Here is a 241872-nt window from a genome sequence, read left to right as displayed (position 1 = left end):
TGGAGCCTGTGGGTTACAGGGTATTAATAAAGTCCCTTTCTCAGCCAGCACAGACTCTTGTTAGTAACTAAACCTGACTGAAACTAATCTAAGACCTGAAAGATGAGTCAGCATGGGAAGAGCAGGTGGGCTGAGAATTCTAGGCAGCAGGCACTGAGGAACCAAGGAGTTGGTTTAAGGAACTGAAAAGAGGCCACTGTGGTGGGAGCCCATTAGGGAGAGTGGCACTTGAAGTGAGAAATAGAGGCAGGGCCCAAATCTAGTGTTTAAGTCATGTCAAGGAGTTTGTGGTTTATGTAAAATGTAATGAGAGGTGACATGAGTTTGGCAGGCGCATGCTGATTAATGTGCTCTAACAAACTGCTGTGTGTGGAACATGGGTAAGAAGAGACCAGAGAAGACAAGGGAAGAGTATTAGATTATATGACACTGCAATTGTGTTTGCACGTGTGTGCCCTCCCTAGATCATAAACTCCTTGAAGCCAAAAACTATAATTCAAGTGCATACAAGGTGCTCAGTGTATAAACTCAAGTGTAAATATACAATAATGCAGTGTTTATAACAAGTCTGCTGTGCAGATAATTTATGCTCATTTCATAGATGAAAAAACTGGTAACCAGAGATATCCATGTGCTATGTGCTAGTTACACTAATTACGTATTAACACACTAATCCTTACAACAGTCTCATGAGGTATATGTTATTTTATCCCCATTTTACAGATGAGGCAACTGAGGCACTGAGAAGTAATATAATTGGCTTTAGGTTACACAGCTAAGTAGTAATGCCAGGACTTGACTCCAGGCAGTGCGGATTCAGAGGCTCCACTTGTAACCACCAAGCAAGACTGCCTCATATAGGTACTGATAACCCTACAGGTTTATATAAAAATATAAATTTTAAATTATATATAATTTATAAGTTCTATATAAAGTTAAAATATAAGTAAGAGTAACCACTAGAATAAAAATTGAATATATAACTTCCAAGTCACTAGAGGAAAAAAAACCTAGAAAAAGAAACATCAGACAGAAAAGAGAAAGAAACAACAGGAACCATGATACATAGAAAAAACAAGTTAGAATTAAATCCAAACACATCAATATGAATGAGTTAGATTTTACTATTAAAAGAGGAAATATCTTAATTGTGTAGGGCACATTTATCTGTTTTTAAATGCATAGCCAAAGACAAAGCTAACAACTCCATTACTAGGTTTATATTCAGAGATACTCTAGCACATGTGTGCCATGAAAACACATACAAGGCAGTTTACCCAGCATTGTTTGTAATAGCAAAAAACTGGGAAAAACAAACAAGGAATGGCATGGATGCAGAGCTATTGGTGTAAGGGTAAACTGGTACAAGCTCTGGAGAACAAGTTAGCAATATCAGATTAAACTGTGCAATCCTTCCCACCTTGCAATTCCATTTCTAGACATATACCTGAAAGTTCTTGCGGTGTGACCAATGTGTAAAAGATAGCAATAACCTGTTATTGTAAAGTAATGGAGAAAAGCTAAATGATCATCTGGAAGACTAATACTGAAAGTATTTGGAAATACTCAATACCCATTTATGACTTTAAAAACCAGAAAATGACTTAGTAAACTACGAAAAGAACGAAGTGCCTTTAATTTTTTTAAGTACCTATTAGAAACCTTCAGAAGGCTCATGCATGAAATGTAGGATGCAATCCAAATAACTCCCGGAAAGAACTAACCCTGAGGTTACATACAGTGCTGGATTCGTGGGGGAAATAAAAATTGTTATTTACAGACGATTTTTTACCTACAAAATCCGGGAGTATTATAAAACAAAGGTTCGCAGACGAGACCGGATAGATCAACACACTCCAAACCAAATTATTCTAGGGCACAATTATTAGAAGGGCAAAAAGAACAGCAACAAAAACTGCCAGGGTAAAGCTAAAATGAAATGTTCAAAACACCAAGAAAATTGCAAGACTTCAGCGGAATACAAGTGAAAGACCTGAATTCGTGGAGAAATAACAACATTGTTGGATGGATGTCTCAATTTTGCAGAGGAATCCAATCCGAGCAAACTAATCTACTGAAAAACAAATCCCGGGAGACTTCGACAATCTATTACAGAATTTGAAATGGAATCCCAAACAAATCTCGGGAAAACGTTGCCATCTGGTGACAAAAAGTTACAGAATTTGGCCATGCAGCGTGAGATTCCGGGCGACGCACGAGTCAAAGCGCATGCCGCCGCGGCGTTTGGCGGCGCGGCCGGAAAAGGTCTGTTGGCTCCGCCCCGTGGGCGGGGCGTTTGCGGCCAACCAGCGCGCGCGCCCGAAACCGCCGCTAGCCCCGCCCCGCGCAGCCGCGGGCTCCCGGGAGACTCGTTTCCCTCGCTGCGTTCGTCGCCCAGTTCTCCAGCACCCTTGGGCGGGGGCTGCCAAGACCGGCCCCAGAAGGTCGTTTCCCCTGCAGTTTCCGGTAAGTGACGTTCCAGTCGGAGCTGTGGAGCCCTCCTACTCGGTCACTTCTGGGCTGCGCTCTACCACTCCCCAAACGAGGTTTCCGCCATTGTGGCCTTTTTCGTCAGCGCCTTGGTAATCGTCACCTGCTGCACCCGGAAGGGTGTGTTCTTGGTCTGACATCCCTCAGCGTCTCCTCTTGCAGATACACACCGTGCAAGTGCGCTGTCTCTTCCCTTACCTCCCTTCGGGAGCACACGTCTCCCTACCCCACTGTCTGCTGCATTTTCAGCCTAACCAACATCTCTACAAGGACCACGCCTTTTAGCGCAACGCCTCTCCTCTCCCTAAATCCTTCCTTCTCATTAAAATAATAACAATTAAGGAAAGTGTTTTAAGAGTTAGACACTGGCCCAACCACTTTACAGGCAACAACGTTAGATAGATACACCTAAGAAAACTGAGGGAAAGAAAAGTTAATTTGCTTGAAGTAACGTAGCTTGGACCAGGGGCAGGAGTTGGAATTTGAATCTACACAGTGAATTCAATTGAATTACACCAAAGCTGGTGCTGTTATCACCCTCTTTCTCTTTCCCAAGTACCTGGGCATTCCCCGATTTCAGTTGCTTTCTTGAGAAGTTCTTTCTGAATGCTGTCGAACCATCCCTGTTTCTGGGAAGCTGGCCTCTGCCTAAGAACTCTTTCTCAGCGTTTCCTCACACAGAATCTCGAATGTTCAATTTTATTAGGTGTCTAAACTCAGAGCTTAGTAATATTTTGCAGCCCCCAGATGTGCTTATGCTTCCTTAAAAATGTACTCTTAACCCGATATTAACTAATCCCCTGTCTCACTGTGTCATTATCATCATCACTTTCCCAGCAAATGTTTGAGCAGTTAATGTAAGACACTGCACATAATTGGAGTTTCAAAGAACTCTGAGGCTTAGTTCCTGATCTCAAGGAGAAATATGACATCTCATAAAAAGACCCAACAAAATAGCTGATAAATACTAGCTCAGTTGCCCAGAAAACAAACTTCACAGGAACGACATTAGACAAAAGTTACATGATAGACCTGTTCCCTTATTTGTAAAATGAAGGTCAGGCTAGATAAATAAAATTTTGTGACTAGAAAGAGGAGTGATCACTTGTGATGTGGGAACTGTTGGGCTGTTTCAAGAACATACATTATAGAGGCAAGGATTAGGTTGAAGGCTTTTCTTAGCAAAAAAAATTTTTTTCACTTTGAACATCAGATAATAGTGACAGCCTTGCTCTGGAAATAAAATTCACATTCATACAATACTTTATACTCAATTTTTAGGTGATTCATAACCCATCCCTCCATCCAAAGCCTACATGTTTTAAAAAAACCTGATTAAGGAAAATAAACTAACTCAAAAAGCAAGACTAAGCCAGACGTGAAGGGCCTTTATCTTGTAGTGTACGACGATTGGAGGTTTGAGAAGTTAAGTCTGGCATCAGTGTGATGCCAGTGGGAAAGGCAGTGAGACTAGTTAGGTGGCAGGTGGAGTAATTTAGATAGATTAGGAGATACTAAGGGCTATGCCAAGCAGTGTTGTGAATGGGGGTATTGCAAAAAATATTGGTAAGGACAAATCAAAAGGACTTGTTATCTGGATATGGGAATTGAAAGACAGGAAGGAATTGATGATAGTAAGGTTTGAGGTCTGTTCAGCTGCAGTTATGTTCTATATCTACTTTGTCTACTGTTTTATTGCACAAGGTCTTTCCTGTAACATACCTGCTTTAGGAGAAAGTATCACTACCAACCCAAAGGACATTAAAAAGGTTAATAGGGAATACTACAAACTATATACTAAAAATTAAGCAACTCAGATGAAATGGACCACTATCAAAACTACCAAAACTCACCATGGAAAAAACAGATAAGCTGAATAGTCGTCCTGTCATTAGTAAATGAATTTGTATTTAAAAACCTAAAAAAGAAGGGGAAAAAAGAGGAAAATTCCAGGCCCAGATAGTCATGGGTGAATTTTATCAAACTTTTAAGGTAAAAATAACAGGATCTTCCCAAAGATAGAAGAGAAAGGAAACCTTCTCAACTCATTTTACGAAACCATATTACCTGATACCAAGACTGGATGAAAACAGTTCAAAAAAGAAAACCAAATCAATATGCCTCAAGAACAAAGATGCAAAAATACTCAAAAAAAGAAATGAGCAAATTGAATCCAGCAACATATGAAAAGAAAAAAACTTTGTAACCAAGTGTCATCTATCCCAGGAATTCAAGACTGGTTCAACATTTGAAAATAAATTAATTGACCATATTAACAGACTAAATGAAAAACTTCCTAAGCCTATCAATAGATGCAAAACAAAGCTCTTCACAAAATTCAACATCCATTATTTTAAAATCTCACCATTATAAATCCAACAGGTCTGTGTTCTTAAAAAAAGCACTAAAAATTGAGTTCAACCAAGATGAGGAAAAATCATATTTTGAACCCCAAGCAGAGTGCACAATCCATCTAGAGGTCTGTAGAAGTGCCTGCCATGTATGATCCAGAGGACTTGGGGTAACTTCACAAGACTCAGTGGCTGGGGCTTCTGACCAGTTGAGTTTTGCCTGCTCCTGCAGTTCAGCCCCCCTACCCCAACCCATCAAGAGACTACATTGCTGGAATGACAGAGAAAAAGTGAAGAGGAGGGATGGTAGCATTGGACATTGTCTTAGTAGTCTCTCCAAGAGATGGCATTCACTGCTCATCTATGCTTTTCTATCTTAAAAAATTTTGCATTTTTACAAACAGCAAACAGGATGTACTCATAAGTTTCAGAATGTAGCTGCCTTCATATCTTAATCAATGTTAAAAAAATTCAGCAAACTAGGATAGAAGGGAAACTGAGAAATGGCATCTACAAAATCTAGAGCTAACATCATACTTAATGGTGAAAGATTTTTCCCTACCCCAAAGATTGGGAACTAGACAGGACTGTGTGTTTTCACTAATCCTATTTAGTATTTTACTGAAATAGGGAAATAAAATTATCCCTATTTTCAGAGGACATAATTGTCTATATAGTAAACCTCAAGAAATCTACAAAAAAAGCCCTTACTGCTAAGGATTGAATTTAGCAAGGTGCAAGATAAAATGTAAATGTAGAAGACTTAATCATATTTTCACATTAGCAATAAACAACTGGAAACGCCAGTTCCCCTCCCCCTACTAATGAAATAATTAGATATAAATCTAACAAAATATTTTCAGTTTCTGTATGCTGAAAAGTACAAAATGCTGCTGAAAGAAATCAAACACCACCCAGACTGTGTTCGTGGATTAAAAGATTTAATGTAGTAAAGATGTCAATTCTTCTCAAATTGATCTATGCGTTTAATACAGTTGCAGGAAAAAAATTCCAGCAGAATTTTTCTAACTAGCTAAATTAGTTGACTCTAAAATTATAAGGAAAGGTAAAGGAACTAGAATAGCAAAAAAATTTTGCAAATAAGGAGCAAAGTTGAAGAATTTATGTAACTCGATTTTTTAGACTTCTTGTAAAGCTATAGCAATCAAGACTATAAATTTTGTGGTCATACAGACCAATGCAACTAAATAGAGTCCAGAAATAAATCCACACAAATATGGCCAATTGAGAGGTGTAATGGATGGATGGAGAATGGACAGCCTTTTCAAGATATAAAAATGATCTATGATGGATCATAGATCTAAAAATGTGGACACTCTTGAGGAAAACAAGGCAAAATTTGTGACCTTGGGTTAGTCAAATTGTTCTTATATATACCCAAAGCACTGTCTATAAAGGAAAAAAAAAGTTGGACTTTTATCAATAAAATCCTTTGCTGCATGAAGGACACTCAAATAAAAAAAATGACAAGGCATATTGGGAGAAAATATTTGCAGATCACATACTTAACAAATAACTTGTAACCAGAATATATAAAAAATTTCTTAAACCTAACAAGAAAACAACTCAATAAAAAAATGGGCAAAGGTTGAACAGACACTTCTCTAAAGAAGATACATAGATGACAAGCACATGAAGAAATGTTCAACACCATTCATCATTAGAGAAATGCTTTTGTAAAATCACAAGACACATACACACCAAGTAGAATAGATAAATTAATTTAAAAATTATAATTTTATTCATCAACAGACATTTAGGTTCTTTCCATATCTTGGCTATGGTAGATAATGCCACATGTGAATACAAGTATGTCTTCAAGGTAGTGATTTTGTTGTCCTATGAATGTATGTGTACCTGGAAGTGGGATTGCTGGATCATATGATAGTTCCATTTGTAATTTCTTGAGGAGCCTCCGTACTGGTTTCCATAGCAGCTGTACCAGTTTATATTCTGACCAACAGTGTACAAGGGTTCCCTTTTCTGCACAGCCTCACCAACCAACAGTGGTTATTCCTTGTCTTTTTTTTTTTTAAGTTAAGAAAGCTGTTTATGTCTTACAAGAAGTTGTCCGGTCTCTCTCTCCACCAGGCTGCAGCAGAAGAGGTCCTTGTCTTTTTGATAATATATGTCCTGACAAGTATGAGATGATATCTCATTGTGGTTTTGATTTACAATTTTTTTTCTTTTTTTTTCGAGAGGGCATCTCTCATATTTATTGATCAAATGGTTGTTAACAACAATAAAATTCTGTATAGGGGGGTCAATGCTCAATGTACAATCATTAATCCATCTCAAGCCTAATTCTCCTCAGCCTCCAATCTTCTGAAGCATAACAAACAAGTTCTTACATGGTGAATGAATTCTTACATAGTGAATAAGTTCTTACATGGTGAACAGTACAAGGGCAATCATCACAGAAACTTTCGGTTTTGATCATGCATTATAAACTATAAACAATCAGGTCAAATATGAATATTTGTTTGATTTTTATACTTGATTTATATGTGGATCCCACATTTCTCCCTTTATTATTATTGTTATTTAATAAAATGCGGAAGTGGTAGGTAGATGCAAGATAAAGGTAGAAAACATAGTTTAGTGTTGTAAGAGAGCAATTGTAGATGATCATGTGTGTGCCTGTAGACTATGTGCTAATCCGAGCTAGACAAGGGCAATAAAACATCCACGGATGCAGAAGCTTTCTCTCAAAATGGGGGTAGGGGGGTGGGTGGGTAAGGATCTAAGCTTCACCACTGTTTCCCGATTTCTCACCTGATGGCCCCCCTGCGACTGTGCCTGTCTAGGTTGTTCCTCCCTTGAGGAATCTTACCCGTCTCTGGCTAAGCAGTCATCTTCTGGGGCCATACAGGGAAATATAAAGTTGGTAAGTGAGAGAGAAGCCATATTGTTTGAAAAGGTTAGCTTTTTACTTCTTTGCAGATTTATGCCCTGTGGCTTCTATGCCCAGCACTTGTCTCGAGGTATCTTTACCACCTGGAGGAATTATGATGCTCGGTAAATTTGATATGAGGCACGAATTCTATTTAAGGGTTGTAATTAGGAAGGAAGAAGAAAAGCTGTAGAGGTAGCATATGGAAGAAAACATGGGAGGATTGATTTTTTCTTTGACATATCTTCTTGTAGAGTACCTTAAGCATGTATAGGTTTTAAACTACTAACTAACTTGCGCACACATATTAACATAATAGGAATATGGTGACATAAACTAAGCAAATCTATAATTACCAGCCATCTCCAGTGAAGCCAAGAAACCCAGTTAGGCATCCTAGGCATTTGTGAAAATTTGTCTATGATATGATGGATATTGTCCAACTGTACTTGAACATTCTGAGAAAAATCAGACAAATTAAAGCAACCCATTTCTGAGATCTGTTCACATCCCATATGTTCTTTTAACCGTAGATAGTCTATAGTTGTAAGATTTTGGAGCGCTACAACTTGCACCCCTCCCAACTCCTGGTTGAGTTCCAACAGTCCAAATCCACTCAAATTCGTTGTCTCACTGTATGCACATGCCAGCCTAGACATCTCCCTCCTCATTCCAGTGGCAAGTCCAGGAAACGGTGGGATGGACGCAGCCACAACCGCAGCATCGCCCAGATCCCTGTGGAGGCTTTTTGATGATCATCCCCCGGCACGAGTCCTCCAGAGAGTGCTGATGCCGGAAGCTCCTCCTCATATCGTATCTTAGTTCATTTTCTGGGTATCCACGCTAGGCCTTGATCTTCTGCATAGAAACAAACAGACCCTTTGCCCACACTTTGACATGCCCTCTATACCACTGTGCAGAAGTCATTGGAGGTCAGCACACAGTAACTGCCTTTTTTTTTTTTTATTAAGAGAAAGGAATATTATCAGAAAAGAGTACCTCCATAGCTGATCATCTGACACCCTTTAAGTGTTCAACATTAAGGATATTTAAAGCATGCGTTGATCTTTGATTTACCAATAGTTTTATCCTATCAAGGAGTAATCCCCCTTTTCTTTCTTCCTTCCTTCCTTCCTTCCTTCCTTCCTTCCTTCCTTCCTTCCTTCCTTCCTTCCTTCCTTCCTTCCTGCCTTCCTTCCTTCCTTCCTTCCTTCCTTCCTTCCTTCCTTCCTTCCTTCCTTTTCTTTCTTTCTTTCTTTCTTTCTTTCTTTCTTTTTTTCTTTGTTTTTTTCTTTCTTTCTTTTTTTCTTTCTTTCTTTCTTTCTTTCTTTCTTTCTTTTTTTCTTTTTTTTTTTTTTTAATTTTTAATCTACACTTACATGAAGAATACTATGTTTACTATGCTCTCCCCTATATCAGGTCCCCCCTAACAACCACATTACAGTTACTGTCCATCAGCTTAGCAAAATGTTGTAGAGTCACTACTTGTCCTCTCTGTGTTGTGCAGCCCACCCTCCCCTTTCTCCCTCCCCCCCATGCATGCTAATCTTAATACCCCCCTTCTCCCCCTCCTTATCCCTCCCTGCCCACCCATCCTCCCCAGTTCCTTTCCCTTTGGTACCTGTTAGTCCATTTTTGGGTTCTGTAATTCCGCTGTTGTTTTGTTCCTTCAGTTTTTCCTTTGTTCCTATACTCCTCAGATGAGTGAATTCATTTGGTATTTCTCTTTCTCCGCTTGGCTTATTTCACTGAGCATAATACTCTCCAGCTCCATCCATGTTGCTGCAAATGGTTGGATTTTTCCACTTCTAATGGCCTAGTAGTATTCCATTGTGTATATGTACCACGTCTTCTTTATCCATTCATCTACCGATGGACATTTAGGTTGCTTCCAATTCTTGGCTATTGTAAATAGTGCTGTGATAAACATAGGGGTGCATCTGTCTTTCTCAAACTTGATTGCTGCGTTCTTAGGGTAAATTCCTAGGAGTGGAATTCCTGGGTCAAATGGTAGGTCTTTTTGAGCATTTTGATGAACCTCCATACTGTTTTCCACAATGCTTGAACTAATTTACATTCCCACCAGCAGTGTAGGAGGGTTCCCCTTTCTCCACAGCCTCGCCAACATTTGTTGTTGTTTGTCTTTTGGATGGCAGCCATCCTTACTGGTGTGAGGTGATACCTCATTGTAGTTTTAATTTGCATTTCTCTCATAATTAGCGATGTGGAGCATCTTTTCATGTGTCTCTTGGCCATCTGTATTTCTTTTTTGGAGAACTGTCTGTTCAGTTCCTCTGCCCATTTTTTAATTGGGTTATTTGTTTTTTGTTTGTTGAGGCGTGTGAGCTCTTTATATATTCTGGACGTCAAGCCTTTATAAGATCTGTCATTTTCAAATATATTCTCCCATACTGTAGGGTTCCTTTTTGTTCTTTTGATGGTGTCTTTCGCTGTACAGAAGCTTTTCAGCTTAATGTAGTCCCACTTGCTCATTTTTGCTGTTGTTTTCTGATTTACATTTAATAGATGATTAGCAAAGTTGAACACCTTTTCATGAGCTGTTGGCTATTTATATGTTTTCTTTGGAGAAATGTCTATTCAGGTCCTTTTCCCATTTTTCTTTTGGGTTATCTTTTTTTTTTTTGCTATTGAGTTGTATGAATTCCTTATATATATTTATTGAATATTAATTCATTATTGGATATATGGTTTGCAAATATTCCTCCCATTCTATAGGTTGCCTTTTAATTTTACTGATGGTTTCCTTTGCTATGCTGAAGCTTTTTACTTTTAGTTCCATTTGTTAATTTCTGTTTTTGTTGCCTTTGCTTTTAGCATCTAATTCTGCCCCTGCCCCTCCCCCCCAAAATTAATTGCCAAGACCATTGTCAAGGAGCTCACACCCTTGTTTTCTTCTAGGAGCTTTACACTTTCAGGTCTTCATTCAAGTCTGAGAAAGGTGTCCAGTTTCATTCTTTTGCATGTGAATATTCAATTTTCCCAACGTCATTTATTGAAAATACTCTCCTTTCACCATTGTGTGTTCTTGGCACCCTTGTCAAAGATTAGTTGGCTGTATATACATGGGTTTATTCCTGGGCTTTCTATTCTGTTTCATTGGCCTGTGTATCTTCTTTTATTTTTTAATGGCTGGCCATTTTGTTTATCACAACTAGAATCTTGTCATGACTGGGTTGCTACTTGAAGTCTAGCAGGTAGAGGCCTGCGATGTAACTAAATATCCTACATGAACAGGAAAATGCTTCACAACAAAGAATAATCCAGCCCCAAATGACAGTAGTGGCAAAACTGAGAAACTCTGCCCTAGTCCACACCACCAAAATCTCTTACTACTTGAAATATTGTAATCGCCATCTAACTGGGTTTCCTTCTACTTTTAACCTTATACAATCTCTTCTACACACAGCACTGCCATATTTTCTTTTAAAAACACAAATCAAATCTTGACACTTCTCAGCTTAAAACCTTCCAGTTGTTTCCCATTATACTTAGGATGAAATTCCAAGTCCTTAACATAAAGGTGGTTTGATAGTTTTGCATTATATGGTCCTGCTTACTTGTTACCTCCTTTCATATCACTGCCCCTTTGACTACCATGCTTGAGATTTACCTACCATCTCATCGAACATCGGAAACGGTGAACTTATTCCTACCTGAGGGCCTTTGAACTTATGTTCCATCTGCTTCAAAGTTCTTTTCTACAGGTTTTCACATGGTGGGCTGATTCTCATCTTCCAAGACTCAGGTTGTGTTTTTTCATACAATAGTACACAACAGCAGTAATACAATTCCTTCCAGGTTTCCGGACCTGATTCCAATGCGTGTGTGTGGGAAGGGGTCTTTCCACCCACAACACCAAGCAGTTCTTGAAAACCAGCAGGGTGTCTAAGAAATCAGTTCTGATGCTGTCTGCCCGGAGACAGCACAGGATTCCCCTGGTTAAGGGCTCTGTCCTACAAGACTGCCCTCCACCTCGACCCCACACCCCCACCCTCGCTCCAGATGCCTCACTACAGATTGGAGGTTCCCATGACCTCCCCACCTTAGGTTTGATTAATTTACTAGAGCAGCTCACCGAACTCAGAAAAACACATAGGCATAGAAATCTTTCAACAAGCTCTCTGGTATTTTCAGGGAAGTTCAGGAATCAACGGAATAGTGTATAGGTAGGAACAATGAAAAGATTCAGGGCTGAGTGCTAACATGGCCAATATTTTTAAGGGAGGGAGGGAAAAATGGCACCCAAGGAGGAGAGAAGGAATGGTGCACTGCCCGTACCAGGGAGAACGTCTCAGCTGTGAAGCGGAGCCACGTCACAGCCCTCCCTGACTGGTCTATAGTCTGCTTGGGCCACTGTAATAAAACAACATAAATTGTATGACTTAAACAATAGGGATTTATTTTCTCACAGTTCTGGAGGCTGGAAAATCTAAGATCAAGGTTCCAGCGGCATTTGGTGTCCCCTGAGAGCTCCATTCCTGGCTCGCAGGTGGCCTGCAGCTTGCCACACCCTCACGTGGCCTTTTCTTTGCAGTGCACAGGTTGAGAAAGAGTGAGTCTCTCCCTCTCTTCTCGTAAAGCCACCAGTCCTATCAGATTAGGTGACATCATTTAACTTTAATTATCTCCTAAAGACACTGTTTCTAAATATAGTCACATTGGGGGTTAGAGCTTCAGTAAATGAATTTTGGAGGAGTACAATTCAGTCTGTAGTAATTGGTGTTTCCCTTTATCATAAATGAAGAAAATTACTTGAACATAATATGATCCAAGAGGATCACCACATCAGTACTACGTTCTTGTTCTTTCAGACCATAAAAGCAAAACTCAGCTGAAACAGGGTGCTTGTTTTGGTCAAAACTGCATGAGACTTTTACCAAGGTTATGGAAATACATATTTGATTTTTTTTTTGGTATCATTAATCTACAATTACATGAGGAACATCATGTTTACTAGACTCCCCCCTTCACCAAGTCCCCCCCACATACCGCATTATCACTGTCCATCAGCATAGTAAGATGCTGTAGAATCACTACTTGTCTTCTCTGTGTTGCACAGCCCTCCCCGTGCCCCCCCACACTATACATGCTAATTGTAAGGCCCCTTTCTTCTTCTTGCCCTCCCCTCCCTTCCTACCCATCCTCCCCAGTTGTATTTGATTTTTATTGTTATGACAGGTCCTCGTATTAGGTGTATGGAAGTTTACAGAAATAAAAAACCATTTTGTGAGTAACTAATACCTGGCCCTCTTTCCATTCAGAATTTTAAACATGGTTTCCCTTTCCTTTGTTCCAAAAAAACTCACTTTGCTTTTTAAAATTCTCTAGCAGTCTGTCAATATTTTGGTTTTATAGGCATGACAAGGAGGTTTTATGGACATGGAAAATAAATCCACACAGAAGTCCTGAAGATGCTGGGACTGGCAGAATTGGAGGTAGGAATTTTACTTTAAGATCATTTGAGTAATTTCAAGTACATTTGATAAATTATTTTACTTGTTTCTCTCTCATTTTTTGCCAATATTTGAGAGAATAATTGGTTTACATTTTATATCAATTTAAGGAAAACACAAACAAAAGAAAAAAGAAAAGCAAAAGAGAAAACACCCCCAATCTTGACAGAGATGATCATCTCATTCCTCAGACGACTGTGTGTTCTCTTCTTCATCATCTTCGGGAAGCCAGACCAAGTACTCAAGGTAAGTTCATCATCCTGTTAAAAGTGTCTTATAGGTAAGATGACTTTGAAAAAAATTACTTAAAACTCCTTCATAACTTCTGTTTATCCAAGAAATGTTCCATGAGAAGACCCACTGTGTGCCAGGCATAATGCTCCATGGCATGGTGCTTCAGCCAAGGAAGCCTTATTACATTGGGCAATGAAGACAAATAGTCCACTGCAATGCAGTGAGTGCTATGACTTGGTGCATGTGTTACAGGGGACTGTGATTAGTGGTATTTTATTTGATAGGTGAGATAGGGATAAAGTTGTTGATGAGTCATATAATAATACTGTAAACATGAATAGTGTTATTATAATGTAGATTAGAAGGTTTAGGATAGCAGTGTCCGGATTGTATACTATGATTATTGTCATTCAGCCTATGTGAGCGCGATTGAGGAATATGCTACAATTTCCCGTAGTTGAGTTTGATTTAGATCTCCTCAACCTCCAATTAGAATTGAAAGGGAGGCTATGGTAGTGAGTATGTTTATGCTGATTGTGGGTATGATTTGGTATAGAACTGAGATAGGTGCGATTTTTTGTCAGGTTAAAAGTAGTATGCCTGATGATAATGGGGTTCCTTGTGTTACTTCTGGCACTCAGAAGTGGAATGGGGCTATTCCAAATTCTATGGCCATGGCTACAGTGAAGATGATTGATGGTGCAGTCTTGTGTATTTTTGTGATGGCTCACTGTCCGGAAGTTATTAGGTTGATGGTGATGGCTGGTATTAATAACATGGATGCAGTGGCTTGGATCAGGAAGTATTTGGTAGCTGCTTCTATGGCTCGTGGGTTGAAATTTTTTATTAAAATGGGAATCATGGCTAGTATATTTATTTCGAAGCCGATTCAAATTATTAGTCAGTGAGAGCTAATTAGGACGAGTATGGTCCCTAGGAATAGGGTTGTCAGAATGATAAATATGATGGGATTTATTAGTACGGGAAGGTTATAATCCAACATTTTCAGGGTATGGGCCCAATAGCTTATTTAGCTGACCTTACTATAGTTTATGGTGTAATTTGGTAGCACAGAGACTTTTGAGTTCTCAGGTGTGGGTTCAATGCCTGTTTTTCTAGAAATAAGAGGACTTAAACCTCTACTATTCACTCTATCAAAGTAATTCTTTTATCAGACATATTTCTTATGATTGAGGGGGAATGCTTGATATGGCGATTGGCATTGACACATATCATGTGCATAGTGCTAGTGTTAGTGGTAAAAAATTTTTTCATAATAAGTGTATTAGTTGATCGTAGCGGAATCGTGGATAGGATGCTCAGATTCATAGAAATGTGGCAGTTAGAGCGAGTGTTTTTACTACAAAGTTGGTTGTGTAAATGCTTGGGATATAGGGGTCGTTGAAGGCCCCTATAAAGAGTGTTACTGAGAGGATATTTATTATGATGATGTTTGCATATTCGGCTAGGAAGAAAAGTGCAAATGGACCTGCTGCGTATTCTATATTAAAGCCTGAGATGAATTCTGATTCCCCTTCTGTTAGGTCGAAGGGTGCTTGATTGGTTTCGGCTAGGGTTGAAATGAATCATATTATGGCCAAAGGTCATGCAGGTACTAGTAATCATAATTTCTCTTGGGTAATGATTAGGGTGGAGAGTGTAAAGATAATAAGATAATTGCTAGTGTTACTTCATATGAAATAGTCTGGGCTACTGCGCATAGCGCCCCAATGAGGGCGTATTTGGAGTTGGAGGCTCATCCTGATCATAGAATAGAGTATACAGCAAGGCTTGATATGGCTAATATAAATAATACCCCTAGGTTTATGTTAACCAGGGGGTATGGTATTGGTAGTGGTACTCACATAATCAGGGCAAGTGCTAATGCTAGAATAGGTGCTATAATAAATATTGCAATTGAAGATGTTAGGGGTCGTAGTGGTTCTTTAGTGAATAGTTTTACTGCATCGGCAATCGGTTGAAGTAGACCTCAAGGACCTACAATGTTTGGGCCTTTTTGTAGTTGTATGTAGCCTAATATTTTATGTATGTAGCCTAATATTGGGATAATTATTAGTAATATGTTGATGATCTACATTAGTGCTAGGGAGAGGAGTTGAACCTCTGTTATAAAAGTTTAAGTTTTATGCAATTGCCATTCTTTGCTACCTTAGCTAAATCCTGAGTCTGGGATTAAGAGTTGTTGTGAATTGGCTAAATTGAGAAGGGTCATTTATTAATTCGAGGGCGCCTGTGTAAGGTAGGCCCTACTTCTCTTGTCCTTTCATACTGGGAGAAGTGTATAAATAGATAGAAACCGACCTGGATTACTCCGGTCTGAACTCAAATCACGTAGGACTTTAATCGTTGAACAAACAAACCATTAATAGCGGTTGCACCATTGGGATATTCTGATCCAGCATCGAGGTCGTAAACCCTGTTGTCGATATGAACTCTTGAATAGGATTGCGCTGTTATCCCTAGGGTAATTTATTCCGTTGATCAAGCGATTGCATCAATTAACGGATTATCTGGACTTACTTGTCAGTCTGGATTTGACTGCTCATAGGTTGTTTTTTGCTCCGAAGTCACCCCAACCAAAATTGACAGTTTAGATTATTAATTTTTATCTGTTTAGAGTGATATTGAGTTGATTTTAAGCTGGTTAATTAAAGCTCCATAGGGTCTTCTCGTCTTATTATATTATCCCAGCTTCTTCACGGGGAGGTCAATTTCACTGGTCACAGATGAGAGACAGTAAAGCCCTCGTTTAGCCGTTCATACTAGTCCTTATTTAGAGAACAAGTGATTATGCTGCCTTTGCACGGTCAGGATACCGCGGCCGTTTAACGTGAGTCACTGGGCAGGCAGTGCCTCTAATACTGGTTATGCTAGAGGTGATGTTTTTGGTAAACAGGCGGGGCTTGTGTTTGCTGAGTTCCTTTCATTTGTTTTAACCTTTCCTTTAGATTATGCACACCTGTGTTGGGTTAACGGTTCATTTAACAAAGTTTTATTTTTGGATTTAGTTTGTTTTGCTGTTAACTATCAGTGGGTTATCCGTTCTGATATAAGCTTGTGCAAGGAGATTTATTTCTTGTTACTCATACTAACAGTATTTCTTCTATTTGTTAATAGATTAGTCCAATATTAATTTAGGAGTTAATTTTGATTTGTGGTATTAGTTATGCTTTATTGTTGAGCTTAGACTCTTTCTTAATTGATGGCTGCTTCTAAGCCAACTATGGTTATTTTACTATTTACTCTCTAATTAAGATTTAATTCTGTTTGTAAAAAGCTGTACCTTTTTAGACTATACTTGAAAGTTACATTATAGTTTTTGGGCTTTTAGGTATATTTCAAGTTGAACTTAAATTCATTTTTTGGACAACCAGCTATCACCAGGCTCGTTAGGCTTTTCACCTCTACCTGCAAGTCTTCTCACTATTTTCCACATAGATGAGTGGGTTCTTTAAACTGCTCATAGGTAGCTCGTCTGGTTTCGCGGTTTCCGGCTTACGTTCTCTTTGTTGGAAGTTTTCTAGTTAGCTCATTATGCAAAAGGTATAAGGGGTAATCTTTGCTATTTTATACTGTAGACACATCTTTCATCTTTCCCTTATGGTACTCCTTCTATAGTGCCATATTATAATTTCTATCGCCTATACTTTAATTTGGTAAATGCTTTGGTTTATAAAATTTCTAATTTTACGTTGAGTGTTAGTTGGGCTAGCGTTTGTTCAAAGTAAACATATTATTGAGATCATCTGGGTGTAGGCCATATGGTTTATTTAAGCTACACTTTGATTGCCCAAGCACACTTTCCAGTATGCTTACCTTGTTACGACTTATCTCTTCTTATGCTCTAATATTTAGCTAATAACGTTTAGTGGTATTTAAGGATTTGAAGAGGGTGACGGGCGGTGTGTGCGTGCTTTAGGGCCAAGTTCAGTTGAGCTTTCTATTCTCAGCTTACTGCTAAATCCTCCTTTGGCCCTCATTTTTATGAGGGTGTTCATTTATATTCTATTTTAGAAAATGTAGCCCATTTCTTTCCAATCCATAGGCTACACCCTGACCTAACGTATTTATATTTTATTAATCTTGCTTACTATGTCTCCTTTTTAGGGTTTGCTGAAGATGGCCGTGTATAGGCTGTATTAGCGAGGATTGGTGAGGTCTATCTGGGTTTATCGATTATAGAACAGCTTCTCTATAGGGGTATAAAGCACCGCCAAGTCCTTTGAGTTTTAGGCTGTTGCTAGTAGTGCTCTGGCGAATAATTTTGTTTGGTGAATTATTTAAGTTTAGAGCTAAGCATAGTGGGGTATCTAATCCCAGTTTGGGCCTTAGCTATCGTGTGTCGGTTTGATTAAAGTTACCTTCATAATTCATTTTTACTATGACCATGACTTTTTACAGTTTGGTTAAGGCTTAACTTTATTTGAGTTCAATGCACCTTAGCACGTTTTATGCAGATTTTTTATTAATCAGGGTTAATCATATGACCGCGGTGGCTGGCATGAAATTTACCAACCCAGTACAATATGGCTAAGTCAAACTTTCATTTATGGCTTAATTTTTATCACTGCTGTCTCCTGTGGGGGTTTGGCTAAGCAAGGTGTTATTAGCTATCTTATTGGTGTGCTTGATACCAGCTCCTTTTGGTTCTATATAACTTGAAGGGCATTTTCACTGGGAGGCGGATACTTGCATGTGTAATTCTATTGAAAATTAATAAAAAGGCTGAGACCAAACCTATGTGTTTATGGAGTTTGTGAACTCATCTAAGCATTTTCAATGCTTTGCTTTAATTTTACATTAATTAAATAATGTTTGAAATACATTAACCTTTATTTCAAAATACATAGGGGGCTAGTAGTTTATATTACAGGCACCTATAAGGATTGATTGATATTTATATATAAGAGTATTATCTGTGGCTAATAGAAATCATTATGTAGCCATTATGAGGCTTTCCAGCCATATATGTCCAAGCATCTAAGTATTTTGCAGGTAGGCAGAAAGCTGCGTTGGTAGTGTGTAGGTCTACATGCTTATGTAATACTTTATGCTTATTAGTACCTTTGTGTATGTATTCTTGCTTTTGGGGTTTGACAAGATGTTTAGTACATAAGGGTTTTGGGGGGACTAAGGGGGGTTTGCTATATCAAACCTATGGTTATAAATTTAAATTAATTATTTTAGTATTTGTTGTAGTCTGTGTTCACGATCTTTGATCTCTGTAGGCTTGACCTAAAATGCTGTTATAAAATTTGTTATGTCCTGTAACCATTGACTGAATAACACCTAAGAGTTATTATGTACCACCAATAATACTCAATTAATGTCTAACTACAAGTTATCTACCCTGCCTAAGGTAGTGACCCAGTTGAACCTCGCTCCCCGAAAATTAAAAAATACCAGAGTCATGACAGTACAGTTATGTGTGAGCATGGGCTGATTAGTCACTAATCCATCGAGATGTCTTATTTAAGAGGAACGAGTGAGCGGCTAGAGTAGTATGACCCTGAAGTAAGAACCAGATGCTAGATATAGATTCAACATAGCTACCCCCAATCTCAATGGGCCCGGAGCTAGAAGAGGGACACTATTGTGGGCGGGTTGGTGATTTCACGTGGCATGGTGATTAGGCGGCCTTCAGTGGTAGGGATACGCATGTTGACTGGAAATGATTTGACTTAATGTGCTATGTCCGATTAATAATAGTATGTAGTATCTACTCTAAGGATATAATGTACCTGCTTATATGAATGAGCTAGATCATTAATGCACGATTAAACATAATATGTCCTATGTACTATAATAATAAAATGTACCTGCTTATATGCATGAGCTAGATCATTAATGCACGATTAATCATAGTATGTCCTATGTACTATAATAATACAATGTACCTGCTTATATGCATGCGGCAAACCATTAATGCACGATTATACATAGCATATACTATGTATAGCAGCAAACCAGTGCTTCCACCATAAACAAGTAGATGAAATGCAGAAATCATCTGTTTAAAAGAATTGGAGAGCTACTAAAACAATGGAAACTGAAGGGGTTAATATTCTAGAGAGGGAAGAACTATGGAGAGGTGAAATGATACAAAGTTGAGAGTTTGAGACACTCCAGAGGCTGGAGAATACAAACGCTCCGTTGAAAACCCAGGAGGGGCAGGAGTGAATCAGAGATAAATGGAGTTTTATCAGGACTATAATCTCATCTCAGCACAGCCTGATTGGGTTTAGATCATCATCCATCATTCTGTTTGCCCAATGGAAGAAGGGTGAATCATCTTGGAAGGAAGATTAACACCATGCAGAGCTTCTAGAATTTTGAAATACAAAATTCCTAACTTCAGGAAGAAATGACTAGATATTCTGACATGATTTAAAGTAAGATTAAAAAAATAAAGAACAGCCTTACAGTTAATCCAGATATTGGAGTCAGCTGACAATGATTTTACATAATTATAATTAATATATTCAAGAAAATATAGAGATTTGTAAACTATAAAAATAATGAAGTGGAAACTTTGGAATAAAAAGTGCATTACTTAAAATTAACAATTTTGGTAGATTTACCAGAAGATTAAACACAGCAATAGACAGAAGTAGCAACCTGAAAGTTAAGTCGGGAGAGAGAAAAAAGGAAATCGAGAACAAGAGCATGGGAAATATGAAACACAGTGAAGGGGTCTAACATAAAATCAGCATCTAAGACAGAGGAGAGAGAATGAGGAAGAACCAATATTTGAAGGAGTTAATGGCCAAAAGCCTTCCAAAACACAGGAAAGGCATCAACTGCAGGTTGAAGAAACTTTGAAACCCCCAAGCTGAATAATACAAAAAAAAAAGTCAGGGAGGGAACTTTCATTGCCACACAGTCAGGAATATGGTAGTCTCTTACAGCATGAAGTGGCTAATACAGTGAGTGACAGGCTAATAATTTCCTTTCCACTTCTCATTAAACTAATTCCTGTTTTTATTTCCCAATAAATTGTTTAATGGTTGTGTTCGTGTAGTTCCTGATAATAAGCATAACACTTTATACTTTCAATATTAATTAGAGATGGGATTCTCGTGGACTCACAGGAGTGTTTTCCTCTAGATAGGTTCCTAAGTGCCACATATTTGTAATATTGGGATACAATTATAAATAAATAATTCACTTTATCCATTATTTGTATCTTGCAATATTTTTCCAACTACCATAATAAAATATCAGTCTTAATTAAAATATCAGTCTTAATTCTTCTACTCCTCAAATTCCTTTATCAATAAAATGACTTGTAAAGATAGAGCTAAAACTTCCAATTCTTTAAAAAACTTTTAGATGCTACCAAAGGAAAAATTAAGAGGAGGGAAAAGGAATAAGTGGAGGAATTCTTCAGAAACCCAGGGAATTAGGTTCAAGTCACTGCCTGAGAGGTGGGGAGGCCTCTACAGCCAGTGAGAAAGGGATTCACGTTCTGGTAGACCAGGTACTCTTCGTGGTCTTGGGAAAGTCACAACTGTCTAAACCTCTGCTTCCTTGTCTGTTAACAAGGGGAAAAAAATACCTGCCTCACCATGTTGTTGGTGAGGATAAAACGAGATCATGTGCACACGGCGCTCAGCATGTGCCTGGCACTCACAGTAAGTGTCCCAAGATGATAGGGCATTTTTGGGCTGCTCTTGCCAGTGGTTTGTTTGCTGTTGGGCAAGTCACTTGGCTGCTGGGCCACTGGAAATGGTGCTACTGCCTCGTCTACCTGCCAGGATTAGTGGGGAGGTCAAAGGCAAAAATGTTTGGAAGGAAGGAAATGTGATGTGCTGCTAGACAGAGATGCCCAGAGAGGATGCGGCTGGGGAAGTGGCCCAGGTCATGGGGACAGGCCACAGGGGACAGAGGGCAGGCGAGCCGGTGGAAAGCAAGAGCAGGCACATGCCGCATGCAGTACAAGCCCCCAGGCCGGCAGGGAGGGAATCATAGGGTCACCTTTTTGGTCCCACTGCTTCTGCTCATAGCTTTACCTGCATTCCTCTCAGGTAATCCCCACCACAACAGCATCGTGTAGATATCACTGCTCCAATGAGCAAACAGACTCAACAAGGGTAAATAACTGTGCCAAGGTCACTCGGTTTGTAGATGACACAGTAGGTGCCTCACTTTTGCCACTGGGAGAGCATGTGATCCTGCAACAGCTTCTGCCCAGGTCTCTCATGTCCCAGGGCCATGCTGGGCTAACTTGCCAAGGGGATCCCCTGGCTGCCTCGGGGCTGGTTGGGAGCGGTGCATTGCTCATTCGTGGGGACCCCACAGCCAGCAAGACAGACTCATGGCTGAGCCTCTCATGACCTTCAAGGGCCTTTGGCAAGTGAGAACGAGCTTGGTTTCCAGGTCTGGCTTGTGTCTGAAGACTGCTCGAAGCCCAGTGGATAGGAGTGTGTCACCATCTCTGCCCTCCCTCTCACCCTTGCCTGCCACCTTGCCACTCGTCACAAGAAGGGAGGAGAGGGTTAGCAGAGCCCCTTCCCAGCCAGCCACTCCCACCCACTGGACTCCACAGCTCCCTCTTTTTCTCTGCTCTGCTCCCCTCCCTTACAACACACACACACGCCACCACCACCACCCACCCACCCACACACACACACACACACCCACACACACACACCCGCCACCACACACACACACACACACACACACACACACACGCCACCACCACCACCCACACACACAGCTCCCTCTTTTTCTCTGCTCCCCTCCCTTACACACACACACACACACACACACATACACACACACACACACACACACCACCACCACCACCACCTCACTACCCCCCCCATCGATAGTTTCTACAGCAGATACCACGTAATTGTCATCCAACGTGATTGTATTAAGGTTTAGGAGAAACAGCTCAGAATTCACCATTCTGTCCATCTTTCCAGTTGCTGTAAAACGTTATTTGCAGCATTCTTTACAAGTAACATCTCCTCTCTTCTCCAAGCATTTCCTGAACACTGCTGGGCAAAGATGATAAACGTCTGTGTGATAAACAACCTTGCAACCATCTGTGTGTAGCTGTATGCTATGTTTCTTTCCCTTTAGTGTTACCTATAAAACTTCAGTATATTATAGTTCTAAAATTATCTAACATAGTCTGGAATTACTCAGTATTTCAAGTCCCCTCTTGAGCAAGATAAAGAAAGACCTTATACCTTACTCATTGATCAAGAACACCTCTACCCCAATTTAGCTTCTTGTTTGTGTTTAGAACTTGTTCTTCTCTTGTTAAAAAATGCCTTTTAATGGTCACTGCTTTTTTGTACTCGATGATGAATTAAATGTATCAACAAAATTTTCCAAATTCTGTGATTACTGATATTTCTTGAATCTGATGCCTGTCTTCTAGTTTCATTATTCTTGCTGCACTATGGGTGGTAGACTATCTTAGTTTTTATTTCATTCTTGCTCTTGGATTTTGTTTTATTTACTTTCATTTACCATATGAAATACATTACAGCATTATATTTGACACTCATTTTTTCTAGTGGCTTTATTGAAATATTGTTCATATACCAATTTACCCATTTAAATTGTACTAACTCCATGGCTTTTAGCATATATTCACAGAGTTATAAAACCATCACCATAATTAATTTTTAAACACTTTCATCACTCCAAAAAGAAACTTCATACCCTTAAGCTATTCTCCGTTAATCTTTCATCCCCCTCCCCTGGGCCTAGGCAACTATTAATCTACTTTCTGCCTCTGTAGATTTGACTGTTCTGGATATTTCATGTAAGTGGAATTATGCAGTATGTCATCCTTTAAGACTGGCTTCTTTCAGTTGGTTTATGTTTTTAAGGTCTATCATGTAGCATGTATCAATACTTCATTTATTCTTAGTGCCATATAATATTCTGTTTTATGTATATAAATTTCAATTTATTTCTCCATTCATCAGTAAACAGACATTTTGGATTTGTGTTTTTGGCTAGTATGAATAATGCTGCTATGAACATTTGTGTGCAAGTTATTCTGTGGACTTACATTTTCAATGCTCTTGAGTATGTGTACCCACGAATGGGATCTCTGGGTCATCTAGTAACTCTGTGTTTAGCTTTTTGAGGACCTGCTTAATTGTTTTCCAAAGTGGCTGCACCATTTCACATTCCCACCAGCAGTGTATAAAGGTTCCAATTTTTCCACATTTTCACCAACTCTTGTATTATCCATCTTTTTTATTACAGTTGTCCTAGTGGTTGTAAAATGATATCTCACTGTGATTTTGATAAGCGTTAGTCATCACAGACTAGCAATGATGAGTATATTTTCATGTGTGTAATTACTGGTTGGCCATTTTTATATATCTTCTTTGGAGAAGTCTATTCAAATCCCTTGACAATTTTTTTTTAATGAAGTATCCTTGATACACACCAACTTAACCCCTCCTCATGGTAACCACCAGTCACTTCTCAGTGTCTGTGAGCTGTTGACCATTTTTTAACTGGGTTATTTGTCTTTTTATTGTTGAGTTGTAATGGTTTGTTATAGATTCTGGAAACTAGTCCATTATAAGATATGATTTGCAAATATTTTCCCCCATTCTTTGGGTCGTCTTTTCACTTTTTTGATGCTGTTCTTTGAAGAACAAGTTTAAATTTTAAGTTCTGTTTATTTTTTTTCCTTTGGCTGCTTGTGCTTTTGGTGTCATATCTCAGAAACCATTGCCTAATATAAGGTGATGAAGATATACTTACACATTCTTCTAAGCATTTCATAGTTTTAGCTCTTAATATAGGTCTTTGATGCATTTTCAGTTAATTGTTGTGTATGGGCTGAGGCAGGAGTCCAGCTTTTTTCTTTTGTATGTGTATGTCCAATTGTTTCAGCACCATTTGTTGAAAAAGCTATTCTTCACCTCATTAAATAGTGTTGGCACCTTGTTGGAAATGAATTAACTGTAATGTGCAGGTTTATTTCTGGACTTTAAATTCCATTTCATTGATCTGTGTATCTGTACTCAGGTCAGTACCACACTGTCTTGATAATTATTGTTTTTTCAGTAAGTTTGGGAATCAGGATGTCTGGGTCCTCTCCCTTTGTTCTTTTCTAAAATTGTTTGGCTTTCCTGGGTCCCTTAAATTTCCAAATGAATTTTAGAATCAGCTTGTCAATTTCTGCAAAGAAACCAGCTGGGATTTTGATAGGCATTGTGTTGAAATTGTAGATTATCTGGAAATATTGCTATTTTAATATTAAGATATAAATGTTAACTTTCTAATCCACATACAAAAAATCTCTTTCCATGTATTTAGATCTTTAATTTCTTTCAACAGTTTTCTGCTTTTTAGTACTTGTTTTGTTACATTTATCCCCAAGTATTGTATTCTTTTGATGCTAGTATAAGTGGAATTAATTTTCTTAAATTTTCAGTTCATTGCTACTGTATAGAAATAGAATTTATTTTTATATATTGACCTTGTATCTTAACCTTGCTGAACTTATTTATTAGTTCTAATCACAAATAGACAGTTTTTCTTCTTCCTTTCCAATCTGGATAATTGACATTCATTGTTGATGGTAAGTCTACTGAGAGCCTATTTGCCATTCTTTTATAGATAACCAATTTTTTCCACTCCTTACTTCTCAGATTTTCTCTGTATTCTTAATGTTCTGCAGTTTTACCACAATATGTCTAGATATTTACTTATTCAGCATGGTGTTTAGTGTTCAACCATAACATTCAGAATAACTACCGTTTATTAGGTGCCTACTGTGTTCCATTACACGCGTCTGCTTTAACAGTTGGTTTGTTTTTTAGTTCTGACAGTTAGCAGTCCATCAGTTTTAGAAAATAATACCAGGTAACACTTAGCATTTAGTATAGGGCCGGCACCATTTAATGGCTTTACGTATATTACAGTCCCTCATTTGATTCTCACAGTGATGCGATGAGATAGATGCTGCTATTTCTCTAGTTCACAAATGAGGAAACAAGCACAGAGAGGCTAAGCAGATTGTCCCAATAAATAACTGAGCCAGGACTTAAAACTTAAATGGCTCTGAAGCTTTTATTCTTAAAACAGTATGTTATATTGCATATCCAACTTAGAGTCTTAATATTATAATATTGTTAATTATAAAGAAAATTGTTTATATTTACCCCTGACATGTGTTTTATCCAAATGAAAACGTTTGGATTTCTAGTATATGAAAAAATTTTTAAAGTCCTTCAGAGTCTCCCCACTGTGAGATTTTCTGTAGCTTTTCTGTTGTGGTTTGTATCAAGTCCATGATTTTATCGTGCTTGTGGTTCTTTTATAACGTGTTCTTTTTTTTTATTGAACCATCATTAATATAAAATGTTCGATTGGTTTCCAGTATACAACACAGTGGTTCCACAGTTACCCATTATTAAATCCTCACCTCCACCTGTGCAGTTACTACCTGTCAACACAGGAAGATATTACAGAATCACTGACTATATTCTCCATGCTGTACTCCCATACCAGTGACCACCTTACATTATGTTTGAGAATTTTTGTGACCCTTTGCCCCCCTCACCCTTCCTACCCACCAACCCTATGCCCCCCCATGGTAACCACCAGTGACTTCTCAATGTCTATGAGTCTACTACTATTTTGTTCATTTTGTTTTGTTTCATTTTTATATTCCACAAATAAGTGAAATCATACAGTATTTGTCTTTCTCTCCCTGGCTTATTTCACTTAGCATAACACTCTGGGTCCATCCATGTTGTTGCAAATGGAAGGATTTCTTTCTTTCTTTTTTTTTTACTATTCCATTGTGCATATGTACCACATATTTATCCATTCATCTACTGATGGACACTTTGGTTGCCTCTATAACTTGGCTGTTGTAAATAGTGCTGCGATAAACGGAGGGATGCATATATCTTTTTGAATCAGGGGTTTTGTTTTCTTCAGATAAATTCCTAGGAGTGGAATTACTGGGTCAAATGGTATTTCTGTTTTCAGTTTTTTGAGGAACCTCCATACTGTTTTCCACAGTGTACCAATTGACATTCCCACGAACAGTGTAGGAGGGTTCTCTTTTCTCCCACTCCTCACCAACACTTGTTATTTCTTGTCTTTTGGGTAGTGGTGTGAGGTGATACCTCATCATGGTTTTGATTTGCATTTCCCTAATGCTTAAGGATGTGGAGCACCTTTTCATGTGCCTGTTGGCCATCTGTATTTCGTCTTTGGAGAAATGTCTGTTCAGGTCCCCTGCCCATTTTTTAATGAGGTTATTTGTTGTTTAGATGTTTTGGCATATGCATTCTTTATGTACTTTGGATGTTCATCCCTTATCAGATAAATTATTCAGGAATATATTCTCCCATACTGTAGGTTGCCTTTTTGTTCTGTTGATGGTGTCCTTTGCTGTTCAGAAGCTTTTTAGTTTGAATCAGTCCCACTTGTTCATTTTTTACTTTGTTTCTCTTGCCTAAGTAGATGAGCCCAGGAAAAATCTATTCATACTTATGTTTAAGAGGTTTTTACCTATGTTTTCTTCATAGAGTTTTATGATTTCATGACGTCCGTTCAGGTCTTTGATCCATTTCGAGGTTACTTTTGTGTATGGAGTTAGACAATAATCCAGTTTCTTTCTCTTATATGTAGCTGTCCAGTTTTGCCAACACCAGTTATTGAAGAGGCTGTCATTTCCCCTTGTATATCTACGGCTCCTTCATCATATATGAATAACATATGCTTGGGTTCATATCTGGGCTCTCTGTTCTGTTCCACTGATCTGTGGGTCTGTTCTTGTGCCAGTACCAAATTGTCTTGATGACTGTGGCTTTGTAGCAGAGCCAGAAGTCAGGGAGCTTAATCCCCCCAGCTTTATTCTTCCTTCTCAGGATTGCTTTGGCTATTTGGGGTCTTTAGTGGTTTCTTATGAATTTTAGAACTATTTGCTCTAGTTTATTGAAGAATACCGTTGGTGTTTTGATAGGGATTACATTGAAGCTTTATTAGAACACATCCATGTCCATTCATTTACTTATTGTCAATCTTCTTTACATTACAATTGCAGAATTGAATTGTTGTGACAGATTGTAAGGCCCCAGAACCTAAAATATTTTCTGTATTAACCTTTATAGGAAAAATGTGTTGATCCCTGCTCTTGGTTGATTCAAGATTTAAAGCATACTTACTGTCCTAAAATGTGGAATTTCAGACATTAAATCCTTAGCTGTGAAATTGTATGCCTCCTGTTATGCCAAAGTTTTATTTTACTACTGGGCTACTAGGCATTATAGAAATAGCTAAAACTGCCATTTTAAGGTAAAGTTGAGCATCCGTGACCTCAGAAATTAGGTCTTAGAAAAAGCCTTGATCCAAAGAATTGAAATTCCAGAATGTTGTGTTTGTCTTTCAACTTAAGATTAATTTTTTTTTAAGTCCCTGCCTGCACTAATTGAACAAGGAAATGGATTTTCCCGAGTTTTAAAGATGCAGCCTATTATCCAGCTCCAAAGAGTGTACCAAGAACTCTTTTCTGGTTGTTATAGGAAACCAGATGTCAAACCGGAGAGCTTTATAACACAAATATAAACTACACCCACAGAGACTTCCACCAGGAATACTGCTGACCTGGTAGTGAAAAGAAAGGAAGCCAAAGAGTGTCCCCAGAGAAAATGGTATCCATTGTGGCCAAAGAGAATTAATCTTGATACATAAGCTTTTTTTTTCTTTATATTGGGAATTGCAATTAGGCACTATCAACATTGAAATTACACCTCAGTGCCTAGGCAGGACTTCATTTAAAACAATAAGTAACTCTTTAGTGATTCCTTACAGAAATATGAGTAGCTCTATGCTGGGATATGATGTAATATTCTTGTATTTCTTTCATCTGGTGGTGATGAAAAGTGTATTTTAAAAACGTTGGCACAAAGCCCATCAATGCACATTAAGACTGCAAACTTTTACTGTCCTTAAATGCCATCACCTCTTACCTGCCTCCTAGCTTTTATGGAATTTCACGAGTCATGTATTCTGTTGTGTTTTCGGGATATATGTCTTTCTTAGAAAAAACACTGTGTAATAGTTGTCTTTATTTAAGTGCTGAAAGTAAACATCCATTCTGCCCAGAGCAGATGCAGTTGTTTTTTGTTTTTGTTTTTGTTGCAGTTTGACTTATCAGATTAATGTGCAGATGACAAAACTGGCTTCAGCTTTGTTACTCCAAGTTCAGCTAATATGGATTTGAGGGATTAGTTTTAGGAATTTTTTTGGTTTGGTTTTGCTTTGTAAGACAAGCCTATTATTTGTGAGAGACTTTAACTTAGAAATAAAAAAAAATTGGCATGTAGCTAATGGTTCTTGCTCACATTTTGGTTTTCAATAGGCCTTTTAACTTTTAAACATAATTTGATAGTCTGTTTTCAGGATTTCTCATTATTTCTTTGTAGATGATTCCAGTTCACAACTATACATTAGATTAACACATTAACAAATTGTCATTGTGGAACAAAGATAGATGCAATCATACTGAACTGTTTTACATTTAAGGATGTTTACATATCAAGGATATAGCAATCATTGGTAGAAGTCTCAGGAAGTTGTATTGCTTTTACTTATAACATTTAACTACAGTTTCTTACAGCTCTTATTGTATCCCTTACTCACACTAATACAATGTAAGCAGGGGCAACTGTTTCCCCTTTTGATGACTGTATACCTTTTTTGCAGAGGAATTTAAGGTTGGATAATTACTTGCTCATTATGTCTTAATAATTATAAATGTCTAAATGTGGCATAAAGTCTCTGAAGAAAACTTAGCTGTGAAATTTAGTGCATTCTGTATTTGAATGTTATAATTTGAGATTTGTATATTTGTACACAACACTGTTTTTCATTAAAATCATGTACAAAGACTGAAATCTTAATACTATGTATTTCTAAGAGCTGTCTTAGGCATTCTTTTCTTTTTATTTTTATTTTGGTATCACTAATGTACAATTACTTGAACAACATTATGGTTACTAGACTCCCCCTATTATCAAGTCTCCCCCACATACCCCATTACAGTCACTGTCCATCAGCGTAGTAAGATGCTGTAGAATCATTACTTGTCTTCTTGTCTTAGGCATTCTTGAATTCAGATGTAGTTGGATGGTAGGTCAGTACCCTGTATTTCAGAACATACTAAATTTCACGTAAAAACTGGTTGAGGCTGCAGAACATTGCAATTCTAATACAGAGCTAACTTTTTCATAGTATAAAATTCATTGTGAGTTTTTTCACTTCAGAAACCTAAAACCAAAAGAATTAATGTTAACTCTCCTAAATTAGATAACTTTATTGTGATTATATAAGAAAATGTCTTCCTTTATTGAGAGAGACATATTGAGGTACAGAGTTTAATGACGTGATGTCTTGAATTTGCTCTGAAATATGTTAGCAAAGAAAAAGGAATGGATTAAGCAAATGTGACAAAAATGTTGGATCTTTGTGATGGATATATTCTTTCTACTCTTACGTTTGGAAAATTTAATCGTTAAAAATAATTTTTTTAATCAAAGTATAGTTGGCATACTATATTACATTAGTTTCAGGTGAGAAACTTGATTTATTTCTAAAAACCCTGAGATAGATAGCTAAAACTTAAAATCCCTTGGAGACCCTAAAGTTTCATTACACAGTTACAGCAGAGTTCCAAATTAAGATATCACTGGGAAAGACAACATACTAGCATTATTAATTAAGATAAACTAGTTGTCTTGCTAAGATAATGAAAAGTAAGAAAGCCTATAGTTGTAGTGAATGTTGAAGGGAAAAATAGAAAATCAAATGTTGACCTCTCTGTGGTTAACAGAAGGTTAGATTGGATGGAGTCTTAAAATTTCCTTAAAAAAAAAAACAGCTAAAAAACAAAACAAAAAGGTAAAATCTAGTTCTAAGGCAGAGAGAACACTGGTTTCTGAAATCAGTGAAGGAAAATAGCCTGAGTTCCTCAAAATATACTACCTGAACTAGGGCCCTGCCGGCGGGCAATGGATCCCTAAAGCAGGTTAGACAGGGACTCTAGGTGTAGTCAGAGTAGGGTGAGGGTCTCTGGAAAAAGCAAGCAGGATAATTACAGTCAGAGCAATATAACAATCTGCAAAGAAGTCCCTATCGAAACTCTGTGTTAAGCATTATGCAAAGTCAAGGTCACACTAATTCTCTAGGGTAAAGATACCAGACTACGAATATAGACATCTTCAGTGAGATCTGTTAAAGCTCAAAAGACCAGAAGCAACTTGGCTTGGAATGTTTAAGTGTTCCGCAAGTAAAGAAGGGTATCTCATCACAACCCGTGACTTCACTCTAAACAGCCCTAGCAAACAGACAGCAACCAAGCCCACCTTGGGGCAGGGCAGGTAGTACAAGTCCACACCCTAAGCACTTTAGCAGTTTCCAAAAATCCTCAACTGCCTGTAAATCCCCTAGACAATGCACCATCTCGGGCTCTTGTCCCCTCCTGGTGTGATCCAGGAGCCCCGTCCTTTCACTCTATCTCTAAATAAAAGCCTGTATCTCGCTCTCCTACCTTGAGTGGTTACGAAGCTCATTCTTCTCTTCCATGAACAAGAACCCCAGCATCACAGGTACTGGCCTGGGGGGCCACGGAGGGAGGTGTAAACAGCCAGGGAGAGAGAAAACTAATGCTGCCTCTCTCTCACTCTCATACTCACGTCACCCTGATTGGCCCCAGAGGATGGCTGGTTAGCCAGAGACGGGTAAGATTCCTCACAGGAGGAACAACCTAAGACAGGCACAGTCGCAGGGGGGCCATCAGGAGAGAACCTGGGGCCAACAGAGGTGAGGCACAGATCCTCATCCCCCCGACTTTGCAGAGGCCTGAATTTTTACCATCTCCCAGAGAAGTCTCCTCCTCCTGTGGCTGCATCGCTGCCCATGTTCCACTCAGATTGAGAACCAGGCTGTGACATAATCCCACTTTTCTCTTTCACCATGGAAAATCAAAGAAATCTTATACTACGGGAACTTAAGGGAAGGGCTATATTGAAAATGGGATATTTAAGGAAAGACCTTCTATAATTTCTATTATATCTGTTAGGGTCCAGGCTTCCGAGGCTTCCCCAGAGAACAAACTACACAGGCATAGAGATGTAAATTCAAGCAAAGTCTTTATTTAGCTAGCTAGCTGAGGTCCAAGTCAGCCCGATGCAGCGGGTCTCAACAAGGACCCCGAGCACTCAGAGCCAAGGGTTTATATAGCAATTTCAAAGCACTTAACTCATAGCAATTTTCTATAACTATACATTATTCTTGCAAGACATATATCCTGGGGTTAAGCAAGGGCAGGGTAAGACTACTCCTCAATGGTTAGGGAGGTTCTGCACGATAAGCTTGGTATGTAAGATTTACTGACCAAGGTTAGCTGACCAAGGGTCACAGCTGCCCACCACCCGGTGCTCATGATTAACTTGTTTTTCAAGGCCTTACCCAGGCCCAGGGTTTGTTTTTTGTTTGTTTGTTTTTTTTCTCTGAGTCACACTCTCAGAAAATGGTTTCTAGGTTTCTAAGATGGCTATGCTTATGCTAATTTACTAATCTTACTAATGCTTAGATTCTACATTTCCCCACTTTCCTTTGACCATTCCAATCATGGAATGTTTGTTTCTTCCTGCTGTGTGAGTGAATGATACTGCGGTCTCAGCATTAGCGCCTGAACAGCACTCACTCTTTCCCTAACAAAGGCTATTGGCCGGTTTAAGATACAGGGACCTAAAGTGAGAAGCAGTATAAAAATAAGCAAGGGCCCTGCCAGGGTGGATATCAGGGTTGTAAACCATGGGGATTTAGTAAACTAGGATTCAAATAGCCCTTGGCTGGCCTCTCGCTCTCTCTTCCTTTGATCTGGTCTCTCTCTAAGTTTAGACATTGAATCTCTTACTATTCCGGAATGGTCTGCTGTTAAGGTTTAGCTAAGTTTTATTAGTTCTTCTTCCTGACTCTTAATGCTCTCTGCACTCCTTTACATTTCCCCCCTTTTCTTGATTAGACTGTGGAATCTTCCACAGCGGCATCTGGGTCCTGATACTTTTGACGAAGGACTAAGAGTTGGACAGTGTCAATTCTTTCCTGCACAAACTTAACAAGCCTGTTAATTATGCACGGGCCAATCGTAAACAGCAACAGCAGGATGACGAGCGGCTCCGCAACGGCCGAGAGAAGGGTAGCAAACCAAGGCTTGTATTTGAACCAAGACTCAAACCAGCCTTCACTACTTTCATATTCTTTACGCCTCTTCTCTAAATCTTTTTTCAGTTTGGCCAAGGAATCTCTGACTGCACCTGTTTTGTCTACATAGAAACAGCACTCTTCTCTTAAGGCTGCGCATAACCTACCTTCCTTTAAGAACAAGAGGTCCAGGCCTCTTCGGTTCTGTAGGACCACTTCGGACAAGGAGGTGAGGGATTGCTCTAGGTCTGATATTGTCTGTCGGAGTTGTTCTAGGTCTCTGTCGATTGCCAGCCTCAGGGCTGTGAGCCCCTTTTCTCGAGTTACAAGGGCTGCAACCCCCGTGCTTGCCCCTGCCATCCTTAGGGTGAAGAGGGTTCCAATGGTCAGGGCGGTAACAACCTCCCTCTTGCTCCGGTGGGGGCTCAGCCTTTCTTCCCAATAAGAAAGGAGAGATTCATGAGAATGATACATTAGGCGAGGTAGAAGGGCCACTAGCACACAAAACTCACTGTTAGCATTGAACACAGAGGTGGATAGGGCCGAGTGAGGCCTGTCTTTGAGCAGAGCCACCAGCCCGAGGAGGGTATAATCCACTTTCCCTGCTCCCATGTAGTGTTATTATAGGAGGAGCATAACTGGCTCTGGGTCGTCGGGACTGTGCCTACACACGTACCAACGACTGAGACTTGAGCGATTGTAAGTCCCCACGGTCTCCCGTCCCAGTAAGTGGGATGGGAGTTGTTGATAGTGTAGGAGCTATTTATCCCGATTGCCTCATAGAAGGGTGGTGAACCTGGGTAGCATAGCCAACAGGGATCGGTGAGGGAGGAAGTGGTGTGGTTAAGAGTCTCTACAACTGCCTGCACCATTTCCCACATGGGATTATCTAACCCGGAGGGGGTGTGCTGGGCCCATAACTTAGAGGTCGATGGACTCGGTCCTCTCGTGGGCTCTGGAGCAAGCATTCTGGTCAGCATTTTTTCATCTTTTTTACTCAGGCCCTTGTCTTGGATTGAAGGTTTCTGAGGATTTATGACCGGGTTGGGACCTAAGGCTTTCTTGACTATTGGCTCAACTTTTAATTTGACTCGGATAAGGGTTCCAAAGGGAGGGGTCTGATAAAGATATAGGCCCCAGGTTAACCCTGTCTGCCATTGGGTGTTTTTTTTTCCCTTGTTTTGTGAACTGGAGCTTGAGCAGATTACAGTCTGGGCTGTACCTAGTTCGGGTGCACGGTTTAACAAATGAGAGAGTGATGAGCTGGGGAGTTACTTGCCACTTCCACTCCCCGTCATTGGTGGTAACACAACTCCAGCGTGCACAGTATCGGGCCTCAGCCCCTCCACACTGGTGCTTCGCTGGCCCTGTTCGAAACCCTGGGCACGCATAAAACTCATTTCGACTCACAGAGACTCTGCGCTGCTTTTCTCGCCAGTCTCTTCCTCCCATTCCAACAGGACAGAACTGAGGGGCGCAGGGAAGAGGGAGGCCTGAATGCTGACTCTTGCTTTTTCCGCCTCTCTTTTCTAAGTCCGCTACTCTATCTAGGTTAAAGTACAGGTTAGGGAACCACGTGCCTAAGGGAGTCGTGTGGGAAGTGCGGTTGTATATTTCATGAGTTTCTTAGTTCTCTATTTCTCAGGCGAGCTGATAGGGGACATGGGGGTTAGGGTTCTGGTGGGTTGGAGGTAGAAGGAGCATCAGAATCACCAATAGCATGGTTCTTTTTATACAAGCGAAGCTTGAGGGGGTTATTAGTCTGAGTTACCCACCAATCCGGGCCCGGCGGGGGTCCCCGTTCTGTGTCGTCTCACATAAACAGGGTCTCTCACCCGGAACTGATGAGGTACCGAAAGGTCCTCTGGCCGATAGGCTTCCTGGATGGACAACTTCTAGGAGCCGGTCCCATTGCCTCGACAAGATGTGGCTCCTTTCATCTTTGGCTTAGGTGTAGTTTTAAGGGATTGGCAGGATGCTGCTGCACTTTACACTTTTCCTTACAGGCCCCTGGGTCTTTATGAGGCAGGACCTTCCGAACGTGGGTGTGGTGTACTCAGGGAGCGATACCATCAACTTTGAGAGCAGTGGGGGTGGTAAACAATACAACATAAGGTCTTTTCTACCTGGGCTCGAGAGTCTTCACTTGATGTCTTTTGACCCATACTATATCCCCTGGGACTATGCCATGTTCCGGGCTCGGAATTTTCCCGCCCTCATAATATGCTCTGATCACGGGCCAGATTTCTTGCTGCACTTTAGCAAGAACTTGCAACACATTCAGATAGTCAGGGGCCGGGTCCTCTGCATCGGGAAGCTGCACTCGTCGAGTTATAGGTGGAGGGGCCCCATACATTATCTCAAATGGAGTTAAACCATGTACATAGGGGGAGTTCCGAGCGCGGAAGATGGCTAAGGGAAGGAGAGTCACTCAGTCCCCACCAGTCTCTAATACCAATTTAGAAAAGGTCTCTCTCAAGGTCCGATTCATTCTCTCTACCTGCCCAGAGCTTTGTGGGTTATAAGCACAATGTAACTTCCAATCTACTCCCAAAGCTAGGGCTAGTCCTTGCAGGACTTTGCTAACGAAAGCCGGGCCGTTATCGGAACCTATTGCTTCAGGGACCTCATATCTGGGGATGATTTCTTCAATTAATCTTTTTGCTACTACCTGGCTAGTCTCATGCTTGGTTGGAAAGGCCTCCACCCACCCAGAGAAAGTATCTACTATAACTAGCAAATACCTGTATCCATACTTCCCTGGTTTTATTTCGGTGAAGTCTATTTCCCAATTCCTCCCTGGAGCCCTCCCCCTTTCCCGGGTACCTGCTGGGTGCAGCCCTCTTGGGGCTGGTCTTAGCATTGCACAGCTACTGCATTCTTTCATGATCTGGCGAGTCACTTCATTCTGGTGGGGAAACACCAACTGCGCAGACTGGAAAAGGCTGAGCAGTTTTTTTCCACCTAGGTGGGTGGACTTATGCAGATTAGCAAGCAGGTACTGTCTTAATGCTTCTGGCAAGATCAATCTACCCTCCTGGTCCCTACCCCAATGTCCCTCTCCAAACACTTCCCCCGGGACTTGTTTCCTAATCTACTCAAGATCTTGAGGGGAATATTCAGGTTTGGGCGGCAGTGCGGGCAGTTCAGGTATGGGTATTTCGAGGGCCGCAAGCACAAGAGAGTCCGAGAGGGCTGCCCTTTTAGCTTCTGCATCTGCATGGCTGTTGCCGATGGCCTCGGGTGTCTTCTTTGATTGGTGGCCCGGTACATGTATAACTGCTACCGCTTTAGGTTTTTCAACAGCAGCTAATAGTCTTTGGACTTCTTGCAGATTCCTCAGTCCCTTCCCTTCCGCGGAACGGAATCCTCTTTCTCGGTAGATGGCACCATGGACATGGACAGTGCCAAAGGCGTATCTGCTATCTGTGTAAATGTTGGCCCGCTTTCTTTCTGCTCTTTCCAGGGCCTCAGCGAGAGCAATAAGTTCCACCTTCTGTGCTGAGGTGCCAGGGGGCAGAGCTGTGCTCCAGACAACTTCCCCATCGTGGGTTACTACTGCTGCCCCTGCTCTCCTGACCCCCTCCTGCACAAAGCTGCTCCCATCCGTATACTAATTTAGCTCACAGTTCAGTAACGGTGTGTTTTTCAGGTCTGCTCGCACCTGGATAATTTCGGAAAGGATATCTCTACAGTCATGGATGGGGGTCGTCAGATCTGGGTCCGGCAGAAGGGTGGCAGGATTTAGGGTTACCGGGTCAGAGAAGGCGATTCGGGGAGAATCTAGTAGGAGCCTTTGATAGTGGGTGAGTCTTGCGTTCGTCATCCATTTTCCTGGAGGATGCTTGAGGATCCCCTCCACGGTATGTGGGGCTGTTATTCTCAGATTTTGGCCAAAAGTCAGCTTGTCTGCCTCTTTTACCAGTAGAGCGATGGCTGCTAGGATACGCAGACAAGGTGGCCACCTGGAGGCCACTGGGTCTAGCCGCTTGGACAAATAAGCCACAGGTCTCTTCCACGGGCCCAGCTGCTGAGCCAGAACTCCTTTAGCCACTCCCTTCTTTTCATCTACAAACAGGATAAAGGGTTTTTCTGGGTCTGGCAGAGATAGGGCGGGGGCCCGGAGGAGAGCTTCTTTTAGTCTGTCAAACGCCTCTTGTTGTTCCTGCATCCATTGCCAGCCCGGCTCTTCTTTGGTTGCTTCATATAGTGGTCGGGCTATTTCTGCGTACTCTGGAATCCAGAGCCTGCAAAACCCGGCTGAGCTAAGAAATTCTCTCACTCCCCGGGGTGAGGAAGGGATGGGGATAGCCAGGACAGTTTGCTTCATGGCCTGTGTTAGCCACCTGGCCCCATTAGATATTGTGTACCCCAAGTAGACTACTGACCTCTGACAGATGTGGGCTTTCTTGGCGCTGGCTCTATATCCCAGTTCACCTAGTTCAGCCAGCAAGTTCCCCGTGGCTTCTTCGCACTCTTCACGGGTTTCTGTGGCCAGCAACAGGTCATCTACATACTGCAACAACGTCACGTGGGGGTGGCTCCTGCGAAAGGGCTCCAAGTCCTGGCTTAGGGCTTCATTGAATAAGGTGGGAGAGTTCTTGAAGCCCTGAGGCAGTCTAGTCCAGGTAAGCTGCCCTTTTCTTCCTCCCCCTGGCTCTTGCCACTCAAAGGCAAACAAAGGCTGACTAACTTCAGAGAGTGGAATACTAAAGAAGGCATCTTTCAGGTCCAGAGTAGTATACCACACATGCGTGGGTGGCAGGTGGCTGAGTAAGGTGTAAGGGTTAGGCACTGTAGGATGGATGTCTTCTACCCTCTCATTGACTTTCCGCAAGTCTTGCACTGGCCTATAATCTTTACTGCCAGGCTTCCTCACTGGAAGCAGAGGCGTATTCCATGCAGATTGGCAGATCTTAAGGATTCCTGTCTCTAACAGTCTATGGATATGGGGTGCTATCCCTTTTCTAGCCTCTTCTGGCATTGGATATTGCCGGACCCGGATGGGTAGAGCTGCGGCTTTGAGTTGAACAACAACCGGGGATAGGTGTTTAGCGAGACCAATTCCTCTGGTCTCGGCCCATGCGGAAGGGAACTTCTGTACCCAAGAGTCTATCTCTCCCTGGCCCCCCTTTTCTTGATCCGCCTGAAACAGACGATGTTCATCGGCCAGGGAAAGAGTTAACACATGCGCCGGTTGTAGGGGCTGCCCTTCTTTGTCCATGATTTTTATCCCTTCGGGTTCAAAATGAATGCGAGCCCCGACCTTGGTTAATAAGTCTCTGCCCAGCAACGGTGCGGGACTTTCGGGTACGACCAGGAATGAGTGAGAGACCTGATGCCTTCCTAGGTCTACTTTTCTGTTAGTAGTCCAGGCACATTTCCTGGACACTGTCGCTCCCTGGACTATACTTGTGCGTCCTGGGTTTAGGGGGCCGTGGGCCTGGTTGAGAACTGAATACTGTGCCCCAGTATCTACCATAAACCCAATGGGAGTCACCTCCACGCACAGGGTTACCCAGGACTCGGGGAGGGGTGCCGAGCCCCGTCCCCGTCAATCCTCCTCTCCTAGGTGCAGGGTCTTAACAGGGTTCCCTCTCCCTTGTTCCCTCCTTTGGGGGCACTCCCTCTTCCAATGTCCATATTTCTTACACAGGGCGCACTGATCTTGTCCTAGTCGGGATTGACGGGGTCCTGTTCCTCGAGGTGGCCTAGGGCCCTCTTTCACCCCGGCCAGGAATATCCTGGCCATCTCTTCCTTCTGCTTCTTGTTCTCCCTTTTCTGAAATTCTCTGTCTTCCTTCCTATTTTTCTCCTGCATTACCCATTTCTCTTTCCTCAGCCTTTCTTCTCTATCTTCCGGAGTTTCTCTAGCATTGAAGACCTTCTCTGCCTGCTGCAGCAGCTCTCTAATAGAGATCTCCCCCAGGTCCTCCCGCTTGTGGAGTTTTCTCCGGATATCGGGGGCTGCCTGGTTGATGAATGAGAGGACTACAGCTGACCTATGTTCCTCTGCTTCCGGGTTTATGGGGGTATACTGCCGGTAAGCATCAAACAGCCTTTCCAGATACGCGGCTGGGCTTTCCATTTCCCCCTGAACAATAGTTTTTACCTTAGCCAAGTTAGTGGGCCGTCTGGCGGCCGCCCGGAGACCGGTCATCAGAGTCTGGCGGTAGACCCGGAGACGCTCCCTACCTTCTGCAGTCCCGAAGTCCCAATCTGGGCGCGTAAGTGGGAACGCCTCGTCGATGATGGGCTGGAGGGTAGTGGGTCTTCCATTTTCTCCGAGGACATTTTTCCTGGCTTCATTGAGGATACGCTTTTGTTCTTCCGTTGTGAAGAGAGTGCGGAGTAATTGCTGGCAGTCGTCCCATGTGGGACGATGGGTAAACATAATGGACTCCACTAAACCTATAAGACACTTGGGGTCCTCTGAGAAGGGAGGATTCTGAGTCCTCCAATTATAAAGGTCACTAGATGAAAAGGGCCAATATTGATATTGCTGAGCAATGCCGGTACCGATGGCACGCACAGGCAGAACTGGCACTGCTCCTTCTGAGGTGGAGGAGGGAGCCTCCCCTTCTTGTTCCCTGGCCCCTCGAGACCTTAGCTGCATTCCTCCAGTTCTACCTGGCGCCCAGCGTGGGGCCAGGGCGGGGGAGTGTGAGGAAGCTCTTTCCGGCCTCCCGCCTCCCTCTGCTGAAGAATCTGGGGAAGCTGCAGCCGCCTGGTTCCTGCTGGGTTCCCTAGCCGCATTTTCTATTCCCCCGGCAGCTTCACCCCTCTCCTCTGCATACGGGGGTGGCTGCTCAATCGGCGGGAGGGGGTAAAGAGGAGAACTGTCGGGGAGGACAGGCGGCGCACTTGGGCGCACAGGATTTCTGGCCCTGCGATCAGAGGGCTTTGATTTTTCCTGGGCAACTAGGACGGAGGTCTTTTGTGGGTCAGTATGAGGTTTCTCCACCAAAAAGGGCTCCAACCAGGAAGGGGGATTCTCGGCCAAATTTTCCCAGACAAGAATATAGGGAAGTTGGTCAGGGTGGCCCTCAGGACCTGGCCGGGAGATAATGGCTTTGATCTTGCCAATAAGGTCCAAAGAAAGAGACCCCTGGGCCGGCCAGCCTACTCCGAAGGAAGGCCACTCGACTGAGCAAAAGGTGTCGAGCTTACCCTTCTTGATGCCAAGGCTCATACTTAAGGCCTGTTCCTTGACCTTGGGGAAATGGGAGAGGATCAGACTCTTAGGAGTAGCCTGAGTCTGACCCATGGTGAGAAAGAAGAAGGAAAAAGAATATGAGGGAGACAAAGGCGAAGGATGAAGATGCCACTTCAAACAAAATGACTGTTGTATGTGCTTATAAACGAGTGCCTGTCGTTGCAGTTTTTCTTACGCGGGGGACGCGAATTTATCTGGGATTCGCGGCTGTGACCCCCTTATCCTGTCACGGGAGTCTTCTAGCGGCGGGCGCCCTAATGGCTCTTAATTGCCCGACCCGTGCCCGCGGGGAAAGATGTAGTGGCAGAAAGGAGGAACGGAGAGAGCAGGAGAACCTTAGAACTAAAATGAGAAGTGCAAAAAGAAATATAAACCAAAACCAAAACACAGTAAAACAATCAATGATAACACCAAACATACACACCACATCTGATCGCACTCGTTCGGACCGGTCCTTCTCTCACTCCGGTGCGCACCACACTCACCACTTTCAGGGTCCTCAAAAACTCTCGTAATTCTCCCGAAGGGCGTCCACTCGGACTGCCGCAGGGTGACGAGCTCGATCTTTTCCTCCTCGGGTGCCAGTTTTCTGCCGATCGGATTTGCCTTCCTAAGGCCGAGTCACTCAGACCCTAGGGCCAGGATTGGTTACCTGGACTTTTACCCAGGGTCACTAACCTGGGGCCCGGGACTACCAGCCCGGACTTCCTCACTCGGGACCACTAACCCGAGACCATACACGGGATGGCGACTCCCGCTTTATAATGGATTTATGCAGACACGAGGGGGCGACCCTCGAATTACACTGCCCCGTCCAGACAATTAGACCTTGCCTCCAGCTGTCCTTTGTTCTCAGGGAAGCCGCTCGAATCCCGGACGAGCCCCCAAATGTTAGGGTCCAGGCTTCCGAGGCTTCCCCAGAGAACAAACTACACAGGCATAGAGATGTAAATTCAAGCAAAGTCTTTATTCAGCTAGCTAGCTGAGGTCCAAGTCAGCCCAATGCAGTGGGTCTCAACAAGGACCCCGAGCACTCAGAGCCAAGGGTTTATATAGCAATTTCAAAGCACTTAACTCATAGCAATTTTCTATAACTATACATTATTCTTGCAAGACATATATCCTGGGGTTAAGCAAGGGCAGGGTAAGACTACTCCTCAATGGTTAGGGAGGTTCTGCACGATAAGCTTGGTATGTAAGATTTACTGACCAAGGTTAGCTGACCAAGGGTCACAGCTGCCCACCACCCGGTGCTCATGATTAACTTGTTTTTCAAGGCCTTACCCAGGCCCAGGGTTTGTTTGTTTTTTTTTTTTTTTTTTTTCTCTGAGTCACACTCTCAGAAAATGGTTTCTAGGTTTCTAAGATGGCTATGCTTATGCTAATTTACTAATCTTACTAATGCTTAGATTCTACATTTCCCCACTTTCCTTTGACCATTCCAATCATGGAATGTTTGTTTCTTCCTGCTGTGTGAGTGAATGATACTGCGGTCTCAGCATTAGCACCTGAACAGCACTCACTCTTTCCCTAACAAAGGCTATTGGCCGGTTTAAGATACAGGGACCTAAAGTGAGAAGCAGTATAAAAATAAGCAAGGGCCCTGCCAGGGTGGATATCAGGGTTGTAAACCATGGGGATTTAGTAAACTAGGATTCAAATAGCCCTTGGCTGACCTCTCGCTCTCTCTTCCTTTGATCTGGTCTCTCTCTAAGTTTAGACATTGAATCTCTTACTATTCCGGAATGGTCTGCTGTTAAGGTTTAGCTAAGTTTTATTAGTTCTTCTTCCTGACTCTTAATGCTCTCTGCACTCCTTTACAATATCTATTACTTTCATTTTTTTTTTTTTTTAGGAGAGCAAGGCAGAGGCTTTTATTTAGAGATAAAGTGAGAAGACAGAGCTCCTGGCTCATGCCAGGAGGGCACAAGAGAGAGGGGACAAGAGAGGTGTGCAATTGTCCAGGGAATTTTTAGGCAGTTGAGGATTTTGAAGAACTGATAAAGGGCTTAGGGGTGTGGGCTTATTAAAAGTGGTCTTAGGATGTTTGTCCTTGATGACACATTAAGTCCCTTTTAGCATGCTAAAGTGAATCTTACACATGATTACAAATGGTTAGCATAATAAAAATGTGGGCTACTTTCCTTATCTGAGGAATATCAACTGATCCCACTGAAAGATGACTCTTGAGCTTAATGTTTAACACAGAGTTTTGGTACGGGGTTTCCTTGCATGTGGTTACATTGCTTTGACTCTAAATATCCTGCCTTGCTTTTTCTGGAGGCCCTCATCCTACTCTGACTAAACCCACAGTCCCTGTCTCATTCCCCCCTCTTAGCTGCTGCTAGGGAAAGGGGGAGATGACAGCTCTGGCTGCTTCATGCTGAGAGGGGCCACAAGAAAGGATGCAGGTAGGTCTCCATCACTGGTTAGTTGAGAGGGCCTCCAAAGATGGACACTTCTATTCCAGTTCCATTACTATTTGCAGTTTTATGGCTTCTGTAGACTTGGGTGAATTCCTCTCTTCTTGAGGTCCCCAAGTCATTCTGAGGTTCCTGCTCCTGCCAGTAACCTTCCTTACTCACCTGGTAAGGTTACTGGGAACCCTGTAAGCAAGGTACCAGGCCAGTTCTTCCAAGGGGCTTTCTGTTGGCTCTATAAAGTCAACCTTAGTTCCTTAAAGCTGTCTAAATAAAAGCCTCTGCCGTGGCTCTCCTACCTTGGGTGTTTGCTAAGTTAATTCTTCAACTCTGCAAACAAGAGCCCTGGCATCACTGTCACAAGGAGAGCAGATTATTATGAATTTATGTAAATAAAAATGTTGCCATAAAATATGAAAATAGTTACTGAGAGTTTTAAGTTTTGGAGGGATCAGGTAGAGAAAGATAAATGTTTTAATTCTGCTTTAAAGGAATAATTTACTAAACTGTTGCAAGCTAGGTCAAGAGAAAAAGGTCAAAACAGACACTTGTTTTTCTATTTAAGAGATCAGCAACATTTGCATAAAAATTAAAATCACCTTCCTCAGTTTAGTTTTATGTAACTAACTTTGCTCTGCTTGAATTTAGTTCTTTACTAGTTCAGGAGTAAACTAATAGTTTAAGAAAACTGTCCTTTTAACAAAAAATGTTGAAATGGAAAATGAGAGTACTATCACGTAACATTTTGACTGACTAATATTCATAAGTTGACATGCTTTATTTGGAGAGCATACAAAGGTGTCTTGGGTTTTATTATTAGGGGCTTTTTTCCATCCAAGGTTAGCTACAGGAGTATTTGCACGAATGGGAAGAGTTCCTGGGGTACCATGATTCCATAGACTGAATCCAAAGAAACAGCAGGAGAAGGAGAAGAAATTATTCACACAAAAAGACATGAATAGTAGGTAACATAATAGGATACTTTTTACCAGTAGTCATTATAGTTACTGTAAGGCTGGAGGCACCGGAGGGAGGTGCCTCGCTAATCAGCAAAAAGCGAAGACAGTGCAAATGGAACAAAGACAGCGCCAAATAGCTCTGTGCCATATAAGGAAAGAACAGACAGCTCTTCCTGGATTCCAGTCCCGTGATGTACCGACAAACCCCGGGTGCAAACCCCCTCCATCCTGAAGAAGGAGACCTCTGGCTGTCCATCACCCGACCTTGAGCCAATAAAAAATTCCCCACATACCCCTGGCACGGCCCACTTCCCCCTCCTCTCCCTGTGCTTATAAAAACTCCGGCCTATCTGGTTACACGACTTCTCCAGCCTGTGTTTTAGACTGGTGAGCCTTGCCCGGGAATTGCGCTCGAATAAACTGCCTGGCCCTTTGTTGCCTCTTGTTGCCTGCTTATTTTGGTTAGAATTTATCTTACAGTAACAACATTATTAGTGCCTTTAGCTATTATTTCTCCTGGTTTTGGAGAATCATTCTCATGTCTTTACCCAAACTTTGGCACCTTGTTGAATCAATTCAGTTGATCGGATATTCAGTTGGAGGATCTGATAGTTGCCCCCAAGTTGTTTTTAGAACTTCAGTTAATAGTAACTGAGCTATCTGATCACCTGGAATAAAATGTAGGGTTTCTTTTGACACGGACACATCATAGTTTTCTCTCTCCTACATAATCAGAATCAATAATCCCTCCCATAATTTGAATACCTTTCTGAGCTAAACTAGATCATGGGGCAATTTGAGCATAGTATCATTTAGGAATTTGAATTCCCAGGCCAGTAGAACATGTCATTTGTTTTCCAGGGTCAATCCAAATCTGTTCTACTGCACTGCCGAGCCTAATGTTCCCTGAAAGGGAACTTTTGCATTAGGATGTAACATCTACCATTTGGTGGTTACCTGTATTTTATGCCCTCTAATTTGTAAATTAAGTGTTAGCATTCGAGCCAATCGGGTGCTATTCCCTAATGGCCTATTATTTATTCAATTGCTGTAGTGCAATAAATAAATTGTCCTTCCAATTATGATATGGATTATTGCCTAGTTTTCTTAATTTTTCTTTTAACAATCTATTCATCCTTTCAATAAGCCCTGCAGCTTGAGGATAATAAGGAATACGATATACCAATTCTATATTGATCTCACTACAATATGCATCAATTAGTTTACTTTTAAAATGAGAACTGTTACCTCTTTGCAGTTGGGTGGCAGGACCATAATATAGACTAACAATATCTAGAGTCCTACAGGCATTCTTTGGGGTAGCGTGTTTATAAGCACAAGCCACTAACACTCCTGAAAAGGTGTCTATACATGTACAAATATATTTACATCCTCTAGACAGGGGCAATGGTCTGACATAATCAATCTGCCATATTTGAGCAGGACCTCTTCCTCTTAATGATCTTTGGTATCCTTGTCTAATTGACAAGTAACATATTTATCCTTTCCTTTAAAGCTGCTAAAGGAATCCCAATACCTCGGTCCTGTGCCCACCTGTACATGGCAGCAGAACCTAAATGTCCGGACTGTTGATTTAATCCAACAGTGGATTAAATTTAGCCAAGATTTAATCATCCAAAGGCAGTGATGGAGGATTAGCAGTTGCTATAGTTGCCAGTAATCAGCCTGGGCGTTATACTCACGTTCATCCGGGTAAGAGAGGTGTGTGTGTCTACATTAAAAACAGACACATTAGTTAGTACACATGGTGTGGGGGATCACGGGGAAAACAGTGTAGCACAGAGAAGGCAAATAGTGAGTCTGTGGCATCTTACTACACTGATGGACAGTGACTGCATTAGGGCGTGGGTGGGGACTTGCTTGATAATATGGGTAAATGTAGTAACCACATTGTTTTTTCATGTGAAACCTTCATAAGAGTCTATATCAATAATAACATAATAAAAATGAAATAAAATAGAAAGAAATAACCTTAAAGAAAAGAAAGTGGAAAGAAAAAGACTAGGAAAGGAAACCCTTTCCAGACATCTCCATCTCCAAATTCTCTCACTGCCAAAGGATAAATAAATCTATTGTGGGGAAACTCCAAGCTACTTCACAGCTAATGGTACAACAATTTTTCTGTTGAAAAAGAGGACCCAGGGCTTCACTGATGCCTTCTAGAATAGTGAAAGTGAAGACATACTGGGTATTGAAAGCATCTGCAAATACGAATTCACAAAAACCTTTGCAAAGAAGTTATGTATGGAAACACAAATGTAAGAATGAAATACTATTGTAATACCTGTCAAGGGGGGAAGAAAGGAGCTTGCTGCCCTAACAAATGCACGCAGGTAGTGTAAGAGAGCTGAGCTTTAGGAGCCTGGGCTCTGGAGTCAGTTGCCTGGGCTTGAATCCCAGTGCTATCACTTAATTTCTTGTGTGATCTGGGGCACGTTGACTTAATTGTTCTGTGTCTTATATTTATCATCAATAAAGTAGGATAAGTTTGTGAAAGTTAAAAAAAAATGACACATTAGTACAAGGTAATACAACCCATATTTCCTTCCATAGTTGCTTATCGTGGATTTCCCAATTATTATTCTCCCAGCTAAGGGTGTAACCCATTAGCTACACCCAAGAATCTGTAAAAATGTGACATTTTTTTCTCCTTTTCATACATAGTGGCTTGATATACAGCCTGCAATTCAACAAATTGACTGCTTTTCCCTTTCCCTGTTGTTTCTAATATTACCTGGGTTTGACGGTTGTAGGAAATAGCTTTCCAGTGTCTATCTTGACCTATATATTTGACAGATCTATTAGTAAACCTTGCATGTTGTTTCTGATTTTCATTAAGAGAATCATGTCCTTGATTCCAAGATATTGGAGAAGCTTCAGTTTTAGGTATAGGGGCTGTTTCAATTTCTAGTTCAGATGACAATTGACAGATTTGCTCGTGTAACTGTGTAACTCCAGAGGGCCCCTTTTTCACCCTATCTTAAATAGACCATTTTCATTTTATTATGCTGGTTTCTTGTGCATGTCCAATTGTATGTGATACTGGATCACTTTTAACATTCAGTGCATAGTAGGTATATGAAAACTTAATAGTACTTCATGTCCCAGAGTTAATTGCTCAGTTTCTAATAAGGCCCAATAAACTGCTACTAATTGTTGTTCAAAGGAAGTATAATTCTGGCCTGCCTCAGGCAGTTTTCTTCCCCAAAACCCTAAGGGCAGTCTTTTTCCATCTTGTTTCTGCCAGATGCTCCAATTTGCAAAAGAATTATCCACTGTACTTGGAACTTAATAGATCCTTCCCTCATAAGCCATAAATGTAAGGCTGTTTGAATAGCTAATTTTGCTTCTTCGAAAGCCTTATTTTGTTTTTCTCCCCATTGAAAGTTATATTTCTTCCTAGTCACTCTATAAAGAAGTTGCAAAATTTGTCCTAAATGGGGAATGTGAGCTCCCCAGTTTCCAAACAAACCTATGAATTTTGGGGCTTCCTTTTTTGACTTTGGAGTTGTAAATTCTAGAATTTTTTGTTTAGCTTTGGGCATTACTATTCCATGTCCTTTATCCCAGTTTATGCCTAAAAACTTCACATTTTGCCTAGGGCCCTGTATTTTAGATGGGTTTATTTCCCATCCTTTTTTCCTTAAGATGTTGAACAAGTGATGTTAATCCTTCCTGCACACAGTTTTCATCCCTGCCTTGCACTAATGTCATCTATATAATGAGCTACTTGCAGGGAGGTATCAAAAGTATCCAGATGCTCTGCTACAATTCTGTGACAAATTGTGGAACTATGTTTATATCCCTGCGGCAATCTAGTAAAGCTATATTGTAGTCCCTGCCAAGTGAAAGCAAATTGATCCCAAAATTTGGGAGCAATTGGAATAGTAAAAAATGCATTAGCCAAATCTATTACTACATACCATTCTCGCTGGTAAATTTGCATTCATTCAGTTAAAGTTAACAGTATCAGGGACTGAAGCCATAAGAGGCGAAGTCACTTTATTTAATTCCCTATAATCTGCAGTAATTCGCCAAATCCCATCACTCTTTTTTACAGGCCAAATAGGGTTCCAATTAGTGTAGTAGTTACCAAAACTCCACAATCTTTAAATAATATTGGATAGTCTCAGTGATTTCTTTATGCCCCCAAGGTATTTGGTATTTTTTTACAATTAACAATTTTTGTTGGACTAGGGACTTCCACAGGAGTTATGAACAGTTTTCCTACTAATACTAGGTCTACTTGCAAAGAACGTATACCAAATTGGTATTTTCCATCAGCTAAATTTAGCCCTCTCCTTTCTTCTAATCTATGAGTAATTGGCCATGCCTTGAGTTTGGGGGGTTCTTGCTCTCAATCGTATTTAGCTGCAGCTTCTTCAGGTTTGTCCCAACTCTCTTTCCCTTACAGGGAGCTGACGGTGGGTGGCTCAGAGGAGGCCCCGCGCTGGCCGGATCCGGAAGGCGGAGGGGGGGCGCTGGGGGAGCGGGCGCTGGGGGTGGGTCAGAGGAGGCCCCCCGCGCTGGCCGGATCCGGAAGGCGGAGGGGGGGCGCTGGGGGAGCGGGCGCTGGGGGTGGGTCAGAGGAGGCCCCCCACGCTGGCCGGATCCGGAAGGCGGAGGGGGGGCGCTGGGGAGCGGCCGTTGGGGAGGGGTTTGGATTTTGCTGAGGCGGTTAGGGAGGAGGAGGAGGATCAGAAGGCGGAGGGTCGTCAGCCGGGACGAGCTCCTCAACAGAGGGGGAAGCGGGGGGTGCAGGCGCGATGTTGTCAGGGTCGGGGTACGGGATTTTTCAGTGAGGGCTTTCGAAGGTTTTAGTTCAGTGGGAGGAGATTTAGGGGGTTTTTGTTCAAAGAGGATTTGAAGAGAGGAGAGGGAAGAACAAAGGGAGGGTCGCTCGCGGAGGGTGAAGAAGGCTTGGATATAGGGAACCTCTGACCATTTGCCAGTTCTCTGGAGGAAGTTACTGGATTTCAGAGAATTTGGAAATCAGAAGTGCCCTCAACTGGCCAGCATGACCCATTGTTGAGAAGTACAGTAAAAGACCGATTTTTGTGGTTTAGTGTCTCCTTTTAATCCCAACTGGGAAAGATTATGTAGGAGACAGTTGAGGGGGTGTCTCCCGATGTCTTTGAGGGAGAATTGCCCGTTGTGGGAGAGTGAGAAAGGGTGGCCGGGGTTTGGGAAGCACCCCGCAGGGATGTCTCCCCGCAATTACTTTACCAACCGGAGGCTCCTGCACCCAGATTTCCTGCACCCCGAAAGGAAGCGTCGCCCCAGTCAGAGTGCATGAGGTCCCCTTATGGTGTCCTCAGAGGGGACAGAGAGGAAGAACTGGAGAACAGAAGAAGGGAAAGGATGAAGGAAAGGGGACCCAGACCAACTCTCCTGGCGCCAAGACAAAGCCGATGAGAGGCCAAAATGTTACCCTCCTGGGAACTGCAGTGGATTAACAGCGGGAGGTGGATGCATAGATTGAGGTCTGGCAAGATGGTCCCTGGACTGGAGTTCGAGAGGGGGTGTCGGGTGAGGGAGGGAAGGGAAACGGGGCGAGACACAGGAGGCTCTCAGGATCTGGGCATTAGCCCGGGATGAGCTGCTTCCTAGGCTGCAAAAGAGCCCCTGCTCTCGGCTTCCCGCTCCGGGGTTTCGGCACCATATATGAAAGGGATAGAGGGGATAGATTAAAGAAAAAGAGGGGAGAGATGAAAGAAGAGAGGGGATGCGAACTCAGCAGTCCAGGCAGGTTTATTGCCCCCTCTGGCCTGGCCAGCAGACCAAAGGAAAGAGGGTCTCTAACAGGTCAAGAGGCTTTTTATGGCCAGGGCTTTGGGTGGGCTGTTTGTGGGAAGTGGTAAGGGGAAAGGTGGGCTTGTGGCTCGCTGACCTGTGCTCTGGAGGATGCTTGTAGCCTAGGGACAATGACACCCAGGTCTCTGAAATGGTGGGTGGGCTTATTTGAAAGGTGGTCCTCTGGTCCAGATTCTGTCATGGATAATTTGCTAATCATTGGTGGCACTAACCGCCAGAGAATGGATATCAGTTAACATCTAACAGGAAAGAACTATGAACACAAACCAAAAGTCCTGTTTACCCTTAGAGTATATAAGATAACTATTGTGGGCTCAAGTACTACTGATGGAACTTAATAGTTAAATGTGGGTCCTTGATGAGAAATGTATAAGAAAAAAATTCCAAAGCAGTTTGGACGTGGGTTTTAACCAACGATCAACACAACCTCTGAATCGGCTGCCTTGCTGTCCCCAGTCCCAGCGAATTCCCCGTTCCTCAAAATGCCTCCAACTTGCTCATATCGATTCTTCCTGGTTTAACCCTCACTACTCAAAACATGGCTTTTTCACGAACCTTGTTGCACTTTGTCCAACAGAGGCTGCGCCATATGAGGCTGGGGGCTTGGCTCCCCTAGGGAGGGGCTATGCGGGGCCTGCCTCACCCACCCAAGGGCAACTCCCCCAGTAACTGCTCCGGTTACCTTCTCATTCTGCCTGGGAGCTAACAGAGTGCCTGCTTCTAAAATAATTAAAACATGGCTGCATTCGCAGAGAGATAAATATACTAATGGTATACATTAAAACATTCTCCTTAGACTTAAAAATTCATGTTTTCTCCTGATTTTAAAGGAACTTAATGTGAACCACCCCCCTAATCCTCACCGCAAAGTTGTATGGACCCTTGGCACTGTGCAGGTATATAAAGGCTACTACTTACTAGCAGGATTTATGCAATTTCCTTAACTTTTCTGGGTTTAGTTTTCCCATTTATGGAATGGAAATAACAATAGGACTGGATTTGCAAGATTACATGTTAGATATTACTTGTTGTGTCTCGCACTGTTAAAAAAAGGGAAACAGGATAAAGATCTTCATTTCTTCTAATGCTCTCATTCAACCTTAAATGAGGTTTTAAATTTTAGTTTTGGCAAAAACAGACTTCCTAGTTCAAAGGAAAAGCATGATAAAAGAAAAGAAACCAAGCCAAGCTCTTCGGAGGTGTCCACAAACTCTTGCCAAACACCAGTTTGATGAGTAAATGAATCAGGACACACGGTTTAGATTTCCCTCTCAAAGTCCCAAAAGGGAAACATAAGGCAAGGGCTTCAGAGGGTAGCTGCTGTGCCAGCCCCTCTCTGCCACCAGAGCAAGAGATCAGGGTGTCCTGCCCCTCAGCCCTCCTTCCCCATTGGGCTCAGCTTACGTTTCTCCTTCGAGTGTGTCCTCCCCCTTCTCCAAGAGCAGATACTACCACGTGGCCCCGACTAGAAGCCAGAGAGTAACCAGGGCACCCCAAAACCAGTATGTGGTGATTGCTTAATTAATACTCAGCCTCCAATCTATTCATTCCTAGCTGCAGAGAGGAAGGATTTCTAAGAAAGATTTTGGGGGGAAGGTGGTAGATTTGCTCTGTGCATGACATTTTCCAGGAAACTCAGCTTCCTGAGAGATGTCATACAGTGTAACATTCCCAGCGGCTGGCAGGGGAACTCTGGAATGAGTCAAGTGAGGTCCTGAACCAGGAAAGGCTGGGTGAGGCCCTAAAACCACACCCTTCTCTCACTTTGTCAAACTGCATCCGTTTTAACTACAGGTTCAGCCCCATCCCCTCCCCCAACAAGCAGGCCTTCCTAGATGAACCAGCCCTTTCCACCCCAAGTCACCCTCACACCCCCAACACCCTCATTTGCATATGTGGTTACCTTTTTATTGACATCCCAGTGACCTGTGACAGCTTCAGCTGGGCTCTCTGACTGAATCTCATGAGTTGGATAACAGTGTCTTTAAAAATCTACGTGAGAAGCACCTTGGCTGAGCCTCTAGAGCCAGTCCATCAGGCAGGCAGTCAACACACGTGGAATGCTTGTGCCCTGCCAGCAAAGCCTTTTGCCAGGCAGTAGTCACCAAGAGACAGAGATACTGAAGAAAGACCCTGACCCTTAGAGATGGACAGGTCAGGAAAGACATAAATACACATCCACACACCTCCAGACGCAACCACGGACAAACTCGCTCCCCCGTGTGACCATGCCCGGCAGAGGCAAGGGTTCCTCACTGTCTCAGTCTGGCTGAGGTTCTAGGAGGCTAAGGCTGTAGAGCCAGGTTCTTCCCCTATATCTAAGCAGACCATCAGATGGAACACAGTCTCTCCAATACCGAGTGGGAACAAAACAAGCTTTGGCACGATCCTCAGGCCCCAGCCCTGGGGAGCAGAAGGGGCTCCCTAGTTTGAAGAGAATAAAAGACCAAAGTTCTTATCATTCAAAACTGGGCACCACCTGCTCACAACAGAGAAGGGGAGGTGGCACTCAGCAATTACATTAGCAGGTTTATTCAACCTGCTTATTCAAGCACCTGCCACCTGGAAAAGACAAGAAGCAGGCAGAATCATAGCCAGAGGCTGTGAGTCATGGTGACCACTACGACCCGTGCTAATGACTGTGCACCCAGTAAGGGTCTATGCTGGGTGCTTCTGAGCACAGGGGTATAGAAGAGCACTCTGGCCATGGTACAGCTGTATGAAAAGGCAGCCGAATACAAAAGGCTGCTTGTATTGAAAGCCAAATGACTGGTGTGCACCACCACGAAGTACACACCAGTAGGACCGGAGGAAAAGTACTAATGGTAACATTTATTGACCACTTGCTATATGTTTCAAAGCACCACTCTGCTTTATATGTATTGAATTTTTCCAGCAACCCATGAAGTGGGTGCTAGTAATATTCCCATTTTGTTGATGAGAAAAGTGAGGCCCAGTGAGCCTCGTGGAACCATTCTTCACGGTACATACAGGATCTGAACTCATAATTCTGCCTTGCCAAGCCCATATGTGCACAAACATACCTGTGCAAGTTTTTCTTAAATGATGGAGAAGGACTTTGGGAAGACAGGTGACAGTAGGCACAAGGCTCTAATTCTTATTTGTAACTTAGTTTTAATATAAGGAGGAAAATCTGATGGCTGAGTTTTAAAGTAGGAGCGTACCTGTAGCCAGGAGATCGGTTTCTTTTTGAGGGGCCTGGGGCGGGGCCTGTTTCTTAGATGTGCCTGTTATTTCTTAAAACATTTGGCAATGGCTTAAAGCATTGTTTTAAAAATTGAAGTAATAGTTGATCCAACCAATCACTTTTGATGTTTAGTGTTGCAATATTTAAAATCCTCAGACTGTGAGCGTGCTTAAACTACGATGGGTGAGAGCAGTGAGGTGGGTTGGCCGGCTGGGTGGGGAGAAGCCGAGGGGGAAGGAGGGTGCCCGCGAATCCTGCCGGTCCCCGCGGCCATGGCGCCTAGCGTCCCTGAAGCGGCCTCCAGGCCAGGGCAGGGGAGGAGGGGGAGGGAGGGGAGAGGAATTCCGGTGGGGAGGTGGCAGCGCTCCCCCCAACAACCGCTTTCCGCACCTTCCGGTCGGGTCCCTCCCGAAGCAGGTCTGACCTGGTGGGTCGCGACCCCCAAGGGTCCGGGTCCTGGCCTCGGTCGTCGGCGATGACTCGGAGTCTCCTGAACCACAGCGCCACGTAGTGGCCACTGACAGTTGTCTCATGGGCTCCTCTGGCTAGGAAATCTGAAGCTCTCCTTCCCTGAGCCAGGTGGATTCCAGCGGGCTTTCTCCAGAGGCAGGAAAGAGAGGGGCAGTGGGCCTGCGTGCCGAGGCCAGGACCAGATCTGCCGGCCTCTGAAAACTGGCTTCTCAGAAGGTAGTATTATGGAGGGAATCATCCTTAGAGCCAGGAAGGCTAGAACCCTGTCCCATTGCTTATGAGCTTTTGGTCCCGAGCCTATGTAGGCCTCAATTTCTCATCTATTAAAGGGCATAATAACACTGGTGAAAAATAAATTGCAAAGCTTCTAGAACAATGCCTTCAAGCAGTAGGAGCTCAAAACATCAGTCACCACAGCAGGTCTCCATGCTGCTGAAACTCATGCTTGGCAGGCGACAGGTGCTCTGGGTGCTTGTAAAGTAGTACTGATACTTCTTAGTGCCAGCTTAATAGTGTGACATTCCTAGCCCTATGTATTTGCCAATTTTCATAAAAGGTAACAGTCCAGTTAGTCTTGCAAATCATGTAAAAGTATCTGGCTGTTAAATTCATCTGTCCAGGGGAATGCGCCATCTTCACCATTCACTCCTGCCTCCCACACCTGCCTGTAGGAGGTCCTCTTGGTACAAAGCCATACCACTTCTGGGAGGCATTGTAGTGGGAGGGAAAGGGCAGTAGCACAAGGGGTCATCCAGACTGGTTCAGAGACTCCAGGTGTCCCAGGGGTGTTGGTCCATGTGAGTGCTGGTGGCCAGCGACTACCTTGCCAGGAGTCACTGAGCATGGACAGGGTGCCTCTTATACCCTGGCTTATGCAAGACCATGCCAATATTATACCAGGTACTCATGATCTTTAAGATCCTACAATCATAACTGGCACATGATGAAGACTAAGTGAATATCAGCTCCCACCAAGTCCTGCATTACAGTGAGAGCTGATTGACCAGTAAGACAGTGTGACCCCACCTCACCTACCCAAGGTACTGACACTTCTGCATGAATCCTAATGGTGGGAGTCCTGGTCTTTGTAAAATCCAGATGAAAGCAGGCAGGACTCCAATCTCCAGGGGCCATCTGGAGAATCCAAGAATAGCCGGTATGATAAGGCCTACATCCTGGAGTTGGGGCAAAAGATGCTCTTCCCCTGGTCCAAAGTCCACTCAGGGACAGAGTGGACAGGCCCAGCTAAGTCACCGAGGGCTGTCTCCCACACCGATGGTTCTTTGCCGCTGAGATTCAAACTGCGCAGGGAGTCAAATCTCCAAAGGCTTCAGGGTTTTGGATGTAAAAGGAGGATTCAGTGAGGACTCTCCAGTTGCCCCCATACATTCCATGGCTGCTTAGCTGTGCAATGTTCCTTTATCTGTTGGATAAAAAGGTTTCTTTCATATTCTGGAGTCCGCCCGATCTGAGCCCAGAGAATACCCATGGGCCATGCTCAAGGGTGAGCTTGTATAGCAAATGCTGTTTCTCATTCTCGAGCTCCTCAATTTGGGCCTTCAGTTCAGCATTCACACTCTCCAGCCTCCTTTGGCTGCCTTATTCTGTTTTACTCTTTAGCCATCTTGACGCTGTTGCTTTATTTCTTAACACGTTCCTCCTTGCTTCCCCCTGAGCCTCTCTTCTTGTCACCTCATTAATAACCAGCAGTCACCATAGTGGGATGTCAGCTGCACTTTCATCAGTTCCACCTCATTTTCCCAGCCCCCACTTTTCCTTCCCTTCAATCTGGTCAACTTGGGCCTCATCTCTGTGGAGCTTTGTAAGAACGCCCGTGTCTCCAGGCCTCGTGCTGGCCCTGCCTTAGACTTGTTTGCTTTGCCTCCTCCCCATGCCTCAGCCAGGGAAGAGGTGGGCTGTGCATCACTGTTTTGCAAAGATTAGAGCAGATTACCATCTCTGAGCCTCAGGGTTCTCATCTGTAAAGTAGGGATATCGTTCCTTCTCCCTAATAACCAAAAGGTTCTTGTAATCATTTACCTAAAATAAATGTGATTTAAGAGACCAGATCTTTCAGACCTCACACATGAGAAGTCATTGGTCATGGTATGTCTGAAACAAGTACTTACCACAACTGCCATGGTGATTGTAGGACCATCCTGATATCAGAGGCAGTAAAATGTGAAAAATACACCTGTGTGCCCAGCACCTTGCTTAAGGTTGGCCCCCTGTGTCTACCTCCTTGCTCCCATCGTTCGCCTCTCCTCCCCAGAAAATTTTGTGTTTAATTTTCCATTGTTTACATTTTGTCTACAGTGTCTATGAACTCTTCTGTCAGTGGGGCTACATTTCCTGTGGTTTGTTTTGGGAAGTTTATGCTAATCCCACTCTATTCCTATCCTACTGTATTATCAATTTTGTTGATGGAAATTTGAGCTGTTTCCAGTGTTTTGCTATTTTTACTCTAAGCATTCTCATAGCTGTTTCTTGGAACACGTGTTTCTCCAGGGTGTATACCTGGGATCTCGAGAACTGCTAAGTCACAGTGAGAGTCCTCCCAGTTCCGGCTCCCAGGAGATGCTGCTACTACCCCCTCCCCACTGGTGCCCAAGGGGATGGAGTCCTGTTCTCGCTTTACTTATGGGCCTTCAAGGGAAGAAAGGTGTTTAAAAATAGGGAGATGGTGTGTGGAGGGGAGAGCTTCCCAGGCCATAGTCTTCAGCCAAGGCCTTGAGGAACAAAGCCGGAAATGGGTTAAAGAAAGTTGGAGTCATCCTGTGGGCTCTGCTGAGCATGGGGGTGAGGGGGAGGCTGCCCTGGGTGGCACTGGGGTCTCAGGCTGCAGCCCGGATGACCTCAGGGGAATCAACTGTGTGGTCACCGCTACTGACCTGGAAATTCAGACAGAAGGCACCATACCACATTCTCAGTGTATTTTGTAATATATTTTTTTTATTTAAAATGCAGGGGTATGTCCTGAGCCCTGGTCCCCTCCCTAGCCCTGGTCCTTCTTGTGGCTTCTGGCCCTGGGTCTGCTCCCAGCCCCCTCCAGGCCCTGGCTGTCCTCTTTATGATGGTCTCCCAGCAGGTCCTGTCCACTGTGTCCACCTCTCTGTGACTGGGTGCGGCCACTCACTCTGGCTTTGATGTTGTGCCACAGGGAGCCGATCCTGCTGCGTATCTTAGGTTGCAGTTGTCGCTGCAGTTGCCCCATGGCAATGTTGAAAATGCCCACCCTGGGGCTCCTCTGGGCCGTGTAACACGGAAACAGAGACTCACTGTTCATGACTCCGTTACCACAGGAAGCAGCGCTGGCAAGGCAGGCAGATCCCTGGGTCTTCCCTTCCCTGACACAAGAGGGAACAGCGGTGCTCCTGGGCACGGGTGGCTCCCTGGCAGGTCTCTCAACAGCACCCCACCCTGCAGTACCCACCTCCCCCGGCCTCAGAGCCTCCTGGAGGCAGAGGTGGGGGCAGGGGTCAGGTGATGGCCGTGGGAATGCTAGCAGGTGCTGGATGCCAGCCGGAATCTCTTCAATGTGTACAGATGTACGGTGCGCTCGCGCTCTGCTGTACCTCACCTCTGCGTCTGACAAATCTCAGATGCTGTGAGCTACAGTCCAGCTGAGAGAAATAACCCCCCTGCGCAGCCCTATTTATACTCTGCTGCCCTTTATGACCTGTCCCTGTCACAAACCCCTTTGTTCCCACCCCTCAGCCAAGCCCTCAGGGCGGGACCGCCATCCTCACCCCCAAACATCCCACTGCCCCACAGAGGACAGGCCCATCCTGCCCTGTCCTAAGGTGGGTACCAAGGTAGAAATGTCTTCAACAGGGAAAATTGGGTAGATGCTTTCTTTTCCAGCCCCAAATGAAAAAGATACAGCAAATGGACAAAATCTATAGACATGTAAGATGATGGGTTAGAATGGAACCATCAGATAACCCAGTCTTGGTCCTTATGCAGTCCTTTCAAAATATCTCAGTAAATGATGATATTGACCTTATTTAATAATACATTAAAATTGCTTTCCTGAGGTGCTATGTTATGTTCTTCACATATGATCATGAGAATCCACTGTGTTTGGTATTGTAGCTACCATCCCATGTTATAGGTGAAGAAACTGAGGTTGTATCCGTTGCCTAAATTCACAGTAGTGGTGGTGGTAGTGGAGGCAGTATTTGAGTGCAGGTCTAAAGCCTTTGTTCTGAACTGCTGTAGTACTTTGCTTACCGAGAAAGCCCAGGCCATCCAAATGTTTCCAAACCTTACTGATTTAACTACCTTGAAGAAGATCAAATCAGTGCATTATCACAAGTTGTATAATGCGATGTGCTTATATATGTTATGGAGAGAATCCAGGATGACCACTTCAGATAGTGGCCCGTAGGAATTGTGGGCTAAATTATCTGGGGAGTCATCTCAGGTCCTCCTTTCATTAGCCTGTGTATGGAAACCTACGTATTCTTTTAAGACCCCTCCATATTCTTCCCTCCTCCCCCACTGAAATGAGGAGGGCAGGAAATAAACCTGAGCTGTAAGCTTCCATTCCAGGAGCCTGCCAGATTCCCCCCAGAAGAAGTGGTTTGGAAACCTTGACACCTTTGGGGTCCTTACTGCTGTCCCATAGAGCTAGTCAGAGAACATGTGATTTCTAATTTGTTACTTGACAGATCTGAGAAAGACTTCTGCTCTCAACTCCCTCACCTTCCAGTTTGATGTTATGCCTGAAATCCCACCTTACAGATTCATTCCTTGACGATAAAGGCTATCTTGCTGTGAAAATACACGCACCTGTCCATTCACAAATGGATAGATAAACAAAATGGGGTGTATTCACATAGTACAATGTTACCCAGCCATAAAAAGAAACCAAGTACTGACACATGCTGTAAAATGGATGAACCTTGAAAACATTATGCTGAATGAAAGAAGCCAGATACAAAAAGCTATATATTGTACGATTCCACTTATATGAAATACACATTGGAGGCAAATCGATAGTGACAGGTATTAGATTAGTGGTTGCCTAGGGAAAGAGGGGGGGAAGAATGGGGGATGACTACTTAATAGGTACAGAATTTCCTTTTAGAGGTTGAAAAATTCTGGAACTAGTTAGTGTTGATGGTTATCCAGTATTGTGAATATACTGAGGGACACAAATTGTATACTCTGAAATGGTTACAAAGGTAGATTCATGTTAATGTGTATTTCACCAGATACACTCTGGCTCAGAATGCTTATAGTTAAAAAGCATAGGTTTCTGCTGTAGAAAGGTCAAGCATGCGACCTTCAGGAAGCTTCTAAGCTCTTCACTTCCTCATCTGAGGATTAACGTTGCTGTGAGGATTAAGTGAGATACTGCATGTAAAGTGTGGAACATATTGTCTCAAGGAACGGTAGCTATTATTATTAGCACTCATCCCACCAGGCCCTGACAGCCTCCGTGTCAGTTCCTGCCTGAGAGCAGTTTTGGATAAGACAAATAGGAAGCTTTCAGGCTTAGAGCCGCCAGATGGACGTGCCAGGATGCTCCCTGGGCAAACCCGGTCTCCTCTGAGGCTGTACCTCCAGCACGTCTGTGAGTACTGCTCACAGAGAAACTTATTGAAGGCAACCAAGAATATGGGATGAAGAAGAGAGGAAAAGCTTGATGTGGGCTTGGACTGCAAGAGTTTATTCAAAGCCATTAGGATAGAGATGAAAAAGAGTCAGCGTTTTAGATCCTGGCAGAAAGTAGAAGTTTCAAATCCAGAACCCCTGTCCTAGACCAAAACCCTTTAAAGCTCTCTCTCTGAGCAGTGCCAAGCCAGACCTCAGGGAAAGGCAAGGGGACAAGGCTGAGGGCAGGAGAGAGGAGGGAGCGCGGGCTCTCCATGCCCTGTGTGACATCACAGCCCAGCAGGAGGCATCCCGGTGGAAACCATTGTCAGCCTGGCGTCTGGCCGGGGCCCGTCCAAGTTTATTCCCTCAGAGCCCCCAGCCTTTCCTTTCCATTGAATGTGAAACGAGGTGAGCTAAACAATTTGATGGTAAATACATATTCATTCTTTTTTTAAAAATTAATGTATCAAAACACAAACTTGGCTACAGAAAATGAAACTTTTTAATGCATTTGTTAAAGGAATATACACTTCCATTGACATACACAGCACCTTTCTCAGATCAATTTTTCTTGCCAGAGTCACCACCCCCTTCCTTCCTCTCCAATCCTTTGTCGTCCATGGCAGTTTAAATATTTCCTTGAGTTTTGTAAGGGCTGAGTGTGGTACCTATACCCACAACCAGAGGGTAAATGTAAGGATTTATTTCCCCTGCACTGAGAAAAGGAAACATCTCCAGAAAGAAGTGGTGAATGGTACTTCCGCCTGATGACTCTTTACTGATCAGGAACTACCCCTGATGTGCAATTAAAGAAACAAGATTAGGAAGACTGTTACCGGTTATAGTTTAAAGGAACCATACGTGAGTTCAAAGGACCACGCACCAGTCCTGTGCATGAATCTTAACATTTAATCAAGCCTGTGTCTCCCTGAAGGGCATTGGTAGCAGACTAGCCAATTTTTATTCCAGCCCACATGTTCTAGTGTAGCCTACATAACTTGTTTGAAGAGATTAATTAAAGGCTTCATAGTGAGCCAAATGAGAGCTGGCAGCTTCCTTTTCTCTGGAGAAAAGGTAAGTGAACAGTGACTGTAATGGGGTATGTGGTTGGCACTTGACAGTGGGTGGAATCTAGTAACCACAGTGTTGCTCTTGTGATTATATATTAATGATACCATTAAAAAAAAGGGCGAGTGAAGCCTCTTTCACTGATCTGTCCTGCAGGCTGCAAGCTGCGGAACATGTGTGGACCAGACAGAGGGCTTATAGCTACTCAGGATCGGGGAGAAAAATCGGTATCACTGAGGTTACACAGGGAGTCAGGAGCAAGTCACGGAGGGCGTCGTCCTAAGGGAAGAAAGGAAAGATAACATGAAGGGAAAGGACGGGGGCCTCCCCTCTCCCACAGGCCGGCCTCGCCCTCACATACGCCGTCAAAGTCCGGAGCGGAGAGGTGGCAGTGACAGCCCACCATCCCTCCGCCCCCCGGTCTCAGCTTAGTCTCATCCGGAACACTGCGGCTGCGCGGGGTGAGTTTCCGGCCGGACGCGGGCTCCTTCCCCCCGTGGGAACCCGCCCTTCCGCTCCAGAGTTCCCGCCCACAGTTCAAACTGGGAAAATGGCGGCTGCGTCTGGGTTGGTGGCCGATTCCGCCGCGGGCCGTGGCAAGAGCAGCCGGGACAGACGTCCGGTCCTCGGTCTCCGCCACCCCCCGAGAGGCCGTCCGGGTGCGCTGCACCTCGAAGCGGGCCGTGACGGACATGCTGGAGCTGTGCGGCGGCTTCGTGCAAAATCTCGGGGACGCGCTGCCAGAGGAGATTCGGGAGCTCGCGCCGCGAGGTGCGCATGGGTACGGGCCCAGTCGCCGTCTCTTCTCGCCCGCTTACTGCACACCCAGGTGTCAAGACTCAGGAGGGCAGGGTTAGCGGTGGCCCAAGCTCCCGCAGAAATAGCCCGAGAACGAAGTGGGTACTAGTGTCAGCTGCGTATTAATTACTTAGACTAGGGTTGTCCGGAAACAAAAAAGGCGAGCTCCGTATGTTAACTTGAAATTAAAATAAGAAAAAAGTTGGTGAAATTAACTTTAATATTTTATTTAACGCACGATTTCTAAAATATCGTTTTAGCTGGTAATAAATAAATTAATGAGGTATTTTACATTCTTTTGTGTTAAGCTTTACAAATCTGATGTGTCAAGCTAACAGCTCATTGCCTTTCGGACTAGTCTTACTTTAAGACCAAAATAGTCACAAAGTGGTTACTGGCTCCCCTGTTGCAGACCTAGACTCTGAGGAATTCTCCATTAGAGGGTAATTCTGGAAGTCTAAGAGTAGTCTTTTGGTTTTTCCTCTTGCCTGTTTTACAACATCTTGTAAAGAGAGAGAAAACATTTTTCCTACGTCTAAAGTAGATAAGGAAGCGGTCTTGATTATAATCTTCACTAAGATCACACATTGGCCTTTACAATGCATTTCTCCTTTTCTGAAATATTTTCCAAACTTTGAAAAAGATTGTTTCCTGGGGAAAGATAACAAATCGAAGGATTGGTGCCTGTCAAGAGAATACAATCTACATGTAGGAAAAGTTTAGAAGCTTATAATGTGGTACAGTTGTGATTGTGAATGATCACAATGCAAAGAATAAAGGTTAAGTGGAAAAGAATGAGGAAACATTCCCTGGGTTATGATTCTATATCTAGATTTGTATACGTTAGTTTTTTTGTGTGTGTGTATATGTGTACATTGGTTTTTATTCTTTCCTTGCAAGCAGGGGAAGAACAGAGACATATCTCAGGAAACTCTTAGTAGTTTTTGGGAGAAGACCGTTTAGTTGTGTAATGATCTTAGAATCTGCCCTTTTTTAGAAGTGTTTAGTTAGAACCTTTAATTACCTTACAGAAAAAGAGGAACTTAACTATTGTACCTTATTTAATGGATGATAAAGTGAATTAGAAGATAAAGGTTTGAAGACTTAAACTGCCTAGGGAAGTCACTTGCTTTGTTGTAAATAAGAAAGCAGATAAAAGGCAGAGGCTTTAATTATACTGATATAGTTCTTTATCCGAAATCATGCAACATAGTAACATATTCTAAAAATAAAGTTGGTATGACTGCAATATTACCACAATAAGCGCAGTCATCATCTGTCACCAAAGTTATTCCAATAGTATTTTTTATTATATATATTTTTATTGAAGTTGATACTATGTATTGGTTTCAGATGTACAACACTAATTTGACATTATATACATTACTAAATGTTCGGTGAGTGCAGTTACTGCCATCATACAAAGATACATTGACTATGTTCCATATGCTGTATTTTTTTTTAAATACAGTCTTATATTAGTTTCAAGGATACCACACAGTGGTTCAACAGTTACCCATATTATTGTCCTCACCTCAACTAGTACAGCTACTATCTGTCAACATAGGAGGATGTTACAGAATCATTGGGTATATGTTCCATGTTGTACTATTATCCCCGTGACCAACCTACATTATGATTGAGAATTTTTATTCCGCTTTATCTCCCTCACCACCCTCCTCACCCACCCATTCCAGCCCCTCCCCAATAGTAACCACCAGTCAATTCTCAGTGTCTGTGAATCTACTCTTATGGTGTACTTTTGATCTGTGTGACCTAGCATTTTATAATCATAAGTTTGTACCTCTTTATCTCCCTCACCCACTTAGCCTGTCCTCCCACCCACCTCTATTTTGGCAGCCACTAGTTCTCTGTATCTAGGAGTCTCTTTCTGTTCTGTTTGTTCATTTGTTTCATTTTTTTAGATTCCACATGTCAGTGAAATCACATGCACTTGTCTCTTCTTACCCATTTCTCCTCCACAGTTCCCTGGCTAGGTCCGTCCAGGTCACAAATGGCAACATTTACTATGAACATTTTTAACCTTACAAAAAATATGTTAGTAGAGCAGACACCCATAGATCCATTGCTAAATTTAGTAGGTTTCAAAAATTTGTTGCAATTCCTATTTTAAAGCAGACCCAGATCTCAGTAATCTCATCTTTACGCACTTCAGTGTACCTGTAAAAGAAGCAGTCCTTTACAAAGTAGAAATTAATTTCACTTTTTAAAAGCATGTATATTTTCCAGTACACTCATTCAGCAGCATACGTAGTACTTACTGAAATTCAACTGAGCCCAAATTTGTTAGCTTTTATTGTTTCTTTCATTTAAGAAATAAATTCTTTTTCTTTTTTAAGACTTCTAAAATTTTGCATCAGATTTGCTCATAGATAGCATAATGGCTGTCAGAGCTAAAATGTAGGTAGAATCACTGATATAAATGGAATCTTGGAAAGAATGAATATATTAATCGGCTAGTCTACAGTTTGTCTTCATATTCTCTGTCACAAATCTGAAATTGTTATTTTGTGAAAATGTTTAAATTCAGTATCTAAAGTTATTTTTAGTGATTTGACTGAATTTATTTCAGACTTTTGAATCAGTTGTGCAAGAGAATGTAAGCATTAATGGCCAAGCGTGGCAGGAAGCTTCAGCTACTTTTATGGGTGTGTGTTTTAACTTTTTCCTGCTGTTATTTCTGAGTGTTTTTTGTAGTTAACTTTATTTTGAATGCTAGTTTTTAGTCCCCATTTTCAGTGTCAGTTCTTTTTAAAACAGTACTGGGGATAAAAGAAAATTAAGGAGACTTGAAGTTATAATCTGAGGCAAACCACAAAGCAGGTACTTTGACCCTTTATATATGCTGTCTAACATTCTCAAGAAGACTTTTATCTGCTTAATCTTCAGAAGTATGCTTGTCAGTAGTTTTTGGAAAATACTGTAGAACTATTCCTAGATGAAGAAACAGGACCAGAGAATTCCTATCATTAACACTTCATAAATCAAGTAATATTTTTACAGATGATTCCCAGAGTAGATAGGGAGGTGCCCTTGGAAGTACAAAGTTAAGCTGATGAGGTCAATATTTGGAGAAACCTTTAAAAAGGCAGAATATTTTCCTGATTCAAAGTTGACTTCATTGTATCCTAACTAATGGTGTTGACGTATTTAGAGAAGTCAAAGTTTTAATAGAAAGAAAATGGTCAGTGTAGGAAGGAAAAACCTGTAATAGAAAAAGAACGATCAGTGTGGGAAGAGAGGCAGAGTCCCCAGCCGTGTCCGGGAGAAGGGCTACTCTGATAAGAGGGCCGGCGTGTCTTGTCTGTCCCCATGGAGAAATTACAGAGATCTGAACAGCATTGCTTGTTTTTAGTGCTAGCTATTTAGATGATCCATTTATACCCTTTAGCTGATTTCTGACCCATGAAGTAACCCTCTGTGGTTATAATTTTTCCTCTCAACATTAAGATAATACTTTGCCTAGAAGATTTCACTGTTTAATCCTTGGGATTATAGTTATCTTTTCTATGTCACCAAAATTCACTTTCTGGTTTACATATTAAAACAGTAAAAACACTAATTTCCCAAACACTAACAGACTGTCAATTAGTAGGGGAGAGGGAACACCTAGGGATATTTTCAAACTAGTCAGCCTTTACAGTGTCTTTAGCTGACTCTGTTCTGTGAAGTCACTTTGGAATTGCTTTATTATTTCTCCCAGACTGTCTTTAGCAGTATAATTCAACAACTTGTAGATTAAGATACATATTTTCCTACAGGTTAGTAGCCTGGGTAGAGTGTGGTTATTCTTTATCCCTTTGTCCCCCTGTAACTATGAGGGGACATAGTTGAGAATGTTAAACTTTTACCATCTATTATAGGTTCTTGATAAATTCCAGGCACTTTGCCCAATGCTGGGAAATAGATGAAAAAAATGTGCTCCATAACCATTTAGGAATTCATCGTTAATGAAAGGAAATGGACGAGGAATCTCACTACTCTTGAGAAGTGGGAAAAGACCTAATAGGGCACGTTGTTGTTTAAATTAAATGCACATAATAAATGAGAGTGTGCTAGCAGAAAGGAAGTAGGAGGGACAAAAGAAGCAAAGAAAACAGCATGTGCAAAGGTACAGAGAGAGATATATTTGAAAAATGTCAGAAATGAATTAGGAAAACTAAAGGCAGATGTGGCCAGAAAGATTAAGTTAGGGCCAAGTCATATAGAGCCCTGTAGAATATGCTAAGGAATATATCCTGTAGGCACTAGGCAACTGGTAAAGGTTTTAAAAAGTAGAATTTAACATGAAAAAGTTTCTATTTTAGAAAGGTAACTGCTGGTTGTGTAAGAGATGGATTGGAGGAAGTAGAAATTCAAGGCAGGCAGACCTCATGGAAGTTATTGCAATAGTACAGCAAAAGATGGTGAAGACCTGCCCTAAGACAATGGTAAAAGAGAGAAAAAGATGGGTGCAAGAGATTTTCAGTAGATACAATTAATAGGATTGTATCTGACATAATACCTAGGAACAATAAGTAAGCTTAACAAGGGCAGGAGTTTTGTCAGTTTTGGTCACAGATACTAAAAAACCATTGTCCTACATTTTGTACATAGAAGATTTAGCTAGGAGCCTTGTCTTTTCTGAAATTTTGTGAAATAGTACAGAATTCCTTTCAGGTTAGTGATTGAACTTTTTAAATGGATAAATTAAAATTTAGTCTCACAGTACTCTCAAGAGAAGTAATTTAGTTGGACTTACTGGTTGTTACATGAATGAAAGGCTGTACCTGATATACCTCCTTAATCTTTACCTGATTCACATGATCTGTGTATATATGCTGATATATATCAGCAATGTCTTAAAATGTTTCCAGAAATACATATCATGTTTAAGACTTCCCCCTAATGAAGCTTCTACTCAATAAAATAAATAGGTCCATTTCTAGCATTGACTTTGACATAGCAGAACACATATAATGTAAGAGCAGGCAGGCTGAGGACCTAGCTCTTTAGTATTTTAATTATTTAGTTAAGTATTTTAACTACTTAACATTTGTTACTCTTTAAAATGATTTCAAAATTATCTTGATTATATCAACTGCATTCATTTCATCTGGGGTGCTTAATTTCTGGGCCCCATTGTGGAGACCTCTACTCAATCAAAATTTCTGCCCTCTGACAAGTTCCCCAGTTTATTATTCATTCTGCTAAAATTTCATGATTATTAGTTTAAGACATAGAAAAGCAACTGATAAGTAGTTTTAGCTGAATCAAAGAAACTCTAAAGTCACTGCATCTTTTACTCTTTCCTCCCATTTATCCTGTTGCTCCAGTGTCAGGTTCAGCTACTTTACTTACTGCTACTGTCTCAGCTTTGTAAAGTCAAAACTCGGTAGGATCCCTGATACTAAATGCCCTTTACAGTCTGTTTCATAAACACTTTATCATCCTTTCCTCCTACTTCATCCTGCAACCATTTAGAACTTTTTCTGTTTCCTAAAGACTATGATCTTGTAAATGTGATCTTCTTTTTCTGCCTAAAATGCTTCTCCCCTTATTTTTTCCCCTACCTTTTTTTTTAAGTAAAATACTTTTGATATACAATCTTATACTGGTTTCAAGTACACAACACAGTGGTTCAACAGGTCCCCATATTATTAAGTCCACATTCCCACTAGTGCAGTTACTGTCTGTCAGCATAGGAAGATCTTACAGAATCATTCTCTATATTCACCGTGCTGTATTACTATCCCCATAGCCAACTTATATTATGATTGAGAATTTTGGTGCCCCTTTATCGCCCTTACCCTTCCCACCCACCTACCCCAACCCCTCCCCAATGGGAATCACCAGTCACTTCTCAGTGTCTGAGTCTACTGCTATTTTTTTTTATTAAGGTATCATTTATATACAATCACATGAGCAACATTGTGGTTACTAGATTCCCCCTATTATCAAGTCCCCACCACATACCCCATTACAGTCTCTGTCCATCAGCATAGTAAGATGCTGTAGAGTCTTCTCTGCGCTGTACTGTCTTCCCGGTGCCCCCCCTCCCCATATTATGTGTGCTAATCATAATGCCCCTTAATCCCTTTATCCCTCCCTTTCCACCCAGTCTCCCCAGTTCCTTTCCCTTTGGTAACTGTTAGTCGGTTCTTGGGTTCTGTGAGTCTGCTGCTGTTTTGTTCCTTCAGTTTTTTCTTTGTTCTTACACTCCACAGATGAGTTGAAATCATTTGGTACTTGTCTTTTTCTGCCTGGCTTATTTCACTGAACATAATAATATCCTCCAGCTACATCCATGTTGTTGGAAATGGTAGGATTTGTTTTCTTCTTATGGCTGAATAATATTCCATTGTGTATATGTACCGCATCTTTATCCATTCATCTCTGATGGACACTTAGGTTGCTTCCATATCTTGGCTGTTGTAAATAGTGCTGCAGAAAACATGGGGGTGCATATGTCTTTTTGAATCTGGGATCTTATATTCTTAGGGTAAATTCCTAGGAGTGGAATTCCTGGGTCAAATGATATTTCTATTTTTAGTTTTTTGAGGAACCTCCATACTGCTTTCCACAGTGGTTGAACTAGTTTACTTTCCCACCAGCAGTATAGGAGGGTTCCCCTTTCTCAGCATCCTCGCCAGCATTTGCTGTCCTAAGTCTTTTCAATGCTGGCCATCCTTACTGGTGTGAGGTGATATCTCATTGTGTTTTTAATTTGCATTTCCCTGAAAATTAGCAATATGAAACATCTTTTCATGTGCCTCTTGGTCATCTGAATTTCTTTATTGAAGAAGTGTCTGTTCATATCCTCCGCCCATTTTTTAATAGGGTTATTTGCTTTTTGGGTGTTAAGGCGTGTGAGTTCTTTATTTATTTTGGATGTTAACCCCTTGTCAGATACATCATTTACAGATATAGTCTCCCCTACTGTAGGATGCCTTTTTGTTCTCCTGATAGTTGATAGTGTCCTTTGCTGTACAGAAGCTTTTTAGCATAATGTAGTCCCATTTGTTCATTTTTTATTTTGTTTCCCTTGCCCAAGGATATGTGTTCAGGAAAAAGTTGCTCATGTTTATACTGAAGAGATTTTTGCCTATGTTGTCTTCTAAGAGTTTTATGGTTTCATGACTTACATTCAGGTCTTTTATCCATTTTGAGTTTACTTTTGTGTATGGGGTTAGACAATAATGCAGTTTCATTCTCGAAAGATAGCTTTTAAAAAAACCTTTTGGCTCCTGCGAGTTTTGGGCAAAAGTAAGGAGGATCATTTTCCTGTTTCCTTTTTTGCCTGAATTCTGGATCCTGTTCCTATAGTTCTGCTGCTTACTATAGTCCTGGTGCTTACAGTGTATTACAGGGTATGTAGGCTTTAGAGTACTGACATGATAGTGGCATAGCCACTTTCTAAATCAAGAATTTCTGTGAGAATATGAGTTCTGAGTTCCAAACACTTGTCTTAAAATGAACTTCTGAAAAACATTCCATTCATAATTTGAAGACTGTACTTTAAACAGAAAATTCAGTCTTTAATTTGCTTTCCTACAGATTTTTATGGTGCTATTTCTTAGTGTACGCAGTAGGTGGCAGTACTATAAAAGCTATATATATAACGGAGTTAAGTTTGATCTTTTCTCCTTTCATTTCCCTTCATATTTTAGTATCTGTGTGTGTGTGTGTGTTTTCAAAAAAGTAGTACAACTGACTGATAGTATATTTGCTTACATTGACTAAAGGAAATGTTTATATGAGGCATTAAGTGGTTAAATGTCTTTTAATTTTTATTTTGTTTAGAAGCGATACCATCCTGTTGTACGTTCACTAGACCTAAAATATAACCCTGATCCAGGTGAGTCATTCATTTGTGGTAAAAATGAAGCGTCAGCTTGTAATTTTTAAGAGTTTTTGATATTCTTTTAAAGGTGTCACACTGAGGTTCTTCCCTTTGATGCTCTAACTCACTACCAGACATCTGTATTTAGCTCTTCACTTAGGATTATGAGAAATAGCTGTAAACCTACTGGCCCAGACCTAAACCTGCTACTACAGTAGTGGGACCCAGGAATCTGGACTTCTATAAAGCTGTCTCCTGACCTAGACTGTTGTAATACTTTCCCAATATCTCACTCCTGTTTTTAGCACTCCCATCTCTAACTGTTATTATACTCTCCATTCTTTGCAGTATAGCCAACATTCTACTATTTAAGCACTCATGGTGTCACTCCTAGTGCAGTAACCTTTATTGTTTCTCATGCTTTACAAAATTTAATAAAAATACAATGTTGAACTTAAGAGATATGCATGCTTGTTATGCCTTTTTTTTATTAAGCTATCACTGATAAACACTCTTATGAAGGTTTCACATGAAAAACATTGTGGTTACTACATTCCCCATATTATCAAGTCCTCCCCAATACCCCATTGCAGTCCCTGTCCATCAGTGTAGTAAGATGCCACAGAATAACTACTTGTCTTCTCTGTGCTACACTGTCTTCCCCATGACCCCCCCTATGCCATGTGTACCAACATGATACCCCTCAATCCTCTTCTACCTCCCCACCCGCCCTCCCCCACCACATTCTCTTTGGTAACCACTAGTCCCTTCTTGGAGTCTGTGTGTCTGCGACTGTTTTGTTCCTTCAGTTTTGCTTTGTTGTTATACTCTACAAATGAGGGAAATCATTTCGTACTTGTCTTTCTCTGCCTGGCTTATTTCACTGAGCATAATACCCTCTAGCTCCATCCATGTTGTTGCAAATGGTAGGATTTGTTTTCTTCTCATGGCTGAACATTGTGTGTATGTACCACGTCTTCTTTATCCATTCATCTACTGATGGACACTTAGGTTGCTTCCATATCTTGGCTGTTGTAAATAGTGCTGCAGAAAACATAGAGATGCATTTGTATTTTTGAATCTGAGATCTTACTTTCTTTGGGTAAATTCCTAGGAGCAGAATTCCCAAGTCAAATGGTATTTCAATTTTGAGTTTTTTGAGGAACCTTCATATTGCTTTCCACAATGGTTGAACTAATTTACATTCCCACCAGCAGTGTAGGAGGGTTTCCCTTTCTCTGCATCCTTGCCTGCATTTGTTGTCCCTAGTCTTTTCAGTGTTGGCCATCCTAACTGGTGTGAGGTGATGTCTCATTGTGGTTTTAATTTGCATTTCTCTGATAATTAGTGATGTGGAGCATATGAATTTCTTCTTTGGCGAAGTGTCTGTTCATATCCTCTGCCCATTTTTTAATAGGGTTATTTGCTTTTTGGGTGTTGAGGCGTGTGAGTTCTTTATATATTTTGGACATTTAACCCCTTGTCGAATATGTCATTTACAAATATATTCTCCCATACTGTCTGATGCTTTTTTATTCTACTGATGGTGTCCTTTGCTGTACAGAAGCTTTTTAGTTTGATGTAGTCCCATTTGTTCATTTTTGCTTTGTTTCCCTTGCCTGAGGAGATGTGTTCATGAAAAAGTTGCTCAGGTTTATACTCAAGAGATTTTTGCCTCTGTTTTCTTCTAAGAGTTTTATGGTTTCATGGCTTACATTCAGGTCTTTGATCCATTTTGAGTTTACTTTTGTGTATGGAGTTAAGACAGTAATCCAGTTTCATTCTCTGACATGTAGCTGTCCAGTTTTGCCAACACCAGTTGTTGAAGAGGTTGTCATTTCCCCATTGTATGTCCATGGTTTTTTAATCATATATTAATTGACCATATATGATTGGGTTTATATCTGGACTTTTTATTCTGGTCCACTGGTCTATGGGTCTGTTCTTGTGCCAGTATCAAATTGTCTTGATTACTGTGGCTTTGTAGTAGAGCTTGAAGTTGGGGGGCATAATCTCCCCTACTTTATTCTTCCTTCTCAGGATTGCTTTGGTTGTTCGGGTCTTTTGTGGTACCATATGAATTTTAGAACGATTTGTTCCAGTTCATTAAAGAATGCTGTTGGTATTTTGATAGGGATTGCCTTGAATCTGTATTTTGCTGTAGGCAGGATGGCCATTTTGACAGTATTAATTCTTCCTCTGTGTGAGCATGGGATATATTTCTATTTATTGGTATCTTCTTTAATTTCTCTCGAGTGTATTATAGTTTTCAAGGGTATATGTCTTTCACTTCCTTGGTTAAGTTTATTCCTAGGTATTTTATTCTTTTTGATGCAATTGTGAATGGAATTGTTTTCCTAATGTCTCTTTCTCCTAGTTCATTGTTAGTGTGTAGGAATGCAACAGATTTCTGTTATTGATTTTGTATCCTGCAACTTTGCTGAATTCAGACATTAGTTCTAGTAGTTTTGGAATGGATTCTTTAGGGTTCTTTATGTACAATATCATGTCATCTGCAAAGAGGGACAGTTTACCTGATTTCTTACCCATCTGGATGCCTTTTATTTCTTTGTGTTGTCTGATTGCTGTGGCTACAACCTCCAGTACTATGTTGAATAGAAGTGGGGAGAGTGGGCATCCTTGTCTTGTTCCCAATCTTAAAGAAAAGCTTTCAGCTTCTCTGTTATGTATGATGTTGGCTGTGGGTTTGTCATATATGGCCTTTATTATGTTGAGGTACTTGCCCTCTGAACCCATTTTGTTGAGAGTTTTTATCATGAATGGGTGTTGAATTTTGTCAAATGCTTTTTCAGCATCTATGGAGATGATCATGTGGTTTTTGTCCTTTTTCTTGATGTGCTTTGTGATGTTGATGGCTATTTTAATATTGTACCATCCTTGCATCCCTGGAATAAACCTTTGATGGATGATCTTTTTGATGTATTTTTTAATTTGATTTGCTAATATTTTGGTGATTATTTTTGCATCTATGTTCATCAGGGATATTGGTATGTAATTTTCTTTTTTTTATGGTGTCTTTGATTTTGGTGTTAGAGTGATGCTGGCCTCATAGAATGAGTTTGGAAGTATTCCCTTCTCTTCTACTTTTTGGAAAACTTTAAGGAGGATGTGTATTAGGTATTCATTAAATGGTTGATAAAATTCATCGATGAAACCATCTGGTCCAGGCATTTTATTCTTAGGTAGTTTTTTTATTACCAATTCAATTTCATTGCTGGTTATGCCTTTAAACTCAATTCTGTTTCACTTGGATACAGCCTCAAAACACTTTCTGAACTATCAGAAAAACAGTTAAAACCTTTATTTATTATGGTGGATTTATGCATACAGCTTTGAGTAGCTTACCTTTGTTGAATTCTGAACTGTTTTCTAACATGTCTCCCTACCCTCCTCACATCTCCCACACCAATGGGATAAACCTTGAGAGGGATAAGTATAAGCATAAAGATACTCTGAATTTGGTTAAATATCATCATCCACTCCGTTTGACAATAAAAAATGACCTGGGACTGAATGCTTAATTGTCATTGTTCACTAAAAAGGGATAGTTGCCAAAATGCAGTGGTTGACATATTCTTGTTTTGGTTTTAAACTATGTAAAAATAATAATTGAAACTTGTGGTATAATACCTCCAAGTGTTTATTTTTTAGGTACAGTTAATTCTCTAAAGAAACTTGTTAACCTTTTTATCTTAGAAGGGAAAACACATTTACTTAAATGATTATGTGATTCTGACTTGAGGTGTAAGCAAAGGAATAATTAGAATCTATTTTTGGATAAATTTTGGGATTTTGTTGTTACACATTTTCATAATGTTTATAATCTTAGAATAGCATCAGCTGTTTAAGCACAGCTAGAGTGGCCTACAGTTTTATTGTATATCCTTGGCCAACTCACTTGATTTCTTCAAGTGTCAGTTGCTTTATGGCAGATTCTATATTTGGAGGCTGGTGCTTCTTCCTATCCATCATTCATAAAGTTCCCTTGTGCTCCTAGATCATAGGATTTTTGTCCCTCACTCTGTTAATATGGTAAATTAATATTGACAGTTTTTTTCTGATAGTTATGTTTGCATTCACACAGAAGATCCCACTTATTCATTAATTTACAGTTTTTTCATATACTTTTCAATTAAATTTACCTGTAGTTTGTACCTTTAGTTTATTTAGTATATTTACTTTTAGCATATATGCATCTATAGTAAAAAAAAAAAAAAAGAATATGTGGTGTTTTCTAATATTCTGTCCCTTTCCAATTTTGTCATCAAGGTTATGCTGCCCTCATAAAACAGTTCATAAGCAAAAAGAGGTTATTTGTTCTTTGAAGAGTTAATAAGATTCATCTATAAAACTAAGCCTAGTATATTTGGGGGTGATACTTCATTTAACTGATTATGTATTCCTAATAGTTATTAATTTCTTAGGGTTTTTAATTTTTCTCATGAATCAGTTTGATAATATTATTTTGGACAATAGTTGTTTTCATCCATGTGTTCAATATATTGGTATGATATTGTTTATAGTAGTTACTTATAATTTGAAAAATCTCTACTCATGATTATTTTCTTTCTTACTGTTGTTTGTTTATGCTTTCTCTGCTTTCTTGATGTCTTGCTCTATGTTTCTTTGTTTTTGTTGGTCTTTTCAGAGTCAGCTTTTAGTTTTGCTTAGTTTCTCTTTTGTTTAGTTTCCTGGTTCCTTGAATTTTGATCTTTAGTATGGCCTTCCTACCATCTCTGTTATATTTAGCTTCTTGAGTTGAACACTTAATTAAAGTCTTATTTTTTAATAAATTCATTTAAGGCTACAAATTAATCTCTTAAGTCCTGCTTTAGTTATGTCCCCAAGTCTTGACATATAGAACTTATATAGTTAAGTTCTGAATATGTTTTGGTTTACAAATACAGTTTTCTTTGGCTGATTTCCTTCTTTTTATGCCTTCTATCATGATGATTATATTTTCTTTATAGTCTCTTATTTTCTTGTTCTCTGATTTGGAAGCTGTATGCTATGTTTCTTTCCCTTTAGTGTTTATCTATAAGATTTTAGCATACTACAGTTCTAAAGTTATCTAACATAGTCTGGAATTATTCAGTATTCCATGTCCCCTCTTGAGCAAGACAAAGACCTATACCTTACCCACTGATTAAGACCACCTTTATCCTAATGTTCCTTCTTGTTTGTGTCTACAACTTCAGTTCTTCTCTTGTTAAAAAATACCCTTTAATAGTTACTCCTTTTTTGCACTCAATGATGGATTAAATTTATCAACAAAATTTTCCAAATTCTGTGATTACTGATGTTTCTTAAATCTAATGCCTTCCTTCTAGATTCATTCTTGCTGCTCTCCTTCTTTCTTTAGGTACTTTGAGTAAAAGACTATGGGTGGTAGGCTCTTTGAGTTTTTATTTCATTCTTGCTCTTGGATTTTGTTTTATTTACTTTCATTTACCATATGGAATATATTACAGCATTATATTTGACACTCATTTTTTCTAACGGCTTTATTGAAATGTAGTTCAGATACCGTACCAATTTACCCATTTAAAGTGTACAACTCTGTGGCTTTTAGGGTATATTCACAGAGTTATAAAACCACCACCATAATTAATTTTTAGACACTTTCATCACTCCAGAAAGAAACTTCGTACCCGTAAGCTATTCTCTGTTAATCTTTCATCCCCCTCCCCTGGGCCTAGGCAACTATTAATCTACTTTCTGCCTCTGTAGATTTGACTGTTCTGGATATTTCATGTAAGTGGAATTATGCAGTATGTCATCCTTTAAGACTGGCTTCTTTCAGTTGGCTTTATGTTTTTAAGGTCTATCATGTAGCATGTATCAATACTTCATTCATTCTTAGTGCCATGTAATACTCTGTTTTATGTATGTGTATTGCATTTTATTTGCCCATTCATCAATAAACAGACATTTTTGAGTTTCCATTTTTGACTAGTATGAATAGTACTGCTGTGAACATTTGTGTGCAAGTTATGTTTTCAATTCTCTTGAGTATGTGTACCCAGGAGTGGGATCTCTGGGTCATCTAGTAACTCTGTGTTTAGCTTTTGGAGGACCTGCTTAATTGTTTTCCAAAGTGGCTGCACCATTTCACATTCCCACCAGCAGTGTATAAAGGTTCCAGTTTTTCCACATTTTCTCCAACTCTTGTTACTGTCCATCTTTTTTATTATAGTTGTCCTAGTGGGTGTGAAGTGATATCTCACTGTGATTTTGATTTGCATTAGTCATTACAGACTAGTAATGAGTATATTTTCATGTGCATGATTATTGATTGGCCATTTATATATATCTTCTTTGGAGAAGTCTATTCAAATCAATTTTTTTTTAATTGAAGTATCATTGATACACACCCTTACACTGGTTTCAAGTATACAACACAGTGGTTCAGCAGTTACCCATATTATTAAATCCTCACTTCCAGTACTGCAGTTACTATCTGTCAACATAAGATTACAAAATCATTGGCTATATTCTTCATGTTGCGCTTCCATCCCCATGACCAAGTTATATTATGATTGAAAATTTTTGTGCCCTTTTATCCCCCTCCCTGTTCCCATCCACCCACCTCAACCCCTCCCCCTGGTTACAGCAGTCACTTCTTAGTGTCTGTGAGCCCTTGACCATTTTTTAACTGGGTTATTTGTCTATTTATTGTTGAATTACAATGGTTTGTTATATATTCTAGAAACTAGTCCATTATAACATATGATTTGCAAGTATTTTCCCCCATTCTTTGGGTTGTCTTTTCACTTTTTTGATGCTGTTCTTTGAGGAACAAGTTTAAATTTTAAGTTCTGTTTATTTTTTTTCCTTTGGCTGCTTGTGCTTTTGGTGTCATATCTCAGAAACCATTGCCTAATATAAGGTGATGAAGATATACTTACACATTCTTCTAAGCATTTCATAATTTTAGCTCTTAATATAGGTCTTTGGTGCATTTTGAGTTAATTGTTGTGTATGGGCTGAGGCAGGAGTCCAGCTTTTTTCTTTTGTATGTGTATGTCCAATTGTTTCAGCACCATTTGTTGAAAAAGCTATTCTTCACCTCATTGAATAGTGTTGGCACCTTGTTGGAAATGAATTAACTGTAATGTGCAGATTTATTTCTGGACTTTAAATTCCATTTCATTGATCTGTGTATCTGTACTTAGGTCAGTACCACACTGTCTTGACAATTATTGTTTTTTCAGTAAGTTTGGGAATCAGGATGTCTGGGTCCTCTCCCTTTGTTCTTTTCTAAAATTGTTTGGCTTTCCTGGGTCCCTTAAATTTCCAAATGAATTTTAGAATCAGCTTGTCAATTTCTGCAAAGAAACCAGCTGGGATTTTGATAGGTGTTGTGTTGAAATTGTAGATTATCTGGAAATATTGCCCTCTTAATATTAAGATATTAATAATGTTAACTTTCTAATCCATGAACAAAAAATGTCTTTCCATGTATTTAGATCTTTAATTTCTTTCAACAAAGTTTTCTGCTTTTTAGCACTTATTTTGTTACATTTATCCCCAAGTATTTTATTCTTTTGATGCTAGTATAAATGGAATTAATTTTGTTAAATTTTCAGTTCATTGCTACTGTATAGAAATAGAATTTACTTTTATATATTGACCTTGTATCTTAACCTTGCTGAACTTATTTATTAGTTCTAATCACAGACAGTTTTTCTTCTTCCTTTCCAATCTGGATAATTGACATTCATTGTTGATGATAAGTCTACTGAGAGCCTATTTGCCATTATTCTTTAGATAACCAATTTTTTCCTCTCCTGACTTCTCAGATATTCTCTGTATTCTTAGTGTTCTGCAGTTTTACCACAATACATCTAGATAATTATTTTTTTAGCATGGTGGTGTGTACTTTTTATTACTATTTTTTTAAATTGAAAATAACTATTTTTTCTTGATTTTATAAAAATACATTCACATTCCAATAATGTTAAAAGCATAAGAAGTAATATAAATCACATGATAGCATGTACTCAAGAGGTAATCACTATTAATAACCAGCTTATAACCAGTGATCAGTACTTTGTTATATTGCTTGACACCTAAACCTTCAATCCACCAGCAGATCTTGTTGCCTTTACCTTGAGAACATATTCCCAGTGCAGCCACTTCCCATCAAATCCATCTTTACTGTTCTTACCCATATCACCATATCCTCTTGGCAGGGCTACTATAAGATTCTCCTCACTAGTCACCTTTCTTCCATTCCAGATTTCCGTATAACATCCAGAGAATTCCTTTTAAAGCATAAGATTATGTCACCCGTTGCTTAAAACTTTCAAGTGGCTCCCCATCATGCTCCCCTTGGTCTGCCAGGTGCTGTCTGACCTGGCCCCTGGCTGCTTCTCTGATGTGTCTGTGACCTTGGTCTCTTCCCACTCTCATCTGAGCTTACTGTGCTCCAGCCACATCAGCATTTCTTGCTGTTTCCCCCAGGATGTGCCGGGTACACACTGGCCCTGTGGCTTTCACACTTGCTGCTCCCCGATCGCTTACTGAACTAACTGCCTGCAGTTTCCCTCACTTCATTCAGTTCTCTGTTCCAAGTGTCACCCCACCCAAAGGTCTTCCCTGACAACATAGGTCAAATCCCCTTGGGGCCCCCACGGTCAGACTCTTTTATCTCCTTAACCTGCTTTTTTCCTCCTGCCACCTACTGACATTACATAATGTTTGTTTTGTTGTCTCCATCCCTCCCCTCTCTGTGTAAAAACTCCCTGTGAACAAGGACTTGTCCACTTATGTATTCCCTAGCTCTCAGGTCGTTATCTGATGTATTACACTCAAGAAATATTTATGAAATAAATATGTAAATTTACATAAATGGGATCATATTATTCATGTCCTTTTTCTTTTTTAGTAAGGATAGCATTCTATTTCTTTCCTTTTTCTTTGAGCTTCCTCTCTTCTTTCCCATCTGCTACCCCCTTAGGATGGGAAAGGAACTGGTTGTGAATCCATTTATCCATTTTTCTCTGTTCCTTTTATCATACACAAATATATATGCCCTGGACATTTTGGGCACGTAATTTATTTTACAGGAAATTAATTAATGTGTTCAAGTTACCTGAAACTTACCTTTCTAAGAAGATGATGGACATCCTCCAATTCAACTGCTGTAGATCAAACATTATTTTACATTATGTTTTTACCTTAAATTGTGTCACGTTTTTAAATTATTTTTTATGCTCTTAATAAATGTAAGCTTAATATTAAATTTTAAGTAACTGATGGTGTATCTAGTATAGAAAATGGAAATCCGCCATAACCTCTCCTCCCCAGTCTGCCTGATGCGCACACCCTCAGACGGACAGCTACCGTAACAGCTTGACTTCGGATTTTAGGTTTTCCTCAGCGCACAGCTACATGCACAGACAGGCAAAAGGGGTTTTATGTGTTTATTTTTTTATGTAAGTGTAACACGTTTTATTTTGTGACTTTTTTCACTGAACAGTGAACATAGAGTTCAGCTTGTGCTTTTGTGTGGGTAATTTCTTCATGCTTTTGTTTATACACAATTTTATTTAAAAAGATTATATGCATATTTTTGTGTTTGAGGGCTGATGTTTTTGTTTTCCTTGCTTCCTCTTCCCATCTTTCACTCACATCTCCACATATGCTTTCAATCTGAGGGCTCCCATCTTCTAAAGAAATCTTTCATTCTTCAACTTTGCTTCTTAATCATTTCTTCTATTTTTGAAATTATTGTTGCAGTTATCTCAATTTATTTTTCTTTTGTAATGTCTATTATGATTTCCTTTAGCTAGTAGAGGATCCTGAACATTTTAGAATCACTTACAGATTGCTCTGTTTTTATTCCATCATTGTTAAGTTCCTCTCCTTGACATTAAATGTCAAGGAGAGGTTGTAATTTCTTCATGTATTTTAGAATTTTTGATTTGTAAGTACTCCTTGACTGAGATTTTTGATATGCTTCTCTCTGCTTTCTCCCCCTTCCTGTCTTGTAGTTTTGTGTTTGTCGTCCCCTCTGGGCTCTGAACAATCCAGGGCAAGAACCTTATCTTATGTTGACAGTGTGTGGTCCTGTCCCACTGTAATACCGATGACAGTAGAGGTAGTCACCAAGTCAGCAGGCACCTTAGTCCAGGTCCGGGCTTTGAAGCATTATCTGCCTCCTGTCGCTTCCTATAGCATATAGTGTAGCTATAAGTATGCTTCAGATCATTTTTTCAGCCTCCTTTTCAGGGAAGGAGAACTCCATCTGAGCCCTCAGTTTTATATGGTGAAGCAACTCTCCCCATTTTCTGCTTCTCTGGAGCACTTTGAGCCCAGCGCACTTATTTTGTGGGAAGCAAATTCCTGGTTACCTACTGCCTACCTGCTACCTGCCTACCAGTGGGTCTGCAGCATTTGCCTGATTTACAGCTTTTTCTGTTCTTTGTTCTGGTTCATAGAATGTTTATATATGCCTTGGGATACATCTTTTAATTTTCTATGTTTATCCAATGATGTTTTGGATAGAGATGGAGAGTTTTGTGAATTTCCAAAACCAAATTGACTTGAACTCTAGGATACTGTTAAAAAGAAATCTGCTTAAAAGCCTAAAATCTTCCAATTAAAAAATACATAATAAACCCAAAGTTCTCAGCAGTCCTTTACACTGTCTGGCCCCCCTCTACGTCTCCAAATTCATTTCAGGCACTTTCCTTTTTGTTCTAGCCCCACAGCCCATCTTTCAGTTCTTTGAAAGTGCCTCACTTTCCCCCACACTTCTCGCCAGTGCTTCTAGGGTTTGGCATCTTCCCAATTTTTCTTTCTCATTTAAATACTGCTGCTTCAGAGAGATCATCCCTACCTACCCTAATATAAACAGCCTTTCCACAGTTCTCTGTCTTAATATTCATTTATTTTCTTAACAGTGATTGTTAAAATATTTAAGTATTTGTGTGTTTCCCTGTTTGTGGTCTTACGAAAACTGGAGGTTCCAAGAACTTTAGTTTGCATTTGCAGTGTATGTAGCCAGCATATAGTACCATACTCAGCAAGTACCAAGTAACTGTTCATTCATACATTCAACATGTTTACTGAATGTCTTCTATATGCCAGAAGTGTTCCCAGTGTGAAGGCTGTAATGGTGAGCAACACAGACAAGGTCCTTGTTCTATGTAGCTTACATTCTAGAGGGAGAAGAAACGTATAAATAAATGCAGAAATAACCAATATCAGTGCCACAGTAATGTGTTCGGTGATGGGCAACACTTTTCTGAGGAAGTAACAAGGAATTTATCTTGTGACAGTCAAGAGGAAGACCTTTCAATTAGTGAGAAGAGCTAGAACAAGGTTCCTAAGTGGAGAAGGAGCTTGCCTGTTAATGAAGCAACTAGAGGGAAAGAGCATTACCGGATAAGGTTAGAGACTTGGGCCAGGCCAGGTAACACAAGACAGGACTCTAAAAGTATGTGTGCCTTAAGAGAGAGACAGCTCTTCAGTGCTGCAGTTGCCGGTGAGATGCAGGTGGGAGTGGATGCAGTTATGTACCTGTTACCTAGCAGGTGTGTCCGACAGACCTGTTTGTGTTGTAGCAAAGACTCATCCTCCAGAAAGTCATAAATCACCACTTAGGTTTTGGTTGCATTTTGATCAAGGATGCTACTTTCAGTTCAGACTCCTTCATCATGCCTTCAGACAAGCCAGGCATCCTATGTTATGCATGCTTGCTTATTCATGCTCATAGAACCTACTGGAAATAGAAGGGAAGCACTCAGATAATGCTTTCTGCTGAAATTCTGAGTTTGTGCAGGCGTATGGAAGTTCATATTTCCTAGGTTAGTCAGTACAGTGACCTGAAAGCAAAACCAGGTCGATTACACAATCTTTCATTTCCACTTTTTCATTTCCCTTGTTTTAGAAAGCAAGTGACTAAGGAAGGCAGTGTGCTCAAGAGTGCCTGATGCCACATTTTTAAGAGCAAACTTAAAAAAAAAAATCTTTGCAGCAGTCTTCTCCTTAGTTGTCTACCAATAAGATTAATTTTCATTTGTCAGTTACAACCTTTTACAGTCCTTATTAGTAAGGCTAATAATTACTCCCATATTGTCTTCTTTTTTAAAAAGTTCTTTGAAGTTAATGAAAGACTCCCTTTTCCCGTGTCCTTCACTACAGGTGTAGTGCTGAGGAGGAGCTCTTTTACGTTTCTCTACAGTGAACTTGATGATACTTCTGGTTCTTCTGTTCATGCTGCAAGCAGAAGACTTAAGCACAGTTCTTCTTGTCTTCTAATAATACCTGCTTTCTTAAGCCACCACCAGAATATTTATTTACAGGTGTTCACCCACTGTAATATGGAATCTGAGTTTTGGCATTTGAAATGCATTTCACCCTTTAAAAAGTTTACAAATGGTATTATAAATGGGTAAGTTGCTAGGCTACCCTTTAAAGACTTATTTATTTAACCTATAATGTGGTTGAAATACTACACATTTATGATGAAAAAATACGAAGAAAATCACATTTCGGATGCACATTAGTTGCGCTACATGGTGTTTAAGTAGGACTTTAGGGGAACGGTTTGGATTCCTAAACACCTTTGTGTGTAGCGAGAGAGTAAATAGTGGTGCCATGCGGATCCCCCCGTCAGGGCTAGAAAAGGAGCGCTGCTGGGAATGCCTCTGGAGGAAGCCCGTCCCGTCTCCTGCACATCAGGGATCTGCACGGGAGATTCTCCCCAGCCAACCCTGACCTCCGCATGTGAGATGTTCTGAAGTCAGATGCCTGTATTTCAGGAGTACCTGTATGTTCGTTCTTACTAGTTACAAGAAGTGAAAAATTAATTTAAAGTAATCTTGAATGAGACAGTGAAAAGTTTATGTATTTAAATTTCCTAAGCAGGTATTAGTGGGAAAATGCCTTATTGCTGCATTTAGTGATCCTTTTAAGTTGTTTGTTTTCCTCTCCTTTGTGTGTGTTTAATCTTTGTGTATTTGGTTCTATACCTAAAATTATTAATGCTCTTTAATTTTCAGTGAAAGGAATTTAATTCACTTAACTAAAAAAAAAACAGTTAAGACAGAGTGACCTCTAGAATTTTTGTTTTTAATTCTTTACCAGGAATTTACTTTTATTTCAAGATATTTTCTTCATGTTAGTCCTAATTTTTGACCATTTGTTAACTTACATTTTTATGAGTAAAGTATAATTCCTGGCAAAATGATATTTTGAAAAGTTACATGAAGAATATAGACATGTGCTTTGGGTGCTGGGAGATGAGGGTTCTCGTTCTGTTCAATTCTGGACACGTTTCTCAGCTCTCACAGCTTCTGTTTCCTGACCTATGAGAGGAGGCTGGTGAAACCTGCTTGCCTCACAGGGTTGCTAAAGGTATTACGTAGCGTTGGTTGGCAGGGTCGCAGTCAGCTCACCTGCAGGAAGGGGCTGTCCGAGAGGATCACGCAAGGAGAGCTTTCTCGCTGTCTTCCTCTTGCTGAATTTTTTCTTTTTGTAGCCAAGTTTCTCAAAAGAATAATCCACACTCATCAGCTTTACTTTTATTCTCTCATTTTTGTCAAAAATATCAGTAGTATTTAGTTCTTATACTTACACTGTGATAACTGTATACATTTTCTTCAATATGAGTCAGGTATTCATTACTGTATTTTCTCTCTTGAATAATACTTTTCCACCCCCTTTTGGAATGATAATTACTTTATTTTTCTGTTCACTTTGTTTGCTATTGTGTTTATCCCTAGTTCTTTCCCAAACACTTCAGTAGAACTGTAACATTCCTCTCAAGTACGGTAAACCCTTCAGGTTATCCATCAAATCCATTTTAAAACGTTTCCTTTGTCCCGGAGATACTCCTCTGGGACCTTCTGTCCGTCTGTTCTGATCTGGCCTGGCTGCGCCCATAGGCCTGCTGCAGAGCCGTCAGCCTGTCTGTTCTGTTCCTCCTCATCCCAGGAATTTGCTTCACTACTTTTCTGTTTTGCATCGTGTTTCCTGATTCCTGTGTTTTCTTCTTTCTTGACTTATTTCTCTGTTTTGCTGCAGCATATCCTCTACCACCCAGCACCTTTTCCCACTCACTGCATTTGTCCAGCACCAAATCCTGTGTAAGGCATGGGTCACATAACACCTGCGACGCCTTTACTCTCCTTTCAGTTGTCTTGCCGGGTTGACCTCACCCCGCTTTCTGCCTCCTCAGCATGCTCTGTCGTAGCCCTCGTGCGTCACAGGTAGCGAAGGCTTACTCTGCATGTCAGGAGCTGTGCTCAACACTTGGGAGTCCAAGATTATGACAGTGAGGTTCTTGTTCCCAAGGAAGTTGTGAAAGATTAGTAACTCCAGGGTTCTTACTGCCGGCAGTACTGCCCCCTAGCGGTCCTTTTGAAAAAGTGGGAGGAGGCTTGCTGTGGGTTACCGCAGTAATGGGAGGGAGGGGAGGGTACACCAGGAAAACTCTGTCTTGTATGCCCAGCACAACTTTAGGCTATTCCACCAGACATCCGTGTGTGAAAATGTCATAATTGTTTTAATACAAACCCTTACAACTCTTGGCACTTTTTACATTGTCATTGCTTACGCAACAGTTGGAAAACAGCTATGGTCCACCAGTTTGGGTTTATGGACAAAAATGTTTTTTCAGGTAGCACGTGTGTATAAAAAAATGAAGACAAGTTCTTTGTATGATAACTTATTTTGTAAATCATATAATAACAATGAAGAATATGATTGCCTTACTCCACACATAAAAGTAAGATAATTTTCTAGAGTAAGTGTTTAAAAAGATTTTGTCCATTATTGTGTGTATGTGTGTATATATTGAGGTATAACATACTGTGCAGAGCTGATGAATTTATACTCATATACATAAATACATGTAACTGACACCTTGATATAGGTGTGCTCTCTACGTAGTTGGGAAACAGGATAAACCTAAACGGTATGTTAGTTGTATTTCCAAATAATGTGCCTGTTACATTTTCATGTATATAATAAATATAACCCAAAGTGTGCAAAATATCTGAAAACATAAGGAAAATAGTGTGTTTATTGTATTTTTTATATATTAACAATCAGAGCCATCGCTCTAAATTTAGCAACATTTTATCTGAGAGGGTAATTTGAAGTTAAAGAAAAACGATATTGAGTATGTTGTTTGAGAATGTAACAACACTTATTTATCCTGCTTCTGAACTTTAGTGATGCTGTGTAACATTTCTGGTGCCCAGAAAAGTTTCCTCATGCTCCTTTCTGGTCAGCGTTCTTTCTGCTACCATCAGAGGTAACCGTTATTCTGAGGTAGGTCATCCTAGTTCTTCAAATAAACTTCCTGTCTGTCTGTTAACATGTGCAGGAAGGGTAAATTGAAATAAAATAAAAAGAAACAAAGTAAACAAATATTTGCAACCAGGGCTACATTTTATCTAATTATGAAATGTTTTAGATGGATTACAATTTTCATACTCCCTTTTTTTCAGAAGAAGGTGAATTATTTAGTGCATTTTCAACATTTTTAGATGAAAAAGATTTTGGTATAGAATATAGTTCTTAAAAAGCAACAAAGCTGATGAGAAAAATATAATAGAATATTGGAGAGTCCTTTTAATAGGACTAGAACCAAATGTTAATGAATTAATAGAAATGCACAAAATATAGGAATTTCATCTTTTTATTAAAAATAATTTTAAAATATTTCCTATTACTGTCATACTAAATATTTAAAATTACATTTTTGTACAGTAAGAAATGTGAATATTAAATTTTTAATTTAAAAAATCTATTAAAAATTTATATTTTTAGATTGCTTGTCTTTATTCTTATTCTGAATCTGTTCACAGGAGCCAACCACACATCTTTTCTATCGTTTCTGACATTCTTATTTCTGCCTAATCTGTCCTCTGCTCCCTGTCACTTTTGAAAGTATGGTCTCTGAAGTCTTATGTGAATGTACATACCAATGTAGTGTACATTGTGTAATTTCAGTGTATGAGATTATGTTTTGTGTTGAATTTAATCTTCCACCTTCCCATGTTATAATGTAGGAAAGTATTTTAATATGACACTTTTAATAAGGCCATTTCATTTGTAGAGATATTCTGTACTACTTAATTTTCACCATTTCGATAGACTGTACTTTGTCTTGGTATGTTATTTGTACTCTGTTAAAATTATATCCTTCTTATCTAATTCAAGTAAATCTAGTTATTTCTTACATAATACTAGTTTTTCTAGTTCACATATACCTCTGATCTTTTGTTTTTTACATAGAATGCTTCTAAAATAAATTTTCTGAAATCCAGATTTACTCAGCATAAATAGGTACTAGTATCTGAGAACTTCATTATGTCTTATTGTATGGTTGGGTCTGAGCATATTAAACATAATATTCTCTTATGACGAATATCCATTACCTTGTATTTCTACTTGTGTGTGGAAGTGTGTTACCTGTGAATTTCATTTTAGAATAGCAGAGGGTACTTTATGAAATATTTACTAAAGGGGAAGGTTGGTTCTGATAGGGTTGAGAAATGCTATTTAAACAAATCAGTGCAGTGAAGTCTTCCAGCTCTTCTGCTAGAACGGCTCAGGACACAGTGGGAGCCTGTAGCAGGGGGATGGGCAGTTCAGGCAGGGGGTGGAAAGTGTGGCAAAGTTTGAAAAGCTTAATAAGACTGCCCATTAAACATTTGAGCTGATTTTGAGAAAGTTTTGTGTGTTTTTATACATCTCTCTTTTTCTAAACTTAAAGTTCCTTGAGGAGTAGAGACCATCTTTCCTTACTTTGAGTGCCTAATCCTGGGCCAAGTCCATGAAAAATGCATAATGAATCTTGGAAAAATAGATGACAATTCCCACACAAATGTGCAGGTTTGAGGGAAAGAGAATAAGTGTGGGCCTAACTGGAGGCCATAGTGCCCCAAGAGTAACAAAGGATGGATCATTCATTGGTCATACAGGAGAAAATTTAGTGATCGAGTGAGTACTTTTGGTAGATCTCCCCAAATCTTCAAACAATTGAAATTAAATTAGTGCATTATTCTAAGGCAAGGGTCCTTCGACTGTTAAGGGACTACGAACCTGAATAGGAAAAAAATTATATTTTTATTTTTATTAACTTCAAACTGAAATTTAGCAGTTCCTTCCCTTATGGGTGCAGGTGATGGTGGCAGTATTAGAACTTGTAACTTTTTTCGCTACTAGAAGCCACACTTATTTTGAATTTCAGTTGTTACAGATACCTCACAATATTGTTTATACTCATTATTTTCATATGGTAATTATTACATCTGCTACTTGATTTTGTTATTTAAATCATTAATTTAAAAAGCATATATATTACCTATAACTTCTAAAAATAATTACATTTAAAATTTTAATTTAAAAATTTTTCCTTAATTTTAGAGTGAGCAAAACTCGTATGTAATGGTAGAAATCAGGCGAGGGGTCGCTTCTTGCAGAGGCTGGCTGAGAAAGGGTCTTAGAGCTTTCTAGGGTGATGTTAATGTCTGTCTTACTATACATTTGTCAGAGGCGATTGAATGCTAAACTTAGATTTGCATTTCAGTGTATGTAAATTATACCTCAATTTAAAAAACTAATACATTTAAAACTATTCTGAGAAGGAGTCCAAAGGCATCACCAAATTGCCAAAGAAACCTCTGGTCGCAAAAAGGGCTAAGAACCCTTTCCCTGAGGCCATCAGTGTGCCGCTGCGATCTCCTTGAGTACACTGTCTTGCTCAGTTGCTTTGCTATTCATTACATTTTTTTCTAAATATGTCTCACTCTTGACCTAAAGAAAGGCAGAGAAGAAAAAGAGCAGCTATAAAAGAAATTCTTGCTTGGCTTATTTGCCAGTCTCTCAAAGCCAGTAAAGCCAGGGCTTTCCTAACAGAGTTGTGTATTTGCTGAGATGATAAGAAATTTCTAGTGAGACTTACCCTTTTAAAAACTAATTTTTAGGTGATTTCATAATGGAATGATTTTTCTTATCTCCAGTTTCACTTGGAGTTTTAGTTAAAAATCACTAGGATTTGTATCCCTCTGTATCATTGACTATGCAGTTCTGTTGTGAAGTAGCCATGAACATTTTTAAGGAAAATTGGAAGAAGATAAAATGTAGTAGGAGTAAGGAAAGCCTGAGCAAATAAGGGGAAGAAATGAATAATACTGACTATTCCAGATTGCTTGCTTGCTTTTCATTTTCAGAAATTCCATCTAGGCAACCTTCATGCAGTGTGAGTGAACTCTAGGTTCAAATATGTTTTCCGTTAATAAAATTCAGATTAATACCATTACAAAATATTTGTCTATGTTTATTTTAAAATGTGACAGTAGTGCTTGAAGATGTTAAACACAGTGGTGGATAATATGTAGAACAAATATAAGGCTTTTAGGGACACAGTGGTAAGGCTACTCATAACACAACTCATCTGTCATAATTATTAGTATTATCTGTTGTATTATTTTCAGTGTTTATATTTGGCTAGATAAATTTAATAGGACTCTTGTTTCAATGGATTATAAAGTAGTCTTAGAAAGATTGAACTAAGGCAAAGAGTCCTAACAAATTTTTGTCCAGATGGCATCAACATGTCTTACGACTGGGTATTAGATTGAAGAAGAAAAACTAAAATACTGTTTGGTGGTTTCTTTGCAGCTTCTCGTGTAGAAAATTTGAAATGCAGAGGAGAAACAATAGCCAAGGAGATCAGTGAAGGCTTGAAAGTAAAAATAACATGCTAAATATAAAATGGACAAATGTATAGTTGGGTATTTGCTTTCAACATCCATATGTGTTTTAGTCTGTTATAACAGGAATCCTCAGTAGTGTTTTAGATAAATCTTCAATGAATTTATTAAGCAACAGTAACATTCAGAATAACTACCATTTATTAGGTACCTACTATGTGCCATTATATGTGTCTGCTTTAACAGTTGGTTATATTTTTTAGTTCTGAGAGTTAGCAGTCCATCAGTTTTGGATAATAATACCAGGTAACATTGAGCATTTAGTATGGGGCAGGCACCATTTAATAGCTTTCATATATTAGAGTACCTCGTTTGATCCTTATAGTAACCCAATGAGATAGGTACTGCTATTTCTCTATTTCACAGATGAGGACACAGGCATGGTGAGGCTAAGCAGATTTCCCCAATAAATAACCGAGCCAGGAGTTAAAAACCCTGGGTGTTTGGCTCCAAAGCCTTTACTCTTAACCACTATGTTATATTACATATCCAACTCAAGTGTCTTAATATTATAATAAAATCGTTTATGTTCATTCTTGACATGTATTTTACCCAAAGGAAAACATTTGGATTTCTAGTACATAAAAATTATTTTTAAAGTCCTAAATCTCCCCATTCTGATGATTTTCTATAACATTTCTGTTGTGGTTGTATTGAGTCCATGATTTATGGTACTTGGGCTTCTTTTATAACATGTTCTTTTTTTTTTAATTGAACCATCATTAATATACAATCTTATATTGGCTTCCAGTATACAACAAGTGGTTCAGCAGTTACCCATATTGTTAAATCCTCACCTCCACTAGTGCGGCTACTATCTGTCAACACAGGAAGATGTTACAGAATCACTGACTATATCCTCCATGCTGTACTCCCATCCCGAGACCAGCTTTTATTATGACTGAAAATATTTGTATCCCGTTGTCCCCCTCACCCTTCCTACCCACCCACCCTAACCCGTCCCCCATGATAACCACCAGTCACTTCTCAGTGTTTATGAGTCTACTGCTATTTTGTTCATTTTGTTTTGTTTCATTTTTATTTTCCACAAATAAGTGAAATGATACAGTATTTGTCTTTCTCTGCCTGGCTTATTTCATTGAGTATAATACTCTCTAGGTCCATCCATGTTGTTGCAAATGGCAGGATTTCTTTTTTTTATGGCAAAATAATATTCCATTGTGTATATGTGTCACATCTTTATCCATTCATCTACTGATGGACACAGGTTGCCTCCATATCTTGGCTATTGTAAATAGTGCTGCAGTAAACATAGGGGTGTATGTATCTTTTTGAATCAGGGATTTTGTTTTCTTTGGGTAAATTCCTAGGAGTGGAATTCCTGGGTCAAATGGTATTTCTATTTTTAGTTTTTTGAGGAACCTCCATACTGTTTTCTGCAGTGTACCAATTGACATTCCCACCTACAGTGTAGAGGATTCCTTTTTCTCCACATCCTCACCAACACTTGTTATTTCTTGTCTTTTGGATAGTAGCTATTTTAACTGGTATGAGGTGATACTTTACTTTGGTTTTGATTTGCATTTCCATGATGATTAGCAGCGTGGAGCACCTTTTCATGTGCCTGTTGGCCATCTGTATTTCCTCTTTGGAGAAATGTCTGTTCAGGTTCTCTGCCTATTTTTTAATCAGGTTATTTGTTTTTTGGGTGTTGAGGCATATGAGTTCTTTATATATTTTGGATGTTAACTCCTATTGGATAAGTCATTTATGAATGTATTCTCCCATACGGTAGGTTGCCTTTCTGTTCTGCTCATGGTGTCCTTTGCTGTATAGAAGCTTTTTAGTTTGATGTAGTCCCGCTTGTTCATTTTTTATTTTGTTTCTTTTGCCCTAGGAGATGAGTCCAGGAAAAACCTACTCATACTTACGTTCAAGAGATTTTTACCTATGTTTTCTTCTAAGAGTTTTATGGTTTCATATCTTATATTTAGGTCTTTGATCCATTTCAAGTTTATTTTTGTGTATGGAATTAGACAGTAATCCAGTTTCATTTGCATGTATCTGGTGTTTTCCCAACACCAGTTGTTGAAGAGGCTGTCTTTTCCTCATTGTATATTCATGGTTCCTTTATTGTATATTAATTGACCCTATATGTGTGGGTTTCTATTTGGGCTCTCTGTTCTGTTCCATTGATCTATAGGTCTGTTCTTATACCAGCACCATACTGTTTTGATTACTGTAGCTTTGTAGTATGGCTTGAGGTCAAGGAGTGTAATACCCCTGGTTTGTTCTTCTTTCTCAGGATTCTTATAGCATGTTCTTGATCAGGAGTTGGCAAACTCTAGTGGGCCAGGCTAAAATCCAGCCTGCCACTTAAAGTAAATAAAATAAATAAAACTTTATTTGAACACAGCCATGTCCATTCATTTACTTATTGTCTTTATCTTCTTTACATTATAATGGTCAGTTAAATAATTGTGACAGACATAAGGCCTCCAGAGCATAAAATGTTTTCTGTATTAACCTTTATAGGAAAAATGTTATGAGCCCTCTCTTGTTGATTCAAGATTTAAAGAATACTTACTTTCCTAAAATATGGAATTTCAGACATTAAGTTCTGAAGTTCTATTACCTCCTGTTATGCCAGTTTTATTTTACTACTAGGCATTATAATAATAGCTAAAACTGGTGTTTTAAGGTAAAGTTGAGCATTGATGATCCCAAAATGAGGTCTTAGAAAAACCCTTGATCCAAAGAATTAAAATTCTAGAATGTTGTGTGTGTCTCTCTTTGTGTTTGTGTTTCAACCTGAAATTAATGTTTTTGGTTTTGTTTTAAGTCCTTGCCTGCACTAATTGAACAAGGAAATGGATTTTCCGAAGTTTTAAAGATGCAGCCTATTATCCAGCTCCAGAGAGTCCACCAAGAAGTCTTTTCTGGTTGTTATGGGAAACCAGATGTCAAACCAGAGAGCTTTGTAACACAAATAGAAACTATACCCACAGAGACTTCCACCAGGAACACTGCTGACCTGGTACTGAAAAGAAAGCAAGCTAAAGACTGTCCCCAGAGAAAATGGTATCCATTGCGGCCAAAGAGAATTAATCTTGATACATACACTTTTTTGTACTTTGGGAGTTGAAATTTGGCACTATCAACATTTAGATTATACCTCAATGCCGAGGCAGGACCTCATTTAAAACAATAAATAACTCTTTAATGATTCCTTTATACAAATGTAGTAGCTCTATGCTGGGATATGATGTAATATTATTGTATTTCTTTCATATGTAGTTGATGAAAATCATATTTTAAACCATTGGCACAAAGCCCATCAATGCACATTAAGACTGCAGATTTTTACTGTCTTAAATGCCATCACCTCTTGCCTGCCTTCTAGCTTTTTTGGAATTTCATGAATCACATATTCGGTTGGGTTTTCGGGATATATGTCTTAGAAAAAGCACTGTGTAACAGTTGTCTTTATTTAAGTGCTGAAAGTAACCATCCCTTCTGCCTAGAGCAGATGCAGTTGTTTTTTGTTTTTTGTTTTTTTCATTGCAGTTTGACTTATATTAATGTACAGATGACAAGACTGGCTTTGACTTTGTTACTCCAAGTTTAGCTAATATGGATTTGGGGGATTAATTTTAGGAATTTTTTGTTTTTGCTTTGCTTTGTAAGACAAGACTATTATTTCTGAGAGACTTTGTCGAAGAAATAAAAATTGGCATGTAGCTAATGATTCTTGCCCATACTATTGTTTTCAATACCCGTCTCTGGCTAGCACTTGTCTCGAGGTATCTTTACCACCTGGAGGAATTATGATACTCGGTAAATTCGATATGAGGCACGAATTCTATTTAAAGTTTGTAATTAGGAAGGAAGAAGAAAAGCTATAGATGTAGCATATGAAGGAAACTTGGGAGGATTGATTATTTCTTTGACATATCTTCTTGTATAGTACCTTAAGTATGTATAGGTTTTAAACTACTAACTAATTTGCACACACATATTGACATAATAGGAATACGGTGACATAAACAAAGCAAATCTATAATTACCAGCCATCTCCAGTGAAGCCAAGAAAACCATTTAGGCACCCTAGGCATTTGTGAAAATTTATCTATGATATGATGGATATTTTCCAACTGTACTTGAACCATCAGACAAATTAAAGCAGCCCATTTCTGGGATCTGTTCACATCCCATATGTTCTTTTAACCATAGATAGTCTATAGTCATGAGATTTTGGGGTGCTACAACTTGCACCCCTCCCAACTCCTGACCTTTTAACTTTTAAACATAATTTGATAGTCTGTTTTCAGGATTTCTCATTATTTCTTTGTAGACAATTCCAGTTCACAAATATATATATATTAGATTAACCCATTAACAAATTATCACTATGGAACAAAGATAGATGCAATCATACCGAACTTTTTTACATTTAAGAATGTTTATATGTCAAGGATGTAATAATCATTGGTAGAAGTCTGAGGAAGTTATATTAGTTGTACTTACAACATTTAACTACAGTTTCTTATAGCTCTTATTGGGTCCCTTACTCACACTAATACAATGTAGGCAGGGGCAACTGTTTCCCCATTTGATGACTGTATACCTTCATTCATTTGCAGAGGAATTTACTGATCATGAGGTTGGAAAATCTGTACTTGCTCATTATGTCTTAATAATTTTAAATGTCTAAATGTGGCAGAAAGTCTGTCTTGGTGAAGAAAACTTGCAAAGCCACTTTAGTGCATTCTGTATTTTAAATTTGAGATTTGTATGTGTACACAACATTGTGTTTTTTATTAAAGTGATATACAAAGACTGAAATCTTGATACTGTGTATTTTTAAGAGCTGTCTTAGGCATTCTTAAACTCAGCTTTAGTTGGATGATAGGTCAGTACCCTGTATTTCAGAACATACTAAGTTTCACTTTAAAACAGAGGCTGCAGAACATTGCTATTCCAATACAGAGCTAACTTTTTCATAGTATAAAATTCAGTGTGAGATTTTTCATTTCAGAAACCTACAACCAAAAGAATTAATGTTAATTCTCCTAAATTAGATAACTTCATTGTGATTATATAAGAAAATGTCTCTTTTTCTTGAGAGAGACATATTGAGATACAGAGTTTAATGACTTGATATCGTGGATTTGCTCTGGAATATGTTAGCAAAGAAAAAAGGGAATAGATTAAGCAAATGTGACAAAAATGTTAGATCTGTGTGGTGGATATATTCTTTCTACTGTTATGTCTGTTTGGAAAATTTAATGATTAAAAAGAATTTTTTATTGAAGTATAGTTGACATACTATATTACATTAGTTTCAGGTGAAAAGCTTGCTTTATTTCTAAAAGCCTGAGAGAGACAGCTAAAACTTGAAATCCCTTGGAGAGCCTAAAGTTTCCACAGTTAGAGCAGAGTCCAAATAAGATATCATTGGGAAAGACAACATATTAGCATTATTAATTAAGATAAACTAGCTGGCTTGCTAAGATAACAAAAAGTAAGAAAGCCTATAGTTATAGTGAATGTTGAAGGAAAAAATCGAAAATCAAATGTTGACCTCTCTGTGGTTAACAGAAGATTAGATTGGATGGAGTCTTAAAATTTCCTTTAAAAAAAAAACAGCTGAAAAACAAAACACAAAAAGGTAAAATCTAGTTCCAAAAGAATGAGAACACTGGTTTCTGCAATCACTGAAGGAAAATCTGTTTTTAAAACTTCAGCCATTAGAAACTGTATTCATCTGCTTGAGTTGCTATAACAAAATACTACAGACTAGGTAGTTTAAACAACAGAAATTTAATTTCTCACAGTTCTGGGAGCTTGCAATCCACAATCAAGGTGCCAGTAAATTTGGTTTCTGGTGAGGTTTCTTTTGTTCATGCATTGGATGGGGATGGGGGGTGGTAGTATCTCTTCTTATAAGGACATTAATGCTGTTCGGTCAGGACCCTACATATATGACCTCACTTAACCTTCGTTACCTAGAGGTCCCATCTCCAAATGTAGCTACACTGGGGGTTAGGGCTTCAGCATACGGATTTTGGGGGGACACAAACATTCAGTCCGTAACCATGGATGACAGAAATCTTTCCCTAGGTCTTTATGGCTTGGGCTACATAGAGAACAGTCAATAAAATCAAACTTTTTTTTTAAATTGTGTGCCTATACTGCTTAGGTAAAAATATGTTTGATTTTTTAGTGAATTTAAAACTGCTCAATACAAATGCAAATGAATATGAATTAACTTTGACCCTACCATCCTTCATATCACTGAGAGTTAAGAAACAAATTATACCCCAGAGATTAAAGTAAGTGTGGATATGAATTCTTGCCCATTTGCAATATTCTACATATACCGTGTCTGCCCACCTCTGATCCTGTGAGAGTACAGACGTCAGGGGATGACAGTGGCAGAATAATAACATTTGGTCAATACGTAGGACATCTCTTGGGAATCCCGGCTCCAGAGCTCCATGATCTTTCACAATCACATGCCAAACAATATTTTTAAATAATTGTTCATCATTATGTCATCTTTTATTCCACATATGCTTGATGAATCCAAACTGTCAAGGTATGTGGATACACATGTGTAAACTAAGGTGCAGACCCTACCCACAAGAAATGTGCCATTGGTCATGAGAGGTGTTGGCTGCGGCAACTGGGAATCAATAGGGTAGCAAAGCGGGTGTAGGGGAAAGGCCCAGGGGTGGGCAAACCTGTGCTGCTGCTGGAGTTCCTGGGTCCCAGCAGGGACGAGAGGGAAACTCATGGGTTTTGAGACCTCTGTGGAGTTGGCAGCTTGCAAGAAAATGTTTTGTCTGGTATTGGAAACTGATGGAGCACAAAGCGATTTCCATAATTTACTGGCAAATCTTAATACTTATTGCAATTTCTCCTTGTTTTAAGTCCAACCCAGGAATTATTCTTTTATTAAAGGAAATGATCGGGTTTGACAAATAGGTACTTCTTCAGAAATACTCCTTCCTAAAACGAGCCCTCATTTCTTTTGTCTTTCACACTCAAAGGAAACAGAAGTTCAGAAACATCAATCAGTGTGGTCTTCTCGCTGCTAGGGTGATGGGCTCTGGGACCTCCGGCCCCCCGCCCAGCACTCCCAGGCTTGCTGTCCCTGAAACAAGGGCTTACCGTTCCCCACCTGCAGCTGTGGTCCCCATCAGAGGGAGACGAGAGACAGGTGGGGATGCGGCCCCGAGGGACCAGGATCAAGTTTACCCGTGTCGTCTGGGAAGGCGTCACACCCTGGAGAGTTCACCAAATCCTATAGATGATGTGGTTGCCTTCACTATTTCATACATCAAATGAGAGCCCCAGAATTCTCAGAAACCTTTTTTCCTCCTAACAGAATTCTTCTTATCTTTCTCCCTATGAATCTGATTTGAAAAATTGTTTAAACAAACCCATGATGTCAGATTTGTTCTAGCTACATGAAGAGGTCACAATATATTCTACTCAGTTCAAGATAAAAGGTTACAAAAAGAAAAGGAAGAGATTAAGTAAAACTGTACCACAAAATCAAAGTGAAAGGCCATTAATGAATAGTGTGGTTATAGAACTGGTTAAAGCCATGTGTTTTTTAATCAAGCAGATGAAGAATCCACTATATGCCCAGAATTGTACAAAAAACTTCCTTATAAATGTTTAAATAGAATCTTATCAATGTATTTACTGAAGGTAATAGGAATAAAATACTGGTGGTTACATGTGTGGAGTGCTTCTTATGTGTCAGGAACATGCTAAGAGCTGCTCATGCATGATCTCATTTAACCCTCAAAACAGTTCATGAGGAAAGGGCTATTATCTCCCTTCTCAGGGTGAGAGGCAGTACGCACACGCCCAGCCGCCTCCCCGAGGGTCTGCAGACTATGCGTAGCTGGGCAACATGGTCTGACTCCAAGCACATGATGCACAGTAAAGACTCCTGCTCTGGGCCTCCTGTCCTTGCCATTACACCACTGCCTCATTGTTGTTTTTTTTTTAAATATGACAACATATGCTGACAACAGACATTTCTAAATTTCTCAGGAATTAATGAATTATTATTAGTTGATTATTCCCAGGTAGTAGCAGCATCTAAGAAATTGCCCAAAGGGGTTAAAAGCCGTTGACTATTTTAAGGAGATTCGATACAGTCCTCCCCCTTATCTGTGGTTTTGCTTTCTGCTGTTTCACTTTCCCACGGGCAGCCCCGGGCTAGAAGCAGGTCCTCCTCCTCACAGATCATCAGAAGGTCAGAGTAGCCTAAGGCCACATCACAACGCCTCCATCATTCACCTCACTTCATCTCACCACATAGGCATTTTATCATCTCACATCATCACGGGGAAGTAGGGTGGTAAGTACAGTGAGACATTTTGAGAGAGAGACCACAGGACTTTTATTACAGGATATTATAATTGTTCTTTTTCATTATTAGTTATTGTTAATCTCTGTATCCAACTTATAAATCAAACTTTATCATAGGTATGTATATGCAGGAAAGACCAGTGTATATAGGGTTTGGTACTACGTGCTTTCAGGAGTCCACTGGGGGTCTTAGAATATAACTCCTGTGGATAAGGGGGGACTGCTGTGCTAACTCCTTTAGCTGTTAATTGCTTGGGAAACGTAAATCACCATAGCCAACCATTCCTTCATTGTGGGAAGTGAACAGTCCTGCTGCGCATTCAGGATCACAGTCATAAATATTTTTGAATCGGCAAACTGAATTATTAAGGTTTCAAAGCAACTTCCAGACAGTTGAGTCAAGTTTTTCAGAGTCTGCGCTGCACATTTAATTCATTGTCCTTTCTGTTTGGTGGCATGTGGGTGAAATTAATCTCAATGATAAAAGATAATTATAGTTGACTGCTGCTCAGAATTTAATGTCTTCCAAATTTATGTACTGTCTGTTTGAAGGAAAAAAATTTGAAAACATTGAACTGACTTTCATTTCCGCAGTTAAACCTTGTTCCCACCTGGCCTCCCATGTCCAAGGCTGAGCGCCCAGGATGGCTGCCCCTCAGCGGTGAGGAGGGCGAGGGCGTGACCTGGAACCGAGGGCGGTGGGACGGCTGAGTCTCAAGGCAAGTCCTGAAAACCATGTATGTATTTTTTTATTTATAGAGGAAAGGATTTTCTAAATTCCATTAGCCTCCATGGAGTACATTAAGAGGCAGGTCTGGTAGACCATCTATAAGCACAGTCAAGGAGAAGAGGGAGACCTTTGTCCCTCTGCCCCTGGTAAACTGAGAAAACGAAGAGAATGGAGCTGGCAGACTCAGAGCCCCACCTCTTCTCTCTGGGGACGGGTCCCAGACTAGTGCAGAATGAAGAGACTGAGAGGACCCACCTGGAAGCACACCCCCTGGACCCCACACTGAGCCACAGTCAGACAGGAGGGTGAAATCAATGCTGTGCTGGTGTTCCACAATCCAGCCCCCAAGCTGCCTTAGCTCTGTGGTTTCCCAGGGATCCCTACAGGATTGTGGGATGAGCTGATGGAGGTGGCTAGCAGCTGTTGGGGACACCAGGGAGAGCGACTGAATCATTCTACATTGGCCTGGACATTGAGGGGGTCCTCGGGGGTAATGCAATGTTACTGGGACCTGAGCTGAGCTACGCAGTCAGGGATGGCCACAACCCTGGACCAAATCCCATGAACCACACATCAGCTGTGCCCAGACATCGGATGGAGAAGGGCACCACCGTGGATTCCAGAAGGTACAAGGGCCTGAACTGATGGCTCTGCAGACCCTTCGGCCCCTTACCGCCAGATGCAGTCTTGGTGAGGATCAAGCAAATCTGAAAGTCAGCCCAGTTACCTCCTAAAATACTTCAACTCATTCGATCCAATTGGATTTTCTGAGCTGGATGAATGCTAGTGTGTGTTTTTAACTCCTATTTCTCAGCAAAATAACAGTTGGTGGGGGAAACCTGATCCCTTTGTTTTCTTCCAGATGGTAAACGACCTGTCCCAATACCACTTGTTTAATAGTGTGTCTCTTCCCCCATTGATCTGAGACACCACATTTTTCATTTAATAAAATCTAATAAATATTTGGGTCTATTTCTGTTCTGTTCTATTCTTACACCCATACCAAACTGCTTTAAGTTTTACAGTTTATGACATTTATTTTGTTAAGACTATTCCTCTGCCCCTTACTATTATTTCTACAGAAAGTCCCAGCCTCATTTTGCTTATTTCCCCACATTAACTTTCACATCAAATGCTTAAAAAAAATCCTGTTGGTAGTTTTTTGGGATTGCAATAATTTTATAGCTTATTTTTAATGGCGATGGGCAGATTAATTTTTATCGAAGCACTTGGTATGGTCTAATTTTTTAAAAAGGTCTATTGTTACCACAACTGCTTAATTATTACATTTCTTAGCATTTGGTCTAGCAAAATATCTTGAAGCCACTTTGGAAGATCATGTACTCCTCTCCTGTTTTCAGGAATGATAGGCTTTTGTTTTTGGTTATCAACTGTTGTATAACAAATCATCCCCCAAATAGTGACTTAAAACAACAACCGAATGGTCATTTGCCCTCTGAGTTCTGTAGTCTGAGCTGCGCTCAGCTGATGGTTCTTTGTTTTTGCTGGTTGTCGCTCATGTGGCTGCATTCAGTGGGCGGGTTGGCTGGGCCTGGGTCCAGCAGGGACACAGAATGGACGCATTTCTCTCTCTTTCCATGTAGTCTCAGGGCCTCTCTCTTTCCAGGTGGCCCCTCCACATGATTTCTCCAGCAGAGTAGCCGGACTTACATGGTAGCTCAGGACTCCCCAGACCACAAAAGCAGAAACTGCCATGTCCTCTTGGGCTTAAGCCTGGAACTGGTACATAACTTTGACTATATTCTACTATTTAAAGCAGGTCACAGGCCCACTGAGATTCAAGAAGGGCTGGGGGGTGGGGGCTACACAAGGGTGTGAATACTGGGAGGCATGGTTCACTGCAGGCCACCACATCCATGAGTCCCCACAATAGTCTTAAAAACTTCCAATGGCCCCTGCATCCTCAGAATGTAACACCGTGCTTGGCTCACAGTAGGTTTCCAGTAAACGTCTGTTAAATGACTACTATTGAAGCCTCTGGCTACTGCTGCACATATTAGCAGCACCTGAAATGTAGAAGTTCAGGTTCTGAAGGCGAAGTCCGAGCAACTACCTGCAAAGTCACATGTAGCAGAAACATGCATGTACTGCTCTGACACAACAGGGTCGTTTGCACACCAGTCAGACCCCATCCTACTTCTTGGAAGGCATTGCCTATTATATCCTTCCCAAGAATCTGTTCAAAATACACATTAAACTAATAAATAAGTTACAACATTTACATTCTGTGGAAACAAAGGGGAAGTTCTTTAAAGACAGTTGTTACTGTTAGAGGGAGGCCAAGAGGTTTCATTGTTCTAGTTAGTCAGGAAAGACTTCCTGGAAGAGGTAGTTTTCAATAACCCTTTGAATGATGGGAAAAAACAGGTTGATTGGGGATATTCTGGGCAAGTGTTATGACCTTAAAAAAAAAATCGACACAGACTAAGATGGATGAAAGGGATGGTGAATAACTCTTTGCAAAGAATGGAGGGCCTGCGTGGGGAGGTGTTGACAGAGTAGTCGGGGCACTTGCTGCAAAAACATGGCAGTGCCTGGCTTCTGCAAAGGTTGAGCAGTTAGAGTCTGAGACTCCCGGAGGAGAGCACTTCGGCACTGTCACTCCACTGCTGGCGCTCCCACCCCCTCAGACTTCCCAGTTGTTCTGGAGGGGTTCAGATTGAGGCGCGGGCTGAACGCGGCTGTACCTCTCAGGTTCACAGGAAGCAGCGTGCAGTGTTTAGAGGTGGTTTCCTTAAAAAGAAACAAGGAACCCAGGAGGAGGCAACCTGGGGAAGCCCAGCTACCCAGAGCTCCGATCCATGTTCAGCCCCTGTGAAGCCTGAGCTCCTTGAAGAGCTTGGTCCCAGGGCACACCCGGACCAGCGAGCACAGCGCGCGGGGCTACGTGGGGTCCCTCAGGCTGTTCTTTGTGACCATCCCTTCCACAATGAACATGGAGAGAAGTTACTGGAAAATGGGCAGGAGGCTTGCATTGCTCCCTGCTTGATCCACCACCTCTGAGTAACCAGCAAATTCCTGGAACTGCCTCTACGGTCTGTGGCTCTTACTAGGAACCATACTCTTGAGTCAGACAGCCAGTAAGGCTTTCTAAATATTTGCAGCATGTAGAATCCTAAGCCGGGCTTCCTCAGAGGCACATAAAGTCAGAAGTGAGAGGAAGCCCAAATAGCCATCTGCTCGAGCCCCCTGCTGTCAGGAAGGAGGATGCCAAATAACCACATCAACCACTAAGGAAAAATAAGCCTTACTATCAGCCTCTTAAAAAAGTTCCAGGGATGCCTAGAAGTAATAAAATAATGGGAAATGAGACTGAAATGCCAAAGACAAAGATGACTGATTCATCCCAGAGAAGAGCAGGTTGAAGGTACAGTGGTTCAGTTCTGTGGAAGATTCTTAGGCAGAGGAGAGAGACCAGTGCTTCTCTGACTCTGCTGGGGAGAGAACAGGAGGAAATGGGTTTGAAGAACAGCACGTGGACCTGAAAATAAACTGAAGAACTGCTGACCTCAGCATTATTAAGTCCTGGAACACAGGGTGGTACAGATACTTCATTAAACAAAACAAAACAAAACTATCAGGTATAGTCTTGCCCAAACACAAACCAAAAAGATTTAGAACAATCTCTCCAAGGTCCTTCTGACTTATCAGCAGTTGTCACTGGGTAAAGGGATTATGGATGGTAACAACAGTATAGTTACTTTAACTATTTATTAATTAAATAAATAAATATATATTATTAAATATATAAAATTAACTCAATAATCATTGCTGTTTTCTAATTTTATATAATGTATTTCATTTTTATAGTAAGGTGAGAGTCTTTTTTAAAAAATTTCTCCTACTGTGACTTAAATTATCATTTAATTTTTAACAAAGACTGGAATTGCCTGGTGTATGAAATTTCACCTATGTGAGATATAAAAATTCACAGCTACTTTTATGTTAGATGAGTTGTATGAAGCTTTCCTGTAATGCTTTACTTTAAAAATAACATCAGCTATTTTAGACTTTTTTTAAAAATTCTTTTATATTACATAGGCTACTGAAACTATCATCTAGCTTGAAAAAACAAAAGTTCAAAACTCAATGGAGGGTCGTCCACTTCCATTCAAAAACAAGTCAGACTTTTAAAATACTTTTTCAGTTGTTTTCCTATTGAGAGAATAGTTCATCTCCCACATTCAACTGGCATGTATAGGGACATCACTCGAGAACATGAGGTTATCAGTTTTCTACATAATTCATTATTCTAATCTGTTGTAAAGGTGATACTCTGTTCAATAAGTTAGTGGTTTGCCTAACAGACCACATTTGGTGAATCTGAACCTTTGACATGGAATTTTAACAATGTTCACTATGTGAGCTAGAATATTAGTGAAGGGGAGACGCTTTGCCTGTCAGTCAAGAAAAAGATGTGTTGTCGGGCAGCTGCGTCTGGGGAGGCCTCTCCCTGTGCACTGGGTGAGACCTCGACCTGCATGGGGGACGGTACTTGACTCTGATGGAGACAGAGTTCTCGAATGGGTCAAATGGATGTAGGTAAGGAAAGAATTCCTTAAAGTGAGGTAGTAATGAATGGCCCAGCCATGCAGGCAGCAGAGAGCAAGGAAGAACACAGGGAGGAAAGGGAAGCCCATTGAACTGGCTGACATGGGGCAGATCTCTTGCCAACTCTTGAAGCCAGAGTTACCTGGTGTCCAGTGTCTGCTTGAATCTGTGCAGTGTGGGAAATAAGCCCCTGTCACCCCAGGATTTGGGGGAGCCGCAGAGCGCTGGATGGAGTGAGATTATGTTCTGAGAGCTTCCCAAAGGCAAAGAAAGGAGATTTTCGGTCAGGCTACTAAAGAGCACGATCGCACAGCGGCAGTCCTGCCTGGGTCACCCAGGCGATGGGAACTTGCAAGCCTAAATCAGAGATCTCAGTAGCCCTTCCCTGCTTGCCTGGAGTAGAGCAGAGAGAGTGAAGGCTTGTGCTTAAGTCAAGAAAATAGAATGAAATAGCCAAGTAACAGATGATTACCACTGGGAGAGCGCAGAGACAAAGCACGGTAACCTGAGCAGTGAGAAGGCTTTTATTCAAGGCAAAAAGCACACACTTGAAGAAAGGGGAGCACAGGCAGCCTCAGAAAGGAGGTGAGCTTAGGGGCTTAGGATTCTGTCTTTTAAGGCTTTCAAGAGTGGGGCAGAGGGCAAGGTGGGGTGGGGGTCGCATAGGTGTGACATGTGGTCTCATTTTGTCTGTGTCCATCCAGTGAGACACATTATGTCACCACCCATAGTCAGTCCTCTAGATATCCTGTAAGATAAACTCAACACAAGGAATTTCTTGATCCTGTTCTTCTCCAAGATAGTGGTTATCCTTAAGCAGTGGTGACATATCATTTAGAACTGCTTGCCCTGCCTTAAGAGGTGGTCAGTTATTGACTGATAACTATAAAAATTTTAGGAATCTTACCTCCTAACTCCCTGGCTTTAAAATGGAATCTTAGCCTTAAGGTGGAGTCCCTATTGTTCTTACTATACTGTTTATATCTTGGCATTTTTCATCACAGGCAGGAAAAATCAATCATGATGCTTGTCCCATGTCCCTGCCCTGCCTCAGGTGTAAAGAAACAACCAGACAGTCCTGGTCTGAACCACTGACGTGAGGCTCCCAGTATTTTCCCAGATGTCTGCATATGACACCGACCTGGGCACCATCAAATGGCAGATGCTACAGGGCAACAGCAGAAGCCACTGACTTACACCTGTGATGACTGAGGATGTCTCCATGCAGGGAGCATTTGAACCACATCTAAAGCATAAGTAGGACTGGCTGACGAAGAGCATCCAAGGCAAAGGGAGAGGCGCAGGCAAGAGCCAGGAGGCGGGGACCAGTGTCCCGGGGAGCACAAAGCGTGGACATAGTTGGGCTGAGGTCGGAAAATGGGGAGTTGTTGGAGGTTTTTGACCTCCCACCTGTCTAATTGCTTGTGGCATTGTGCCAGGCAGAGACACACAAGAGAATTACCCAGAGGCACATTCCTGGCTTCTCTATTCAGATGCGTCAGCAGGGGTCACTACATGTATATTTTTACTACTTATTTAAAAATAAAAACAAAAACTAGAAATAAGAGAAAAAAGCAATAGGTTTGAATAACTCACAAAATCTTAACTGCATGTTTTTAAAAGTGCCATTAGGGAGGCGGGGAACTATTTAATCTGACACTCGAAATGCAAATCAAGAACACAGTAAGATAACCTTTCCATCTACTAGACAGGCAAAAATTACAGTGTCTGCTAAGGACTGATAGGACAATGAAACAAAAATCAACAGAGATACAGAACTCAACACCATCAAACCACATGATCAAATAGATATTTGAAGGACACTCCACCTAACAGCAACAGGATTCCCATTCATTTCAAGGGCCCATGAAACATAAATCAATGCTAGACTATATCCTGGGCCACAAAACAAACCTCAACAAACTAAAAAGAATTACAATCATACAGAGTATGTATTCTCTGACCATATGGAATCAAAATGGAAATCAGCAACAGAAAGATAACAAAGTCTGCAAACACTTGAACTAAACTCTCTAAGTAACCCATGGGTGAAATTGGAAATTTCAAGGGAAATTTAAAAAATACCTTGAACCAAATGAAAATGTAAATACAATATCTCAGAATTTGCACTACAACTGACGCAGTGCCAAGAGGGAAGTTCATACCAACAAATGTCTTGAGCTTTCACCTCAGGATTTAGAAGAGAAAAATAAGCCACAAGTGAGCAGAAAGAAGGAAATAATAAAAATCAATGGAATTAAGAAGAAAAACAATGGGGGAAAACCACTGAAACAATGAGCTGATTTTTTTTAAAAAGTCAACAAAATTGACAAATCTCTAGTGACACTGACAAAAAAAAGAGAGAAGAGATGACCAAAAAAAATCAGGAATGAAATGGGGACCACCAGAGAGCCTCCAGGCATCCAAAAAATAATACAGGGATGCTATGAACAATTATACACACACAGATTTGACAACTTAGGTGAATGGGCCAATTGTTAGAAAAACATGAACTCCCACAACTCACCCAACATGAAAGAGAGAATTTTAATAGCCTGATAACATAAAGGAATTGACTTCAGAGTTTAAAAATTCCCCCAAAAAGAAATTTCCACATCTAATGCAGTTTCACTGAAAAATTCTACTAGGTTAAAGCAGAATTAACACCAATTCTGTACGATCTCTTCCAGAAAATAGAATAGGGGACATTTCCCATTTCATTTTATGAAGTTGGGATTACCCTGATACCAAAGCCAAAGTCAGTACAAAATTAAGATAAAAGTAGACCAACACCCTTCATGAATAGAAAAAACTTTATGCATTACTAAATAGAATTCAGTAATGTATAAAAAGAATTATACATGATGACCAAATAGTGTTTATTACAAAGATGCAAGGCAGGTTTAATATTTGAAAATAAATCCATATAACAGATTATTAACAGACTAAAACCGTAACACCTTGTTAAGAAACAAAAAATGAACCTCACACGATCATATCAATTGATGCAGAAAAATCACTTGGCAAAATTCAACAATGATTCCTGATTAAAGAAAAAAAAAACTCCCAGGAAAACAGAAATCAAGGGGAACTTCCTCAGTATTATAAAGAACATCTACAAAACCTACAGCTAACATTTTACCTAACGGTGAAGACTGAGTGCCTTCCCCTCTTAAGATCTGAACAAGGCAAGAAGGTTTGTTCTCATGTATCCTTTTCAACATAGTGCTGGAAATTCTAGTCAGTGCAGAAAGGTAAGAAAAGAAAATAGAAAGTATACAGGTCAGAAAGGAAGAAATGAAACTGTCCATATTTGCAAATGACATGATTGCCTACCACAGAAAATCCCAAAAAATCTACAAAAAATTCCTGAAACTCGTAGGTGAGTTCTACAAGTTCAGAGGACACAAAATAAACCTACAAAAATTAAATGAACAAAGGACACCTAAATTAAAAATATAATGTCATTTCTAACCACTCAAAAAAGTTAGGTGTTCCTCTAAAAAACATGTACAGGACTTGTATCCTAAAAGCTACAAAACGCTGATGAAAGAAAAAAAATCTAAATAGGCATACTGTGCTTTTGGACTGGGAGACTCCTCAAATTTATATATAGGTTTAATGCAATTCCTATCAAAATCCCAGCAAGATTTCTTTGTAGATATACACAAGATTATTCTAAAATTTATATGGAAAGACAAAGGAATCGGAATAGCTAAAGCAAACTTGAAGAAGGAAGTGGGAGGAATCAGTCTATCAATTTTTGATTCTATAATATATAGCTATAATAATCAAGGCCATGTGCTCTTGGCAGAGATAGACACATATATAAATAGAATAGAATAGTGAACTTAGAAATAGAACCACACAAATAAGCCCAGCTGCCTTTTGACAGTGATGCAAAAGGAATTCAGTAAAGGAAAGATAGTCTTTTCAACAATGGTGCTGGAGCAATTGGACATCCATAGATTAAAAAAGAAAAAGAAAAATGAATATCAACCTAAGATTCATGACAGAGAAATGAACTTAACATAGATCACACACTTAAATTTACAGTATAAAACCATGAAACATTTAGGGAGAAAGTAGGAAAGAATCTTCAGAATCTAGGGCTAGTCAAAGCACAATGCATAAAAAGAAAAATTGGAAAACCAGACTTCATCAAAGTTAAAAATTTTGTTCTGCAAAAGACGCTGTTAAAAGGATGAAAAGACAAGCTACAGAATAGGAGAAAATATTTGCAAACCACACACTTGACAAAGGGCTAGTACAGGAATACCTCAGAGGTACGCGGGTTCAGTTCCAGGTTACTGCAGTAAAGCAAATATCACAATAGAGCTAGTCAAGTGAATTTTTTGGTTTGCTAGAGCATATAAAAGTTATGCTTGCACTATAGTCTATTAGGCATTCAACAGCATTATGTCTAAAAAGAACCATATATGTATCTTAATTTAAAAGCACTTTATTGTTAAAAATTGCTAAACATCATCTGGGGTTTTAGGGAGTGGTAATCTTTGCTGATGGAAGGACTTGCCTCAGTGTTGATGGTTGCTGACTGATCCGGGTGGTGATTGCTGAGGGCTAGGGTGGCTGTGGCAATTTCTTAAAATGAGACAATGAAGTTTGCCACACTGATTGACTTCCTTTCACAAACGATTTCTTTGTAGTGGTCTCTGTTTGATAGCATTTTACCCACAGCACAACTTCTTTCAAAATTGGAGTCAGTCCTCTCAATCCCTGCCACTGCTTTGTCAACTAAATTTATGGAATATTCTAAATCATTTGTTGTCATTTCAACAGTCTCACAGCATCTTCATCAAGAATAGATTCCATTTCAAGAAACCATGTCTTTGCTCATTCATAAGAAGCAGCTCCTCATCTGTTCAAGGTTCATCATGAGGTGGCAGCAGTTCAGTCTCATCTTGAGGCTCTACTTCTAATTTTAGTTCTCTTGCTATTTCCACCATATCTGCAGTTACTTTCTCCACTGAAGGCTTGAATCCCTCCGTGTCATCCATGAGGTCAACATCCTCTTCATGTTGATATTTTGACCTGTTCCCATGAATCTCTAATGGTCTTAATGGCATTCTAGAAAGTGCTCAATGTATTTGCCCAGATCCATCAGGGAAATCACTATCTACAGCAGCCTTATGAGATGTATTTTTTCAATCACATGGCTTAAAAATCAAAATTACTGTACTCCTTGATCCAGACTGCAGAATGGATGTTGTGTTAGCAAGCATGAAAACAACATTAATCTTATTGTCTGTCACAGCTCATGGGTGACCAGGTACATTGTCAACGAGCAGTAATATTTTGAAAGGAATCTTTTTTATGAGCAGTAGATCTCAATAGTGGGCTTAAAAAATTCAGTAAACCATGTTGTAAACAAATGTGCTGTCATCCATGCTTTGGTTCAATTTCTAGAGCACAGGCAGAGGAGATTTAGCATTGTTCTTAAGTCCTCTTAATTTTCAGAATGGTCAATGAGCACCGGTTTCAACTGCATTAATCGCTAACAAGAGAGTCAGCCTATCCTTTGAACTTTGAAGCCAGGCACTGACTTCTCCTCTTTAGCTCTGAAAGTCCTAGATGGCATCTTCTTCCAATAGAAGACTGTCTTATCTACATTGAAAATATACTGCTTAGTGTAGCCACCTTCATAAATGATCCCTGCTGGCTCTTCTGGGTAACTTGCCATGGCTTCTCCATCAGCACTTGCTGCCTCACCTTTGATGTTGTGGAGACGGCTTCTGTCCTTAAACCTCCAGAACCAACCTCTGCTGGCTTCCAACTTTCCTTCTGAAGTTTCATCACCCCTTTCATCCTTCATAGAATTGAAGAGGCTTTGAATTAAGGGAATGTTTGGCTGTTTAATCTTTTATCCAGGCACTTAAATGTTCTCCATATCAGCAATAAGGTATTTCGCTTTCTTATCATGCCTGTGTTCACTGGAGGAGCACTTTTAATTTCCTTCAAGAACTTTCCTTTTGCATTGACAACTAGGCTAACTGTTTGGCACAAGAGGCCTCGCTTTCAGCCTATCTCAGCTTTCTGCATGCCTTTCTCACTAAGCTTAACCATTTCTAGCTTTTGATTTAAAGTGAGAGACACGTGACACTTCCTTTCACATGAACATTTAGAGGACATTGTAGGATTGTTAACTGGCTGAAATTTCAATATTGTTGTGTCTCAGGGACTAGGGAGGCCTGAGGAGAGGGTGAAAGACAGGGGAATAGCCAGTCAGTGAAGCAACCAGAACACACTTTTATCAATTAAATTTTCCATCTTATATGGGCACAGTTCATGGTGCCCCAAAACAATTACAATTGTAACATCAAAGATCACTGAACACAGATCATCATAACAAAGATAATAATAATGAAAAAGTTTGAAAGATTGTAAGAATTACCAAGATGTGACACAGAGACATGAAGTGAGCAAATTTTGTTGGAAAAATCCCACCAATAGACTTACTCAATACAAGCTTGCCAAAAATTTTCAATTTCTGAAAAATGCAGTATCTGAAAAATGCAATAAAGTAAAAGGTAGTAAGATGAGGTACGACTGTATATAAATAGCCCTCAAAACTGAAGCAAAACAACAAACAATCCAATTATAAAACAGATAAAAGACATAAAGAAACAACTATCCCCAAAGTCAATCAAGGAATAGACAGTACAGAATATGATACCTAATATATAAAGAATGGAGGAGGAAGAAAAAGGAGGAGTAAAAAAGAACCTTTAGATTGTGTTTGTAATAGCATATTAAGTGAGTTAAGTTAAACTCAAAGATAGTAAAGAAGTTAACCTTGAACCTTTGGTAACCATGCATCTAAAGCCTGCAGTGGCAATAAGTACATACCTGTCTGTAATCACCCTAAATGTAAATGGACTGAATGCACCAATCAAAAGACATAGAGTCACTGAATGGATAAAAAACAAGACCCATCTATATGCTGCCTACAAGAGACTCACTTTAAACCCAAAGACATACACAGACTAAAAGTGAAGGGATGGAAAAAGATATTTCATGTAACTAATAGGGAGAAAAAAAGCAGGAGTTGCAGTACTTGTAAAAGACAAAATAGACTTCAAAACAAAGAAAGTCAGAAGAGACAAGGAAGGACATTACATAATGATTAAAGGGTCAATCCAACAAGAAGATATAACCATTGTAAATATCTATGCACCCAACACAGGAGCACCTACATATGTGAAACAAATACTAACAGAATTAAAAGGGGAAATAGAATGTAATGCATTCATTCTAGGAGACTTCAACACTCCACTCACTCTGAAGGACAGATCAACCAGACAGAAAGCAAGTAAGGAGACAAATGCATTGAACAACACATTAGAACATCTTCTCAAGTGCTCATCAGGAACATTTTCAAGAATAGATCATAGACTAGGCTACAAAAAGAGCCTTGATAAATTCAAAAAGATTGAAATTGTACCAACCAGTTTCTCAGACCACAAAGGTATGGAACTAGAAATAAATTATGCAAAGAAAATGAAAAATCCCACAAACACATGGAGGCTTCACAACTTGCTGCTAAATAACCAATGGATAAATGACCAAATAAAAACAGAGATCAAGCAATATACAGAGACAAATGACGACAATGATTCAACACCACAAAAATCTGTGGGACACAGTGAAGGCCATGCTAAGAGGAAAGTATATTGCAATACAGACCTACCTCAGGAAAGAAGAACAATCCCATATGAACACTCTAAACTCACAATTAATGAAACTAGAAAAAGAAGAACAAATGAGGCCCAAAGTCAGCAGAAGGAGGGACATAATAAAGATTAGAGCAGAAATAAATAAAATTGAGAGGAATAAAACAATAGAAAGAATCAATGAAAGCAAGAGCTGGTTCTTTGAGAAAATAAACAAAATAGATAAACCCCTAGCCAGACTTAAGAAAAAAAAGAGAGTCTACACACATAAACTGAATCAGAAATGAGAAAGGAAAAATCACTACAGATACCACAGAAATACAAAGAATTATTAGAGAATACTATGAAAAATTATATGCCAACAAACTGGATAACCTAGAAGAAATGGACAACTTTCTAGAAAAATACAACCTTCCAAGGCTGACCCAGAAAGAAACAGAAAATCTGAACAGACCAACTACCAGCAACAAAATTGAACTGGTAATCAAAAAACTACCCAAGAACAAAACTTGTGGGCCGGATGGCTTCACCACTGAATTTTATCAAACATTTAGTGAAGACCTAATATCCATCCTCCTTAAAGTTTTCCAAAGAGTAGAAGAGGGAATACTTCCAAACTCATTTTGTGAGGTCACCATCACTCTAATACCAAAACCAGGCAGACACCAAAAAAAAATAAAATTACAGACCAATATCCCTGATGAACATAGATGCAAAAATACTCAACAAAATATTAGCAAACTGAATTCAAAAATACATCAAAAAGATCATCCATCATGATCAAGAAGGATTTATTCCAGGGATGCAAGGATGGTACAACATTGGAAAATCCATCAACATTATCCACCACATCAATAAAAAGAAGGACAAAAACCACATGATCATCTCCATAGATGCTAAAAAAGCATTCGACATAATTCAACATCCATTCATGATAAAAACTCTCAACAAAATGGGCATAGAGAGCAAGTACCTCAACATAATTAAGGCCATATATGACAAACCCACAGCCAACATTATACTTAACAGCGAGAAGCCGAAAGCTTTTCCTTTAAGATTGGGAACAAGACAAGGATGCCCACTCTCCCCACTTCTATTCAACATAGTACTGGAGGTTGTAGCCACGGCAATCAGACAACACAAAGAAATAAAAGGCATCCAGATTGGCAAGAAAGAAGTTAAACTGTCCCTGTTTGCAGATGACATGATACTGTACATAAAAAACATAAAGAATCCATTCTAAAACTACTAGATCTAATATCTGAATTCAGCAAAGTTGCAGTATACAAAATTAATACACAGAAATCTCTTGCATTCCTATGCACTGACAATGAACTGGCAGAAAGAGAAATCAGGAAAACAATTCCATTCACAATTGCATCAAAAAGAATAAAATACCTAGAAATAAACCTAACCAATGAAGTGAAATACCTATACTCTGAAAACTGCAAGACACTCCTAGAGAAATTAAAGAAGATACCAATAAATGGAACCACATCCCATGCTCATGGATAGGAAGAATTAATATTGTCAAAATGGCCATCCTGCCTAAAGCAATCTGCAGATTCAATGCAATTCCTATCAAAATACCAACAGCGTTCTTCAACAAACTAGAGCAAATCATTCTAAAATTCATGTGGAACCATGAAAGACCCTGAATAGCCAAAGCAATCCTGAGAAGGAAGGATAAATCTGGGGGGATTAAGCTCCCCAACTTCAAGCTGTATTACAAAGCCACAGTAATCAAGACAATTTGGTACTGGCACAAGAACAGAACCATAGACCAGTGGAATAGACTAGAGAGCTCTGATTTAAACCCAACCATATATGGTCAATTAATATACGATAAAAGAGCCATGGGCATACAATGGGGAAATGACAGCCTCTTCAACAACTGGTGTTGGCAAAAATGGACAGCTACATGTAAGAGAATGAAACTGGATTATTGTTTAACCCCATACACAAAAGTAAACTCGAAATGGATCAAAGACCTGAATGTAAGCCATGAAACCATAAAACTCTTAGAAGACAACATAGGCAAAAATCATCTGAATATAAACATGAGCAACTTTTTCCTGAACACATCTCCTCGAGCAAGGGAAACAAAAGCAAAAATGAACACATGGGACTACATCAAACTAAAAAGTTTCTGTACGGCAAAGGACACCATCAACAGAACAAAAAGGCATCCTACAGTATGAGAATATATATTTGTAAATGACATATCCGACAAGGGGTTAACATCCAAAACATATAAAGAACTCACACACCTCAACACCCAAAAAGCAAATAACCCTATTAAAAAATGGGGCAAGGATGTGAAGAGACAATTCTTCAAAGAAGAAATTCAGATGGCCAACAGGCACATGAAAAGATGCTCCACATCACTAATCATCAGGGAAATGCAAATTAAAACCACAATGAGATATCACCTCACACCAGTAAGGATTGCCAGCATTGAAAAGACTTAGGACAGCAAATGCTGGCGAGGATGCTGAGAAAGGGGAACCCTTCTACACTGCTGGTGGGAATGTAAGCTAGGTCAACCATTGTGGAAAGCAGTATGGAGGTTCCTCAAAAAACTAAAAATAGAAATACCATTTGACCTGAGAATCCCACTCCTTGAAATTTACCCAAAGAATACAACTTCTCAGATTCAAAAAGACATATGCACCCCTATGTTTATTGCAGCACTATTTACAATAGCCAAGATATGGAAGCAACCTAAGCGTCCATCAGTAGATGAATGGATAAAGAAGAGGTGGTACATATACACAATGGAATACTATTCAGCCATAAGAAAAAAACAAATCCTATCATTTGCAACAACATGGATGGAGCTGGAGGACATGATGCTCAGTGAAATAAGCTAGATGGAGAAAGACAAGTGCCAAATGATTTCCCTCATTTGTGGAGTATAACAATGAAGTAAAACTGAAGGAACAAAATAGCAGCAGACTTACAGACTCCAAGAAGGGACTAGTGGTTACCAAAGGGGAGGGGTGTGGGAGGTGGGGTGGTGAGGGAGGGAGAAGGGGATTTAGGGGTATTATGTTTAGTACACATGGTGTGGGGGGATCACATGGAAAACAGTGTAGCACAGAGAAGGCAGACAGTGAATCTGTGGCATCCTGCTGCACTGATGGAGAGTGACTGTATTGGGGTATGGGTGGGCACTTGATAATATGGGTAAATGTAGTAACCACATTGTTTTGTCATGTGAAACCTTCATAAGAGTGTATATCAATAATAGCTTAATAAAAAATTTTTTAAAAAAGAAATGACAGGATGTTGATGCCATTGGAATGTTTTATGTTGATTGAAAAATGTGGGAGCCTAATGTTTCTTAGCAAATCAGTGGGAGAAATATGCTTGGTGTAAGCCCTATGGAAGACAACTAGTTTTCAAGTTCCTACCACAATAAAAGAGAGAAAAAAAAAAAGAAAGACATAAAAAGACATTTCACTGAATAGCATATGTGGATGACTAATAAACACATGAAAAGTTCAGAATCATTAGCTTTTAGGGAAATGCAAATTAAAACCACAGTGAGATCACTACACACCTATCAGAATGGCTAAAATAAAAAATAGTGATGACACCAAATGCTGGAGAACATGACAAGAAATGGTATCATTCATACATAGCTGGTGGGAATTTAAAATGGTTCAGCCACTCTGGAAAATGCTTGGGCAGTTTCTTTAAAAATGAAACATTCAAATATCATACACCTAGCAGTTACACTCCTGGACATCTTCCCAGAGAAATGAAGACTTATGTTCACACAAAATCTTGTACACAAATGTTTATAGCGACTTTATTCATAATAGCCAAGAAATGGAAACCATTCAGATGCCCTTTGTGGTTAAATGGTTAAACAAACCGTGGTACATCCATACCATAGAATGCTGCTCAGGAACAAAGACAAAAATCAATCTGGACGAATCTCCAGAGAACTAAGAGTGAAAAAAAAGTCAATCTCAAAAGGTTATGTATTGTATGTCTGCATTCATATAATATTCTTGAAATAACAAAATTTTAGAAGTGGAGAATAGATTGGTGGTTGCCAGTGTTTAAGGAGGAGTGGGCCACATAGGGCACAGCTGTGGTGGGGACTCCAAAAGGTATTGGCAACACGCACAATCCTTGTAATAGAAATGTTTGGTATTTGCCTGTATCAATGTCAGTATCTGGTTGTTACACTGTACTATAATTTTGCAAGATTTTACCACTGGGGGAAACTGGGTAAAGGGCACATGGGATAGCATTACAAATGAATCTACAAATATCTCAAAATAAAAATTTAATGAAAAAGAATCAGTAAGATGGTAACACAAAATTTAGGGTAGTGTATGGGGAAGGGGATGGAGTAGGGAGAAGCACCACAGTCAATGAAAGTGATTGTCAGTGTTCTGGCTCTTGGATTTGGTGGCGGGTTTAGAGATGTTATACTATTAATGAATAAATAATACATAATTAAGAGATCATTCATGAACCAATGATGACAGAGTAAAAGGTACCAAGAATGGAGGTTCATCCAGTTCTGGGTGCCTGAGGTCTGTCACAGCCAAGTAGCAACCAGCTCAGCTCCTCTTGAGAAGCAGGCTCTGGGCTGCTCTCTCACACAGACCTAAGGCTCTTTCGGCCCAAAACGAGTCAAGAGCACAGGCAACTGTCAAGAGAGAAGAGATTTCTGGAGACAGCCCCAGGCACCCATTTTGAGTGTCAGGGGGAAAACCTAAGCTATTGTTTTCCTTCTAATGAAGTCCAGGGCACTGCCAGTGGGAGTTCATAGTTTATTGATTCAGCAGATGTGTGGCCAGTGTTGTAAACCCAGCTCTGTGCTAGACACAATAGGAAGTTGGCCATATCGCCAAGGAAATTACAGATTAATTGTAGATAGGGGAAGGGCCTATAGGAAATGAGTGAAATTATTTTTAAAGTGAGTCACAAATGTCTTATTCACTGTTTTAAAGAGAATAATGAGCAATCTCTTTAGATACTAAGCTCTTATAATTCCCTTGGTATGCTGTAATAAATGGCTGCCCCAGATACTAGCATTGCACAACTAGTTAAAACACTACTTTATGAGAAGTCTTTCCACAGGAAACAAAACTGGGGAAAAAGGAAAAATGAATTACTTAAATTTTGTGTGAAGTATGCTAGCATGGTGCTTTTATGTCTTAATGACTCACATCTGCTTGGATGGTATGTGCTGGACCTTCTTCTCCGGGGGCAGCTCTTCTAACCCAACTGCTACTTGCCCCAGTGTGAATGTTTGTTATGTATTAATCAGTTAAACCTTTGGTAAGTGAAATGATTTCACTCATATATGGAGTATAAGAACAAAGGAAAACTGAAGGAACAAAACAGCAGCAGAATCACAGAACCCAAGAATGGACTAATAGTTACCAAAGGAAAAGGGACTGGGAACAATGGGTGGGAAGGGAGGGATAAGGGTGGGGAAATAGCATGTATAGTGCGTGGGGGGTTACAGGGAGGGCTGCACAACACAGAGAAGACAAGCAGTGATTTTACAGCATCTTACTATGCAGATGGAAAGTGACTGTGAAGGGGTATGTGGGGGGGACTTGGTGAAGGGGGGAACCTAGTAAACATAATGTTCTTTCTGTAATTGTAGATTAAGGATACCAAAACAAATAAATTAATTAATTAAATAAAAAAACCTTTGGTAAGTGCATCTGTGCCTGCGTTTGAAGGCTGACTCTGCCACTTTTCTGGGAGACCTGGGCACGTTCCTAAGCTCTCTGCACATCAAACTCCTCCTTTCCAGTGCTGGTTATTCCTACAGATGCAACACTGGTTTAGGGGCTGGGGACAGGATGATGAATAAGACACTGCTTTTGCCCTCCCTCATGGGGTTACTAATCCAATGAGGGAGACAGACATGTAAATGAGGAATAGGGCACTAATATGTATAAAAATCAGGAACTAAGGACTGGAATTGGGCCTTATGGTCACCCTCACTCTGTCTGTAATGGTGGGACCCCCTTTTTACAATGGAAGTAACTGAATGTAGTATATAAATAAAAACATTAAAAAAAACTTCATAAGAAAGTAGAATGGTGGGGGAAAGAAGGATGTGTAGTTAATTTTGATTATCAAGGGAAGCCTTTATGGAGGGAGAGACGCTCAAGCTGCATCTTGAAAGAGGAGCAGACCATCGAGGTGAGTCAGGGATGGGTAGGGGGTATGTGTGGAAGAAAGAGGAGGGGAGCAGGAGACATCTCGGGTAGTCCGGAGGATCCTAAGCAGTCCTCCGACTGCCTGAGCATAAGGGGGGAGGAGGAAGAGAAGGTCGGGAAGCTGGAGGGAGCCATGGAGACCAAGCCGAGTTGCTCTGCCTCATCCTGATGGTCTCGGGGAGCCCGGGAACGGTTTACGTACAGGAGTCACGTGACAAACTTGCGTTTTAGATGGGCTGGAGGGAAGGCCCAGCGCAGGGCTGTTCCCGGGAAAGAGGATGTGGGGGAGGGTGGACCTGGAAGGAGGGAGGGCCCCCAGAGATGTAGAGACAGAGGCAGAGAGGCATTTACGTGAAGCTAGTGAAGTACAAGCGCCAGGCCATCACTTGGACTATTCCAGGGTCCTGCAAGGGGTCACAGCACTCTGCTCACGTGGTTAACATGCTTTTGTGAAGATATTTTAACTGCAATTAGTTAAGGCTGTTGTCTCTTTCCACTCTAACTTTCTCTCTGACATATTTGCTCTCCTGCTGGGTGGCCCTGGGATGATCATGGGCGTTTTTGAGAGAGAGCAAGGGGTGCTGCCTTGGTATACATTTAGTTTGGGAGCAGAGTCATTATGGCCAGGATGCTGGTCTGAGAATGGTGTCCAGGGTGTTCCAACAGCCTCCGTGCCAACTCACCTGGCATGGCGAGGGCAGGTGCAGGGCGGAAGTTATCGTGATAGTAAACGGGTCTTCTGGGGCAAGCACCAGAAGCAAACAGGCAGTGGAAGATTGACATATATGGAGTCACACCTTGTCAGTGGTGGATTCTTGGAATTGTTAGCCATGTAGAAGCGGAGGATTTGGTTCTCGCGGGAGCCTAGTGAGAGAGGAAAGAGGAAGTTCTTACTGTGGACTGGACCGGACAATGCAGCTGATGCAATTACAGATACACAATACTTTTTGATGGGAAACATAGAAAACAGAATTGACTAGATCTGTATTTTGGGGGGCAGGAGCAGGAAGTATACCACTGTGTGGAATCACATTATTTGTTTTATTTCAGCTGTCAGTAATGTTTCAATCAGAGAAAAGACTGATCATTCTATTTTTGCGATGAAAAATAAATTTCAAAAAGCATTGTTAATGAAGAGGTAGTCAAGAGGACACAGCCAAAAAGATATAAAATCAAAGCATATGGAGTTATATTAACTATTCCTGAAAAGAAAAGCATGCTCTTGGATGTTTGTTGTCTTTTGTGGTATGAGGATTTGTTTTCTAATTGTGATTTAATTTTAATTTTAATATCTAAGTTTGAGTTGTTTTTCTTCAGGAGAGCGCCCCCAGGGGTTTCAGTTCCAGTCTTCGCAGAACCTGGATCAGCCCCCGGTAGGGTAACTACATCCTCAGAGACTGATTGGATTGGGGCCCCAGGAACATGCCCCAGGCCCTCTGCCCGGATGCTGGATGACCTTTGGCCTGAGGCAATGGGACAGAGCACCCAGAGGGGCGTGTTTGGGTGACTAAGTGCTGCTCAGCTGCCGCCGAGGTGTCCGTGGTATATTCCAGAAGAGAGGCCCGGGAGAGAGGTCTGGGTGGAGAGAGACTAGATGGAAAGGCCCAGAATGAGCACAGCAGGGCCAAGGATGGTGGGTGGAGCTCAGGACAGCAGCAGCGAGGAGGCAGGCAGAGCTGCCGAGACAGAGACAGAGGGACAGACGGAGGGACCGCACAGGGAGGATGCACCAGTCACTTAACTTTCCCAGCCTGTATTACAGAACCTTCTAGACAGAGTCACTCCCCGGTATCCCACCTGAGTACCTTCTTTTCTTTTTCTACCTCTTTTCCCCCCTCTTCTCCTTTGCCTTTTTTCTTATTTCCTCTTTCCTTTTTCAGGGCCAATTCTACACATAGGAGTAAGAGGATAATAACCTAGCAGGATGTGATTAAGGGGTCTTCCCCAAATCTCTTCTCACTCTTAGAACCACAGAGCCTGAAATTCCACCATTTGATATGTGTCCTTTGTGTCAATGCATCATCAATACACTTTCTTTTTTAAAATGCAAATACCTCTAGCAGAGGGAATAGGGACACCCAGGTTTGACTTGGTCTCTGTCTTTCCGCTCTGAGAGCTGGGGGAGAAAAGCCGCCTAGGGCGTGGGAAGTTTGGATGGAGGAAATATGAGGATAAGTTTTCCGTGAGGCTGTAGGGCCCAGGGCTTCACCAGGGTTTCCCACCCTTTGGGGAATTCTGGGCACCAGGAAGACAGCTTCAGGGAGGAAAGTTTCTAAAAACAACCCTGGACCTGTTGTTTGGGGCAGGCCCTCATTTTATATGTATCTGTTCCTGTTTTACTTTTACATCTCTATCAGGAGTCCAACAAGTGACCCAAGAAACAAGGTCAATCCTTCTGACCCTGAACTATAGTCCATCTAAAAATATTCCCTAATTAGCTAGTAGAATTTTCATACACTGCTGGCAGAACTACTAGTTGCAAGGCCATTTTGCAATGTGTCCAAAACCTTGAAAATATGTATATTCTAGTAATTTTATTCCTAGGAATTAAACCTAATGCCATAATCAGACAAATGCAGAAATACGTGGGTGCAGTGACTGCTATGAACTGAACTGTGTCCCCCGGCATTCACATGTTGAAGTACTAACCCCTAATGTGACTTTCTGGAAACAAGATTTTTAAGAGGTAATTAAGGTTAAATGAGGTCATAAGGGTAGGGCTGTAGTTCAACAGGACGGTGGCCTTATAAGAGAAGGAAGAGAGAGATATCTCTTTCTCTCCTTGCCATCTGAGGACACAGGGAGAAGGTGTCCAGCTACAAGCCAGGAAGAGTCTTCCCAGAGACTGAACTGGCCAGCACCTTGACCTTGGACTTTCTAGCCTCTAGAACCTTGAGAAATCAATTTCTGTTTTTCAAGTCACCCAAGCCGTAGTATTTTGTTATAGCAGCCCGGGCTAATACAATGATAGTTATAACAATGTTGTTTACATATATGGAAAATTTAAAAACAATAGCATAATAAGTATTTACTTAGGTCAGCTATGGTATATCTCCACAGTGGAATACTAGGCATATTTAAAATGATGTATGCATATTTATTCTCATAGGAAGAGGTTTATGATGTTCTTAGGTGAAGAAGCAGGTTAGAATACGATTCATGAATGGAAATACATGTATACGTTTGCATTAAAAAATGTGGGAAAGCAGTATATTTGTATGTATCAGTGTTCTCCAGAGAAACAACCAGTAAAATATAGAGAGGTATAGAGAGGGGGGTTTATTATGGGAATTGGCTCAGCTGGCTATGGAGTCCAAGAAGTGCCACAGTCTGCTGTCTGGTATAAGTCAGTCCGAGGACAGAGGCCTGGGAACCAGGGGGCGGCTGGTCTAAGCCCCAGAGTCCGAAGGACTGAAAATCAGGTGTTCTGATGTCCAAGGGCAAGAGAAGACAGATGTCCCAGCTCAAGAAGAGGGAAGGAATTTGCCCTTTCTTTGCCATTTTTTTTCATTTGAGCTCCCAAAGGATTGGATGATGCCCGTCCATTTGGGCAAGGGTCTTTTCTCAGTCTACACCCTCACAGACACACCCAGAAATGATGTTTCACCAGCTATCTGGGTGTCCCTTCGCCCAGGGAAGGTGGCAAAGTTAACACATAAAATCGACCATCACAATATGCCGACACATTAACAGAGTTATCCCTGTGTGGGTGGTTGGCTAATGGGAAGGCTTTTTCTTCTATATGCTTTTCAATCAATTCTAGATATTACTGTCACGTATGATGATGAACTGTAATAATACTAAAGGTTATAAAATTAGCTAGCTATTAGGTGCCAGCTTCCTGCTCATCTCTATCACAATGTCACTGACTATTGAACAACAAGACTGGAATTAGGAAAGTCATTTTCTTATTCTAAAAAAGAATGTATAACACCTTACAAAAAAAAAAAAAACCCTGACAAATATAAAATCATCAGAAAAATCTAGAAAAATACCATATTTTTACTAATTAGCTTCCTGACCTTCCACTAAAATACTTTTTTCTTATACTTTTAAAAAAGCTGCATATTCTTTGTTCTCTTCTCCATAAGACTATGATTCTGAAATATAATTTTTGTGTAAATAAACCAGAAAGATAATTCAGTCTTTCCAAGTGGTGGATGAAAATTTGGTTTAAAAAATATTCAGATAATTTATTTCAGCCTCACAATACCTTATTAGTGAAGTCACATTATTTTTTAGAATTGTCACATTTGGAGAATCTTCTACATTGCTTAATGTGTTGTAATATTTCAATATAAGTTGTCATATTTCAAAGTGATACATGTTTTCTTTTCCAGTGATTCATCTTAAATAGCCTTAGAATTCATGATACTCATTAACCAATTTGTTAGCCAATTTATTACCAATTTCCTTAGTACAGTCATGGTATCCTCACCCATGTCAATATATCAGATGAGAGCAACAAGACTTGTAAACGTTTCTGCGTTGTGTTTGTAAGATCCAGTCTATCTCATTATTGCATCATTAGACAACACAAGAGCCTGTTCTTTGCTTCCTTTTGACATTTATCTTTTAATCAAAATGAATTATTGCTTCCAGTATAATCTGAAAGTTTTTACAATTTGCTTAATGATGTCAGAAAATTTTCCACTGACTAAATTGCTTATCTTTATCTCTTTTTACATTTCATTAACTTTATATTTTTCTTGCAGTTCTTTAATTACATAAATAAATTTGCACATCACAAAGTGTTGTTCATATATGAACATATTGGGAATCTGTATTTTCCAACTTTTATTGAAAATGCTCCAGATCATATTTCCAAATAGCAGTTACAATGTTGTATTCAAGCCTTATCAAACATGCCACTTTCATTAACAAGGTAAAAACCACTCCCTTTATGGTAATTTATAACTGTATAAGCTGTATTGTTCCTTTTATTCCTGGCAGGAGAGAATTCTGTTTTGACTGGACATAAAGAAGAACTGGATCTTCTGTTTACAGTTTTACATGTGTGATAATCTGAGGAATTTTCAGAGAATAGCTTCTGGGGCCATACATTTCAACCTGCTTTCTCCTCCACCATCCACATGGTGCCAGGCAGTGTAGGAATGTTTGCTTCTCGCACAACATACCTCGAGTTCGCACGAGGGGCAGAAGGAATACTCCTGAAAGCTGGGCAGTTAGCAACAGGATGACTGTGCACAGAATGTGTAGATTATGTATGTGGCGAACCACATGCAGAAATCCCAATACAGAAATACATCTCTGATTAAAGCTTTCCTTGTGAGGTCCCCGAAATGCCCACAGCCACTTCACCACCACCAGACATGAAGGGGCCAAGGGGAGGTTTAGATGAAAAGAGACCATTTTACCCATTTGTGGCTAAAAATCCCACACGTGCAAATTTTATCACAACCTGTCAACATGTGAAAGCATTGCTAAGGCCCCTTCTGGGACTTGAAGGTGGTCTGGTCCATGCAAGTGAGGAGCTTTAAAGCCCACACTCATTGACTTCCTGGTGCATTTGCCTCAGCTTCCCTCACTCTCAACATCTCCAAGCCCTCATCCCTATTCTCCTGGACGATTGCCAACACATTGTGTTTCTCTTGCCCATTTCAGTCTTCTTAACATAGTGCCCAAAAAGACCCTGTTGGAACCTGAGCCAAGATCACGTTGCACCTCTGCTCAGAGGCCCCCAACGATTTCCCATCTCACTAGGAGGGAAAACCAACAGTCCAGATGGCTTCCGCACGACCTGGCCCTTTGTCTTCTCACCTCACTTCTTGACATCTAGCCCCTTCTCACTCCACTCCAGCCCCCTACAGTTTCTGGAATGTCCAGGCATGCTCCCAGAGGCCTCTCGCCTTGCTGTTCCCTGGACCTCTCCCCCCAGATTCTGAGGTGACTTCAGGGAAACCTGGCGTGACCTTTCCTCACCACTCCGTTTCTCATCCCTGCTTTTTATTTCTCCACAGAACATATCACCATCTAAACACCACGTTTTGTTAATTGTCTCCCTCCTCTAGCAGGTGAACTCTGTGAGGTGTAGATCTTTGTATTGTCCATGGCTGTATCCCAGTGCCAGAACAGCGCTGGACACAATGACAGATTTCTGGTAAACACAGAAGTCTCTGTCTTAAACTCTCCTTTCTTTGTCCCCACCAGAAGCCTGCAGGACCACCTTCTGAGAAAGAGCAGTGAAAATAGAGTTACTGGAAAGGCAGGTTCCCTAAAAGAGAAGAGCAAAGGTGAAATAGTGACAGGGTTTTCTAGCATTTCAGCAATTTGTTTTTATAAAGAACTGCCTTCTTGTGAAGTGAATCACCAGAGGATTTGATCACTGAGCTATAAACCTCCTTCCCTTGTCCCCAGAGATGTAATCCAGGGTCAGTGTGGTAATAACAGGAAACTGCCCAAATCATGTAACAAAATTTCTCTTTCCAGTTCAAAGGGGGGAAAATACAAATTAAAACAAAAGACAGAAGAAGAAAAGGATACATTTGGAATGTTTTGCTATTTTTCTCATTTTCATTTTTTTCTTCTTCTGACAATAAAATGAACCAGAAAATATTACAGAAAAGCAAGAAAATAGGCTGTATTAGAGCGGCCCATTTGGTCAGAGAGGTGTTAGCAATCTGGTGTGACAAATGAGCTTAGTGGCAAGGAAGGAAGGTCATATCATTTGTAGATATAAAATGTTTTAAGATGTTAACATAATAAAACATTTTTCAAAAAAGCATAAAAGATGAAGTGATTATTTGTAGTCCCATTACCATGACAGTAAAGTTAAGATTTTGGTGTATTCTCTTCCAATTTTTTCTCATATGCACATACTTTTGCATTGTGGGAAAAAATGCACAAAATAAAATGTACCTTCTTAACCATTTTTAAATGTGCAGTACAGAAGTGTTATGCATCCATTTTTATATGCATGTTGTACTTTTGATAACCTGATTTTTTTTCTCACTTTCCCTCATATCAAAAAAAAAATCTTTCATGGAGAAAAGTTGTCTGGATGCTTGTAGTTTTAAAGATGTATAATATTCTATCCCATGGCCCTAATATATTTTATTTAGCCATTTGCCCATAATTAGACATTATACTGTTTGTAATTCTTCAAAAATATTGTGAACTCTTATGAATATAGTATTTTTCTCTATAATATTTTCAATGATCTTCCTGGGATGATTTTCTAAAAGTTTTCTAGGGAAACTAAGACAAAAGTGATGATTTGTCAAAAATTCATCAAGCTGCATGTTAAGATCTGTACATTTTATTGTATGTACCTCAATATAAAAGATAATTATATTAGTAAGTAATGACTTGCATGGCTCTAAAAAATTACAATTGCTTTCCAGTAAGTTTGTATCAATTTACAAGAACACCAGTGAAATATGAGAGTACCAATTTTCACCAGCATTTGATACAACTAATTTAATATTTTTAAAGGTTTCTTATTTTAATATGTACTTTTCCTTTCTCTGTTTTCCTAAAGTATTCCCTTCGTTGGGAAGCAACAGTTCATGTCACTCACGCAGTTTACTTTCAGGAGGTTGTCTCAATATTTTTCTTAACGTCTTTTCATGGACTGTGTCTTAGAGATTTTAACCCTTTGTCATATTTACTGTGATTATTTCCCCCCATCTCTTTGCAGAGGTAGCTTCGCGGGGCAGCTCCTGTGGGGACATCGTCTGTCCTCCGGCTGCCTTGCATCTCCGCCCTCCGGAGGCTCAGGGCGGCCGAGCCCCCGCCTCCCCCCACAGGACTCTCGCCTTGCCCTCCTGCCTCTGGCCAGGCAGCCAGATCCCGCCTAACGAGTCTCAAAGCTTTTGCAAGGGTCTTATATCCTGGCCGAGAGCCACGTGCACCAGCCTGGGAGTCAGAGGTGCCCGCCCCCTTTCCCGCTGCTGCCCGCGAGCCCGAACACCAGCAACCACACTCAGAAGGCACGTCTGACCTCCTGGTCCTGGTTGCCACCCGCCCACCCAGGTTCGCGGTTATCTTTCTTTCCCGGTGCTCACAAGTACGCAGACCACGAACCCTTAACAGCTCGTTTTGGGCGGGTTCTTGCTGGAACCAGGTACAATGCTGCTGGACTTTGCATTTCTTAACTGGCAGGCAGGTGGAGGGGACGCGCGGACCCCTACTCCGTCCCCAGTTTGGCAGGAAGCCGCGCAAACGAGAACCACTGCTACTTTGATCTTGAAAAAGATAAAGGGTCTGAGGTCCAGATTCCTGAACCTGTCGGTGGTGACGTCCATCGGGGAGATTCTCCGGGAAGCCCCGGCACTGTTCACTCCAGGACAGCGTCCTCCCCGCGCCCCACCGAGGGAATTCACCCTCGGGCCGCCCCGCCTCGCTAGCTGCCGAAGCCCGGCGGGACCGCCAGGAGGCCAAGTGCTCCCGGCGCCAAGGCCCCAGGGCGCCCGCGGCTCTCAGGGGGCGCAGCGGGACTCGGCAGAGTCAGCTGTCCCCTCCCTGGGCCTGGCCTCCGGGCGGGGAAGCCCAGGGCCGCGGAAGGAGTGAGTGGCGCCGCGATGACCGGTCGCGGCTTAGAAAGTCCCCCGACGCTGTGTCCCCTGCGCTGGAGGCAGGTGGGGCCGAGCCGCAGGCAGATGCACTGCCGGGACCGGGAAAAACCCACCAACCCAAACCACCCACTTGTGTTTCTCACCCCGAGTTCCCCGAGGGCGGCCGAAAGGACCCCAAAGGCTGCGCGGCGCCTCCCTGACCCCCACCCGTCCCAGCGTCTCCTCCGGTGGGGGGGCTTCGCCTTCCCTCCCGGGTTTCGGAGGGGCCACGTGACTTCCACGAAGCCCGGGGCCCCAGCGGAAAGGCGCGGCAGGGGTGGGATTTGGGACCCCGAGGTGCGGCGGGAGGGCGGGGAGAGGAGGAAATGAGGCGGGGGTGGGAGTCGCAGGGGGCGGGCAGACCCGCGGCGGGAGGGACGGCGGGCTGGGGCCGCGGGTGGGGGAGCCCGGCGACGCGGCGGCCGCGGGGGCCGGGCGAGAGGGAAGCCGGAGGGCGCGGGCCGGGGGGCCGGCAGGTGCGGGGCGCGAGGATGCCGGCGGCGGGGCAGAGCCGGTAGGCAGCGCCCGGCGTGCAGGGCCGAGCTGCACGCGCGGCGGCGCGGGCTGGGCCGGAGGAGCGCCCGGCATGTCGCAAGGGCTCCCGGCCGCCGGCGGCGTCCTGCAGAGGAGTGTCACGGCGCCCGGGAACCAGCCGCAGCCGCAGGTAGTCAGCCGGGGCTTAGGGAGCACCGCGCAGGATCGGGGCCCCGCGGGCGCGAAGGGGGGTGCTGGGGCTCCAGGGTGGTGGCCGCTGCGTGCGGGGTGGGGGCGCTGCGGGAGCCAGAGACGAGGGCAGCGCGGCCGGGGGGCCGGGCGTGCGCCTGTGCCCGGCCGCCCGCAGCGCACGCACAGAGCCCGCGCCGTCCCGGAGGGTGACCCGGTCCCTGCGCCGGGGGAGGAGGAGAGACGGGAGGGCGCGGACGCTGGCGGGGACAGGCACCGTTCACGCGCCCCAGCACGTGGCGTCCACGCTGCCGCGGGTGTTGCCATCCTAGCGCCGCCTCCTGTCGCCACCCTACAGCCGGCGCGCGTAGCCCTTCCCCGGCTGTCCGAGTGGCACGAGGAGGGAAAATTCAGCCCGATGAGGCAGGCACTGCCGACGTCTACCCAGCTCCCGCTGCCGCCAGAATGGGGAACTCGGTACCGAACAGCCTAGGCGTGCGGGTCGGGGGCGCGCAGTGGGTGGACTCCGCCCCCAGGCCCTGTGGGAACCCTGCGGCCCGCATCCTGTCCTCCGCACTGCCTCTGCAATATTTACAACTGCGGGCATAGGAAACTAATACTAGGTGGCCCCCAGGGATGACCTCCAAGGGCTGCCCACGCAGCTGCTTTAGGACAGAGCCTTTCTCCTTGCTTAGCCTTATAATCCTGCATATGCTGAAAATTCTTTACCTGCTGTAATTTGAGGAGATGCTTTCTGCCTGTTATTTGGAATATAAAACTGGATAAAATAACAGAAAATATCTATTTTATGTTATCAATATTTACTTCCATTAATATTAGCAATTAGCAGTTTTCTTGTGTCCAGCTTGTGTCCCGCTAACCTCTTGGCTTTTAAACTCTTTAAAGGTGGTATCCTCTCCCGCATCCCCATCCTCTCACAGGGTTCTGGAAAGCAAATGCCACCCTACTTCTCCATGTTTTCTATAACTGAAGAGGTTTTACCATGGTAGGTGCATTTTTCTGCCTGCTTGTTTTGGGAATAACTCTTGAAGGATTTGAGTAGGTTTACTTAAATCTTATAGATTGTTAAGAACTTTCAAGACACATCATAAATTTGCTTTCTGATTTGCACTGACCTGTGGAAAAAAATACCAATCAAACGTCATTCAAAGGAGCAGGTTGTCTGGTGTTCAAGGTCATTGGGTGTGTTGATGGGTCTATGTGGTTATAAGTGTAATCGTGATTTGCACGTAGGATCAAAAGTACCTATTTGTGGTGGTGTAAGGCCTGGCACACAGCCAGAGAGCAGATGGCACCTGCCTTTTCCACTCTGGTAAAAACACTGACACCACAACGCTTCCAGGCACACGCCCTGTGGGGTAGAGGTTTATGAACGTTGGGTTGGAGTCCAACAGACCTGAGTTCCACTTCCCATTCACGCAGTACTAGCTGTAGTACCTGGAGCCAGTTCCTTACCTCTCTGAGTTTCTTATTCCTCATCTTTTAAATGGTGGTCACACCACACATTTCTCATGGTGGTCGCAGGGCTCAACAGCCAAGCTCAGCCGTTGCACATGGTGAGCGCTCCTGTTACTCCGCGGGTGTTACAGCAAACACCACTGGGACTGCAGGTGACGTGGTGGAGTTCCATGAGCTGTGCTGAGTGAAGAGTGACCCTAAGCAAACATTTTCCCCCAGAGCCCTGAGGATGATGACAGGAAGGTCCGAAGGAGAGAAAAAAACCGAGTTGCTGCTCAGAGAAGTCGGAAGAAGCAGACGCAGAAGGCTGACAAACTCCACGAGGTGAGACTGTCGTGAGGGCAGAGCCACGTGAGGCCACAGAGAGGAACTGTCCTCCGCTCTTGAGCTATGGCGGTGGCCGTGAGGTCACGTCCTGTCATCACCAGTTTGGCACATGCACGTCTAATTCCACCGTGCCCCTCCAGCCTGGTGTTCTGATTCTGCACTAACGCAATTTGTCCCTCATCTACTGATCGCCTCTTACACTTAAGCTTCTTTCATTACAGATACAGTAAAATGAAACCTCCTCTTGATCTTGATTCCTTTCCAAGCCACTGTCCCATTTCTTTTCTTTCCTCTGTCATTTCCCAGCTCCTTAAACAAGAGACCTGCTTTCTCCCATGTCCTATAGTCCAGGCGCAGTTCCCACTGATTCCCCATCCTCTCTGATACTGCTTCTGCTTCTCCCCGTGACCCAGCACACAGACACACAGACACACACATGCACACTTCCTATAGAAGTGGCACCCCAAGGTCACTAGTTCACTAGAGCCCTGGCATTGCCCCGAAAGGGGCCTCCTTCTAGCCTCATCACACTTGACCTTGCTAGAACATGTGACACTATTGACCCTCCCCTTTTTGTCACCGTTCAAATTCTGTAGCTTCTATAAGACCACATTTCCTGCTTCTCCAGACCTTCTTAACCACTTTTTTTCTCAGTTTGTTAGCTTTTCAACCTCTATTCTCTTAAACGATGTGCTGACCAGGCTTTCAGACTCCATTTATTTCTTCTCACCCTGGAAGATTTAATTTACTAATCTGTCCTCCCAATATCAGCTCCCAACATTGAATACTCCAGGCAAGACCTCTGTCCTGGGCCCTAGGCTCCATGCCTCCAGTGTCTGCCTGGTGTCTCCAAATAGTCCTCTGCCGGCTCCTGGGAGGCAGTGTAATTGTAACTGAGTGTCTGGTTGTAGTCAAATTGTAGCTAATGGAGCTAACCATCCTTCACGTTGCCCAAATCAGGAACCTGGATTTATCCTAAATTCTTCTGTTTTCCTTAACTCTGATGCATAATCCCACAGAAGCTCACAGCCAGGACATGGAAACTGCTTTCTATCAGGAGCTGGCCTCAAAGACATCCAAGGGTCTGTCCAAGGAATTGGTGACAGACCCAACCCACTTTTGCACAGGGTCAGTGTGAATAATTAGAATTTTAGTTTAGCGCTTCTGTGCCATGCTTTCTCCTCATAGCTTGTTATCATCAGGGCCATTTCTTATCATGACAGGATAAAGGCAGTGACAGTATTGAAGACACTGAGGTGTTATGAGGGGAATGAGATCTCAGAAAACCCTATAACAATGAAAGAGAACAGATTGCGAGTGCACATATGCCAGGGAGAGGTGACCCACTGATACAACTTCATAGCACACATTATAAATGTCAGATTCTTTCCTGGAAGTAGGAAGGCTGGACCCTGGAAAGAGACTAGAGTCTTCAGACTAGGATCGGAGAGGGTCCTTCTCGTGGGCCTTCTCTTCTGTCAAGTTTCCATAGAAGAATGGGTACGCCCGTTGCCTCCTTTCTTCCCTCCCTCTTGCTCCTGAAGCAATCCTGCTTCCAACTTCTTGCTCCTGAATAACCCCCAGAGGGGACTTGTGGCTCACAGTTAGTGTGCGGCCCTGTAGTCAGACTACATGTGCTATCTGGACAGCCAGGACCCTTCTCTGGGAGAAGCTTCTGGTCCAGGCCCAGTGCATTAATATAAAAAACATTAAAGGATACTCTGGTTGTAAGTCCTGAGTGATTAGTGTGTAGAGGTGACTAAATGACTTTGACAAGATCTTTCATGGAGCGAGGTTGAAAAGATTCATTCCATAAATATTTGTTAAGCAGTACTACGGGCAAGGCATTGCCACTGGTCACCAAGAGAAGAGCAAGATGTCAGTCTTCTCCTTGGGAAGTACAGCAGTTCCCAAGGACAGTATATATTTTCCTTTGGCTGTTGTAACAAATGACAAATTTGGTGGCTTAAACAATGCAAATTTATTATCTTAAAGTTTTGGAAGTCAGATCTCACAGGGCTAAAATGAAGGTGTTGACAGGGCTACCTTCCTTCTGGAACCTCTGGAGAAGAATCCATTTCCCTCCCTTTCCTGGCTTCCGTGTTCCTTGGCTGAGGTCCCCTCCATCTTCAAAGGCAGCAGTGGCTAGTTGTCCTCAGTACTTTGACTCCGTTTCTGCTGTCACGTCTCCTTGTCTGACTCCTGACCCCTTACTTCACTTATAAGAACCCTGGTGATTATATTGGGTCCACCTGCATGATCCAGAGTCATCTCCCCATTTTAAGATTCTTAATCCCATATGCAAAGTCCCTCTTGCCATGTAAGGTAATGTAGTCACAGGTTCCAGAGATTGGATTTTTGGGGGGTTGTTACTCTGCCTACTGCAGAAGGGAACATAAATCCTTTCCTACAGTGTCAAAACAGAGAGTCTCAGTATCTGTTACTGTTGGATTTGAAACCAAAAGAACCAGCTGCCTGGAGACTTAGGGGTGTGACTCCACATCCACTCCTGCCCTTGGGCTCCCAGGGCACATCGTGGATGGGGAAAGGGAGCTGGACACAATGCATGGTGGGGGGACCTTTCCGTAGGGTTCTTTGCCTGTCCTGCTGTCCATAACGGTACCACATGACCACTTATGCCAGGTGCCCTTTCCAGAAATGGGGCTGATTGATGTGAAACCCAGCCCTCCGTGGAAGAACACTCCCTCCTCCTCTCTCCGTGGAGCTAGAAAAATGGATCAGGATTACAAACCACTGGCACATCACCTCAGCAAGGCCAGTTTGTTGAGAAACACTGGGGCAGGGAGGCCAGGACAGTGGCTCCATTCATATATAGACGCCAAAGCCCACACCTTTACCAGCACCAGCTACGCACAGGAGGGTGTGAGGGAGCAGCTGGTTGGCTCAGGAAAGTGGAAATACATCCCAGTCCTGCTGTAGAAGAGCAGCGTCACCTCTGGGCCGAAGATCCCTCCCCTGATAATTCCTCATTGTCTCTCATGAGAGCTGCATCACTGTGGGGACTCGTGCTTGGCATGACCAAAGTTTAGTGACCATAGTAAGAAAAAAGAGCATTTTTTAAACTCTGAAAAAATCTCCATATTGAGGATGGGTGTCTGGCTGAAGAACATGGTGGAGCATAACCTCACTGTGCTCCAGAGAGTTGAGGGCTGAGCACTAGCGCACAGCTCCGGCTGTCCCGGGGCTCCCGGGGCACATCAAGGGTGGGGAACGCAAGAGCTTGACAGTGCGTGGAAACCTCCTCACACCTGCAATGAGGCCAGCTGGCTGGGAGACGTCGAGGGGCACAGAGCACAGCCGGCTGTTAGCCATGGCTGCCAGCTGCTCCCTGAGGTGGTCAAAAGGCCTTTACCCATTCATTCCTCCATCCCCTACTGTGGGGTAGCATTGCTAAATATCTCAAAGTCACTCCATCTTTCTTTGTCTTTCTTGACTACCGTAAAGGGGAATATTCAGAGAAGGGCTGGTTTAAAATCGCCACCCTTCCCTCCTGCCTGCCCCATTCACCCGCTCCAGCTATTCTGGAGCCGTTTTTCAAGTCCAACACCCTGAAAACCTCCTCCAGGCCAGCCTCCCACGTCTCTCAGCCGCCTCCCTCCCCTCCCAGCACTGTCTCTGTCTGCAGAGTGGGAGGACTGTGCATCAAAGCAGGCCCTCCTTGGAGGGCAGGAGCGGGGAGCAGGGCAGGCCGAGCCAGAGAGGGCCCCGGGCCACTGTTCAGCCTGCTTCCCCTCAGGGTGGTGGTTCCTGGAAGCTGGACTGCAGCGATGAGAAGCAGTTCCTTTGGTGTATCTGTGCTCCTCCGTGTTGAGGGTGGCTTCTCAAATCATCCCCTCGAGGCGCTTACACCTCTCACGGGGATTTTGTCCCCTGCTCATCTCTCAACATTAGGCACACGTCTGAGTCCACCGCATTCACAAACAGGCATCCGAGTGACCAGTCCGGCTCCCTGGTACATGTCTGTAAGACTTCTCTCAGAAGTGGGTCAGACTGGTTCAAGCCAGGCACCCAGAGGTGTAAAACCGAGAATGAATTCTGAGTCACAGAAGGAAGGCAGCGATGCCATGTCAGGAGCCCCACATGCCACAGACTGACACATTTCTTGGGCAATATGGTTGTGGTATGTGTTGCCATAGTTTCGTATCTCAAAGTCACTCCATCTTTCTTTGTCTTTCTTGGCTACCATGAAGGGCGATACTCAGAGCGAGGCTGGTCTAAAATCGCCGCCTTTCCCCCCTGCCTGCCTCATTCACCCACTCCAGCCATTCTGGAGCCTCCTCGACTCCAGCACCCTGAGAACCTCCTCCAGGCCCGGCCTCCCACGTCTCTCAGCCGCCTCCCTCCCCTCCCATGTTCTGCAAGAATGCTCCATGTCAGTCCCCACTTGGTTTAGAAACCTGTGATGACACTGACTTGTACAGTCTTTGCTGGTGACATAATTTTTCTGCTGGGAAGTATGTCAGCTTAAGGCTTGGGAACAGACTTATTGTAAAATTCTGAGCTTTCACAGGCCCCTTGCTGCTGGTAACCACCATGGGGAAATTTGGGCCCAGGCCTTGCCAAGCAGAGGCGGCCTTGCCGTCATTGCATGAGAGTGGCAGTTGATCTTGAAATCATAGATCAGGTTCCACATCCAGACTTGACCTTGGACAAGTCAGTGTACCTCTCAGTTTTTCTCGCTTGTGAGATGGGGTCTGTGTGTGGCTGTGTCCTCCTGGCGCCCTCTTCCCCTCCCTCATTTCCCTCCAGCCTTAGTTTCATCCCTAGTCCCTGGTACCCACGTTCACTTCTTGACCAGTCTTTGATCCTCTCTTCTGCCTCAGACGCATCCTGGACCCTGGATACCCCCAGAAAGCTCCTCATTCCCCAGGCTGCCTCTCTGAGGCTCCCAGACCAGGGCTTCTCAGCTTCAGCACTATGACATTTGGGGGCGGCTAACTCCTCGTGGGGGCTGTCCTGTCCACCATACACAGGACATTAAGCAGCATCCATGGCCTTGACCCCTAGATGCAGTAACACCCCTTCCCCAGCTGTGACAAGCAAGTTGTCTCCAGACACTCCAGATGTCCCCTGGGGGCTGCCAAAATTGCCCCCGTTGAGAGCCACTGCCCTAGACAGCTGAATTTCTGAGGCAGAATTGGGATGTACGGTAGTTTTCACCACCTCTCATTCGGGGTCTCTGCATTGTGAATGTAGCCTGGCAAATACCCAGGGAGGTCACACAGTGACCTTGAACCCTCCTGGGGCAATAGATTCGAAACCCTGCAAGATTTGAGCCAAACTGATACTCACTCTGCAAATAACAAAGGACCTCACGCTCCTCGCTTATTTTTCAAGTGTGTGAAATCTGGCCTCATCTTCCCCCTCTGGTTCCCACTCACTGTCCTCCCACCCCGTCCCCATCACCTCCCAGTGCCTTCCTTCCCTTGTTGGTGGTGACCTGGTCTCACCTGAAGAAGATTTCGACTTTTTCTCTCCTTCTCATTTCTTCAGTCTGATGAAAGTCCCCCAGCAGGCTTGTGAGTAAGACCTAAATCCCAGACGAGGAAGTCCCCCTGAAGAAAGCTCTCTGGGGCCTGCTTGGCAGCCCATGCGGCAGCTCTGACACCTTTCTGAGCTGGGGCTTGGGAGCAGCCGTGGGGGGGACTGCAGGAGGGCTCTAGGCAGCATGGCCCACGTGGCTTCCAGAGATAAAGTTCAGAGGCTCAGAGCATCTTGCCACAAAATTCAGTAAATGTAGAAAGGTGGTTTGGAATATTCTGCCGCAGGAAGAGGCTTTGCTATGCTTCTTTGGTATCTCGTTAGAATGGAACCATTCAAATCTCTTCTCCATTTTACTTGAAGGTGAAGAGCATTTCCAGTTGCAGAATGAAGTGTGCGTGTGTGTCCCACAGAGCTCTAGCCTGTCACCCCTCCGATGCAGGCAGCCCTCCCAAGAGAGGCTTAGGCCTCTATCCCATCCTCCTGGACTGACTCTCCCCTTGCTCATGGAAGGCTTGTTGCTGTTTTGGGAGACCGGATTCTGACTCCAGGACTAGAGTGTGTCAGAGGCCAGAGGAGAGCCTATGGAGTTGGGAGGGCTGCAGGCAGAGCAGGCCAGTACGTTAGTGAAGAAGCCAAAGTGACCCAGGACAGCCCGTGGGGAGAAGGGTGAGGCCTGCTGCCTTGGAGAATATTCCAGACCATGCTGACAGCCTGCCAGGCAAGAGGCAGAGGAATGGCTCTGATGGCTTCTGCATGCAGCCTCTCAGGGTCCCTTGTTCTGAGAGGGAGGAAGGTGCCTATGGTGGGGGGGCGGGAAGAAGAGGGTAAGAGGAGACAGAGGACTAGGTCTGACCATCACTGAGCACTTAGATGCTGGCACTGTGGTCCGACAGGCTGGGTGGAGGTACCAGAGGGGCCCCTAGGAGCTAGACATCTGATCTTTAGGGGGAGACTCTACTTAATATAAGTAAGATAGAATATGATACAAAACTGAACAGAACACACAGTGACAGATGTGTGAGGGGCCGAGAGTGGGGAAGCCTTTGCCGAGGTTGTGGGCTTGAGCTGGGCCCACCCGGAAAAGAAGGAAAGCCTTCCAGTTGGGAAGAACAGCATGTGCCTTCAGGGTGCTTAAGATCAGACCTTTTTAGTGACATTTCTTAACAATTACTAGTAAGAGAAGAGATGTGATGGATAATAAGATTGGGTCACCAGCTCAGGAAACGTATGGCATGTATGGTACAACAGAGCCATGGTTCAAAATAGAAACGATGGAAAAATGTTTCAGCAAGATTTAAATAAGATCATCAGCATTGAGAAGGTCTCTACTGGCATGCCACAGGGCTCTGCAATTGGCTGAGTATCACAGAACTTAATAATGACTTGAATGAAGAAAAGGAAGACCTGCTGATCTAGTTAGTGGAGAGCATATAGCTGCGTGCTATCACTAATCTGTGAGCTGATGCAACCACGATTCAAAAAGATTTTGCTAAGCTGGAAGATGCCGGAACAAACAGGGTGAAATTCATTAGAAGCGAATATAAGGACCACCCTTAAGCTTCAAAACATCAGCCAGCATCCAAGTCTGGACAACGAAGCAGCAGGTGCAGGTGAAGCTTGTACTTCTTTGCAAACTCAGAGAGAATCCCCAGAGCAAGGTGGTTGTGGGCTTGAGTCCAGCCCAGAGTAGGCCTCACCCATTCATCTGCCCTCTGCATGGTCAGGCCATCCCCAGAAAAATGCACACTTTTTCAGAGATCCTGGCAAATTGGAATGTTTATTAGGGACAACCTCAAGGAGGGCAGAGGGACTAGAAGTCCTACAACTCATGGAACTCAGAGGACCTGAGATAATTGAGCTCAGAGAACACCCAAGGGGAAGTGGTATGCGGCTGTCTCTTAACATTTTAAGAACTGTGATGTTGAAAAAGTATTGAATTTACTCTGTGTGGTTCCATAATGTGGAACCAAGCCAAATAGGTAGATCTGGAGAGAGAGATTTGGGGTTAGTACAAAGTGGAGCTCTCCAGAGCAGCTCAGAAATGGCAAAGACAGTCCTTCAAAGAAAACAGTTCCCAGAACAAGTTGGATGTCCAAGCTTGAATTAGGTATGGAAGGTTTCTACATTATTTGTGTTGGGATAGGGGGTCTCTGTGATCCCCTCCAGTTCTAAGCCTCCATAAACTCTGATACAGTGAAACTTTTTAACAGTTGAGTGTTGCAACAAAGCCAGGGCAAGGGGTATTTTAATTCACTCACACATTCAATCAACAAACATTTGCTATGTTCCAGGCCCTGTTCCGGGTGTGGGGACCTGCAGTGACCTCAACAGACACCTTCAGAAAGCAGATCAGCAGTGGGGAGGCTTACCACAGGGTCGTGAGGGAACATTTCAGAATAATGGAAACATTCTGCCTTGGTCAACATAGTTGTTTACCTTTGTCAAAACTCATTGAATTACATGCTTAAAATAGGTGTATTTTATTTTATATAAATTATACGTCAATAAAGTTGGCTCAAGAAACAAAGCCCTACCCTGGTGAACCTTTTCATCCTGGTAGGAGGAGAGAGACACTAAGCAAATGAACAAATGTGAGTGGTGGAGGGGGCCACGGTTAATGAGAGAGCTTTGGTGGGAAGGAGGGGAGCACCGTGGCTTGGGTCAGACCTGCCAGGGGGTCCGCAGAAGGGAAGGTGGTTTCAGAAGCAACTGTGCCCATTCTCTGTGTTCCCCAGGAATATGAATGCCTGGAGCAAGAAAACACAGTGCTCCGGAGAGAGATTGGGAAGCTGACGGAGGAGCTGAAGCACCTGAGTGAGGCCCTCAAGGAGCACGAGAAGATGTGCCCGCTGCTGCTGTGCCCTGTGAACTTTGTGCCCGTGCCACGGCCCGATGCCATGGCCAGCTGTCTGCCCCGATGAAGCCCCAGGATCGCCCTCCTCACTGAGTCAGGAGCCCTGGTCTTCCTCAGCCCTGGGAGGAGGTTCTCTCCGCGCCTGTGTACAGGGGGACTTGTGGCCAGGCCACCTCCCCAGAGCCCCAGGCTGTGTCCCCAGCACCTGACTCAGGACCTTGAGGAGACCCAGGCAGGGAGGCCACCTCAGGAGCACTTCGCACACTTCGGCAGCTAGTAGGTTCCATGTTATGCAGAATAATTTCCTCTAGAATTTGGGTAATAAAAGTGGTTATCCTAGCTCCTTTCAACAAGTTCTTGGAATTTAGAGACACAAAGTGTCTCCTCTTCCTAAAGAGGCCACCTTTCATCTCCTCGGGTTGTCCGGTGGCTCCTGGTCGTGGTTCTCCCTCCGGTCCTCTCTCCCACGGCCACGTCTATGTCGGAGGAGGCCCTTTGGGGCTGCAGAGCAAAGGCCAGTGGCACTCCCCTGCCGTCCCAACTCTGTCCCAAACGGGCGTGCTGCGTGTGACTCACATGGGTATTATGTTTGCATAGCCCTCTATCTTGGTCAGCTCTCCTGCCCAAGCCTGGCTGTCATGGAAAGTTTTCTGTTCCAGGCTGGTTTTCCCAACTGCTCTGTACACTCCTGGGCCCCCTCCCCCTTTTGTAAAGAGGCCGAGGCTTGGGGACAAGTTTATTTTATATTAGTCTGAACCGCAGTTGGATGGGGGAAATCTGTGCCCTTCAAAATAAACAAATATTTGGGTAGAAGACGAGAGTAATTTCCTTTCAAAAGTTCCATCCGACTCTATTCTTTCAGGGAAAGCAGAACCACGCCAAGGTGAAGTGGCCTCGGTGAGAAAAGCCGAAGGGGAGTGCTCTCCCCACCTCCCTCCAATTCTTTTTCCCTGGAACAAGGGAGTTGTGGAGGGTGGAGCCATTCATCATAAAGGGAATAAAAAATGGGAACAGAAAGGAAAGTGCTTTGTTGTAACTGTAGATGGTTCAAAAAGAAGAAAGAAAGAAAAATGGAATGTAGCCCCACCCAGGGGTGATGGACTTGCTGACAGGTCATGTTCATATTGGCTGCTCCCCACCCGCCTCCTCTCTCTTAGGAGGAGGCTCCCCCTGCCTATGCGAGGTTGCCTGGTCTCCTCTAACACACAGCTGCAGGCTGCAGGGTTTCCCTTGTCAGAGGCCCGGCAGTCGCTCTTACAGAGCAGAGCGGATGCCTCTTGGCAGAACCTGGCCCAAGCTTCCCGAGTGCTGTTTCGGTCCAGGGCAACGATGCGGTTTTTCCGTGGAAGAGACTTAAAATCATCCGGCCTGATACATTCACTTTGTAAATGAAGGGCTTACAGCAGCTGGGGAAGGGATTTGCTCAAGGCCGCCTGTGGGTGAGGAGCGGCACCAGGCAGAGAGCCCCGGGGGTCTGACTCCTGGTCCAGTGGAGCTGGTGGAGTCAGGCCCGAGCCGGCCAGGAGCGGGGAGTGGGCTGGGGCCTGGGCAGGTGTTTTACATTTGGTGAGATGTTTGTTTATATTCTAAACATTCCACGTAAACTGTTCTAGCAGGATGTGGGGAGGGAGGGTATAGACACCAGACTTGCCAGGGCTGACTGGTTCCAACATGGGGTTCCAACAGCTGACCCTGTCTTCACCTCCAAATACATTATAGGCTCATTAGCATACTAAACATCATGCCCTTGGCACCATGCCTGTTCCGAGGAAGACCATCTAAGGACAAAAAGAGGGCATCACTCTCCCCATTTCCCAGAAATCCCCTCCCTGTTCCAAGAAAACCCCACCTATCCCAGTGAATATTCCACACCGTTTCAACCCCAGCCGTGAGAGACTGCAACCTGGGCCTGACAGCGCTGCTCATCTCTGGAGCATGTGGCAGTTCCTCCTGGGGTGTGCACTTTGCTTTACCAAACTACTCTTTGCTTGCACCTGCTCAACCTCGTGAATTCTTTCTCCATCAGGCCCAAGAGCCCTCTCCCCACTGAGATCTCATCTAGCACCTAGAGAGATCTCCTGGATTGGATTTTCTGACAGCGGAGTCATGCCACAAGGAGGTGTGCCAGGGCAGGACCTTCTGTCCACGCCTCACAAGGCTGGCCAGAGCTGCACATTGCTGGTAAGCAGCCCATCCATGAAGGGTGGACCCAGAGGCAGAGTCCCTGGGGCCTCTGCGGCTGTGAGAGTGAACACATCAAGCGTGTGCCTTGTACCCACAGGCATTCTGCTGCTATCCTTCAGCCTCAGCTGGTTCTATGCCCGCAGGGAATGCTGTCCACTCTGGTGGGTCTCAGCCTCATCCTGCGGGACTTCTGGTTCTCCTGGTTTGTAGACCCTCTAGCTATCTCGACTGCTCATGCGCTGTGACCCTTACTGGCACCGCTGACTCCAGGGCGTCTGTGCCTGCTGGCTCTACATAATTATTCAGGGGACCATCTCCTTCTGTTTAATTGCTCTGTGCCCCCAGGGCCTTGGAGTCCCCCAGATCCTCTGCTCTGGCTACACTAGGGAGGAAGGGCCCAGGGAAGCAGGGGAAGGGGCTAGCTATATCTTGAAGGGGATAATGCATCACTTCTGCCCGCAGCCCATGGCCGGACCTCAGTCACAGGGCCTCACCCAGCTAAAAAGAGGTCGGGAAGTGGAATTTATCCATGTGTTCAGGGAGTGGAGGAACTGGATCTGGTTAATATCTGTTAGTCAGCCGTAAGAAGATCAAGTTTTACCTCCACCACCTCACTGAAACTGCCTGTTTGGAGATCACCAGTAAGCTCTGGTTGCTAAATCTAAAGGGCATATCTCAGGTTTTATCTTCCTTTATTGCCCAACAGCCAAGACACTGACTTCTGTATTTCTTCCTCCCTACCTGCTGCTTCTCAGATTAAAGGGGCTCTTCTTGGGGCCTCAGTCTCCATCTGTCTCCACGCTGGTAACTTCCACATCTGTACCCAGAGCCCAGCAACCTCTCCTGAGAGCAGACCTGCATATCCAGCTGCCTGCCACTCATCTCTGAGAGGACACCTCCCGTGTATCCCACTCAACATGTTCACAGCTGACGTCATTTCATCTTCCCCTTCCAACATGCCTCTAAATCTGTTTTTACCTGTTTAATAAGGGGCTCTGCCCTCCACCTGGTCAGAAACCTAGGCATCACAGTTGATCCCTCTGTATTGCCAGGGTAATCCCACAAGTCCTTCAGATGTGTCTCCTATATACCCTCCAGACCCAGCCATTTTGCTCCCGTGTGCTAATCGCTTTATCTGCTATCAAGAACTTGATTCAAATGAGCTGCTGAACAGAGGGGGGGAGGGGGCTGCCTCCCTGAGCTGTGCATTCACTGAGGTTGAGCAGCCTACACTTTTGGTGTCTAAGCAGTAAATTTGGAGTCAGGGAACCCAAACTCGGGTATCACAGGGTGGTGAATCACGGTGCTGCGGACCAAGTCCTCTCCAGGATAACCAGAGATGTGTCAAGAGTTCCCCAAACCAAATGTTCCCAGAGCTTGGCACCTAAGAACATCCTTATCAAGCTCCTACTATCACTGGGGGACTGTCTCAGCTCCCCATCTCCTACCTTGAAGAAGGGAGAATTCTGTATAAATCTGAGATGCTGTATTATATGCTTCCTGGAGGGCCAGGGAAAGTGGACACGTCACTGGGGATTGGATTTGCTTGGCTGTGTTCACACTGCTGCTGGGTGCCAGGCCTGGGCACCTCACCTGAATTAAGTCTCAGAGTGTCTTTTTACTGGGCTGAGGGGAATAGAGGCAGGCCGAGAAAGGCCGCTTCGGCATAGAAAGTGCCAGAGAGGAAGGAAGCCCTTCCTTCCCACCCACACAGCCACACCACTTCCTGTCCACCGTCTTGCCCCGTATTGCACCAGCCCAGCCCTGAACCTTGGGGTTTCTATCATTGAATCAGGCCCCAGCTTTGGCCCCAAACCTTGGTTAAGAACGATGACTCTCGCGGACAGGAAAGTGAGAGACCCAAAAGCCCCTCTCTGCTTTCCCATCAGCGCTAGGGTTTCCAGAGTGTGGTGTGCTTAGCAGGGCTGTGGGCTCTGGCCTAGCAGGAGCTGCAAGACAGGGGAGGCCCCCGACCTCACTGACACGCCTTCCCTCCCGTGACATCCAGGAAGTCCTGGCAGAGTCATCCGTGTCACGGCAAGAAGGTATGTGACGGAAAGCCTGGGAACAGAAAGAAGGAAGAACATAGGCCCGGGAGGAAGGGAAGAGAGGGATGGGATCCTGGCGTGCTGAACCAAACCAGCAGGGGCGCCCAGGCAAGGTGTGATGAATGCCCCGGAGGATATGCTGCTGGAAGGCCCCCTAAGAACGCCACAGAACTCAAGGTGTCAGAGTGGAGCTTGCCGAGGCGAGTCTCCGCAAGCTGCTCTGTGCGTGGAGTCAAGGAGACCTCCCTGGATGGCCCATTTGGAAACTGACCACCTTGACGAGCTCGGCCTCCCCTGTTTGGGAACAAAGGAGATCAGTGAGGTCACTACTCGTACCAGGGACACCACCACTATTAGCGTGACCTCACTGAAAGTCTGTATTTAGCACGTGGCATGCTTGAAGAACTTGTGTCCTACATCTGGGACTCTGTTCAGGGCAGACTCTGCTGCTGGAGACAACCCCCCTGCTCTTCTGGGTGTTCTAGCGTGACCTTTTCTGGTACATCATTCTTAAGGAGATTAGAAATGTCGTCACAGATCAGACCAAAGGCCACTAGCCCAGAATTCCAACCGCGGCACAGAGGGAAAGGGCGAGGGAGAATCCAGTGTTTGCATTCTAAGACACTGTTCTTCAAGGACAGAAGCACACTCGGAACCTCTGTCTCCCTTAATAACCTGCTCCTTATCGACCCATCCATTAATCAAGACTCTTCCTGGACAGTTAAGTTCTCAGTCACCCTGTGCAGGGCATCAGCTTCTACTGTGCTCTGAGTTCTGCCCCTGTGCTGTCTGAATCCAGGGTGACTCATTCCTGGACAGAGCAGGCGCCCCTCGCCCAGGGGCCTGGGAAGCAGGGCAGTGTCCTGAGGATTCTGGCAGCCTTCGCCAAGCTTTCTTGTAGTCGTTCCTCTAGATCAGCAGCCAGCAAAGCAAAACATTACCTTCCAAAATGTCACAAACCCACAGAAGGCGCAATGCCAGGCAGTACTTTCTGAAAGCGAGAAACCATGAGGGTTGGAGAAACAGACGGTGGCCAGCATCCTGAGGCAAAAGCATGGAAAGAACCTCATAGCTGTTCTTGAACTGTTGCAGAGAATTTGCTGATTATTAGGTAATTATTACTAAACTTGATTAGTAATTACTCATTTTGATCACCTATTGTACTAAACAATACATTCATTTATCAGATCAGATATTTATTAAAAACAAAACAAGTAATTGTGAGAATTAGCTATTGTTCAAACAATTAACAGGCATCCCATTGTGTGTATGGGGAGCAGAACCACATGGAGAAAACACCTCCCACACGCCTTAAAGGATCATCTTACGCATTTTCTGAAATCTCATTTCCAGACCTGTCTCAGTTTGAGCCGAGGAGATCTAATGATTTTCTCCATTTGGTCTGAACAGGAACTACTCCTGCTTAGATTGTAAGCAACAACAAGGCAGGGAGTATTTATCCATATATCCCTGGTTGAGGCTTCCCTTATCTTCATCCTAATGAAGCCTTCACCCCCATTCCAGCTCCCCAAAATCACTTAATATTATTCTAATTATGATGTGAATTTCTCATTGTTGTCTCCCCACTGAAGGGCATGGACCGAACGGATTCCTTTGTTCCTATAATTCTTCATCTGGGTCAGTTTGCCCGTGGGAAATTAGGGATTCCCGTAAATCCATGGTGATTTCGCAGAGGCCTTGTAACTGTAATGTTGAGAGTGACAATAGGTGGGTGATGGTGAAGGTGGAGGCTTGGGGCCAAAACACACAGGAAACAAATCTCTTCAGTTGATACCTTCAATTTTATTTAAATGTTGTCAATATACTTGCTCTATTTTCATTTATTCTACGGTCATTATTATTTAAATCTTTAATATTTGCTTAGGGTTCCTTAAGTTATCACGTGTGCACAGAGGAGTTGGGGCACAAATCACCCATGGCCCTGGCTTGAGGGGGAAAAAAAACAATTTAACAGATTGGTCTTGAAGGGAAAAAGTTCAAGGGAAAACAATGCATTGTTTAGAGGACATCCTTCAGGCTTTCTAATTATAATCTTTCAGTGTCTTTGAGCCATTTTACAGCTCTGTAAAATACAGCTAATTCATAACAATACAAAATAATTCTTATCTACAGACATGCAAATGATATCCTGTCCATAGCTGTCAATTTGCTGTCCTTCCTCTCCCTTGAAAAACCAGTTTGACTCCATTTGCACTTTGACTGCAATATTCCAAATCCACAAATATTGAGGATATTCTCTAGATTCTCTTAGAACTGCTCAGCTCCTCCACTGATTGATGATCTTTAATTTTTATGATCTTATTTAATCTTTAGTAAGTAGAAATATCAACACCTGCTCATTTCGTATGTGAATAAAAGCCACGATGTTTCCTTGTTTTGAAATTTATTTTTACACAAGGTCAGATGTTCTTGGAAGATGTTCTCCCACCTGGACAGAGACACAGAGAAAGCCAGGCAGTGTGTTGACCCTGAGTGTCGCCTCCAAGGAGTGGTGTCTCTTGGGCCATTTCTGCTGTCCTGGGCTGCGTCACCCAGAGTAAGGTCCTCAGGTTTGCAGCTCCTCTTTATTTTTTTCTCCAACTCCTAAGTATCCTTTACACCACAGGCTAAATGTCACTTTCTCCAGCAGCTTCTGTGATCCCCGATGGATTTGATTATGTGCTCTTCTTATACGCTTCCCTTGGCTCTGTGGGTCATAGCATACATGCCATTCTACTATTACTGCTTGTTTAATAAGTGAGTATGCAAATGATGGATCCTGCTGTGAAAGACTCCACCCCACCTCGTCTTCACCTGTTCCCATGTCTGATTCACTAAGAAAACTTACAGGGCCCAAGCGGAATCCTCCTGGAAACATCTCCCTTTCTCCTTTTTCAAGTGGGCACATCACCTTTTCTCTTTATTGTGTATTTTCCCATGCTTGGAAACCTTTACTAACATCTGTTCCACCTTTTCTTTTTCATAGTCTCCTCTTTGTCTATCTTTTTTCCCTCCTCTCACCTCTTTAGTCAATGGCAGAGCCCACAAAACTAGTAACAGAGAACTGCACCTCTAGTTACAAATAAACACTTTGAAGGCAGCAAGATGCCAGTGCATTACACCTCGGCCCCATTCTCCAGGCAAAACAGAGGATTTCCCCGAGGCCAGCCTTGGAGTGACGCGGAAGCCACTGTGCACACATCTTCCCACCTCCAAAAGAAAATGAGCTGCTCACGACTCTGAGTCACCTGACCTGCACAGAGAGCTAGGAAAGTAAAAGCGGGAGAGGCACTCCAGCCCCAGATCAGACTACCAAATCTGTGCATATACCCAGACCTATTGTTTACATTAATAAGGAGAAAGACAATGATACATTTCAGAAATATCTGGACCCCCCCTTCAAGCCCAGATTTCCAAGCGGCTCTGTGGCGCGCTTCCATTTCACCCCAGGGCTGTGCAAATGTGGTTGGTGGTCACCGAACATTCTCTGCCTTCCAGCTTAATGGGTGAGAAAATATGGAATCCTATGTCTTTAAGAACTGAAACTGTCTAGAAACAGGATTTGATACCCTGTAGGAGACAGGAGACTTCCCTTTTGCTGTTCAAGTTTCATCTTCAGTTATCAGGAACTGAGCTGGGGCACCAGGACTTGGAGCTGCAGCAGCACAGGTCTGGGAGGCTGCAGTGTTCTGGAGATGAATACACTCTTCTTTCTTTTTGAATGTACAGCTCAGTGAAAAGTACGTTAAGAAAGTCCCTAGTTGACTCTGCATGTCCCAGGGGTTCGCTGGAAGAGAGGACCGCCAGGTCTAGTCCCAGATGCTGGCCAGTCCCTGGATTCCCCAGCACTGTCCTTTGTCTGGCACAGCGCCCTGTGGGCTTGGGGTGGAGCCCTGGAGCAGTGCGCCCAGACCGAGCCGTCTATACTCAGCAGCAAGAGACACACTGACATAGGGCATAGTCAAGGGCCCCTGTGTTGGAAGGCTTTGAAGGCCACATGCTCCAACCTACTCATTTTCCAGCTGTCGAAGTCCAAGGTGCCAGTGATGTGCCCCTCTGAACGGCCGGTGTGTGGCAGGGTCAGGCCGTCAGGAATCCAAATAACTTGACTTCCGGTGGTGTGGTTTTCTGCTGTTCCATGGGGTTCTTGGGCCATGCCTTACACAGGCTGTGTTGGAGGATGTGGTTGGGCTGGTGTATCTCACTTGTCCTCTAAACCCACACACCTGATCCTTTCTCCAGCCTTTTCTGTCTCTCCGTGTCCACAAGGCTGGCCCCTATATGCTCCCCTGATGGCTGGTTCCCAGCTGGCATTGGCCAAGGGGAGGCACCCATAGGAGACTGGAGCGTGGAAGGAAGGAGAGTCTGCTGTGCTCCCGGCCTGTCCCTCCCTGCTTTGGAGGCTGTGACAGCCACTGCCTTCCTGCACAGCTCATTTCCCCTGGGCCCCAGTAATTCCATCCTCCCCCTCGGCCCCTTCCGGCGCAGATGGGGCAACAGCTCCCCACTGATGATAGCCCTCGGATGCCTTTGTTGGTTCCCTTAATCTTATCCACATGCCTGTCCCTAGTTCCTTCGTGAAAAATCTCTGCAGAGGAATCATTAGAGTGGAATCCTGGAACCGGATTGCTATTCGGACGTTCCAGCGTCTGAAACTCGGTTGGCGAGGGGTTAACATAGCCCATGCTAAATACCACCAACACTACCAACAGAATCATGGAGAAAACTGCTTTGTACTAGCTCAGAGCCCTAAGCCTCAGCATGTGAGCAACTAATCAATGCCCAGAGAATACCTGCCTCGCCAGCAGGGTCTGCCCTACGGAGGCAAAACTAAAGGGCTGGCTGGGGTCAGTCCACCTCTAGCTCTCTGCCTGCTGGGCCCACTCAGCAGGACTGAAGTCCTGAGCTCTCTGGGACATGGAGACAAATTCTTCTCTCAGCCCCTCTCAGCCCCTTTCCCATATACAAAGCTACTGTGTTCTGTATTTCCTAAATACTGGCAGACGAAGCCATCATCCACCCAGCTTCCTGAGCTGGAAACTGCAGCCAGCATCCCCTGGACAACTTCTTACACTAAGTCCAGTGGTTCCCAAACCATCCCTGTCTTCCACCTGTTCTCATTTCTCCATTCCCATCAGCACTGTTGGGACCAGCAGTTCTCAGCCAGGATCAACTGGACAGGTTTCTCCAAACACTGACGAATTATTCCACCCTCCCAGTTTCCTAAGGGGATATAACCGTTTTTGACCAGGGAAGGACATATTTTTACTACCACTCAGTCCCCAGATTCACTGAGTTCCACAATTTGTTCTTCATTCTCTCTCGCCTGGAGTACCTTCTTCCCCGCTCCGCAGCCTCTAGTTTCTCCACACACCAGCAGAATTATCTGCCTAAAAGCAAACGTGATCATTTCTTTCTGGTCAGTGGCTACAATGATTAAAAAACAACTTGTCTGGCCAAGTACGGCCTCTCACCACATGGTTCTAACCTGTCCTACTGGCTTCATATCTGGAGGTACAGAGGGGCCAAAGCACATGGTAGGGGGAGGCAAGAGCATGGACATGGACTGGCGATGGCATTCAGGATGTGGGGCTCTAGCTGCCAAGGCCGGGAGGGGATCCAGGACTGCCCTCCGAGGCCAGAATCTGGGTCTCACTAAGGATTTCCACTGAGACAATTCCACATGCAACACCCCCATTTGACTAGCGTTAGTTCCTTACACACAGCAAAACCTGGGAAAATCAGTACCCTTCATGAATGTCTCCAGATGGTAAGAACCTTTCAACTCACTGTTCAAATGGCATCTCCCTTGGGGAGCTTTTGCTGAGTTCCCTGATCAGAGCTATTCTTTCTCCCTCTGCTGTCTCTGTTCCGGCATTGGTTCGGTTTTACCCTATTTTAGATCCATTGTGTTATTTTAAAAATTCCATGCAAATTTAGAATCACCCTGTTAATGTCTAAAAACCACAGCTGTTTTCAAGTAGGATTGCATTGAATCTACAGATGAATCTGGGGAGAATTGACGTCTTGATGATACTGAGTCTTTCAATCCACAAATGTGCCACATCTATTCATTTATCTAAATATTCTTTCATTTCCATCAGCTTATACGTCTTTAAATATTTTCAGTGTTTTATAATATTCAGTTAAGAGGTTTTGCACATCTTTCATTGAATTTATCCCTAAGTATTTTATGCTTTCTGATGTTATTGTAAGCAGAATTTATAAGATTATAATTTTCTAATTGTCGTTGGTAGATTTTTTTGTATATTGATCTTGTATCCTTCAACCTTGCTAAATACACTTATTCTAGTTGGGTTTTTGTGTGTATGTGTGTTTTTTAGATTCCTTGGGATTTTCTATAGACCATCATGTTGCCTATAATTGAGAAAGATTTTCCTTTTCCTTCAAATCTGTGCCTTTGACGTCTTTGTCTTGCTTTATACATTGGCTAAGGGTTCCAGAGCAATATTTAACTGATGTGTTAAGAGTGGTCATTCTTCACTGTTCCCTATGCTACGGGAAAGCCTTCAGTTCTCCACCATTAAGTATGTTGCTAGCTGTAGGGGTTCTCAGAATCGCCCTTTATCCGGCTGAAGAAGGTCACTTCTATTCTTAGTTCTCTGACAATTTTTATCATGAGGGACTACTGATTTTTTTTCAAATGCTTTTTCTCCATCTAGTGAGATGATCATTTGATTTTTAATTCTTTATTCTAGTATAGTCAATTATATTGATGGATTTTTGAATGCTGAAAACAACCTCTATTCCTGAGATAAAATCCCATTTAGTCGTGGTACACTATTCCTTTTATATTGCTGGACTCAATTTGCCAACATTTTGTCAATAATTTTTGCCTCCATGTTCAGGAAAGATACTGACCTGTGAATTTTTTTTAACTCCTTTTGTCAGATTTGGGTATAAAAGCATATTTTTTAAATTAGAATTATAATCAAATGTGCACAATTTAAAAAAACCAAGTAGTACTAGAGGCTTACGGAGCAATTAGAGTTAGTTTCAATTACAAGTTTCCATGTTACATGGTTTGATGGGGTGGGAGAGTGGGTGAAATAGGTGAAGGGGTTAAGGGGTACAAACTTCAAAATTGAAAATCAAGTAGTCATGGGGATGGAAGTACAACATAGGGAATATAGACAATATTATTGTAATTTCTTTGGTAACAGATGGTAACTACCCTTATAGTGGTGAGCATTTAGTAATGTATATAATTGTTGATCATAATGTTGTACATCTGAAACCAGTATTATATATCAACGTATTTTAATAAAAAAAGGAAAATATGGTCTGAGAGGTAGAGAGTGTTGTGTCCGCTTCAGTGTGTCATCAGGGACCCGGACTAACTTTCTTTTTCTTCTTACCCTTTAAGGGTCACTTCCTGTTCCAAGAGGGCTGCTGGAGTTCCACTCATCAGGTCATATTCCAGACCAACAGCAAGGAGAAAGGGGAAGAAGAGGAAAAGGTGTCTACCTCTCCCTTTTACACAGTGTCCCCAGAAGTCCCTTGGCTCCTCTAATTATGTTTCCTTGGCTACCATTTTATCATATGGTCGCATCTAAATGCAAGGAAGGCTGGGAAGTACAGCCTTTAGCTAGGAACATAGCTGAGGAAGGGGAGGACGGACGCAGACACGCAGAGGGAAACAGCCAGGACAACAAGAGGCTGCAGAGGATCGGACTCCATGCCTACGAGACTCTAGAAGAGCCAAATCTAATTTATAATGACAAGAAACAATCACTGCCTGAGGGCCAGGAGTGAAGGGGGTGGGATACGGGAGGTTTGCTGGGATGATGACAATGATCTGTGATGTTATGTAGGTGTGTAAATTTGTCAAAATGATTCCAAATGTACTTATAAGGTTGATTTTTGTAAGTATGGGGAATCCCAGCCCTGTAACAGAACTAATGAACTTTTGTTCATTTCCCTCATCTTCTTCTATTTGCTTGTCTTCACGTGGTTGAAATCAGAACACACATGATGACTTTGGATCTTGCCTTTTTCACCCAACATTACATCACAAAATTTCCCATGTTGCTACATTAATCTTCATAATCACCCTTTTAAATGACTGTAATTCTTTGGAACTTGAAAATGTAATATATATATATTTATATGTATATACATACATATACAGAAAAATTTCAGAAATACCAAATAGTACACAGCAAAAACCAAGTCTTTCCCCCAGCAGTGACTTTTCAAGGCCTTTTACTTGGAAGCAGTGGGTGATCCAGGGTCTAGTATGTACATCCAGAAATACTCTGTGCACATAAAGACATGCATGTGATCAGCTTTCCCTCTTCTTTTAGACACCGATAAGACAGTGCTGACTACTGCCTTTTCTCTTAATACATCTTGGAAAGCATCTCATGTCCACACCTCGAGACAGACCTCATTCTCTTCAACTCTGCATCATATTTCATGGATGGATGTCCTATAACTTACTGAACCAATATCGATAAACGTTTAATTTCCTAGTTTTTTCCCTTATTACACATACCACAGGTGTAAAGCTGAAGTTTTGGCTCAGCTACCGCAGACACTGCATCTCAAAGGAAGTGCTAGACTGTATGCAAAGTTTACCACAAAAGTGGCTTAAAGCTGGACATGTGACTATTGAAACTTGAGGATATAAAAGGCTGGAGAGGGAGGAGATGGTGAAGGCGCTTGTGAGGGCTTCCTCCATCCCCTCAAGTCAAGAAGAGGAATTCAGCAGGCCGCTCAGAAGGCTCAGTATATGCCCCTGCAGTCTGGGGGCCCTGGCAGCGGGCAGCTGCCTTCTGCTCGGGAAATGCTGAGGAGGAGAGAAATACTGGCGCATTGCCTGAGGGGAGTGAAGGGGCACTTAGCCTGTGGGCTCAGGGTTAATCCAGAGAAAATCCCACGTTTTCCTGTGTAGCAGTTGGCATGGGTTGTCTTAAGGCAGTGCCCAATGCCCCCTCGTCCTCCTTCTGGTCTGTCAGCTGGCAGCTCAGATGCCCAGCTCTTTGACCATGGAACAAGGCCCATTTCACTCATATTCTCAGCACAAGTCACGAGCAGACAGGTGGGAGCTCTGAACTGGTCCTGGGCTCAGCTCTCCGCATGACCCCTTGCCTCTGACCTCCCTCGGCCCCCAGCCCGCCCACCCCGTGGGCTGGGCTGAAACAGACACCTCCTGGATGACCTGTGCGGATTCTGAAGGGCGCTTCTCTGTTCCTGTCCAGCCACCTGCATCGGAGAGGTGCTTCCCCTCACAGGGTCTAGACCCTCACCCTCCTGCCCCCTCACCCTCCTGCCCACCCACTGACCCCTGGAGAGCCTGCTTTCCAGACTTCTTCCTCATTGGTCCTTCCCATTTAGAGGCCAGCTGCCAAGGTCATGGTGCACGCCCTGTTCCGTGACCTATCCTTGGAGGCCTTGGGTTTTTCCCTCTCTGTTTCCCCCACCCTCAAAAAGACCCATGGCAGCTGCTGCCAGAACACTGTGCGCGCTCAGAGAAGACCAACGCCTGCCAGCCTCACTGGGACAGAGCAAAACTCTGCAAGGAAAGCCGATGCCTATGAAGGTAACAACCAATACAGTCCTCCTCGGACTTTCATGTCTGGTGTGAGAATCTGGGAATCTTGCTAAACCGCAGATCCTGACCCAGGAGATCTGAGAGCTGAGCAAAGCGCGCTCCTCGGTGTGCCCGCGCTGCTGGTCTGCGGACCACACTCAGAGCGGCAGGGACTTAATACATTCCCAAGCCAAAGTGTTCTTTAAAAAGGCGTTCTCTGGGGTCATCTCAGTAACTTAAATAACTGAGGTAGGGAGGGCAGTCCTGAATTTTTTAAAAAGTAAATTATTCAAATATTGTAAAGTACAGGGCTTTGATTTCTTTCAAGGGTTGTATTATCACTGAACCGAGTGACAGAGGGTTAAGAGAAGGTTCCATGAATCTGCTCCCGTGAAGAGGGAAGCATCGAGACTCAGAGGTCTGTTTTCCTGCTAAACTAGAGGGCCTTGAAGTAGCTTGAAAATGCCCAATTCTCTCTCATAGATTATTTTACCCCTTTTTTTCTTGACAACAAGCACCATTTTTAGCTTTATTTGTTTTAGCCTTCATTTAGTGCATTCTCAGATAGACAATGAATAAATGAAGATATAACTGAAATTAGTTTCTTCCTATTGTAGCAAAGTAAACTTTGGCCCCATCACTACCATAGTCACAAGGTCTGTGCACTGTGCAAATGACACTTTCCCCAAAACCTAAGCCAGACCCAGCATCCACTTCCTGCTCAAGCCCCTGCATGCCCAGGGATTACTCGGGGTTGGGTGAGCATGTTTTCCTGAGCAAGGCTGAGCAATCATTTTCTTCAGTGACAGTCGGTAACAGCCTGTTTATTATCACTTCTCCTCACCTGTGCCCAGTGGCGATGGCAGGAAGATTGACAGTGAAGCCAAAAAACTGTTTTTAGAGGCTTTCAAGCTAATTACTGCATGCTTTCTCCCTGAGGCATCAGGGCGTGGATGAGAAAGGAGGAGTGGGGTTTTCCTGCCAGTATTTATGTTCTCGCTGGTGTGAGGGGACAGGTTGAGATGGCTGTGGCAGCCAGCTCACAGATGCCGCCTCATTTGCATGATTATTTACATGGCTGGGTCTTGAATACTCACAGGTACGCATTTTTCTGGGGTGTTTAGGAAGATCATGCTTTATGTGTATTTATGCAAGCGAGTTTTGGGGGAGTGATAGAGGATCTCTCCTTTAGGTTTGGGTTCTGGCTGTTCCCTCATTTCTACCTTTCCTCCAGCAACCCCAGTTGCTCATGCAACCACAGCCATGAACTTGGAGCATCTGACAAGGGCCCACCTCATGAAGAACTTCTCACGGGGCCCTCAGCATTGGAGATGGGAGGCCAGAAAGAGAACTAGAAACACAGCCCTGGCTTTTGAGGAACTGACGGTCTGAGGCAGGAGCAGAAGCACAGAAAGATCCTGACAATGCAAACGAAGGAATTTCTGTGCAGGTGGGTTTAGGGGCCAGGAGGGTGGTGACCAAGCAGACTAGAGCAGAGGTGCTAGGGCCTTGCAGAAGGAAGAGATGAACCCACTGTGCCCTCTGGGGAGTTACTTACCCTTTCTAGGTCTGTTTCCCCCATATACTGGACTAATAGCTGCCTGTTCAGTTGCTTTAAGGATTAGAGGCAATCATGAATAGAAAATGCCTATAACAATATCTCATTCTAAACAGCATCCGCCCAGTATTTATTACTGTTGATTAGATGGAACTGTGATCTAACCATGCTGCCGTCCTGCCCATCCAGCTCGCCTGCTGCGTTTCCACCGTGAGGAAGGCCTGCCTCGAGCCTCCTCACTCCCTCAAGCCATGGGTTTTCTTTGCAATGTGCAACCTCAGTGAATGGCTGGACAGGGTACAAGGTGCTGTTGGCAGCCATCAAACAGCACAGACCAGAATGGGGCTCAGACTCATTTGAGGGCAAAATCTGGGGCTTCAGCCTCAGGAACGGTGTGACTAACTCGGTAGCGTGTGGGCAGACGGGGAGGCTGCGTGGTGAGCAGTTCAGAGCCCAGAGCCAAACCGGGTTCGCATCTCAGTGCTGCCACCACTTGTGGGATCTTGGGTCAGTTACTGTGCTTCTGTAAGTTCCGGGAAAGGAAATCCTGGGGCAAAATACCTCCAAAAACTGAAATTAGTCAAAGGGAAAAATAAAGTTTAAAATCTGTTTATTGCTTACAAACTGCAGTCTGGGGCTTTCTCTCTTTCCTGCTCCAGCAGAAGCAAAACCACCACCCCCCCTCACCTCTCAGCTTCAGATAAGCCCTGGTTGCCCAGGTAATTGCCCACTGATATGGAGATGAACTTCTCTCCACCCCTGAGGAATGATGCAAATGCACTAAAGCCATACTTCTTTCCACCTCTGAATGCCTATTGATATACAGAAGTACCAAAGCCAGGCGAGATATCTGGAAATACTACAATTTTACCCACAGCTTCTGTTTCTTGATCTGTCAAATGGGAATAATAGTACCTGCTCCATAGTGTTGTGAAGATCAAAGAATGAACACATGCTAAGTGCTTGGAACATTGCCTGGCATGGAGCAAACACCACATACATGCTAGGTGTTTTTAATTAGTGGAGATCTTTGGGTGTGAAACTCTGCCTTTTGTCACTCTGATCATCTTTGAGGGGGTAACTGGCTCGAATCGGGCGGTATGAGGAGAGGCTGTGGCTGGAGGATGAGGCCGGTCAGGTGGGCAGGCAGAGCTCTCCCCTGGCCTTGCTCTATGGATCTCCAGGGATGGTGGCTGGGGTGGAGGAGGACATGCCTGTCTGAGGTCAATCAATTCCTCCGAAGGACTAATTTCTAGGAGCGCCCACAGGGAGCTCTGGGCCCCGCCCAGGATGTCATCTCTGCGTTCTGCAGGCGGAGAATGGCTGTGCCTGCGCGACCCCTCCAGGGACCCTGCCCACCTGCTGGAGCCCGGGCTTCCCCAACCACTGGCCAGCCCCTTGGCTGAGGCATTGGTGCCCAAACCTTACCACAGTGACATCTGACTTTTCCTACCACTATTTTTCCTACTTTCTGTTTCCTTTGTGACTTCAAAAAACCAAAATCTTGGGGTGTCATATCTATTTTTGGAAGACACCTTAGGTTGTTCTCAGAATAGGCAGAAAATAAATTAAAAAACTAGCTCCTGGAGTTTTTAATTTTCCCTTCTGTAAGTTTTACAGCAATAATTTTCAAATATTTTTTTCAAGAGGAACCCCTTTTAAACATGAAATCTTTCATACAACCCATATATATATATAGATAGTACTTATACTATATATCTATATATGTGTGTGTGTATATATATATATAATTCCATTTAAAGCAAGAAGGACCCAAAGCCCCAGCCTGTCTCCTGAGTCATCTTCCCAAGAGCCCTGTTTGTAAACCACCAGTTTGCTCCATGGAAACCACACTGCAGTGCTTCATGTATCATTTCGATGTAAAATTGAGGAAGTGAGATGGCTTCTTATGACCTTTTGGATTGAAAGGGATAGAGGGGAGAGATGAAAGAAAAAGGGGAGAGATGAAAGAAGAGAGGAGATGTGAACTCAGCAGTCCAGGCAGGTTTATTGCTAAACCTGAGAGGGCCCCCTCTGTCCTGGCCAGCAGACCAAAGGAAAGAGGGTCTCTAACAGGTCAAGAGGCTTTTTATGACCAGGGCTTTAGATGGGCTCTTTGAGGGGAGGGGTCAGGGGAAAGGTGAGCTTGTGGCTTCCTGACCTGTGCTCTGGAGGATGCTTGTAGCCTAGGGACGATGACACCCAGGTCTCTGAGATGGTGGGTGGGCTTATTTGAAAGGTGGTACTCAGGTCCGGATTCTGTCATGGATAATTTGCTAATCGTTGGTGGCACTAACCGCCAGAGAATGGATATTAGTTAGTATCTAACAGGAAAGAACTATGAACACAAACCAAAAGTCCTGTTTACCCTCCTAATATATAAGATAAGCATTTGTGAGTTTAAGTAACAATTAGGGCTTAAGTACTACTGATGGAATTTAATTGTTAAATATGAGTCATTGATGAGAAATGTTTACAAAAAAACTCCAAAGCAGTTTGGACGTGACTTTTAACCAACGATCAACACAACCTCTGAATCGGCTGCCTTGCTGTCCCCAGTCCCAGGGAATTCCCTGTTCCTCAAAATGCCTCCAACTTGCTCATCTCTCTCCTTTCTGGTTTGACCCTCGCTCCTCAAAACCTGGCTTTTTCATGAACCTTCTTGTCATCAACCTAGTCCCCACCCGGCTGCACTTTGTCCAACAGAGGCTGCGCCATATGAGGCTGTGGGCTTGGCTCCCCTAGGGAGGGGCTATGCGGGGCCTGCCTCACCCACCCGAGGGCAACTCCCCCAGTAACTGCTCCGGTTACCTTCTCATTCTGCCTGGGAGCTAACAGAGTGCCTGCTTCTTAAATAGTTACAACATGGCTGCATTGGCAGAGAGACATATATACTAATGGTATACATCAAAACATTCTCCTCAGACCTCAAAAGTCATGCTTTCTCCTGATTTTAAAGGAACTTAAAACAATGTGAACCACCCCCCTAATCCTCACCGCAAAGTTGTGTGGGCCCTTGGCACTGTGCAGGTATATAAAGGCTACTACTTACTAGCAGGATTTATGCAATTTCCTTAACTTTTCTGGGTTTAGTTTTCCCATTTATGGAATGGAAATAACAATAGGACTGGATTTGCAAGATTACATGTTAGATATTACTTGTTGTGTCTTGCACTGTTAAAAAAAGGGAAACAGGATAAAGATCTTCATTTCTTCTAATGCTCTCATTCAACCTTAAATGAGGTTTTAAATTTTAGTTTTGGCAAAAACAGACTTCCTAGTTCAAAGGAAAAGCATGATAAAAGAAAAGAAACCAAGCCAAGCTCTTCGGAGGTGTCCACAAACTCTTGCCAAACACCAGTTTGATGAGTAAATGAATCAGGACACACGGTTTAGGTTTCCCTCTCAAAGTCCCAAAAGGGAAACATAAGGCAAGGGCTTCAGAGGGTAGCTGCTGTGCCAGCCCCTCTCTGCCAGCTGAGCAAGAGATCAGGGTGTCCTGCCCCTCAGCCCTCCTTCCCCACTGGGCTCAGCTTACATTTCTCCTTCGAGTGTGTCCTCCCCCTTCTCCAAGAGCAGATACTACCACGTGGCCCCGACTAGAAGCCAGAGAGTAACCAGGGCACCCCAAAACCAGTATGTGGTGATTGCTTAATTAATACTCAGCCTCCAATCTATTCATTCCTAGCTGTAGAGAGGAAGGATTTCTAAGAAAGATTTGGGGGGAAGGTGGTAGATTTGCTCTGTGCATGACGTTTTCCAGGAAACTCAGCTTCCTGAGAGATGTCATACAGTGTAACATTCCCAGCGGCTGGCAGGGGAACTCTGGAATGAGTCAAGTGAGGTCCTGAACCAGGGAAGGCTGGGTGAGGGCCTAAAACCACACCCTTCTCTCACTTTGTCAAACTGCATCCGTTTTAACTACAGCTTCAGCCTCATCCCCTCCCCCAACAAGCAGGCCTTCCTAGATGAACCAGCCCTTTCCACCCCAAGTCACCCTCACACCCCCAACACCCTCATTTGCATATGTGGTTACCTTTTTATTGACATCCCAGTGACCTGTGACAGCTTCAGCTGGGCTCTCTGACTGAATCTCATGAGTTGGATAACAGTGTCTTTAAAAATCAACCTGAGAAGCACCTTGGCTGAGCCTCTAGAGCCAGTCCATCAGGCAGTCAGTCAACACACGTGGAATGCTTGTGCCCTGCCAGCAAAGCCTTTTGCCAGGCAGTAGTCACCAAGAGACAGAGATACTGAAGAAAGACCCTGACCCTTAGAGATGGACAGGTCAGGAAAGACATAAATACACATCCACACACCTCCAGACGCAACCATGGACAAACTCGCTCCCCCGTGTGACCATGCCGGGCAGAGGCAAGGGTTCCTCACTGTCTCAGTCTGGCTGAGGTTCTAGGAGGCTAACGCTGTAGAGCCAGGTTCTTCCCCTATATCTAAGCAGACCATCAGATGGAACACAGTCTCTCCAATACCGAGTGGGAACAAACAAGCTTTGGCACGATCCTCAGGCCCCAGCCCTGGGGAGCAGAAGGGGCTCCCTAGTTTGAAGAGAATAAAAGACCAAAGCTCTTATCATTCAAAACTGGGCACCACCTGCTCACAACAGAGAAGGGGAGGTGGCACTCAGCAATTACATTAGCAGGTTTATTCAACCTGCTTATTCAAGCACCTGCCACCTGGAAAAGACAAGAAGCAGGCAGAATCATAGCCAGAGGCTGTGAGTCATGGTGACCACTACGACCCGTGCTAATGACTGTGCACCCAGTAAGGGTCTATGCTGGGTGCTTCTGAGCATAGGGGTATAGAAGAGCACTCTGGCCATGGTACAGCTGTATGAAAAGGCAGCCGAATACCAAAGGCTGCTTGTATTGAAAGCCAAATGACTGGTGTGCACCACCACGAAGTACACACCAGTAGGACCGGAGGAAAAGTACTAGTGGTAACATTTATTGACCACTTGCTATATGTTTCAAAGCACCACTCTGCTTTATATGTATTGAATTTTTCCAGCAACCCATGAAGTGGGTGCTAGTAATATTCCCATTTTGTTGATGAGAAAAGTGAGGCCCAGTGAGCCTCGTGGAACCATTCTTCACTGTACATACAGGATCTGAACTTATAATTCTGCCTTGCCAAGCCCATATGTGCACAAACATACCTGTGCAAGTTTTTCTTAAATGATGGAGAAGGACTTTGGGAAGACAGGTGACAGTAGGCACAAGGCTCTAATTCTTATTTGTAACTTAGTTTTAATATAAGGAGGAAAATCTGATGGCTGAGTTTTAAAGTAGGAGCGTACCTATAGCCAGGAGATCGGTGTTTCTTTTTGAGGGGCAGGGGGCGGGGCCTGTTTCTTAGATGTGCCTCTTATTTCTTAAAACATTTGGCAATGGCTTAAAGCATTGTTTTAAAAATTGAAGTAATAGTTGATCCAACCAATCACTTTTGATGTTGAGTGTTGCAATATTTAAAATCCTCAGACTGTGAGCGTGCTTAAACTACGATGGGTGAGAGCATTGAGGTGGGTTGGCCGGCTGGGTGGGGAGAAGCCGACGGGGAAGGAGGGTGCCCGCGAATCCTGCCGGTCCCCGCGGCCATGGCGCCTAGCGTCCCTGAAGCGGCCTCCAGGCCAGGGCAGGGGAGGAGGGGGAGGGAGGGGGGAGGAATTCTGGTGGGGAGGTGGCAGTGCTCCCCCCAACAACCGCTTTCCGCACCTTCCGGTCGGGTCCCTCCCGGAGCAGGTCTGACCTGGTGGGTCGCGACCCCCAAGGGTCCGGGTCCTGGCCTCGGTCGTCGGCGATGACTCGGAGTCTCCTGAACCACAGCGCCACGTAGTGGCCACTGACAGTTGTCTCATGGGCTCCTCTGGCTGGGAAATCTGAAGCTCTCCTTCCCTGAGCCAGGTGGATTCCAGCGGGCTTTCTCCAGAGGCAGGAAAGAGAGGGGCAGTGGGCCTGCGTGCCGAGGCCAGGACCAGATCTGCCGGCCTCTGAAAACTGGCTTCTCAGAAGGTAGTATTATGGAGGGAATCATCCTTAGAGCCAGGAAGGCTAGAACCCTGTCCCTTTGCTTATGAGCTTTTGGTCCCGAGCCTATGTAGGCCTCAATTTCTCATCTATTAAAGGGCATAATAACACTGGTGAAAAATAAATTGCAAAGCTTCTAGAACAATGCCTTCAAGCAGTAGAAGCTCAAAACATCAGTCACCGCAGCAGGTCTCAATGCTGCTGAAACTCATGCTTGGCAGGCGACAGGTGCTCTGGGTCCTTGTAAAGTAGTACTGATCCTTCTTAGTGCCAGCTTAATAGTGTGACATTCCTAGCCCTAAGTATTTGCCAATTTTCATAAAAGGTAAACAGTCCAGTTAGTCTTGCAAATCATGTAAAAGTATCTGGCTGTTAAATTCATCTGTCCAGGGGAATGCGCCATCTTCACCATTCACTCCTGCCTCCCACACCTGCCTGTAGGAGGTCCTCTTGGTACAAAGCCATGCCACTTCTGGGAGGCATTGTAGTGGGAGGGAAAGGGCAGTAGCACAAGGGGTCATCCAGACTGGTTCAGAGACTCCAGGTGTCCCAGGGGTGTTGGTCCATGTGAGTGCTGGTGGCCAGTGACTACCTTGCCAAGAGTCACTGGGCATGGACAGGGTGCCTCCTATACCCTGGCTTATGCAAGACCATGCCAATATTATACCAGGTACTCATGATCTTTAAGATCCTACAATCATAACTGGCACATGATGAAGACTAAATGAATATCAGCTCCTACCAAGTCCTGCATTATAGTGAGAGCTAATTGACTAATAAGACAATGGTGTGCTACTTTTCCAGAGAGATCATCATTTTAAGGGGAAGAGAATGAATGTTAGACAAAAAACAAATTCTCTAGTGTAGAATCTTCATGGAAGTATTTGGGGGGAAACAAGAGAGATATATTGTTGCCCCTGAAAATCATACCCAGAGGATTTCTTACCTCAATAGAATATTTAGAAAACACTTTACTCCATTCTTCTCTCTTTTTGCCAATAGTCCTCTGCCTTCATCTTTTAAAAAGCAGATTTTACTGATTCTGTCATGCTGAAACTACTGGTTAACTTTTTTTATCAAAGCATCTTTGATATACAATCTTATGCTCAGTTTTCACATGAGCAACATTGTGGTTACTACATTCTCCCTATTAGCAGGTCCCCACCACATCCCCATAACTATCACTGTCCATCAGCATAGTAACTACTGGTTAATCTTAACTTATATTTGGTAGATTGACACCCTGAAGAGGAGAGGTTGATTGATTAGGTATGTTTCTTTTTGCCATGATCATAGTCTGGTCCTTGTATGATAATGACTCAACTCTCATTGGCTTGAGGTAGGGAGAAAGGATGCAGTGGTGAGCTCCAAATCATTGATAATGGCTCTGACACACTTTCACAATGACCATGGCTGTACTCCATGTCCTCTAACTTCAGAACCCCACATCTATGGATGAAGCCTCAGGAGGAGGTGGGTCTCAGGTGAAGGTGGTGGAGAGAACCATTGTTGGCACAAATGATAAAAGGGCTTCTCCAGAACATAGTAGCAACAAAAATAGTTTTGTGTATGCTTGCTGAGCAGGTAGCAGGCAGCCAACAAATATTTGTTCACTACTTGCTTGATTGCATGGCTTTGCTTATGCAGTTTCCTCTAAAATCTTTAGGTATCTTGTTCTTGGTTATGGGAGAAGCATGGAAAGGGAGAGGTGAACTGTGGTATTCGATAATATTTTATTGTTCAGTTTTTATACTTATGCTGTGTCGTGTGGCAGTTAATGACAGAGAATAGTCTTTTAATATGACAGAGAATGGCATTTGATAGTCTCAGTTTCAGATCTTGCCTTCATTATGTTGTTAGTCAAGATAAGCTAAAATCTTAGTGGCTTATTTTGTCCAAATAATAGTCTAGTGCAGGTGGCAGAGACAGGGTGAAAGGTGCTGTCTCCATGCAGTCATTCTGTCTGGAGACTCTCACCAGGTTCCTCCCGTCCTAATCATGTGGCTTCATCCTGCCTGGGGTCATCCAGATAGTGAAGGCAAAGGGGATGAAGGAACACCTGCAAGGTTTTTATTGGCCAGACGAAAGAGTTGCAAAAAGTCCTAACTTCATTGGCCAGAACTCAGTCACATGACCTGCCTATAACAATAAGAGGGCTGGGAAATGTAGTTTAACATGTAGCCAGAAAGAAAAGGAGAAAATGGATACTAAAGAGCAGTAGAAAGTTCTGCCATAACTATTTATCAGCTATGTGATGTTGGGCAAATGGCCTTAACTTTCTTAGCCTTAATTTCCTCATCTGCAATGAGAATGACACATACCCAGTGGGACTGCTGAAAGGACATAATTTGCACAACATGCTTGGTTCATAGTGTGTCAGTCCTTCACAGTATACAAATGAGTACTTTCCCTTCCCCTGGGGTGCCCCAAATATGGACTACTTGGAAGATGGCCCTCAGCAAGCCTTCCCTCTAGTTAGGGGAACATGATCCACTGCTGTCTATCATGTGGGAGGCGGAGGGTTCAGTTTGGGTTATCTCAGGGAAGTGGGGAGTGGTCCCTGATTCTTGGGGGAGTTTGTCTTAAGGTCTTTTCATGGCCTGTGTTAAGGGTTTGCTGGAGAATTACCTCAATAGCCAGGAAAAGCTGTTCTCTAAAGAAAACTACTTACATGGTAGCACCAAGCACTTACATTGCTATAAAACATTCTGACGAAACTTAGTAGACTCTTGGAAAGATCTTGGAAAAGTCTTGTCTTCTCTTGAAATCTTTAAGGAGTTACTTTCCAGCTTTTGGAGTTATTTAGCACACCTCAGTTTAGGGTCAGCAGAATGGGCTGTCGCTTCTGGAGCCACCTTCCTCTCTTCTGTCCTTCCTCCCTCCTCCTGGAACTGAAGTGCATAAGGCTTTGTGCCTAAGCTGACCTATCTGAGAGCTCTTCTCTCAGATCTCCTTTATATGAACATCCAGACTGCCTATACCTCCCCCTGCCACTGGCCAGGTTCCAGAACATTCTATTTACTTGATCAGCCATACCCAATGAGGGACAAGCAGAAGAAGGCCAATGTAGTAGATGCAGGGGGAGAAGAGATAGCAGAGTGTTTTCACTGAAGTGGGATATAAATGCCCATCTCTAAAGATGTAATAATGCCCTGGGTTCTCTGCTGTCCAGTGTATATACTGTAGGTGGCTTTGGCAGGCATAGAGCTGAACCAGGAGGAGAAAAAGCCAAGACAGAAGGGGAAAAGGCTTACGGCCAGATGCGTTCTCTTCCTCTCACTTTCGCTGGGTATTTTAGAAACAACATGGAAAGCCTGACTATGCTCCTTGCTTTGAATGACTTCCAGGCATATCCCTCCCAACCCCCAAATGGAGGCCACTCTATTTTTAAATTTCTCTTGGGAAGTAGCTTCCAAAATTTTCTTAATTCTTCCCATCAGGGGAGCCTCTGATTTCCAGTAAATTCAGGGTCACATAGTTTTCTATACTCATTTGCATTCAGTTTGCATAAAATTGCATGCTGTGGAGTCCTGGACTCTGAGTCAAAGCAACCCAGGAAATTAATGCAAACGGGCTCCAGCTTTTGTGCCCCCTGAGGGGTGGTAGAGGAAGGTGGCCTCAGCCTCAGAGAGAGCGAGAGAACGCCAGCCCTGACCTGTAGCCATGAGTTCCACCACCCGCTGGACTTGCAGAGCCCCACCCTGGGCCCACTGAGACATTTATGGCAGGGGGGCTCTGTTTTCTGGACCCTGAAGCATCATCCTCAATGTGTTGGAGCCTATGAGAGGGGATTCGAGTCATGAGGTGGGTGTGGGGGGTAGGTTCGCCAGGGCAAGAAGTGGGTGATCCTCAAGGTCAAGAAGGAGGGGTCCTCAGATCTGAGTGAAGGTCAGAAGACAGTGAGCCTGGGGACGGTCGAAGGAGAGAGAGCAGAGAGTCGCACTGGAGGCTGGGACAGTCCATGGGGACGGAGCCCAGCAGTAGGAAGAGGAGAGTGGGAAGAGCTACAGAGGAGCAAGGGAGGGCACATAAGCAGAGGCACGCTGGCCTGCACACATCGCATGGCTAGTTAGAATGGAGAGCGGACCTGAGTTATCCAGAAACTGAAGGACCAAAGTCAGAGCTTGCGTGGCCAGGCAGGTTCCCCGGGGGCCATTCCTCTCCTGCCAGGCAGGTGTTAGACTGCAGTTTCTTACTGGGGCCTGGAAAGTCATCCTCTGAGCCTGTCCAGGGACTATCTGAGGTGTCACAGCTTGGAAGTGGGGATGATGGAGTTTGAAGTGGTTCCAGGTGAGAAGGATGACAGCAGCAGGGGACTTCGGACACACATGCGGCTCATTTCCCCAGCAGCCAAGACACTCCTATGTTGGAGTGAATGGCAGTGCCTGTGGCAGAGGAATACAGGGAAAGGAGTGGTCCCGCAGCCTGGGGAGGGGCTGCCACCACATACGCTGCCTAGTGTGCTGGGCCACGGAGTTTATGGGCTGGGGGCTGCAGCCTGGCCACTCGCTGCAGCCTAGGCTCAAATACCTTCCAAGGTGCTGCACTCCACAGAGTCAGCCCTGGGGGGTCAGGAATGCGGGCTCTGCTGTCAGACCTTTTGGGATTTAATCCTGCCTCCTCCACTGAGGGCCTTGGGAAAGTTTTTAACACATCTGTGCCTCAGTTTCTTCATCTGTAAAATGGGAATAATAGTATTTACTTCATAGAGTTGTGTAGAAGGAACTAAACCCATGAACTCCTATTGAGTTCTTAGAACAGTGGCTGCCAGACAGGAGGCACACAGTAGGCACCACTGTTACTACTACACATAGAGGCCCCAAATAAAATGCAACAGCATGATTGCAGAACTTGGGGTGGGCTCCCAGTTTCTTGGCCCTGGGCCCAGTGTGGCAGCTGCTCCTACAATTTCAACTCAAGTTGATGCAGCCCTGACAGCAGGCCGTGTGGGTGTGGGCCAGGCACAGGCTCTGGCCAACCACAGGCTGGGAAAGGACACTGCTAGGGATGATGTTTCCTCTTTCCCCTGATGTTATGTCATTGTTTGGGGGATGCCAGGAGCTGCACCCATGTAGGATGGGGAACTGAATTGATAAATGTGTGTGCTCTGATTGTGGTGGAATTAGAGAACTAGAATTAGACGTGGAGCCTGAAGAGGGGACTGAATTGCTGCCATCTCATGTTGAAACCTGAATGGATGAGGAGTTGCTGCTTACAGATGAGCAAAGAAAGTGGTTTCTTTTTCTTTCTTTTTTTTTTTGTTATCATTAATCTACAATTACATGAAGAACATTATGTTTACTAGGCTTTCCCCTTCACCAAGTCTCCCCCACAAACCCCATTACAGTCACTGTCCATCAGCATAGTAAGATGCTGTAGAATCACTAATTGTCTTCTCTGTGTTGCACAGCCCTCCCCGTACCCCCACACACATTACACATGTTAATCGTAATGCCCCCTAAGAAAATGGTTTCTTGAGATGGAATCTAGTCCTGGTAAAGATGCTATGAGGATTGTTGAAATACAGCGAAGGATTTAAAATATTACATAAACTTAGTTGATACAGATGCAACAGGATTGAAGGTGATTTGACTCCAGTTTTGAAAGACGTTTTACTATGGGTAAAATGCTATCAAACAGAATTGCATTCTACAGAGACACCGTTCGGGAAAGGAGGGTCAATTGATGCTTTATTGTTGTCTTATTTTAAAATTTCCACAGTCTTCAGCAGCCACCACTCTGATCAGTCAGCAGCCATCAACACTGAGGCAAGATCCTAGCAAAAAGATTATGACCCCCTAGGAGCTCAGATGGTGGTTAGCAGTTTTTAGCAATAAAGTATTTTAAATTAAGAGTATGTACATTGGTATTTTAGACATATATATTCTATAGTAAAGTGTACACATAACTTTTATTTGCACTGGAAAACCAAAAATTCCTTTGACTCCAATTTATTGCAATATTGGCTTTACTGTGGTCATCTGGAAATGCACCTGCACACTCTGAGTATATAAATGTTCATAGCAGCACCATTCTGTTTTTTAGTTGAATTGCTATGCAATGTATATACATTAGAAAGTGATCACTACAGTCTAGCTACCATATGTCCACATACAAAGAGGATTATTCTTAATAGCCCGAAACTGGAAAACCCAAATGCCCATCAACAGCAGGATGAATGAGTAAATTATAGTATGAGAATGAATGATTGCCAGAAAAATCATGGACAGATCTCATAAACATGATGTTGAAAGAAAGAAACCAGAGTCAAAGAATATATACTCTGATTCCATTTATATAAGGTTGAAGAGCAAGCAAAACTGATCCGTGGTGTTAGGAGTTAGGTAGGTTACCGTTGCAGGTAGTGGCATTCTGATCACTGATCTGATCTCTTTTTGTGAAATGTCATCAGGTGGCACTGTGCACTTTTCTGTATGTATCATACTTATGGGAAGGATATGATCTCAAAGCAAAGAATAGCTCTTTAAAAATCTATTAGCTTTATGAAAATTTTTATGAAAAACTGTACTTGTTCATATTTTGTAAATTTCCCCTTGAGCCATAATGTAGATTGCCTTTTGTCAGGTGCTGGGGCTGTGACAATGTCAGCGGGGCAAGGAAACAGGGGTAACATGGTCAGCATCAGCTATGCTGTGGGGAGCAGGCTTTTGAAGGGGGGTGCTTCTCAGGGGTTCCTTGCTGCTGTGCTCAAAGTTCACATGCAAGCCTATTGTGTGCATGCATCTGCATGTCTAGAAAGATCTTTTGCACCTTTTGCAGGCCATGGCATACATAGAGAATGACAGCATTGGAATGACACACTGGGGTACTGGATGGGGCTCCTGGCAGCCGAAGCTGACGGGTCTGATCCTTCAGGTGACCCAGGATGAGGGGTATCAATATCACAGCCCAGCTGTGGGAAAATACCCACTTAGAGAACGTAAGAGGGCATGGGCCCCCATAACCCAGGTTCGAGCTCTTTCAGCCGGCAAAGGGGAGGGTCTGGGCTTCTGCTTCCAGAGAACCCAACTCCGCATACCCCTTACCTCGGGATTACAGGCCCCATTGCAGTGAAGGTCATGGGGTCCAGGGGAAGTATACAGCATTCTGTGTGGTGGCCTCATCTCTCCCCCAAACTTCATTTCCCAATGCCCCCTCACCCACCACCGCTCTACATGCTGCGCTTGTCTGTCATCTTGTCATCTCTGAGCTCCTTCCAAGTCCCCAGATCTCCCAAATCCTTCTCCTTCTGCATCATGCTGTTCCCTCTGCCGGGAGTGCTCAGCCCGTCATCTCTCTGCTCAGGCCTCCCCTTTCCCATGAGGCCTCTTTCTGCACACTGCCTGAGGCCACCACCGTACTGATTGGTATTACTGGGGTGTGTGTGTGAACCTCTTCGTGGTCCCTGATTTCCTATCTTGCTCATAGTAGGTGCTCAACAGTTGCTTCTCAAATGACTCCTGGCTGTAGAGGGACCCTCATACCCACTCCGCTCCATTCGCTCTTCTTGGTGGTCCCTCATTGCCCCTTTGAGCTGGAATCCCAGCCTCGAAGGGGACCTGCTTGGGGCCAGTCCACACTCTGCCACTCCACTCCCAGGGCCTGGAGCTATGCAGCCTGGGTGAGACGCATCTGCATTACCCAGACACCCTCCCCTGCCCCAGCACACACCTCTGAGGTTGTCCTTAGGCTACTTATGGGGTGACAAAGGGAGAAGGGGTGACTGCCATTCTGCCTCAGTCCTGGCTCCCCTCATGCAAGCGCCAATCGCAGTATCAAGATTGGCCACACGGGGCTCTACTGGGTGACGCCTGCCTGGTGGCGGAGGGCTCGGTGCTCAGTGGGAATTAGGCGTCTAGGTGCACAAGGAACCCCTCAGCGGTCTCTTCTCTCCTGTTGTCTCCTCTCCAGCCTCCTTTGGCTGCCTTATTCTGTTGTTTTACTGTTTGGCCATCTTGAAGCTGTTGCTTTATTTCTTAACACGTTCCTCCTTGCTTCCCCCTGAGCCTCTCTTCTTGCCGCCTCTTTACTAAGCAGCAGTCACCATAGTGGGACGTCACCTCTACTTGATCAGTTGCACCTCCTTTAGGTGAGCACTGGGCCTAACCCATGACCTCCTTGCCTTTCAGGACGTGGGAAGGAAAATTGTCCTGTTCTGTATCTTCAACATTCCTCCCATCAGACGCTCGCCTTCCGTGGCGACCCAAGTCCTAGACATTCACACAGCATCTCACATCCCCCCAGTCCTTCTGCCGGATTCTCCAGCCTCCTGTCCCTCCTCTCCCCACGCTCTCCCAGCAGTAAGGCTGAAATACTCATAACTGCCCAACACACTGCGATGCTTCAGTCCTTTGTACTTTGCACACGTTCTGTTCCATGGCCTGATGCTCTCCCCACCCCTTCCCTGCACCTCCTTCACCCGGCAGAACCCTAGTCACCCTTGAAAACTGCCAATTCCTCTGACCCACACCTCCTTCCCATGCCCCAGAACCCCTCCTCTGAATGGTTCCTCTTCCCCCAAACACGGGTCGCTCCCTGAAGCTGCCACTGGGAATTGTGATGATTGCTCCCACCTGTCCTGTTCCTTCTACCATCTCTGCCCCTGCCTGGAGGACCCAGGCGGCCCAGGTGCATGCTGCATGCGAAGTGCTGCCCTGCGGTTCCTCCCGCCGTGAGCAAGTCCTTAAAATGCTCCAGAGTCTCCTCCGCTCATCTGCAGAGTGGACAGACGTGAGGACAGAAGGGGGCACACAAGGGACATTTATAAACAGCGAAGTGCTAAGCCAGTGTTTTTATTGCATTTCCTTCTTCCAGGCTAGTGTTTACCTGCACTTGCCTGCATGGAATGTGATGTGACCTTTTTTGTAATTTCCCCACCGGAGTTCAGGGGAAAGCTGGTCACAGTGACCCATGACTTCTGTCTCCCAGAGGCTCCCAGCCTTCTGTGAAGCTCTGAGTTAATGATTCTGAGGTTGTTTTCCTCACAGGGCCAGTTCATATCTAATCTTGGCATGTTCTGTTCTTTCTTAAGAATAACTTGACTCACTCCAAGAATGCCTCGTCCTGAGGTCAGGAACCTTGTTTTTCCAAGGAAATGGTGTGTGTGGGTCTCAGGCTCTCTTCCTACCTCACCATTGCCACCCCCAGGCCCACCAATCCCTCTGCCAACAGAAGAGACCTCTCCCCACCCGCCAAGATGAGGTCTGTCCAAGTGAGCAAACAGCGGGTAGCTCTGACCTACCAAATAAACTCACCCAAGTAGAAAAAAGATCCTAAAATTTTGGTATGAAGAAATCACCTGAGCCTGGCTTTCAGAAGTTTAATTAGTGTCTGGGGCGGGAGTGGAATGGGTCTCAGAGAGAGGCCGCTCCAGCCAGGGGTGGTCCCCGGAATTCCAGGCGGGGGTTCTGCTGATGGCTGCAGTGTAGGTCACACGGGTTGGGGAGAGAAGCCTGGGAGCCAAGCACGACTCCAGGGTGGCTGGGACTCTCCTGAGGTAAGGCCTGCGAAGGGCGGTGAGCTCACTGAAGTTCCAAAACCAACTCACAACCCCCGCTTTTCCCTCCCTTCAATCTGGTCAACTTGGGCCTCATCTCTGTGGAGTTTTGTAAGAACGCCCGTGTCTCCAGGCCTCGTGCTGGCCCCGCCTCAGACTCGTTAGTTTTGTCTCCTCCCCACGCCTCAGCCAGGGAAGAGGCGGGCTGTGCGTCACTGTTCTGAGAAGGTCCCACTGTGCAATTGGAGCAGGTTACCGTCTCTGAGCCTCAGGGTTCTCGTCTGTAAAGTAGGGGTATCGTTCCTTCTCTTCCTAATAACCAAAGGTTCTTGTAATCATTTACCTAAAATAAATGTGATTCAAGAGGCTTTCAGATATAACACATGAGAAGTCATTGGTTATTGTATGTCTGAAACAACAACTTATCACAACTGCCACAGTGAATGCAGGACCATCCTGATATCAGAGGCAGTAAAATGTGAAAAATACACCTGTGTGCCCAGCACCTTGCTGAAGGTTGGCAATGTTCCTTCCTTTATCTGTTGGATAAAAAGGTTTCTTTCATATTCTGGAGTCCGCCCGATCTGAGCCCAGAGAATACACATGGGCCATGCTCAAGGGTGAGCTTGTATAGCAAATGCTGTTCCTCATTCTTGAGCTCCTCAATTTGGGCCTTCCGTTCAGCATTCACACTCTCCAGCCTCCTTTGGCTGCCTTATTCTGTTGTTTTACCCTTTAGCCATCTTGAAGCTATTGCTTTATTTCTTAACACGTTCCTCCTTGCTTCCCCCTGAGCCTCTCTTCTTGTCACCTCATTAATAACCAGCAGTCACCATAGTGGGACGTCAGCTGCACTTTCATCAGTTCCACCTCATTTTCCCCAGCCCCCACTTTTCCCTCCCTAACACAGGAGAAGTCAGTGGTCATGGTATGTCTGAAACATCACAACTGCCACGGTGATTGTAGGACCATCCTGATATCAGAAGCAGTAAAATGTGGAAAATATACCTGTGTGCCCAGCACCTTGCTTAAGGTTGGCCCCCTGTGTCTACCTCCTTGCTCCCATCGTTCACCTCTCCTCCCCAGAAAATTTTGTTTACTGTTCCATTGTTTACATGTTCTTTACAGTGTCTATGAACTCTTCTGTCAGTGGGGTTACATTTCCTGTGGTTTGTTTTGGGAAGTTTAGGCTAATCCCACTCTATTCCTATCCTACTCTATTATCAATTTTGTTGATGGAAATTTTGGCTGTTCCCAGTGTTTTGCTATTTTTACTCTAAGCATTCTCATAGCTGTTTCTTGGAACACGTGTTTCTCCAGGGTGTATACCTGGGATCTCGAGAACTGCTAAGTCACAGTGAGAGTCCTCCCAGTTCCGGCTCCCAGGAGATGCTGCTACTACCCCCTCCCCACCGGTGCCCAAGGGGATGGAGTCCTGTTCTCGCTTTACTATGGGCCTTCAAGGGAAGAAAGGTGTTTAAAAATAGGGAGATGGTGTGTGGAGGGAAGAGCTTCCCAGGCCATAGTCTTCAGCCAAGGCCTTGAGGAACAAAGCCGGAAATGGGTTAAAGAAAGTTGGAGTCATCCTGTGGGCTCTGCTGAGCATGGGAGTGAGGTGGGGGCTAACCTGGCTGGCACTGGGGTCTCATGCTGCAGCCCAGACGACCTCAGGGAATGCACTGTGAGGTCATCGCTACTCAGCTGCCAGACCTAGAATCTCAGACAGAAATCAGCATGCCACATTCTCAATGTATTTTTTATCTCTTTATTTTAAATGCAGGGGAAATCGGGAATACCCTAAGGGGTATGTCCTGTGCCCTGGTCGCCTCCCAAATCCTGGAAAAATCCTGGAACTAGTTAGTGGTGATGGTTATCCAGTATTGTGAAAATGCTGAGGGACACTTGAGTTGTATACTCTGAAATGGTTACAAAGGTAGATTCATGTTAATGTGTATTTTATCACACACACCCGCATATACACAGTCTGGCTCAGAATGCTTGTAGTTAAAAAGCATAGGTTCCTTCTTGTGGCTTCTGGCCCTGGGTCTGCTCCCAGCCGCCTCCAGTTCCTGGCTGTACTCTTTATGATGGTCCCCTGGTTTGTGGGGTATCTTGTTCCACCTGCCTTGGAAATGTGCTGCTTCGGGGCTCCTCCTGTCCATTTCTTCAAACACGGACATGAACAGGTCCCCGGCTGGAACGGCATGGGTACTGCTGTAAGCTTCCACCAGTGGCCTTAGGAGGTCAATTACCTCTTCCCAACAGGCAAAGAGGTCTTCCTGCTTGTCGGGAGGGGCACACAGCTGCAGGTAGTAGGAACGGCCAGAAGCAAGCTTCACGCGCAGCTGTTGTCTCTCACGGCTGTGAACGGAGATCTTCACCAACTTCCAGGGGAGGAGCCTGGTGAGCTCTAACTCCTTTGTATCTCTGTGCTCTTTTCACTCTGTGGCCTGGCCACACCCCGTGTGCTTTTCACAACCAGGAACCGGTTGCGCCACCAGCATGACGTCTAGTATTGGGTCGAAGGGGTTGGTGTTTGAAATGCCCACGGTCATGATCTGGGCGCACCTGTGCACATCAGTCTGTCCCCGTTTGGTGACCTGGATAAAGTCGCTCTCAAACATGGGGACAGACTTGAACATGTCATATTCTCCCTGGGGCAGTTGTCACTGCAGTTGCCCCATGGTGGTGTTGAACATGCCCATCCCGGGGCTCCTCTGGGCCGTGTAACACGGAAACAGAGACTCACTGTTCATGACTCCGTTACCACAGGAAGCAGCGCTGGCAAGGCAGGCAGGTCCCTGGGTCTTCCCTTCCCTGACACAAGAGGGAACAGCGGTGCTCCTGGGCACGGGTGGCTCCCTGGCAGGTCTCTCAACAGCACCCCACCCTGCAGTACCCATCTCCCCCAGCCTCAGAGCCTCCTGGAGGCAGAGGTGGGGGCGGGGGTCAGGTGATGGCCGTGGGAATGCTAGCAGGTGCTGGATGCCAGCCGGAATCTCTTCAATGTGTACAGATGTAGGGTGCGCTCGCGCTCTGCTGTACCTCACCTCTGCATCTGACAAATCTCAGATGCTGTGAGCTACAGTCCAGCTGAGAGAAGTAACTCCTCGCCTAACCCCCCTGCGCAGCCCTATTTATACTCTGCTGCCCTTTATGACCTGTCACTGTCACAAGCCCCTTTGTTCCCACCCCTCAGTCAAGCCCTCAGGGCAGGGCCGCCATCCTCCCCGCCAAACATCCCACTGCCCCACAGAGGACAGACCCATCCTGCCCTGTCCTGAGGTGGGTACCAAGGTAGAAATGTCTTCAACAGGGAAAATTGGGTGGATGCTTTCTTTTCCAGCCCCAAATGAAAAAGATACAGCAAATGGAAACAGTCTATAGTCACGTAAGATGATGGGTTAGGATGGAACCATCAAACAACCCAGTCTTGGTCCTTAGCCAGTCCTTTCATAAAATCTCAGTAAATGATGATATTGACTTTTATTTAGTAATACATTACAAATTGCTTTCCTGAGGTGCTGTGTTATGTTCTTCACATACGATCATGAGAATCCACTGTGTTTGATATTGTAGCTACCATCCCATGTTATAGGTGAAGAAACTGAGGTTTTGTCCGTTGCCTAAATTCACAGTGGTGGTGGTGGTAGTGGAGGCAGTATTTGAGGGCAGGTCTAAAGCCTTTGTTCTGAACCACTGTAGTACTTTGCTTACCGAGAAAGCCCGGGCCATCCAAATGTTTCCAAACTGGACTGATTTAACTACCGTGAAGAGTATCAAATCACTGCAATACAGAACTTGTATAATGCTATGTGCATATATATGTCATGGAGAGAATCCAGGACGTCCACTCCAGACAGTGGCTGGGAGGAACTGGGGATTAAATTCTCCGGGGGTCATCTCAGGTCTTTCATTAGCCTGTATATGGAACCTATGTATTCTTTTAAGACCCCTCCATATTCTTCCCTCCTCCCCCACTGAAATGAGGTGGGGAGGAAATAAACGTGAGCTGTAAGCTTCCATTCCAGGAGCCTGCCAAATGCCCCCCAGAAGAAGTGGTTTGGAAACCTTGACACCTTTGGGGTCCTTACTGCTGTCCCATAGAGCTAGTCAGAGAACATGTGATTTCTAATTTGTTACTTGACAGATCTGAGAAAGACTTCTGCTCTCAACTCCCTCACCTTCCAGTTTGATGTTAGGCCTGAAATCCCCCCTTACAGATTCATTCCTTGATGGTAAAGGCTATCTTGCTGTGAAAATACACGCACCTGTCCATTCACAAATGGATAGATAAACAAAATGGGGTGTATTCACATAGTACAATGTTACCCAGCCATAAAAAGAAACGAAGTACTGACATATGTTGTAAAATGGATGAACCTTGAAAACATTATGCTGAGTGAAAGAAGCAGATACAAAAAGCCACATATTGTATGATTCCACTTATATGACATACACAACGGAGGCAAATCCATAGAGACAGATATGAGACTGGTGGTCGCCTAGGACTAGAGGAGGGCAGAATGGGGGATGACTGCTTAATAGGTACAGAATTTCCTTTTAGGGGTTGAAAAATCCTGGAACTAGTTAGTGGTGATGGTTATCCAGTATTGTGAAAATGCTGAGGGACACTTGAGTTGTATACTCTGAAATGGTTACAAAGGTAGATTCATGTTAATGTGTATTTTATCACACACACCCGCATATACACAGTCTGGCTCAGAATGCTTATAGTTAAAAAGCATAGGTTTCTGCTGTAGAAAGGTCAAGCATGCGACCTTCAGGAAGCTTCTAAGCTCTTCACTTCCTCATCTGTAAAATGGGGATTAAAGTTGCTGTGAGGATTAAGTGAGATACTGCATGTAAAGTGTGGAACATATTGTCTCAAGGAACGGTAGCTATTATTATTAGCACTCATCCCACCAGGCCCTGACAGCCTCGGTGTCAGTTCCTGCCTGAGAGCAGTTTTGGATAAGACAAATAGGAAGCTTCCGGGCTTAGAGCCGCCAGATGGACGTGCCAGGATGCTCCCTGGGCAAACCCGGTCTCTTCTGAGGCTGTACCTCCAGCACATCTGTGAGTACTGCTCACAGAGAAACTTATTGAAGGCAACCAAGAATATGGGATGGAGAGGAGAGGAAAAGCTTGATGTGGGCTTCGCCTGAAAGAGTTTATTCAAAGCCCGTGGGGAGCCATTAGGATAGAAATGGAAAAGAGTCAGCATTTTCGTTCTTGGCACAAAGTAGAAGTTTCAAATCCAGAACCCCTGTTCTGGACCAAAACCCTTTAAAGCTCTCTCTCTGAGCAGTGCCAAGCCAGACCTCAGGGAAAGGCAAGGGGACAAGGCTGAGGGCAGGAGAAAGGAGGGAGCGCGGGCTCTCCATGCCCTGTGTGACGTCACAGCCCAGCAGGAGGCAGCCCGGTGGAAACCATTGTCAGATTGGGGTCTGGTAGGGGCCCCGTCCAAGTTTGTTCCCCCAGAGCCCCCAGCCTTCCCTTTCCACTGAATGTTAAACGAGGTGAGCTAAACAATTTGATGGTACATACATATTCATCCTTTTTTTAAAAAAAATTAAAGTATCAAAACACAAACTTGGCCACAGAAAATGAAACTTTTTAATACATTTGTTAAAGGAACATACACTTCCATTGACATACACAGCACCTTTCTCAGATCAGTTTTTCTTGCCAGAATCACCACCCACTTTCTTCCTCTCCAATCCTTTGTCGTCCCTGGCAGCTTAAATATTTCCTTGAGTTTCGTAAGGGCTGAGTGTGGCACCTATACCCACAACCAGAGGGTAAATGTAAGGATTTATTTCCCCTGCACTGAGAAAGGGAAACATCTCCAGAAAGAAGTGGTGAATGGTACTTCCGCCTGATGACTCTTTACTGATCAGGAACTACCCCTGATGTGCAATTAAAAGAAACATAATTAGGAAGACTGTGTTACGGGGGATCGTTTAAAGGAACCATACATGAGTTAAAAGGACCAGGCACCAGTCCTGTGCATGAATCTTAACATTTAATCAAGCCAGTGTCCCTCTGAAGGACACCAGTAGCAGCGTAACCAATTTTTATTCTAGCCTACATATTCTAGTGTTACGTATGTGCACAGGGCAAAGAGCAAGGGAATCTGGTTGTTCCTGACATAAGGAACTGAGTGTTGTGGAGAGAACAGAAAACTGGGTGGAGTACCTTTCTCTGAATCATCATACCTATCCAGTCTAAAATTACTCCCTCATTCCTCCCCATCATCCCTGTTTTTTCCTGACATTTAAAATACATATTTGCAATGAGACACATGTTTGAACCTTATAACAAATGTAATTCCAGTAACACTTGAAGTTCTGTGGCAGAATGTAAGGTGTCCGTGGCTCAAGTCGAACAACAGGTGTATGTTTTAGGCATTTGTACATTCAGAGACATTGATAGTTTTATTTAGCAATTCAGATTTTCTATCAAAATTTGATCTTAACTCCAAGCAGTTGGTCAAAAGGATATACTGGGTGCTTGTTCCAGGGTTTGTCAGTGAGAAAGGAAGTATCAGATGCCAGAGATTGAGGACTAGGATTGAAAGTCAACTCTCCCACCTAATGGCACCCCAGAGGACAAAGGACACCTGCAGAGTATTTAAAGCTAAACAATCCCCTCCCTTCCCCCACCACACAGAGAGGAAAGGGGTAGGGGGTGACGAGATCTCAACAACCCACCAATGCAAAAGAACAGAAACCAGCGTAACACTTCAGTTTACCACGTCTTTGGTTCCAATATTTATTACATTGACAAGGTTAGAAAGACTAGGATAAATAAGTAGTATTTCCTCTTACAGAAAATTGTGATGATACTATCGAGGAAGATTAAACACTCTGAGGATTTCACAGAAACATCAGAATTGAGACAGTAGCCAGAGTCCTTGTGGCCAGTGTGAATGACCTCTCACAGCTGGAAACGCTCTCGGCCAGGTTTCCACAGACAGCCGCATGACGAAAACAATACCATTCATATCCAATAATGCTAAAGCCTAGGTCTCACCTGGCTTCCAACAGGTGTCCCTGAATGTGGTTTTCAAACTACAAGAAAAGGAACACGGAATACTCTTTGGCTCTCCCGGCACAGAAGGAACTTCTCACCTGTCACTGAGCAGGGAGTTGTAACCCTTTGGAAGTTAGACTTTCTTCTTGCTTTTTTCCTGTGACATAACTGACTATAACACAGGACCTTCACTCACACCCGTGAATTCTGTGTTAATGCCTAGGTGCTGAGGGAAAGGAGACCTTCTCTGTTGGCACAAAACTGCACTGCTGACCAGCAGACTTCTGTTCTCCCTGGGCTGCCAGGCTCTTCCGGCCGCCTGAACGTTTTGTAAGACACTGCCCATGGTGACAGCCTGCCCAGACTCTCAGAAACCACATCTGAGGAACGTCATGGAAAGGCCGCCCCAGTGTTGTGTGAGGCAAACACCAGAAGAGCACAATGCCTACTTTTGAAACAAATGCCTTGCACACAGTAATTCCTGTACGTAACACCACATTTGCTAGAAAGCACAACCCTGGCCATCATACAACTTCGCTAAATGCCATTCTCACTCCACGTCCCCTACAAGTGACAGTGGCAGCTGAGGAGGTGGCCCCACCCCACCCACCCAAGGTACAGATACTTCTGCATGAATCCTTTCTGCATGAATCCTAATGGTGGGAGTCCTGGGTTTTGTAAAATCCAGATGAAAGCAGGCAGGACCCCAACCAGGGGCCATCTGGAGAATCCAAGAATAGCCAGTATGATAAGGCCTACATCCTGGAGTTGGGGCAAAAGATGCCCTTGCCCTGGTCCAAAGTCCACTCTGGGGCAGAGTGGACAGGCCCAGCTAAGTCACCGAGGGCTGTCTCCCACACCGATGGTTCTTTACCGCTGAGATTCGAAGTGCACAGGAAGTCAGATCTCCAAAGGCTTCAGGGTTTTGGATGTAAAAGGATTCAGTGAGGACTCTCCAGTTGCCCCCATACATTCCATGGCTGCTTAGCTGTGCAATGTTCCTTCCTTTATCTGTTGGATAAAAAGGTTTCTTTCATCTTCTGGAGTCCGCCCGTTCTGAGCCCGGACAATACATGTGGGCCGATGAAGGTTGAGCATGTATATCAAATGCTGTTTCTCGTTCTTGAGCTCCTCAATTTGGGCCTTCAGTTCAGCATTCACACTCTCCAGCTTCTCGGACTCCTGGGGGACAAGCAACAGAATCATGAGGAAAGGAGTGAAGGTCCAGTGAGGAGAGGTGGCTGGGGGGTGGCCCCTGGGACACATGAGGGCTCATCAAGCTGGGAACGGCCTGCCAAGGGAATCCTGTCATGCCCCTGCTACAGTGCGCCACAAAGCTGGGACAACAGTGCTCAGTCTGGAAGAATCCAGACCCAGGAGAAGCCTTTGAACTTGGAAACTTCTTCGGAGATGCCCTTGAGTTTCCACTAAGGTCGAGGCAGGTTTTGGGTCTAATAGTAATGACACTGTAGCAGAACCAACAGCTCAGAGGGCCCGGGGGGCTGGGGAGAAATCCAGACTCATGGTTCTTAGTCTGTGCATCACTGATTTCACGGAGAAGTTCACCTTCCCAGAAAGGATGTATGTGGCAACATGAAATGTCTTAATTGTCACTGACTCCCTGGAGCAATCAGCAGAACCCTTGGGGACCTGTGGAACCTGAGTGAAGCCTCTGTGCTGGCCTGTCCACACCCGGGGGGAGGGCGCACAGTTGCTGGAAGGACTGCACCCCGGCCCCGGCCAGAGCTGAGAAGGGCTGCAGACTGAGGAACTAGACAGGAATGCAAAGAAAGTGTAACCACTGCGTGTGGATTAAGGAAATAACTTGTTTAAAGAGATTAATTAAAGGCTTTTCATAGTGAGCCAAATGAGAGCTGGCAGCTTCCTTTTCTCAGGAAAAAAGGCAAGTGAAACCTCTTTGACTGACCTACCTGCAGCCTGCAAGCTGCCGAACATGTGCGGACCAGCTGAGGCTGCTGGGAATCTGGGCGTTCAAAAATCCAGTGGTTTTAAATCCACACACCTGCTTTGCAAACGTCCAGAGTCCCATGCATTGTGCTCATAGTTTTGTTACACCCTGTTCAGCAACTGGCATTTCTGCCACAGCTACAATGCCCTTCTTGGGAAACTACTTCTGGGCGGCAGACTTTTTCACTCCCTTCTGACAGCAACATGAGGTCTGGGGGGAGCCAGAGGGCGCAGAGGAAGGGGTGAGATGAGAGGGCACTCACCTTCTGTAGGCACTCCGTCTTCTCCTTCTTCTTGTTTCGACACTTGGCGGCAGCGATCTTATTCCTTTCCCGTCTCCTCTTTTTCCTTTCATCTTCTTCAGGGGCTACCTATAAAATTCAAGAGACACACACTTAACGCGAGGCCAGAAATGCAGCCCACCTCAAATGCACTGCCTTTTCTTGCCAGCAAAATCTGGGAAGCCAGGGCAGCCCACGTTTCTTTATTTATTTACAAAATAAAGCCCTGGACTCTGGCATGAAACCTACAAACATACATACTTAAAAATGAATAAGGAAAATCAAAGAACCGTTAACTAAAATCACATTGGCAATATTAGTAAATTAAAATGTAGCCTATTTAAAAATGCATTTGGATTGTGAAATAGGAGTTGGATATTCAAATTGATAATGACTGGCAACAACTGTGATCTTTTAGATCAGGATTCTGATTGGTAAGTATGTCCTTTCCCCTAGAACCATGAATGACCTCAGGAACATCCCCTAGCCACCCTTTCCCCCACCTCTTCTTTGATTCAAGTCCCACCTGTCTTCACCTGGAGCATCTTAGTGCCCCCATCCTGAGTTCAGAGAAGCCGTGGAGCTGCTGGAGAAGGGGGAGCCCAAGCCAATTTGCCCAACCCAAGTGCATTATCACGCCATGGCCTGGTGCCACCGGTGGGCAGTGAACTAGAACTATCCATTGATTCATCCAACACATAAATAAATACTTATCTCTTCTGTCCCCACCCTCCCACCCCAGCCAGCCCTGGGGATCCTCAGAGAATAAAACCCTGTCCTGCTTTAGGTGCTTCTCCTTTACGCAAGTTCACTTTGATCCAGATGTTGTCTGAGGACTGATGGAGAATCAGCAAAGTCTGGCCGTGGGACTTGGCTTAGAGACTCCAGTCCAATGGGCTCAGAGGGGTGACGGCTTAGGCTGCTCATGTCAGACCTCATCATGCCACTTGTCCCTGCACTGGACAGGGGGGGAGAGGGCATGGGAGCCACACCTCAAACCACAGAGATCCTGAGATGCCGTATCACCTCACATCTGACACTGCTAGTCCTCGGGATTTTGACACTGGCTTTGCTCGGACTGAGATGCAAGACCTCACAATTTAAAGAAACAAAGTCCAAGGGGGAAATGGAGCAAGAGGAATTTCCACCTTCCATATCCTGGATCCCAGAGTTACACAGGCAGACATTTGGGTTTAAACTAACCTGCCTTTCAATCCCAGCCTCACCACCTATTAGCTGGGAGGCCTTGGGCAAGTTACCATACTCTTGAGCCTCCGTTTCCTCATCTATGAAATGGGAGCAATAATCTTACCTACCTAGTAGGGCTGTGAGGAGGGTCAAATTACTTAATGTACGTAAAAAGCCTTGCCCAGTGTTTATTTAGCTCACAGCCAATGCTTTATAAGCCTTAGCTATTACCTTTAACCTGACTCTCTATGTCTTCATCAAGAAGGCACCAATGCTAGTGTTTCCTCTGCAACATGACAGTTTGGGGTAGGTGGCAGAGGAGTCAGGGTTTTCTTCTATGAGGAAGTACTTGAAAGTAGAACAAATCTCAAGAGTCACTTACTGTCAGAGACGGAAAAGGCTTTCCTAAGACCAGTTAGTCCAATCCCCTCACTTTACTGATGCGAAAATGAGGACAAAGTGGCTGTAATAATGTGTCTAGGGAGGCCCAGGGATCACCAGCTCATCATTACAAGACCAGGAGGCCTCAAAACCCAGATATAAACCCAGGTTTTCAGCTCCTCATCCTGTGTCCTCCCCCGGCCACAGTGGCCTCACTCTACAGTGTTGCCATCTCAGAGGTGACTGGGATCTGGGGGTGGACTCATGCTGCCCAAACGCACAGGATGCCTGTGGGTGTCCCGGGCTCAGCGTCTTATTTGAGGATGAGAATTCCAGCAACCAAGGGGACCAGAACATTCAGCCAGTTAGTCAGGGCATTCTCTTCCCACTGGCAAGTTCTGCTTATTAAACTGACCTAAGATCAGAACGTCACCTGGTGAACACAGAATCATATTAGGTGGGTTGGATGGCTTTAAGGACTATTTCCAGGAAGCAGGCTGCCTGCTGTCCCCTTTGGTGAACCCTCCAAATATCCCTGCAGAATGAATTCTTCCTTCTATAGGGATCCTACAAGATTCTTTGCATTCTGTTATTTCAAGATCCTTATTTAGAAAATGTAAAAAAAAAGTCCTTGGGAGTCCCATGGTCCACCTTGCACTGTCCAGCACTGGACTAGGCACCAGTGACCTCTTGAGGTTAACTGGGGTCCAGCCAATGCCCTAATGATGCCCTGTGGCTACAGCACCACACCGAAGTCCCAGCTACCATTCACTGAATGCTAACCACAAGCGAGGCCCCTCACAGATGCCATCACCTTCAAGCTTCCATCAGTCCAGTGCAAGAGTCATTATCATCCCATCCCCCTTTTATGGAATCACAAAGATTCTCAACCAACTTCCTTTTAAGCTCAGTTCTTTTTGGGCAAGTCCCATCTCCCCCTGACCAAAGGCAGTGATCATGCCAGTTAAATAAGCCCCAAACACTCTTATCTCGCATCTGTGAGGGCAAGACCAACGGGAGAGTAGAGACCATCACCAGCGACCACCTCTCAGACCTCTACCGTGTCTTTTACTCCAGGTGTTTTATAAAAGGCTGCTGAGTAGGAAACAGTGAAAGTGTCAGACACAGAAATGAACTTGGAGCAGAACATGGTGCCAAGACTGTGAGCATCACACATGGCTGTGCGTGTGGCTGGCTGGTCCTTGCTCCAAGTCTGGCCACCTGGGTCCCTGTAAAGATGAAAATCACCATGCTCCATACAGCCCCCCACCTACAGCATGCCTGGCACATGGTAGGGATGCAATAAACAAGGACTGAAAGAACGGGCCCTCTGGGAGGACCTACCTCGGCTTTCGTGACTGACATCTCGAGGGGTCTGCCGCTGACAGTGACTGACTCCAGTGCTGAGGACATCCGGTGGCAGAGGTGCTTGTTCTGGATGGCGAATCTCAGCTCTTCCTTGACAAAGGGTGTCAGGTTAGCAAAATCCTCAAACACCAGTGACCCAGGAGGGGACAGGCAGGGGACGATGGCAGAGGCACTGACTTCCGAGGCAGAGACCTGGCCTGGGTGTTGAAGCATCATTTTGCTGAAAGACACATGGAAACCCAAACTACTTCAGGGATTTGGGGGCGTGGGGTCAAGCACCCTCCTCCGCCCCCTACCACACTTGTGACCTCCAACACCAGAGCCCCACCCTCAGAGATAAGTCCCATAAGCTTTCGGTTTTGTTTTCATTGCATCCGCATCTTGAGGAAAAGGTTCTTAAAATACATAGCTCAGTGATGAGGAAAAAATGCTTAACTGAAAATTATAAGGGGTGGCGTTTCAGGCTATTCTCAACTCATAAGAGCTATTAATTTTGGCGTGTGTGCATATATGCAAATGTAGCCTCACATGATCCTGAAAGAGGAAGAACATTTTTTAAAAATCAGCAAGACTATTATGTGACCCCATTTTCGGTCTCATTTTCAAAAAGAAACTTAGAAGGCGTCTGAAATCAAATTGAATCAGTGAGGAGAAGTAAAAGGAGCAAAATTTAGCAAATATATCTCTGAAGCTTCTCCCTTGGGTAGCTGGATCCAAGTGAGTGAGAAAAGGATGGTAACCATGGCTGGTGTGTTTCTTCGCCCTGGCCTGGCATGGGATTCAGATCCCATGCGACTAGCAGCCCCTTCTTAAGGTGAGGGTCAGTGCAGCCAAAGATCTCAGAGCAAAGAAAAGTCAGGAGCTAAGAATCTGGACCTCTTCGGTGGGGGTTGTTCAGCCCTGCGCTATCTGGAAAAGCTTGGGCTGGGGGCACAGGAGGACATGGGACTGGCTCTGTCATTAAGGAGTTATGTGACATGAGCTCTCTCTCTCTGAGACTCAGTCTTCGTGTGGCAAATGGCTGAGAGTGCCTACAGCCAGGGGACTGAGTCCCCGCCATTGCTCTATCCAGCGCCTATTACGGGCCGTTTCCAATGACTCCTGACTGCTGGAGACTGCCTGACTGAATACGTGAAATGGGTAGGGGGTGTCCAAATCAAATAGCCTCCGAGGTCCCATCTACTTCTATCATTCTCGAGCCCAGGGAGCCCAAAGAGACAAAAAAGGAAAAGAAAGGGTAGCAACATTAATAGCATCAGGGTTCCGATCTGGAACGGCCCCCATAAACCTCTCCCTGCTGCATACTCCCTCCACCAGTGGCTTTCCCCTCATCCCTGCAGTCAGTTCTCCAGGGGTGATGTGTGTGGGGACTGCCTAGGCCCGTGGTCCCCTGGAGCATCCTTCTCAATCTGGGGACTTGCAGCCATTAGCCAAGTCCAGCCGGACAAGGGGCCCTTTGGCAAATGGCTGACATTTAACAAGTTTCTCCTTCACACCAGAAACCCTACGTGTACTATCTCTTTTAACCCTCGTGAGAACACAGTGAGTTAGGTCCTAGGCTTTACTTTGTAGATGAGGTAGCTGAGGATTAGACAAACTAAATAATCTGCCTAATGTTAGAGTTAATCTGAGACAGCATCAGGATTTGTAATTAAGTTGGAATCCAAAACTCATGCTTTTAATTTATAGAATATAGATAGATTATTCTATGTTGCAGAAGCAAACAACTGGAGCAAATTTTTCTTAGGAGGAGGGCAGGCATGGGGTGGGTGGGGGTCCTGGAGCCGAGGCAATGAAGGGGAGGCTAAGCAACGAGTCCTGGGGAAACTTCAACTCTATGTAACAAATTGCTGATCTTTTTGTCACGGTGCACACTCAGGCTGCTGCTCACCGACCAGGAGTATGTAGAAGTGTGTCTTTTACCCACAAAATCCCCAGACTGGGATCAGAAGATCAAGATTTGAGGCCCACTTATTCAATGTGTCACTGTCATACCTCCCAGTGCCTGCTTCCTCCACTAACAACATTCGTCCTGTTTTCCCTGAGTTGTGCAAGGAGTTGAGGAAATAATGCATGAACATGACCTGGAAAACAATATGCAACTAGAAGGTATATTATTACTGAGGTTCAGTGGGGAGGGTAGCTGGTCTCTCTCCTTGATCTCAAACACTTCTAAATAGAACAACCTGACCTCTAACCAACTCCCCCGTAATCTCGGAAATACACTGATGAAGGCGGGAATTCCAGGCCAAGAAATGCCACCATTAACTATTGAAAGAAACTCCAGAAATGTTTATCATTCTCTTCCCCAAATCTGGTGCTGTAAATCAGAACTGATGTTCTTCTATCAACTGATTAAGTTGATATAGGATTCTATAATCTTGGGATGCTGGGAAGGTCCTTCTCCAACAGGTGATAAACTCTGAGAAAGCCAGAGGCTAAGATTCTCCCATGCATTCAGGTTTTTACTCCCTTCCAACTTCATTCAAAACCCAGTATTCAGGGAGGGAATTCAGAGCTACCACTAGGCTGCCCTTTGTTTGTGGGACTGGATGGCTCCCTTCTACACGGGTAGTTTGAATTCCACTGCAGTTGAGTGTAGTTCCATTTCACCTCCCCACTAAGTTTATTAATGAGCCCTTGGGACTGGGGTCTGCTCTTTGAGATTGTTTTGTCCTTCTTAGTGGAAAGTCAGTGATCCTGATGAAGGAAACTGAAGTGTCAGTGGTATGGAATGTTTTTATTAAGAGCATTGGGTGGGCTTACTTAGGGATGGAAATGGCTTGTAAAAAGGTTAAAAGCTTTTCAGAAAGAAAAACAGTAGTATCCGCAGAGATCTGGGCTTTCTCTGCCTTTGCTAAAGCTTAGTTTCTCTAGATAACTTTCTAGGTATTCCTTTACTCATTTTCTTAAAGGTGTGATTCAGCCCCACCCAGGCTGTGTCCGTACAATGAAAATGAAATTAAATCCTCAGACAATTTTTCTGCAAACTGTGTAACTCATTGCCAGTCCTCTAACATCTCTGTAACTGAAGAAAAAAAATGTGATTGGGGGATTTTTTTGAGTTGACTTCCTACATTGATCTTAAACTTGTCCAGACTTACTACAAAGACTTTCTACTTACATTTTGCTTTTGCTTCATTATTTCCAATCAGAAATCATGTCATATCACTGTTAGTTTCTTCATTTTCAAGAAAGTGAAACCTTACAGAATGTATTTCTTTAACTGTAAATTCAGCTCCCAGATTTTACTTCCTAGTAGCTTCAACTATGTTGAATTTTCACTTTTAATTTTCATCTCTTCCCCTAAGTACTGCTCGTAGAACATCTGACAGTAGGAAGCCAGTACCAGTCCTTCTCTCCTTCACGGTTGGCCTTTCTTCAGTCCACTTGATGGCTGTGAGTGTAAGGCTGTGTTTCAGGACCAGAGATGATGCTTCCAAGCCTATCACTACCACTCACAAGCTAAACACTGACAAACTCATAATTTCTGGGCCTCAGTCTCCTAGTCTGTAAAATGAGACCAGTACTACCTACCCAAATCCTTCACAGAGCTGTTAGAAAAATCGTTAAGAGAGCCCTGAAGGTGGATCTACACATGTACTTGAGTCGCCATTATTACTGTGATTCCACTTCTCCCATTTCAGGGGCAACTCATAACGTCAATACAATTTAGCCCTATTGATAAGGAATTAACTGGAACCCTCAAGAAATGCAGGTCAGCCACAGCTTTGCATTTTGATTGACCTCTAGGGTCCTGACACACCAGAGCAATTTCACCCCGCTATTTGCTGGTACCAGCTTGTCTCCCTTGGTCTGAAGTACTTGAGAAATAACCAGTTCTCACACATGAAACCAGTTCTGGTTTCTGTGGTGTCCTAGCTATGTACTTCCTCCTCCCTAGGCTGGTAACACTTGCAACCACTTACCCTGTTCCATGCCTAGACAGTCTGAAAGAGGAGGAAATCATGGATCCTATTCAGTGCCACAGAACACCCATTGGTAGCATCATCTAAGTCAGCTCTTCAATTGTAACTGCGTAAAGTGAGGTCCGGGAAGGTAAAGTGACTTCCTCAAGGCCATAAAGCTGCTGAGAGGCCCAGCCCAGGCCAAGCTGTTGACCTGGCACCCACTGCTCATTCTGCTCCATCACCAACAACAGGGACCGAACGCCATGGGGATCAACCAACCAGACAAATGGAGACCAGAGCCACTGGCCAGGTAGATAAGGGGTCAGCAGTACCCACCACAGAGGAGAGACTTTGACAGGACAAAGACAGGAAGGGACTATAGAAGAAAGAATAATGGAGAGAGAGAGGGCCAACAGGGAGAAAGAGAAGGGTGGGGTTAAGACAGGAAGGCCGGGAAGGTTTGGAAGGCTCCAATAGCTGCCATGGGTGCTGGGAGCTGTACCTCATTCCACAGTGAGCCTGGAGTGCTACCTGCATGCTGGTTCCTCAACAGTCCAGACAGTAACAACTGCCAGACCCACTGCCCTGCCAGGATATCCTCCAAGCAGGAGCCTGTATGCTGTAGTATTATTTTACAACAAATGCTAAATACAAAACAAGGGGGACAGTAGAGACAGAGGCCCCAGACAGGTGTGACTGTCACCCACGCTGAAATAGGTGCATTGAGAGCCTAGATTTTCTAGCCTCCCTCTCCTTTTCTGGCTCCATCAAGGGTTTAGCAATTCCCCTATTTATAAAGGAAGCTTATGTGATCCAGGTAATGAAATTAGGGAAAGTGAGGAGATGAGATGAAAACAGGGTGTGGGGAAGCAGAGACGGAGAGCAAGCCGCTGGGAACTAAGCTGGGAAGGGAAGGGGTGCCCCACAGAGAAGTCCCTTCCTCCCATGGCCTCGGAAGCTGGTCAGTGACATTAGAGACCTCCCCCATTCAGGTCATTCAGGATCCCTCACCACCTCTTGTGCTCCAGTTACACCATTCTAGAACCTGAAAAGCTCCAGCCAGAAAGGATAACCGGTGGTTATCCGGTCCAAGCCCCATCTCATGAGAACCAGGCAGAAGGAGCCAGTAGTGCCTGTGTGGCCACGTCTCCCAACTGAGCATACTGAGGCTCAAGGACATCATGTGCCGCATAAGCCCTCAGGGTCCCTGGCCACCAGACCACGAAGAAACCATCCCCTCAGTATCTGAACTGGCTTCCACCCCGCGCCCGCGCTGGGTCTCTGTGGACGAAAAGCAGTAAAACGCGCGAACGCGCCGGAAGAAAAGCCAGAGCTAGAGTCACAGGTACGAAAGAAACGCCTGTGGGAGACTTGGACGGGACGTCTCCGGCCCGGGGCCCGACACTGGCAGGTGCCGGCGCCGCCTCCGCCTTCCGCCCCAAGGCAGAGACGCGAGCGCTCACCTCCTCTCAACCTGTCCCGGCCAACTTTCGCTCCCGTCCCCCAGCGCTGTCCTGCGGCCCCGCGCTCGGCGGTGCGCAGGGCGACCCCCAGCGGCGGCGCCCGCGTCCCCCGCTCGCCACTCCCTTCCCATTCATTCGGTTCGGCCCCCGGGCAGCCCTTCCGCGAGCACCCGGGCCCGGCGCTCTCCGCGGGCCTCGGTACGGCTGGGCTCGGAGCAGCAGCGCCGCGACACCAAGGGAGGCTGGAGCGGGCCGGCGAGCCGGACAGCCTCGGGATCCCGCGCGGCCCCCTCCCACGCCCGCTCCCGGTGGGGTCCGCAAGCGCGGCGGGCGAGCGCAGCAGTGCTCCCGGTCGGCTGAGAGGCGGGAGCCCCTCCGAGATCTCCGTCTCCGGGACACTTTGGCGCCCTAAGTCAAAAGAGAAAGTTCTTCGGGAGAAACTTTCCGAAGCGCTGAGGAGCAGCGTGGCTCGGAGAAGTTAGGGCAGAGTTCTTTCGATGCTGGGGATGCGGTTGGGGTGGGCGTAGGGGTCGGGGGACTGGTTACTAGAGGGGCGCAAAGGGAATGAAAGCGAGCCACCCTCGCCGCGCTCACTCACTCGCTTCCAGCGCTCACCTCCTGTCTCCACTCCGGGCGGCCAGGGTCCAGAGGGCGGGCGGGGTGGGGTCAGGGCGGGCTGGCTGGCGGTGGGGCCGGCGGGTGAGCACCGGGGAGGACGCCCTGCCGGCGCGCAGGCGGGCGGCGCAGGCCAAGGGCTGTGCAGTGCGCCCCTCGCTGCGAGCGACTGTGGCTTGAAGTGCGTTGCATCACCCCTTTTATAGCCCTGGGGCTGGCGGCGCTCCCGTTCTACTCCGGGTTCCCAGTCCCGGGCTGACGTAATGCTATTAATAGCTTCCCCGGAGAACCGGCAGAACTAGGCTGGGATAGGGGAGGGGGTATGGAGGAGGGACCAGAACGGGAAGGGAGGAGGGGGGACTGGTGATGCAAGCTTGGGGAGGAGCCTGCTGGGGCGCCTTCTCCCGGCCTCGCAAGCTCGGACACACATCTTGCCCGCCCTCTTTCTCCATATCAGGACCGGAGCCGCCCGGGCGGGCCGCCAGATGTGCGTACTCGCCGCTGCGTGTTCCAGGCATGAGCCAATGGTGCCCAAGCCAGCGGCATGACTCCACCACGCTGGCATCTATCCCTCCGCTAGGTCGGGGGGTGGGGGGTGGGGGAGATGGAGGGGCGGGTCCTGGCCGCAGCCCAGACTAGGTGAGGCTGGGAAGCGGGCACGACCTTTCTCTAAAATGCGTGGTCATTTTCTGGAGTTCAGAGAAATATCCCCTCCCAGGCCAAACGCCTCCTTCTCTAGCAGGGAGGGGTGGGGTGGGGGCAGAAGCGTTAGTCTCCGGTGTGGGAGAGGTGCCCAAAGGCCCCCTACCGTGAACTCACACCGCTATGCGCCCGGGTTGTCCTCCGCGGCAGGGACCCCAGGAATTCGGAGGGTTCAGTCAGTCGCGGAGGGCACCGTGCGCCCGCAGCCCGGTACACTCCAGACAAGCGCGCCGGCGGACCGCCTGCGGGCGGGTCGGGACCTCCTCTCCGAGACGAGGACTAGGGCTACGGTGTAGATTAGGATTTTTTAACCACAAAGCGTTTGAAATTGACAGAGAGATTCTCAGTGGAAAGAACGAGACTGTGGACGATGAGAGACCTGGAGAAATCAGAGGCAGCCCAGGGAGGGGCTTAGAGTGGAGCTGAGGCCGAGTGGCCGGGGAGAGGAGGAAAGGGGCGGCGTACGGGGCCCCTCGAGCTGGGCGGGGCAGGGGTCGCCCGGCTCTAAGGCAACATTTGGGGAAAACCGTCTAAAGCTTCCACGTGTTCTGCACGCAGAGCGGATTGCGCTGCGACAGGACGGCCGGGACTAGGGGCCCACTGACGGAGCCGAAATGAGTGGGCAGAGCAGAAATCCCTTCCGCCCTCAAGCCAGGGTGGCGGGAAAGACGGGGCCCTACGCCTCAGATTCGAAGCTGGGCTCCGCACAACTAGATTTGAACCATAAAACCGATTTCCCGGTTCCAATTACCCGACCGCAGCTGTCTCGGCTTTGAGAGTGACAGAACCAGGGACCTCCTCAGCAGTTTAGGGACGAATATATGCGGACGCCAGTGTGGCCAGAGACGTTTCGAACCTGCCTGGGAAGGAGGCCCGCGCGCGCCCGTGGGGTGTGGGCTAGCGGCCGGGGGCAGAAACACCTGCTCCCACCTGCCGTTTGGGAGAGAGGCGATGAAGGTCATGCAGGTAATTTGGGGTAAGGGCTGAAAAGGCCACGGAGCTTGGGGCTCACCCGCAGCCCCACCCCACTGCACCTGCAGCCCTAGCTTGTTGCAGTCGGTTGGTGATGAAGGGTTTTCTCCCGCTCCTTGCCCCCACCCCCTCCTCGTTTACACACACAGTCCTGCACCCCCGTGGAATCTCTGGCCCTCTCCCTATCCCGATTGCCCACCAGCGTAGGCAGAGCCCCTCAAAGCTTCAGGTCAAACTGAATCCCGGTCAAACTGAGTCCCGCATGCCCGGGTTCCTCTCCCCCAAACCCGAGCCTCACCCAGGACCCCCCACCCCAAGTTTCGGGCCCAGAACGACGCGGAAGGCAGGTCCCGGAGTTCCACGCGTGATCCTTGGGGATGTTGTCCTGGACCGGACGGGGTTTCCAGCGGCGGTGTCCCGCAGGACGCGTCGGGCGGTTGTTTTTGCTTTACTTTTCGCCCTGGTAACGGCTCTCCCGTCTCCACGCGCACACCCCGCTCCACACCACCGCACCCCACCCTGCTGCGAATGCGGGGTAAACCCTAGGCGTGTTGGCGCAACCCCTAGAAGGCCGCCCGCCCAGGAGGAAGGGCGTTTGTAAATATAAATGAAAGTTCTTTGAGATTCTCCGCTCATCTACTGCCCTGGAATAAACTGCATTATTATAAAGTGAAACAAGGAGATGGGAGAGGACCCGTGGAAGGTTTCAGGTTTTCTCTTTGAAATGTCTGCAGAAATCTTTAACCAGCTTACATTTTAAACGATTCCATTAGTGCACCCCAACCAGATTTGCGGAAGCTTCGTCCTGCCCTTGCGGGGAAATTCAATTTGGCGCAGCAGGGTAAACCAACAGGCCAGTCTTCACAGAACAATGTAAGAGAAAGGTAATTAAGACGGAGGAGTCCACAGCCCCCTGTCGGTTTATATTTATTACCATCATGCCTCCCGTTCCTCTTACTAGTCTTGTTTCATTCTAGTAATTCTTGGTTTTGAATCTCCCTGTCACACCTGGATAGAAATGTTGTCAGCTGTTCAGAGAAGTCTGAGCGTGGCATTCTGTTTCCCTTTCCCACTGAAACTCTAAAAGCGATAAGAATCTTGACAGAGAAGTTAAGTCCACCCCCTTGTGAATGAAACTCTTATCCAAGGAAAACAAAAACTGCTGCTGCCTCGCCTCCCTGCCCCCAGCCCCGGGAGGACTGTGACATGCCTGCCCAGACTGGGAAAGCGCAGTGGAAGAGCAGAACCCGGACGTGTGTGCGGCCGGAGGGGCGGCCAGTATCTGAGTCCTGCGCGTCCTCATTTCCTCATTGTACCCTGACTTCAGTCAATGCCACCGATGTCCAGCGTGTACCCTCTGTACCATCTAGAGGCGGGGCAAGAAAAGCTTACCAGACCAAAATGCTTCTCTGCACAAAGGCAAAGAATGCCTTTCCCCCTGAGAAGGAAGCCCTGGCCAGGGTTACTTAAGGGGTTAATCCTCCAGGAAAGAGGGTTAAGCTGAGACTTGAATGTTGCTGAGGTTTCACGCTGGGGAACCGCCTGGGGAATCCACATTCAGACCAGCCTTGGTATGTTTTGCTGAGTGAGATAAGAATTGGGAAACTTCATGCTGGGGCATGTGCAAAAAAGAAGGGAAAAAAGTTAAAAGGGGAGGGGATGGAACTCCGCAGCTAAAAACAGACCCCTCGTGGCAACGGAATCTAAACACCAAAACATTGCAGTGAGCCAAAAGCAAAAAAAAAAAAAAAAAAAAGTTTAAGAGATATATAAAGATTTTAGCAGTTTTTTAGTCCAGGGAACGGTCCCTTCCTTCTCCCTCCCCAAGCCCCATGACTCTTCTTCCAACCCTGACGCTGTATTTGCCCACAGAGCTTTAGAGAGGCAAATTAACGAGAAGTTAAAATGAGTCCAGGAAGCAGCAGGGTACTAGTAGTCCAATCCTGGCTCAACCCACTTCTTCAGCTCGGGAGGAGAGTGGGGTGGGTCTTTTCTGTTCTGTTTTGGAAAGCCCACACTTTCCCTAAAGTCCTTTTGAATTGTGGGGATTACTAATGTAAGCGTCTCCAGAGTGAAACTCCCCAGGAACTGCAAGAAAGCCTTGCATAGGAGGCTCTGAAGTGTGAAAGGCGGCACTTGGCTCAGTAGTCGGCACTGAGCAGCTGTCGCTGTGGACAAGTCATTTCACTCTCTGGGCTTAAGTTTCCTCAGCTGAAAAATGGCATGCATAGAGCAGCTGTCGCTGTGGACAAGTCATTTCACTCTCTGGGCTTAAGTTTCCTCAGCTGAAAAATGGCATGCATAATAGCACCTAACACATAATAATGTTGTTGGGAGGGTTCATTGAGGGTGGGGCCCAGTTCTCAGTTGTTGTCTCACTAATTAGGAATCAAGAAGGGTTTTCTGGGGCTACCCCTGATTCTCTCCCAGGGCTCTTTCTACCCCGTAGTCAGTGGCCAAAGTTGTGGATGGTGTTGAGCCATATTCAGGAATGAGTCTCCGGGGGAGTGGGCATAAGACTCCACACAGAAGTCACTGAAAGTGATCCCTGTACCCTACCCACACAACTCCAGGACACACCTGGAGCTCTCCTCTTGCAGGGTGGACCAGGGCTTCAGGCTCCCCGTGGCCCAGTGCAAAGTGGGTTTGGGGTCTGGTCTGGTTCTCCCTTGGGAATTCTTGAGCAAGGTACTCCCCCTCTCTCAGGCCCTGCCTTCTCTCAAGTGAGGGGCCCTGGGTTGAGCGCTGAGCGTCTTGAATGTAGACCTTCTGCTGGAGCCATTCTGCAAGCCCCTGGCCACCTCTCCTGAGAGAGCTGGAGGGAGAGAAGGTGTCTGGGGGAGGCACTGAATAGCACAAGAACAGACCCATGTCAGTAATCTCTCCTCCAAAAACTAGAGTTGAGAAATATTGTCCAACTTGATTCTCCAACAGCCTGTGGTCCTGGCAACTTATCTTTTCTCTCTCTCTCTTTTTCTGTCAACATTTCCAAGGAATTTTACCCATGGACTTGGTGCCTTGCTAAAAAGGAAGGGGTGTGAGATTGCATCTTTGGGGATCTTCGTGTATATAGTCTATCTTCTGCCAGGGACACCCACCTAGGACTATAGTACCAGAGCCCAGGGAGCAGCTACTTCCATTTAAGATTGGGGGTTCTGGAGCCCCAGTCACCCAAGATGAAGTCGCAGTGGCATGGAGATTAGCAGGACTATGGAAAACTGGGACCCACTCAAGGGTCTCCCTCCACCCAACTGAATGACTTAGTGCAAGTCACAGACACTTCATCCGTGTGCCAGTCTGTACAGCAGAGCTATGTGATATCGACTACCTCAAAGGGCAGCTGTTAAGAATCAGTGAGATAACAGATGGGAGAGTGATTTGAAAATAATTAAAAGAATCATATTTAAGGTTCCTAACACCCTATTTCAGTGTTTCAAGGGAACTTTTCTTAGTATAACTTACCGTTATGAAAATTCGGGAAGTGGGCATGAGAAGAGAAATTATCCATAATCACAACACCATTAGCATTTTAGTGTGTTGCCCTCCAGTCTTTTTCGCATGCATATGCTTTTTACAGAGTTGGATAGAGACTGCATGCAACTTTGAAATTTGCTCTTTTCTTTATTATTCTGAATTGTATATGGTCTTTGTTACCATGTTTTTTCTTCTAAAAATTTTGTTCATTTTATTGTGAAGTATAACGTACATACAGACGATTATATAGAACATATATATTCATTTTAATAATAAAACAAACATGACAAACCTATCACACAAGTGAAGAAGTAGACCACCAGTTCAGGTATTTAGAAGCCCCCTTGGGACCATTCCTGCTCACAACTGCCTTTCTCTACCTCCCAGAGGTAACCACTATCCTGACTTTTATTGCCATAATTTTCAATGGCCAATGGATGTGGTAAGCTTTATTTTGTCACTTCCCTACTTTATTCTTTAGGATGTTGCTAATATTTTTGCTACAGTGCCCTGCAAATTTAATCCTTATTAAGGGGGAACCATCATTGCCCTGGTTGCTTAAATGCAGTTAGAGAAGGGGCTTGATTTCTATCTTCAAGTGTTGCACATGCATAGCAGAAGATGGAAGGATCCCCAATGATTTTGCCTACCTGTATGTTTTCCACATTGCCTAATTTCCCAACAAAAAAATCCTGCAGGCGCAGTTACCCACGAAGCATCTCCTTTCATCCAACCCCTTTGCACGTTCTCATCTTCCGTTAGTTTCTGCGTGTCCACCTCAGAACAGAAAGCCCAGCGTGCCGCATGGGTGAGCGGTGTCAAGGCAGAACAGCTGGAGCAAGGCTTTCTGCCTGTGCCTGCCAGGCAGATTGCTCTCTGTAGCTTAGGTAGCTTCCGGCTCTGGCATCTCAATGCCAGCCTGGTGGCATGGATGGCATGGGTGATGCCACACAGGTGGCCACCAGAGGTTCCTGGAGTCTGGTGGTACTGGTTCTCCAAACCACAAGACACCAGAGCCAACGGGATGCTGGAAGTCATTTATTTGCATCAAACTGGGCATGAGTCTGCACATAGGCACACCATTGTGCCAGGGCAGACAGAAAGGATCTTGCTGGAGTGTCATTCTTAACAAGGGTTCTAAATATTGTCTTCTATTAAGCAAATATGGATATGCTGAATTTAAATATAAGCCACAGAAGAATTTTAAAGGGAAAAGATACCAATACATTTTGGGTTTGGATTAGGCCATGGAGAGTTTATACTCCTAGTTTCCTCTCTTTTGCCTTGAAGTGTAAAATGCCAGCAAATGCCATTATGTAGCATTCATTGCATTCCAGACTGTGGGCGAAGCCCTTTCCATATACTTAATGCCTTTTATCCTCATAACTCTGTGCAGTAAGTACTGTGAACATCTGTTTTATAGATGGGGAAACTGAGGCACAGAGAGGGTAAATCATCACCAGAAGTTACATAGCTAGGGTGCAGCAGAGTAGGATTCAAGCCCAGGTAGCCTGGCTTCCAAGTCTGTTGCTTAACCACACCACCTGCCATCTCTCAGCAGGTGCTCATGGGAAAACTTGGGCAGCGTTGATGAAGTTCAGTGCTTCATCTAATGGGAATGAAAATGAGCTCAGAGAGGAAAAGCAGGTCTCCGTGGTCTCAAATCATAAATCCTTACACCAGGAACCTTAGCCGCTAAACCTCTGAGCCCCCATTTCCCCTCTGCCCCTCTGTCCCAGGAGATATTTCATTTGCCAGGATTAGGGCCAGGGTGAAGAACAGCTCTTTGTCAGACAACTGACAACATGTCACGGTCATCCTATGCTAGTGGCTGGCTGTGCATAGCCTCTTTGCAGCTGCAAAGGCGAGTGGCAGAGGGGTGGGAGCCAGAGATGGCAGAAAGAACCCTGGACCTGCACTCAGTAAGAACTGAGTTCAAATCTCCACATTACCACCTCCTATTTGGTTTTGGGTGCATCTTGTAACCTTAATTTTTCTTGTGAAATGAGGATAATAGTTATCATACAAGGTGATATTGACAATTAATGAACAATGCACCTTCAAGACTTCCACAGAGGAGGCATTCAATAAATACTACTTTTTCCCTACTTCATGCCTTACTCTTGAACCCTGATATGTGAGAAATGTCTAGACCCCCATGGCGTCTAGCCTCTGTCTCGCAGGCTTAGTGATTTTAAAACGAATTTTTAGAAAAATCAGTGTGAAACCAAGGCATATTTAGTAATTACTATTTACTGAGCGCACACTACATGCCAGGCACAGTTGTGAGAACTTTTAAAAATACTCAGTATCTTATTTCATCCTTATTAATAACCCTGAGGCATCATTATTTCCATTTTTACAGATGAGGAAACTAAAGCTCAGAAATGTTAAGAAAATTTCTCACAGACACTTGATTCAAACACAGGTCTGACTTACTTCAAAATTTCTGTTAAGCTATACTATCCCCCAAATCCTAGCTTTACATGTACTTATTTTTCTTTAGCCTTGCTGCTCTTGTGGAAAATGGGCAGTCCTCTCCTTTACCAAAGTCTTATTACATGCATGGAACTTTCTAGAGTTGACCTCACCAAAGTGTCCAAGTCCCAGAGGATTCCCACTTGACAAATTCCAGGTCTCTGTGCCCTCTGTAATACTATCCCACCTGCCAAAATTGCAATTATTCTGTAATTTGCTTTAACCACAAACATAAGCCCTGCTATTGACTGACTCAACTGAGTAGGGCTCTCTGGACTTTTATTCTGTCTCCCAAAATATAATGAACTGAAATCATCTGATGATGAACTTGTACTTGAAACTGGAGTGGCTGAGGATGTGGTGAGTCACTCCGGTGAGTTTATACCTATCAGTCAATTCTTTAGATTGTGTCCTGTCACGAGATCCTGCTCTCAGCAATATGTTTAGACACCTTGGGGCTGCAAGGACAATATCAGAGCCTCCCTTGTCCTTGATTAGTTTAAAATCTTGTTTAGGTGGCAAATTAACATGCATGAAACAGTATTCAGCTCGTAGCAGGTGCTTTCTCTATGTATATATCTGCAGAAATCATTTAATGAGCACCTACTACGTGCTGGGTACTGTGTCAGGACCTGCAGATACATAGTGATGCTTTCCTGTCTGGCAGGTGCTCACAGCTCATGGACGGACCATGACAACACGTAGTTATAGAATGATGTAATAAGATATAAAGTGAGGCAGGAAGGCTCTGCCCAGGAGAGCTGACAAATGCTGATGGAGGAAGTGAGTTTTCTGCTGGATGTTGAAGGCTGAGCATTTCAGGCAGGAAAGGAGGGAAGGCATTGCAGGCATAGAAAGAAGCATATGCAGAGGCTCCAGGTGCCAGGAAGACAGAAGCTGTGCCCTGCTCAGTGCTGTGCTCATCCCCAGCTTCTTGCACATGCTAGGACCACAGTGGATGTGGTGAATGAAAATACAGAGTTGTGAAAACCTGCAGTATGTTTGCAGAATGGTGGCTGGAAGGGAGGAGGAGCAAGTGGGAGGATGGACTGTGATAGACCTCAAAGGTTGTCATAGATTGGACTGTGACCCAGGGACAAAGGGGACAGGTGGCCTTTCTGCAGTGGTTGGACACAAGCAGGTATGCTTCAGCAAACTGCAGGAGCATGGCTGAGGGTAGACTGGCTGGGAGAGGAGGAGGCTGGTGGACGAGTCAGGAAGCTGCAACACCGGTCAGCAGAGGCAATGGAAGGCAGGAGGAACTGAGACGATGGTGGCATATGTCCTTCATTCAAAATACATATTATCCATGAAGTGTAACACTCTTAAGTGTTCTCAAAGTAAAACAGTTTCCCACCCGCCAGGGCTTTTCATTGCAAAATGCATGATTCTTTCATTAAAGCTGGGCTTCTCCCATTTTGGGGGCTGCCCCTCACTTTACCAGTGTCCGAAACAGGTGCCTGGTAGGCCTTGGGAATGAAACCGAGCTCCCTGAACTGAGGAGGGGCCCCTGAGGAGAACATGAGAGGTGATCTAGGGACACTTCCAGGCAACCTCTGGATTTTGGCACCAGCCTGGTGTTGGGACAAATAGAGGCGGGAGGAGTTTTCTTTTCCAATACAGAGCTGGGAGTTGGCGCAGGGAGGAGGGGCGATGGGTATTGTAGTGACTAGGTACAGGGAGGAGAATGAATTCACTGGGGACAATTACAGTATTTAGCAGATTTCAAAGGAGGGAGTGGCCCTGGGACATCAGCAGGTTAGGGACATCAAAGGAACAGAAAGACTCAGAAGAAAAAGGGGAGAGGAGCAGGAAGGGTAGCCAGGCTGTATCCTAGGGCTCAGTGTAGGGGTTAATGTATCCTGTTCTGGATTATTGGGAGTTTACTGCTAATTATCAAGTACCATGTAAATCGGCCCCCACTGGTTCATGGCTTACACCTGTTTTTCCTCAGTCTTTTGACAATAATATTGACCCCAACTCAACAATAAGAAGACAAACAACCTGAATTTAAAAATGAGCCAAAGACTCCTCACCAGAGAAGATATACAGATGGCCAATAAGCATATGGAAAGATGCTCCACATCATATGCCATCAGGAAATGCAAATTAAAACAACCAAGAGGTACCACTACACACCTATTAGAATGGCCAAAATTCAGAACAATGACACCACCAAATGCCGGTGAGGATGTGGAGCAACAGGAACTCTCATTCATTGCTGGTGGGTGTGCAAAATGGCACAGCCACTTGGGAAGATAATTTGGCAGTTTTTTACAAAACTAAACATACTCTTACCATATGATCCAGCAATCAGGCTCCTTGGTATTTACCCAAATAAGTTGAAAACATGTGCACACCAAAAACTGCTCTTGGATGTTTATAGCAGCTTTATCTACAATTGCCAGAACTTGAAAGCAACCAAAACGTCCATCAATAAATGAATGGGTAAATGGACTGTGGTACATCCAGGCAATGGAATATTATCCAGTGATAAAAAAATGAGCTATCAAGCCATAAAAAGACATGGAGAACCTTAAATACATATCAGTAAGAGAAAGAAGCCAATCTGAAAGGCTATATACTATGAGATTCCAACTGTATCGCATTCTGGAAAAGGCAAAACTGTGGAGACAATAAAAATAGTACTAGTGGCCAGAAGTCGGGTATGTGTGTGTTGGGGGTATGTGTGTGAGTGGAGAGGGAGTGGGTAGGCAGAGGAGTTTCAGGGCAGTGAAAATTCTGTGTATATTATACGAAGGATATGTGTCTTTATACATTGGTCAAAACTCATGGAATGTACACCACCAAGCACGAACCCCAATGTAAACTATGGACTTTGGGTGCTGATGAGATGTCAGTGTGAATTCATCAGTTGTAACAACTATACACATTCTGATGGGGGACGTTGATAATGGGGAGACTGTTCATGTGTAGGGGGCAGGGGGATATGGGAAATCCAGTACCTTCCTCTGTTTTGCTGTGAATTTAGAACTGCTATAAAAAAAATAAAGTCTTAATAAAAAAAAAAGCGATGACCCCAGCGCTTTCTGGTAAAGTGATTAATGAGCAATGTAGTGGTCACCGAGGAACCAAGAGAAGTCAGTGACCTTCAGCCTGGAGGGGAGGGGAGAATTAACTAAGAAGATGCTCACTTAAGTGTCTATTTCTTTCAATGCTAGACCCCTATTTAAAAAGATGTTTATTAAGAGCTTCTAACTTGGGGAATGCTGTAGGCATAATGTAAGTTTAAAAAAGCAAAAAACTACCACTTCAGCATTTTATTTAAAAAATAATAAGGGAGAAATGTGGGATTCACATATAAATCAAGTATAAAAATGCAATGAATAATCATATCTGACTTGATTGTTTAAAATTCATGATGTGTGATCAAAACCGAAAGTTTCTGTGATATGACTGCCCTTGCACTGTTCACCATTTAAGAACTTAGTCACTATGTAAGAACTTGTTCACCATGTAAGAGCTTGTTCGTTATGCTTCAGAAGATTGGAGACTGTTGAGAATTAGGCTTGGGGTTGATTAATGACTGTACATTGAGTCCCCTATACAGAATTTTATTGTTAAAAACCATTTGATCAATAAATATGAGAGATGCCCTCTCAAAAAAAAATATGTGTTAAATATACTAATGAATAAATCCTGAACATTTCTCTGTTTTTTTAAGTTTCAAAAGTACTTCTTATAGACGTGGTTGGAGTTTGGAGAAATAGTCACTGTAATAAACATTTAGCAAGAAAAAAAAAAGCAAGATCATATGTAGTAACAACCACAATCACAACTGAATAAAAACTATAAGTAAACAACAAAACACATGAATAGAAAAAACAATTGCCATAAAATATGGGAAGTCCTTTATTCTTGTTGGCAGAAATAAGGGTGGGTGATTTTTTTTCCTCTCTCTATATATATCTGGATTTTCCATCTTTTCTATAATGGGGGCATGTTAATTTTTAAAAGATGAAAGTATAAACTTTAAATATAATGAAGGTGAAAACTAACATCATCTTGTGCCTGCCAAAGGGTATAGTTGCTACTTTTTTCAATAATATCACTGAAGGATGCTAAGGACTGAGAGTCCATCTAAATCAAGTCCCAGATTAATTAAGTGCATCAAGTACTCTGAATGCCTACCCTGTGTCAGAGACTGAGATGGGATACAGGAAAGAATAAAATAGTTTCTAAGTGGGAAATGGAATAACTAATTTGTTCTCAATAAACTCAGATAGTTTTCTCCCACTAGCCTTGAGTGACATCAACAAAACAGAAAGAAACCCAAAATGTACTTGTCTCAAACCGAGGCCACTGGGTAAGTGGAAATGACATAGGTCTTGGGTTCCTGTCCTGATTCTGCACTAACTAAATAACCTGGGTACCTTTCTGAGGGCCAGATTTGTTGTGTGTTAAGAGGAGGGCTCCAGGAGCAAGAAGAGCCCCAGCTAACACACTCGCTGGCCCGGGTCATTGAAAATGGAGCAAGACCTACGTGGCACATACCGAACGTCGTTATAGGGATGCGGGGTGGGGGAAGATGGTCTATATGTGTAGTGTAACTTCATGCCAGAATTATAACAAGTTATCCATAAATGGGAGCATCTAGTATTGTGATTCCTTACAGCTCTCCAATTCTATGATTTCAAGCTCTGTGTCTGCGATCAATGATGATAATGAGGACGATGATCATAATGGCAATGTGACACTTTAAAAGCCCCTTTTCTCCTGTTGTCACTCCCTGTTGACCAAGCGTCCTACAGAAGAGACTATACCTGGCCACATAAAAGTCAGTCAGTCACTGAGGAAGCCCCACGTTGGCTCTGCCTCAGATGCACCTGCCTGGCCATACCGTCTCTTTCCCTCAGCTCCCAGCACATAGCCTTAGTCTCTGTTTTTTTCTATGAAAGTTGCCATAGTCACATAGGATTGCTGTGAAGAATACATTCACTCATTTATCCATCAAAGAACAATTGGGTGCCTGCTACCTGCTAGACATTGTTTGAGGTCCTTAGAAGACAAGAATGGACAGGCAATCTCCACATACCCGAACGTTGATTTCTCCTCTTAGGTTAAATTTAAATTGCTGTGTAATCTAAAGGCAGTGGCAGAAACTCATAAAGAATCTCAGTTCAGGAAAACCAGTGCTGTCTCTTTAGCATTCCTTCAAGCAATTTGGGAACAAAGTATTGACTGTCACAGCTCGCCATGCCCATGCGCTGGAGGAAAGCGTCCATCTTTTATTCCCCTTTCATGTTGGCCTTGGAAAGGGAGAGGCTGAAGGGAAAGCAGGTACTTTCATTCTGACACACAAAGCCTTCGTTGTCACTTTCACATTCCCCACAGAGCACTCTGCCCTGGGCCTGTTACAGGTCCTGACACGTAGAGCCAAAGGACACAGAAAATGAAAACGAAACAATGTTCCACCTGAGTCACTGTCTGTGTTTCTCCTTTATCACCAAAGCAATGAACTCCCACACAATTGAGGCTTGTTCTATTTAGGTTTTAAAACGTCATCTTGTAATTAAAGCACACTATTATTATAAAGTAAGCAATTGGAAAACATGTTCTTAGAAACATCTCTCTGATTCATAACTATCTGGATGGTGAAGTCACAGAGGGGGAATGCTAATCTGGCTAACGTGCTGCTAATAAAGATGAGCAGACGCTTATACGACATGATAAAAAGTTAGCCTTAGTCTGCAGCGGAAAACGAAGGTGGAGAATTGGGCAGTTATTTTGTGATGGTTCATTTGGGATAATATAGGTTTAAAATAGAAGTATTTCTTGTGTAGTGTTGTCATTCACTTGACTTGTGTTTATTGATTCACTCAAGAAATATTTATTGAGAGGCACCCTCCCGGCTTCACACACCAAGTCCCTCTCTGCCCACTCTGCTCAGAGCCGGGGCCACTCCCCACAGGCACTTAGAGCCCCACCCGCCTGAGATGCTAGTGGTTTCCATTTCTCACTGAGACTTCCACTTGGCTGCAATGCTGCCTCGCTAATCCCTCTCCGCCTCCACCCAGCCCTCTCCACTCAGTTCCAAAGTCACATATGTAATGTAATGTTAATTGCATCCAGGATTAGCGACCTGCTCTGGAATTTAAATGTAAATGTGGATCCCCTTATTAAAAGATTATTAAGAATTTCAAGTTGGTGATAGCAGAGCATTAAATCAAGCATGGGACCTTTCAAGAGTGGGACTGCAGACAGCGCATGCCCATGAAGCTAGCCTGATCGTGCCTTTTCTGTGTGCCTGTAATTCTGTGTCGATGTTCTTATATTTGGCCATTCAGCCTCTATCTACCCCAATCCAGGTACCATTTTCGGGTTTTCCTCTGGGAAAGCCATTCTGAGATTCCTGGCCCATGTGCACTGGGTGACCTTCAGGAGCAAACCATGCCGGGGGCCACAGTGATTGTCCAGGAATGCTCTCGGACCCAGTCAGAGCCAATGAGCTCCTGGGAGCATCTGACTGAGGCTGCCTGGGGCAGGCTCATTTGCTTTCCTGCTGGACTTGAGCGTGGGGGTTGTAAGCCAGGGCCTGCTGAGATTCACACGAAGCCAAGAGGAAGGGCAAAGCCAAGTGGGGAGAGGCTCTGCATCAAGGGAGGCCTGCAGACACATTTACTGTGCAGTTCTCAATCATGTGGGCCAGCAAATGCACCCTTTTAGTCATTTTGAACTGGGTTCTGACACGTGCAAACAAGAGTCTTAGGGGGGACACACAGCTATTTGGTCTTTGAACACACATTTGTGTCTATGTGTTCCTCCACTGTTCTATGAGCTTGGGGGCAAGGTAGCTCACTTTTCTCATCCTACCATCTCTGGTGCTTGGGATAGTATTGAAATATCCTTTCATTTTTAAAATAGATAGAATGATTTTGATAGTAGATGTCAAAACAACAGTTGACAACCTCATCTCCATTACCTCCATTTTGCGGCAGAATTTCACTAAGTCTGTAAAATCAAGATGTCTATGAGCCTGCTACAGTTCCCTTCTTTCAATACCTGCTGAGTCCAGGTGACCAGGCAATAGATTAGTAGGTTAATTTCTGTTCATGGGTGCTGGCCACACTTTTCTTTCACCTGAGGTAGGGGCCTGTGAAGGGCCCAATAGAGTTAGCAGACAAAGTACTTTTGCCCACATGAACTCCTATGCATCCCACACAGCCCTAAAAAAGGATCAGTTCAGGAAAAATTATCTCCACATTACAGACTGGAAGTTGAAAGAAGAGCCTGAGCAGCTTTGTCAAGACCTAGAGCAGTGTCATCCAACATGAGAGCTACCTCAGCACACGTGGCCGTGGAGAACTGACCTGAACTGAGACGTGCCATAACTGTAAAATACACACTGGATTTTGAAGACTCAGGACACAAAAAAGAATGTGAAATGGGACATTAATAATTTTTACAGTAATTATGTATTGAAGTGATATTTTGAAAATTTTGGGTTAAATAGAGCACATTATTAAAAGGAATGTCACTTGTTTTACTTCTATGAATGTGGCTACTAGAAGATTAAAAATTATACATGCGGCTCACATTTGTGGCTCATGTTTTGTTTCTGCTGGAGAGCTGATCTAGAGTCTAGCATCCTGGCTTGTGCTGTTTCTCTCTATGGACTCAAGCTCTCCTCTTCTCTCCCGACACCCTCCTCTGAGGCTCTTCTGCCCCACTGTCTCTGCTCTGTCTTCAGACTTCTTTGTTCCTCCATCCTTCCTCCCAATTTACTTTATGTAAATAACATCTGTATTTAATTTTAATAGAAAAATAATGAACCCTGACTGGGAAGTTACCATAAAACATATTCTAGTTCTTGCCAACCTTTCATTAAATTCACGAAGCATCTAGGCTACCGGGGATATGTGTTCGCCTAGCGCATCACTTATCCAGCCCTATTCCGCAAGGTCGGCTGGCCAGCTGCTTTTTCAGTCCTACCGAGACCCAGACTAGAGGAAGGAGAATTCAACTGCAGGAAGAGGGCTGGGCGAGATAGAGCTTAGCCATCAGAGCAGGCTACCAAGGCAGGCAGGTGGGAAAGGACTCCTTTAGTGGATCTGTGCAGCTCGAGTGTGTACCCATTTGTAAGCAACTCAAAGGCTAACTGGAATTAGAGAGCTGTCTGGAGTGAAATCTGAGAGCTCAAGAACGCCAGGAGTGGCTATTCAGCATTACGGACTGAGTGGGGAGTTTTCAGGATCTACAGAACAAATAGAAGACAGTTCTAGGGCAGAGCGTGGTGACTGATACGAATACATACACAGACAGACACAGACACAGACACATATGTATGCCTAAGATCAGTTACAAAAACTTAACCTAATTTTAAAGTGCCTTCTTATCAATGAGAGTGGATCAGGCTGGCAACACCAAAACTCAATGACTCATCTTAATTTCCCTAGAAGTGGGACCACCAGACACCACAGACCTCTTGCTGTGATATACACTGGGAAGCACACAACCCATGAAGGGAACTGAACCTGAATCTAATAAAGCTGCTAGATCTGATCATTGGTTTTTCAAGAAATTGGGGGATAGAAGAAATGATTAAACAATGCTATGAGGATGCAACTGGCCAAATCCAGAATAGAGAAAATCCTATGGGACAAATAACCTGTGTCTTTAAGAAATAAACAGCATGAGAAAAAAGAGAGGAGGAAGAATTAATCATAGTTAAAACAGACTTAGGAGATTTATCAAACAAATGGAACTCATAGACCTTCTTTGGCTCCTGATTCAGTCAAACTAATGGTAAAATGGCCTTGAAAGAGGTCATTTCAGAAACATGAGCATAGATACGATATTAGGAAACATATTAGGAAATAATTTTTAATTTTGTTAACTATGTGGTGATTATTATTTAAAAGGTCCTTATCAGTCTTAAAAAGGAATGAAATTCTGGTATGTGTTACAGCAGAGATGAATCTTGGAAATATTATGCTAAGTGAAATAAGCTAGACACAGAAGGACAAACATTGTATGATTCCATTTATATGAGGTATCTAGAAGAGGTAAATTCATAGGGACAAAAAGTAGAAAAGAAGTTACCAGGTGCTAGGGTGAAGGGAGAAGGGGAACTACTGTTTAATGAATTTAGAGTTTCAGTTTAGGATGGTGATATGTTCTGGAGATAGATGGTGGTGATGGACACACACAACAGTGAGAATGTACTTAATGCCACTGACCTGTACACTTAAAAATGGATAAAATGGTAAATTTTATGTTATGTATCTCTACCACCATTTTTTAAAAGTACTTTTCTGTTAGAGATACATCCCAAAATGTCTGTGATTTGCTTTAAGATACTCCTCCCCCATGAAAAGGTGTGTGGAAGGATAGAGAAAATAAGATTGGCAAAATATTGATCATTGTTAAAGCTGGGTTATGGGTATATGAGGATTTATACGTGCATGTTTGAAGTTTTCCAGAAATAAAAAGTATTTAAAGGACTACAAAATGCCTGACTCTCAAAGGTAAATGACTGCAGTGCGAGTCCATTAGTAAACACAAAAGCTCGGCAGATTGGAAAGATCCATGCAGCAGACACAGAACAGGCCTGTGAAGAGCCTCTCTACTGCATTCCCCATGGCTAGTCCATATACGCTATCAGTGTCTAAAGAGTGCTTGCTTTTTCAAAACCGTAGACCTCGGTGACAATGTTTTCCTGACCTCTGTCCTTGCTGGAGTACCTAATGTCTTTCTTTGATGAGCTTTTGGATTACATTTTTCCCACAGTTGTAAACCAAGCTACCATTTTAGTAGATTTTTCCCTGCAAAAGGGCCGGGTGAAAATTGCTGAGTATAGTTAAGTTTATCGAGCAGCAGGATGGCACAGGCTGCTGGGAGCACCAGGCGGGAAGTCCTTTCTGCCTATGCAGCCTGAGGAGGCTGCATTGGCTGAGGCTCCTTCAAAGCAGGTGGGTCTTGAAGACACCCCCTTAAGAAAGGTGGGTAAAGGCATTCCAGGTAGAAGAATCAGGGTACACAAAGGCCTGGGAGCACAAAGCAGGTGTCTCCTGATGCAGGGACAGAGGGGCAAACAGGCTGGAGAAGCTGGGTGGGGCCAAATTATGGATACTCCTTTATGTCTTTCTGTGACTTTCATTCTTTCAATAAATTGAAATCCTACTAAGAGGCCCAGATAGACACTGGCCTTTCCCTCCTGGCTAAGAAGTGTAACCGAAAGGAGGGATGATGAAGAGAATCGAAATGCATTATCCACGACATAGCCTGGGACACCTGGCACGGGGTCCAAAGTTATTACCCCTGGACTCTAATTCACCTTAAACCCAGCTTTGCAGATCTGGGTGGGACCAGGGCAAGAGAGACCTGCTTAGGGAATAAAAAAGATTCGAGACTAGAATTAGGGGTTGGTGCAGGAAACCAGGGCATCACAAAGAGATATTTCTCACTTCTGTGCAGTCTCTCCTCATTATCGAAGTGACTGGCTCACTTACCTTGTAGCCAACAGTAAAAGCAATGAAAATACGTTATCCTGCTCCCCTAATGTGGCTTATATCCAATGCTAACTTCGTGAGACTCTCAACAAGAGACCCATTAAGCTTATATTACTATTTAAAGAAGTGCCTGGAATATGTGCAATGTTTGAAGGAATAATAATACAGATTGCCATTGCAAAATGAACATCTCGTAGGTATGACTTCTGGGTTCATATTGAATTCAACTTTTAAAAACATGTGCTTTTTAAATGTATCTCCCTCTTTTACATTTCTCAAATTAAAGAAATATATGCACAACATTTTTAAAAATCCAATAGTATGGGAGTGTAAATAAAAGCAACAGTGCTCACCCCACACTCATGCCACCTTGAAACCACTTCCTTCAACTGTTCTTGAAAGACTTATTTAAAACAATTATTCGGATTGTTTTTAAGACAATTTTCTTGGTCAGTTTAAGACATTGCCTATTGACTCGCCTCTGTGGAATACGAGGATTTAGCTGCCTATTTCCCTTCCGCTGCCGCAGCTTGCTGACTGATGGCTTAGCTCTGTTGGTTTCCGCTGTAGACTAACAGGACGCACTTAATCCTCCATTTCTTTTCCCATCTCACCTTCTGACTCTCCTGGGCCCCTAATGTGAGCTGAGGATATCAGCACAGTTCCCTTCTTCCCATCTCTTCCCTCTTCTTCCCACTATGTGCTCCATACCTTTACTTTTACATCAAGAACAAAACCATCTACAGTCAACTCTGTCACCATAATCAAGTCCTCTTTGCTTTGTGGGTGGTTTGAATTCAAGAGTGGAAAGCTAATAAACAGGGTCTGCATTATATTAGGACTTCGTGAATATACCGTGGTGTCCAAGGGCTTGCTAGGATCCTGTTTCCTTCTCTAGGACGTCAGTCACCACCTCTCTGCCGCTCAAAGGAGAACGTGCCTGGCAAAACCAAACATGGTCCTCTCTTATGCTCAAAATGATGCCATGTTTTTAGTTGGCTTCAAATTGGGACAATATTTTTCTTTTAAAAATATGACTGTCACAAGAAGATATGTCAAAGAAATAATCAATCCTCCCATGTTTTCTTCCATATGCTACCTCTATAGCTTTTCTTCTTCCTTCCTAATTACAACCCTTAAATAGAATTCGTGCCTCATATCGAATTTACCGAGTATCATAATTCCTCCAGGTGGTAAAGATACCTCGAGACAAGTGCTGGGCATAGAAGCCACAGGGCATAAATCTGCAAAGAAGTAATAAGCTAACCTTTGCAAACAATATGGCTTCTCTCTCACTTACCAACTTTACATTTCCCTGTATGGCCCCGGTTCTGAGCCTCACCTCTGTTGATCCCCAATTTCTCACCTGATGGCCCCCCTGCGACTGTGCCTGTCTTAGGTTGTTCCTCCCTTGAGGAATCTTACCCGTCTCTGGCTAACCAGAGGTGAGGCTCAGAACCTCACCTCCCCTGTTTTGAGAGAAATCTTCTGCATCCGTGGATGTTTTGCTGCCCTTGTCTAGCTTGGATTAATACTTAGTCCACAGGCACACACCTGATCATCTACATTTGCCCTCTTACAGCACTAAACTATGTTTTCTACCTTTATCTTGCATCTACCTACCACTTCAGCATTTTATTAAAAATAAAAATAATAATAATAATAAAGGGAGAAATGTGGGATCAGCATATAAATCAAGTATAAAAATCAAACGAATATTCATATTTGACCTGATTGTTTATAGTTCATAATGCGTGATCAAAACCGAAAGTTTCTGTGATGACTGCCCTTGCACTGTTCACCATGTAAGAACTTATTCACTATGTAAGAATTTGTTCACCATGTAAGAACTTGTTCGTTATGCTTCAGAAGATTGGAGACTGACGAGAATTAGGCTTGAGATGGATTAATGATTGTACATTGAGCATTGACCCCCCCTATGCAGAATTTTATTGTTGTTAACAACCATTTGATCAATAAATATGAGAGATGCCCTCTCAAAAAAAAAATATGACTGTGAAATGGGTGAAAGGGATAAAGAGGTAAACGATTCCAGTTATAAAATTAAAATTAGTCACAGGGATGCTACAGCATAGGGACTACAGTCAGTGATGTAATATCTTTGTATATCGACAGATGGTGAATACACTTCCTATGGTGAGCAGTTAGTCATGCATTTCACTGTGGAATTGCTACATCATATACCTGAAACCAATATAAAATTGTTGTGCCAACTGCATTTCAGTTAAAAAAATTCAGAGACAAATAAATAAAACTGAAAATATTAAAACACAATAACTACAACATAAAATATATATATGATTAAACATATACATATATATGTTTATAAATGCAACATAAAAAATATGCTTAACTATGTCTACATAGTCACAGAAAAAAAATCGTATATAGTTATTACTTATATTTTTGAAAAGGAAACTACTGACCAAATATGTAGACAACTAAAAGGTGGCATTATTTTGAGCGTTTGCAGGAGAGATTCATGTGGTCATATTGAGGAAGAAAGTTAAACCCAGAAAGTCCACAGGTACAAGTCAATTGATGGCGTCCAAAATGAAAATTGGGAAATTAGCAATATAAGCATGCAATCAAAAATGTGGAGAAGAAACAGCTAATAGAATGGAGAACATCTGCCTTCAGGGAGTGGGAATCAGGAGTGGGATTGTTTGGGCTGGGAAACTTGTATTTCTCATGATGGACCCTTGTCATATTGAAGGACTTTTTAAATTCTGTACACGTATTACTTTGATACAAATTTAAAACTGAATTAAAAAAGAGTACCTGCCCTTCTCATTCTCCTCCCAAGAGAGTCGCATGACCCAATCTAGTAGCTGAGTGACACTAAGAGAGGGCCAGGCCCCTTGTTCAGGGGGCCAGCCTTGTTGCCTGTGTTGATGAGATGGGATTCTTGGTTAGAGGACCTCCACGTCAGCAACCCTAAGTGTTCTGATTCCCCTCTGTTGGGGCTGGTGGCAACCGGCCGGGTTGGGGGCTGTCAGTGAGCAGGGTGGGAAACGTGCCAGGTGTCCGGAAGTTCAGAACGTACAGTCTCACTTAATCCCCTTGTGGACATCCAAGTCCACACCCTTCCTGCAATCCTGGTGTCCTGAACCTCTCCAGTTTCAATTTCTCCTTAAAGAAGCTTCCCAAGGTCGGAGGGAGCAGTCACCCGGCCACAAGGGTATGGGAAGCTACTTAGGGGTCATCCCTTGATTCAGATTAATAAGCCGTCTCCCTGGTTTCAGCCTCACCCCTTTTCCTCACCTGCCACAGTTACTGGTGCCCCGAGATGCTGAGACTTGCAGGCGTCTGTAGAAAAACCCCTACCCCATCAGCAGGCACTCACTTGGACCATTGCTTTGCTAAATTAATTCGTGTGCCCAATCCCACCCCAGCTTTCCATCTTCCACAATTCTGTTGACATCTCTCATCTGCTGTTATCCATCCTCCTGTTGTTTCTCCCCTATAATTTAATACATTAAAAAAAATCTTTTCTGAGTTATTTTCAAGGGATTTGTTGGGGTTGGGTGGGGAATGGAGACACATGTATTTTTGAATGAGTGAATAAATGAATGAATGATTAATGCTCCATTTGAACTGAAGATGCAACTGACTTTAAAACAGAAAGGCTGAATTTTATTTGCCATTCTTTGCCCTCTCTTGTGAGTTCACATTCCAGGGTATTCCTCTATTAGCAAGACTGTGTCCCTTAGCCACTGGCTGCTTCCCTGCGCTCAGCCTGCGGGCTTCCAAATGCATGTAGGCTGCTCCCCAGAGGCCCAGGCTGCAGGCTGGTTTGCACTGTGTAAGCAAACCCACAGCAGCAGCTCCAAGTCTGCAGAAGTCTGCTTCCAAGTCATTGTTTGGAGTGCAAAACGTATCTTCCCATGGACACAAAATAACATCGGAATATTTTAGTTCCCAAGGCAGCTTTCAAGAGTCTATTTAAGACTCATAGGTATGAATTTTTATTTATTGATTGATATACTCATGCCCCCAATTTACTGAACAGCATTACATTATTATCATAAGATCATATTAATATCATATCATCAATATGTGATTATCATATTATGACAATCTGTTAAATACATCCCTTTGCTCAATTTTTAGCTTTCATTGTCATGATCATCTGTTTTCCAAACCTTAACACTCTTCTCTCCTTCCCCCAACTCACCAGCTCTACCTTAAAAGACAAAAGCCAAGCTTATGTCAGAGCCAGTGAAAAGGTTCATTTGTCAGAGAGAAATTTCCCAATGGTGGTCTCTGCTCCCAGAGGGCTCCTCTGCCCAATGCAGGGGCATCCATGGAGTCCCTTGTGCTTTCTCCAGGGTGCACAGTGACTTGGCTGAAGTTGGGAATTAACTCCATCAACTGTCTTTGGGATTCCTAAGGCTGTAGCCCTGACAGGAACAAAATGCCTCTTTCTAAGGTTTCACAGTGATAACTGTTGGTTATTTGTGGCCTTTGCATAAAATACAAAGGTGATCAGAGCCTGTCAGCAATACAGCACTTCACGTGTCCATTTTCTTGTACATGATTCACTTCCGGCATGTGGAGGGCAAAGTTCCCCTTCATGAGGAGAGGGGACAACGACTTGGCAGTGGTCACTGGAAACCCTCACCAAATGAAGTTCCTTGGCACTTTCTCCAGTGTTATTCTGGGCAGGAGTACCATCCAGAATGGCAGACTTACGGATCGGGTCACTTGCTCGTTCGTTCTCTTGTTTACCAATACTTACTGGAGGCTCATTCCGCACCAGGCCCTCTGCTCAGGGGTGAGGTTGCCCTCCGTCAGCTCTGCCCTTGGAGCATCGGAGAGGAAGGAAATGCCATGGTCTGAGGAGAGTGCCCCCTCCCTCCCCAGGGTTACCAGCTTGGGAGAGAAGGGAGAATGAGGAAGGGGAGACACAGGGAGAGTGTCCCTCTAGGCAAGCTCTGGCGTCAGAAGATAATGGAAATTTTGTGACAGACTGGGAGCTTCAGAACAGAGGAGGTTTGTACCCCTTCCCCAGGTAATTTCCCAGAGAAGCCTGTGTGTGAGAGTAGAAGATGAGCTGAGGGGGGCATCCAGGTGGGCGAGCTGGGGCACCCTCCCAGCATGGTGTGGGCAGAGTAGTCGAGGCCTCCCTGGCCTCAGGCAGGACCCAGAACATCGGGAGAGGTTGGAGGACCCAAGAGTCTGGGAAAAGAAGTATGCAGAGGGCGCTGGGAGCCGGAGGAGGAGCAGGGACCTAGGGGAGGAAGCCGGAGGGGTGGCTGCCCATGACCCTAGGCTAGGGGGACCCTCCACCTGTAGCAAAGCTGTCATTTGGAGAAGGACACCCAAGGGCAGAATGCTGAGTTTGACCAGAGTTGATGCCCTGAAATGACTCTGTAACCATTAATGTGGCTGAGTTCAACCCAAAGAGACTAGATTATGTTTCCTGGGACAGAGAAATGAAAACTTACAAAATAAAATCTATTACATTTTGTGCTTATGAGTATGTGGTCTATAAAATTCACTTCTGCTTCACAAACAAATAAATTTATAAGTCACACATCTTCATACACTCTGCAGAGAAGCAAACAGATGGTAAAATAGAGGCTAATGGATGGACCTCCATTGGATGGGGTGCTTTGAAGAGGGGCATTTAAAGAGCTCTGCTTAAGCCGAAGCCTGAAGGATCAAGGAGCCATCCAGGCAGTTTTAAGACTGGGCAAGGGGACAGCATGAGCCAAGGTCCTGGGGCAGGAGAGAGTTCAGCTATTCAAAGAGCTGCAGGAGTTCAGTGTGACTGAGAATAGTCAGCCAGGGAGACTGAAGGTGCGCTTGGAGGGGCAAGTAGGCAGGGCTTTGGGTTCTTTAGGAGTTGGCATTCCCAGAGCTGCCACCCACCGAAGTCTTTCTCCCCCTCTGGCTTCATCAACAAGCCTTCCTCTTCTCAGTCTGCTTGTGATTCTACTTCACTATCCAGGCCCTTTCCCCCTGGCCTCCCTGGCCCTCAGAAGAGACCTTCCCTTGTAGGGTTTCCTCCTGTTGGTACCTGGCAGTTGGAGAGGAGGCACTGTTAGATGAGCAAGGGCTTAAAAATGGGCAGAGTCTTAGATGTCCCTCCCAGGTACTCTCCTGCAGTAGGCCTGGGGGGTGACCTGCAGTGTTCCTCCCAGTTAACAAGCTCCCATTGGATGCAGGTAGCCTGGGTGCCACGCTCAGAAGACGTCAGATGAAAGAGAGGAATTGTATTTAGGCAAGAGGGAGAAAGAGGGGGGCAACTTAGGAATTTTGACTCTAGGGTAGTTTGATGATTACTTTTATGTGTCAACTTGACTGGGCTATTGGATGCCCAGATATTTGGTCAAATATTATTCGAGGTGTTTAAATGTTAAACTGATAGCCTGAGTAAAGCAGATTGCTCTCCCCAGTGTGGGCCTTATCCAATCAGTTGAAGGTTTGAACAACAAGAGGCTTAGCCTGTTTCGTGAGAAAGGGTGCATTTCCCACCTGACTGTCTTCCAGGGAGACTTCATTTCCTTCCTGCCTTCAGGCTCGAACTGAAACTTTGGACCTTCCTGGGGCTCAAGCTTGCTGACTGCAGCTCTTAGGACTTGCCAGTCTCCGTAATCATATGAGCCAATTCCTTATTATCTATTTATCTATCATCACCTATTAGTTCTGTTTCTTTGGCAAACCCTGACTAATACAGGTAGTAACAGCTGTTTTCTCTTTTCAGGATGCTCAGAACTCTGCCTACAGTGGAAAAAACTGTCCTGATAGTAAAGGTTGTTCAAAAACATTGGTATATAATGTCATAGAAGTGCCATGTGACACAGGTCTGTTTGGGAGACTTAAAAAATATTATAGCTACTATTTATGAGTGCCTTCTGGTGATACTTTAGTGATATTTTATCTCCTCCCCCCTTGAAATATTTATGTAATGTCTGGCTTTCATGTAAGCATAACCTCCTTGAAGGCAGAGAATCTGTCTGTTCTGGTCACCACTGTATCTCTGGGAGAGAACCTGACACACAGTAGGTGCTTGATAAATGCTTGTTGAGTGAGTCAGTCAGCTTATTTCTAAGATTCACAGCAACACATGATAGGGACTGTGATTCCCATTTTATAAAAAGCAAACTGATGCTCAGCTCAAGCACCTCTGGGCTCTGATTACCACGCCGCACTCCCCAGCCCCTTCCAGCCACATCTGGCCTGCTCTGAGCTCTGAGAGGCTGACCTCTACAGGCGTAAAGCCTGGGCTCCTCGCCAGGGAAAGAGGCCAGGTTAGGACCTCTGTTACAGGGTATGGTTCTGACAATGGCTGTGTTTCTTCAGGGCCACAGACCCTGTCAGGCAGCTCCTCTTTCATGGCTCCAGCTTTCCAGGGATCCAATATAATACTGCCTCCCGCACTTCAGGCCTAGGGTGGCAGTGGCTTCTGCTATTATCAGTCTCTCAGTACTTCACCATCCCTTGTTGGTCCCTTTAATGCTGCCAGAGCTTCAGTTAATAGTCCCTCCACTAAACTTTCCTCAGTTAAACCAGTTGTGTGTGCCATCATTTTCCAGCTAGATCCCACTGATAAAGAGAAATGAGAGAATACCAAAGTCACACAGCTAAAACGTAGCAGAGGCAGGATTTGAATTTGTCTAGCCTTGAGCACATTTTCATTTTTTTATACCTCACAACCTCTATTCTTCTTTCAGAAATTTGTTAGGAACAAACATTCGCCATGACCACCTATGATCTCTTCTAGAACATTCTCCAACCCTAGCATTCTTTAGCACCTCTCTCCTCCCAGAAAGAAAGAGTGATGGCATGGAAATAGGGCCACAGACACCCAAATCTGAACCCAAGCTCTGCCACTGGTATGCGACTCTGAGTAAGGGGCTTGACTGCCTGAGCCTCTGATTCTTGGCTTGTCAAGTGAGGCTGTACTACAGCAGGTGGGACTGAGGAGAAAACAAATCAACGAATTTGTCACGAGCTCAGCAAAGCCAGTGTTTCCTCTTGTTGCTCCTAAGTTCAGGCCTTAGGGCAATGCCTGAATACCTGCCTGGAATCACCCAGTCTCATTTTTAGGTTCAAAAAACGCTGCTCAATCTCCATGCAGGGAGAGATGTCAGGGGTTTCACTGCTAAAATATGTGGGCCTGTTGCAGAAGGAGACCTCTGGAGTCCTCAGCTCTGGAGACATCCTTTCTCCCACGCTTTCCTTCAGGCATTCAGTTTTACTGACTCTCTTGTGACACGGCAAAGGGTGAATCTTATGACCAGTGTGTTTTTTCTCCAGCACTAATGACTGTGTCTAAAATAGGGCATAACAGGGGAGCACCCTCACAGCCCTCCCCTCGGAGTTCTAAAGGCTGCACTGCTTTGCAAGGGAGCAGTGGGGTTAACATTAACTGTTGGTTAGTGAACCTAGTCTCTTTATAAGCCCCACAGTGTGTAATGAAAATGTATTCATGCCAGTTCATTTGCATTAGTTAATACGGAATTTATGGAGTCTGGGGCAGAGGCTGGCCAGATTCCTTCCCGAGGATAGTGCAAAATGAAAGTTAAGAAAAGCGAGGTGGGTAGGGCTGCCAGATCAAGTATAGGATGCCCAGGTGAATCTGAACTTCAGATAAACAACAAATAATTTTTTAGTGTAAGTGTAGCCCATGCTCTATCAGGGATATACTTACACTAAAAATCTTTGTTTTTATCCCAAATTCCCATATACTTGAGTTTTGTGTATTTTTATTTGCTACATCTGGAAGCCCTACAGGCGGGGGGAGGGTAGATGTGCTGTTGGTCTGAGAGAACATTTTTTCAGTCTCCTCTCACACATTCTAGAAGCTCTCTTTTACTTGGAAAAATGTGTGCTTCTTGTAAACTGTCTTTTTATATTCATTAAAAGAGAACCCTAACATTCTAAGAGCTGAGTTCTAATATCTGTTCTTGAAAATAATAACACTGCATTTCCTTAAGAATATGTAATTACATCCAGAGTCTGTGTTTGGCAGCCTCAAATATCAAGACACTGCCAAGCTTTTATTGCATAAATGTGTAAGATAGTTCACATGCACGTATCAAGAAACTGGGTAATTATTTTATGCTTTAGATTTGTATAGTTTGCATTTTCATAGTAGAAACCATATTTTGTTTATGCTACTCACTTCTCTTAAACTATTAATAATTACACCACCAAGTGCAATATTTATAGCAGAGCAAATGTCTATGGAACCACAAGCATTTTTTGCATTTTAAGTTCAATAAAGCATGCGGAACAACAATAACAACAACAGAACAAAACGTCACAATGCCTGTTAAGAGATGCTATGTGGCGTATGCACATCACACAGGGCATCGCTGAACTTTTTGTGGATATCTATGCAAAACTGAATTTTCTAATCATTGTTCTTCTGAGTTCTTGGTTTTCACGTAGTCCACCCTGAGGGAGCAGTGGGGGGCAAACTGGGAAGGTGGCTTGGCTTTCCAGTATAGACAGGCAACCCAGGAGCAGAAAGTGCCGCTGGGACGTGGCTCCAAGCCCTCAAAGACCACCGTGGTCACAGCATTTCTTGTTGGACCAGCCAACCCACACAGTGTGTCACCCCTGTTGGCATCACCTGGTTACTGAGGCATATGATAATGTTGCATGTGATCTTGCACAAATTAAATTATGGTCAGGTCAAAAATTTTGTCTTCCCATTTTTAGCAAGGACACCATGACACTTTCTAAGGTATTTGTATAGTTCTGAGAATTCTTGACAATGTCACCATTTTCTTAGAAAACCGAAATGCTGCGAATACGGGATAATTACTGGCTTTTAATATGTTTGCCCCTAGTAGTGAAAATAGAGTAAAGAACAATGATCGTATTTACATACGAAACTGGAAACTGGGAAACAGGATTCTCCCTCCACAGAGCTCAAAATCTGAGGAGGGGAAGGATACAGGTAAGCAGTTGGATTCATCATGATAGCCTCAGTCATTCTGTGGTAACAGCTTTAAAAATCTCAGTCTTAAAACAATGAATTTGTTTCTCACTCATACTACATATTCATCACGGGGTGGCTGGGGATCTGCTCTGTTATTATCACTCTGGAACCCAGGTTGATTGGGCAGTCACCATCTGGATAGTGTACTGCCATCCAACCATGGGATGTTCACTTTATAGCAAAGGAATTCTGGGTTTAAGATGATCAGGTGACAGCTAGGTAAGGGGCATAACCATCCTGACCCCAAGGCCTTTGAGCTCATACACCAGCATTTCTTCCTTTCCATAGATACAAGTCAATACAAGTCACCCTCTGCATTAGGCTGACCCTCTCCAGGGGACTGGGAGTAAACAAAGCTCCAGGTTCAACTCCAGCCGAATAGTCCTTCAGTTTGTGACATGTGAGCCATGATTCTTTCATTCAGTTTATAAGATATGGGTACTATTTTATGCACAGGGTATACAGTGGAGATCAAAATATGTCCAGTCCTTCTCCTTATGGAGCTAAGGGTTTTGATGGTGGGGGAGGTACATGGGATTGAGTTTCCCAAGTTTGGGAAGAGAGGCTAAAAAACCTCCAGAGTTGCCTGGGCTCTAGCTGCTGAAGGTCAGGCCTAGGGTTATGGGAAGATGCAGACGCAGCCTGCAGATGGGGGAGGAGGCAATGACTGGATATGCTGTGTCCCCTCTCCACCATGTACCAAGAACCCTGAAATGCCACCACAAACTCCATACAGGGTTGGGGAGCTGGAGGGCTAGGTGGTATCATAGTGGGAGAAAAGGGAGGGTGAGCACAGAGTAAAGGAGAAAGAGGAAGAAAACAAAATCAAAACAAACACCACATCCATCTGAAATGAGCTTGTAAACCCAAATCCAAAGACACAAATCTAATGCTAAGAAACACAGCCAACAAAGCCAATGATCAGGCCAGGATTTCACTTTACACTGAAACTAATATTACAGAATGGCCTAACAAAGATTTTAAAATAAGCTGAATCAGAGAAATTACTAGAAATTATAAAACTAACAAGGTAAAAATAATACCAGATTTATTTTTTTTAAGAGTTAACTAAAAATCTCAGATATGAATAATATAATCATTAAAATTTTAAATGCCCTGGACCAGAAAATTTCTGGATTGAATTAAGTTGAAGCACACAGCAGTGAAATGGAAGTGAATATGAGGAACATACCCAGAGTCTAGGTGGAGAAGAGAAAGTATTAAGAGACATGGAGGACTGACTGAGAGATAATGACAGCTATCTAATGGGAATTCTGAAAGAAGAAAAAGGAGGGAATGACAGTCAACCAATATTTAGAGAGATCATTGCTGATAAGTTTTCACAACTGATGACTTCTACATTTGAGTACCAAGCATGGAAATAAGAATAAAACCATACCTAAATACATGGTAGCAAAATGACAGAGCATTAAGCATAAAGATACAAAAGTTATCAGAGATAAAAGATGCATTACCTACAAAAGAATGATGGCAGCTTCTCTAGACAGCAATAGATTCTAGAAGACAATAAGGGTAATATGTTCAGAGTGCAAAGGGAAAATAATTGTCAATCTAGAATTCCATACCCTGACAAATAAAAGACATTTCAGACACACAAAGAGAGTTTACTAACCAGAGTGTCACTGAAAGAACCACTAAAGGATTATATTTTAGTAAACATAATTAACTGTTGATTGTAAAACAAACAATTTTTTGTAACATTTAAAAGGGTATAATTTCAACTCTGGAACAAAAACAACAAGATGGGGAGCAGGGCTCAACAGGGAGCTAAAAAGTGTACTGTGGCCAAGAAAACAATGAATACTTAATATTGTAAAGACTGTTTTCTGTAAAAACAAAATGAAAAAACAAAGACAGGACATTAAATAAGTAAAGCAATCAAACTTAAAAAACTAGGAAATAAACAAGCGAGAAACCTATACTAGAAATAAAATAATAAATATAAGAGAAAAAAATTAAAGAAATAATATTCAGGGAATAAAAATCAAAAGTCAGTTTTTTGAAGCTTACACAAAAATGATCAAGGAAAAAACACAGAAAATAAGAATAAAAGAAGGTTAGAAACAAACACAATGGAGATATAAAAATACATAAAAGAAAATGATTAAAAACTTCATGCCAATAAATACAGAAACTTAGAAGAAATAGATACTTTTTCACAAAAAATAAAATTTTGGTAACTGATTCAGATGAAAGCATAATAAAGCCTTAGCCATTAAAGAATGTAAATTGTTAATAAAAAAATCTCCCACTTCCAAAGACATCAGGCCCACTGATTTTATCAGAATTCAAAAATTAGATAAAAGCTGTTTGAGAAACAAGACAAAACAAAAACCAGATTTGGAGAATGAGACAAAAAGGAAGGTTACATGATTTATTTTTTGAGATACTAGAGCCACACACAAGGGAAGTACAAGTAAAGAAAATTATAACAATCTCACTTTTCATGTAGGAAAAATATCATGATCGAGTAGGATTTAATCTCAAATTGAAAGCATAATTCAAGATTAGAAAACCTACTAAAGTTAACAGATTAAAAGATAAAAAGATTATTTTTCTTCTTCAAAAATCTTTTTAGGATCATCTTGATAAACAAGGGAAAGATTTCATAGAGTAGAACATTTGTTCATGGTTAAATATATATATATATTTGCAAACTAGGTATTGAGGCAACTTTCTTTAGCTGACAAAGACCATATATTCTACAAACAAAGTCAGGAATAAGATAAGGATGCCAGTAATAAATTTTATTCAGCATGTTGAAGTGAACTGATGCAATAGAGAAAAAATAAGGAGAAAGAGAGACAGAGAGAGACTGGAAAGAGAGAAAAAATTGTTTTCGTTTGCAGAAAGTTTGCTTGTCTATAGGAAGAATAAAAAAAAAAACAGAGAAACTCTTAGAAGTAAAGTGTTCAGCAAGAATGCTAGATACAAAAACTACAAAGAAAATCAATAACATTCTTAACACTAATAACTCATTAGAAAATATAATAGGAAAAAAAAAGGAACCCTAGTCATAATAGTAGCAGAAATTATATGGCACCTAGGGATAAATTTGTTTAAAGATATGCAGAAAAAAAAATCAAAGAAAAAAACTGTGAAAGTGTTACTGAACAATATAAAGAAAGACCTAGATAAATGGAGAGAAATACCATGTTCATTGAAATTAGAATACTCAATAACATAAAATGTCAATTTTCTCCATATTGATCTATAGACTTGACGCAATTTTCATTTTCAAAATCCCCCAAAATGTGTATGTTTATTGATAGGCTAATTCTAGAATTCATGTGAAAGGGACAAGAAGAGTCAAGACAACTATGAAAGAGAAGAGGGGAGTGAAACTTGTCTTATTTTGTATTTAGATATTGAAGACAATGTGGTGGTACTGCCACAGGAGCTGACACACAGATGAATGGAACAGAACAAAAGCTCAGAAATAACCTATACACATGAGGAAACTCTACACACAACTAAGGTAGCATCATAAAGCAATGGGGAAAATGGTGGGACTGAGACAACTGCTTATCATGTGAGAGAGAAGAGAAACTAAACCCTACCCATAATCTTTAAACTAAAGATTAAAGACCTAAGTGTGACAAGCAAAAGTTTGTAACTTTTAGAAGAAACCATAGGAAAATACATTTCTATCACCAAGTAGCTAAAGGCTCTTCAGGTAAGAGACAAACATACAAACACTAAAATAAAAGGGATATATGTGATTATATAAAGACAAAAACCTTACACACAAAAAAAGACACTATAAACAAAATAGAAAGAACAGGAAGAAGGTATTTGCAGTGCATATAACTAAAAATGGGAAATAAGAAGCAACATTATACAAATTTAATTTGTTGATTACAGGGCAATAAAACTAGCTAGTAATAATAGAAATAAAAATAACAAAGTATAAGGACAGAACAAAAATTAAAGCATAAGAACACGGCAGTTAAAAGATGATTAAAATAAGAACACACCATATCAAAAGTTATTAAATGTTATCAAAGTATACAGAAAAGTGAAATTACAATCTTCATGTTTTCATTCTCTTCAAGGAGAGGAAAAGTGAAAGTATTCAACCCAAAGATTTATAAGAACAACAATAAAATCCCTAAGAAATCAAGAGAAAGAAGAATAAAGACAAAACCAAAACTAAGTGACTTAGAATTTATAGAGTTAATTCAAGACCTTCTTAAAATAAATACAATAAAATAGAGGAACCATTAGAGAGTAAAGAAGAAATAAACCTCTGTAGGTAATACAATCAGAAACAAAAAGAGAAGATCCAACATCAGATAAGGAGATATTTTAAACAAAATTATTTGCAAAATTTTTAAATGAATTTGGAAACCTAGATGACATGGATAGTCTTCTGGAAATATATACATTACCAAAATCAGAAGTATAAAACCTAATTGCAGCTGAAGAAACTAGAAAAAGAAAAGAGGCAAAGAACTCTCTAGAAAAACAGTTGTCTTCGCCTAGAAAACTTTATAGGGAAAAACTTTTCCCTATAGCATAGATAATTACTATGCTTCAATAATTACTTTAAAACATTGAAAAATATGGAAAAAGTATCTACTGAGAGAGCCCTGATGTTAAAAGACAATGCAAAAGAAAATGAGAAACCTATCTAAATTATGATCATTGAGAAGAAAATCCAAACACAGATAACAGAGTATCAAGAGAATAACCCCAGGAGGGTTTAACCTAGAATGAAAAGGGTTTTTGTTTTAAAAATTGAAAAACCCAATCGTATAATATATCATGTCCTTTGGCTACAAAACAAAGTCCAGATGAAATTCTCAAAGTGTGGCAGAAAAGACATTAAAACATGACAGCTTTTCCTTACTTTAAAATGATTAAAAATTTAAGAACTCCTTCTTAACATAACAAATGGTATTTATCTTAAACAGTCAATACCATCCTTAAGAATGAAATACTAATATTTCATTACACAGTGTTATTAAAATCAGTAACAAAACAGGGATAGAATCTATTGTCATTTTAATTTAATTTTGATATGGAAGTTCTGACCAATTAAATAATACATAGAAAAAAATAAGATGAATATATATTAGAAGGGAGAAAACAGATTTATAATTATTTAGAGGTAATATAATTATATTCCTGAAAACTCAAAAGAATAATTCAATCAAAATTTATTAGAATTGGCATGAAGCTTCAGGAAAAGTGCTAACTATACAAAAGAGACACAGAAGCTGGTAGCTTTTCTGTTTATCAATTTTCTATGTATACAGTTTTTTTCACAGAAATACTATTCAGCTAGAAAATATAACGGAAAAGATCAAATTGCAACAGCAAAATCAACAACGATGACCTTGAAAATCTCTAGTAAGTGCCGTGGAATATTCTTACAAGAATGCGAATGATTCATATAATAAAAACTAAAAAATGTTACTGAGAATTGTGGATGAAAATTTGACTATTAAGTTCTATGGCAACGACGTGATTTTTTTAGATTAATTTGTACACTTAATGTACTTCCAATAAAAATCTCTATCAGATTCTTTTCAGAGTTTGACATTATCATTACAATGTTTACTGAAAGAATAATTACGTATGAACAGCAAAGAAAGTGTTGAACATGAAAAAGAATAATGAGAAAGTAGCCCTGCTGGGTATTAAACCATTTTAAAAAGCAAGTGAGCAAGTATCAATAAAACAGCATGGAGCAAATAAACAAAACAGAAATAGACTCATGAACACAGAGAATAGACTGGTGGCTGCCATGGCAGGGGCTGAGGGGGGTGAAATAGGTGAAGGGGAAAAAATAGTGAGAATGTTTGATATCTTGATATCAGTGATGATTACTTGAGAATACACATGTTAAAATTCATTAAGCTGTACACTAAGATTTGTGCATTTTATTGTATGTTCCTCAATTAAAAAATAAAAAGTAAAAAGATTAAATAAAAAATAAAACTGTGGAACTGACAAAAGAATCAGTGTACAAATGTACAAATCAATTTTTCAGTATGTTTTCTAAAAGAACAGATATTTTGAGACCACATTATACATAAGAACTTAACTATGATAAAGAAATCATTATAAGTCAGTGGGGAAAATTATTATTTCATAAACTATGTTGGGTTTATTGATAAGAAAAAAATGTTGAGATTTACTCCAAATCATAATAAAAATAGATGGAAAAATAGATGTGATTAGATATATAATACAGAACTATTAAAATAAAACTAGTAAAAAACTAGAAGCACATGAGGAAATGTTCAATACTTGTAATCACCAAGGAAATGCAAATTAAACACAATAAGCTACCCAACAGATGGCTAAAATTAAAGACCGACAGCATCAAATGTTGGTAAGGGTATGGAGCTGCTGGAACTCTCATTCATTGTTGGTGAGAGTGGAGAATGGTTCAACCACTTTGGAAAAACACCTGGTAGTTTCTTATAAAACTAAACATACATCTATTCTATGACCCAGCAATTCCACCCCTAGGGTTTCCCCAAGATAAATTAAAGCAAATGTCCCCAAGAGGACATGTACAAGAATGTTCAGATGGCCCTAAACTGGAAACACTCCAGTTATCTATCAACAGAGGACTGGATTAAAGAACTGTAATATAGACACATAATGAAATATTACTCTAAACAACAAAAAGAAATTCCTGAAGCACACAACACAGATGAATTTTTAAAACATTGTGTTGAGTGAAAGAAACTTTATACAAAAGTTATTCTTTATACAAAAGAATATATAAAATATATTCTTACGATTCCATTTCTATAAAGTTCTAACACAGGAAAAACTAATCGATGATGAAAAACTAAAAATTGTGGTTGCCCCTGGGTTAGAGCGAGAGTGAAGTTCTGTTGGTAAGGAAACTAGGGAACTTTCTGAGATAATGTTAATTTCTCTATATATATTTACATATTTTAATAGCTTTATTTAGATGTAATTCACATAACATACAATTCGCCCATTTAAAGTATATAATCCAGTGTCTTGGCACATTTGTGCCTCTGTCATTTGCAAAACTCACTGGATGATCCACTTAAGGTTTGTGCATTTCACTGAAAATATGTAACTTTTCTTAAAAAAAATTTTTATTAGAAGAAAATATGAAATGACTTTCAAAGTTCTACATGGAGAAGGTCATTTTTCAGAAAAGATATTGATAGATTTGATTACTTCAAATCTAAAAATATATATTTATTCTCCTTGAGAAGATATATACTTTTTGTATGAAAAAGTATGTATTATCCTTTACCAACATCCAAACATTGTACAAAATTAAAAAACACGTATGTACACTCATATAGACACATAAATGCAGCCATAAGAAGGTTACCCCAAAAGATCACTCTGAAAATCTTTCAAAACAAGATAGATTCATTCAGAAGGCAGAGAAATGGATTATGTATATGAGGAACTCCCTTATGGAATTTCATTAGACTATTAAATAAGGCTTTCTCTTCTTACAGCCCTCACCTTGAGTTACTTTAGAACAGTTACAAAATTACCCTACTCAGAAAGTACCATTTGCAACAACATGGATGGAGCTAAAGGGTATTATGCTCAGTGAGATAAGCCAGGCAGAGAAAGACAAGTACCAAATGATTTCCCTCATTTGTGGAGTATAGCAACAATGAAGCAAAACTGAAGGAACAAAACAGCAGCAGACTCACGGACTCCAGGAAGGTACTAGCAGTTACCAAAGGGGTGGGGAAGGGCAGATGGGGAGGGAGGGAGAAGGGGATTGAGGGGTATTATGTTTAGTACACAGGGTGTTGGGGGGATCATGGGGAAGACAGTGTAGCACAGAGAAGGCAAATAGTGACTCTGTGGCATCTTACTACACTGATGGACAGTGACTGCAATGGGGTGTGGGGGGGACTCGATAATATGAGTGAATGTAGTAACCACATTGTTTTTCCATGTGAAAACTTCATAAGAGTGTATATCTATAATACCTTAATAAAAAAAAATATCCTACTCAGTCTTTGAATGAGAACTGATACAATTTTTGTTTTTTCTCTTTTGGATGTTTCCAGAAGAAAGGTCCCAGAACCTCCTCTTGACATGTGGACAGAGAGGAGGGTCCTATTAACTTTCCTACCTACAGGAAAAAATGCTGCGATATAAACAGTATAGTAAGAACAGGAGGGACCCCATCTTAAGGCTAAGATTCCATTTTAAAAAGCAGAGAGTTGAGACGTAAGATTCCTAATGAGACAGGGACCATAGACGTAGTCCGGGTAGGGTGAGGGCTTCCGGAGGGGGCAGGGCAGGATATCTGCAGTCAGAGCAATGTAACTACATGCAAGGAACCCCCCCCTGCTAAAACTCTATGTTAAACATTGAGCTCTAGAATCATTCTTCAGTGAGATCAGTTAATATTCCCCAGATAAAGAAGAGTAGCACATGTTTTATTATGCTAATCATTTGCAACCATGTGTAAGATTCACTTTAGCATGCTAAAAGGCCCAGGCCTATGTGCTGTCTTTCCTCCTTCAGATCTGACCGGTGATTCTGCAAACAGAGCAACTAACTTAGCAGGCAGACCCAGCTGTAGACGGCATGGTAAAGGGCAGGAAGAATTCCATCTTGAAGATAAGATTGCTTTTTAACACCCAGGAAGTTCAAGAGGCAAGATTCTTTAGCAAGTAAACAATACCTCAGCCCACCTTGGGAGCTGGGCAGGCAGCCTTTTGATGTGCTCCCAGACCAAGGCACTGGTGTCCCAGAGAGAAATCAAGGCAGGAGATTCCTTATGTTAAGTTAATTTTTAATATTCAGAGAACACTTAACAAGTCCCCACCCCTAAGTTTTTTCATGTTCTCGAAAAATCCTCAACTGCCTATAAAACCCCCCAGACAACGCACCAACGAGGGACTCTCTTGTCCCCTCCTGGCATGAGCTGGGAGCTCTGTCCTTTCACTGTATCTCTAAATAAAAGCCTGTACCTCGCTCTCCTACCTTGACTGTTTGTGAAGCTCATTCTTCGGCTCCGCAAACAAGAACCCCCGCATCACTAACACACTATCTGGTAATCAGACTAAATAACCCAGCAGCGTACCTTAAGAAGGGCAGGCAGTCTTAACTGCTCTGTCCGCACTACTTGAGGGTAACCACTACCTTGGAGAAGAACAGGATAAATAAATCCCTCTGTCGAGTTTATTCAGCAGAATTAGCTGGAGGAGTGATGATAAAGAAGGAAACACGGCGTCTCTCACCAGAGACCACAAATCAAGCCTACGCCCAACAACCCCCCTCTGCCCTTTGCCCCATTCTTGAAAGCCTTAAAAGACAGAAACCCCACACTTTCAGTGCACCTCCTGAGGAGGCCCGCACTTTCTTTAAGTGCATACTTTCAAATAAAGCTTTCTCATTGCTCAAATTGTTGCATTTTGTCTCTTTGCTATTTCACTTAATTTCCAAGTCTTCACTCTGTCTCTGCCTTACTCCTAATAAGTAGGAAGGGGCAGGCAGCTGCCATTTTCTGCTGCTCTCACTCTAATGAATTCCCTTTTTACCTACACTCTCCGGATCTCCTTGAGAGTTCTTTCTCGTTCAGAGTCAAGAACCCTCCTCTGTCCAGGTTGAGGTTTCTCCTCATGCTTCACCTAGTGGGCAGGAAGAGACCTCCCCAGACGCAGCTGGGCAACACTACGCCTTTCATCACCCTGGGAGCAGTTCTGGGTTGCAGTTCCTACACCAGAATCTTTATTCCTGAGTATTTTTCTAATACTTCTCCAGCATTGTAAGATCTTAGAGATTACTAGGCCAAACCCTGTATTTCATAAATAAAGAAACTGAGGGTCAGAGAGGCTAAGCCCAGTGCCCAGGGCCACACAGTGAAATGGCAGCAGAGTCAGATCTCTGAGTCAGATCCCTTGTCATATTTGCTACATCTTATTCTAGAACTTTTCTTCCCCCCATTCAGCCCCATTCACAGGAACTGTAATCACACATAGGACGTTTGGAATCGGCACACAGCACTTCTTAAATTGTTAAACAGGATTCTGTAGACATTTCTTCTGAAAACTTCAAAGCATTTTTGCATTTTGTTCTCTCCCTTTTTAAAAAATCTTAAAATATGATATTGACATTCTATCCTTCTCCTTCAGGCAAATGTTTCCTCTCTTAGTTACCTGCCTGTGACTAGAGTTATTTGTGTGGGCAATCTGTCTTCCTCACTAAAATCAAGGAGCTGAGAATCCAATTCTAACGACAGAATGTGACATCTGGGAAGTGCTCAAGATTTGGCGGGACCTTCTCTAGTTCCAGGGCAGAGCATGTGCTTCTGTTTCCTCTGTGTCTCTTTCCTTTCCCCCTGTTGCCCTCCCTCCTGCCTACTTTCCAGCTCCTTCCTTGAGCCTGCTGGGCTGAACTCTGCTGAATGCTCCTGCCATGAACCCTCAGTGTCTTCCTTTTCTTTCCCCACTTCCACCTGGGTCCAATTTAATTGTTGTGCAGAAGTCTTACAGGGCCCTGGACCACCTCTGGAAACAACAGGGAACCTTGCTGCTTACTGTGGGAAACATGATACAGAAACATTATGAATGCCCAAGAATAAAGGGAGCTGGTAGGGCATTTTCCCTTCAAAGTGTAGCACTTTGAACATGTAAGCAACGCACTGGGTGATTCTATGATAAAGTACCACGCTTCCCAACTCCCTTGCGCCCCACTGGGAATGTACATCAGTGATATCACCAGGAACCCCAAGCAGACCTCAGTCCCCAAATCCTGCCCCAGAGAACACTGCAGACCACAAAAGAGCAAGTGACAGTGCAAAGAGGGAGACCCTTGGAAGTATTGTCCATCCAGGTTCATTAAATGTTTTCGACTTCATCACATTATGTAACATCTGACTCAGAAGTGGCACTTTTATTGGAAGAAGCATCTTCAGGCCACAGGCGCTCTGCAGCGGGGCCAGGGAAGGGTGGCTGTGTCCTGTACCCACTGCCACCAGAAGGCTTTCTGCTTCATCAAGATCCATTTCATCGGGATCCTCCAGGTAGACTGTCTCTTCTGGAAAAGATGACACGTTGCAGGGACTTCTAAGTTGTCATCAAGGACCCTCACAAACACAGAGTTTAAATCTACATTGAAGGTGATTCTGTCCCCAGACCCCTGAGTGGAGCTGCCGTCTCCTCGGAAAAGGGGTCCTGCAGCAGATGGCCTCTCCCGCTGTACGCCTCACTTGTGCGTTCTGACTGCCAGGGGCTGGGCCCTGCGCCACGAGGGGCTCAGTGTTAGTGTTGGGCTGGGGCAGGCCAGGTTCTTCAGCATCTGTATGGATGCAGTCCTCTGAGGGGGCTACAGCAGTGGAGGCCAGACACAGAGGCCTGCCTGTTAGGCCGCGCATGGTATAACCGCCAGCACTTGCCCAGGGGGCTGCTTTGTTATCCCTGTCACTTTCATCGTAATTATAACCCCATGCTCTCTTCTTTCTGTTAATGTGAATGACCTCTGCTACAGCCACGGCCACCAGTGGCAGCAGCTCGGGAAATACCCAGCCCGACTTGTCACAGAAATTCTGATTGCTGTCTAGGTTGAAGCAGGGTACATTTTAAAGGAGATCTATTTACTGCTCTCAGATCTGTAGGCTCTAAATAAACACACACTGTAGTTCGTGTTTGGAATTAACTTGCCGATGATGTAAGTGAAATCTCCAGTGATGTTTTCATATATTTTGGGCTTATGCTTCTTAACAATTCTCCCTGACTGTTCTTCGATGATAAGTGGTAAGTAAAACCGTAATTCCTCCCCATCTGGTATCTTGGGAATGATGGATGGAAATGTCACTGTTACATTAATGTGGTCAATAAAACCAACCACCTCAAATTCTGGCGGTTCCAAAGACAAAGACATGTGTGTTGCCAGGAAGAAACCGCTCATTGAGCTGACCAGCGTGTGTTCCCCTTGAACCATTCTACGCTGGGGATGTGTGTCTCTCGCGTGTTTCCCCACACATCTGTTAGGTCACAAAATGATCTTGTGATATCTCTACAGTCCTCAACAATCTTCCTACCTTCTGGTTTACTCGTGATGGTGTGCCACAAGGTATAATGAGTTGGCACAATAGAATGGTTTTTTTAATTCCCATGATAAGATTGTCCGAAACTTTCATAATGTCATCTTTAAAACTCAGGGTTCACCTGGAAAATTAGGCAAAGCATGTAAAATACCAAGCACGAGGCTGATGCACACCACGGGGTACAAATTCCGTGGTCTAATCGCTGAGGCGTTCTAGCTCAAAAGCATCTTTGTTATTAGATAAGTCTTTACTTTCACATGGCAGCAGGGGCGTCTCGCAGCTCTGCTGGGAGGCCGGCCACGGGCCCAGCCCCTGGAGCTGACCCTACGCTCACGGCCCGGGCGCCGTGTTAGGACGCGCACTGCGAGCCACTGGAGCGGCGGCGGCCCACAGAATCCCGAGAAGATATGTTTAAAGTAATAAGAATGGCTACGCACAAAGATTTAGCTACAAGAGTGTTTACTGCAGCACGATGTGTAACACTGACAAATCAGATACCACCCACATATTTAATGTAGAGTGTTAAATACAGAACAAAGATATTTAGTTAACTTAGGACTCTTTTATAGCCCTTAAAAGCATGTTATAGAAGAGTAATGATGTAGGAAGATATGTACATCTGGAGTGAAAAAAAAAAAAGCCAAAAAAAGCCAAAAACTTCCTTGATCCTTTTGGACAAACTGATTTCCCTATATCCCTGCTGGGCACACACTCAGCTTTTGTCAGCTTTCTCCCTTCTCTTTGTCCCCATACCCTTTGGAAGATGTTTCTGTCTCACTTCTGTTAAGGGGGCAATAGGCTGGCATTAGAATTGGGACAGAAAATAAAACAATTCAAAAAAAAACCAAAAACAGGTAGGGTGCAAAACTGGATTGTCTAATTTTTTAATTAGGAAAGAGGATATGTGTCTTTAAAATGAAACAGTCAATAAATGCACATGATGCCAAGACTCTATCAGTCCTAGATGGCTAAATCATTTTTCTTACATCCTTTTAGATATGTTTCTTAGGAAGACATCTACCTTAAGCAACAAACAAACAAAATACAAGGAAACAAAGGAGGAGGAAAACAGGAAGACGGGGAAGGAAGACGGACAGAAATAAAGGGAGAATATGGGGAAAAATTACAATGAGTTTATACTGAGGGGTCTGAAAAGCCACCATTTATTTTTTAATATTCATTAAACATTTGGATCTCAAATGTTCAGCAACCTGTACTGAGCTTAATAACACTGTTAAATGAACATTAAATTATTTCAAAATATTTATGAAATAAATAGGGATCAAAAGTGAAGAGCTTTTTTATTTGGGATGCCTTAGGGAACACAGACCATGTCGTTCAAACCCAAGTTGGGGTTCCTGGCCTGACAAGCATCAATGTACCTGCAGGAACAATGAAGCGGAGAACGTGAAGTCAGGACTGTCTGGACGTGCACCTCTGATATAAAGACAACAGGGGAGATTCAGAACCTCAGAAATGCCCCAGCCTCAGTATGCCTCAGTATACCCTTAACTAGTTCATATTTACTGCTTGTAGTAAGCCATTCTATACTTTTCATGGTGGAGAGAGGAGGGGTCAGTCAGTCAATCCAGGTAGTCCACAGAAAACACACCTGAGCTGCTCAGTTGAGGGCAGGTTAGGGTTCTCAGTGTGTGTGTCTTCGTCTGGGGGGGTGTCCCTCCTTTTTCTACCATGCAAATGTAGAACATTCAAAGGCCGTGTACTCAAGGGATGAGATGTAATAAAACTGATTTTTTGCTTCATTAAGGACATTCTTAAGTGAAGAGGAATATTCTTGTGCAAAATTAATCTTGGTAGCTTAAAAATAAACAAATTACTTATGAACAGCTTATTTGTGAGCTTATAATTCATTTATGATTTTGTCTTTCTATTTGTAGTTTTAAAAATGTTAAGCTTCCACCAGATGAGTGGCTCCTTGCTAGAAGCTATAGGAAAGCTTACACGATAAGGAATGTCTGGGGTGGAAAGCAACACTGGGAAAAGAAGAGAAAGAAGGAGTTAATGTAGGAAAGGGAGGGAGGGGAAGAGAGAGAGGAGAGAAAGGCAGGGGAGCCAAAGCAGGAACGGAAAGGACAGGGGCACAGAGCATCTGTGGCAGACATTGTGAAAGACTCTAGCTATACTTACAGAACCTCACCAAAATTTAGAAATAAGTCCTTGCATGTAATAAGATCAAGGGGCTCTTTCCCCAATGGAAAAAAAAAGGCAGGGTTAATTTTTCATAATTTCTCCTTTTCCTTTGTACCTTCACATGCGTATCTGAAAGTGAAACTTTTGTTTTTCAAGGGCCCACCTAGTCCAAATAGTTATCTTTCACCTGCCATCACAATGCCCAGACACTGAGATGACCATTTTTATTACAACCACAGTGATGATTTCAGTTCAAGAATCAGCCGGTAAAATGAAGCCTGACAGTCCCCTAATTTACCTCCAACATATAAGCAAATTAAAGTTATTGCCTTGCCTTTAAGGGGGGTCTAATCTAATGAAGTTTCTGAGTTGAGTGTTCTACCTTCAGCTAATTTTAGCAATTAATCCCCAAGGATGTAAGCAGTTATTTTTCCTTGTGAGTACTAGAGCCTTCAGTAGACAGATTTCCAAGCATGGCCCCGCTTGCTAAGTCCCCAGCCGTGGCGGGTGGCGGGGGTGGGGGGTGGGGGGGAGGACTAGCGGCAGGAAGACCAACTAAACAGAAGAGCAGAATGCAGGTCTTCAAAGCTCTTATTCATTAATTCTGCAAATATTTACCAAGCACTTAGTAAATGCAGGCTCCCATTTAGACACTGGGGGTGCAGTAGTGGGTGGACACTCCAGGCTCCTCCTCGGACGCTGATGGAGCGACTGTTACTAACATTACCATTATGAAAATGATGCTGGGGTTCTTATTCCCGAGGTTCTTGTTCCCGGAGTCAAAGAATGAACTTTGCAAACACTCAAGGTAGGAGAGCGAGGTACAGGCTTTTATTTAGAGAGAAAGGGGGAGGACAGAGCTCCTGGCTCAGGCCAGGAGGGGACAAGAGAGTCCGGGGGTGGGGCATTGTCTAGGGGATTTGTAGGTGATTGAGAGGGGCTAGGGAGGTACACCTGCTAAGTGGTCCCAAAATGTTTATCTTTGAAGAGACATTAGGTTTCTTATTAGTCTTCCTGGTTATTTATAAGAAATTTACTGCTCTGATTTCCTCCCAGGATAGCAGCTTCCTGGTCTGGGAGCATATCACTCCAGACTGCCTGCTTTGCTCCCCAGGTGGGCTGAGTTATTGTCTGTTTGTTAAAGAGTATGTTAAGAAAGTTACTTTTTAACAAATTGGGTTTTAAAATGCAATCTTATTTTCAAGATGGCATCCTTCCTGTTTTTACTATGTTGTTTTGGCTTGCTACATTGCCCAGGTTGCAAATCATTTGTTTAGGGCTGGAGGAAGAAAAGCAGCACCTGGGTAAAGTCAGAAAAATAAACTGGGCCCCCCAGCAGGCCAAAGCAAATCCCACAATGGATTATCTTGCTTTGTTTTTTCCGGAGGCCCTCACCCTGCTCTAAGCCCAAGGTTCCTGTCTCAGGGACAGACGTAGCCCTGGAACAGGACTGAGCCCAGCACTTCTCTTCTATACCAGCCAACTGGACTCAAAGGCTCTCAACATTTTCTCTTACTAATTCCTTAAAGGAACTTTAAGCAGGCACCCCCCTCCTTCCCTGCCTCCAAGTGCTTTTGCTCCCCGTCTTTAAAACGTGGAATGATTTATGTTCCCACGCCTGCCTTAGAAGCAGCAGCATGTTTCTTCACACAACTTTAGACTATTTTAATTATTAACACAGGGAAACCGGCTTTAAGAAATCATTTGCTTAAGTCTTTAAATTCATCTTTCCCTCTAGTTGAGTATATGAAAACTAAAAAAGTTTTTCTACATTAAATAATTGGACATCCAGGTATTCAGATAACGATGCTCAGTCTAGGTCCTTCCTCAGAGAACTCTTGAGTTCACCTGCGTTTCCTGTCTGACTCCTTTCCAAAGGAGAGGCGCCCAGAGACCAAGGTTGTTTTTCCAGAGAGCACTTTCTTCTTCCTACACCCATTTCATTGGCAGCAGCTGGTTCCTTCACTGTGCCGAAATGCCCGCTGCTTTGTAAACATTCTCTCTAATACTGCGTATTACTCATAGTTTGAAAATCACGTTGACTCCTGAAACATAATTATGTTGATGCCAGATGAGTCAGCAGGAGGACGGCGTGCTCCTCCTACGGCAGCCGCACCTCCCTCCCGGCTCACAACGCTTCAGTGCCTGGGGCTTCAAAATTAACGGAATTCGAAACCAGAGAAGCCCCCTTTGGGTGGGAGGGAAAGTAGGCTTATGGCTCTAAGAGAGGCTTCAAAGGAATGCTCCATTTCACTTTCACTACAGTGCGAAAGGGAGAGTGGAAGTAAAATCCCTACCCCTAGGTTGATCAATTTACTGGAAGACTAAGCAGGAATTTGGAGTTTCTCTAGAGGGACTGTGATTTTCCCAAAAGGATGCATTGAGACAGGCCGCTCTGGTCATTACGTAGCCGTGACCTGTTAGTTCCAGGTTTCCCTCAGGTGTTTTTCACCCCGTGGGAGGTGGTGTCCAGCAGGGCAGCCTGGGAGGTGGGAGGTGGGAGGTGGGAGGTGGGAGGTGGAACTCTTCCCCTCCCGGCATCCCTAGGAAACAGGAGGCTTCCCATCTGCATGGGGGTTCAAGACCCTGACCGGGCCCCCCACGCCCTCTTTGTTTTGGCACTGTGCCCGCTCAGGGGGCACAACCCTCAGACAAGAGTTTACAGCCACTTTCTTGGGCTGTTTTCAGCACCACTTACAACCTCTCAATTGTTTCCCCTCCCTCAGCGGCTGGGAAATGAAGAGGAAGCGAGCAGGACAGGGTTGGAGGTTTTCATGGCCTGGCTGACCACAATCCTCACCAACTTGTGCTCCTAGCCCTGGTCACAGTCCAACTTGCCAGTAACCCCAACTGTGCCCCTCTCAGCCTGTCTTCCCCTTGCACACCCAGGGTGTCATTTACATATCATTACGTAGTGCCTCTGAAAAAGCTTTCAGGTTCATTATCTCACTCATATCCTCTAATACCTCATATTTTATACGTGTGAAACTGAGGTTCAGAGAAGAGGTCACCTTGTGCAAAGTCACACAGTGAATGGCAGACCCCGGACTTTTCTACTCCACTGACAACAGGAGAGCAGACCCACACTTGCAGAACTGGAGTGTGCTAGTTAGGGTTGCAAGGACCCCCAGAGTGCATATTCTTACAGACAAGGCAAGTAAGTAGTGACTTGCCCAAGGTCACACGGCTCAAAAAGTGGCAGAATCAGCTGCTAAATAAGGTCTCCTGACTCTTGATCCAGGGCTTTTTCTCTCTTACCTCTTTACTTCCTCATTTGGGACTTAATCCACTTTAGACACAGGAAGAGTCACGTCCCCCAGTTGACCTGTGGATTACCCCGCTGATGCAAAGCATTCTGTTGCCAAAGTACAAGGCCCCGCAAGAGGCAGAGATATCAGGGGAATACATGGGGAGGAAGGGGTTAACCAAATCCATGGCTTTTCTTTATGATATGACAAATCAATACCCAGACTCACTGCAGCCCTGCTCCGTGAGTGCCAGCTTCAAACTGTAGCTTCATCTAGGCTAATTTCAAAGGCTGAGACAATGTCATTGCCTCAGTGGGGTGCCAATCTGACCACACCCTTGCTGTGGAACCTGTGAGAGGTAAGATGCCTACTCCAGCCTAGAGACTCTGCAGTACCCTAACTCCAGCCAGGCCTTTTCAATCCCCCTCCCTCAAGCCACGTCTTTGGGAGCCATATAGATCCCATAGCTGGTGCACAGAACTTCTCATTCCCGGCCTCTCTACACCCTGGGTATTTTTCCCCAGGGGCAGGCTTCCTGACCAAACACCTTTCCACCATGACATTCCCCTGCTTGGCCCCAAATACAAAATAAGGTGAAAACTCACATTTTGGAGTGAGGAGCTGAAAATCCTTAGGAAATGTGGAACATTCTATTTAGAGGAGGAGCCTCCTCTTTTCATGTCTTCCCGGCTGGTTCCAACCAATTTATCCTGGAGGTATGGTTGGTCAACAAAAGCTGATACCGCCCGACCCCCCCAAAGCAACCAGCAGCTGTTACTATATTGAGTGGCAATATGATGTCATATTATAGGTGACTAACCCACCGAGGCTTCCCTGCGAGCCATCGTCTAAATATGACAGCCTTCCATCATCCTGACCTTTCCACAGGAGAAAGCTGAGTGAGGGGCTCGACACCGACTCCTAGGGCTCAAGTCCATGTCTGGCCTCTGTGCCCAACATCTCTAACTGAGCATGTGAGGACACGCGCGCCCCCTCCCACACACAGATTCCCTTCCTAGTAGAAGGTCACTTTGACCAAGATAGCTTTCCTCCATTGGCTTGATTTTGAAATTAGTAGCCAAGAGAATGTTTAATAATCACAATCATTTTGGAGGAGTTGGTAGCGGTTGTGGGAGGATGATGGGAAGGACGGGGGTGCAGAGAGGGGAAGTAATATATTTACCATGCTGCATATCCCAGGTACTGAGGTAAACACTTCACATATAGTATTTCATCTAATTCTCAAAACACTCTAAGGAAGGCATTACAAACCTGTGGAATTAAAGGCTAAATTAACTGACCCAAAGTTGCAGAGCTGGTCATGGTGGAGGCTCAGATTCGCAAGTCTCTGACTCCACATGGACTGAATTCTTTGTACAGAAAGGTATAATCAGCTCACCTGTATTCTTTTTAAGATGTTATTTTGTAGAGCAGTTATAGGTTCACAGCAAAATTGAGTGGAAGGTATAGAGATTTTCCATTGAACCCCTGCCCCCCAGACATGCACAGCCTCCCCCATTAAAATTGTCCCCCACTAGGGTAGGACATGTTATAATTGATGAACCTACACTGACACATCATTATCACCTAAAGTCCGTGGTTTATAGTAGGGTTGTAACACACTCCTGGCGCTGTACAATTCTATGAGTTTGGACAAATATATAGTGACACATACCTATCATTATAACATCACACTGAGTATTTTCACTGCCCTAAAAATCCTCTGTGCTGTGACTATCATTATAACATCACACTGAGTATTTTCACTGCCCTAAAAATCCTCTGTGCTGTGACTATTCAGCTCCCCACCCCCAACCTGATAACCACTGACCTTTTCCTGTCTCCATACTTTTGCCTTTTCCAGACTGTCTCACAGCTGGAATCTTATAGTGTGCAGCCTTTTCAGATGGGATTCTTTCACCTAGTAATATGCATTTAAGGTTCTTAGCACTGAGTAATATTCCATGGTCTGCGTGAACCAGTTTATTCAGTCACTACCAAATCACCTGGCTTCTATCAACTTCATTCTAGTGTGGCTCATATTGAATAGAGAGAGATGGCCACATGGCCTGGTCTTCCTCTTCCGGACCATGTACCTGCCCCTTCACTCCTGCCAGCCACACAGCACCTCTGAGGGACTCCCCTTTGGTATCCCTTGTCTGTGCATCATTCCAGCAGCTTGGGGACCAGCTATTTCTCTAAGAACCAGCTCTAGGGCTGGTCTGAGAAGAGCTCACACACACACATCAACCATAAGAGTCCCCTTTCCCCCAAGGCCAACTATACACTCACGTTTTCGCTCCAGCCCCCAATACGTCTTTCCTGGTAAGTCTTACCGGTTACCACATGGGTTTCTCTTTTTTTTTACTCTATTCATCCATCCAACAAGTATTTATTGAGCATCTACTATATGTCTGTCCTAGATAGTAAGTTCTTAGAGGACACTGAATGTACGTAAGTTTGCATGGAGAGTTATGCCCATCACATTAATGAATACTTTTTGATAAGTAGGTGTTCATGGAGATAAGGACACAGATAAGCATACTGAGTGTTGGAAAATAACCCCATGAGACCAACTAAATCATTATCATCAAATTATAATACAATGATTATTGTGTATAGCATTAAATTATAAAGATCAAATTAATAATATTTATTATTTTAAATCTTTGTAAGCACTGTTTTTTTAAGGACCTAAGTGTTTTACATAAATGGTAAATGTATTTGTTACCTGAAAAGGCTGAACGGGCCGATATATAAAGTTTCAAATAAGTTCCTGCAGAGCAGATCTATAACAAGTTATTAAGATGGGAGTTAGGAATAACCAGGGTGCATTCCTAACCCATGAGAATGATGTCATGAAGGGTAAATGCCATAATCCAGCACAAGCCATCTCAGTGGCTCCGTCAGAGGCAGGCGCTCAAGCTCTGGGACAGAGCTCAGGGCTGAGCCTAGGCTTAGCTATTCTAAGCAGTTACTATGGAACTGGGTTCACCAAGGGACCCCTGAGCTTCCACTATGCTGGGATCTGCCCAGTGGCTTCTCCCCCACCCTTCAGCCTCTGTCAGGAGAGCAGCAACTGTGTCATCCCACATCTCTCCCCCCACAAAAGCAGCACTTTGCTTTGTGTCATCCAGTGAGTCACCTGCACAGTTGGGAACAGACCCAACTCCTTTGCTGGGGCTATTTGCTGGCGATCACAATCCTTCCACATTAGTGGCCACTTACATTTACAGCTCTTAGTGACATTTAATGGAGCTCCGGGATAGGAAAGTGATGGGAAGTGAATGCTGGGAGATGAAAATTCAAAACTTGAAATGATACACAAGATCTTGATTACTGAAGGTTTAAAAACGGCAATCCAACTCATCACATCATTCCATTGGGAAATGATTCCCAGGTCTGAGGAGGAATAATCCCCTCACCCATCTAGGGACTGGATGGGAGAGAGAAGAAAACAAATAGCCAAGGGTCCTCCAAAATTGTGTTCTCTAATTCTTCTCTATGATTTCATCTCTGTATTTATTTCATGTCACCATTTGTCTTCCTTTCTGTCATGTGACACATTACAGTTTATCACGTATGTTTAATGCCCATTGTCTCACCTGAGACTTTATAACAGAGGTGTGATCCATGGGAAGAGCAGTGGGCCAGAAGTTAGGTGACTAGGACTCTCCTGAACAGACCGTGCGTACCTGGACAGGTCACCTTATCCCTGGGCTTTAGCTCCCTTAGTTACAGAACAGAGGCTGGCCTGAAGGTACCAAACTGCTCGACACTTCCATGTCTGTGCCTCTAGCCCCAGTATAGCAAGAACTCACTGCCCCCCCATCCCCCCAGCCCCCACTCACTGAGGCCGCCTGTGGTTTTCTTGACCTCCTCCTGAGACTGCAGAGGGAGCACACCTAGGTGTTTGGTCACAGGCTCCAAAACACCTGGTAGAAGAGGAAGAGCACTGGGCAGTGCCTCCATCAGCACAACAGAGGGGACAGGAGCAGGGGACACGAAGGAAGGAGTGAGCTTTGTGATGGCTGGAGACTGGGTATGAGGAAGGAGGGGTCAGGTGTCAGTGTCTCCCGGGGGTGAGTCAGGGGAGGAAGGTGTTTCCTAGACCAGGCATGTGTAGCTGAGGATGGGGTTGTGACACTCAGCCAAGAACCAATACTGATTGTCAGAAAGTAGCAGAGACAGCAGCTCACCCACTTCGCTCCATTTCCAGTACATAGGCACCATCACTTTGCTCGAAACTTTGAAAACGGTTGTCCCTGATTTGTTTTTGGCTTGAACATGCTGTTCCAATAGGAAATTTTCTGCTGATTTATAGGAAATATATTATGATGAAGGAGAACCAAGATATTTCTTCTATATTTGTGTAGAGCTGGCCACTGGGTGCCAGGTGAGGATGCTTTAAGCAGGATGGCCTCTCTAGTTTCAAGAGGAAACACTGTCAAGTGTAGGCATGGCAGGGCTGGGACTAGATTGAGGCCAGTGCAGGGTCTAGGCTGCAAACTCAAGGAGGCATTCGCTCTCAGGGTCCTGCAAGGACGGGATGGGCACCTGACAGCTGGCGCCTCCTCACCCTCCTCACCCCTGTCCATGCCCTGAGGCCTGGCCTCTCTCCTTCGGGGAGCTTCTGGCATGGAGTTGGTTACTCAGAGGCATCCGATTTTCGTTAAGAGGGAAAAACTGGTCCTAAGAGACTCAACAGACCAATACCAATAACAACACAGATATTTCACAGTCCACCTTCATCACCAGAAGCATAGACATGGGAGTGTGTGTGACCTGGGAATGGCTTCCAGCTTGGCATTCTTCAGCTGTGCAACCTAGAGAGACATACTTAATCTTTCAGGGCCTGGATTTCCTTCCTCATCAGTAAAATGGAGGCAGTAATACCTACCTGAGAGAGGAGTTATGAGGACTGAAGGCAGAGGCAAGGATAATGAAAATACCTGCCACATGGTAAAACGCAGCCTAGCAAACCTCCCTGAGGCTGGGATGGTGCTAAATGACCAAGCGCTGGGCAAGGTTCCTACCTCTCTAACTCTGGAAGCTTCCACAGGCAACATTAGTAGAAGAGGGTTTAGAGCCCAGTTCACAAATTTCACACCTAGAGAGTTAAGTAACTTGTTTCAGGTCACAGGACATTTTTGAACAAAATTAAGACAGGGATAAATGGGCCAAGCTGGCCCAAGTTGATGGGTTAAACATAAATATTCAAACGACAGCGTTTTTCTATTAGCAGATACGTAGGCATATAGGGTGGAGCTATAATTTGGGGTAGGGAGTCAGGGAAATAGAAAACTTCCTTAGTATCAGATACTGGTTAATCCGGGAGGGCTACCAGGAGGAGGTTAGGGGGCTTCCAGGAGCTTCCAATGAGGCTCAGTTGCTCTCCCTTTCACATCTCCTTTTCAGCAGTCAGTACTTCACAGTACAATGGGATATAAAATGGACCTCTGACTCTACGGGTGAGTGAGGTGAGTCGTCTCTCAGATGTTTCAAGATCCGAGGCCCGGTCCCTTTAAGACACCGAAACTGTAAAAGGTCTCCGCGCGCGGCCTGAGCCTCCGCGAGGCGCGCTGACGTCACCCTTCGGGGAAGCGGCTGACGCCAGCGCGTCCGGGGGGCGGGGCCGTGACTCACCCGAGCGCGCCCCGCCCCCGCCCGGCAGAGCTCACGTGAGCGCGCTCCGCGGTGGTTTCTAACTTTAGCTGCGGCGGCCTCGGCGGGGTCCCGCGAGGTAACGGCGACAGAGGGAACTGGGCGGGCCGGCACGCTGCTTGCCCCCCCCCCCACCACCGGGCCTCCTCCAGGAGAAGGGGCGGGCCCCGGGGGTCTCCGCGCGCAGGCCCAGCTCCGAGCGCGCCCCGTCTCCTACTGGGCGCTCAGGAAACGAACCAAGGTTCCCCCCTGGACGGCGACTCGGGACTTCCCGAGAGGGCCCGAGCTCTGGGACGCCGCCGGCGGGTGGACTCGAGTCGGAATCGAAGGGCGCAGGGCCCGGCGGAGCGGACCGAGCCCCTCGGGGCCCGCGTAGGGACGGAGCTCGGCGTCTCCGGGCGGGGGGCTTCCGGGCTTGGCCAGCGTCGCCCTCAGTGCGCCCACAGCCCCGCGCCCCTCGTCCCCTCAAACCGCCGCGTGCGCCGCGGTGGAAGGGACGGGGCCCACTGTGGTGTGAAGGGCGCTGGCCCTTCCAGAGTCAAGCCAAGCACAGGGGCCTGAAATCATGGGTCAGCGGTTAGAGAGTCAACACTGACGCCGCAAAATCCAGGTGCTCCATCCTAAGCACCGGGCGGACCAAGGTTACCTTCCAGGAACCAGAATAAAGCTTCGTTTTTAAAGAAAGCAGGGCCAGACCCCTTGTAAAGGACACGATCCCGTTCTAGGGTGTTTTGGAAAGAAGCTGTCAGCGTAAAATGAACTGCAATTTCGACTTTGCAGAGTGGTCTCCCATGTGACAGTGACCTGCATTGTTACTTGGTGTGGCATCCTCAGGTTTCACAGGGTTTCTCTCCGTAGGCAGTTTATGAAACAACGTTCATGAAGCCTTTGACCTTGGATATCACAAAAGTATTAAATATGAGCTGGGAATGTCAATGGTAATATGGTAGCATTTTCAAATTGATAGGCTATTAATTTGTATGTCAACTTTTTGAAAACTTTAACCTTAAAACTTTTCATATGCCCTTTTCTTAGAAATGGAAAGTTAGTTGTGGCATAAAGGTAGTTTTCGGGGTTATGAATGAATGACAACAATCTTTAAATCTAAACGTGTAATTTTCATTTGTTTTTCAAAATTTCCACATTGGTCTTTGTACATGGGAGGTTTTTCATATGTGATTATGGAGACTACAAGGGTTGAGAGCTTTATTCCCCATTCAGTATCCATCTTAATACAGTTTAAAGAGGACTGACAGTTGACAAATATATCTAGAAGCATGCATACTCTCGTACATTGCTCATAAAGCAACATAGGTCTGTCTCTCTGTCCTAGTTTTATACAGTTGCTCCCACATTTTCCTCAATGCAGTGTCTCTTTGGAAGGGACTTAAGTTGAGCAGGTGTGAATGGTGATGAATCATGTTCTCAAACTGAGCTAACTTCCCTTTGTGTGTGTTGTTATTGTATGGCTATATAATGTATAAGTACCTTGAAAGTCCTTACGTTCAGAAATTAAGGTTTTTAGTACGGAAATTGAGTTTTTGTTTTAAAAATACCCATGCAATGGGCCACCTGCATCCTGCAGGCAGTCTGTTAGCATTTCTGTGTAGTCTTCCCTGCCCCCTCATTGTGCCTGCTCTCTCTTAGCTACATCTGTTACTCAAGTTATTGTCTCCTCCGTTTTGATTGTTTCTGTGTCTGTTTCTCCCACTAGATTAAGCCACTAAGGACTAATGTCTATTCTCGCATCTAGATATAGCATAGAGCTGGCATGTAATAAGATCTGCATTTTTTGTAGTCTTTAATTTCGTGTAATAAATGTGGATTTCCCAAACTAGATTGCATGTTTTTGGAAGGTAGAGTTTTCTTGTAGTTGAGAAATTGAGCTGCAGGCCCATATTGCTGCTACAAGGGACAGAGTTTCCTTCTTTTCCAAGCCCACCCTAACTCCTCCCCCACTCCTACCACCATCACCACCCATGAGGAAGGAGCCAAGAAAAATAAAACCAACAGTCAAACTGCAAATTACTAAGGAATCTAAGTAGTGTGGTGTACTTTAGATTCAAGATGGTGAAACTTTGTCCAGTTCTCCAGGCCATCCCTGTAATTCACACAGTGGCATTTAGTCAGGGTCCTGTCATAGTGGAGTTTAGTCTTCACTTTTTTTTAAATAGAATTGGTTTCTATTTCAATGACACTGCAACCCTACCCTGAAAGAAGATTTAGGGATATATGAAATGAAGAGACTGTACTTTCTTTCTTGGAAGTTACCATTGTCAAAGGGGAATTTTTACAGTCAAGCTTTACTAGCCAGAATTTTAGCAAGCTGGAATTGATGCCACACTTAATGTTACAAAAGGCTAATGACAGTAGAGTAAGTTATTTTAGATTTTTGTTTTGAAAATAAATACATAGTATGTTACAGTGATTGCTAACATTTTCAGGATTATCCTAGTACCGCTGCAAAATCCTAAATCAAAAGGCCCACATTTTTACATCCACTATGTTTTAAAAAGAGTGATGTGTATTTGGAACATTTTAAATAAGATTTTAATTAGGGTTTTAGAAAATTCAGCTGAATTTTCCCATATGAGTCACATGAGTGTGATGGAACATAGCAAGTAGCTTTCATGAAAACAGGACCCAAGACTGGAAGAAAAGAACAAGGACACTGCTGTTGGCTAGGTTAAGCTTTGACAATTCCTGCTTGCTTTCAAAGCACCCGCCTCACCAAGTATACATCTGTAGGCTCTATTTCATCTGAATTTTTTTCTCAAAGCCTTCCATAATAACAACTTCCATTTACTGAGCACTGTGTGTCAGGCCCTGTACTCAATGTTTATGAAATTATTTCAGTTAATCCTTGTTAGAATACTATGCTAATTGGTTATTAGTTACATCCATTTTATAGGCTCAGGGAAGTTAGGAGACTTATTTAAGGTCACCCAGCTATTAAGAAATAGCCATTTGAAACCAAGTTGTAGTAGTTTTCTCCAGAGCAACAACCAACAGCATGTGTGTATATATGTGTGTGTGTGTGCGTGTGTGTGTGCACACACACACACACATATATATAAAGACATTTACTATAAGGAATTGGCTCATGGCTCATGTGATTATGGAGGGTGGCAGGTCCCAAGATCACAGGGTGAGTCAGCAAGCTGCAGACCCATGAGAACCCATGGTATAGTTTCATTTCAAGTCCAAAGGCAGGAGAAAACTGATGTTCCAATTTTGAAGGCTTGATTCAAGCAGGAGGAATTCCCTTGCTTGGGAGACAGACTTTTTGTCTCTTCAGGCCTTCAACTGACTGGATGAGGCCCACCCTACATTGTGGAGGGAAAACTACTTTACTCAGTCAACTAATTTAAATGTTAATCTCACCTAAAAATGCCCTCACAGAAACATCCAGAATCGCCTTTGATCAAATATCTGGCCACCCTGTGGCCCAATCAAGTTAATAAATTAAGCATCACACAGAGCTGATTTCCAAACATCACACTCTTAATGTGTGTCACAGCGTCTCCCTCCCACTCTAGGATTCACAAAGTAGCTTTAACACTGGGTCTTTTTCCCTTGCCTGGAATGTCTGTCAAAGGTCACCCCACTCATACCTAATGAACATATCTAGTGAGTGCAGGTGTCTAAATATCAGTAATCAGAATCCCCTTCCGCAATAACACACACAACATAGTCACGTCCTTAGAATAACTTACCAGCTTTCTGTTATATTCCAAACTTTCTGATTTTTTTTTATTCACATAACCCTTTGAACTAATTCCCTACACACTAGCAAATCTTATGACTCCTTGTCCTCTTCATTGGCGTCTTCAAAGGGCTCCAAGCCCTGGTGGTACAGCCAGTAAGCCCATAGGGTACCCTTTTTTCAACTGCCTCCTTAGGACCAAACTTTCTCATTGCTCTTGACTCACTCCTGCCATCATTGTCACCGTCACTTTAGAACTCTTTAACTGTCCACCTCCCTCCCAACTGAGACAACTGTCACCACAGACACTTCACTTGGTTGAGCTTAGACTCATGATTGCTTATTTAAAAATACTATCATGTACTTTTAATAAATACTGTTCATTAAATTTAGTTACTTGATTATAATTTTGGAAAGAATAATTTTTACCTAGGTGGCACTTTTCTGTTACCTCCTAGGACACCTTATTATAGATACCATGGACATCATAATACTATTTCTTCACAGTTTTTCCATGAACAGCCTCAGAGCATTTGTTCATAGTTGTCCTTTAATATCCAGAATATAGTCATTCCCAACAAAGTAATCTGGGCATACTTTTCAGATTTTTATGCTGTTGTTCACTGTTAGATGTTACTAAAGATAAAAATAAACACATGGACAAAATCAGATTTTGTTGATATTCAAAAGATCACAGTTGAGCCTGTCTGGCTTTTAAAATGGAAAATTTTAACGTGGATTTTGGAAGATAGGCTTCACAAGGAGAGGGTAGTTTTTACAGTTAGCTGTCAGATATTATCACTTAAGGTATTTTTCATTCTTCTAAAAGTTTATTTACCATGCATAACACACTTAAAGGGTGTATTTATTAAAGCCACAAAAGCAAATAAAAATACACTTTACTTCCATATTAGAAAAAAAAGTGAATTTTTTGAGTGACAGTTGACATCTGCCACGATTACATTACTTTAATGAAGGTGAGAGAGCTCTTCCTGTTACACAGTACATTTGTTCCAGGGTTTCTGGGGTCTGGAATCACATTACCCCTCCTAATTTAAATCGACTTAATTGGGTTTGGGTCTGATAGAATGAAAACAGAAGTTATTAAAGTAGGGATCCTAAAAATCTAAGTTGCGAAGTTTGATTTGGCATTTGGTGCCGTTTACGAGCAGAGTCCAGTGGCAGGCAGGTGACTTTGGTCTCAAAAACAATTATGAGGCTGGATCCTTTGCAAATGGTTTTTTGGGTGTATTGCTTCTATTGAAACCTAAATAAAGAAGAGATATCATTTCATTACCCCTTCTTGTGCTCTTAATAGTGTTGATGTTTTTTTAAACCCTTGTTAAAACAATTTCCTTTCCTTTTTTTAGAAGCTGAGCTACAATTTTAGGATGCAGTTCAATCTGTCAAGTAATGAAGCTACAGAATTCTTTGTCCTTAACTATTAATATAAAGTTTTCAGAATGTTATGTAAGTATCATTTATGGTAATATTCTGGAAGTTTTAATCAAGTTTTTAACAGACTTAGATGGTGATTTTCTGTTGGAGATTCAAAAAATATATATAACAAGCATTGCCTCAGCCACACTATGGTTATAATAAAGATGTTACAAAGATCTCATAACATTTTTCTTGAACCATATTTTAAAATATTAATAGTCATACATAATAGCACATTGAATTATTCATGTTATAAATAAATACAAAACATTACGAGCTCTCCTTCCCTCATGACAAAGTTTGTTTTGCACCAAAATTATAAACTGCATTTTAAATTTCCTTTCTTTCTGGCTGGGTAGTTAAGATTTCCAGCTTTTTTCTTTTTAAGTTAGGTTTACTGAGGTAATTTATATGCAATAAAATTCATCTTTTTAGGTGTAAATTTCTATGAATTGTAGCAAACACAGTTATATAATTATTACCACAATCAAGAGGGTATATTTCCACCACCCATGAAAGTTCACCTATGCCTCTTTGTAGTCAATCCCTTTCCTAAAAACTTTAAATGTAATTAATAAAATAACACTTAAAAAACATGCCTGGTACACTGACCTTGGGCCTTATTCTTGTAAACTGATTTATAACTTTAGCAGGAAGGTAAATTTAATTGAAACAAACCTAAGATTTTGAATATATTACTCTAAGATTATTGGGTAGAAGTACTACAAACAAAACATAAAAGGGTTGATTTTATTATGTTTTAGTCCACTCCACGGTGTACATTCACCTTTACCCTACGTCCATCTCCCCAAATACCTTGATATGACTAAATCGTTAGGCCTTTTCTTTTGCTAGCTTGTGTTTTAGACTTTTCCGTGAATATTAAAAGTAGAAGAATTTTTCTGCGCTCCTGAAATAAGCAAGCAAAAGGCAAGAGCCATGTTATCATTTGTTTATTACCATCTCATTCTACAAAAGAAGCCCAAATATTTGTTAAACAAATGAAGTTTTCTCTTCATTTGAATGGTTTCTAGCTGAGCAGAGAGGGGTCTGAGAATGACTTGGATTCTCTCAAGTTAACGTTGAAAATGTTGGTAATACTAGGTTAAAACGTAAAACTCACTTAAAAACCTGGGTTTTAGAGTTGAATCTAAATTTGGATATCCGTTTTATCATGTAGCTGTGAAACTTCAGGCAAATTCAGTTCTCTGAGCATCAGTTTTCCTATCACATCACAATAAACAAACAAAACAAATAAAATGTGTGTCCCATTAGGAATGTGAGATTAAAGCACCAGGATGGTGTCTTGCTCAAAGCCCAATTCCTTCAATTTGAAATCTTTAGAATTTTAATCTTAAATTGGATACCACAACTGTCCACAGTGGAGGAGAGAATTGTCTTTTAGGTTATAGACACAGGTGGCTGGTTCTGGCCTGTGGGCTCAAGGGGAATAATTACTCTCCTATTTAGTCTCTCAGTTAATTACAGGTTTCATTTATTGGATTTTCTCCAAGAGAGGAAAGAAAGAAGGAAAAGTGGCATTGGAGAAGAGAAGGAAACAAGTTAGAGAACATGAGATGGAGAGATGTTCAATGATTGAGTGAATGAACAGAGAGCAAAGCAGCAAAAAAAGAGAAAATCTTTAAAGGATTAAAGAAGAATTAATACCAGCCCTTCTCAAACTCTTCCAAAAATTCCACCAAACATTTAAAGACTTCCTATAGAAGTCACTCTGTCATATGACATTTATAAGAGAAAAGAATAAGGAAGTTATACAATGTAGAAAAAATAGATATCTAAACATTTGGAGAAATAAAGTGAAAATGCAAAAATTTCTTTTTATACAGTACTAATTTGTATATATTATATAGTATTAAGGTTCAGAAAACAGTGGTTCAAAGTTTGCCTGATCTGATTTCCTAAGTTCTTAAATGATTTGACCAGTGCAATGGTATTAGGGTAGCTAAATTATGAACATAATGAACAAAGAATGCTACTTTTTCTCACCCAGTGAGCACAGAAAACAGGCTATCAGGTAGAGAAACTATCAAGTAGACAGTCATAGGTAGAATAAAGACAATGTCAAATAAACAAGATCTCAAAAAAATTAACTTTTATTCGCCCCTGTCTCAGGAAGCTACTGGAGGGGCTGCTCTATCAAGATAAGGGAATAAACCAAGGGGAGTGTGTGAGATACTAGAACCAGGAACCCCAACAGTTGTTACAAAGGAATAGAGGTAACTTTCAAAAATATAATATGGAAGATTGAAATAAAAAATTGGAGGAGTATAAGTGAAAGAAAAAAATTAAGTAAGAAAATAGAATCTAGAAATAAGAGGAAGAGAAATGCATACTCTTGAGTCTTTACAGTTTCAAGAATGGAATAGCAAATCTGGTATTTAAGTTTCCTACCATACAAACAAAAGAGAAAATATGCTCAGTTGCAAATTGCATAATGTCCTTAAGATAAAAACAAAGCAGTTATTTCCCTAAAGATATTTTGTGGATCTTATGAAAAGGATCCTTTGCTCTTAATTTTATCCCTACAATAGAATATTGTGAAGTCTTAGAAAATAAAAGATTGAAATCATATCAAAT

The 241872-nt window shown here is 43.3% G+C and overlaps 2 protein-coding genes, 2 long non-coding RNA genes and 1 pseudogene across 9 annotated transcripts; 3 read left to right on the top strand and 2 right to left on the bottom strand.

The window, feature by feature from the left end:
• Window positions 1–2293: 2293 nt before the first annotated feature.
• Window positions 2294–134750, top strand: BATF3 (basic leucine zipper ATF-like transcription factor 3). Of its 3 annotated transcripts, XM_073216972.1 has the most exons (5): window positions 2294–2466; window positions 13132–13211; window positions 13340–13475; window positions 125371–125475; window positions 133719–134750. In XM_073216972.1, exons 3-5 carry the CDS (start codon window positions 13401–13403, stop codon window positions 133902–133904), a joined length of 366 nt encoding a protein of 121 aa, XP_073073073.1. In that variant the 5' UTR covers window positions 2294–2466; window positions 13132–13211; window positions 13340–13400; the 3' UTR covers window positions 133905–134750. The 3 variants fall into 3 exon arrangements, with proteins under 3 accessions (XP_073073073.1, XP_036871034.2, XP_073073074.1); XM_037015139.2 differs by lacking the exons at window positions 2294–2466; window positions 13132–13211; window positions 13340–13475 and adding an exon at window positions 123451–123673 and having other exon boundaries at window positions 133719–134747; XM_073216973.1 differs by lacking the exons at window positions 2294–2466; window positions 13132–13211; window positions 13340–13475; window positions 133719–134750 and adding exons at window positions 123451–123673; window positions 133275–133511.
• Window positions 134751–137673: 2923 nt separating this feature from the next.
• LOC108386017 (uncharacterized) lies at window positions 137674–146542 on the top strand. The gene is made up of 3 exons (XR_012122868.1): window positions 137674–139180; window positions 140489–140626; window positions 145457–146542. It is a non-coding gene; the product is annotated as an uncharacterized lncRNA (long non-coding RNA).
• A 227-nt stretch (window positions 146543–146769) lies between these two features.
• LOC140844302 (uncharacterized) lies at window positions 146770–149786 on the top strand. The gene is made up of 3 exons (XR_012122458.1): window positions 146770–147634; window positions 148860–149075; window positions 149300–149786. It is a non-coding gene; the product is annotated as an uncharacterized lncRNA (long non-coding RNA).
• A 21684-nt stretch (window positions 149787–171470) lies between these two features.
• ATF3 (activating transcription factor 3) lies at window positions 171471–229205 on the bottom strand. 4 transcript variants are annotated; one of them, XM_073216971.1, is made up of 4 exons: window positions 229070–229205; window positions 176924–177167; window positions 173993–174100; window positions 171471–172943 (listed from the first exon to the last, which is right to left on the bottom strand). In XM_073216971.1, the coding sequence occupies exons 2-4, from the start codon at window positions 177161–177163 to the stop codon at window positions 172746–172748; spliced, it is 546 nt and encodes a 181-aa protein (XP_073073072.1). In that variant the 5' UTR covers window positions 177164–177167; window positions 229070–229205; the 3' UTR covers window positions 171471–172745. The 4 variants fall into 4 exon arrangements, with proteins under 4 accessions (XP_073073072.1, XP_036871216.1, XP_036871215.1 ...); XM_037015321.2 differs by lacking the exon at window positions 229070–229205 and adding an exon at window positions 182920–183110; XM_037015320.2 differs by lacking the exon at window positions 229070–229205 and adding an exon at window positions 182937–183104.
• Window positions 221882–223292, bottom strand: LOC108386894 (interferon alpha/beta receptor 2 pseudogene; annotated as a pseudogene).
• Window positions 229206–241872: the final 12667 nt, after the last annotated feature.

Source organism: Manis javanica, chromosome 11 (genome assembly GCF_040802235.1).
Source record: "Manis javanica isolate MJ-LG chromosome 11, MJ_LKY, whole genome shotgun sequence".
Lineage (NCBI taxonomy): Eukaryota > Metazoa > Chordata > Mammalia > Pholidota > Manidae > Manis > Manis javanica.
Note: the sequence above shows the minus strand (reverse complement) of the source record. Positions and strands in the feature narration are given on the sequence as shown.

Bases quoted from the DNA above. Each gene is read 5' to 3' on its own strand.
- BATF3 (XM_037015139.2), top strand. From the start codon at position 123,596: ATGTCGCAAGGGCTCCCGGCCGCCGGCGGCGTCCTGCAGAGGAGTGTC. The intron at 123,674-125,370 runs GTAGTCAGCCGG...ATTTTCCCCCAG, and splicing joins GGAACCAGCCGCAGCCGCAG to AGCCCTGAGGATGATGACAG. The intron at 125,476-133,718 runs GTGAGACTGTCG...TGTGTTCCCCAG, and splicing joins AGGCTGACAAACTCCACGAG to GAATATGAATGCCTGGAGCA.
- ATF3 (XM_073216971.1), bottom strand. From the start codon at position 177,163: ATGATGCTTCAACACCCAGGCCAGGTCTCTGCCTCGGAAGTCAGTGCC. The intron at 174,101-176,923 runs GTAGGTCCTCCC...TGAATTTTATAG, and splicing joins TGTCAGTCACGAAAGCCGAG to GTAGCCCCTGAAGAAGATGA. The intron at 172,944-173,992 runs GTGAGTGCCCTC...CTTGTCCCCCAG, and splicing joins AGACGGAGTGCCTACAGAAG to GAGTCCGAGAAGCTGGAGAG.